This window comes from Vanellus vanellus, assembly GCF_965231255.1.
Source record: "Vanellus vanellus genome assembly, chromosome: 5".
Taxonomy (NCBI): domain Eukaryota; kingdom Metazoa; phylum Chordata; class Aves; order Charadriiformes; family Charadriidae; genus Vanellus; species Vanellus vanellus.
Genome location: NC_138910.1, coordinates 120,137 through 366,873, shown reverse-complemented (window position 1 = coordinate 366,873; position 246,737 = coordinate 120,137). Strand labels below are relative to the sequence as shown.

General features: G+C 41.8%; 3 protein-coding genes across 3 annotated transcripts; 1 reads left to right on the top strand and 2 right to left on the bottom strand.

Moving 5' to 3' along the window:
• Positions 1-14,363: 14,363 nt before the first annotated feature.
• TANC1 (tetratricopeptide repeat, ankyrin repeat and coiled-coil containing 1) lies at positions 14,364-94,707 on the top strand (the record flags this gene model as incomplete). Its single annotated transcript, XM_082483900.1, has 25 exons — positions 14,364-14,424; positions 28,388-28,591; positions 41,426-41,527; positions 44,854-44,975; positions 45,931-46,120; positions 51,211-51,468; positions 59,708-59,833; positions 62,343-62,624; positions 63,521-63,672; positions 65,039-65,270; positions 66,144-66,310; positions 68,239-68,846; positions 70,203-70,311; positions 70,529-70,651; positions 71,341-71,577; positions 72,210-72,395; positions 74,167-74,245; positions 82,539-82,672; positions 83,193-83,316; positions 83,438-83,613; positions 86,076-86,208; positions 87,007-87,098; positions 89,376-89,522; positions 91,238-91,338; positions 92,107-94,707. The coding sequence occupies 25 exons, from the start codon at positions 14,364-14,366 to the stop codon at positions 93,470-93,472; spliced, it is 5,511 nt and encodes a 1,836-aa protein (XP_082340026.1). The 3' UTR covers positions 93,473-94,707.
• A 180-nt stretch (positions 94,708-94,887) lies between these two features.
• On the bottom strand, positions 94,888-120,152 carry WDSUB1 (WD repeat, sterile alpha motif and U-box domain containing 1). Its single transcript, XM_082484128.1, has 11 exons — positions 120,129-120,152; positions 118,585-119,006; positions 115,207-115,391; positions 110,165-110,257; positions 109,257-109,350; positions 106,763-106,796; positions 105,181-105,221; positions 104,977-105,083; positions 103,985-104,164; positions 96,397-96,537; positions 94,888-95,329 (listed from the first exon to the last, which is right to left on the bottom strand). The coding sequence occupies exons 2-11, from the start codon at positions 118,980-118,982 to the stop codon at positions 95,166-95,168; spliced, it is 1,437 nt and encodes a 478-aa protein (XP_082340254.1). The 5' UTR covers positions 118,983-119,006; positions 120,129-120,152; the 3' UTR covers positions 94,888-95,165.
• Positions 120,153-123,689: 3,537 nt separating this feature from the next.
• On the bottom strand, positions 123,690-210,501 carry BAZ2B (bromodomain adjacent to zinc finger domain 2B). Its single transcript, XM_082483184.1, has 34 exons — positions 210,346-210,501; positions 190,866-191,027; positions 189,077-189,270; positions 181,864-182,070; positions 180,820-181,218; positions 177,781-178,390; positions 176,185-176,481; positions 174,247-174,307; positions 173,590-173,698; positions 168,425-168,635; positions 163,333-163,425; positions 163,148-163,209; positions 158,206-158,271; positions 157,400-157,465; positions 156,678-156,722; positions 156,403-156,429; positions 155,132-155,197; positions 152,309-152,449; positions 151,270-151,524; positions 150,299-150,513; positions 148,806-148,880; positions 143,176-143,419; positions 140,968-141,030; positions 139,844-139,988; positions 137,582-138,246; positions 136,743-137,019; positions 136,378-136,533; positions 135,756-135,916; positions 134,539-134,849; positions 134,017-134,152; positions 132,210-132,356; positions 127,394-127,653; positions 126,467-126,610; positions 123,690-125,175 (listed from the first exon to the last, which is right to left on the bottom strand). The coding sequence occupies exons 1-34, from the start codon at positions 210,497-210,499 to the stop codon at positions 125,022-125,024; spliced, it is 6,378 nt and encodes a 2,125-aa protein (XP_082339310.1). The 5' UTR covers positions 210,500-210,501; the 3' UTR covers positions 123,690-125,021.
• Positions 210,502-246,737: the final 36,236 nt, after the last annotated feature.

Below are 246,737 nucleotides of genomic sequence, written 5' to 3'. Positions count from 1 at the left end.
CCCTTCCTTTCCCTTCCTTTTCCCTTCCTTTTCCCTTCCTTTTCCCTTCCTTTTCCCTTCCTTTTCCCTTCCTTTTCCCTTCCTTTTCCCTTCCTTTCCCCTCCCCTTCCTTTCTTCCCTCTTCCTTCCTTTCCCTTCCTTTTCCCTTCCTTTCCCTTCCTTTTCCCTTCCTTTTCCCTTCCTTTTCCCTTCCTTTTCCCTTCCTTTTCCCTTCCTTTTCCCTTCCTTTTCCCTTCCTTTTCCCTTCCTTTTCCCTTCCTTTTCCCTTCCTTTTCCCTTCCTTTTCCCTTCCTTTCCTTCTTTTCCCTTCCTTTCCCTTCCTTTTCCCTTCCTTTTCCCTTCCTTTTCCCTTCCTTTTCCCTTCCTTTTCCCTTCCTTTTCCCTTCCTTTTCCCTTCCTTTTCCCTTCCTTTTCCCTTCCTTTTCCCTTCCTTTTTCCCTTCCTTTTCCCTTCCTTTTCCCTTCCTTTTCCCTTCCTTTTCCCTTCCTTTCCTTCCTTTTCCCTTCCTTTTCCCTTCCTTTTCCCCTTCCTTTTCCCTTCCTTTTCCCTTCCTTTTCCCTTCCTTTTCCCTTCCTTTTCCCTTCCTTTTCCCTTCCTTTTCCCTTCCTTTTCCCTTCCTTTTCCCTTCCTTTTCCCTTCCTTTTCCCTTCCTTTTCCCTTCCTTTTTCCCTTCCTTTTCTTCCTTTTCCCTTCCTTTTCCCTTCCTTTTCCCTTCCTTTTCCCTTCCTTTTCCCTTCCTTTTCCCTTCCTTTTCCCTTCCTTTTCCCTTCCTTTTCCCTTCCTTTTGTAAAAGAGTCCAGGAGTAGACCCAGCTGTGGTGCCAGCATAGGACTGAAGTTAAACTGCGGGCACAGAAGAGAGCTGTATTGCCGCCTCATCCACTTGTGGGTTCATTTCAGTGTTGTTTTCAAAGTTGAAATTCCTTAGTAGAGTGACTGTCAACTATGTCCAGCATTTTTTTCCTCTTCTGAGAGATCTTCTTGGCATCGGTAGCGATCTGCCCTGCTGAAGTACCTGCACCCCGAGTCGGGGCTGAAGACTGAAAGGAAGAAGAGTTTGGGGCGATGGCTTCTGACCAGCAAAGTACGGTGCAAATGTGTGTCAGCGCTCTGTAAACTCAGCAGTATTACAACTGGTCCCCTCTGCTATTGTTGCACAGAGAAATTCTCTGAGGAAAATCGTCCATGCTTACTGCCAATTTGCTTTTCAGTGGATGAGGGAAATGGTGGAAGAAGCCTTCACTTCAGGGCACTCATACCACGTCCTACATTTTCCTTGAGTTATGTGCATCTGCTAATCAAATACCGCCGGGTTTCACTGGTGCCTGCTTTGGCTTGGTCTCAAATGGTTTCGTTTCACATTTGGAGGGAAGTTATTTTTCTTTTCTGAAAGGATCATCAGTCTGTTAAAGCCTTCAGAATTTTTTTCATGTGCGAAGCGGTACCGCTGTCAGACTCGGTACAGTAGATGCAACAGGCAGCATTGTGGGTATACAAAATCTTTGCCTTTTCAAAAATGTGGGTATACAAAATCTTTGTATAAAAGCATTGTGGGTATACAAAATCTTTGCCTTTTCACAGTCATGTGGTGTGCTTATATGTAGCCTGGTGGTAGAATTGCCTCATTTTGAGGTACAGCAGAGTTTCTTCAAATCTGGAGCTGCCTAATGTTTTTTTTCCTTTGTTCTTGTTTTGATTTGCTGGTTTTTATGTGTAGCTTTGTAGACAAAAGAAACAAATATGGAAATTAACATGTTTGTTGGACCACATGCTGTTTTAATTGTGTCCAGAAGAGACCTGTGGTGTTAGATCACTTTGAAGTCACATTTTTTTGGATATTGCCTAGAGTACTGTTTTCAGAGCTGCCTTAGCTTACCAGTGTACTCCATTGACATTCTCAAGACATTACTCACTTTGGTCAGGTCTAATTTGGGAAAAGACAGTCTGTGATTTGTTCCTTTTCATTTGTGTATTGGTTTTGTGTTTTGTTTTTTTGATATTGAGGCTGATAACAGCTTGGTTGGTGTGCATCGGACTGAAAAGGAACAAAAGTGGCTGCTTTGCGAGATCTGAGTTGCAAATACACATCTTAAGTCTCAAAACAATACTCCATGCAGGCACATCACTGGGTAGGTTTATGTAGGACTTTTTTTATACATACAGATTTATCATCTGCAGTATTTGGCAAGTTGAAAGTGAAACTGAGTAACTTTATCCCCCTTGCTATTGGTTTAGCCTGATGTTTCCTTCTAGTAAAGCATTTTACCGTATTAAATCCCTTTATCTGGGATAATTTCCCTTGAAGTTTTAAAGTGGTTGAAATAAATAGTAATTTATTTGTTTCTCTGTATGAGCTGTAGCCTAAAAACCACAATAAACAAGCAGATGGTGGTTCGCCTGTCTCAGCTGCCGTAGTTCAGTTGCGAAGCTTATGGATTTTAGTGATATTAGTAAGCCTGGGAAGGTTAAGTCATTAGTATTCAACCTCACTGGGTGGACCTTATAATCTTTTCAGTCGTGACATATGAGGGAAATGTAGCCCTTGGCTACTCCCGCATCGTGTGACTGGAGAACTTGCCCATCCTTTGAGGGCAGTCTGAGTAGAAATGGTATGACTTAAAGAAAACTGCGTCCTGGCTTATGATTAGTGGACAAATCTTGTGTGTGCTATCTGATGAGGAAGCACCAACCATCTTAAAAGAATGTTCTGTACCAAAAGTTAATAATAATTCAACTGCCGTGAGGTCATGTTGCTGCCTGCTAAATGGCATTTGGTCTTTTTCTCCGATGGAGGAGAGTATAGAAATTGTGTGCACAGCTGGAGGAGACGGCCAAGTGAGTTTTAAAGCGTAATGAATCCAATGTGCCAGGTAGCGTTTCTGAATCAGCTGGTAGGATGACGTTGCCATGCAGACTTGAAATGAACGGTCATTGGGCTCGGAATTTTCATGTCATGAAGACATCACTCCTGCTGCTGTAGGAGAAACTGGGTTTTCCCGTTGCTGCAGGACGAAGAAGAGAGGATCCCTGATCAGGTGTTGTAGCCCTTTGCAAATCCTGCCCAAAATTGTTACAAATTTGATGTGTGGCCAGTCAGTTTGGTACTGTTATATGAAGTTTGTAGCCTGTCCTGTAGTAATAGGTTTTTTGCAAAGTAGGTATTGCTTCCGGTTATTGCTTGTCTTTAACACTAAAATTATTTCTAGATTGATTTCTTTGGCTTCTTCCCCAGCTGACCTTTCTAGACCGTGGTGATTCCTTAATAGTACATGCAGTTTAACAGGAGCAGAAAAATCTTGCTTAAATACAAAATGCAAAGACTGTTGGGCCTTTTATTGGAAATAGGGGAACCCACAACTCTTCTAATGGATGTGCTGGAAACTGCACAGTGCCTGAATAGTCCGGAGAGCCAATCTGTTAAAAAGTTAGGGTCAGTTAACATAGATACCAATGTGCTATCTGTCCTCGTTTTCACTTTGCTAGATCAGTTGTCTTCAGTGCTGTGGGTCACGAACCAGCGTGTGGAGTTGCTGCGGTGCGTAGGAAGCAGGTTCAGGCTGATGTAGAGCGGCAGGACGAAGGAAGATGGTTTTGCCCACGACGGTGTTTGAAGTGCAGCCTGTGTAATGTAAGATGGGTGCTTCTGCACCGCCTTTGCTTCTGCCTGCTCGGAGCGAACGGTTGTGTTGTTTTACGAGCAGCTTGTTGATGTTGGTCTGGAAATTAGGACTGTATCTGGGACAGTTGAGAAACTGAAAAACACATTTTATTTCCGTACTCCTAATCTTCTGCACGTTCTGGAGAGGACGGGGCTGTTGCAACTATGCAGTAAAATAAGACTTGGTTACTGTGAGTTGGGTCAGAATTTTGGTTAGCGTGATTTTTGTCTTCATTTTCTTTATACTAGTGGAGCTGAAATGGCAGTTTCTGACCTAGTTTTCATCTAGTTTTAGGCTCTTGATTTTCTGCTGACATAGCGTGTGCCGGGTGTCGCTTCTGCCAGCTGGAAAGGGATGAGTTCTCTTGCCTAGTGTTGTGAACCTTTCATAATTGATTCTAAAGGAGGGGGTTTGTCACTTTGTTTAACATGGGAGGATGGAGGGAGTTGGGGTCAAAGTGGCCATTATGACAAAGGCAAGAAAAAAAATATCTATGGTTAGATTTCATTTCCCTTTGCTCATTCCTGCCTCAGTGCAAACTCTATCTGTGACATCCACTGGTTCCCGGGGGTGCTGGTGGGGGTGCTCATAATGCTGTTTCCTCAGGACTTTTTTTTAAACCTCGTGACCGTATTTCATTCTAGAATGCCTCTCTAAATAGTGACCTTCTTTCCACTCAGAGGAGGGCCATCTTCTTTTTCTTTTTATTTTTTTTGTGAAACCTTTTTATTGAGGTGAGGATGATTGCTGAAGACCAGTAGCAAGCAGTCTTTCTCTCACCGCCCCTCGTCATTCCACACCACTCCCACCCACCACCTTCTTGCCCCTGAAGCAAAAACCCACTTTGCGGCGTAATCTGCGTACGCTGATCCCTGCCAGCAAAGCTGGAGGAGAGGAGAGATAATTCATTGAATTTAGAAATAAAAGGCAGTGGAATGATAGAGAGTAATTTGCTTCTGTGATACCTAAAGATAAAATTGAAGGGAGAAAACAGTCCTGCTGGGAGAGGAGTTAGGCTAAAGGAGATGGGCCCGGGAGAGCACAGTGGGCACAGTGGGTCTTTGGATCCTCCGAAGGATTTGGTGGTATCTTGTAAACTACAAGAGCTAGAGGGGTTCAGAAAGAAGACTAAATAGCAAGGATAAATTTCATAAATTCACTAGTGATGAGAAGTAGGGGGCTTTTGATGACTTACCAAAAAAAAAAAAAAAAAAAAAAAATCATAACTGAAGAGAAGGGTAATTCTGTAGAAGATGGTAGAAAGCTATGGTCTTGGCATTTTCTCTGGAAGGACTTGGCAGAATGGGAAAAGAAAGGAAAAAATAAATTTGTCTGTGGTCAGATATTTTTCATATGAGAAACAGCTGCGAATCTTTAAGATTATTATGGCTCCACTGTTGACAACTGCTGCTCTTTTTCCCCAGTGTAGACAGGTAAATGACTCAACTGATGATTCTTCATCTGCATCATTGCTGAGTTGTTCAGGTTAGTTCAAACAGGTGCTTATGACCTTTGAAGTTAAGATTTCTGACTTGTGAGCGCTCTTTGTCTGCTTCAGTGCAATATCAGTTTCTTCAGCGCTTCGGGATAGTAACAAGTAGCTGGGCAACAGGAGTCTTTACAACTGATAAACAGTCATTTTGGCAGGGTCTGGCACCTGACCAAGGATTTCTGGACAGCAGTCAGGTGAAGAGACCATCTTTTCCCCTGTGTTGTAGTCCGTAGAGACACTGGCCAAAATAATCAGGGATAGGGTAAAGGAGTAGCATAGCCCAAAACTGGGTGATTGCAGGAGGGAATAGGTACATCTGTGACATCTGGGCAGTCAAATCTAGAACCCGACTGGTGGGAAAAAAGCTACCGCAAAAGCGCATTCTAATAGCTAACACGATAATGAGGTGTTTCTCACGCTTCCTCATCTTTCACCTCTTTCATTGTATTTTAATAGTGCTTCAGGGCAGAATTCCACTATGTAGAAGTGAGCAGCAAATGGGAAACCTCTGGGTTCTTTGCAGCCTCCTGTTAAATTGATGCATAGCTTTCAGGGGTGTCGGGGGGCAGTATCTCGTAGGTAAGATTAATAATAATTAGGTTATTGAGTGAGCAACAAATGAAAAAAATACAGTATAGCTTGTCAATTTTTATATCAGTATTGCTCTTCCTGTATAAGAAATATCTGCAAAGGGTAAAGACTGTAATTGTTCAGGGCATTGTAGAAAAACATTTCAATAATAGCTGTTTAACTTCAGTGAGTTTGTTTGGATTTGGCCAAATATAGCCCCTTGGAAACATCATATGTGCCTTTTACTTTTATTGTATGAAGTCAGAGACAGACCTCTTCAGTGCATCTGTTTTATCATTTTCATTCATGTATTTGAATAATAATAAAACAGTATATCTTATCACAAGTTGTACCTTAAAAAAAAAAAAGTAAAAAACACTGTTCTCTTGTTTTCAAACAAACATTCTTGAATTAGGAGTCTCTTAGGTCTGGGAATATGCCCTCTGTTTATTATAAAATGTTAGATATTGATGACTCAAAATGTAGTCATTTTAAAGGATTTTTTACTTACTGTCTTATCGTGATTTCTGTTACATCAGTAGCACCTCGCTGCTTTAAATATTTTTGTTGTTGTTTTGTCCTTGTTTGACAAATACAGTTCAGCTAAAGGAATTTGAATTAAGGGAAGTGTTGAAACTTCTCTACGTGTAAACCATGAAATTCTTAATGCACGTAAAGGCAATGAAGGCAGTTGTGACTAAATCAAGTTTTCTGCAAACCTTAGGACTGAGTCTTGGGATATTTACAAAATACACTTTTTAAAATACAGCTCTTTTGAAGTATATGTTTAATAAATCCTCCACTGGAAGGTGGTGAGTCCTGAAGTACTTCTGTGCAAATGGTAGAATGACTAAGATGTTCCACCCTTTATTTCTTTGCAAATATATGCTAACTGTTTTTCAGGATTTAAATGTGGAGAGACTGAACACCACAACTTTGGGAAGCAGGTAAACGCGGAGTTTGTGGGCCTTAGCTCAGGTGGTTACGTACCTGTAGGATTACTTTATTTCACCTCTCCAGAAGCGATGAACTCCTGTGGGTGGATCTCTGCAAACAGCCCACTCTGATGGGTAAGGCATATGAAACGTGCAGGCTGCAGACCTGGAAGGAAGGTGGGACAAAAGTTACGAATGCGAACAAAAGCTATGAATTGTCTTGTTACTGATGTTGGCATCTGTCAGTAGTAGCTATATGTGGAAAATACTCGCACGCAAGGAAGCTGCTGAGCGTTAAGGGAGGCTCACAGGCAGAGTGAAAATGGGGAGAGATTTTTTTTCTGTCTTTTTGCTTTTCGGAGAGGATTCCTTAGGTAGCGAAGTACTTAATTTGTAAAAGATTAGTAATGAAGTAAACTGTTGTATTTGTCTGTGTTCCCAACTCTCTACATAACCTAGCATTTGTATTTTACAAACCTGATCTTGTTTTGGAGTCCCTCGTTTATGAAAATGCTGATCGTACAAATTCTTAAATCAAGGGACTTTCCGCCCCTTCCCTTCATGCGCTGAGTACGAGGCAACTGTATGAAATGTCCTGTGTCTCTAAGGAACAACAGTTGGACTGGTGGGAGGGCAGGACCTGTTTTAAAATGTATTTGACGTGAGCTGGGGTGGGGGGTCCAGCTTTGTGAGCAGCTAACCCGATCTTTGATTGCATAAGCAAACGCGTGTTGAGGTATTTTCCTTCTTATGTGATATCATTTAATATCAACCCTTGGATAGCCAGTCCACACCTGGTATCTGTTTTAAAAATGGAAACAACAGTTAAAGTTTTTAAAAAAACCACTCCACACCCCCCACCCCCTCACCCCACAGACACACACACACCCCTCGTTTCCCCCACAGCAACAGCAACAAAACAAAAACCCCAACCAAACAACAAACAGGTGGTTTCAGGGCAGAATTTAAAAATTGGAAACAAGAAAATCTAAAACTGACTTGTTTACCAAAGAAAAGCAATTGCAATAGCTGAAAGTGTTCCTGAAATTTTTGTGAATGATTTTATTTAACCTTAGTTGTGGAGAAAGAGGAAATACAATGTGCTTCGAAAAGACGAGATGCCAGCATTGCTGGAAAACATCCTGTTAATCAAAATATCTTTAAAACTACACAAGATCCAATATCCCAGGTCTCTTTCAAGGGATGAGGAAATATAAATGTACAATATTGCCGTTCAGTTTAATCAGTCTTCTTGAAGTGTGAAAGATGAGCATGAAGAATTTTTTATCTGAAATGCTTTTGGATATTTGTCAGGCAGCTTCACAGTATGTACAATTTTTTTTTTTTTTAAATATCACATCATAGAATCATAGAATTAGTGAGGTTGGAAGGGACCTTTAAGATCATCAAGTCCAACCATTAACCTACCCTGATAAAAACACCACCACTTCTAAACCATGTCCCTAAGCAGCTCATCTACCCTTTTCTTAAACACCTCCAGGGATGGTGAATCTACCACCTCTCTGGGCAGCCTATTCCAATGTTTAATAACCCTTTCAGTGGAAAAAATGCTTCCTAATATCCAGTCTAAACCTGCCCTGACATAACTTGAACCCGTTTCCTCTTGTCCTATCACTTGTAACCAGGGAGAAGAGGTCAGCTCCCATCTCTCTAAAACCTCCTTTCAGGTAGTTGTAGAGGGTGATAAGGTCTCCCCTCAGCCTCCTCTTCTCCAGGCTAAACAACCCCAGATCCCTCAGTCGTTCCACATCATCTATTTGTAATCAGTATTTCTAAGCTGTAGTATTTGGTTCAATCCTAAACAGTTCAACTACACACCTTTGTGCAACTTCCGTGATGCTGTAAAGTAACCGTGGTGTTGGCTTTAGGATTACTGAAGAAAACAGTTTATTTTTTGTGCCTTTCAGCTTGCAAATGAATAGTGAATTTCACTGGGTTTGCTTTCCTAAGCCTTTATTGCTTAGGTCTCTCCGTGAGGATAATTGACGTAGCAAAAGGAGAATTTCTTTGGAAGTGGTTATTTTTCATTTTTGCATATCATTTTATGGGGAGAATGAACTGTAATTTGGGGTAATAGGCAACTTCTGTATCTACACTGAATGTGTCTGAATAAGCAGCCGTCTCGCATGCCATTCCTGTTCTTTATTGGAATACATCCTTGAAGAACTGTGTGCACAGTGGGGAAGCTGGCCTCGATTCCAAAAGGAGAAGATTTGGGATGGAATTGTCCTCGATTCCTTTTATTTGATCTCTTCTTATTCTCTACCTGTATCCTAAGAATAGGAATGACATATACTGTAAGATTTCAGTTCTGTATGAAGCCTCTCTGTTCTGGTTAATCGAAAATTTATACTTGTTTGCAAAAGAAGAAGAAAGTTAAATATAATACTTGGGTTTTCAGGTGTGGGGTTTTTTTTAATTGCCACTCTGTTCTAGCTGTGTACGTAGATTATTGTTCTCAGATTCTGAAATTCATTAACAGCTCCAGATCTCACCATTGCATAGTGCAGACTTTCTAACATGGCGTACCTTTTTTGTATGGAAAAGAAAAAAAAACAAAACCCTTTCTATTTAAAAAGCAGAGTGTAATAAATACATTGGGACTTTTCTTTGATGTCTTAGATGAGGAGGTTATCTGGGAGGGGTGTTTGACTGTGTACTTAGAAAGAATGCTTGGAGTTGTTTTTCTTTCCTTTTGGAATCTGATAATTAGAATTTTTAGATTCTGTAGTACTGGGAGGCATATGCCATTGTAAGTAAGACTGAGCGAGTTACAACGCACTTTCTACTCGTACAGCACTTTCTACTCATACAGCTAGCTTCTGTAGCGCTTTCTGCTCCGTGCCGTGAGCTTTTCTTCAGAGGCAGAAAGTGTCTTCTCTGCAGCCGCTCGAGCGAGGCACTTCCTGCCTCTGCTAGGAGCCTGGCCTGAGGCGGGCCTTGTGGGGGAAAGGCAACGTACTGGAACCTACCCAAGAGGTTTACAATTGCGTTTCCCGCTCTTCCCACCACCCCCTCAGTACGTTAGATCCATCCCAAGGTGTTTCTCGTCTTTTGAGCGCGAGTGGGGGTTATCCCTTAAAAGCAGTAGGTGCGGTGTATTTGCCTGCAGGATGGATAGGCCCAAAGGGGGTGGAGTATCCTCAGTGCCACGGTGTGAAATGCACACCACGTGTGGCATCAGTGGCTCGAAGCCTAGCTGAAGGCCAGTAACTAGCGGTGTACCCCCGGGGTCGATGCCGAGTCTAATCCTGCTCAACACCTTCGTTAATCACAGGATGGTTGAGGTTGGAAGGGACTGTGCCCAGCGCCCTGCTCAGGGGTTGTCTAGAGCTGGTTGCCTGGGACCGTGTCCGGACAGCTCTTGAATACTTCCAATGACGGAGATTCCACAACCTGCTGGGGCAACCTGTGCCCTCCCAGTGACAAAGTGTTTCCTGATGCTCAGGGGGGACCTCCCGTGTTTCCATGTGTACCCATTGCTTCTTGTCCTGTCACTGGGCACCTCTGGAAAGATCCTCCATCCTCTTGGCACCCTCCCTTCAAATATTGACACTGAACTGGGAAGCCCAGACCTGGACTCGGTACTTGGGGCGGGGGGGTAGCTACACCGGTGGTGAACAGAGGGGATGGATCTCCACCCTCAACCTGCTGGCAGTGCTCTTCTGATGCAGCCAAGGATACCATTAGCCTTCTTTGTGGCAAGGGCACATTGCTGGCTCGTGGTCAACTCTGGGTCCACCAGGACTCCCGGGTGCTTTGCTGCCAAGCTGCTGTCTAGCTGGGCGCCCCCAGCGTATACTGGAGCCTGGGGTTGTTCTTCCCCAGGTGCAGGACTTTCCACGTCCCCTTCTCGAACTTCATGATGTTCCCATCAGACCGTTTCTCCAGCCTGTCAGGGTCCCTCTGGACGGAATCGCGACCGTGGTGTATCGGCCATCCCCGTTTCATATTGTCAGCGAGCTTGCTAGAAGACACTCTGCCCTACCATCCAGACCGTTCCCATGAGCCAGCAGTTTGTCCTTGCAGCGTAGAAGGCTAATGGTATCCCAGGCCACGGTAGACAAAGGGTTGCCAGCAGGTCAGGGGAGGTGATCCTTCCCCTCTTCTTACCACTGGTGGGGAATGCAGAGGAATTTTTCTTTCACTAGTTTATAGTCAGCCAAGCTAAGTCAGAAAATGCAATTTAAAAAGCAACTCTGACAGCATACATTACTTTGTAGACAAACGTACAATGTGTTGCTTTGCTGTAAAGTCTTCAACTTGAAGCCTCTGTGCATCCAGCAATTCAGTGTTTCTAAAGTACAGGGAACAAACGCTACAGATGAACTACAGTCTATGTCATATTTTAGAAGCCGTGAGTTTGCCCAGGTTAGATAAGAATTTTTATACACACACACAAATATACCAAATTGCTGTGTTTTACATTTAATGAATGAATTTTCAAAATATTGTTAAATATTTTTGTTTCGGTTTTTCTCTTGTGAGAGGAGCTTTCCATCGTGTATTCGCATCCCCTGTAAGTGCCAGTGGTCTTTGGTGGTGTAATATCTCAAAATTACTGCTACAGACATAAATCATTTGCGAGCTCTGTACAGGGAATCAGCTGGAGTATTTGGCTCAGCGGTTAGCTGACGTAAGGAGATGCCTGCGATCTCAAGAACGGTGGAATTACATAACTAGAAAAAACGGGCAATCACCAGTGCCACGGTGGAGAGGAAGGAGTCCCTTTCAAAGGGGCGGTTGGCAATCCTCTAGGGAAGAGTTCACAGAATTTGTCCATTGCGTTCCTCTTTGCTCCCGTTATTTTTTCCACTGACTTTTTTTAAGCTCACATTTCTTCTCTCTTTGAGCTGCTACAGAGGGTTTCTTGTAGCACTGCACCTGTTCAAGATCCTGTAAATGTTGTGGTTTATTATTACATTACTTTTCTTAAGAAAGATCCAGTTCTCTTGCAACAGTGTCATTGTCTTCTCTTACAGTAGGCTTCCACCTCCTCCCATCAGCTCTGGAGCCAAACTCTTTCGTAATTGCCCTCTTGTATTTTTGGTTTTGGTTGTACTACACCACTAAGCTGTATCATTTTTGGGGGAAAAAAAAAGCATCCATTGGTCTCTAGGGCAGAGCTAGATTAGACATCTGTGAACTTCAGCAAGACTTCAGGTGGACTATTTCTTCCTTGTTCATGTGGTGATACCAGCTGAATTTTAATAAAGTCACTATTGTTCTGCAAGACTGACGAGATTTTAAAATGCTTGTAAGTAAAATTTGTCATACAACATACCACCAATGTACAACACTGCATAATTTTAGAGTTAACGTTCACGTCTCAAAGCCAGGCAGAAGTTAGGGAATACCAAATTAAGAATGTCTCTGCAGCTCTAATTAGACTTCCCATTCTTCTACATACGCATTATGTTTCAGCCTTAAATTAGATGACTGAACAGTATTTCCTTCGCTGAATGCTCTAACTGAGCCCGTCAGTGCCTGTGAGGAACGTTTGAAAGGTACGGTACCCTTCAGTGCAGTTACCTGCATTGCAACGTGCTGAAATGAGCTGAGAAAACTTTGATTTTTAAGGAGCCAATTACATATAACAAATGGCTTCCAAAGAATGTAAGACCTTCAAATTGTAATGTTAAGGTGAAATTTATATATCTAGGTTTCTGGAACAAATGGCCGGTGTCTGAATATGAAGCACAAAGTCTGTGTTAAATAAACAGAGCTTCCCGATGAGCCTTTTGTAGCCTGCGCGTTCCCCTTGGCTGAAGCCAACGCCGCAGAGAGGAGGTGTGGGGAGGGCTTTGGAGGGGGCGTTTGGTTCACCCTCCAGCGTACGCATCTGACCTGTCTGAAAGATTTCCATTTTTAAACAACTTCTGATAGAATTGAAGAAAAATAAGCTTTAAAGTTTACAAACCTTTTTTCATGCCTGGGGCAGAAGCTTGCGAGGTTTATGGCTTGGCTTGTGGCTTTTCTTTTGCTTTTGTCCCCATCCACTGACAACTGTGTCATACAAACGAAATACGTTAACTTGCCTGGATCTTTCATCCTCAGTCTAACACGTCTTGCTCCAGCCACAACCAGTTGTGGTTTTCTCTTGCAGATGGCTGTTTCAGAGATAAATGTTCCACTCTTTCCTTGCGGGCTGGCAGTTTTCCCGTAGTTTGTGACCATACTGCTAGGAAGCTTTCTCTTTGTGTCTAGGCTAGCTTTTGCCTGCTGCACAGCAGGCGCGTGGTACTTGGTCCATGGAGAGCTGATATATCGGATAGATTGTTCCCTTCGGTGTAAGGGTCTTAAAATATACAACAGGCTAACGTGGTTAGGCCTCTCCTCGAGTCTTCTGCTCTTTGAAATAAACAACCTTTCCAGTCTATATTGCTCTTTAAAATAAACAACCTTTCCAGTCTCTTAAGTTGCAGGGTCCACACCGCCCATCTCTGGTGTTGTCTTCTCCATTCCTTCCCCCTGGTCCAGATGTGAATTCTGGTGCCCGCAAAGGGACATGGTCTCCTCCAGAGGCCTCTTTGGTACCGGACAGAGTGGAATGAGGACTTTGTTTGAAAGGCAGTGTTGGTCTTCGTACAACTGAAGAAGTGGTTTATTTTCTCGTATCAGCAGATGGGCTGTTTCCAGCTGGCTGTGCCTGAGGCTCTCAGAAAAGTCATTCCGCCTTTTTTGTGACAGTGTGCCTGAGGACGTGGGTTGTTGCTTTTCCTTGTTCTTGCTTTTTGTGAAAGCTGTTGTGTAAGGGAGCGGTGCAAAGCCAGAAGGCGTGAGTGCTGGGAAAGGGGAAGCGGTTGGAAAGACACACGATGAGTGAGAGTGGAGGTACAGTCCTTTCTCATCCCCCCAGCCATTAGCTGTGGGGGACCACGAAGTTTGTGGTATTTCAAAGCAAGTAACCAGGGCTGCGGTTAAGTGTTGGCTCAGGCGTTCCATCTTAAACTGATTTTTCTAGTTGTTGGTGCCGTTTGTTAATCTCAGAAGATTTGCTCTCGTGCGTTGTCTCTGTACGTAGCTCATCCAGATGAGCGAGGAAGGGAGTGTTTTGTCATGTTGCATTTAGTGTTTCCCTCTCGTGATCTTGTGGTTGGATTTTAGGAGATACTTTCTTATTTTCAAAAAACTGAGCGTTGTTCGGGGGAGTGTTTTTCTGTGTCGGTCGGCAGTGCGTGGCGCAGCGGTGAAGAACAGTTGTGTGGTGGCACCATGTCCCCCTGTCACCTGCCCGCTTTATGCCCCCGCGGTCCGGTGTCCCTGGCTGACGGCAGGTTGGTGTCATGTCACCACTCCCCGGCCACGCTGACGGACTCTGGCCGGGAGTCAGACCTTTATTCTGGTTTATTTTTGCCAGAGTCTCTTACAGTAACTTACACGGGCTTGGCCTTATAACCTTAATTATATGTGGAATGTGGAGAATGCTGTACTATTTTTCTGTATAAGACAGTGAACTCTAATTACTTAGCTCAAGTATTAAAACGTTCCTTGTGCTTCAGGACTTTGCTTAACCGAGGTATGTTGTAAAAAATAAATGTAACTACTAAAAAGTTTCTTCTGATTACCTCACTGTTTTATTTGTATTGATCCTATCTCTATTTTGTTTGGGTTTGTGTGAATGGACATTATTAATGTTGTATTTATTTTTGTTTCTTTCTGTTATCCTTTAGGAGCAACATTTACAATGTTAAAGGCAGTTTTAAAAAAGAGCCGAGACGGTGGAAAAGGGAACAAGAAAGACTCAGGTAGGAATATTCATAACATATTTTATAATGTAGGCGAGTTGTGCGTTATACATCCGGCAACTGAATGTGTTGTGTTGCGGCAGTGATGCCCCGCGGTCAGGGGCACAGGTAGCAGGTCGAAAGCTTCCCGAAGGTCTGTCCCGTGCGCTCGTTCCTGGGTCGCTGCGGGAAGGACAGGTGAGAGCCACTTGCTCTCCGTTCTTCCCATAGAAGTCCTGCCAGCCGGCTGGCTGTACTGCCCTGCCAGCTTAAACACCGCCCAACGACAGAGGTTCAGGACCCGGAGCTAAAGAAACATATTTTAAACTACTTATGCAATTATATTATGGAAAAGGACCCATTATGTATTACGGGCAATAGAATTTTTATTATTGAAAATAAATGTAGTGAAAAGTTTTAAGTTGGTTATCAAACTTCTATCGCGTTCTAGTTTTTACATTAACTACAGAGATTTTTGAAGGTAAAATTAATCGCCAACAAATTTCACTTAAAAAAATAAAGCTTATTTTACTATTAATCATAAATTTAGTAGGCTACCAAATACTTAGTGTGTATTGCCTTTGAGGAAAAAGGGTATCGAAGAACTCTAATTGCCAGTTTTGAGGGCAGAGAAGGACCAGCAGTGCCCTTTGAGGAGGAGTAATAGTTACAGGTGGGCGGGTGTTGGTGGCCGAGTACTAAACCTGCCTGCTCTGTGCAGGTCGTGCTGAAGTCTCCGCTGCGATGGCTGGAAAGCTGGTGGACCTGAGTGACGGTTACCTTTTCTTCACAGTTAAATTTTTAACTTCGAGCTATTAATGTAGACTAATAGATCTGATTTTCTGATGAGTTAGATCCTAAATTATCTGTAAGAGAGAACTTATGCTCTTTGGAAACACAAATTTATTGTTCCCAGTATTAAAAAAAAAAACAACAACCAAAACAACCAAAAAAAAAACCACCCCCACAAAATTCCTTTAATGTATGAAGTATGGAACGTAACATGACTACCACGTTCACATTTGTCAGATCCTTTAAAACGATGCAGTCATACTTTGACAAGCAAGTTATACGCGTATCTTGCATTGCAGCTTTAAAAATTATACTGAGTTGTACAAGGAAGGTATTTTAAGTGTTCTTTTGCAAAAAGCAGTTCTGCGTTCATCTGGCAGGTAATGTGTTCTTCAGGAAATTCTTGTGGTTTTCTGAAGTTTACGCTCCACCACGGTTTCTTTCTAAGCGACTGAATGATGAGAGCTATCCTGGAAAGAAAAAACATTGACACCAGATCAAAGATGCACAGAAGTGATCCCAGGGCCAGACGAGAGGCATCCTGTTAATTTGTGTGTACTGCTGACTTGGAGTTACCAGCTGGAGTTGTTTAAACATAGTGGGGTAAAGATTCCTGTGGTGAGGCTTTCATTGGTACGTTTTTCTTTAAAGTATTAGATGGAAATTGTTTAAGCTCGAAAGGAAAATCAGGCTGTTTGGAACAGAGCTTTGACCAGGCTTTGATTAAAATCTGAAGCTTGAAAAGCCTTTTTCCTTCAGGTCAGAAAAAGCATTTTTTTTATTTTATTATAGGATCTCGTCACATCTGTATGGATTAATGTGTGCAGAAGAAAGGATTTTCTCCCCTTGTTTTTTAGAAATGCAATGCTGCTGTATTTCTGAACAGCAAGGGGAGTGTTAGGGTGTGGGAGGGTTTTTGGTTTCATTTTTGGGTTGGTTTTTTTGTTTTGTTCTTTAAGCAAAGCTCTAGAGTTTCGTGTGTGAATTGAATGTTACAGAAACCAAGTATTGGGAAAAATTGGTGAGTAATGCCTGCCTGGTGAAAGCCGGAGTAAGGAGGAGTGCAGGAGACGCTTTTAAAAAGGATGTAATTAATCTGTACAGTGGATTCCAAAGATTTTGGCTTATTTTGTATTTGAAGATGTTGTGAAAAGTTTGAAAAGAAAGGTGTGTGTTCCATTGTGTGTTACATCCAGGACCTGTAAAGTTGTGTGCAGTTTAATAGTTTTCTCTTTTGTTCCAAAGGACCGTGCAATTCTTTCAGCTGTAAGACATATTTCGGCTTTCAGAGGTGTGAAGCAAGGCACAGAACACTGCTCTTTGCAGAGCTTGGTTTTTGCTCGCTTCTCTCCCTGGTCCTTAAACTCCAAACAATGGGAAATGGAAATTTTTTTAATTGTAGAGTTGTCCCATTTCATGGTCCTTCAGGTCCTCAATAACAACAACAGCTCTTAAAATTTATTGCTCTCTAAAGAACTATGGAGGGAGTGAAAAGGCGCGCTAATGATGGAAGCTGACTGGGGAGAACATTAATGTGGAAACATTCATCCTTCTGGCCACCATTTCAGAATGATGCAGTTGTAAATCCAGGCTTCGTGAGCACGTAGGTTTGATTTTTTTTTTTTTTTGATTTTTTTTTTTTTTTTGCTGATGAAGTTTTGAAAAAGTCTTCTGTTTTTTCAGAGCTTGAGAATATAGCAGGCAGTAGGTGAGTGAGCACAGCTCCGCAGTGCCAGGCTGAACCCCCTTAGGGAGACTTCTGTGACCCTTCCCCAGTGTACACCCGGTTTAGGAGTAACGTTGAGCTGCTAGAAGGTAGTAACATCTTAAGCTGCTGTAGCCGGTTCAGAATGTGCTCCCAAACGTCTGCGGGGGTGCGTGGGTAACTCTCCCGTGCTTTGCATCCCAGGAGCCGGCGAGGAGAGACGCGGGGGCGGTGGGCTGCAGATGGGAGCAGTGGCTGCCAAAAGCTCCGCCTCGGCCACGGGACGGAACGGGGAGAGGGTTAGGCTGAACTGCCGTGGCTTATCCTTAAACTGAAGTAACCCCTGTTGTCCCATGGGTTTGCTTGTGTATGACAGGAACGCCTGGAAGTCTGCGCCATTCAAAGCCGAGTGGAACGATTCCTGTTCTGCTGAATAGAGTTTCTTCCTGTTTGTGCAGGAGCTCCATCTTAGTGCTGTCACATCTGCTGGCCTGGCGGAACCCGCGCCGGGAGGAACGGGTGGGCCTTTTGTCCTGGATTGAAGGCACAACTGTAGTGTTAAAAAGTCTGTAAAAGGGTTAAGGAACAAAAAGAAATTAGGACTGTTTTTTTTAAAAATAGCTTGTATGGATTTTAATGTTCAAATGTCCTCATTTGCCCTGACTTAGGGGCGCAAGAGCCGAAGATGTGCATAAGGTCTTGAAATCTAGCTGCCGAGTATGTTAAATACAATTTTTAATAACTTTTTTAGCTCAGGGTTATCCTGAAAAAGAGGGCCGCAAGAATTAGCGTTGATGCTTTTGGGAGAGAGACTGAGTGCTACAGTAAAGGCTGGTGGAGGGTCTTTATATAAACAACTTCTGCCCTAACCCGGTGGCAGACTGACGTGTGGGAATCTCACTTTGGGATGGAAAAACGGCACCTTCGGCTACTCTGGTAGCAGCATGCCAGCGGTACGGAGTTGGGCTCAGATCCTGCAGTTGCTTCAGCAATAATTCTTTCTTCTACAGTTGTTTTATTAAAATGGGTTTCTTTAGATGTGGCGGGGAGGCACTGACAGAAGGGGGCTGTTGTAGGATTGGGTGAAATCTCAATGAAGCAGAGTGTGTGTGTTCAGACGTGCACATACGTGATTATGATTGTATATCAGTGTGGGCAAACATACCTGAACATCCATGAAAATGTGTGTTGAGAGTTTGTTGTTTATGCATAGACAGCTTTTCAAAACAAAACTTACTGAACTTACTCCTAAATGTGAATTTGACGACAAGTTAGCTGATACGGTATTTAGGTAAACCCATGTGCCAAAGGAACGGAACTTGAAGCAAACCAGTTTTTTTGACCCAGGCATACAACTTTTTCTGCATCCAGCTTTTTTACAGTTTTCTGCGGTATGAAGCAACCTGTCTTTACACCCTTTCAGACATAGTTATTTCTGATGTATGGGAATAAGTATCTGTAAGTTGATTTTTGTTTTGTCTTGTCCCCTTTCCTTCCACTGCAGTGGTGTATGTACTTGGTAAAGGACAGAACTCGAGGGGGGGAAAAGCCCACAGTCTGCACCTGTCACATTAAAGTAGCAGAAAACTATTTTGGGAATGTTTGGAGCCAAGCAGGAAGAGGGCAAACAGGAGCATTAACTTTTGCGTCCTGGGAAGTAATCTGTGGTTTCACACTGTCTCAGGTACACTGAGCTGGAAATGTACAGCAATTGCGCTCTCAGTTTCCCTTTGTTTCTCAAGGTTTTCAGTCAGCCTCAGAAACAAAGTAAAAATTTGGTATTTTCTCCTCTTTTTCAGGTTGTTACCATCAAATAAATGTTATCTCTTTAAGCTCTGAAAGAGACTCCAAGTCCTTTAGAGGTTCCTCAGAAGGTCTCTTTCTCGTAAGAGGTGGCAGTCTGTGACTGGGAGCCTCTTAGCGTAACCCCCACCGGGACTTCTCCTTAGGACTTCTGCTTGGGCACACGGCTGCGTTCCTTGTTCTTTGCCTTTTGCCTTTGTTTCCTTAATGAACTTTTTTTTCGGTATTTAAGATAATCTCGTCTCTTTGTCTTTATTTCTATCCTGTGTTTCTTTCTAGCTGCCTCGGAAACGTCTCTCTGCTCTCTTCTGTGTTGTTTTGGCGGTTGATTGTGGTTGTATGTTGGCTGGTTTCTTTCCTGGAGGTTTTTAAATTCATCTCTGTAGCCACTGGGAGACTCTCTGCCTCTGGCCTCCCTTGGAAGGAGCTGACCTTTTTTATTTTAGTATAGCACAGAAACTCCCGAAGTTAGTGACACAATTCAGTAAATTGGAGCCAGAAGACTGTTCTTCGAACTCAAGCCCTAGAGGGTTACCTGCAAGGCTTGTCTGTGTCCATGATGAGGTGACAGCATAAAGAAAAAACTTCATAAGCTTCAGAATATAAACCAAAAGTACTTTTTAATGATGATTGATTTAGTAGAAGTTTTACTCACTACTCATTCTTAAATGCTTCAAAATGCTTCAGAGAGAGATTTGTATTAGTATTTCCTGTTGGTTTTACATGCTGCCAGCTGCTTTGCAGCATGTTATTACGTTTGTTTTCTTTAACTGTCCTAACGCCAGCAACGTGCCTGTGTTCTGGGATCTGCCTTTTTTGTTACTTAGTAAGCAAAAGACCATTCAGCATAAAATACTTGTAATGTATTTCAACGTGAAAAGAAAATCCTGTATATTGGATTTCTACAGAACATGCCCAATTATTTCAGATGGCTTTTTAGTCGCATGAGCATTGTTGTTCTGTTGACCCAATATCAGGCCTGAAGGAACATGAATAATGGAAGTATTGTGCTTAGTTTGCAGTGTTCTTCCTGCACTAAATCCCATCAGAAGTATAACATCAAATGTAGTACACGGTATGCCTGAAAACTTCATTGATTTCAGTAGAAATTAGTGTGGTAAGTAGTTGGGACTTTTACATTTCCCAGCTTAAGGGCTTGTTAGATGTTTATGTAGTGCTTAATTAACGGGACAAATTATTATGTCAACAAAAAGATAATGTTTAGAATGTAAAACTGTAGTGCTTTAAAGGTAAAGAATCTGGAGAAATGAGATCAGTGGTTTGGATTTCTGGATGATAAAATAAAAGGTATTGAAGTGCTTATGTATTCATATGCATCCTACTTTCAGTGAATGTCTTCAGTTTTTTTTTAATTTGGGCTACAAAAAAGTTCCATATTAATAAATTTTTCTTTGATGTTGTTTGGTTTTCCTGTAGATCAGACTTAGTTTTTTACAATACTCTTTTGAGACTTTGTTTCCTTTGTTTTTCCTCCTCCTTGTATTCCAGTATCTTTATATAAGTATCTTTGACCTAAATATGAGTGGACGAAGTTTTTGAATGTTAGGATAGAATGGATGCTTTTATTTCTGCATTATGTTTTGTTGTAGATTGGCGTATCTTGGGTATTTTGTTTATATGCCTTGCTGTTTAGCAACATTTTATACTAAACAAGTTGGTTGAAATCTGTGAATTTGAAATGTCTTCCTTTTTTACATATGATCAGATACAATTAAGAAATTGAGATTATACTAGTATTCTGTTTGAAAAATAAAATGGCTCTCAAAGGCATGAGCTGTGACCGACGGTGGGAGTTCTGCCATTCTTATTTTTCTTTCTCCCACTCCTGTGAGCATGGGCCAGTGGTACAAGCCTGACGCACAGCAATCGTGCGGCATTTGAACGATAAACATAAGTGTGCTGAAATTCACTGACACAGGGTTTTTTTTGCTAATGGCAACTAAATTGGGACTTTAAAAGTGAAGATGCTGTGCAGGAAGCCCTAATCTTTTGCTAGCAGCCAGTACTTAATCGTTATTTTAAAATTCTTTTCGGGGTTACTTCCCTGCAGCAGTAAAGGTTCAGCTCTGAGCTGAACTTATTTAGTTAAATGCAGAGCATTTAGCACCCAACAAAAGTCATCGGCTCCCTGAGCTCATTATTGGCTATTCACTCATTTATAGTGGAGATTTGGAATTGAGCAACTTTTAAACAACAAATATATTTAAACCCCACCTTTCTTGCACTATGTCTCGTTAAAGCTTTCAATCTGACTAATATAGTTGTAACCAGGCTGAGAGCATCAAGAGCTTCAGATACCCTTCTGGCAAATGCAAGGGCTTGAAACCATTGAATAAAATAGGTTTGCATTTTAAAACTAAATACGCAAATTCAGCTGGGTTTTGTGTCCAAACTCTCTACGATATTAGGCTTTGAATTTTAAGTGCAAAGGGACTTTGTGGTGCATAAGCTGCACATCCACTAGCTGGAACACTAAACTGGTACTGGAATACTTTCAAGCTTCAGTTTGACTTTTTGTTGTTACTCTAAAAATATCTTGCAACAGAAGAAGCATTGTTTCATGCTTAAAATATGGAGCTGGTTTTGATTAATCTCTGTTGCTTTGCCTACTTTCTGTGGCTGTTGACAGTTATTTAAGAGTTTAAACTCTTTTTCGCTGAGCAGCGAGTATTTCATGTAGCGAATGTCTTTTCCCAGAAGCTCATTCCAGTGACATATCCCATGTACACATAAATGGAAAAAAAAAATAATCTTCCCTTGAAACACATGAATAGAAATTACTTCAGAGGTCCTAATAACCTCTATCACTCTGTTTTCTTTAAAAAACAGTTGAGTTTTTTTAAGTAAGCTCTACAAGAGGATGTTAGTATTTTGTATACTGAAAAAGTAAGCCAGAGTTCAAAATTAAATGCCAGAAAGTGAGCAAATACTGTCAAGTATGAGCATAGTTGGCAAAGATTGTCCATTTGGACCTTTTATTCTAATCTTGACTTGGTTTGTTTCTCACTCACTGCACTTCACTGGTTGTTACTCCGGCTGTAATGAGTTTTCTTCCCGTTCCAGGCTAGTTACTCCCTTTTTTTGGTCTCTCTGGAGCATCAAGAGGAAGAGAATTGAATGTTGGTCTTCCCTAATGTGTGTATTTTACATGACAGACGCCTGTTTTCTTCTCCCTGAGGGCTAGCTCATGGACTGCTTTGCTCGCGTAAATTTTCCTTCGGCTCCTGATGGGTGGTGGTGGTGGTGTGAGCAGTTGCCTTGTCCTGACGGCCAAGACTGGGTCACCTGGCTCCTCCTCTCCTCCTAGGTTGCTTTCTCAGGGAGCTGGACGTACACACACACACATAAGCGTTTTGATTTCGAAAGGGAGATCCTTTAAGCGGCGATTATCAGTGTGTTGCTATTAAAATAAACCCCTTTATACATGGTCACTGAACTGTGCTGCAGAGTTCTGTCTGCAGTTGCTTGTCAGTTCTGTTGAAAAATAGGATGGGAATGGAATGTGGAAGAAAACTGTTTTTTAAAATATCAAAACTACTGTTTTTGATAATCCGTAAACAATTTCTTATTACTTAAGCGTAGTGATGCCTCGTTCTGGGAAGTGCTTTACGGCTGTATGGCTTTCTTTGTGCCATACCGCTAATTTCTGTTTCCCACTCAGAATTTCCTTCTGAACTTGTCTGTAAAGTCTCGTCTTTTCCTAACCTTTATTAGGATGTAACACGTCGGCCAAGCAGAATAACGTTTAATAAGACTGTCAGTAGCAACGTGTGAGCGCATCCGAATGCTGGATATTCCTGTTGGCAGAGGCAGTCTGTCTTTCCATGGTGCCGCGTGTGCGCGTCGATGGGTAGTTTGCTGCTTGAGCTGTTCCTCGAAACTCTGCAGGTTCCACAGCGGTGTCGCGGGGCGCTTGGTGCGAAGAGAACAGAAGCCCCATGTGAAGCGGCTAACAAATAACCCGGCAATAGTTACTGTCGTTACACTCTTCCCCACGCTCCCCATGTCGATGTGATTTAATTCCGTCTCAGCTTGGACCATTATGCTTGCTCTAAACCAGCAAAGGATTACGAGCTCACCTTTCCAGGCTTTCCTGGTAAAGGTTCTCCAGAGAGCGTTACGAGAGTTCCAGCGATGGCTGTGTACGCAGGAGGCATCGCAGAACCCAGCGCCACGGTCGCCAGCACTGTGTGCAGCCAGACTTTGAGTCTGAGGGGCTGGAGGGAGGCTCTGCCTCCCCCGCGCAACCTCTTCCGCCGCCCTGCCGCCCCACGGCTGTGAGCACAGCCCGGCGAGCGTGGCGGTGGCCCGGTCCCGCGGGGAGGGTCAGGGCAGCTGGCAGGCAGGGCAGTGGCGCGCAGGCTGGGGCTGAGCCAGCCCCCGGGTCAGTGCTGGCTGTCTTCTCCTCTGTCGAGAGCACCCACTGCTCGTCTTCACCGGCTGTTGGTCCCCGGGGACTGTTGGCACAAGCCAGCACTGGCTGTGGTGGACACGTAGCCCTCCTAAACCAGTGCGATTCACGTGCAAAGTTTGCAGGTGTCACATGGCAAAGTTTCTTTACTGCTGCTTTGCTTCCAGTTCGTGCCAGAGCAATCTGGTCGGAGCTGGGCTCTTACAGCCAAGTTCTCCTGGGTTTGGGAGGTGTTGTCAGCGCGCTTCACCCTGTGGTGCTCGTGAGGAACCTTCTTCAGCAAGAGGATCCTGTGGTGCTAACACGTCTTTTTGTTGGGTCTTTTTAAACATCTTAAGCAGAACTGCAGAACTTAAGATTTCTTCTGCTGTAGCACAGTTTTATATCAGATATATTTTTTAAGTGGGTTGGGAGTCTTTTGTTTCACTTCAGTAAATAGGTTAGGGGAGCAAAAGGCAGGGTCGGCTGTCTCGGAAATACGTACGGAGAGAAGCCTGTGGAACCTCGTCGGTTCTGCAGTCGCTGTCAGTATTCAGTCTGAAGGAGTCTGCCTTTCACTCCTTTGAAGGTTGCGGTCCTATTCCTTCACGTTAAAATAATCTAAATTCCAACATCTGCACCAAACTCCAGTTTACGCGTATTTTGGTAGTTAGCACTTTCCTGGTTTCTAAGCAACTTAGGCTGAATGAAGGATTGGATGTGTTTTATTATGTTTAATACTGACATACACACTGTAAAGGTTTTATTTTAGTTATCTTCTCTATTCAATAGGAGGATTAGTTTAATCTTAAAGTTCAAGTTCTCTTTTAGGATTTTAGGTGCTAAAAAATCATTAATTTAGTCATCCATCCTTGTATCTTTTTGTATCTTAAAGAAAAAAAAAAAGTAGTTTGTTAATCAGATTATGCCTTTCAGTTGCATCCCTAGGTGCAACTAAACTGGGATTTGATTTCCGTTCTCAAAGCTTTTTGTGTGTGGTTTTTAAAGCTATTAAGTTGTTTCCATGGTTACTTTGACCACTGCGTAAGAACTCTGGTGTTGATTGATGCTTATGAAACTTTTTTGTCCGGAGGCTACTTGGCAGTGGAAAACGTACAACTCCGAGGTTTTAAAAATAAGAAACTGGGATTTCGCAGGACCTTTCCTTATGTTTTAGCTTGACATTATTAAAGAACTTGTGAGAGCTCATCTTCCCTCAATTCCAGAAATTATGTTTGTCTGGTTTACATTGGGGTAGAGACCAAGAAGCGTAATGTAAATTTGTAATGTAAAGTATTGTTCTGGTAGCTAAAATATGTGAAATTATAAACCTTAAAGTTAGTAACAAATAATTCTGTGTGCATCAGTGTGTGGCATCTGGTTATATTCCAGCATTGTAACAAATTGTATTTTGACAGCTGTTACTCATGATTTTTCTAGTATTGTTTCCCTGATACCAAGTAGTTGTGTGGGAAGCGTAACGTATTACCTTCTGGATCCCACAGCTTGTGTCTGTCTTGTCATATATGTAGATCCAAGTGTCTTATGGGATTTTTGCTGTAAGTTGAATGAAATGCGTAGATTTGGTCATCAGCCCAATTTATACAAAATAGAAAATGCAGGGCTAGGGTAAATCACATACACAGGGCAGATTCAGAGGCTTAGGAGAGGATGGTGTAAGCATATAAAACGAAGCTTGCCATCCCACATTGTCACACGTGTAATTCAGCTGTAGCCAGCCGTCAACACCACCACTTGTGTGGATCTAGAACCTCCCTTTGTGCTGAACTGTGAGCATCAAGTGCTGTAGGTCCGTTTAGAGAGCCCATAGGACCAAGAGACAGAGGTCATCTGCCCCTGATTTCGTCCTGTACCTCGCACTGCGCTACAGACCCGTGATGAAATTGGGTACGTCTGAGGCGAGTGCTTTAATACTCGGTTGAGCCGGATCGTCTCTGTGGCAGCGCGGCGTCTCGCGCTCCGAACTGGGCACGAAGCAGCCGCAGCTGCTGCCGGGGCTCCGTTGTGCGTGGGGAGGAAAGGTGAGCCTCCCCCAGCGTCGGCGAGAGCCAGGGGCTTCCCTCATCTCCTCCTACGCACGTACTTCCTTCTGTCCCCGCACCCCTTTTCTTTACCTCTTGCTGCCTTGTGGGGGTGAGTATGACCACCCCGTTAGGGAGAAGGCCAGTGGGAAGAACAGCCCTGAGGAGGTGCGTAGGGAAGAGGGGAGACCAAGCGTGCAGCTCTCCTGCTTACCCTTACCGGCCTCTGGCAGGTTGTGGGCTTGGGAGCCGAAAGTAGCTCTTGGTTACCATCCGCAGATCACCGCTCTGGGAGCAGCCCCCCGCGTCCACCTGAGGGTTTAGCGTTCAGCCGCCACAGGTCTCCATTTACTCTTTATTACCGTTGTTCCTGGGTCGTGGGGGTCCACGGGGGGTTGTCCTCCTGGTCGAAGACCCGGTTTGGGCCTGTGGCCGGGACAGTATTTGGAGGGTTGTAGTGTATGAGTTCCATTGGTTCCCCTTCTATGCCTATTCGTGTGTTTTGAGGTCGCAAATGGGGGACGGGACTGTTAGCTAGTGTCACATTTACTTAACAGTTTTTTAGAAAGGTCCTGGAGCAGCAGCCGTGCAGTTTCTGCTTTCTTGGAGTGATTTGTGTCTAATAGCTGTCTGCTATTCCATAATATCCTAATCATTTTTCTTTTATATCATGCTTTTTTCTGCTTCAGTAGAATACGTTACTGCTTAATCACGTTCCAGCATCACTGAGGTTATGATGTCCTCGTAGGTTGAAGCCAGTGTGGTTGGGTTTTCTCAAGGTGTGATTTTTTTTTTTATTTTATTTATTTTTTTTGCTCTAAAGAGCTATTGTATCTTAACAGCATGGGTATGTGAGTGACAATAAGCAAAAGCTTGTTGTGAAAACAGGAAAATAAGTGATTGAAAAGAACTTCCATGGTATGCATTTTGGGGTTTTTATTTTAAGTCATACTGCTCTTAGCATGCGAGTCATGAAAGCCCAATCTTTGTACCTCTCCCCGCAGTATCTGTGGTGCTGTCAGAAAAATATAATAGTCGGGAAAATCAGAGTACTGCTGTAACAAAAATTCCTAAGATAGAGTGGCATATATATATAGAGAGAGATAGATTGTAAAATATCTTTCAAGTTACTGTCACGATGAGATAACCTAAACTTATTGATTGGAGTTATGCCAGCAGTGTACTTAGCCCCAACTAGCTCTCTTCTGTCATGTAACGTTTCATATACGATAGAGAAGGATAAATTAAAATTAATTCACAAGTCTCCTAAGAAGACAATGAATAAACACTGATTGTTTGTGTTATAGTAAAAGGGAAAATAGAAATTAGGGAATTGTAGACAGATTTACTAAGCCTGAAGGAGGTAAGTTAGTTTGTTGTTCTCTTGTCTCTTGCACCCCCTTGCTAGCATTCCAGCGGGAATACTTACACAAATTCCAAATTACAACCTCGGCAACGTATCTAGTAAAAAACTCTAACAAGAATGCCAGTATTTTTTTTTAATTGTAGTTAGCTGCGTTATCGTGCTATGTCCTTGCTTTTTGCTTATGTTCAAAGGAAAAAAATGGAATATCACAGCAGGTTTCTCTGTGTGTTCTTCAACAATGTATGAAGCAAACTCACATATACTGTATTGCCTAATAAATAATAATATACCTAATGTTAAATCTGTTTAAAAACAGCTATTGCAAATAAGTTCCATTTCTAAAAGAACAGAGAAAGAAAATCCTTAGCTTCTTGGTTTCTGCTGAAAGTGAATGGGAACTCAGTAATTTAGATGTCTTGGTGTTTCAGAAAAAAATCTCATATATGTGATTATAGTGTCTAAAATATTTAGTCTTTATTTTAAATATATACTTAAGCTGTATGTTTTTGTTTTTGTTTTTATTTTTTTTAAGAGTGCTGTGTAACAGCTAGCTTTCTAAAACAATCAAGCTGCTTTTCTAGTTCCCAGGATTTTAAACCAGTATTTCTACTCCTATAATACTTGCAATGGACTTCAAAAAAGAGTATAAAGTTACAGTTACTTAGTTTTTAATTTCCATCCTGGCTTGATGAAACTAGAGTTGTTTCTTTAAAATCATTGCCTGTTACTATGATCTTTGTTTCAACAGAGAGGAGAACTTCTGGAAGGTGGTAGTTTAGTTGGTTTCAGAGGAATGAGAGAGTAAGTTTTACAGTTACAAAATGTTAAGAAAGGTTTGAATCTGGGATTGCATTCTTCAAGGTCACGTATCATTCATAGCCCTCATGGTTCTTGTGAGGGGAAAAAAGTATGTCTAGGGAAAAACTCCAAATAATCTTAAATATATGCATCTTTGGAAATAGGGAATTGGATTTTAACGTTCAGGCGTTTGGTTTTCTCGTCTTCCGTGCATACCTCTAAAAAAGAGAGCAGTAGTTAAATTGGCAAAAGTATTTTTTTCTTTTCTCAAAGGGTCAGGTTTGTTTTGTCCTTCTGACGGAGTGTGGAAGTTCGTTGTGTGCTGTTAACGCTGCCTGTGGTGGAATGTGGTAGGAGAACAGCTGCTAAAAATTGAAGGCAACAGTTGAATGGCAACAGAATGAACAACAAACAGGGATCTTATAGAGCCACATTTGTCTGCAGTGTTCCCTTACTGCAAGAAGATAAACCTGGTATGAGGGTTTGCTGTGAACCAATAGCTTGTTTCTTCCTTAGGTAAAAAAATCGCTGTTGCTGTCAAATTGCACATAATCGGACCTCTCCGTTTTAAAACGAAAAAATAAAGCTTAGACTGGCCGTCTATGGGTGTACCTTTTAGTGATCCACCTTTTAATTGAGTGTAAGGGTAACCCAACTAAATTCCTCCTTTAACTAGTTCAGTAAACAATATTTTCAGATGGCCTTGACTTTCAGGATATCACGGTGATCCTAAGATACCTTTTCAGCTGTAAAAATATTTTTCTCTTCATAGGAAAATTGGTTTCACCTCTAAGAGTGAAATCTGAAAAGTACTTACTTTCTTGAAAGGGAGGTTTTGCTTCCCCTGTGCCGTCTCTATTACGGTAAGATAAAGTCTGGCTTCCCTGTGTATTTAAATTTTTCTAGTGGTTGTCTGGATTCTGCAGCGGAGGGTGCACAGTAAAACAAGTAACGCTGAATTGTTGCTGGCAAATACGTTTTCCTGTGTTAAATGCTTGTGTTTTGATGCAACTCTCTGCTTTTTATTTTGGTATAGCACATAACAGATGACAAAATTTTATTTTTAGCAGGTGACTCCTGCCCAGAGAACGCCGTGCAGGTTATAGCAACATCTGGCCACAATGCAGATTTTCCCGTTGGCCATCAGCCAGTCTCCGAGGCCACTTATAGAATGAACTTGGCTAAAGGAGTCTCAATGTCGCTGCCATCTTCGCCTCTGCTGCCACGCCAGTCCTATTTGATGCAGTCGAGATCAAACAAAAAGTCTCCAGGTAAAATGAAACTGATGAGCAACTAAAATCTTCGTAGCGCTTTAACTCAGTTTTTGATAACACTTTATATAAAAGCAGTGCAGTAAAATGATGTTAATCTTTTTGCAATAAGAACAAGAACGCTGAATGCTTTTTTCATGTTCTCAGGGGGAAAAAGGTAATTGGTGATTAAATAGAATATATTATGTCATACGGCAAAGAATTACTCTAATTGGCATTGCAGATACCTATATTGAAATGTCTGAATATGTTTAAAACTGGTTATTTATGATTAGTATATCAGTTAGGTAGAAGGCAGCTGCAAAAACCTTTGTTTATGGGTGGGTTAGTGACTGCGTAAGAGTGAACACTGTTTGTGGCTTTTACAGTTAATTTATTTTACTACGTGCAGAAATGTATTTCTAGGTAAGTTGCTGCTGAAGTTGTGATGAGAAACTTGTTAATTTTCAGCAGTTGTGTCCTTAGTAATGACTGCATACTCATGTGTGAGCCTTGCTAAATAAGGTGCTCCATCTGGTTCCCTTTTTATCAGCATTCTGGACATATAAATCATTCCAACACGCTAACATCACTTGGGTGCCTTCAGGTCAAAGCTGGAGCGTCGAGTGAGATTGTCCATATTCCTCTTACTTCTGCAGACACTCAACAGTTTTGAGGTTCTTTGTTGTAGAGTTCATAAGGTCTAGGAACAGAGAGTGTCGAAAGTTGGGTTTTGTCAGCACTGAGAAATGTCTTCATTAATGACCCATTTTACATAAAATTAAAGAAAAAATGTCGCTCAAAGAATTGCCACAGGATAGCAAATGCAGTTTGTTAAAAGTATTCTTGGTTTAAGGTGCCTATCAGCATTTATGTTTTCCTTTCAGAATTTAAAAATTGTAATCTCACTTCATGTTTACATAATTTTGGGTTGGCTTTGACAGTTCACATAAAAATTTTGAGCCACAGAATGGTATTTTGTTGGTTTGTGTCTTACTGCGAGCGATTTGTGTGCTGAACAACTGTAAAAGGTAGGCTGAAGTCCTGGTAATGGAGAAGGAGATGTGATTTCTGCCAAAGACTTAAGTGAGGGTCAGGATCTAACTCCTCTTTTTATCACTGTGGGGAAAATTTAACTGCATTTTAGGTATCTTAGAGATAATATCTCACCAACCTCCCCGTTCCGTGATTTAGTATAGTGACAGACATTTTTATCAACAGAGTATAGGCTGCTAACGGTTCCTCTTGCAGAAACTGTGTTACAGTTTTGAATGAAAAGCCACATTCACAATGGCTTCAAAGTCATTGCACTGTGATATATAGCCAAAGAAAAAGATTTCTTAAGATTATGAAGTGCTGTGCATGCATTGGCATTTATGTATCATTATTTTGTACAAATACCTAACCGGGTGATGGGAAGCTGGTGGAAGCGTTCTGTGCAATTCCTTTGACTTCCGACAAACTGTAGCTGATGGAAGATGATTTAATATAAATTATCTGTCTAGTATGTGCGGGGGGAATAATAAAAAGAGAAGTGTATACTCGGGTACTGATTTTAAATCTGGTTTAGTAGCTTACGAATATCGTGTTACAGAATTTTTCAGGATATGGCGGATGAAGGAAGCAAGGATTGCATGGAAAGTTAGAGTAGTAGTCTGAAGTTAAGATATAGCCATGAAATTATCTAGCCAGTGGTAGAACAAAATTCTAATTTCAGTCCTGTCAGTTTACAGGTGAAGACAAAGCAGCTACTTAGACGTGTATTTTTCAGTGTAAATCATATCATTAATATTTTTTAAAGTCTTTGAAACTGTGTAATAGAGCAGAGGGAAAGATTGTCCCTTGACATGTCATCATTTGTGCTACCTTTGTTCTGTAGTTCTGTTCGTATAACCCAGGCATGGTGATGGCCATATATAAAAGGTGATACCCTTGCACAACTTATTTCCTTGAAATAAAAGTCTGTTTAGTGTCCGCTAGACTGAAGCGATATACTGCATGTAGACTCGGTGGTAATGATTAAAGAGTACATTCACTGAATGCTATCCAGGTTTTAATGAAGAGGTTTTCATAACTTTTTATTGAGTCTGAGCAGTTTTAGTTAAAAATTTTGCTTAGTAGATTAAAAAGAGTCAGATTATCCTGACAGTGTGTTTCAGACTTACGAATTCAAAAATAAAAGTTGTAGTTAACCAGTAGTTAATTGCACTAATGTTCCTGAAAATGTCTGTATTTGAGGGCTTCATACTCGGTACATTGCCACTCTTCCAGCAGATCTCTCTGTGCTCTAGCTTGCATTTATCTACTCCCGCATCTATATTTGCTGATTTAAAAATACCTACTTAATTATGCTTATATTATCAGTGAATAAAAATAAGTTTCCTGGTTAAATAATTTTAAAATGATGCATGGAAGAACATTCTGCAGTAAGAAATGAACTGTAAAATGCTTGACATTTTTGTGCAACTGGTATTGACATTCAGACTCTCTCACAGAATTAGGCTCTAGTTGGTGATGTCTGGAACAGAAAAATCTTCAGTGTAAATTAAGTGACAAGTTGCTCTTACTGCTTTCCCTTGCGTTGCCCTTTCTGCGTATTTCCAAGTGGCTGTTAATCTGTGCCTTCAGGGGGGTATTTTTGGTTTTGTTTTTTGTTCTGATTCCACCTCTTTGCTTGGCTTCGCTACTGCCTGAGCAGCAAACATTTCTGTCCACTGTCATTTCTTTAAAATGTGTCAGCATTTTGAGTAGGTCTTCAGCAGGCTTTTTCCTTCTGTAATTGGTTCGTCTACTCACAAGCTGGTTATCCATCTCATAAAACTCTTGAAAAAACAGCATTTTAGTTCCACCAAAAGTGATTTAGTTAATGATGGAAGTATGTTTTATACTTAATTTCCTATCTTTTTAGAAAGTTCCACGCTCATAGATGGGTGGTGCTTGAAAGAACAAAGTCTTTGACTGTGTCTTGTTAAGCAAAAGGTATTGCAAACATTTTGAACATCTCAGTAAATTTTGGTAATTTACTGTATCCTTTAGCAGTAGTACCATGTGAAAAACAACAACAGTCACCAAAATATAAGGCCAGTTTGTAAATTTGCATTCAAGCAATGTATAAATCCAAACAGAAACGGTTTAATTTATAATTTAAAATGATGGAAATGTACTTTTTTTCCCCTTCCTGTCAGGCATATTCTTACTTGTGTGAACGTTTGCTCATTTTGAAAGTTATTTTACCTTCCAGGTTGCTTCAGGTTTTTTTTTTTTGGTTATCTTTTTTTTTTTTTTTTTTTTTTTAAATTAAAAATGCACTGGTAGGAAAACAATGTTATGCTTGAAATGATTTTCCCTGTGAATGTTGTATACCTCTTTGTAGTTTTCTACTGCTGGTGACTCGGGGAGTAGAACGCTTTTGCCGGGCTGGATTGGCCGCAGCGGGACTGCGGGGAGTGTGGTGTTCTCCTGCTGTCCCTGTCGACTGGGAGGATTTTGTTCCGTTGTAGGCATGTTTGTTCTGTGGATAATGTAATTATCAGTTCTCGGGTTTGGACTCATCTCACTGAGAGAAGCACTTAGATGCCTTCATGCTTCGCAAGTGAGAGGTGTCTGTTCAGAACAGATTTGGAAATGGCTCCTCTGGGCACCCCCTGGACCAACACAGGGCGTTCTGGTGTCTCTTTGAGACCGCTGTCCTGGTCTCTGGCGTCCCACTCCTCGTGTGCCTTCTCTGGTCCCCTCTAGGTAGGGGGCTCTAGGTAGGGGGCTGGGCTTGAGACTGCGCTGCTCAGTCCTCGTATGCTGGAGACTGGTGTGTTGGTGCCACTGGCTGCTTTATTGCTCCCGCCGCAGTGGGCAGGCGTGGTGACAGTGACCGCGCCGGGAGGGGCACCTTTGCTGCAGCGCGTGTGGTCACAGCCGCGTTTTTGCCCATCCACTGCCAGTAGGTCAGGCGCTGGAACCCACAGCCCGTGGGCAGGCAGAACTCGGGAGAGCAAGCTGAGCTGCTTTGCTGGGACACGGAGAGCTGCTCAGCCCCCTTGGCGCAATCCCCTGTGAGTAACAGTGCGTTTTAATTATTTGCATAGGAGGTGTGGGAGCTTTCTCTTTGTGTGAAGAGCGTGGAAGAGTGCCAGCGCTTCTGGCCCCAGTTCAGTCCTCAACTCTAACTATAAAAGGAGGGAAGAGAGAAACTATATCTTAAATTACCAAGGAGGCTAAAATTATTGGCAGAACTAAAGCGACCGGTTTATTTGGAGTCAACAGCATCCTTAATGAAATAGTTCCTTGAGGAGGAGGTGGGTAAAAGAGCAGAAACAGAACAGGGAAGAAGCTGTCAGCAGGACAGCTCTGGGCAGGGGAGCAGTGAATGAAAAACTGTCACCGTAAGTTGGAGTTCTACCATAAAGCTGGAATGAACATCACTTGGATTGGTAATCTTCCAGGTGTGCAACTAAACCAATGTTCAAGTTCTTAACAGAGTAATAGTTGATTGTACTCCGCTTTAGGAGCGTCAACTAAAGGAACTAAAGGATTGATAAAGGAAGTTCCAAAAAATCGGCTGGAGTTTAAAGTGTGAATGAAAGATACTGCTGCTGTCCTCGAAGTAAACGTTTACTGACTTAGATTATTGATAGCATCGCGCTTGAACAGAGAAAGGACGCAGCTTTACTTTTGAAGACATCAGTGAATGCCAGAGACGACTGCTAGAAGAGTCTTCCGTGAATGTGCAGTAGAACTCTTAGTTAGTTTTTAAATTAAACTTTTAATTAAAACTTTTAATTAACAAACAAATTAATCAGCATACCTGATACCTGAGACTAGACTAAGCGAGAGGACTGGTTTCACCTCAGGCTGCAGTTTGCGCACCGATCTTGCAAGCACCGGGAAGCAGTTCCTCGCCCATGCAGTAGCTGTCCCAGCGCGAGGTCCTGCCGCTGCGCCGGGGCGGTCCCCGCCATCGATACAGGTACAGTCATTAACGCTGGCGGCGGGAAAGCCAGTTCAGAGGATTAGGAAGGTGATGCATAATTACAATAACCTTGTGGAAAATCAACTTTTCTGCAGGCAAAGAACCATTAAAAATGACTAGGAAAGCAATAGATCAGAAACAAAAAAGAAGTATCGTTATGGAATTGTAGTTCATCTGCCTCTGGAAGATACTGGTGTAGCTCTGGTCATACCAACTTTAAAAATCTACAGTAGCTCTAGGAAAGAGCTTCGAGAAGGGCTGCAGGAATGACGAAAGGTGTGGAATGGCTCTGAAGCAGAAATTAAATAGATTTGGCTGGTAGTTTTCTGCCTGGAAGAAGGACAATTGGTGGGAAAAGGAGACTGCGTGATTACTGTTTCATGCAGTGTTGGGGTGACCCTGCGGATGGTGCAGATTGTTAAGGAGAAGGAAAATCCATATAGAACTCTTAGATAGAAAGCGACCACTTCTGACTCGGGAAACGATAAGGCACTTACCACAAGTCAGGAAAAGGGTACCAGGGAGGTATGTTCTCCCTGACTTAGATTCTTCTCTGCTGTTTGCTGCTGATAAAATACTGTCCCAGATGAAGCTTTTATCAGACCTGATTGAGCTGTCTTACACCTTTGGAAAAGAGCTTCCATTGTGCAGGTACGGTTCACACTTGAATGGCTCCTTTTGCACCCGTGGATTAATTCATGTGTCCCATTCTGGATCAGTGCATGAAAATAAACTCACCGTGACTTTTCCTGCTCATTGCAATGTTGTGTATCAGATCTGCAAGTACTGTAAATCACTTCCACGTTGGTTTGTGAGGAAGAAAATTCAGCAAAGTGTCTGTCTCCTCCACAGCCTAAAGGGTGTGTGCTAAAAACACGTCCTGAAGATATTTCCATTCTGATCTATTTTATATGACTGCTGCGTGTTGCTCTGGTCCTTTTAGGATGGTTGCTTTTTGGTGTTCGACTGTGATACATCTAATTATATTTCTGCTTACAAAGGACAGATTTGGATTATTGTCTCCTTAAAGAATGTGATTTTTGTTTCAAAGGAATGTATTTTTAGCTGCTTTCACCAGGGCCAATGCCCCTTTTTTTGTTATGAAATAGCGTTGAAAGAGCCCCCTCTGGTGACGGTTGGTAGCTGAGCTGTCTCGGGTTCAAAAATGCCGTCATCTCATAGTCTCTGGGTAGAGACATGGTAGAGATACAGCATACGTTCACACATGACTTGCATTCCCTGCCCAGTATTTCTCAGCTAAGAAATGAGGTTATCACCATGTTCCCGTGTTCCACTTCTGGGTGGAACTCTGAAAGGGCAGGTGGGTCCCGTCGCGGCGTGCCTCAGCGCTGTCGTACCTCCAGCTCACACCCGGGGCACAGTGTGTGCAGTACGTGGGCTGCGGTGCCCCGGCTCAGGCTTTTCCAGCCCAGTCGCAGTGCGGGACCCTGGGGAGCCCCAGGCCAAAATGGAGAGAGCGGCAACTTGTCTTCAAAAGCGGTCACCAGCCCTAAAGAATTCACGAAAAGAGCAAGAAATCAGTGTAGTTATCAGAGACTTAATGTGTCATCTGAGACCGAGGATCGGGCACTTTGTATGACTGCAAGTGTCATAGCCCAAGTATACTGGGGTTTCTCAATAATAAAAGCGTGGGATGTCTTGGAGAACTTTGGCGTGCCCTTGAATCTTAAGCCAAGCAGAAGGATTCTATTTGAAGACCCAAATTGAAGACAAGCAAACCACCTTATGAAGGGCAATGTGGTACAGGTGGCATCAGTCCTGCAGTCTCTCTCCGGGGCTTTCTGAACAGGGTTTGCTGTGCTGGTGAGGGAAGGTGGAAAAGCTGAAAGCCCAAAGCGCAGTCCTCAGTGGTGCACTGGCAATGAGGAGGAGAGGAGGGAAGTCAGCTCCTGGAGCTGTTTGCCCTGTGCAGTCTACACACCACGTACCAAGAGAAACCGGGGAGCCAGTTCTGTTTAATCCAAGCGCTGCAAGCGCTTTCGAGGGAGGGAAGCGCTTCCCCTGCGTCCCCGGGGTGCGAGGAAGAAGCGAGACCCACACGGCTGCAGCGGCAAAGCAGCGCTTAGCGAGGCAGTGGCATGGGGAGGTGCCTGTCCGCTAGGGCTGAAACTCAGTTTGGGCCTCTTTTGTTGGTTTGGGGGTTTGGGGTCCTTCTTCTTATGTCTGGAACTTAACACTGTGGATGAACTTAACACCTGGACAGGCTGGAGATTTGGGCAGGGAATAACTTCATGAAATACAACAAGGGAAAGTGTAGGGTCCTACATCTGGGCAGAAACAACCCCAGGTTCCAGTATAGGATGGGGAGCTACCTGTTAGAGAGCAGTGTAGAGGAAAGGGACCTGGGGGTCCTGGTGGACGGCAGGATGACCATGAGCCAGCACTGCGCCCTTGTGGCCAAGAAGGCCAATGGCATCCTGGGCTGTATTAGAAGGCGGGTGGTTAGCAGATCGAGAGAGGTCCTCCTTCCCCTCTACTCCGCCCTGGTGAGACCGCATCTGGAATATTGTGTCCAGTTCTGGGCCCCTCAGTTCAAGAAGGACAGAGAGCTGCTGGAGAGAGTCCAGCGTAGGGCAACTAAGATGATTAAGGGAGTGGAGCATCTCCCTTATGAGGAAAGACTGAGGGAGCTGGGTCTCTTTAGTTTGGAGAAGAGGAGACTGAGGGGTGATCTTATTAGCGTTTATAAATATATAAAGGGGGAATGTCATGAGGATGGAGCCAGGCTCTTCTCAGTAGCGACCAGTGATAGGACAAGGGGTAATGGATTCAAGCTGGAACACAAGAGGTTCCACTTAAATTTGAGAAGAAACTTCTTCTCAGTGAGGGTGACAGAGCACTGGAACAGGCTGCCCAGGGAGGTTGTGGAGTCTCCTTCTCTGGAGACATTCAAAACTCGCCTGGACGCCTTCCTGTGCAACCTCATCTAGGTGTTCCTGCTCCGACGGGGATTGGACTAGATGATCTTTTGAGGTCCCTTCCAATCCCTAGCATACTGTGATACTGTGATACTGTGATGACAGTGTTGAGAGTGTATGGATAAGAATTAAGGGGAAGGCCAATAAGGCAGACATCGTGATGGGAGTTTGTTATAGACCTCCCAATCAGGATGTAGAAGCCAATGAAGTATTCTATAAGCAGCTGGCAGAGGTCTCACGATCATCTGCCCTTATTCTTGTGGGGGACTTCAACTTCCCAGACGTCTGCTGGAAATACTACGCAGCAGAGGGGGAACAGTCCTGGAGGTTCCTGGAGTGTGTGGAAGACAACTTCCTAACACAGCTGGTGAAGGAACCAACTAGGGGAAGTGCCCTACTGGACCTACTGTTTGTTAACAGAGAAGGTCTTGTGGGGGATGTAAAGGTTGGAGGTCGCCTTGGGCAGAGTGATCACGAAATGATAGAATTTTCAATTCTTGATCACGTAAGGCGGGGAGCCAGCAAAACTGCCACCTTGGACTTCCGAAGGGCAGACTTTAGCCTGTTTAGGAGCATGGTTAAGAGTGTCCCTTGGGAGGCAGTTTTGAAGAGCAAAGGTGCCCAGGAAGGCTGGGCATGCTTCAAGCAGGCGCTCTTAAAAGCGCAGGAGAAGGCCATCCCCTTGTCTCGAAAAACGAGCAGACGGGGAAGATGACCAGCCTGGCTAAATAGAGAACTTTGGCTGGACCTCAGGAAAAAAAGGAAAGTTTACATTCTCTGGAAAAGGGGGTTGGCAACTTATGAGGACTATCAATATATAACAAAGCTATGTAGGGGGAAAATGAGAAGGGCCAAAGCTCAATCAGAACTCAGCTTGGCCACTGCAGTTAAAGACAATAAGAAGAGATTCTCTGAGTATATCAATAGAAAAAGGAAGACTAGGGAAAATGTAGGCCCACTGGTGAATGAGATAGGTGCCCTAGTGGTGGAGGACACAGAGAAGGCAGAGTTACTGAATGCCTTCTTTTCTTCAGTCTTCACTGCTAAAGCTGTCCCTCACGAGTCCCGTACTCTGAAGGCAAAGGGGAAGGTCTGGAGAGAGGAAGATTTTTCCCTCAGTTGAGGAGGACCGTGTCAGAGACCACTTGGCCAAGCTGGACATTCACAAGTCCATGGGCCCTGATGGCATGCATCCGCGAGTGCTGAGAGAGCTGGCGGATGTTATTGCTAGACCGCTCTCCATCTTCTTTGAACGGTCATGGAGAACAGGAGAGGTGCCTGAGGACTGGATGAAGGCTGACATCACTCCGATCTTCAAAAAATGCAAGAAGGAGGACCCAGGGAACTACAGACCAGTTAGTCTCACCTCTGTCCCTGGGAAGGTTATGGAGCGACTCATTCTGGATGTCATCTCCAAACACGTTGAGGAACAGGAAGTTATTGGAAGTGGTCAACATGGATTTACCAAGGCTAAATCATGCTTGACCAATCTGATAGCTTTCTATGATGTTATAACTGGTTGGCTGGATGAGGGGAGAGTCGTGGATGTCATCTACCTTGACTTTAGCAAGGCTTTTGACACTGTCTCCCATGACATCCTCATTAGGAAGCTGAGGAAGTATGGGCTAGATGAGGTGACAGTGAGGTGGACTGAGAGTTGGCTGCGGGACAGAACTGAGGGTTGTGATCAGCGGCACAGAGTCTAGTCGGAGGCCTGTAACCAGTGGTGTCCCCCAGGGGTCAATACTCGGTCCAATTTTGTTTAATATATTCATTAATGACCTGGATGAGGGACAGAGTGTATCCTCAGCAAGTTTGCTGATGATACCAAACTGGAAGGGGTGGCTGACACCCCAGAGGGCCGTGCTGCCATCCAGTGTGCCCTGGACAGGTTGGAGAGCTGGGCAGAGAAGAACCTAATGAGGTTCAACAAAACCAAGTGCAAGGTCTTGCACCTGGGGAGGAAGAATGCAAACCAGTATAGGTTAGGGGTGGACCTGCTGGGAAGTAGCTTGGAGGAGAAGGATCTGGGGGTCCTGGTAGACAGTAAATTATCCATGGCCCAGCAATGTGCCCTTGTTGCCAAAAAGGCCAATGGAATCCTGGGCTGCATAGGGAAGAGTGTGGGCAGTAGGTCGAGGGAGGTCATTCTCCCCCTCTACTCTGCACTGGTGAGGCCACAACTGGAATACTGTGTCCAGTTCTGGGCTCCCCAGTTCAAGAGGGACAGGGAACTGCTGGAGCGAGTCCAGCGAAGGGCAACTAAGATGATGAAGGGATTGGAGCATCTGCCTTATGAGGAAAGGCTGTGAGCGCTGGGACTCTTTAGCCTGGAGAAGAGAAGGCTGAGGGGAGACCTTATTATGGCGTACAAGTATCTAAAGGGTGGGTTGAAGGAGGATGGAGCCGGGCTCTTTTCAGTGGTTCCCAGTGACAGGACGAGGGGCAATGGGCACAAGTTAGAACACAGGAAGTTCCGTTCAAATACACGGAAACAGTTCTTTACGGTTCGGGTGACAGAGCACGGGCACAGGCTGCCCAGGGAGGGGGGGGAGTCCCCTTCTCTGGAGATTTTCAAGACCCGCCTGGATGCAGTCCTGAGGAATGTGCTCCGGGCAATCCTGCTTTGGCAGGGGAGTGGGGCTGGGTGATCTCTAGAGGTCCCTTCCAACTCTGATAATTCTGTGTGATTCCTCTGGTTCCAGTACACTATAGGCTATTTTACTTTTAAAGCTTGTTTTTTGTTGTTACTTAGCATGTACTTTTGCTGGTTTTGTTGTTTAATGCCACATTCACCTCCTTTGTTTTGAAAATTCCACCTTTGGTTACGTCTTGTATATTTAAGTTAAGGAAAGGTGCTGGCTATATCCTCGCTTTCTTTAATCTCATTGTGAAACTAATTAGAAGTCATCACTTGTCAAATGCTGCAGTAGCATCTCTGGATGTGGTTATAGCTGTCGGCATAAACTAAACGAGTAAGTAGCTGTGGACACCGGGGCGTGGTCATCATTGACAAATGTTGGCTTCAGAAATAGTGAAAAATTACTTTTACAATTTTTTAGGAATTTAGCAGTAGCCTTTTGCTTTTATCTACTGGAATTCTTGTTTCATGAAACTTATCCTTCTACTTGATAAGTTTGTGAACTTTTGTGGGAAGGAAAGATCTTGTTTAATAGCTTGATAAGCAAGCCCCTTGGGTTTTTTAGCTTGGTTTCCTTAGGAAATGAAAGAGCTGAGCTTGTTATATAAATCTTTTAACTGGAGTATCACGAGAAACATTCTTTATGAAATATGCCCGATTCGGCATGCTCGCTCTGATTTTATTTTTGTTATGGATAAAATAAGAGTAATATACAAGATGCAAAAGTGGAATGCTGCCAGTAGAATGGTTTTCTCTCGTGCTCTGTCCCTGTGCCTGCTGTACGTGTTTAGAAGTCATTTGGCTGCAGCACGTTGGGTGTATTTTCTCTTACGGCGATGTTACATGATAGAGAGGACCCGAGATTGTAGCTCTGTAATAGAACAAGAGGTTGTATTTAAATAAGAAGGGACAATCACTGTCGATTGCCAAAGCTGGGGAAATCCACAAAAATACTTCTGTTTCAGTATTTTGTTAAGCGCAGCAACTCACCGTGTTTCTAGAGACTTCCGGATAATATTTAGATTCTTCTGGATGAAACATTGGAGTCGCTTACCGCACTGCCAGCTCACGAAAACTTTGAAAGTTTCAGGTGGCTGGGTTATACACACTACGTGAAATTGGGATTGTCTTAATGAAAATTTCGGACAAAAATTTGGGTTTGAGTTTTCAGTACCAGTGATGATGGTGTTTCCTTTCCCCATACCCTTTAAATAACTTAACTTGCCAAGTTACACACTGGAAAGCTTCCCTGTTCATGCTTTTCCAAAACTCTTACTGTTGCAAATGCCTTTATTGATATAAAATTCTGTTTACGCATTTTTCAGGATGTGGATAAATATACGGTGGAGTTTCAGTCCTACGCTACGTTGTGCATCAGTGTAGCAGTCTACCGGCCCGTACTGTCAGTCGCTGAATTGAGCTCAGAATGTCACCCTGTGCGTGTAGTGCAAGCAGATGTTTGCTGATGCAGTAGTACCCGTATACTTTGTCTGGTGAACCTTTAGAGGGCAGCATCGCTGCTGCTGCTTCTGGTGTGTAGTTAACGTTTCCTGTGGTTGCTACCAAGCCACATTTAGCAAAGAGTAGGATTGTAAACAGCCTGAAACCAAAGGACGAAGCTAAAGGCAGAGTAAGGACTGAATCAGTTTAATTTTTGAAAAGTACGCGTGTGTGTGAATAGACAGTTCTTCTTAATACTGATGGTGGTGTGTTTGAACTCAGTGTGTACGTGAACTGGGACTGCTGCTGTTCAGTGAGACCAGAAACCACTAATAGCCACTAATGCTTTCTTTTCTTTTGTGAACTCCCCTTCACCGTTCCCTGTACGTGCCAGTATTTGGAGAAAGCACGCTGTAATATAAAGCTTCTTGGGTTTGAATTACTGAGTGTGTCGATGTTGCAAGCTGTCGGCCTGTAGTCTTTGTCTCCTGGCTTCAAAGGTGCTGATAACAAAATTGCCTTCCTGTTACAATGGAAAATAAAGCTCTGAACTGAGGAGGCCCATGGAAAGTTGTCCGAGTTTGAACACAAAGAAGTCACACACTTTATGGATACAGGAAACTTTTTCAGGTTTATCACAGCGAGCAGATTGGTTTTGTTTTCCAGCAGGCTTTGCATTCCAAAAAGCCCAAAGAGAGTGTTTCTTTCTCAGGAGAGGGGGGTGCAGAAGCTCGTTAGTCTTTACGGTAGCAGCTGTGTATGTAGGAAATAATTCTTCTACCTTTTTGCATTGTAGATAGACACTGTACATATGAAACTTGCAGCCCATCTGGAAAAAATTAGATCCACTCAGCTCATTCCCATTGCAGGTCCGATCAGGAAGCCCAAGTACGTGGAAAGTCCTAGAGTGCCAGGTGAGGCAGCGCTGCCCCCGAGACAAGGATCCGAGCAAGGAGAAGCCAGCCAACATGGTGAGAGTCTGTTCAGTGGCACTTCATTTGGTACAGCAGCTGTTCGTGTCAGACCGAGTGATACGAAGGAGCCCACATAACACGGAAATCTGATTCTTTCTTTGTAAGAATGTTTTGCAGCTTTAACATGCTTGTGGTAAGAGGGGGATGCTTGCCGGTACACTTACGTGATCTTTGTAATTATCTCGATTCGTGGAGCCGTGCGTGTACTGCAGGCCAAATGATGCCCGGGTGTTGTTGATCGCAACATACGCCAAAGACCTACTGGAATTTTTCTGAACTTGTTTTGAATGTAAATTGATTCCAAGTGTGTAGCTCTGCACTGGGTACAATAGTTCATTTTAGAAATTTTGTAAAAGCTTGCTAAATAAGGAGGCAGTAACAGTAAACTCCTGTGTTGGCAAAACTGGGAAAAGCTACCTCCTTCGAGTTAATTGGCATTCTTGGAAAGGTTCGTGTTCGTTAATTTGACTGGTGCATAATAGAGTGTGGCTTTGACAGTGAATGCCATGGTCAAAGCAAAGTGACCACCATGGTGGTATATGACTGTAACACGCATTTCATATGCCTTGTATTTTTAGATCAAGTTTTCAGTGCAACTGACCTCGTTAAAGTCGTTGCATGTAACTGATGAGGTTCCAGCTGAACGATTTTTTTCCTTTTACTTAATTTTAAAGGAAACTCCAGTTTTAAAAGCCAAAGTTTTCTTTTTTTAAAAAAGCTCCTTATTTTGGATACTTACTAGTGAAAATAGAACTCGCTGTAATTGTTCTCACCGTCTTCTTCTGTATGCCCTGTCGGATATTTTATGGTTACCCTGATCCCTCTTGTGCCTCCATCTTCACAGCCATCTTAGTGCTGTGTTTGATGTCCAACTGGGAGAGCGTATAGTCCCCGTCTCCCTAATCTAAAAGTGATCATCTCGTGGTGATCCTCCTCTTCAGAGTTGTACTCCCAGACAGTGTGACTGCTGAAGGTCAAAACTAAACTCCAGCGTTTAAGAGTTAAGCAGTGGTCACTGGGTTCCTGAACTGAACTTGGTACTATGCCTAACATTTACTCAGACTTGTCAAAGATTAAAATTTGCATATAATAATAGGGTTTTGTAACCTTGATAGAAGAATGAAGATAGTGGTTTAACAAACTCTGTAATTTCCAGGATTGTAATTTTAAAGATTAATTGTAATCCTCAAAATGAAAATTTTTAAGAGAAATTATATTTTCCAGCCAGATATTCTAAGACCTGTCAATTTGCAAAATATTCTGAGATACAAAATCTTTTGCTATCGGCTTCCAGAAAAAGACACCATTTCATAGATTTCCTCCTTTTGGGATTAAGTGAGAATCAGATAATTCGATCTTCCAGAGTAAAACCTTCAACTGTCCACCAAATTGAGAAATATGTGCATTCATGGTAAACAGGGGAATGAAGGAGAATGTTTGACCAGTAAACTACTCGCGTTTGCAAACCGTGGGGGTGCTGATTGACGAGAAGCTCACTGTGAGCCGGCAGCATGCGGTCGCAGCCCAGAAGGCCAACCGTATCCTGGGCTGCATCAGAAGCGCGGCCAGCAGGTCAAAGGAGGGGATTCTGCCCCTCTACTCCACTCTCGTGAGACCCCACCTAGAACACTGCATCCAGCTCTGGAGTCCCCAACAGAAGAAGGTCATGGACCTGCTGGAGCATGTCCAGAGGAGAGCCACGAGGATGATCCGAGGGCTGGAGCACCTCTCCTGTGAGGAGAGGCTGAGAGAGTTGGGGCTGTTCAGCCTGAAGAAGAGAAGGCTCTGGGGAGATCTTATTGCGGCCTTCCAGTCCCTAAAGGGGCCCTACAGGAGAGCTGGGGAGGGACTTTTTACTGGGGCATGTAGCGATAGGACGAGGGGGAATGGCTTTAAACTGGAAGAGGGCAGGTTCAGATTGAACATTGGGAAGAAGTTTTTCACTGTGAGGGTGGTGAGGCACTGGCACAGGTTGCCCAGAGAGGCTGTTGAGGCCCCATCCCTGGAGGTGTTCAGGGCCAGGCTGGACGTGGCCTTGGGCAACCTGGGCTGGTGGGAGGTGTCCCTGCCTATGGCAGGGGGGTTGGAACTCGATGATCTTCAAGGTCCTTTCCAACCTCAACCATTCTACGATTCTATGATTTGTGTCACTTATAAAGCTGAAGCATTGTTGGAGCAATGCTCGCTGGTCAAGCTGTTCAGCTACAGTCACTGTTTTCCATGTTGTTCTTACAATCTGCAGCTCAGGGAAAAGCGTGCTGTTTATTGCAAATACCACTGAACATCAGCTGTCTTACGTGGTTGGATGCCACATGCTCTTCATGAAGAGTGATGGCTGTCCCGACACTCGTCTGGCTTAGTGAAGCCGTAAAGCAAAGCCCACAGTCAAAGGGGCAGTTCCCCCTTTTTTCTTCTTCTGCGCCCTGCAGTGGGGGGCTCCGGCTGTGAGCTGCCTCTCAGAGCGGGCAGAGGCTGCTGCTTAATTAATTGACTATTTATGCTGAGGCTGGGACAGGCCTACATACTATTCCTGTGTTAATGTACAAAGGAAATAAATACTGTATAAATATTTCTGCTCGGGAAGAGCGTTGCAGGTTGGTAGGTGATGCCGAACTCTGGGCATCAAGAAGGAAAGGGGCAGAAGACGGCCGTTGGTGAGGTTATGTTAGCCGTGGGGGTTTTCCCCAAGCAGCCGGATGGGCTGGTTTTGTTGGAGGTTGCCCCGTTTTGAAGTTTGTCCAACAGATAGAATGAGACACCGGAAGACATTTTAAAGCACTGTGCTGATAACGTTAAATATTTTCGCAGCTGGAAAGCTGGGACGTTTAGAACTGGTGTCACATCCTTTGCATAGCAAGCACAACAGAAATGTATGGTATTAGTTGGAGTGTTAACTGTGAGATTACAAAACATTTGTGTTATTAACCTCTACTTTTCACGTTTTTAACATTACAGAAAACTTTATAAAAAACTGCTGGAACAGAATTTCAGTCTGCCACTGAGCTTTGATAGCGCTGAGTTTAATGCTGCTGTTAGGAGAATAATCACGATGATCGTCAGTCCAGTGATGAACTGGTTGCGCTTAACCATTTCTGTTTTGACTATTTTTTCTCCCCTGGATTTGTGCAGATATGCAGAGAATCCGAGACCCACAAACAATTTAAAGTCTAATGAACAGAAAGTTTAAATGGCATTAGTTTCTCTGTTAGATATATTGCTGACAGAAGAACTGGTGTTTATGTATGATTGTATTTTTTCTACCTCTTGTAACAGTTTCCAAATGTAAGACTAATCTTAACCAACTTTTTCCCCCCACTCCACAGCAAATCCTGATAAAGATTCAAGCTGTTCTCCTGCAGCACAAGAACTGATGACAAGATTGGGTTTTTTACTGGGAGAAGGGATCCCAACTTCTGCTCATATAGAAGAGAAAAATGAAGTCGTGGTAGGATAATGGAAAAGAATATATTTCATGTTCATCCTATTTCTGAGAGGACTAATGTTATTTCCTGTATTTGCTAGTTGCAGTAACTTCATACCACAATACAATCCATTTTAATAGACACATGGTAGTAGAATTGTAAATTAATTATAACAAGTGTTTGCTTTTGTTTGAAATTGTGTTTCATTCTTAAAAAAAAAAAAATTCCTTGGCATTTCTGGAAGTTACATCTAATAGACTATGAATGTGAATAGCTTCTAGGGTTCTCTCTGCCTTATTTTATTATTTAGGAGGAACTTTTTTTCCTTCTATTCTCACTGATTTATGAGAATGGAAGATGTTGGTGATTTGTTAAAATAGGAGCATGCTTTTGGGGTGTGCGTGTTTGTTTTTTCCTGAGGAGTTCACTTCCATTTGACAGTCTTTCTCTGTCATTTGGGGGTAGAGGAGTTGGGGAGAACAAGCAGCTACTATCCGTGTGAAACTCGCCTGCTAACCAAAACTGCACAGTAACTACCAGTCTCTCTTTCTTCCCCTTCCTCTCCCTGCTTTTAGTCCCAGCCCTCATAAGTCGTAGTGCATCAGTCTGGTGTTTCACATTGGTGAAACGTGAATAAGGCTGCGGTTCTAGCGTTCGTAACCCAAAGAATAAATACTGGGGGCGGAGGGGAGGGGTACCCCGTGAAATGTTGAATAGAGAAGAAATCTGCCTGACTGCAGCTCTTCTGCTGAACTGTGAAATGCCCTTTTTTCTTCAGAAGTCGCTTTTTCGGTGTAATGTGAAAACATGTCTCATTAAGGTTCCCAGTCAAGATAAAGCTTCTGCCCCTTGAAGTTTTTGCTTGAAAAATGGGCTCTTTGCTTTGTTCTTATTCTACTTTACCTTGATGTTTGTGATTTTCAGCACAGTGGTGTACAGCCTCCGGTGCAACAGCTGTTTCTCTTTCTGCCGTTGCAGTGCCCAGCAGCCAGCCGAGGCGTGAGTCCCTGTTCCACCCTCACAAGCAGCACGACGTCGCCCAGCACCGATAGTCCCTGCTCCACTCTCAACAGCTGTGCTGGCAAAGCAGCAGCTAACCAAGGGAGCCCCTGCGGAACCATCAGCAGCCCCAGCTCCACCCTGGAGAGCAAGGACAGTGGGATTATAGGTAAGCATCTTAACTAGTAATGCCATTAAGATAAATTAATAGTCTCTTAATAGTACAGGTCTGAATAGCTGCTTCGTGCCGTTGTGTTTGATTTTACGCTGTCCGTGGATCCCGTTTCAAATCAGCTGCACCTGAAAGAGTGAAATCCTATTCTTTGGCTGTAACAGTTGCTGTTGTTAGGTGTGTGTTTCTCTTGTTTTTCTGGTGCAGTTCTAATTTCTCTGTGTTTTCCTTGAAAATCATTAACTTCCTCTTTTTCGCCCCATTTCTTATTTTCTTCTGCCTTTTTCCTTTTCCATTACATATGTCTCTATAATGCATTTCATAGTGGTGAAGCACAGCATAGCTTGAACCGGGTTTAATTTCCAGCTGAGGAGAAAATAAGTGATGTTACTCCTCATGAGAATAACCTAAATCAAGCTGTTTAAAAACTGCAAACTTTTGAGTAATTGGCGTGAAAATGAAGCTGAAATGGGGCATCATGGACGAGGTAAAACTGTGTGATCCTCTGCCTAACAGACGACTGAGCCGAGGCTGTATGTGCATCTCCTGTGGGGAGGGAGGCAGTTATCCTTAGGGAGGCAGCTGCCATCGCAGACCAGCTGTTCCATGGCTCCTTTTACCAACTAGCCGAGTATTCCAGTAAGTCTCTTCAGTGCTAAATCTTATGTTGGAAGGGACATTAAAGATCATCTAGTTAGTTAAAGAAAAGATCTAAATTCTTTGCTGCCTCATTTGTGCCATCTTCCCAAAGTCTGCTCCCTGCCCTGATGGGTCTCTGCACCACTGTCTCCCTGCACCGTTGGGTACCCAGGGGGCTGCTTTAACACTGTTTCTGGAAGGTCAGAGTAAGATGTAAAAAACATATTTTTCATCTTATCAACTGTTGTAGGAAGGTCTATTCTTCTTTATTGGTTTAGTAATTATTGTTTTAAATGCGTGTTTGCCTTTTATAAAAAGAGGAGTCATGTTAATTTGGAGTACTTCATTGTTCGGAGATCTAAACCGATGTGTTTGTTCATTTGTTTAAAGTGGTACCACACTGAAAAAGTTTAATGACTGCACGCTGTTTTGCATGCAACTTTTGTTCATATCAGTGAGAGTAGTATTGATGTGAGTATAAAAATTGGCATTACTAATACACTGAATTGCTTCTCAGGTAGGTGCTACAGAAGGGGAAAAGGGGATCCTGTTTCTCTGTTAATTACATGCGCTCGGCCTTACTGAGCTCTCCTGTGAGGTTCTGCAGCCCAGAGGAGGGATGCGTGCCTGTTCTGTGCGTGCACTTTAATGTCACAGAAGGTGCATTTCTTATCTTGGAATAAATACATTTACTGTATCAGTAATGCATAATTCATCCAAGACTACAGAAGCAGCTGCTGGTTTTGGAGTGGAGTGGACTCCTCCTCTCCTTCCAGGCAGGAAGGAGGCAGGATAATAGGCTGGAGCTCTATTCTTTAACCTCCTTTAAAACCTGTTCTTGAGCGAGAGCTTCCCTTCTTGCAAGTGGACGAATTTAGATAATGATGTGAACCTACTACCCGTGCTTTGCAAGCTTGAAATATTCTATGAGCATGCCCATGTTCTCAATGAGGTCAGAACTAGACTCAAGTTTGTTTAAAGTAGTAAAATTGGCATGACAACTGCATCATCCATTGTATCACCTTGTAAGTAGTAACAGTTTTAAGAAAAGATTTTTTAACCCAGTGATAAAAGTTGCTTATTGAATTAATGGAAAGGGAGGAGTTTCAAAAGTAAGAGAAACATGAAAATAAGCCCTTTATTATACAGGGAGAAGAGAGGATGGTGGATTTGTGAAGCGTATGAGTGTGACAGCAGGACAAAAAACCTAGAGAACATACAAGGGTAGGGGGGAACTCCTGTATAGCTCCTTCAGTTGCGTATGTGTGGTTCATGATCATGGGAGCGTATGAAAATCATCTGCCGAGCTGTCATTCATGTCTCAAGGTCGGGGAGAATTTGAACACCCACCCCTTGGCAACCCATGGCAGCGCCCTTTACGTCTGTAAGGGCAAGAGACTGAGAAGGGAAATAAGAGACACCTCTCTGATAAATGACTGTGGCCTTGTTTTTTAAATACCAATGTGTCTGTGCATTGAATTTTGTTATTAGTAGTAAACGTGCACTTTAAATTATGTTTAGCAAGTATATGTTTTCTAATGTCTTTGACAGAGTTCATCCAGCCATGGAAATAGGTTGCTCTTTCCCGCTGCTTGTGTGGGCTTCCTTTGTTTCTACTCCCCCTGTGTTTTCCGGGCCAGCAGACTCTGATGGGAAATCTATCTTTTCTCCCTTCCCCTCTTTTTTTAGTTATGGTTGAGGCTTCTTTTAGTTTTCTAATGTTCTACTGCTGTAGTCAAATTCTTCTTTGCTTCTTGAGTTTGACGTAATAGCAGTGGAAGCAGGTTTTCATCTTCAGCAGTGAACTAAGTGGGAGAAAAGACCAGGCTGCTGGCCAAAATGTAAGCTTTTCTGCACACTTGCCACTGTTCCCGTATGGAAATCCTGGGCAGCAAGGCTTCCTGATGCTACCTTTCACTCTGGCGGGAATCGGAGTTTTAAATAGTTGATGCTTTAGGAGGAGCCAGAACTTTTTGACACAACTGTGAAAATGAAGTAAGTTTGTCATACGGAAGCACAGTCTAAGCTGTGTGCAGAGCTTAATGGAATGCCCGAAAAGCTTTTTCTTCTGTTGCCTCTAAAATGTATGTCGTACTATTGGTATTTCTTAGAATGTGAGCTCTTGAATTTAAGCATCAGATCTTAAGTTTCTTGTGAATGTGAGGCTAAGCTGGAAGAATGCAAAGTTGTACAAGTACCTCATCGTCCTGCGAGGCTGAAGGCGCAGTGCAGTCAGTGTGAAAGAAGAGGAGTTGGTGCTGCTTCTGACTGGACAAGCCTCAGAGTTCTGAGGAGCGGTCTGTGCATTTGCATTTTGTTAGCGGTCTCATAGGCCAGAAAGTTTTGCTTAGTGATTGTAAGTCAGTTGAGTGTAGAATCATCACATATAATGTGATAATCACACCTTTAACATTCAAAATTTTAGCTGGGGAGGACCCACGGTTCATATAGATACTATAATTTGAACTGGCATTGATATTTTAATTTTTATTTAATCCTGATGCCCCTTCATCCTATTTTGGATTTTCCTCTATTGCATACAGTCAGATATAAATCAGCAGTTGTAATGAAATACTTTTTCTTAGAAGCTGGGTCAAGGTAAGAACCCCAGAAGTGTATAACTGGGTTATCTTGAAAGTTACTTAAATTAAAGTTTTCTTTCCTCTCCTCCTGGAAAAAATGAAACAAACAAACAAAAAACCAAGCCAAAACAGGAAAAAAAAAAAGTGCTACAACTTTTCCTGACTTACCAAGCTTCTCTTTCTTTTTTTTTTCATGTTTTATTTCCCCTAATCTGTTGATTTATTTGATTTCTAATCTAGACCTAACTTTTTTCCAAGATAGTTTTGAGTTTCTGTTTTACTGGTATGCTGTTGTCATTGATTTAGGTTAACTTTCAAGTGTTCAAAATGCATTGAGTGTTGGCTTAACCTTTAAAAAAACATTTGCTGTTCAGTTATTTAGTGAGAGTTTAATGTAAGTATTGAAAATGTTTTAAATGAAACAGTAATTTCACTACTAAACATAGGAAAAGCAGTATATGTTTGCAAAGTGTTCTTCTGTGAGCACATCAGAGTAGTTTTATCAAACGTGACTCGAGCGGGTCAGTAGGAGTATAAATTCGTCACACCTTCAGTTATTGCAGGAGGCCTTGATTAACTACAGTCTTGAGGAACTCAAGATGCATTCTGATAACCCTCACCCACCAAACTGGAGTATTTGGAGCACTTCAGATAACACAGTGTTGTTTCAGCTTTCATCGAGGGAATCACTACAGCAGTAGAAAACTCCTGGTCTGTAACGCAGCATCCACAGACATCTGTGTGGCCTTTAGTCGTCTTTTAGCTGAGGATCTGTCTAGCTCTATGTTGCTTATTTTGTGGCATATGAAATTTTCATAGCAAAAAAAGCACATGTTACTGCCAAAAAGTTTCACATAGTACTGAGAAAGTATTTGTAAGTGTGTTCTGGTTGGTTCATAATGACATCGGAAACAAACAAACAAAAAAAGCTTTTATTTGAGCCTCCAGTTTACTTTATACTGCAGTACACTGAAATACTATAAAAACCTAAATCGGTATGTTTAATATAATCCAAAATTTTGCTCACATACATGTGACTAGCCTTGCATGCTCTTTCTGGCAGTGAAATGAGGCAGGTACTTGAGAAAGGAGCGGAACAGCTCAGTTGCTGGGAGCTTCCCATCGAGGTTAGTTTGCCAGGTGTGTGAGAGCGCGGGCTGATTGTCATCCCCGCGGAGGAACCTGCCTGCTGGAGGTGAGCTAGGTCTCTGAACAGCGTTGAATTTTGATCGTTTATGCTTCATCACGGACGCGATGTTTGATCACAAGGAGGCTTGTGGAAAGTCTTCCGACTTTGGAAGAACTGTGCAAGTATTTTCAATTAATTGAATTTTGAATTCTCTTTGGAAAATATGAGTCTTCAAAAATGTGAATTATCAAAAAGATGCATTTGATTTTTTTTTGTCTTGCTCTAGATGCTGTTTTTACTCCTTAATGAGCTTTTGTTGCCTCCATGTTTGCAGAATGGTTTGAAAATTTGCAAGATACGTTACAGAATTTCAATTTTTAAAAGAAGTTGGGACAAGTTTTGGTGACATAGTAGATTCTTCACATAAAGTCATAAATGTTTTGCTTGGGTTGGGGTCCTCTTTCCGTTCAGCACAAATTACATAGATCTAAAGATACACCTGGATTCTTCAGAACATTTTCTTGCCTCCTTTCTGGGGTGTTTTTCCCAACCTGAGAAGCTGTGTTATTTGGCTTTTTTAGATAAACAATATTCCGTAAATTTAATAAAACATCCCTGAAGAAATGCTTGAGTATCTGCTGGCCCAAAATGCCATTTAAGTGTGAAAACGTGTTAACACGAGTGCGCCATTTTCCTCTGATGTGTACTTCAGTTGTTTTTTTTCCTCTCTTTGTCAGCAACTATAACAAGTTCATCAGAAAATGATGATCGCAGTGGATCCAGTTTGGAATGGAGCAAGGATGGGAGTCTCAGAGCTGGAAAACATCAAGGGATTAGTCATGATCGAAGAACAGATAATTGTTCACCAGTTGCAGAAGAGGAAGCTGTTGGATCTGCTGAGAATTTGCCGAAAGAAGTACCAACGAGAGAGGGTCCCGTTCCTTATGCTCAAAGTTCTGGCTCTTTAATAATGCCTCGTCCAAACTCTGTTGCAGGTAAAGTCCTGAGGTAGAGAAAAGGATATTCTTAATGATAGGAGACTTTTGTTGAACCTTCCCGTTGAAGTTATGTTCTTAGTACGAAAGTGTTTTTATAGGACAGGAAGAAGAAATCGTAGGTTCTAAACTGAATAGATGAGCATTGCCTAAGTTGTTTAAAATTGTCATCCAGAGGGCTTTTATGGTGCTTTTTAGTAGATATCGGTTAGATCAGGACTTTTGGAACCCTTTAAAAGTCGATCAGTCATTCTAGGACTGTGTCTGTTGTCAGCGAACTCCTTGAGGTTGTTTCTTTTGCGTATGCTCACGTTTGCTAGATCTGTAGATCTGACTGGCACTAAAAGCAAAGTCATACTTTGATCTCTGGTGAACAAGTGACGTATGTATTCTTTTAAAGAACTATGTGAAATTCTGCCTTCTAGTTGAACCATTCACGCAGCAAATGTGAGTCCATTCAGCTGTGACAGATACCTGCGTGACCTTACCCTTACTCTTTGTAACTGTTGGGAAATAGACACATCTCTGAAAAAGCACTTCTGACTTGAAATTTATTGGAGGTGCCCATCAAATTCGAACAGTAATGGGCAGTTTGCTTACATAAATATAACCCTGCAAGAAAAATGTTCCGATGGTCTTCGAAAGCATGGGTGCCGTATGTCCGGCAGTAGGTTTAGCTAAATAAAAATTCAACGTTAAACAACTTGGTGAATGCAGAGCGAGGAAAACTTCAGTAATGAGCTCAGGGCTTGGGAGTGGTGAGTCCTAGGGGGAAGAGGGGAGGATGTAATACTTCATTCCAGCTAGAAAAAATTGTCAATAAAAGGGAGTATTTCTAGTATAAAAGACGAAACAAAAATCGGTGCGTGGAATTTTCTTAGTATGATAAGATGTATATGGGAAATACTGCTCGTAAACCAACTTTTGAAATTGTCAATGCAAAATTTTGGCATAGAACATGCTAGCAATTTTGAGGAGAATCTTAAAGTGCTATTGTCAGAACTCAAAATTTTGGAAAGTTATAGATTGTAATATGAGTTTTCATTGTGAAGGCACAAACATTTTCGTTCAGTTCAGAAAAAAACCCAAACATTCTCCATTTCATTTTCAAAGGAAGTATATAATGTGTTTATTCCAGAAAAGTCTGGCAAATTGTAATATATTGGAATTGCAACAGAAAAAGATGCTAATATGCGGCTTAGCAAATGTTATCAAGAACTTAAGACTTGTCAGTAATAGCCAAAATCCAATGCTTTAAAAAAACACCACAGTCCTATGTTTAGAATGCTTCATGAAGTGTCATGAAAGATACTGAAACACACACTGCAGTCTTAATAAAGGTAATTTGAAGTTTTAGAATACTGCGGAAGTTATTAGCACGTTGTTTCAGAATTGTACTGTTGGAGGATTGTTTTGCAGCAACATGCTATGATAGGAATGCAATAGCGCCCGGGTTCACGGCGGGAGGGTAGCAGGCCTCTCCATAAAACTGCTGTTATCAAGGACACAGCTTTCTGGCTTTCTTGCTGTGCAAATTTTCCCATGTCAAAGGAAATGGAGTATCCTGATCTCAGATGTTCCAGTATCTGATAGGGCAGAGATTTTGGCTAAAGATTTTTGTGAAATGTAGTGTGTTTTTAAGCTGTAAATTACTGTTTTCTGGCTTTTGAGTGCCAGTGCTAATTATCCCTCTTTAAAAACCGGATCCTTGTGCTACGTGTGCAAGAAATTAAATGATTAATCAGCAATATCCTTACAGATAAGGGTGACTGAAAAAAAATTTTCCTAGATGAACTCAGTATTGGGAGTTGACATGCCTCCAATCCCTGCTAGAGAAGCCAGAGTGGTGTTTTAGGAATTATTGATTCGTGTCTTGCTGTTACTGCTTCCCCTTTTATTACATCTCACTTCTATTTTGGAGTTCTGAGATGGACTGTAACCATGCCGTGCTCCTGCTTTTCCTTTCATCTTACGTTATTCTCTTCCTGAAGAAAACTTTCTAGCTCATGAATGTGACGAGGATGATATTCCAACTCTGCATTGTGTGTCAAGATCGTGTGTTCTGCTCTGATTATCGTTTGGAGCATTTGTATTACTTGCGTGTTAATCATGTTTTTCCCACACTCTTGACCTTCGTGTCAGTTTAAAACTAGTGCTTTTGGGAGGTGGGCACTAGTTTTGCTGACTCTAGGACATGGCTGGGGAGGAGGCAGCAACCACCTTCTTTTCGTGGATATTAGAGCACTACTGCATAATTTTGGGGGAATTTCACTCTGAACTAAATGGTTTTGTTGCCAAAGAGGACTGCAAGAGCTGCCCTTCCGTTGGTATAGCTGATGGAAATGCAGATCCCCAGATTTTAGCTTTGGCTTCTCAGACTTGTGAGTGCCTGAGTCTTCTGAGTGTTAAAAAAGCATAGACTAATTTAGGTTGTAAGGGTCCCTGGACATTTCTGGTCCGCCGTCTCACTGGAAGCACATCCAGTTAGAACAGCTTGCTCAGGACCTTCTTCAGTTGAGTGTGGAGTAACTCCAAGGATGAGTGTTCCCCCGTGTCTCTGGGCAGTGTATTTGGGTATCCTCAGTGAATTTCTTTTACTTGTGCTCTAGGCAATCCTGCTTTAGCAGGGGAGTTGGACTAGATGATCTCTAGAGGTCCCTTCCAACTCTGAAACTCCATGATTTACATCTAGTGTGAATTTCCCACATTTCAACCTGTTAGCGTGCCCCTCCAAGAAGAGTCCAACTGTGGCCTCCTGTTAGGTAAAGAATGACTGTAAGCTGCTGCCTCAGCCATATCTGTTCAAAGCTGAACAAACTCGATTCAAACCTGAGACCTCCCTCCCAGTTTGAGGCAAAGGAATTCTGCCCAGCCTGTCATATTTTTGAAGTGACATCCACAGGAGCATTGGCTTTTTTCAGCTCTGGCTCTTTTTCTAGTCTTTAAATGCTTTCATTTAATTGCTTAAGTATTGATCCATTGCATTCAGGATTTCTTTCATTGCTGTAAATTTGGACTGGACTTTAATTTTCAGGCTGAACTTCTGCTGTCTTAGTACCCAATACCTTGACTCTGAACATCCTGCTGCCAACACTGTTCACATCTTACAGCTTGGACCGGTAGTTTTGACTTCCCTGCTTTGCCCTAAGAAGAGATGGTGCTCAGTTAGTGCTCAGCACGTCTGCGTCTGTCTTGTACTGGGGAGCCCAGGACTGGATGCGGTACTCCAGGTGTGGTCTCACCAGTGGTGAGTAGAGGAGGAGGATTGCCTCCCTGAACCTGCTGGCAACGCTCTTCCTACTGCAGCCCAGGGTGCTGCGGCCGCCTTTGCCCCAAGTGTGCATTGCAGTCTTACGGTCAGCTGCCTTACCGCCAGGACCCCAACGTCCTTCTCTGCAAGGCTGCTTCCCAGCCTTTCAGCCCCATTGTGTACTGATGCCTGGGCTTACTCCTTCTCAGCTGGAGGACTTTGTGTTTCCCTTGGTTGAACGTCATAAGATTCCATTCAGCCCAGTTCTCCAGCCTGTCAAGGGCCATCAGAATGCCAGCACAATCATCGGGCATATCGGCCCTTCCTTCCAGTTTGGTGTATCTGCAAACTCGGTGAGGTTGCACTCTGTCCCATGATGTAGGTCATTAATGAAGATGGTAAATAGTTTTGGACCCAGTGTTGACTGCTGACCACTAGTGAGTTGCTGGACTGTGTGCCACTGATCACAACCCTCTGGCCCGTTCATTCAGCCAGTTTTGGGTGCACCTCATTGTGCACACACATAACCTGTACTTCATCAGCTTGTCCACGACTGTGTTACGGGAGTCAGTGTCAGAAGCCTCACTAAAGTCAACGTAGACAATATCCACAGCTCTCCCCTCATCCACCAAGCCAGTCATCATCTTATTGTATCATAGAATCACTGAATAGTTTGGGTTGGAAAGGACCTTCAAAGGTCGCCTAGTTCCAACCTTCCTGCTGCAGACAGGGACATCTTTCACTAGATCACAGAATCACAGAATAGTCAGGGTTGGAAGGGACCTCTGGAGATCATCTAGTCCAACCTCCCTGCCAGAGCAGGGTCACCTACAACAGGTTGCACAGGACAGCATCCAGGCGGGTTTTGAACGTCTCCAGAGTGGGAGACTCCACAACCTCTCTGGGCAGCCTATTCCAGTGCTCCACTACCATCAAAGTGAAGAAGTTCCTCCTCATGTTAAGATGGAACTTCCTATGTTCAAGCTTGTGCCCATTACCCCTCGTCCTATCAATGGGCACCACTGAAAAAAGACTGTTCCCATCCCCCTGGCATCCTCCCTTTAAGTATTTGAAAGCATTAATAAGATCCCCCTCATTCTTCTTTTCTGTAGACTAAAGAGACCCAAGTTCCTCAGCCTTTCCTCATAGGAGAGATGTTCTAATCCCCTAATCATCTTCGTAGCCCTTTGCTGGACCCTCTCCAGCAGATCCCTGTCTTTCTTGAACTGGGGAGCCCAGAACTGGACGCAGTGCTCCAGATACGGCCTCACCAGGGCAGAGTAGAGGGGGAGGATGACCTCCCTCGCCCTGCTGGCCACACTCTGCTTGATGCACCCCAGGATGCCATTGGCCCTCTTGGCCGCCAGGGCACGTTGCTGGCTCATGGGCATCCTGTTGGCCACCAGGACTCCCAGGTCCCTTTCCACAGAGCTGCTCTCCAGGAGGTCAGCCCCCAACCTGTACTGATGCGTGGGGTTATTCCTCCCCAGATGCAGTACCCTACATTTACCCTTGTTGAATTTCATTAGGTTCCTCCCTGCCCAACTCTCCAGCCTGTCCAGGTCACGCTGTAAAGCAGCACAGCCTTCTGGCATGTCAGCCACTCCTCCCAGTTTAGTGTCATCAGCAAATTTGCTGATGGGACACTCTATCCCTTCATCCAGATCATCGATGAATATATTGAACAGGACTGGACCCAGTACTGACCCTTGAGGGACACCACTTGTTACTGACCTCCAACTAGACTCTGCACCACTAACCACAACCCCCTGAGCTCTATCTGTCAGCCAGTTCTCAATCCACCCCACTGTCCATTCATCTAGCCCACACTTCCTAAACTTGCATGTGAGGATGATGTGGGAGACAGTGTTAAAAGCCTTGCCAAAGTCAAGGTAGACAACATCCACTGCCCTCCCTCCCCTCATCCACCCATCTAGTCACTTCATCATAGAAGGCTATCAGATTAGTCAGACACTACTTCCCCTTAGTGAATCCATGTTGACTACTTCTGATAACCTTCTTTTCATCCAGGTGCTTTGAGATGATACCCAGCACAAGCTGTTCCATCATCTTTCCAGGGATGGAGGTGAGGCTGACCGGCCTGTAGTTTCCCGGGTCATCCTTTTTGCCCGTTTTGAAGACTGGAGTGACATTAGCTATCCTCCAGTCCTCAGGCACCTCAGCTGTCCTCCAGGACCTTTCAAAGATGATGGAGGGCGGCCCAGCAATGACTTCCCCCAGCTCCCTCAGCACTTGAGGGTGCATCCCATCAGGCCCCATGGATTTGTGGATATCCAGTTTATCTAACTGATCTCTAACTTGCTCCTCGTCAACCAAAGGAAAGTCTTGCTTCCCCCAGACTTTCTCTGTTACCTGCAAAGTCTGGGTTTCCCAAGGACTGGCCTGAACAGTGAAGACAGAAGCAAAGAATGCATTCAGCAACTCCACCTTCTCTGCATCATCTGTCACCACAGCACCTGTCTCATTCAACAGCGGGCCCACATTTTCCCTAGTTTTCCTTTTGTCTCCTATATACTTAAAGAAACCTTCCTGTTGGCCTTGACATCCCTCGCCAGGTTCAATTCCAAGGCTGCCTTGGCTTTCCTTGTTTCCTCCCTGCATACCCTGACAGCATTCTTGTATTCCTCCCAAGCAGTCAGCCCCTTCTTCTACCTATTGTAAACTCCCTTCTTCCACCTGAGCTTTTTCAGAAGGTCCCTGCTCAGCCATGCAGGTCTCCTTCTTCCCTTGCCTGATTTCTTTCTCTTTGGGATGCACTGATCCTGAGCTTGGAGGAAGTGACGCTTAAATAGCAGCCAGCTCTCTTGAGCCCCCTTACCCTCTAGAGCCCTCTCCCATGGGATTTCTCCAAGCAACTCCTTGAAACGATCAAAGTTAGCCCTCCTGAAGTTTAAGATTTCAACTCTACTTGTCATTTTGTCTATACTACACTTAATCCTGAATTCTGTCTTCTCATGATCGCTGCAGCCCAGTCTGCCCCCAACCTTTACATCCTCCACCAATCCCTCTTTGTTTGTCAGTACCAGGTCCAGTAGAGCACCTTTCCTTGTAGGCTCCTCCACCACCTGAGTCAAAAAGTTGTCATCAAGGCACTGGAGGAACCTCCTGGACTGTACATGCCCAGCTGTGTGGTCTTCCCAGCAGATATCAGGGTAGTTGAAGTCCCCCATGAGAATCAAGGCCTGTGATTGTGAGGCAATTTTCACCTGTCTGTAGAAGGCCTCATCATCTACCCCATCCTGATCAGGTGGCCTGTAATAGACACCCACAACAGTGTCTCTCGTATTACCCTGCCCCTTGATCATTACCCACAAGCTCTCAACTTGCTCTTCATCTGCTCCCAGGTAGAGCTCAATACATTCCAGTTGCTCTCTCACATAAAGAGCAACTCCACCGCCTCGCCTCGCTGGCCTATCTTTCCTAAAGAGAACATAGCCCTCCATGACAGTGTTCCAGTCATGTGCGCCATCCCACCACGTCTCAGTAATTGCAATGAGATCGTGGCCCTGTGACCGCACACAGATCTCTAACTCTTCCTGTTTATTCCCCATGCTACACGCGTTGGTGTACAGGCATTTCAGAAAAGCCAATGAGTGTGTAGTTTTTGCCCTTGAGGAGTGGTGGGCCTTCTGATTCTCAAAAGTACTAGCACTTGGCCCCACAGTTGCTGAGCTACTATGCCCCGGCGCCTCTCTAGCAAGCCCAGTTACACGCCCATCCCCCTTCAAATCTAGTTTAAAGCTCTCCCAATGAGCCCTGCTAACTCTGCCCCAAGAACCATTTTCCCCCTGCGAGACAGGCTTTTCCCATCTGCTGCCAGCAGGCCTGGTGTTCTGTAGATCAGGCCATGATCGAAGAACCCAAAACCCTATCTGTGGCACCAAGTTCGGAGCCAGTCAGGTTGCTCAAAGCCCCATCCAGCCTGCATTCAGTTAAGAGCTCCTTGTGTGTCCATGCAGGCCTCCTGCTATATTTGCTTTATTTCCTACTTGTTAGGATGGCCCTTTCTTGACCTTGCAGGATGTTATCCTGTCAGCCCGCTCTTTTGGATCCTTCTCTCTAGGAGAAGGATCTCCATGGGATTCTTCCAAACAGCACTCTGAAGAGGTTGAAGTCCTCCTGAAATCTGGTGGTGTGCTCCTGCTTTTTGCTCTGCTCTGCCCTCTCATATTTGGATCTTGAACGCCAGCATGTCATGGTCACTGCAGCCAAGACTGCCCCCAGCTTTCACATCTGTGACAAGTTCTTCCTTGTTCGTATCGGGTCTAGCAGAGCATCTTTCCGTTGTGGCTTCTCGGTCATCTATGTCAGGGAGTTGTCAGTGCACTCCAGAAATCTGAATTCCTTATGCCTTGCTGTGTTGTCCCTCCAACAGATGGAAGATTTGGGATGTAATAGCAATTTGAGAACTGCCTTGTTTAATGTGAATATTCATTTGGTTTATTTCTGGTGAAAAAGTGTATATCCCTGATATAACTTGGCATGTATGTTCTCTGGATTTTCAGCTCTTCTTTTGTATAGCTGTCATTTTGGTTTAAAAATTGAAGAAAAGAAAAAAAGGTTATCCAGAATTTTGTGGCATTTGATAAAAAAAGAATGTAAATATTTCTCAACAGTTAGTGTACCAGCAGCTAATATCTGAACCGGTTCCTACCATTTTTGACCTCGCTGGTATGGTTGTTCTCGTAGTAAAAAAGGAAGCTGTATTAACATGAGACGTGTTTACCATATGAGGAACTTAAGGCAGGCGTGAGGGCCATCTGAAAGGGGAAAAATCCAACTAAATCTTTAGTGGACTTGATTGAAAAGCATTTTGTAAATGTTATAATGTTAGTGACTGCAATCACTGCCATTGTCTAGAAAAACCTACCTGTAAGTACTATGTTTAGGAAACAACTGTAGTGAATAATAATGTTCTTTGTAACTTATGCTGAGAGAAAAATAAGCTTCAATCCTTTAATACTGTAGCAACAAGTTCAACCAAACTGGAAGATCTGAGTTACTTGGATGGACAAAGAAATGCTCCTTTACGCACTTCAATTCGCTTACCTTGGCACAACACTGCTGGCGGAAGAGTGCAGCAGGACAGTAAAGGTACACACGTTTACGTCTCGTCTGTCTTGGCACAGTCGTACAGTTCTTTGGTAGTTTCAGTAGAGATCTTTGTAAACACCCCCATCCCACAAAGTGGTATTTTAGAATGCTCCTGACACATCGCTCAACATGTTTGAAAATAAGATGCTTGCTTATGGTTCATGCTGTGGTTTAGAAATGGAATGTGTGGCTTTCAATAAGAAATCGGTATATTGCTTATCTAAGTGTGCGTGGGCAGTACAGTGCAGATCGTGTGAATCTCCAGAGTGAAGCTGTGCAATACCAGTGTTCAGGAACTGCACCGAGTATTTTCTTGACTGCCAGATTTTATCATGGGACGTGATCACAGATCTTATCGTCAGATAAGAGTGTACTGCAACTCAAGAAATACTATGCTGAATTTAAAATCTTCAAGAGGCTGTCATTAGAATTCTGGTTTAGGAAGCAAACTTATCTAATACCATTATACTTACTTATAACTAACATGTACTTCAGTATCTCTGGGTTTTGAGTCTGAAAATGGCAGGTTTATGTTAAATGCGAGTGATGTATGCAACCTCTGTTTTCTCCTCTTAACTAGCATGGTCATCTGCAGGCTCTGTTAATTTACCAGTGGTGCAGATGGGTTATTTAGACCACTTAAAGAACCACTGTCAAAGGTATCAGCAAAAGGGGTTTTGTTGAAATCTGGTGTTGTAAACGTGCAGCTTAACCAAGCTTGATGGCAAGGTTCACTCTGCCGCTTGCTGCACAAAGGGGATAACGGTGATTCAAAACTACCAAGACAAAAATCAAAGTTACTGAGACAACGTCTCAGTGCACTATAACACATATATGTGACGTCGGGCACTTACCAAAGACTTGCCGTGTGTGAGAGGTCTCTGCCTTGAGGAGCAGCCCCGAGGGTGTCCCATCCCGAGGGGAGATCCCGCTGTGCAGCCAGCTGCTCGGCAGGGAGAGCTCCAGCGGGCGGGCTCAGGCTGTCCTCATTATGGACTGCAGTGCTTGGCTTGTAGTCAAGTTCATGTGATGGAAAATGTACACGTGAGGCTCCTTGTACCCACAGCTTGCTTTGTTGCTTGATAAATGGGTCTTGGAAAAGCCACCTCCTTCATGTGCTAATCTCGGAGAAGAGAAGGCTCTGGGGAGACCTTCCAGTCCCTAAAGGGGCTACAGGAGAGCTGGGGAGGGACTTTTGACAAGGGCGTGTAGTGATAGAACGAGGTGGAATGGCATCAAAGTGGAAGAGGGCAGGTTTAGATTAAACGTTAGGAAGAAATTCTCTCCTGTGAGGGCGGTGAGCCCCTGGCGCAGGTTGCCCCGAGAAGCTGTGGCTGCCCCATCCCTGGAGGTGTTCAGGGCCAGGTTGGACGGGGCTGGGAGCAACCTGGGCTGGGGGGAGGTGTCCCTGCCCAGGGCAGGGGGTGGCACTGGATGGTCTTTAAGGTCCCTTTCAAGCTAAACCATTCGGTGATTCTCTGATAATCTCATGACGAGCGATCCAAGCTCAGCGGCTGGATGAGCTGGATGCTCGCTGCGTCGCTCCGTTCCTCTGTGGGTTTCCAGAGAACAGACTGGAACTCGAGAAGCTCTTGGCCTGGTTATGGCTCAGGCCTTTACCTCCCTTGGAACCAGTACCAAACCACCGCTGGTTTGGCCAAGGAGTTGAGTGCAGCCGTCACAACCAATAACAATTAAAAGCAGAAAAATTTAAGCAAATTCCTGGTAGAACCAATCTTGAGAAGGTATATAGATGCTAAACTGTCCTTTTTCATTTGTTTTTTTCATAGTTGTAGATTAATGCTGAAACAGCATTTGTGTAACATCAGATTTGGTTATTGAATCCTCAGAGGATTGTATTAGTGAACATTCTAATTCCTGTAAATTTTCTCTATATATGTCAGGTGTTTGCCAAGTGTATAGATTAAAGTAATCAAACATGACGACGCTTTTAGCTGTGCTGTGTGATTTCTGTTCTTGTGGCTTCAAAAGTACAGAAAAACAGGGTAGTAGTATTTTTTTTTTACATAAAAAATATGGGCTTTTTAAAACAGAAAAAAAATATTTATTTTCTGTATGTTTTCTGTTTCTCTGTAAATGTATTTACAGATCTGAAGACCTGACACTGAGATGCTCGGCAGTGTAATTCAGTCTAAACTAGAAACAGTTTGGCACATGCCCATTTATAGAATTATTAATGCATTTTTAAGAAAGTTTTGGATTCTGCAACTTATTAGCTCAAGTTCAATTGTGAAGCATTCCTCAAATTATACTTCTCTTAAAGCTCTTATAAGCTTCTCTTCTCTAGAATTTAATTCACGTAGGAATTGTGGAGGTGACCTGAACTGAGCACATCGGGTTTTATTATTTTCATGGTGAAAGCTCTAAGAAGTCTGCGTATGGACGCTCGTAACAAGGTCACTGAATGAAAGGATCTTCTGACACAGAGCTGTTTTATTGCATGTCGAGTTTCTTCTAACAAACTCTTTTCCCTGCCACCTCTTCCCAGCTCGTTTCGTCCCCTATAAGCCTCAAGACATTCTGCTGAAGCCACTGTTGTTTGAAGTGCCAAGCATAACAACAGACTCGGTGTTTATTGGGAGAGAATGGCTGTTTCAAGCGATTGAAGAAAAACTGAAGAGTACTGATCCAGCAGAGAACAGGGGAGCGGTCATTACTGGAAATGTGGGATTTGGGAAGACTGCAGTTGTTTCACGGCTGGTGGCTCTTAGCTGCCATGGAAGTCGCATGAGGCAAATAGCTTCAAATAGCCCTAATTCATCGCCCAAAAGTATGTTCTTTTTCTGCATAATTGTGTGGGTTATTGTACTGATTACAGTCCGAATGTTGTTTGCTTTTCTGGCTTAAGGCTGTTGGGCCTCATTAACTCCTCTGCAAACACTTGTTCCCGCCAGTGAGGGAAGGAAACTGTTAAAATTGTGTGCTTTGACAAATACCTTCTGCTTAATATAGCATGGGCTCAGCCCAACACAAAAGACAGTAAAATGGAGAAAATCTCTTCCTTCTGTCAGGCAGTGTGTGCCCTGAACGCCCTTGGTAGTGTGACTGTAGTAGCTTGTTCTCCCATCACTGTGGAGAGAGAGAAGTGACGTGTTTCTCCCCCGGTGTGTACCACACACTTTTCAGTACCACATGTTTTCCACAGAATTTCAGTAACAGCAACAATAAAGCTGTGGAGAAACCCATTCTGCCTTCTGTGGGGACCCATCGGATTCTGTCACCTGACCCATCCAGTGCCTACGGTAACTGGAAGGACGGTGTGACTGTCGTTACTGCTACTTCCCCTGCTGACACTTCAACTGATAATAATAATAATGATGATGATAAACTGTTTACATTTCCCAAGAGTTCAGTCATATAGTCATACAGTTAGTTTAAATGGGTCATCGCATATATAATTTTCATAAGGAAACTCTTCACATCAGCAGTGGTTTTTCTTTGAGTAATCCTATAGTTTTGATCTAAAAATCAGTTGAATTGTTTTAAAATTGTAAAGTTGCAAATATGTACCTATATTTATCGCAGTGGTTGCAGGCATTCTTTTAATGCTGTTGTTCAGTTTTAATTTTTACTCTAGCAGTAAAGACATTCTGTGATGTTTTCCTATAAAACAATCTGTTACCAGCAAATTTGGTCTCTTTTGTATTTGTTGCCTTTTAAAAATAGGTGGTGACTCCTGTCTGGAGATTCCCTTAAGTCAGTTACCCCCATCTGCTCCTACAACAAGTGGTACCAATACAATGAAGACTCTGAATTGTCCTGGTAGCCCTGAATACCAGAATCAAACAGGTGATTCGGTGAGACGCCTTGCTTCTAAGGTGAGTTTTCACTCACTTATAGGTTTCAGTGGTTGGAAAACCTCTAAGCTGGGGGAAGGCAGCCTGCTGTGCGAAGCCCCCTGGGTCTGCCCGTCGGCAGTGGTGGGAGAACAGCCGGTAACCTTGGACGCTTCTCAAAGATGTGTACGTTTCATGGCCAGTGAAACCTGCCTTTTCTGCCTTTCAAGTTATTTCTTGAATTCTGCTTGGTCTTAGAAAGAAGTACATTAAAAACTTCACATCTGTTCTATGTGTGTATGGGAGGTTGGGATCCTTTACTTGCAAAAGTGGCCGTGTGTTCCCTACAGGTGGATGCTCACGGTACCTTCCTAAAGCAAAATTCTGGGGAAAAAAAGAAGATAAAATGTTTGGTCTATGTGTAATCTGCCTATATTCTGTGATACAGGTTGACTCTGAACGTAGTCTTTCTATTGTCCATACTCTGAGAGTCTGAAGTAAGCAATTAAAAGTTACTTTTGCATTAGATTATGATAAGTGTTTTATTTTTTGCCTAAGTAGTAAATATAATTAAAGTCTGAACTGCATACTGTGTGGAAGTAGTTGTGAGGAAAACATGGGGTTATTGTTGCAGACTTTAAGGTGATGTGTATTTGGAAACACTGTTATGAACACCACTGAAGTACCAACTTTATTTACTGTGAACACCATGCTTTTGAGTTTGAGTTTTTTCAAAGAAATATGGCCTATGTTATGTGTTATTCTTAAGTGATACACAGCTTTGAATAAAGCCAGTTGTCCTCTTTCTCTGTCCGCTATATGAGGTGTCTGTAGTACTGTCTGTCACTTGCCTTTGCCTGACGGTGATGATCGGATTGGTCCCTTGGGTCATTACAGTGTGTGACACAGTCGCAGAATCACGGAATGGTTTGGGTTGGGAGGGGCCTTAAGGGCCATCTGGTTCCACCCCCGTGCCCTGGGCAGGGACACCTCCCACCAGCCCAGGTTGCTCCAAGCCAGTGTTGTTAATTATATATCTTGTTAATTATAGCTAGTAGGTTGCTTAGTAGGAGCCTCAAGTTATTTTTCTTGTGCTATGTGGTTACTTAGCTGTTTCCCACTGTATCCCCATAGCATGAATTCCATTTACTATGTTTTCCTGCCAAAATCTGACATTTTGGTTGCTTTTCCTCTTTGCGTGCCCTACAAGGTCAAATCTATTCCGTGGTCTTCCATTCTGTCTCTGACATGGGCCATCGAGACCAGCTGCAGAGTTGCGTAATTATTCTAACACTGGAAAATATTTTGTAGTTGAAAGAGAAATGTAGTAACTTTATCGTAATTGGACTAAGTAGTAACCAACTGAAACATTGAAAGGTAACGCTTTTTTTTTTTTTTTTTTCTCCAGGTCGTTGCTTATCACTACTGTCAAGCTGACAACACATACACATGTCTTGTCCCAGAATTTGTGCACAGTATTGCGGCTTTACTTTGTCGTTCAAGTCAATTAACAGCATACCGAGATCTTCTAATAAAAGAGCCTCACTTACAAAGCATGCTTAGCCTGAGGTCTTGTGTCCAAGAGCCAGCAGCGGCTTTTAAAAGGGGAGTGTTGGAGCCACTGTCAAACCTCAGGAAAGGTGGGTTAAGCAGGAAGTGACATGGAAACTGAATCTAAACTGCATAAAAAGTGAAAAAATCTAAGAATGTGTGTTTTAATGCTCTAAGAAAAATAAATAAATCAGAACATACCTGGAGAACAGGATTCCTTATTCCTTAATTGTGGTAGTTGTTTGAACAATAATAGGTAGGTTTTGAACAGTTGTTTCATGTTTTAAAATAAAATTCTATGAAACTTACAAAAGATCATGGAAAATTCATGTTTACTTTTTTGCCAGAAAACTCAAGGATAACTCTGTAGCTTGACGTTAAGGCTGCCACATTTGCACTGAAGGATTTTGTTTTCAGATGCTTTTGAGTTTTGTCGCACTTTTTCGTTCTGTAATTTTCTGTGCCTAAACACCTGCAAAGTGGATGTGGTTTTTGCTTGCTTTTAAAATTGATATGGCAATTTTCCAAGAAAGCATGTAACAACATGATTTTTGCATTTAAGAAAAAAAAAAAGCCTAGCCAAGTCCTCCTTGGAAGCAGCCGGCTTCACAGTATATGTCAGCGTGAGCAGGTACTCGCTATGCAGCGAGAGGGGGAGGTTTGCCTGTGTGTGAACAGAGCGTGTGGCATTCCTGTGAAAACTGGTTTGTGGTTCTCGAATTTTGTCGACTGTCAACGAATATCTTTGAACTCCATTGCAGATCTTTATGTTTACCCCTGGGATTTTCATCCTTAACAAGCCTTGGTTTTAATCTCCTAAATAATGCCTAAATACCATAAGACGTATTGCTGTGCATAAAGATACGTTTTTATTTCTTAATGGTTAAAATTTGGGGATAAAAATATGTCACTTAATAGGAGAATTTGTATTCATCCTTTCCTTTTTTATTTTCATTTTTCAGAGGGGAAAATTCCTGAGGAAGACTATATAATTTTGATAGATGGTTTAAATGATGCTGAATTTCATAAACCTGATTATGGTGACACACTTTCTGTATTTCTCACCAACATAATCTGTAAGTTTCCTCCTTGGCTGAAGCTCATTGTGACTGTAAGAACTAACTTCCAGGTAAAAACACCTTTTGGCTTTTTTCTTACCCTCAAAAACTAAGTCATCTTTTGTATTGGTGCAGCTGCCTTATTATGAAAAATGTTGGGTTTGGAGGAATTAAAAGTCTCTTGGGTCTCTTTCCTTCCTTCCTTTGTTGTTGCGTGTTTCTTTACTGTGCACAAGGATGGTATTGGAGGCCTTTTTGTTTTGAATCGTTCTTGAGGACACTAGTGGAATTGAAGCACGGTGAAATCAGGGTATGTTTCCTGGGCCTTCACGAGTGGAATAAGCAAATGAATGATTGAAAGCTTAACAAAAATTAAAAGTAATTAGAAGCCCATAGTGATTTTCCCTTCAACGTTTACTTTTTGGAGTGTATTTCTGCCAGTATTAAGCTCTGGATTTTCACTTTTTTAGGAAGGGATAAGCCACAAATCCACTATCTATATCGATGAGATTGATTTCTGGCCTTATTACCATTGATCTTTCTGCATCTCTTCATCTGTTTGCTGCTCCTGGAAAAAAAAAAAAAACCCAGCCTCAAAACTTCTGGTTAAAGCGTTTTGTAAGAATTAAGCAGCTAAGAGATACTCGCAGAAATCCTGAGGGTGTTCGAGGCCACACAGAGTTCCTGTTTTTCTGCGCTGGACACAATGTTCTGAACAACGTTCTGGCGTTGTCCCTAGCGCTTGTCAGGCTGTTTTGAGATAGTCGCCTTCGGTTCACTTCAGTTTACAAAAGAAGGCGTGTCTGTCTGAGTCCTTCACCGCGTCCCTGAGGTGGCACCCTCTGTGTGTTCTGAGCCTGCTGGAGGCAGCTCTGGCAGGCCCCTGCTCCCTCCTTCTCCCAGAAGAAGGGCCGAAGGAGGACCGATGCCCGGCGCTGCAGGAGCCGTCCCCACGGCAGCTGAGGCTGTGTCTGGAGAGGAGTGGGCCGATGGCCGCTCTGCCCCGAGCGGGCCAGGCACGAGGCAGCGCTGGTGTGCTTCGGCATGGCCTGCCGAGAGGTGACTCCATGTCTGCCTTGTTGCCACTCGGCCTCCAAGCAGCTAACTGGCTGAATAGTTCAGTTCTCAACTACATTTTTATTTTTGAGGAGGGATTTCTATAGCAGGGACTGTTTCTTCTCTGGAGACGTGTATGTCTGTGATCAAAACATCTCACTAGCCTGAAAGTTCAGTTTTTTTTTAAATCCATGTAACTACTTAGAGTGGAAGAAAGAGTTCTTTCTTGTGTTGTGAAAGTGTTGAGATGTTTGTTAAACCCTTCTGATATACATGAGAAGTTTTAGGTCTTTTGGATCTTTATTTACGTAAACATAAATGTTCTCTGTGTTTCACAAACGTAAAAATGTGTTGGGGTGAACCTGCTGAAGTGTCCAACTGTGCCATGTGGGATAGTTGCCCTAAACTAAAGGGGGATGTGTATGTGTATGTGTGGGTGGTGCCTTTCCAGTACATCGTGACTGGAAGGTGTAACGATGAGGAGATTCTCTTCTCTCTTGTCACTTGCGATGTTTCTTAATAACTCATCGCTTCTTAACACATCATTCCTTCTACCCCCCCCCTTCCCCTGCCCTGTCTCAGGGTCCAATTCCGGTACCTGCTTTCTGTTCCCTTAACTTTGGAGCGATCACTTCTATAGCTCATCCCCTCCAGTTGCCTTACTGAGCTTGGCCAGTAAAATATTTGAGACCTTCCTATGATTTTTGATGCAATGTAGAAATAGTGTTCTACCTGTTATCCAGGGACAATATTTGCAAAGCCATCACAGAGATACTGAATTTCTTTTTAATCTGTCTGGTACTCATTACAGAAGAGCAATATAGCAAAGATGCATTGTTGAGTTTCCAGTGCTGGAATACTGTAATGCCTGTGGGTTTTTGTCTTTCTGTCTGTCTTTCTGTCTTTTTTTTTTTTTTTTTTTTTCCCCCTCTCGCCCTCACAGGAAGTAGTAAGTTCACTGCCCTTCATCGCAATATCCCTGGACGATTTTCCAGACAACAAAGAAATTCATGATGATTTGAATGCTTACATTCAGCACAGAATTAATAACAGCCAGGAAATTATAAACAACATATCTTTAAATGGAAAAGCTGATGCAGCTATTATTGGGAAAGTGAGTAACCACCTGATCATGAGAAGCCTGGGATCTTATCTCTACCTGAAACTCACTCTGGATCTTTTCCAAAAAGGCCACTTAGTAATCAAAAGTGCGAGCTACAAGGTTGTTCCAGTGTCTTTATCGGAACTGTACTTACTTCAGTGCAATATGAAGTTCATGACAAACTCTGCTTTTGAGCGAGCCCTGCCAATACTAAATGTGGCACTGGCATCCCTACATCCCATGACGGATGACCAGATTTTCCAGGCTATTAATGCAGGCCAGATAAATGGTGAACAGCAGTGGGAAGACTTCAGCCAAAGGATGGAAGCCCTTTCGTGTTTTCTGATAAAAAGGCGTGACAAAACACGTATGTTCTGCCACCCTTCCTTCAGGGAATGGCTCGTTTGGAGAGCAGACGGGGAAAATACGGACTTCTTATGTGAGCCAAGGTAAATGAAACCTGCAGTAAATCATGTTCAAATAACTGCAATTATGTTTTATATAATTGGTTGCAACAATTGGTGAGAGGAAAGACTGATGTTAAAACACAAGCACACCTAATTTTTTCCAAAAATGGAAACTTTTATATGTTTAGAGGCAGACTTCACCAGAAGTATCAGAAGTTTCAGTGCATAATTGACCTCATAGAATTTGCAGATTTGTGTTTGACTTTGGTACTTTTGTGGAGAAATGAGAGCACTGTGGTGTTATTAATATAGCAAAATTGTTGAGATTTGTGTGCAGCAGCACCTTGTCTGTTTAGAGTGCAGGATGAGAAAGAACAGATCATTTGGGCTCTTTTAAACATAAAAATATTAAGACATTTTGTTCTACAATTATATCCTTTTGGCATCGTTCCAGTTTGTTCCATCTCACCTTTGACTTAGCGTAAATTAGTTAAATTGGAGACAATGAACTGTTATTATACACGCACATTGTCGCAGTCTGCATCTTCCGTTTCTTTCATACTCTTCAGGGTTTTTAGTTTTTTTTGGTTTTACAAAAGAATAAATAATGCTGGCATTTAAAATTATCGCTGGCCCAAGACTTGCCTGTGCTTGCGAGTGGATTTAACAAGAAGAGCCGAGTGTGTGGGATGTGGGGGCTCAGGGCTCACTGCTGCCCTTCCTCGGCGCGCAGTGCCGGTTCCCGCGGCGGGTGGGGGGTGCCCGGTCCTGCTTCACCCTCCCGTTTCAGAAAGGTTCGGTTCAGAAATTTCTGAAGATGGAGCAAGAAGCCCCCCGCAACTTCATCGCCCCAATGAATAGTGTAATTAGCGTACGGTTAATTGTCCGGTTCCAGTACATAGTCTGATTAATGCGTAGTATATGATAACTTGGTTTTCTCAGGGTTATGCCATTTCCACGGATTCCTAGAGCACTGACCGCTGACTAACATAGGTGTAGGATTACTGCATACACATTTTACTTCAAACTTCAAAGGGATTCAGATCTTCCGCTTCTAAAAGCAGCGGGCTTTGTCTGAGGCACCTGCAGTTTCTGACTGTGAGCTGAAGTGCGACCGAAGGGGAGCAGTGTGCACGGTGGTGTCCGAAGCTGCGTTGGCTCTGACGTGGGCCTCTTGTGAGGTGACACAGGGGAAATGCCAGGAGTGTGTTTCAACTTTGAAATTTGCCTTTTTTCTCTTTGCATTGTTTCATTATGGAAAGAATTTTGTTCAGATGTAACGGTATGTTTCAGTAGTCTGACAAAGAAAGCTGAGCTATTGTGACGGGCATACAGATGTATGGATAGTTATGGAAATAATTGTTATAAAAGCAGTTCTCTCTTAATCCTTTTTACTAGGAATGGACATGCTCTGCTGGCTTTCATGTTTTCTCGGCAAGATGGAAAGTTAAACCGCCAGCAAACTATGGAACTTGGTCATCATATACTTAAAGCTCACATTTTTAAGGTAAAGCTTACAGCTTAATAGGTTTAATGATCTATTCGTATGAATGCATCTTAGAGATTCTCCTCTGAGTTGCTTTAATAATTTGTTAGAAGCTTATGCAAAATACTTGGTAGTGCTAACAAACAAAATTGTTACTTCTCTTTATACTGATGAGATCTAGATATAAATAGTATTTCTAATCCTATAGAGAGATTTCCTGTTATATCATTTCTGTTAGGGTCTCAGTAAGAGGACTGGAATTTCTTCCAGTCATCTCCAAGCCCTGTGGATTGGTTATAGTACCGATGGACTGTCTGCAGCCCTTGCCTCCCTGAGAAACATCTATACACCCAATGTGAAGGTAAGAAAATAAGTGTTCATGTACAATCAGTGCTTCCTCTGCCCCTGTTGCTGTGACTCTGTTGATGAATGTTGAAACTAACGTAAGCCTTTAGGAGAAAAAAGCCACCACTGTGCATCCGTAACTGAACATCTTTACAGTGGGTCTTCATGTACTTTTTTTAAGCTGTTGTTAAAGTCCAGTTCAGTTTTCCTGGATAGTTTGGATGGAAAGAAGGGTTTCGCCCTGCTTCTGCTGCAGCACTCTGTAGCGTAGGTAAGCGTGTGGATGCGTTTCCAGGGGTTTGGGTGTGCCGCCCGGTTTGCTGGGCAGACTTCAGCTGTATTTTCTTGTGTGGGGAAGTATCCAGGGAATTGTAAACAGCAAAATGCTGTGAAAATACTCTGTTAACGGAGTCGGTTACGTAAATGCGCAGAGTAGTAGCAAGTCACAGATGAAATTGTGGTGAGTGTTTCAGAGGAGAGACAAGTCTTCAATTAGGAGTGCATAGCTCAGTAATACAATAATCTACTTGCTAACAGATGATTTAAAACTTTCTATTGCTACATATGTGATAAAGTCATTGTCAGCCAATAAAATCTGCCTCAGAATTAGGGACTAACATATGAGTACCTGAATCAAGATTGCAGTCTCTTAATAAATTCAGACAAATCTGAGGAAAAAACTGTTTTGTTTAAATTAAATTTTAGGTGAGTCGGCTGCTGATCTTGGCAGGAGCAAATGTGAATTATAGGACTGAAGTACTAAATAACGCTCCAGTGCTGTGTGTCCAGTCTCATCTTGGACATGAAGAAGTGGTCACTCTTTTGCTAGACTTTGGAGCTGCTATTGATGGAACTTCAGAAAATGGGATGACGGCACTCAGTTATGCAGCCGCTGCAGGTCACATGAACATAGTCTCGCTGCTGTGCAGAAAAGGTGCAAAGGTAAGCTGATGCACAGATTGCAATGTTTGCAGCCAAAAAAATCATGCGAAGGCCTAATAGAAACTGTTGTTGATTACATAAGTATATAATTAACACACATAGACTTGGGGCGGGGTGGCGGGGGAGTCCAGAAGGTCTGCGCAGACTTCCATGGAGCACTCTCCGTGTGCCACTGGTCGCAACCCTCTGGCCCATCCATTCAGCCGGTTTTGGGTGCACCTCACTGTGCACGTACGTAACCTGTACTTTATCAGCTTGTCCGTGACTATGTTACGGGAGGCAGTGTCAGAAGCCTCACTAAAGTCAAGGTGGACACCATCCACAGCTCTCCTCTCATCCCCCAGGCCAGTCGCCTCATTGCAGAAGGCTGTCGGGTTGGTTAAGCATGATTTCTGCTCGGTAAACCCAGGCCGACTGCTCCCGGTCGCCGCCTTGTCCTTCATGTGTTTGGAAAAGGTTTCCAGGTTTTTCCGTCACCTTCCCAGTAACTAAGGCTGTTTGGCCTGTAATTCCCCAGCTCTTCCTTTTTGAAGAGAGGAGTGACGTTTGCTCTGCTGCAGTGCTCGGGAGCTTCTCCTCCCCACAGCCTTTCACTGGACTTACTAACTTTGAACACTTGTTTCCCAATGCAGGCTGACTACGCAGACAAGAAAGGCCAGTGTGCTTTGGTCCATAGCGCACTGAGAGGGCATTGTGATATCCTTCAATACCTGCTTAATGTTGTTTGGATATCTTCTTCCCAAGAACAAAATTCACTAAGAAAAAGCCAGGCACTGCAACAAGCTCTGACCGCAGCTTCCAGTATGGGACACTGCCAGGTAGGTTGATGGTTCAGGTATTTCCAAATCTGTTTGAATTTATCAGAATTGTACAGCAGTGCTTGCAGCTATTTTTAAAAGAGGTTTGGAAGGCAGAACTATTGAAACTTCTGATATTTAAAGTAGTATGCATTCTTAGCAGCTGTTTTAAATGCTGTGGTTAATTATCCAATGATACTATTTGCTTCAGGGTTTGTTTATATCTAATTTTCTGTCGATGTTTTCCTCTTTATTCTTGGAAGTTGTCCTAAATCTCTCGTGGTGATGGTGGTGATGATGATATTCTGTATCAGTGATCCACCCTATTATGTTTCTACTTTAGTTTGAATTTTCTTTTTCATAGTATAACAAATTATATATTGCACACACTTGCACATGCTTAACTTTTTAACCTGATGCACCTGACAATTACAGACATCAGCTTAGTGTCACTTAAGACAAATTTGGGATTACATGCATGTATATGATAAAAGAAGTATTTGTCAGCATTACAGTATTATTCAGTAAAAGGAACACATAAGAAATACTCAAAATGCTTTAGGTCTTTAGGTTACACGAGTATGGCTTCTGTTCATTGGGGAAAATAAATCTTAACCTTGATATCAAAGTAATCATAAGTAAAGATACTTGAATAAAGCTCACACTAGGCTGGTGGAATTTCCTGTGTATGTATTACAAGTGATGTGCCAAAAGTGGAAACTTAAAATCTCTACAGTGAAACCATTTCAATCTTTACTTCTTTTAAATCTAGTTTTTAAATTGCCATAAGATCGTGAATTTGATCTTTAAGTTGTTTACACGATTCAAACACAGAAATGTCCATGTGCAATTAATTTATTATATATGAGCCATCACTGTCTCACAATATAAATTTGAGGATTCTGAACTATAATTAACTTGAATTAGTGGATAATTCCTTCACTCATAAAAGTTCTTGTTTGCTATCCACTGATTAAATGAAAGCAGTCAACTCCTGAATATCAGCAAAACAGATCACATTAATCATAACCATACTTTCTCCTCTCCTACCTTTTGCTTTTTCCCCTAGCATCCAGAACTTTTGGTAGTGTGATTCTGCTCCCGTACCTGCTTGCTGCAGTCTCACCGAGCGTGTCCCCTGTTAGAAAACCTGTTTAAAACAGCCATTAGAATTTAATAAGCTTTTACTAACAGGTGGTTACAAAACATAGATTTCCTTAATAAAATAAAAACACAGCAAAACTTAATTTATAACTCATCTCAGGTTTAAAAATCAGCATTTAACAATGTGTGCTTAAACCACTCTGTGAAGAAATTTTGAAAACCAGCTAAGATATAAACATTGTAAAAGGAAGAACATAGGAATCACCATTTTACAAGATGTATGCAAATATTCTCTTTTTTCCCCTTCGTTTTAGACAATATGGAATTCACTCGCTGAACTGGGACGGTTTATTTTTATTTTTGGCATTGTTTGTCTTGGTCATTCTGGTACATGTAGGTCACACAGGAGGTCATTAAATCATAACCACGTAAAACCCTGAACCAATTAACAGAAGGACACTGGGCTTTTTTAAACTGCAGGCAATAACATTCAGTCATCTTCAAGTCATACTAAAAGTCATACTGAAATTGCTTTGATGGATTAAGAGCAGTATTAATTTTCTTTGATTCATATGCATTAAGAGCGAAGCTCTCCCGCTTTTTGGGTCTCTTACCTGTTGTTGTATCCTGCGAGTCACTACTGATGTTTTTTGTGACTCACTACATCTCCGCTAACTGTTTTTGACAGGTGGTTTGTTACATCTTGACAATTGAAAAGGACCATGACATAGACATCAATGACACCGATGCCTTGTGGGGAGAAACAGGTATTTCCTTTTTTTTTCACTTATTAAATCTACTCATCTCATGTGTTGAAAAGAGGAGGGTTAAATTAAAATTACTGTAAATTACTGACTTTCTAATTTCATTGAAAACTGGCTGTGGAAATGTAGTGCTTCAAGTTTCAGCGTAGAATTTCATAGGACTATCTGTTTGAGAACTTTTTTTTTTTTTGTGTAGATCTCATTAGTTTGCAGGAAATGCTAGGCAGTTGCCTCATTTGTTCTAATTAGGCCATGGATGAAATGAGGTGCCTTTGGATGTATGGGAAATGCCAAATATTTTTTTAAAGCCAGACTGTAAACTGCGCAGCCTGCAGCTGAAAGTTTTCCTGTTTTACCATATGAGTAGCATCTTGATTTCCTTTAAACAGCTGAGATTGCACAGCATGGGGGAAAACGGTCTCTCTTAATGATTACCGATAGCCTCTTCATATCCTGGAGAAGCAAATGTTCTTTGTTCCTATGCGCATAGAAAGCTCTCGTTGCAAATCCAATTAATTCCAAAAAAAACCACGTCTGTTTCTAAATTAATTTCCCTTACCATTTTCTTGCCAATATTTTGTATTGAAATTCGTGCTTAATGTATTGGGAATCTGTACTCACGAAGTAGGTGCTCCCTTATGCAGTCTGAACTTGCGATGGAGGAGAAGGTCAAGTCCGGAGCACCATGAGCTCCCTGTGGCACTTTTGTGCTCTCTGAGATGGAGAGTAGTAAGTTTGGGACGAGAAAACCAGGTAGAGTGAGACAAGATAGCCACAGGATCAGCATTACATGGAATATTACCCTTCAATTATTGAATGTGAAAAATTTCTGTGGAAAGGATGGTGGCAGGACAATTAGCCCAGCTGAAGTGCATCTATACTAATGCACGCAGCATGGGAAATAAACAGGAGGAGCTGGAGGCCATTGTACAGCAAGGAAACTATGATATAGTTGCCATCACAGAAACGTGGTGGGAGGACATACACAGGTGGAGTGCTGTAATTGATGGCTACCAACTCTTCAAAAAGGATAGGCAAGGAAGGAGAGGTGGTGGGGTGGCCCTCTATGTTAGGGGCAGCTTTGAATGTCTGGAACTTAACAGTGTGGATGACAACACTGAGTGTGTATGGATAAGAATTAAGGGGAAGGCCAATAAGGCAGACATAGTGATGGGAGTTTGTTATATACCCCCTAATCAGGATGTAGAAGCCGATGAAGTATTCTATAAGCAGCTGGCAGAGGTCTCACGATCATCTGCCCTTATTCTTGTGGGGGACTTCAACTTCCCAGACGTCTGCTGGAAATACTACGCAGCAGAGGGGGAACAGTCCTGGAGGTTCCTGGAGTGTGTGGAAGACAACTTCCTAACACAGCTGGTGAAGGAACCAACTAGGGGAAGTGCCCTACTGGACCTACTGTTTGTTAACAGAGAAGGTCTTGTGGGGGATGTAAAGGTTGGAGGTCGCCTTGGGCAGAGTGATACGAAATGATAGAATTTTCAATTCTTGATCACGTAAGGCGGGGAGCCAGCAAAACTGCCACCTTGGACTTCCGAAGGGCAGACTTTAGCCTGTTTAGGAGCATGGTCGAGAGTGTCCCTTGGGAGGCAGTTTTGAAGAGCAAAGGTGCCCAGGAAGGCTGGGCATGCTTCAAGCAGGCGCTCTTAAAAGCGCAGGAGAAGGCCATCCCCTTGTCTCGAAAAACGAGCAGACGGGGAAGATGACCAGCCTGGCTAAATAGAGAACTTTGGCTGGACCTCAGGAAAAAAAGGAAAGTTTACATTCTCTGGAAAAGGGGGTTGGCAACTTATGAGGACTATCAATATATAACAAAGCTATGTAGGGGGAAAATGAGAAGGGCCAAAGCTCAATCAGAACTCAGCTTGGCCACTGCAGTTAAAGACAATAAGAAGAGATTCTCTGAGTATATCAATAGAAAAAGGAAGACTAGGGAAAATGTAGGCCCACTGGTGAATGAGATAGGTGCCCTAGTGGTGGAGGACACAGAGAAGGCAGAGTTACTGAATGCCTTCTTTTCTTCAGTCTTCACTGCTAAAGCTGTCCCTCATGAATCCCACACTCTGAAGGCAAAGGGGAAAGTCTGGAGAGAGGAAGATTTTCCCTCAGTTGAGGAGGACCGTGTCAGAGACCACTTGGCCAAGCTGGACATTCACAAGTCCATGGGCCCTGATGGCATGCATCCACGAGTGCTGAGAGAGCTGGCGGATGTTATTGCTAGACCACTCTCCATCGTCTTTGAACGGTCATGGAGAACAGGAGAGGTGCCTGAGGACTGGATGAAGGCCGACATCACTCCAATATTCAAAAAAGGCAAGAAGGAGGACCCAGGGAACTACAGACCAGTTAGTCTAACCTCTGTCCCTGGGAAGGTAATGGAGCGACTCATTCTTTGGCTGGATGAGGGGAGAGTCGTGGATGTCATCTACCTTGACTTTAGCAAGGCTTTTGACACTGTCTCCCATGACATCCTCGTTAGGAAGCTGAGGAAGTATGGGCTAGATGAGGTGACAGTGAGGTGGATTGAGAGTTGGCTGCGGGACAGAACTCAGAGGGTTGTGATCAGCGGCACAGAGTCTAGTTGGAGGCCTGTAACCAGTGGTGTCCCCCAGGGGTCAATACTCGGTCCAATTTTGTTTAATATATTCATTAATGACCTGGATGAGGGGACAGAGTGTATCCTCAGCAAGTTTGCTGATGATACCAAACTGGGTGGGGTGGCTGACACCCCAGAGGGCTGTGCTGCCATCCAGTGTGCCCTGGACAGGCTGGAGAGCTGGGCAGAGAAGAACCTAATGAGGTTCAACAAAAGCAAGTGCAAGGTCCTGCACCTGGGGAGGAAGAATGCAAAGCACCGGTATAGGTTAGGGGCGGACCTGCTGGGAAGTAGCTTGGAGGAGAAGGATCTGGGGGTCCTGGTAGACAGTAAATTATCCATGAGCCAGCAATGTGCCCTTGTTGCCAAAAAGGCCAATGGAATCCTGGGCTGCATAGGGAAGAGTGTGGGCAGTAGGTTGAGGGAGGTCATTCTCCCCCTCTACTCTCCACTGGTGAGGCCACAACTGGAATACTGTGTCCAATTTTGGGCTCCCCAGTTCAAGAGGGACAGGGAACTGCTGGAGTGAGTCCAGCGAAGGGCAACTAAGATGATGAAGGGATTGGAGCATCTCCCTTATGAGGAAAGGCTGAGAGCGCTGGGACTCTTTAGCCTGGAGAAGAGAAGGCTGAGGGGAGACCTTATTATGGCGTACAAGTACCTAAAGGGTGGGCTGAAGGAGGATGGAGCCAGGCTCTTTTCAATGGTTCCCAGTGACAGGACGAGGGGCAATGGGCACAAGTTAGAACGCAGGAAGTTCCGTTCAAATACACGGAAACACTTCTTTACGGTTCGGGTGACAGAGCACTGGAACAGGCTTCCCAGGGAGGTTGTGGAGTCCCCTTCTCTGGAGATTTTCAAGACCCGCCTGGATGCAGTCCTGAGTAATGTGCTCTGGGCAATCCTGCTTTGGCAGGGGAGTTGGACTAGATGATCTCTAGAGGTCCCTTCCAACTCTGATAATTCTGTGATTCTGTGATTTATAAGCCGCTGGCATCTTCACAGTTCTGCGCGTGTGGGTGAGCTCACATGTGCACTGCACTGCCCGGTTCTTTGCCATCTGTTTTGTAACTGGGATCGTGATATGGAACTGGATAGTGATAACACAAGTATGAGGCAGATGGAGCGAGGAGGAGTGTGTTTTAAAAAGGAAAAATCCATCATACCTTGAAACAGCACAGAACAACCTTAAGGGTTGTTCCTTTTCATATAGTAACACGTTCAGGAGCAGCTTGTTTCTGTTCCTGTATTTGTACTGCTGTTACCCCCCTGAATCCCCAGTTGGTTCTGCTCATTGTGGAGGCTGTTCCGATAGCATTTTATATTGTGGGTCTTTTAGAGGGACAGACAGCCAGAGATCATCATTGCCAGTCCCGGTGTTTTATCACAGTAATGCAGAGAGTTGGGCAGAGAGAAACCTGATGAAGTTCATCACGGGCAAGTGTGGGGTACTGTACCTGGGGAGGAATAACCCCCTGCACCAGTACGGGTTGGGGGCTGACCTGCTGGAGAGCAGCTCTGTGGAAAGGGACCTGGGAGTGCTGGTGGCCAACAGGATGCCCATGAGCCAGCAGTGTGTGCTGGCAGCCAAGAAGGCCAATGGCATCCTGGGGGGCATCAAGCAGAGTGTGGCCAGCAGGGCGAGGGAGGTCATCCTCCCCCTCTGCTCTGCCCTGGGGAGGCACACCTGGAGCACTGTGTCCAGTTGTGGGCTCCCCGGGTCAAGAAGGACAGGGAACTGCTGGAGAGGGTCCAGCAAAGGGCTATGGAGATGATGAGGGGACTGGAGCATCTCTCCGATGAGAAAAGGGTGAGGGACGTGGGGCTTTTCAGTCTGGAGAAGACTGAGGAGGGGGATCTTATTAATGCTTATAAACACTTAAAGGGAGGGTGCCGGGGGGATGGGAACAGTCTTTTTCCAGTGGTGCCCAGTGACAGGACAAGAGGGAATGGGCACAAACTTGACCATAGGCAGTTCCATCTCAACCTGAGGAGGGACTTCTCTCCTGTGCGGGCGGCAGAGCACTGGCACAGCTGCCCAGAGAGGGGGGGAGTCTCCCCCTCTGGAGCCATTCCAAACCCACCTGGACATGTCCTGTGCCACTGCTGGAGGTGGCCCTGCTCTGGCAGGGGGTGGGAGTGGGGGAGCTCCAGAGGTCCTTTCCAACCCTGACCGGTCTGGGATTCTGTGATTTGTGTGAAGGACAGGTTCAAGGCCAGTTAAGTAGCAAATTAAAGTGGAGCAGATAAAAAAGCCACGTAACTCATGAAATGAGAGGGTGTAGGGGTGGGAGACTTTTAAGCCTGTTTTCTGAATTTCCTTACTTTGCCCTTTCCAAAATCCATATTACGATATCTGTGTTGGAAAAGACTATATCTTGGGTTAAAGACACCTCTACGATGTTTTTCCAGCCTCATATGTTCTCTACAGATTAGCTAATTTGGAGCATTACTTACTGTCTAGTCAAAGTGATGGAAAACAGCACCATTTTGGCTGCTCTCAACTTTTGCAGAGTACCATTAGGCAGATCAGAGGTGATCCTTTTGAGTAGAACAGTTGGAATTCCTGAGCAGGGTTTAGTCCTGATGATGTTCAAGCTAAAGGGAGGAATTGCTTAGTCATCTCATAGCTGGGGAAGGTATAGGGACTTTTTTGGAAGTGGTCAACATGGATTTACCAAGGGTAAATCATGCTTGACCAATCTGATAGCTTTCTATGATGTTATAACTGGTTGGCTGGATGAGGGGAGAGTCGTAGATGTCATCTACCTTGACTTTAGCAAGGCTTTTGACAGTCTCCCATGACATCCTCGTTAGGAAACTGAGGAAGTACGGGCTAGATGAGGTGACAGTGAGGTGGACTGAGAGTTGGCTGCGGGACAGAACTCAGAGGGTTGTGATCAGCGGCACAGAGTCTAGTTGGAGGCCTGTAACCAGTGGTGTCCCCCAGGGGTCAATACTCGGTCCAATTTTGTTTAATATATTCATTAATGACCTGGATGAGGGACAGAGTGTATCCTCAGCAAGTTCGCTGATGATACCAAACTGGAAGGGGTGGCTGACACCAAAGAGGGCCGCACTGCCATCCAGCGTGCCCTGGACAGACTGGAGAGCTGGGCAGAGAAGAACCTAATGAGGTTCAACAAAAGCAAGTGCAAGGTCCTGCACCTGGGGAGGAAGAATGCAAAGCACCGGTATAGGTTAGGGGTGGACCTGCTGGGAAGTAGCTTGGAGGAGAAGGATCTGGGGGTCCTGGTAGACAGTAAATTATCCATGGCCCAGCAATGTGCCCTTGTTGCCAAAAAGGCCAATGGAATCCTGGGCTGCATAGGGAAGAGTGTGGGCAGTAGGTTGAAGGAGGTCATTCTCTACTCTCCACTGGTGAGGCCACAACTGGAATACTGTGTCCAGTTCTGGGCTCCCCAGTTCAAGAGGGACAGGGAGCTGCTGGAGCGAGTCCAGCGAAGGGCACCTAAGATGATGAAGGGATTGGAGCATCTCCCCTATGAGGAAAGGCTGAGAGCGCTGGGACTCTTTAGCCTGGAGAAGAGAAGGCTGAGGGGAGACCTTATTATGGCGTACAAGTATCTAAAGGGTGGGTTGAAGGAGGATGGAGCCAGGTTCTTTTCAATGGTTCCCAGTGACAGGACGAGGGGCAATGGGCACAAGTTAGAACACAGGAAGTTCCATTCAAATACACGGAAACACTTCTTTACGGTTCGGGTGACAGAGCACCGGCACAGGCTGCCCAGGGAGGGGGGGGAGTCCCCTTCTCTGGAGATTTTCAAGACCCGCCTGGATGCAGTCCTGAGTAATGTGCTCCGGGCAATCCTGCTTTAGCAGGGGAGTGGGGCTGGGTGATCTCTAGAGGTCCCTTCCAACTCTGAAACTCTGTGATTCCGTGACTTATATTGGTGCTGTAATTTTAGTTACACCATGAGCTAAAATGCTGGTACTGACAGAATGAAAAACATGAAGGTTTTGAACACGATATAGTTTGTTTTGCCTTTAATGTTGGTATCTGTGGCACTTACTTTCCAGTTGCTTACATCTGAACAGCGGCTGTAACTATAACGTGGTGAAGTATCAGTGAGTGAACGGGTTAGATGGTGGTGGTAAAACTGTAATGAATTTACTACTTCCTGCAGTGTTTGTCATTTCATTTACTTTCAGCATCCGTTGGCATTTTTAAAAATTCTACTTTATCGTGTCTGAAAATGCCTAAAAAATGAGTAACAAGAAATTCACAATTTGACCCACTTATTGGAAAACATATGGTATTAGGATGTAGAAAATGGAGGGGCGAGTTCTTTGCCAATTCTTGCAGAAGTTAGCACATGAACCCATTTTCTAAACAGTGTTAACATAACAGTGCTGGTGATGCTTCAACGCGAACAACAACAACAACAACAAATGTTAATTTCAAGCTCCATTTAAAACACAGCAAGTTGACGTGAGCGCAATGGAAAAGGGGAGAAGACCACGATGGGGAAAATATTTTATTCTCAAGCTTCAGTGAGCATCGCAGTGCAAAGCAGGGAGTACAGTGAGCTGCGGGAGAACGTGGCAAGGTGTTCAGACGTGGAGCCTTACAGCAGCGCTTCAGCATTACAGTACCGAGTAGAGTCAGGAGGTATTAGTGCCGACTGTGTGGAAATCACCCGCTTTCTCATAAGCCATCTATTGTGAACGTGGACGTGCAGTAATTTGTATCTTATCGATGTCTGAAGTAAAGATCCCGTCAGTGGCTCTATTACTGCGCTACCTGGGCGCACTGGCGGTGTGGGCAGCCCCCTCGCAGCCCATGGGTGCACAATGCCGTCGCCGTACGCGTGGGTTTCCGGCCGGGTGGAATGGTGTCGTCCTCTCATAGCAACGTCTGTCTGTTTAGAAGTTGTGAGGTTACTCTGCAGTTTAGGTAGAGGTGGAGGGCACTCGCTCTTGGCAACACACACTGCTCAGGTCAAGAAAATATTTAAGGTGAACGGGAGCGTGGCTGTCTGGTGTGTTCTGGGACATGTGCAGTAACCCCGGGAAGCCTAGAGCAAGGGTTAACACACAGGGATTAGGACTATTGATTGATAACCTACTGTGTTTTTCACCATGAAAAACAGGGAAAACAATTTTAACTCATGCAGAATGAAGCTAAATTGTCCAGGATGTCAAATTCCTGCAGAGATAGAAATGCCTGATGTTTGGTAAGGCGTCACTGCTAGGGGTGGAGTGAACAATACTTCCTGAAACTTCAGTTACAGCCCCCTTGTTGAATCCCAGAACTGTTACCATCCTCACCTTTGGGGAGGACCCGATGGAAAGAGATGAAGCTTTCTTGTCATGGAAAAAAAAAACCAAACAGATCAATGAAAAAGGAACTGGAACTGCCTCAGGCTGGCGGGTTTATCAAAAATTTTCATAAAGATTCCTTTTAACCTACCAGCCATGCGCATGATACAGTCCTTGTCTTTGAGAATCATCTTTTTATTTACCAAAGAATGTCTGTGGCTTATTGACTTAGCCTGATTCTGACTAACTCATTCGAGTCTGAAAATAGTTATGAAAATCTTATAGAGCGGCTGAATTGAAAAAAAAAATGGGGATTCAGTAACATGACATAACGTGCATGTGTCAAAAGATGTGGTAAAGCAGCAAAGGAGATGATGTTGATGAACATGCTTTCTTTAGCCCTGACAGCTGCTGCAGGAAGAGGAAAACTGGAAGTCTGCGAATTACTGCTTGAACGCGGAGCGGCGGTGACGAGAACTAACAGGCGGGGGGTTCCTCCGCTCCTCTGTGCCGTGCGGCAGGGGCACTGGCAGGTCTGGCACATCCTCCCAAGTTAAAGGGGTTCCTCTGGGAAGCGGCCCTTGATTTCCCCCCTCTCTAGTCCCATAATAAATTCATGTAAATTTTCTAATGCGCATTTGCATCAACTTCAAAGGGACGTTCAGAAGCTCACTTTTTGCATTATTTAAGGTGATACAAAGGATTCAAAAGTACATCGGCTGCGTGACAGCCTTAGCTATAATACACCTGAAAAATAGTAAGTGAGAGTTAAAATATTTTATTTGTAGACAGACCTAGAACAGAGGCAATTTCAGATCCTTTATACTGCTTCTGTATGAATGGAGAGAGAACCTTAAGTCAGAAGCCTTCCTGGTGCTGGCCGCTCCTGTCGGGAGAAGGCCCTGAACTGCAAACAGTTCAGACTTGAGTTGCGCAGCATTTCTCGGCGATCGCAGTAAATAACAACTTAGTCCTCTTCTGTGAAAGTTCATGCTATTATGGCTAAAACAGAAATCTGCCAATTTATTTTTAAGTTACTGTTTTCTATTTCAGATCGCTAAACTTCTAGTGGAGCATGGCTCTGATGTGAACCTAAGTGACAGGCAAGGCCGAACTCCGCTGATGGTGGCTTCTTGTGAAGGACATCTGAGCACTGTGGAATTTCTGCTTTCTGAAGGTAGAAAACAAAGAGTGGCTCAGGGCTGCACAGCTGTACCGCAGACTGCGTCTGTCCGAGTTAGGTAATATTGCTAATTAAACAGGACGTCTTCATAACAAAGTTAATTTTCATTTTACAGGTGCGACTATTTCATCTCTGGACAAAGAAGGACTGACAGCTTTGAGCTGGGCATGCCTAAAAGGCCACAGAGAGGTGGTTCAGTATCTAGTTGAGAAGGGTGCCACGACTGATCAGACGGACAGGAACGGACGGACGCCGCTCGACCTGGCAGCTTTTTACGGAGATGCTGACATTGTGAGTATAACAGTACCCTTCTGACAGGAGAAAAACTAAGCGTGTGTTGAATTTTCGTAATGCAAAACAAAGCTTCGAAAAAATATTGCCAACCAAAATAAAAAAGGAAATTTGAGGAAGCAGCCAAGCAGCTTACACTGCTAGCCTGTCTGCAGCGCAAGCGTTCCCTCACAAAAGCATTTTCTAGGTAAGGTTTCAGTACCCGGGCAGTTGTGGTAGAAGTCCAGCATTGTGCCGTTGTGTGTAACAGCATGCTGTTGTACTTCAGTGTGAGTGTTTTAAATCTCAGTACAAAGCAGCATTTAAAATTTCTGGGTTGGATGAACTGGAATAAAACAAAAAGCCTGTGGGACTTGAAAGGAAACTGTTTCTTTTCAGCCTCTGCAAACCCGTGGAGGTGACTGACAGGGTCCCGGTCAGTGCGTGCCTTGGCGGAGCGGAGACCCCAAGTGAGAGATGTAGGAAGAATATAATGTTGCCGGAATAGATGAAACACAGAAAGATTCTGCTTCTCCATCATAAGGCAGCATTACTTGTCTTTGATAGGTATCTTCATGCTTTGCCCGACAGGGAGAGAACTGTCAGAAATCCTCACGCTTTTCATCTGGCGAAGATGGCACTGGGCACATCTGTGTTGCTGTCCGGCCTGTGTATGTGGAAATACAAGGCCTGAGGCGTAAATTCAGTTTTCCTCAGTTTGTGCCACAGGTCATTTCAGAAACAAGACAACAACTGAAGTTCCTTTTGCAGTCCCGTACCTTTCTCACAGAGTACCTTCCTCCTCTGCAATAAATGCTGGAGTGCAAGAATTTAAGGCGGTTTGGGTGAAGGTTTTCTGAATCTGAAGTGGACCGTGCCTGTAGCTGAGATCTAAAGTATACAACAATTTTAAAGCCGGTGATTTAGAATCCTCTATATCTTTAAAATCTCAGATTTTTAAAGTGATTGTATATTTTTGTTCTCGTGCTTCCAAACTCAGTAATTAAGCACAATTCAGAAGCCTGACCAGATAGGAGTGCGATTTCCACCACCTGCATGGGAGAGCATGCTCTATAAACGGATCCAAGGGTTCTGCGGGGAACTAGAAAGAATAGCGCGTGCAGCCTCTCAAACTGGCTAGCATCTGTATTTCTAGAGTTCGCGTGTACAGCAGCCCCTTTCAAAACAGCAGTTCAGGAGTAGAAATGCTGCCATACAGCACACAGTGCTGTAGTCCCTTTCAGCCTTAGAATTAATTTGAAAGTGTTAATAAGCCCTTAGATTCTGGCTTTAACGGGTTCCAGAAGTCGCATCACGGAGCTATTCCTGCCACTGTGAGTGTTTCTAGGTGACCCTGGGTACCTGAAGAGGGACTTGGGAACGGGGGACATGCAGCCCGCAGTACACACTGTCACACCGGGCACTGCGGGCAGCAGTACCGACCGCCGCTTCCCCGATGGACTGGACACATCAGCGGTTCGTGTGGCTGAACAGCCTCATCTTTGTGCTAGGGCAACAGACAAAGGGGGAATAACGCTAACTAAGAGACCACTCGCCAGGCCAGCAGCTTTGGGTGTCGGGAGCCTGTCAGGGGAAGGGTTGTTACGACCTCTTTCCCTACTGGATTACTGCCAGTCGCACTTGGGCACGCGGTGGTTATGTGAAAACACCAGTGCTTACGTCAAACCTGCCATCGCTGTCACTTCCTCTGTTAATTAGTAAGGCTGATGGCCAATGACTGGAATCACTCCGTTGCTCTGGATGCTTGGGGAATGCTTGGTGGAAGCCAACGGTGTCTGACATACTTTGCTTTCTTGAACTTTCTTATTTGCCCTCACTGCATTTTACGTTTGCTGCATTGACATCAAACTGCAGTGATAGACTGCTGTAATAAATGGTGAAGAAATGAATAAAATTACAAATGTATTTTTCTTCATCTAGAACCAGGAGTGGTCCCTCGGCACCATAACTGGTATTTACACTGTTAACTGGGATGTTTCAAGTAGCTCGTGTTACAGGGCAGCAGTACGTGTGTCGCACGGTGTCCTATAGTAGGAGCGTATTCTGGTCCTGCACTCGGTGCCCCCGTTGGGGTGTTACGCTGCTCTCAGAGCTGCTGCTCTTCATGGCAGCTCGCTGCCCTTACGCACCGTGGCTGTGTGCGTTCTGGCACACAGGACAGGAGCACAGGGGCAGCAAGTGTAACGCGCTGGTCTTAGTGTTTTTCTGGCACAGGTACTTCTAGGAATTTGGGTGGCTTTTTTTTTTTTCTTTTTTTAATTCCGTAACCGCAGCTCTTGGTTGGGTAGGTGGCGTTCCCGTGCTGTGCTGTCCACAGTGGAGTCCGTTCAGGGCATTCAGGATGGCTGTAGCCTACGCTGGAGCGCGCGCTCAGTGCACTTCAGGGAAGATTAGGTGGTAGTTTAAATATTTCACTCGTACCAAAAATAACATTACAAGGCTTGTCTTGTTTCCTTTCACAGGTGCAGTATTTGGTAGAGAAAGGAGCAATGATTGAGCACGTTGACCACAGCGGCATGCGGCCACTGGACAGAGCTATCGGATGTCGCAACACATCAGTAGTGGTTATGCTACTGAGAAAAGGAGCTAAACTTGGTTAGTAAAACTGTCCTGTACTCAAGAGAAACAACTGAGTATCTGCTCTGCTAGAATTGCTGTCATCTCTGTAAAGCAGATTAAATGAATCAGTTTTGAAATACACACTGGGGTTTTGCAGGCACCCGAAGAGACACCGGTCTCTTAAAGGCAGATGCTCAAGACTCACTTTGGAAGTGAGGGAACGCGAGTAATTTTATTCTGTTCCTTTCTTTGATGTATGTTGAGGAGGAGGTCCAGAGGAGATGGTCTTCACGTGGTATATCATGATATATGTAAAGAAGAAAATGATACTCAATTCTCATGCTAGTAATGGCTTAAATTAAGAAGCTTTACATTAAATAACATTCTCTTATTAAATCATAGAATCGTACATTTTTGCAAAGGGTGGGCAAAAAATTTATGTCCAAATTATGTGTTATGAGTAGGCAAGTAGATAGTGCAGATGTGTACATGATAATTATTGAGTCTGTAGTACCTTTAAATCATCATTTGGGTACCAAGTATGATCAAATACAGATCCTTCCTTAAGCCTGAACTTTGCCATGACCTCCATACTGTCCCACACTGGCTTTAGACCAGGGGCGAAATGAATCGGACTGTTTAATATGTGGCCGCTATCTATGCGGGGCAGCAGGGATTGTATGTATTTTGAATATATGTGCACATAATAACAATAGGAATAGCTCCATGCAGGTGGAATATCTACTGCAGGAGCATTAGGCTTTCTAGTGTCAATAGATACCAGAAACACGCTTTCTTCCCTTTTGTCAGAGATCCTTAAAATTTAACTTGCAGGAAATGCAGCATGGGCAATGGCCACCTCAAAACCCGATATTCTCCTTATTCTGCTGCAGAAACTGATGGAAGAAGGAAATATACTGTACAAAGTAGGTAGATTTTTATTTTTTCTGATAGCAGAACATTGTAATTGGACTTTTGTTTGAAGGTAGAATAAAGTCCTTCATACCTGCCTTTCTGTTCAAACAAGATGTGTATTTGCACATCCTCTCGTGTTGGGAATGAGACCAAGAAATCTTGAGAACCTTGGGAACGAATCATTGAAAACTCCTGTTGTAAAATAAATAAAAAATTAAAGATGGTTCAGTACATTTTCTTTCTGTTGAGCAAGTCGCTTGGTGAACACTTGTAGCCGTCAGTTGCTTCTTAAGAGCAGCTGAGAATGTACGGTGCTCGTTTGAAAGCGCCTTATTGAAATCAGTGACGTTTAGGCGTATCCTTTTCTTCAGCATAATGTTCTTTTGTGTGCTACTGCAATATATAATGAGGAAAGTGATAGCTCTTTTGGTACATTCTTTCTACTAGTGGTGATATATTGCTCAGAAGAGAGACTGGAATTATTTTTGTAGACTGTGTGATACATCTGCGTTATTTCACTGGTGCAGCGCGGTGCCGAGTGGTGTATGCAGGCACTGTCCACAGTCCGTTGTCGCTACACGACTTGTAATTTGTAGGGGTTTTTATAAGGGCCCTCAGGTATCTGCCACCTTAGGTCTGACCCTCACTCTATCGCCGGGCTGTGCGCAGTACAGCAGAGACCCTCGAGACGTTGCCGGCGTGAGTCAGGGTGGACTTGCTTGTATTCACAAGACTCCCATATGGAATTTGGGAGAATCTATCTGGATAATGCATCAAGTTTATTGATCCCGAAATGGGTTTAGAGCTTTGTATCCAAGCAGGTACCTTTAAGCAGGGGACATCTTTCAACCTAACGGGTGACAGATTTTATGCTACAAGGGCAGTTCTGGGATGCCTCTCCCATGTCGCGCTCCAGTGCTGTGCTGAGTGCGGCTCACTGGTGGCTCCGGGAGAAGGTCCCACCGTCTCCTCAGCACCATCATTTTCTTGAGCTTCTCCGCAGGTTGCTCCAAGCTTGAACCCTGCCCGGGCTCTGAGAGCACCGAGTAACGCGGCAGCACTTGTACTAATATGTTTTGCAGGTTGTTACAAGAGGCTGGATTCCCTGCTGCTGGTAGCTATTTTTAGAGTGCTTAATTTTATTACAGTAATTTGGATAGACTTGCGAGAGCTATGGTCTGTAATTTGGCTTGTTAAACTCTTTCCGGTATACTTTGATTTGTTTATTTGCCAAAGTGTTTTAAATTGATAATTATTTTGTGGAGTAACACGTATTTGAGTCTGCTCACAGTATGCAATAACTACTTTTCAGCTCTCCAGCTGAATAAAACAAGAGAAACCTTAAATATTTTCCTTGCCCATTTCAACAGTAAATCTTGACCACTTTGAGTGCTAAGATGAATTAAATAATAAAGACCACCCAATGTTTATGAAAAGAAATTAACTTGCAAAATATCCATAAAGAGAAAAATTTCTTCATCTGTCAACTGAAAGATTTGCTGTTCTTATCATACTCGGGGGCTTTCGGTGCTTCTAGCAAACCCGTCTCAGATCTTCCGTTTATTATGGAGGTGTTCGCCGAGCCCTGCGAGGAGACTCAGTGCTCCCAGGGCAAGGAAGGGTGGGCCGTTCCGGTGGTCCCGAGGGACAGCTCAGCTCTTGCTCAACTCCCCCTACGCAGCAGGAGAGTGACCTTTGACTTCCTCAGGTTGATGCCCTCGGGGACCCCACTGCCGCTGGCCGCCCGGCTGCACACGGGGGGTGCAGCGCTGCAGGGACCCTCCCGCCCCGCACAGCCCCGCCCGGCGCCGGAGCTCCTGCGCTGTCGCCACCCGGTTAAGGCTGCGCCATTCCTGGTCACAGATAAGCTCTGCTGGAAGCACCCAGGCGTTAGGGTTTTAACCAACTACCTCGTCAGATATTTCACAGCTCTCTCTAAATAAATAAATAAATAAATACATAATGAATTGTATCACACATTAATTGTACGTACAGAAATGTTTCTGGCACAGGTAGTATATATTAATGCAAATAGTATCCTAGTGAAATAACATTAAAGGTAGGAGTTCAGAAACAAACACAAACTCTAGTTAACATGCAAGCTCTCAGTGCGTCTGCGTGCAGGTGTAATTCTTACTGTATAGGTTTATTTAAAAAAAAAAAAAATCTGTCTCTGTTTTCTACTTGAAGAGCACCTGTTAGTAGATGTCAAGTACAAACGTGCTTTTTTGCAACAGTATTTCACTATTAAGCCTTTTTAAAAAGCCTCTTGTTCCCTGCCTTTGTAGAAAGGTAAGATGAAGGAAGCAGCACAGCGCTATCAGTATGCCTTGAGGAAGTTTCCGAGGGAAGGATTTGGAGAAGAAATGAAAGCGTTCAATGAGCTGAGAGTTTCATTATACCTGAACTTATCACGATGTCGCCGAAAAACAAATGTAAGCTCCTGCTGTTAATCTGTTGCCTCTCTGGCTTCGGGAATCTCGGACTTGTCTTTGACTGCGTTACTGAGTTTGTACTTGGACATTAATTTTTGCTATTTTAGAATCCTTTTCACTGTATCCTGATTTTGGGCTTTGTTATGTCAACGAATGGGGACAGTTCATGTTGCCATGGGGGATCCAGTACAGCTGTTCTTATGTAATCCAGTTATTTTGGAATTACGAACTGCTGGACGGTTTTGGTACTTTTAAAAGCCTAAATGGAACATGCCACCACCGCTACCCTTTCTTTTCCCACAGCATAACCTACTACTGCAACTGCACCGCATGTGCCGCTCAGTTATCTGTACCTTCACCAGTGCATCAGATGGTGGCAAGAACCTGAATGACCGCCAGAGCAAAAACTTGTGATTTTCTGAATGTACTTTACACTGTTCCCTCTCTTCAAACAGTAACTTCTTAATTTCCTCATCATCTAAGTTGTTCTTGCCATCCGCTCCAAACTGAAGAATTTCTAAGCAGAGGTGTCCAGGACTTCACCAAGGCAGCTCTGCTGCTGCTTTGCAGAGCAGTACCAGTCCTTTCCTTCCTGTGCCAAACTACCTCTCCTCTCCTGATGCCTTCCTAGAGGAGACCGGGTTTTCAGTGGCAGCAGACTAACAGCAGAGAGAGAGAGAGAGAGAGAGAGAGAGAAAGAGCAAGAGCGAGAGAGAGTGTGTGTGTGTGTGCGCGTGCGTGCGTGTGTGTCCCACCAGCCCAGGTTGCCCAAGGCCACCTCCAGCCTGGCCTTGAACACCTCCAGGGATGGGGCCTCAACAGCCTCTCTGGGCAACCTGTGCCAGTGCTGCACCACCCTCACAGTGAAAAATTTCTTCCCAATGTTCAATCTGAACCTGCCCTCTTCCAGTTTAAAGCCATTCCCCCTCGTCCTATCGCTACATGCCCCAGTAAAAAGTCCTTCTCCAGCTCTCCTGTAGGCCCCTTTAGGGAGTGGAAGGCCGCAATAAGATCTCCTCAGAGCCTTCTCCTCTCCAGCCTGAACAGCCCCAACTCTTTCAGTTGGATCTAATTAAACCCTGCGCTATGCATGGCTGCTGCAAATATTAGACTTGCTTCTGTCTTCGTCTGCCCCATCATAGCTATCTTTGCCCCCATTTCAGTCCTGCCTCGTTGATGCCAGTCTTTGGTTTAACCAGCAATTTACTAAAGTCTGTGTTCTTGTTAAATGAAGACTAAATACATTGCGTCTAGTGCAGTTCTCTAATAATGTCACGTACCGTAATCAAAGCAAGCTGTGGACTAATCCAACCCATTTCCTGCTTTTTCTTGTTTTTCTCTAAATTCCTAGGTCTTTTACTGGCCTTTCTTCAAAACACTTTCTAGAGCCTTACTATCTGAGGTGGTCGTTTGTCCTGTTACACATGCAGTCTCTTCAGCATTTTAACATCTTTGGGTTGAAAATAACCATATCTTATCTCAAGTAACATGGCTTTTTAGCTACCTTGGAGTCAGTTTCCCTCAGACATGGGACAAGGTCGGCACGATGAGGTCTGGTCTCAGTCTTTCAGAAGACATCTGCTCTTGTGAACTGATAAAGGGGACTTTCTGTACTGCATAAGCCACAGGCACTTCTGAAGCAGTACCATGGATAAAGAGCATGCAGCTTGAGTTTATTGTCGATGTATAACGAGTACATTTGTTTAAATTATTAGGACTTTGGTATGGCTGAAGAGTTTGCTACCAAAGCACTGGATCTGAAACCCAAGTGTTACGAAGCCTATTACGCCAGAGCAAGAGCCAAGAGGAACAGCAGGTACTGTTGGATTCTGCACACCCGTCTGCACAGATGTGTGTTAACTTCCTAACGCTTTCAGTAACTCCTTTTCTTTAACACTAGTTGTATTTGGAATTTGCAAAGAAGTTATTTTCCTTGTGTATTTTCCCTCTGTATTATGTCTATCAGTTAAGCCAACCAAACCCAAAAAGCAGTATCAAGTACTCTTTTAGGTAATTAGTAGGCAGTCCAGAAAGTAATAAATTGATGCAAAGAGGGATTATTTGGAGTGCAAGAGTGAATGGGACTGCTGCGCCACATGACGCAGCAAAATGTCGTCAGCAGTGTGCCACCAAACACCAGCGCTGCATTATTTATTACCAAGAACAATGGGGTGCTTTTACAGGACAGGGTAAGTTGTATCATTAGCGGTTCAAGAAGAAAACAAGGGGAGAGAGGAGGAACCATCTCTTTAAGCTGGAATAACACCAAACTGCAGGGGGTAGAGTTGAAGCATAGGGAGAAGTGCCTTTTTGATTCACCGTGTCTGTTCCAAGAACAATAAAGGCTCGTGAAGCAGAGCTCAGCAAGTTTCCTACGCTGAAGATAACAGCAAAGGGCTCAAGACAGAGTGTCAGTTCCTACAGTTATCAGCGGAGTTCTGGTGCCTTCCTGAAAAGGCTGTTAGGGGACAATGAGAAGGGTTTGGGAAAGTGGTGGAGGTGGATTAGTAGTAGGCAATGCTGAGACTCAGATTTTCCCCAGGTTTTTATTGAGTTTACTTTTTTTTTTTCTTTTCCTAAACAGAAAGCTCCTTGCTGCTCTTGCTGACTTACGTGAAGCCACACAATTGTGTCCTGGCAATCAAGAGATAAAACGTCTCCTGGCTCGAGTAGAAGAGGAATGCAAACAGTTGCAGAGAACACAGCAACAGAAGCATCAGTCTTCACAGCCACTACAGCAAATTAACAACTCTGATAATGAGGAGGAGGGCATGATACAAGGTGTCAGTGATAATTTTCATCTTCAAGACAGGGAGGATGAACTGCCACACCCTGATGAATCTGTTTCTTCTCCACAAAGGCTGCAGCGTTCCTTAGCTGCTTCCTCCCACAGCAGGACCCTTCAGGATGTTCAGCAGAAAGCCAGATCTGCATCCCCTCAAAGCAGAACAGGCAGTAAATATCTGAGAGAGCCAGGCTTGATCATGCAGCCGACCAAGCAGGCACAGATTGTAAAAACTAATCAGCACCTGAGCTCCATCCAGCCTGGATCAAAAATGGGAAGCAGTCAGTGTAATACAACACAATCATCTTTTCAGCATCTTCCCCAAAGTCCCTTGCCAGTGCGGCACTCTAAAATTCAGCATTTGGATGGGATGAGCACATTATCATCCGGAGGCGTTTCCACAGACCCTAGTTCTGAACTGTACAATGAGAAGTTCACGTCCAGCCCGTGTCCCCATTCACAGCATAACGAGAGTATCTCTCCTCATCCTTTTGCAAGTAAGTCTAAAACCACTGACAGGTTAACAGCCCCTACTCCAATGAATTTCAGTGAAGTGAGGCAGCCAAGTCCTGCAGCCAGTGGTGTCTCTTCTAGTTCTCCATCCAGTAGCATGAGTCTGGCCAGCTCAACCAGCAGCTTGACTTCAGCCAGTAGTTTTTCAGACAGCACCAAGGGGCTGGGCCCAGACGTGCGACTCAAGGAGAATAACGTCAATCAAGTTCAGGGTACCGTTGCTGAACACAGACCTCGCAATACCCCGTTTATGGGCATCATGGATAAGACTGCAAGGTTTCAGCAGCAAAATACTCAATCCAGTCGCACTTGGCACTCTCAGGCACCGGATGGATTACCAACAAATGTTGCTTCTGGGGGCATTCAGTCCTCCAATTTTGAGCAGTTCTCAGTCAAACACTACCAAACTAAAATTTCCTCTTCAGGCGCTGCCCCAGGAGATAGCAACCAGAACAGTATGCAAGCTAAAGAGCACGAGGAGTTTAAGTGCCAAATATCTCCCCACTGTCCAGACAACAGAGCACCTACACAAGCTTCGCATTTATTCCCAGATGCGGTATCAAAGCAGCCGTCTCACATCAGTAAGGAAGGCCATCTAAGTCACATCACATCTACAAAATCAAAGCGATCATTCATTGAATCCAATGTATAAATATCATTTTGTGTATTTACAGGGCTGTAAAACCCAGCTCATGACATCCTCGGGTATTCCGTCTGTACAGAATGCTGACTGGTCAGCTGTGGGTGTGAGTGGGCAGGCCGGGTTGGCCAGTACTTTATGGGATACAACCACTGCAAACTGTTCTTACCAGCGCAGGACAGTTACGGGAACTGGAATAGCAAATTTGTGTAGAAAGAGTCAATTAGGATCGTCAATCCACCAAACTAGGACCTCAAGCAGGGAAATCCTTTCCATTACATTTTACCATTAAATAAGACTTTCCTTTTACATAGGGCTTTAATCTTGGCTTTTGGTTATATTGCATCTCACCACTTCCATAATAATTGTGCCTCTATACCGCTTAAGTGCTTCTCCAAACAGTGTTACGAAAGATACCCGCAGCATAGTACTCACATCTGTATATGGATGCTTTTTTAAAATCAAAGATAGTATTTTATCACTTTTCTACTGGGATCTAATTTGGGTTGCATGATGTACATTTAGGAAACATAATTAATTTGTGTATGAGTAAACTGTAAGCAGCCATGTTTTGACATGTAAATATAACTATTTTTAGTAACTAGAAGAAATCAAGTAAAATAAAGTGACATTTGCATGTGTATTGAAAGGCTTTGACCATATTGGTTATTGCACTGAAGAACACAATATTATGGCATATTAACAATAATCGCACTTTATATAGTTTATCTAATCACCTTTGGGTGCTATCTTAAAGCAAAATGATTTATTGGTTATTCGTGAAAAAGGTACAGCAAGGAAATGTTTAGTAAGTGGTTTTATGGGAAACCCAAGAAATTGATGGAGATGAAAGTTTGAGGAAAAGTGTGTGTGCAGTTGCATGACAAGATGAAGTTGTGACATTTTTCAGAGGAAATAAGGTTTTATACAGGCAAGAATGTTCTGAAAACAAACAGGTGTAGTGACGTTCCCGTGAGTGCAATTGGGTTGGAGTGGCCAACTTCACGCAGTCGGTCACTTCTCACATCGTGCGTGTATACAGTGTTCTATGTACATTGTAAACAGCTGTACCCATTTTTACAAATTCTTTTTGAGTTTGCATCGTTATGCTTTAGCTTATTTATTGTTTACTGTTTCTTTGATATTTTGTACAAGTCCTATATTAGTCTTGTCCTGTAGTTCTATTTTTGCACAGCTACTGTATTTTTTCCATACAAAATAAATATTATTAATATACCTGTGGGATGAGGTGCAGTCACTGATGGTTACGGGAGAAACTCCCAACTTTTTCAACCACATATTCAGTAATGGGGAACAAAGACACAGTTTTGGGTTTTAATTAGAAAAAGAAACAAAGATTATATACTTTGCTATTTCTTATCTTCTGAAAGACTAACTTGGGACAATCAAGATGCAAAACTCATAAATGTAGGGAAAATTTTAAGAAAACTTTATTTGAAAAAATGAACCTGAATACTCCCATTTCTTAAACAGAAATACCACAGAGCAAAATTACCAATAACTTAAAAGTTTTTCACTAACTTTCTGGGAGTGGCCAACAGGGAAGATTTTCTTTCTAACATATCAATGACAGCCACAGAACAGAAACACAATGTTTTCTTTCCACTTGTTTCTGATAAAAGTATTTCCTTTAGCTACATACAATTTAATTTCACTTCAACAAACAACTTCAAAAGTAAGTGGTTTAACTGTGTTTGGGCCGAGTCTCCAGCCAGCGGCTGATTGCCATTTTTAGTGTCCTGTTTGGTGTAAGCGTAAGAGAGGGAAGAGGAAGATTTGTCATGGGACTAGAGCGTCTTTTATTGCTGATCCAGGTTTCCATTGCTTTCTTTTCGTAGGAGTAGCCATCTACAAAGAAACCATCATCAAAAGCGTGTATCACACGTGCTCGGGCATGGTTACACTGTACAGACTTCTAGCTACTTACGTTTAAAGGGGATGTGAGGGAATCTGTATTTCCAAACGGGAAATTTGAGATACAGAAAAATTACATGGTCCGTGAAAGCTTTACCATAAACTCATACATACTTTTTTCAAAGTATATAGTTTAATGTATCACAATAAAACTTTATACAGAACTGTTAAGATTATAATATACACGTGAATAGTGACTGGCAGTAATTTTCATCTTTTCAATAAACCTATCCTGCTCTAAAACTATGTATCCTTATTTCAAAATTATAGGTGAAAAGGGATATGCAAGGCTGTCCCCCTCCTGCTGCTGTTCAGCAGCTCGAGCCCTGTTAAGTGCAGTGCTTACCACTCCTGCAGTTAGCAAATGCTTTCATATTTTGAACATTTTAATTCTCAGGTCTGGCCTGATACCGCAAAACTGCAGAAAGTCAGACGCTGTTTACACAGCATCAAAAAAATATCCTGGTCTTTTGGTGATCATGTGCCACCCCGCCCTGCCCCCAGGATCGGAATGATAAACACTAGTTCTTCATAAAATGTTTCAACTACCTAACGCCTGCTGCTCCTTGCACATCTCAGCTCCAGGGTCGTCTTGAAGTAAATGACTCTCGCTCTGTACAAACTTGGACGTGCCATGCACACGGTCTGCTAAACGTAGAACTGAGCCTGGTTTGGGGGATTCCCCCGCCACGTGCACAGTTCCATTTTGCACTTCCTAAGACAACTCTGTAATTAGGTTTGTAATTATATTTGCAAGGGCACATAAACAAAGGTGACTTAAAAAAAGAATCTAGACAGCCTCAGCAGCTGGTACAGTATTTTTCTCCATATCAGAGATGTAATTTGGCAAATTAAACATTTATCACAGTTCTGTTTTGTTGCAACAGCTATTTAGAATAGTTTATCTTTCTACAGCTGGCAAGATACACCTATGTTTGTGTTCCCACACCTACCTTCACCCTTCAGTAACTCATTTCAGTCAACATCATTTAAAGACGTACCTGCTGCAATGACAGGATCCTTCATAAGCTCTCTCGTTATAGGACATAAGAACTCATCGGGGACAGTGACAGAAACGGGGGCCATTTTCATCCTCAGTTCTTCGATCTTCTGGAGGACTTTACTGCGTAGGCCTAGTGACTCTGAAAAGTCATTCGTACACAAAGTGGACACGACAGACACAGAAGGCAAAGAGGTTAGGGCTCGCATGCATTAGCGGTTGTGTTGCAGGAGACACAGCTCCATCTCGCCATCCCCACTTGACACAGAAAAACCTGCAGACACCCCAGCCACCACCACAAACAGCCCAACTACAGCATGTCACTCCTGCTGGCTCACAACCACCTTGTGGAGTAACGAAAACAAACACTAAAACAAATGCAACAGTGCTGCAAAGCCACGGCCGCCTGGCAGAGCAGCGTTTTGGTGGGTGCGTGACAGAATCACACACTGCGCTGCCCGGGCAAACCCAGCTGTAGCCAAAGCTGAGCCAGTGCGCCAGTAGCAGCACTCCTCCCTCGGAGACTCAACTATGTGGATGACAGCATGAAGGTGTGAGAGTGCCCAGTGCCACCATCACCTCCAGACAGGAGACTGCCTTCCACCCAAGCACCCGAGTGAGGCCTCGGCCCCCTTGGGCCAGGGCGGCCCAGCACTTTGGCGCAGGGTTGTATTTATGTCACCATTACAGACATAAAGTGCTAAATGCGTCACAGATCAGTAGGGAGGCAGTCAGATGTCGCTCAATCTCCCCAAAAGTCTAATTGCAGTAAGGCTGAGCACACAACACAAGGACTCTGCTGTTGGTGTAGCACTACACAAAGGACGGTCGGACGGATGAGCTCTTTACTGGGTGGTTCAGCGCTGCCCTCGGCACCAGCCAGGCTGGACTCCAGTGCACCTCAGGCTCTGCGGCACCAGGTCCACCCTTCTCACTTCCCAACCCACCACTCGTCTATTAGAGAACTGCAACAAGCAGGACAGCAAACTTCACTGACGCCGTAGCAGGATCGTGAGACACCATTAAGGGGTTCTGGCCCCTGTTCCTTACACTCTTTGCACTGCGTAATTGGAGGAAAAAACACATAAAGTAGAACCATTTGCTCAGGTATAAGCTTACGAGCATGTATTTAACCTTCTACCTTTGAGCCATGCCTGAGCAACACACACAATTAGACTCACACAGCAGTTCTGAAACTTTGCATCCAGGTCTTACTGTGACTTTCTCACTGGAGAGCCAGAACCACACTGCTTCTTCTTGACTTCAGGCCACCATTAATATATGCATTCACCTTCACTCTTAAGTGGTACCGAGTGCCAACTTACAGAATGGAAGCATGCAGCACCAAGAATGAAACCACATGGCAGATGTAGGGGTTCCATTCCCCAGTCTGAGTTACAGTTTGTTTGACCCCTTTTTAAAAACAGTAAGGAGGAGGACCCTGGGAACTATCGACCAGTCAGCCTCACCTCCACCACTGGTAAGCCATGCAGCAGATCCTCTGGTAAGCTATGTCAGGCATATGGAAAATTGCATTAGTTTTGGTGTTGTTTTTTTTAAAGGAAGAATAGTTTGATCTGAGATTTGTGAGACTTGAAAATTCTTCTCACTACCACGTACATATTGTGGTATAAACTCTTCATGATCATGTAAAGCGTCACAAATACCGATTAACACATATTCCCCGATGAAGGACCACAAGTTTATTTAAGTATCCTAAAACTCATTTAAGTCCTATTACCTATTTACTGAGAATATACAATAGCTGTGAATCTGAAAAAAGAGCGGTATCCATGCTTGAGACAGCAGCCATTCTTTCCAACTTAATTGTGCATAGAAGAGGAAAAAAGAAATATGACAATGAAAGAAGTAATTTTATAGTTCTATAAACTGCCACACTACAATTTTACCCTGTCAAGATGGGAAATGCACCCCAGAGATGAGTAATCTTCATCTTGCATCAGCAAAACATTCCTCCTTTTAAAAATAGTTTTATGTCAAAAAACCTACAGGTGTAATACGTCACAATTTTTTCTTCCCATCTAGTAGTGGTAAATACAAGTTCCTACACTGGATAACTTTCCACCTCCAGTACTAAAATAAAGAGCTGATACCGCAGTCTTGCAACCCACTGCTCCCCTCCAGCTGCAGACCAGCCTTAACGCACCAGCGCTCCCAGCCGTACCGCACAATTCACCCGCTGCCGCAAACCGCGTGTGCAAAGGGGTAAAACTCAGCCACACTGACACGCATGTCATTTTAATCAGCAAAGACAAAAGATGATGTCACGGTGTAAGAAAAACATTAACCTACATTTCCTTAACAAGGATTATGTAACAACACATGTAAAGATAAAGACAATGTAAGAACTGAATTACAGTATTGAAATACAATAAAAGTTCATTCAGCTTATCCTTAGGAAACGTCTGCATGGCAATTTTGTAAAAATCTTTAAGATCAGCTTGGGATCGAGAAAAAATAAGAATATAACCGAAGGAAAGAAAGGCAAAAAAGAAACCAACTAATTCTGTGGTTATAACTGGATTTTGAGGACATCTACAATCTTCATCACACGGGCAATTTTTCCCAAATTCCTCTCAGGCAAACAGATTAAAGACTATTGCATCCAGTTGCCACCTCAATTAACTACCTCCTGATTACACCTCTAGTAAGGGATTAAGGAATTATTCATGACACATCATCTTTTGAAAAAAAGTTATACAAGAACACTTGAAATAAGATTTTGTTGATATAAACAAAGCACATGCGATTTTTGATTTAATCTATACTGAGCAATTCCCCCAAAGTTTACTTCAGTATACAGGTACGGCATGGCGAATCACAAGGGATTCAAATTCTGCTCCAAAATGTTGTTTTCAAGCTCATTCTCAGACCCAGAGTTTCTTGATAAAGATACGAAACAGGAAAGAACTTGCTCATACTTTTTGTACGTACCTAGAGTGAAACCCCATACCAGAAGAGGAAGACAAAACCCCCCATGTCTTTGATGGTTTCCAAATGCAGCTTATGCGTGTTCGTCCTTGGTTTGTGTTCCAGGGACACCCTGCAGTAAGCGAGGAAAGGGCTGAAGTGTCTGTAAGACAATCTGTTCTCTTTACACACCTGACCTAAATCATGACTGAGCCACATGAAGAAGCCTTCTCAATGTGCTGCAGAAGAAGGGAAAGCATTTTGAATCCCTCCAACTTCTTTACAATTCGTGAAATTACAGCACAAAACACTCTGTATGGCACTAAAGGCAAAACTGAAGGTGCGGTCTTCCAAAAATGAGACCTAGTCTCACCTCCTGCCCACCCTCTGCAAACAAACTGAGGTCACGATTCCCCTTTGGTAACACATTCAGGAAGCCCGAGAGCAAAAAGAGCCCGCAGGCACGGAACGACATACCCCACCTTCCTGTCTGAACAGGACGACAACGCGTATTCCTTTTCTTCTGACTGAACTGCATCACGGAATTGCAATGACTGTGTCATTGCGTCTGTTAAGAATGAGAAATGCTGAACTTTGTTGCATGTACACAAGCTTTTCAGCCAGAGTGTATATAATGGTCACTTTACTTTTGCTCAACATCTCACAGAGTTTAATACAGTGTTATTTATATTTTATGACAATTAGGCTGGAAAGAGGCTAGTTCCATTTGCATGGTAATGAGCCATTCTTTCAAAAAGCTGTCAAAAACAATCAAAGCAGCTAATGAAATGTTATGTGAACCACTTGCTGATCATTTTCTCTTAGATTAAACGCTTTCAAAAGCGTGAGGATACCCTTTTTATTAAATGCAAATCAGAGCTGAAGCAAAGACTAACAGGACAATAAATAAGCAGCTAATAAAAAATAAAAGAAAAAGCTCCTATCCTATCAATCATCAGGTAAAACGATGTAAAAAAACTCCCTTTGCAAAGACTGTAAAAAAAAATGAAGAGTTCTTTGGCAAGATCTTATGGAAATGATAAATGTTGCATTATTAGAGCAAAGACCACAGGTTATCAAGGAGAGAAAGGACATGCTCATTCAAGTATTTGTATAATGGTAAGTCCTAAAATTCAGTTAAACTGGAATTTGAGTAACACTGAAAAGCATGTAAGTTTTAGGCAGATAGTATTTTCCTATTTTGTAACTGCTTGAGCCTCGGCAGACAGAGAGCAATTCTTCAAGTCAAATATATCAGGCCATCATTTCTATTCTGTGCCAATTATAGTTGCAGAATGACACGCAGAAGCAGAATCACTTGCATTTACCACTTCAGAACCAACTGATTTGAATTATTTTATTTGGTGACTTTGAGGCGTATATAAAATACCTTTCATATAACCAATAAAGTGGAACTCATTACTTCACATTGCATTTATGCTGGTTCACATTTGTGGAGTAGCTTATGTTTATTAAAATAGTGAGTGATTTCAGTTAGAGCCCTTTTAAAAATTTCTCAGAGATGCCTGTGAAAATCTGTTATCCTATAATCTTATAACGGGTGTTATAAGATCCGCGAGTGCTGCGAGAGCTGGTGGATGTTATTGCTAGACCACTCTCCATCGTCTTTGAACGGTCATGGAGAACAGGAGAGGTGCCTGAGGACTGGAGGAAAGCTGACATCACTCCGATCTTCAAAAAAGGCAAGAAGGAGGACCCCGGGAACTACAGACCAGTTAGTCTCACCTTTGTCCCTGGGAAGGTAATGGAGCGACTCATTCTGGATGTCATCTCCAAACACGTTGAGGAACAGGAAGTTATTGGAAGTGGTCAACATGGATTTACCAAGGCTAAATCATGCTTGACCAATCTGATAGCTTTCTATGATGTTATAAGTGGTTGGCTGGATGAGGGGAGAGTCGTGGATGTCATCTACCTTGCCTTTAGCAAGGCTTTTGACACTGTCTCCCATGACATCCTCATTAGGAAGCTGAGGAAGCACGGGCTAGATGAGGTGACAGTGAGGTGGATTGAGAGTTGGCTGCGGGACAGAACTCAGAGGGTTGTGATCAGCGGCACAGAGTCTAGTTGGAGGCCTGTAACCAGTGGTGTCCCCCAGGGGTCAATACTCGGTCCAATTTTGTTTAATATATTCATTAACGACCTGGATGAGGGGACAGAGTGTATCCTCAGCAAGTCCGCTGATGATACCAAACTGGGTGGGGTGGCTGACACCCCAGAGGGCCGTGCTGCCATCCAGCGTGCCCTGGACGGGCTGGAGAGCTGGGCAGAGAAGAACCTAATGAGGTTCAACAAAACCAAGTGCAAGGTCCTGCACCTGGGGAGGAAGAATGCAAACACCAGTATAGGTTAGGGGCGGACCTGCTGGGAAGTAGCTTGGAGGAGAAGGATCTGGGGGTCCTGGTAGACAGTAAATTATCCATGGCCCAGCAATGTGCCCTTGTTGCCAAAAAGGCCAATGGAATCCTGGGCTGCATAGGGAAGAGTGTGGGCAGTAGGTTGAGGGAGGTCATTCTCCCCCTCTACTCTGCACTGGTGAGGCCACAACTGGAATACTGTGTCCAGTTCTGGGCTCCCCAGTTCAAGAGGGACAGGGAGCTGCTGGAGTGAGTCCAGTGAAGGGCAACTAAGATGATGAAGGGATTGGAGCATCTCCCTTATGAGGAAAGGCTGAGAGCGCTGGGACTCTTTAGCCTGGAGAAGAGAAGGCTGAGGGGAGACCTTATTATGGCGTACAAGTATCTAAAGGGTGGGTTGAAGGAGGATGGAGCCGGGCTCTTTTCAATGGTTCCAAGTAACAGGACGAGGGGCAATGGGCACAAGTTAGAACACAGGAAGTTCCGTTCAAATACACGGAAACACTTCTTTACGGTTCGGGTGACAGAGCACGGGCACAGGCTGCCCAGGGGGGTTGTGGAGTCCCCTTCCCTGGAGATTTTCAAGACCCGCCTGAATGCAGTCCTGAGGGATGTGCTCTGGGCAATCCTGCTTTGGCAGGGGAGTGGGGCTGGGTGATCTCTAGAGGTCCCTTCCAACTCTGATAATTCTGTGATTCTGTGATAAAGTACCCACCGAAGAAAAAGCATGGCAAAAGACTAAAGTCTTGAGAACAGAGACTGAGCAACGAGGATTTTACCTGATAATGGGAAAGAACATACTGAATCCATTTCAGCTCGTATGTACAATCAATCCTCACTGCATCCTTTTGTAGCAAATGAAAGAGCCAGAAAGCAACAGCTCCCCGTAACCAGGCCGTATTCTACATGTGCTCTGTCTAAAGCCACATCTATCCTTTCCATCTCATAGCCTTCCTTACCGTGGGCTTTTACAACTCAGCTTGTATTTTCTTCTTTGTGTTTGAAATCATTCTTGACAGAGTCACTACAAATCTATCAGGCAACACGTGCTTTTGTTGATGTTTTCCCCCGCAGAGTACACTATGTTCAGCAGGTCAGCTCTCATCATTGGTCACACTGCACTCAAGTCCCATGTCACTTTATAGCCAGCGTTATTTGATCAGCCTCAGCTGGTGACTGCTGCAACAGAGCTTTAGGCTACGCCGATGTTAAAGAAAATGTGTGCAGAAACTGATGAAGCCAAATGTCTTTCGTGGATAACAATTCCTGACAGATTCCCAGCACCTCCGTTGATTTCTAGAATTCAGCAAAGCTAGCTGATACGCAGAGGTACCACGGTGTGATACAAACCAATACAACACACGCACGCACACACACAACAAAAAAGTGAGGAAGTAGTCTTCCTGCCATGAAGAATACTAACTTCCAGAAATAAAACTGCACTTTTAAAAAGGTTTCTTAACTCGTTCAGCCTTTTGCTATACTTGATCTCACTTTGGCAAACATACCAGCACCTAATTTACACCTAAATCTGGCCATCAAAATGAATAAAGAACTTATATTCAGAAAGTTCCAGTGTAGTTCACCATCTTATTTCAGAATTACCGCTTTAGAATCATTACTAATATGGCACTTCCTTGTGATTCCTCCTAAAATGTAATCACCGTCTTGCAATGAAGTGACAGAACAATGTATTAACTAGGACACCCGATGAATTATCAAGTGTCTGAGCCAGGCTAGCTTTGCTTGATCCTTACAAAACGTCAACATCAAATGCTTCATTTCCAAAATAAGTAAAAACTAAACCATACCTTCTGTTTTTCTATTATGGTAACACTACACGGAAGAATTTCACTGCTAAATTCAAGGTAGTTGACCACATATTATTGTACACATGGCATTTTTGCAGACTGATACGAAAAACTAGAGAGTAACCTATTTACCAAAGTCAGAATCACTAAGTATACACAAGAGCTGAAATTCCTTTTCCACAGCTTAATAATACAAGATCTAAAAAGGAAAATAGAAACAAAAGCAGGTAAGACCACTTAACATGGCACTGTTGGTGGAAGTGCATCTTTATGTCTCTAGGTATAAGCAAACACCAAAAAAAAGCATTGTGGATAAAGTGACGTTAAGGGTTTTTATCAGCCCTGGTAATGAAATAATAATGCATTTCAGGGGTAAAAACATCCACCATGGAACCCCTAACTCGTTTTCATTCCAGCACTTCACACATACTCTAAAGATTAAAAACTATTTGGATTTCAATACTCTTACCAATTTTTAATTCATTAGCCAGACTTTCTTTAGTAAGATGCAGTAGTTCTTTGCCATCGATGTTATTCGTTTTGAAAAGCCCAACAAAATCTGCTAAGTCTTGTGCACAAAGCCAGGCCGAAACATCGTCCTCTGACCAGTCCTCAACAGCCACCTTAGGTTCCTCTCCTACAGTATTTGCTTTGGAAAGAAAAGATAACAGTTTAAAACAAACAAAGAAACCAACCAACCATACAACACCCCCTGCCCCCAAACCAGCAATGAAAAAAAAACAGTTCTAAAAACAACGTCAGTAAAGAACGCTGTTTTTCAAGTGTTCTCAGTACTATACATTCCCTAACACCTAATAAAATGAATGTTTATTAGACATTACTTCAGGGGGAGGGGGGGAGCAATAATTTGGGTTTGTCTTTTACCTATCAAATTTCAAATTTTAGAGGAATTTAATCTCTCAGATGCCTACATTTCTGTCAAATTTGAATCGAACTAGAAAACAGAAAAGCATCAGCAGACACCGAAACCAAGTCTCACGCCTCCTTAGAAAAGCAGACCAAAGTCAAGACTTACTTTTGAGCTTTGAACAAAGGTCTATGTACCTTTGTTCCACATACTTTAGGTGATGATATATTTTGTAACGTTAATTATCCTAGTTTTTTCACCTATAACAACTGGTAAGCTCTATTTCTTGTTGACAATTATGCTTACAATTAGCATATTTTCTGTTTAACTCATCGCCAATGATACTTGTCCAAAGTCTTTCAGCACTCTGGGAATAATATTCATCTCTTAAACGCTGTCGAGAGAGTAAGAAATTGAATTACTCCTAGTATATATTATTGTTAAAAAACAAAAAGATAATACCTCTGTAGGACAATAACAAGATCAATTCAGAGAAAAGATAAATAACACGCACATAATCCTTAGGTTACACACTAACTGCATGTAAGAAAAAGTGGGGCTTTTTCATCTTCCGAAGGTGTTCACACACTAACCTGCACAGGGTTGCTTAAGGTCCAACTGCCATATGTTCACCGTTTTATCCATTGAACCTGTGGCAAGGAAGGGACTATATGGTGCAAAAGCACAAGTCGTAACGTATCTACAAATAAAGATAAACGTGTGAAAATTTGCAAGAAAAGGGTTTAATTTCTTTTATTTATTAACAGTAAAACAGAATAACCATAGTGAATTCTTACCTGGTATGCTGAGACAAAGTATGAAGGGTATCGCCAGTGGTCTGTAAAAGAATATTTGTGATTTTAAATCTATAAAGAATAAAAAGAATGTTCACTCGTTTGTATACTTTCTTTCAAAATAAGGAATAATATTGCTTCTTGGAAGATGACAGAAGTTACCTTCAGAGAAGTTACACAACTGTGCCAAAGCTGATCAGCAGCAGAGTCAGAAATGCAACTCGAATTCCCTGCGTGAAGGCCCCAAATCCAATTCACTGGAACACTGCTATGCTTTAACCATCAGCCAGCACCAACTTTCAGCATAGCAATTCAGAAATGCCAACTGAATTAATTACATACATATTGGCTGGGTGCTCACGTAGATAAAGACATTCCTCCTACAAATCCAGTATTAGAAACAACCAAAAGTGAAGAAGTAAATGAAATTCAGACTGACTTCATGCCACAGTCCTTCAGTGCTTCCATTTGGCCACTAGATGCTACTAAAAACCAAATTCCTGAGTTTCTGCACAGTTCTAACTTATGATTTGAAAGATTTTCCTTCTAATGAAAGATATTATTTCTTTGACAGGTACAGACAGATTGGAAAGGTGAAGAGCAAAGTTATTCTGAATCACTAACTGACTGGTCAGCACACCAGTATTTGACCTGTCCCTCACGAGGAAAGTGCCCTGTTTTAGGTTGAAATCTTTCTCCCTCCCATGAAGGTTTACTGTCCTCACTTCTCACCAGCTAGAAGTTATCGTCCCACTTGGTAAAAAACTAAGTCCACAAAAGCTGACAAATAGTATTAAGAAATACTCATGCTGTGGTTTTCTGCATGTTCCAATTTTCTGGGGTTACAAAAGTGTAGGACTTCTTGCATACCTGTCTAAGCTTCAAACTAGTAAACTAATTGGGCCAAAAATTGGGAAGGTATCAAATGAGTGATTTTGCTGAAAAACTGACCCAAACTGAAAAATTGTATCAGTGCAATAGTATGCACAGAGCGAACTAGAGAAGCTTAACATTTGTTCATCCTTCATTTTCAGCAAAATTATTTTTAATACTATAAAGTACTAAAGGTAAATAAAACAGGTGAACCACAAAGGAATTAATACCAGTATTATAGAAAATGCCTGAACAATATGTTTTAAAGAAAAGACATTGTATTTAACAGAAAAGTTTCCTTGAATTATTATGCTTATATTTTATGTGCATTTTATATATAATTAACTAAAGAATTTCTGTGATCACCATTCCTGATTTCATGACAAAAGCTACAGTCTTTCTTGCTTTGGAAGCTAAGAGAAATTTAGGATAACAAAAATTCCTTCTATTTCAATATGAAGATAACAACTACTGTAGAAAAATCAAATAACAAACCCCTCAAATAAATGTAAATAAAAAGTGAGAAAGACTGATCAATTCTCCAGACACGCTTTTCCTCAAACTCCTCCCTCCCGCCAATGCAGAGTAAACATTTGGGGTTTATATAGTTTCTATTCTTCAATATTTCTTTACGTTGACAGACACTGCAGAAGCAGTGCTGATATTTAAAGACAACACTCCAATGACTGATCTTGCACTATGCTGTACTTACAGTTTCATATATTATGACACACTTGTCCACGGACCTTTTGAAAAAAACACATTGACATTAAAATGACGCAAGAGGAAAAAGGAAACAATTTTGAATGAAAAAGGGGAAGAAAAAAACCTTTTCCATAACCAAAATAGGAGCATATGTCTTAACACCACTTTATGAAGAGCTTAGATATCTAAATCCCCTCCACCCACGCCCACCTTAAAACTCCACCGCTGACCAGCTGTACCTCCAGCGCGGTGTAAAAAGCAGTAGTTAAATACCAGAATGTCGAGGACCAGCACAGTGCTTATGCAAACTGCTCCCTGTTGCCTCTACCATATCTATTTTACGTCTCTGCAAGCGGCATCAGGAAAGCAGATGCACAGTCTGGCCAGCCATGAGCTGCTCGCAGCGCTTCTATCGGTTTTGAAACCTTGCAGAGCAAGCTACAGGAAGCAGTGCAATGCCATCCATAAAATATAGTGCTGCAATGCAATCAATACAATACAAATATTTCACAAAATACAAATTGCATCGTTATTTACCATGACAGCAATGTTTCCTGAAAGACTTTATGGGATAGACATTTCACTTATGAATACATAAGCGAAACCAATAATCTGTATGTCTAATGGAAAATAAAATAACTCCAGATCACAAACATTCATAATGATCTTCCAATACTGAAAAAGACTCCCTTAAAGAGAATACAGAGCAAAATGTCCACACAAGCTACTGTCTCCCGGGGTCTGTATAGTTTTAAGTTTATTTGTTGGCGATTGTAGTCTTTTCTTTTTCCTTTGCAAGATGCCGGGTTTTACCATTTCAGTTTAGAAAGCCTTTGTAAAAAAGACAATTAAAAATTAGAGTTGAATCATTGTATTTGTTACTTCAAGTTACTACTTAGTCAGTTTAGAAGTGATCAAGCACTCTTCATGAGAAGTGCAGAATAAAAGCATAGTCGTTAATATTCATAAACCCATAAATTATTGTATCTACCTTATTTACAATTTCCTCTTTCAATAGCTTGATCCCTGAGGAAAGCCGCTAGTAACCAGCTGCCAGTTTACCTTCGAGCTGCTGCTCGCAACAACCATTTGAGCCGGACAGTCCCATCCTTTTCCACACAACTTACCATCCCCTATTCTGACCTGTATCTCCCCAGTTTGGCTGTAAGACTACATTGGGGGACCATGTCAAAAGCCTGGCTGAAGGCGAGGTGTAAAGGGCACACCGCTCTCCCCGTCAGCGCACAGCCAGCCTTCTCCTCGCAGGAGGCAGCCACATCGGTCAGGCTCCGTTTGCCCTTGTTCAAACCCTGCTGCTTTCCCCAGACATGCTGCGCTTGGAAACAGCTTCCAAGGCCACTGGAAGGATTTGCTCCATAACCTTCCCAGAGAGCAGAGTTCAGCTGACTAACCTGTAGTTCCCTGGATCCTCTACCTTGCTCTTCTTGGAGGTAATCAGAGAATCATAGAATGGTTTGGGTTGGAAACCCAGGTTGGACACCTGTGCCAGGGTCTCTCCACCCTCACAGTCATGAATTTCTTCCTCATATCTCATCTAAATCTCCCCTCTTCCAGTGTAAAACCATTCCCCCTTGTCCCACGGCTCCCCTCCCTGACCAAGAGCCCCTCCCCAGCTCTCCTGGAGCCCCTTTAGGCACTGGAAGGGGCTCTGAGGTCTCCCCAGAGGCTTCTCTTCTCCAGGCTGAACCCCCCCACCTCTCCCAGCCTGTCCTCCCAGCAGAAGGGCTCCAGCAGCTAATCTGCATCTTTCCAGCCATCAGGAATCTTCCCATCACCTCCACCCTCCTGGGCCTTTCAAACAAGCAGAGTGACCTTGCAATGACACTGGCAATTCCCTTACCACCCCCTAACAAAGACTAACAATAATATCAGTCCTAACTGATGGATCATGATTAATCTGCCGCTAGTCTTAACCATTATTCTGCACAGGGCAGACGTCAAAACCACAGGTATACAGTTATCTCAATCATGCACTTTTTATGGAAAAAAGGCTTATGTTGCCACGCTCTGAGTGAGGATCAGCGAAGCAATTTTTAATTTCGACCAAATCTATCAAAGACAAAAATCTCAAGATGTTTAACTTTCTAAAAAGTTCCTGAAAGTGCATGAGTGAGAAGGGAATTCTAAATGGTGTCCCAAAGAGACTGTAAGATTGCAATATAGATTTGTATTTTTAATAGACACCAGAGTATCCACACGAAAGGCCACATAAATGTCCCAAACCCAGGAAATCATGAATCTCATTACAATACTCAAGAGAACAGGGCTTGCAACACCCTAGATTTCAACATCAATCACCCACAAGACGCAGACCAACTGGAAAGACACTTCAATAGCTCTGGAGGTCACAGAACTGTTCCTTAATTATTGGAAATATACTTTGAAATCTCCAACTCTTCAACCTTCCCTGTTACAATACTGAAGCATGAACCTGGACAGGCACCTGCATGGAATTTAAACACGTAAAACATACTGCTTACCCTGAAACTAACATCTGCCCATCAGAAGAAAATGCACAAGCCAGAACTGGGGCAGAATGTCCATTCAATGTGCATTTGTATTTTAATTCAACACCTAAAAATACAAAAAGTAAATTATTACATATATACACATTTGACAAGATGCAAGAAAAGCTGCTTTTAGAAGCATAAAGCTGCACCAAAGACCTGACTCTGTGACATGCTGTCTACAGAAGTGGGGCATAAAAGATGAGCGACAACTTAATTTTAACATCTCTGACCTCCTCCATTTGTAGCCTTAGCATGTCTAACAGTGTTTTGAATGATGAAATGTGTATCTGTACACATAACATTCATCCTTACAGACTTCTATATAAAAGAGATTACAAAAAAATACCCACTGAAGATGTTTTTGGCCACCTGCCTCGTCTCTACATAGCAGTCACACATCTACATTGCAGTTTTAGCAGGAGCCAACGCTGTTTTCCTTTCTCCAGCTCCTGCTCAAGGGCCAAGACGTACTGCAGGGTGCAGGGAACCCTCTCCCTGGCCTGGCGGATTAAGAGGTTTCAACCTATCAACCTGCTCGAAGGCCACAGTAGAATTGTTACTGGTTAACAAGAGATAAAAATGCTAATTCATGTCAAATGTTTATTATAACATTAAGTTTGAGGGAATTGGGGGAAATCTTTTAAAAATCTTTACTTTTACAATTACTGATAAGTAAGTCAGTAAATAAAATCTACAGGGCCCAATGTCACAAACTGCTGCATGTCGGGTGCTCTCCTGCTACACAACTAAAAGAAAACCCAACTTGTGGTTTGTTTGGCTGTGAATCCATGACAGCAGTATAAATTTGATCTTGGATGTAAATTGTCACTAAAGACTTAAGACACTGGAATATGAAAAAAAAACATCACTATACAGACCTAAGGAATCTGCAAACAAAATATGCCAGAGTTTGATGTGATTATCTTGACCACAAGAAGCCATCCGGAAGTATCTGAATCCTTGTTCACCATCTGATAAAATTCAAACATAGTAATGGGAATCAAGCACAAAAAATACCAGCGTTATCAGTAAACTATATCAGCACTCTTACACTGGAATTCGGTAAATTTCCTTAACCTCAGTACTACTTTTTAAAAGTGTTAATAAAAATAATTGTAGAAGTTCTCAAACCACTTAGAAGTGAGAAACAGGCATCACCATTATACTGTTTCCTGAACAAGCAGATAAAAGACCAGAACCAGGCTCATATGTTAAGGTTTTTTGATGGTAGATGTTTGGTTCCTCTATCTCCTGAGTGCAACAATACAGCCTTTTAACCTAAATTATATGGTTATATCCATTTCTTCTACAGTTCAGTAGTTCTCAAACTTACCCGCATACGCATGTACAAAATTTGAGAGTACTTGACAGGCTATTTCATAATTTTAAATGTTTGACTTCTCATTTTTATAAACTAAGTGATGTTTCGCGACTGCAGTCCAGCCAACCACTCCAGAAATACTGCATTAAAGATGAAACACAGCAGTAATAGTTCTATAGCTTTCCCCTCTCTATTCAGTGGATATGAACATTTCAGAATTATCATGTTCCATTCTAAATCTGTCGTTTCAGCCCATGATCAATTTTTTTATTTATTCTTAAGACCTGTGCCAAATTATTTCTGCTCTTCTACTCCACTGAGCTGGCATACCAGCCTGACACAAGTCACCAGAACAAACCTTCGGTGCCATTACCTCTGCCAGTACCAAGTCTTAAAATTCCTACAAGAATCACCAGGATTAAGAAATCAGAAAATCGTAACAGAAGTTTTAAGGGCTCATCTTTCCAGCTCTGTAGTTACCAGAAATGTCAGAATATTTACTGTCAAGTCACTTACAAAATAACCCCAGGGGTTCTTAAAATCTCGATTTTTCCACCACGTAAAGTATATTTTAATTTCATAAGGTTATCACAATACAACCCTAGTACACACAGACCTGTTTGTTCACAGGAACAGTCAGAGCTACTCTAACTGTGGCAGATCTTAGGACTCACCTCAAATCTGTTAAACATTACAGCACCAAAGTGCATCATTTTTGCTAGGATTTTACAGTGTAAGATCTGGGTCTTACACAGAGATAGTAGCATGCATCAGCTAGCACGTTGCAAAAACACATGCTTCTTGGTAACTAAGAACACGGTGCTTGGAAATGGTCTGGATGGGAATTCTGTCATGACGCACAGGCTTTGACACTACTTTACAAGTTACCAATTGTTAAGGGGATATTACAGTGTTGCACACACAGAGCTCTTTGGGATAACTTGGAAGACTACACAATCTTCCACTGAGGTTCACTAGAAAATTTTAGCAAGATCTGCCATTTTTTTTAGGTAATTTTACCACAGGTTACTTATTCGGGAGGAGGGCAGCACTGAAACTCTGCAGTGGGACGGGAAAGCCCGCACAGCACTACAGCCGCTCCAGACCCAACGGGCTTCTCCGCAACTGTGACTGAGTCCGCTTTAAAAGTCGGAGAATCATCTGTTACAAAGAGCCCAAAACACAAAGAACCAATCAGAAACTCTGGTTCTAATTTTGTGCTGAATTAAGCAGGCAAAGACAGTCTCCATCTAAAACCATCTTTAATTGTACCAGATAAGCACTGCTTGCTTCAGCTTCCACGTGTTCCTTAGCTCTCAGATGCAACTCTTGGTTCACGATGGGAGTTTTTGGGGTAGTATATTCACCAAGAAAGGTTTGGAGGCATTATTTAAAGATCAATCCCCTTTTAATTGTGGCAGACTAATTCCATGCTGTCCCTGCACCTTTCAGTGGACACAAATTTGACTAGTTTGGTATCAGCAGTCACTAATTCTCCGTACTGAAGTACACACTCACATCCTACTTCCTCAGCTTTCTCCTGCTTCTGTCCTGCTTTTTTCCCTGCTGCTTCTCCTACTTTCTTCCTGCTCTGTATCACCTCCTGAGACAAGGTGGCACACAGACAGCAGTACTTGTTGCTGTCTTTAGCACCGAAAGGTGGAAGTGGCTGCTCAGTTGTAATTTTTGGTACCTTTGAAAGGGCAGCTCGTGTACTCTGAAAAGAGAAGCTTGCCTGCCTATCTTTATGGAGACTAGTTTGTCCCCATAGTAGATCTGGAAAGCACAAAAGTATACCTAGAAGGTGGTTAAGACAAGTTACACCATTACTTCCTTAATCTGACAATGAGGCTTCTGCCCAATGTCCCAACCTCCATCAACAGCAGATGACTACGTGATTTTCTAACTCTTTATTAAACAATTTTACCTGGCAAAAAATTACACAAATTAACCTTTCAGCTTTTCAGACTCTGAAAAAATTTCAGAATTTCCAATATTTGGTTGTTCAGCTATGACACTCTCCTGTACTGCAATTAATTTCTACAAGGATATTTCAAATAGAAGTTCTGTTCGGTCTGGGGAAGAGAAGGCTCCGAGGAGATCTTATTGCGGCCCTCCACTCCCTAAAGGGGGCCTACAGGAGAGCTGGGGAAGGACTTTTTACTGGGGCATGTAGCGATAGGACGAGGGGGAATGGCTTTAAACTGGAAGAGGGCAGGTTCAGATTGAACACTGGGAAGAAGCGTTTCCCTGTGAGGGTGGTGCGGCACTGGCACAGGGTGCCCAGAGAGGCTGTTGAGGCCCCATCCCTGGAGGTGTTCAAGGCCAGGCTGGACATGGCCTTGGGCAACCTGGGCTGGTGGGAGGTGTCCCTGCCCATGGCAGGGGGGTTGGAACTCGATGATCTTCAAGGTCCTTTCCAACCTGAACTATTCTATGATTCTATGCTCCTCACCCCCCCACCAGCCAGGGCTGGGGGCACAGGGACCGGGGGGACATAGCCACCCCAGATGGCCCAGGGATGTCCCGGACCATACGGCATCGTGCTCAGCAGCAGAAGCCAGGGAAGAAGGGAGGACACTTGGGGACACGGCATTTGCGTTTCCAGGGCACCGTTCGGGCGAGGGAGCGCTGCTGTCCTGGCAATGGCTGAGCACCCGCCTGCCGCGGGAAGGGGGAATGAATTCTGCTGTTGCTCTGCCTGTGCGCGTGGCTTTTGCTTTCTCTGTTGAACTGTCTTTATCTCAACCCACAAGTTCTCGCACTTTTGCCCTTTGATTCTCTCCCCGTCCCGGGGGACCGAGCAAGTGGCTGCCTGGGGCTGAGCGCCCACCAAGGTTAAACCACAACAATAATTTTAAAAGCCTGTACACACAAATGCAAAGCTTTCCCTGAGACAGCTAGAAGTTTAAATATGCAATTTTCAGTATACGAGTTTTTGCATATAGAGAAATGTAGGTTCTAATTATTTTCACAGAATCACAGAATCACAGAATTATCAGAGTTGGAAGGGACCTCGAGAGATCATCTAGTCCAACTCCCCTGCTAAAGCAGGATTGCCCGGAGCACATTACTCAGGACTGCATCCAGGCGGGTCTTGAAAATCTCCAAAGAAGGGGACTCCACAACCTCCCTGGGCAGCCTGTTCCAGTGCTCTGTCACCCGAACCGTAAAGAAGTGTTTCCGTGTATTTGAACGGAACTTCCTGTGTTCTAACTTGTGCCCATTGCCCCTCGTCCTGTCACTGGGAACCACTGAAAAGAGCCTGGCTCCATCCTCCTTCAACCCACCCTTTAGATACTTGTACGCCATAATAAGGTCTCCCCTCAGCCTTCTCTTCTCCAGGCTAAAGAGTCCCAGCGCTCTCAGCCTTTCCTCATAAGGCAGATGCTCCAAGCCCTTCATCATCTTAGTTGCCCTTCGCTGGACTCGCTCCAGCAGTTCCCTGTCCCTCTTGAACTGGGGAGCCCAGAACTGGACACAGTATTCCAGTTGTGGCCTCACCAGTGCAGAGTAGAGGGGGAGAATGACCTCCCTCGACCTACTGCCCACACTCTTCCCTATGCAGCCCAGGATTCCATTGGCCTTTTTGGCGACAAGGGCACATTGCTGGGCCATGGATAATTTACTGTCTACCACAACCCCCAGATCCTTCTCCTCCAAGCTACTTCCCAGCAGGTCCGCCCCTAACCTGTACTGGTGCCTAGCATTCTTCCTCCCCAGGTGGAGGACCTTGCACTTGGTTTTGTTGAACCTCATTAGATTCTTCTCTGCCCAGCTCTCCAGTCTGTCCAGGTCACGCTGGATGGCAGCATTTTAGTTCCACAGAAAGCCTTACAAATGTGAAATGAATGCAAATTGAACATAATACGCAATGCAGCCCTGAGAAAGGCTTACCCTATGCGTGCCTTATAGTTTTGATCTCGATACCCAAATATATACAAGAATATCAGATTTCATTCTCAAAAGAAAGAACTAAGTTCTTGCCCATCACAACTGTGAAAGAGCACATAGTGACAAAACTGAAATGCAACTTACACACCGAGGTCAGCTAAAACAGACGTAAGACATTTGACCAGTTATCACATCTTAGTGGGACACATGAGATTCCTCCAACTGAGAAAGTCAGGTGCAGGAAACGGTCCATCTACTCACATCCCACAGCTCACGCATTCAGCTTATTAGGTTTCCCGTTCTCTGCACTGCTTTAATCCAGCCCTGCTCCTCGGGGAACCAACGTATGAAAGAGTAAAGTGGGAATGGTAATAGACCACTGCATCTTCTAACACCCTTGTCAGCCCGGGATGAAGGCTTCGCTGACAGACACTGCCCACACGTTCTCCAAAACCCCAACAGGAGCAGTAGCTACTGAAAGCTATCAAAAGCATGCTAATCACCTTGTTTGTTAACCTAGTACGTTCCTTGTCACCAACCTGACCACAACTTTTACTTGAGAATAGTCAGAATATTCAAAACACCAGCTCCCCCCAATGTCATCTGTATCTTGAGCACTGACAACTAAAAGAATATGAAAACAAGAGCTAAATAAAATAACTCTTTCTTTCCCATGCTCCTCCCCTGACAATTCAAGTAACTAACCAGAAATTGGCTGTGAAGAAATATCACAGCAGGTAACGCCAAGATCATGTGCTTTTTCATTATACAGGCATCTCATTTTATCATCCCAAACGGTTAAATCGCCACACGATGATCCAGTGACAAAGAAACTTCCATTAGGAGAAAATGCACAGGCCACCAAAGAACCATCTTTAACATTCCCAGACCTGAAAAGCAAGAGTACATGGGATTTTAATTTAGAATAAGTAATGCTCTGAAGAAGCGATCTCTAAAACGCAGTCTGATACAATAAGCAAACTGTTTAAAGTTTTATACTTTGGAACTTGGTAACAGAAGGGAGAGACGCTCACACCAACTGTGGAGAGAGATGCAAAACAAGCACAGCTGCAGGAACCCTTCCTTGACTGCAGGAGGAAAAACATGAGACGGCATCCCAAGGCAATAATTTTAATTGAGCGATAAAATCAAACTAAAGACAATCTGCATGGACTTACCCTTTCAAAGGCACAATGTGCTGCTAAAATTCTGTGGCAGGATAAATTTTAAAAGTCAAAAACAAATATACAACTACCATAACACAGATTTACACGTACACAAACAGGGGGAAATACAGACTCCCACAATTTCTCTGTTCTGTTTTCAAAGACAAAACAGAGCACCCACTAACCCATTGATAAGCTGTAGCTGAGTAGAACACTTTGTGATTTATGACATAGGGTAAATTTTGGACTACTCGTACACAAGAGAAAGCAATGGCAAAAAAATTATTTCTATATTTTAACTAAGTCAGCCGAAGCACTTTGTAAAGCTGATCTTAACAGAAAATGCCCAGCAGATATGGAAGTGTGGCCAATCCCCAGGAAGGAAGTGCGGTCAACCCAACATCCTTTGGGTTATCTGATAGTAACCATAAATCAACCAAAAGTGGCTCCCTCCTTTTAACGGACAGTAGATCCGGCCCAGCACAGACAGTTGGATCTTTAAGTGCAGGAAAAAAATCACAGCCATAAGCAACAGTCATACAGCAAGAAATATCAGTCTTCTTTACTCTGTCACTGTATTTTGTAGAACAGCCGCTCATTCTCTTTTGCTGACAGAAAGTTTATTTACTGCCAGAGGTGTCAGACTTAATGCCAGAGAAGACAAGTCAATAAACTTTCCTGAGAGTCTCTCTAATCAGACCCAGGACCTTCATTCTCCCTTAATTCTACCATTAAGAATACTATCAGATACACTACAGTGCTTCCTGGTTTTATATGTACAATTCTTTCTCCTTAGTGCAGCTTTTAAAACTTTCCTTCTTTCACACACAAACCTGCAGATTCTGCTCTGAAAACTTAGCAGTAAAATAAATAGTACTACACGTGTTCAGAGCGTGCATTTAAGATCATCAGGACAGATATCAGTACCATTAAGTACTGCACAGGGAATAGAGAACACTAAGAAATACACATAAATTAACTTGCTTCATGTTGTTCACATCCATCATAGAGATGATTTAAATAGCCATCTCCTTCACGATTTGAACAGACAGTCAATTACAACAGTTGAGCTGATAAGGAGTAACTGGATACCTTTGTTGCAATTATCATCCGTGTATTTAGCCAAGTGACACAATCGTGTGGTAAAAGGTGTTCTCCTTTTTAGCATGAACACAATCAACTGTTGCAAAAGACACAGAGGACCACAGACTGACATTAGATGGTTACCCAAATCCTCTGACAAAATTTTTACGTACCTTGATAACTTCTAAGTAATATTGACCTCAGCTTTAAGAAAAAGGGACAGGTACACTTTTCTATCCACAATTACAAAAGACACTAACAATAAGAATAATCATCAGCTGAAAATATACACACAACCCCCCCACCCCCACCTTATATACAAAGTTAAGTTGACTATTGTTGCGTGTTAACACTTCAAAATGAACTTTCTAAAGTGAAGTGAAGGGGACAGGATTGGAATGTTCAAGTTCTTGTTTCTTTATAATGGAAACACCAAAGTAGAATAATTTCTGCTTAAAACAACAATATTGTTTCTACATAGTCATTATACATCCACCAGGAGGGAATTAAGGATGTAGGTCTAAAACACACATCACTGCGTATATTAATAGCATATACTTGTAATAAATGACTTTTTAATATTTCTGGGGTTTTCCCTGTCAGTAAACAAGTATTCTGAATAAAAAAAAAACCAACTGCTTCACTAGTAATACCTTAAAATAGGTAAGCCCTTAGACTTCAGAATACTAATGATTGAAATCCCCTATTTTTCTTAAAGATAAAACTAAGAAACATTATGTAATCAATACCTCTTTATTTTCTGAAAACAAAACAACTATTTCAGTGTTTCTGTATACATTACAAACAACAGGGTGGCAAAAATCTATTAGAATGCTGTTTATGGACAGGTTTCCAGATTTACATAATTTCAAATAACTATAATCAATCGTTTTGAAAAATTTTACAGTTCTAAATACAGATCTAAATCACTGCTGTGGAAGGCAAAGGTAGAGAGGCCACAAAAGCAGTAACAGGCTTGACAGGGGATTACCAAAACCAAGCGAGTTTGGCTTTCAGAAATGGCTACTCCCCAATCCTGAGCGTAAGATCTCATCAATTCTCTCAAATTCTTTACTGCTTTCCTAACTTTAGAGAGATGTGTAATTGCTGCTCTAAAACCCACCTGATATCTTGCCCGAGTACAGATTACAACTGGCCTGAAGACTTTACTGAAACACAGACTGCGCAACATCACTAAAAATGCCCATCTGCTTTGTTTCAGATGTTTTCTGGAAACCCCTGTGAAACGTGGGCTGTCGTACGGAACTCACTCGGCTCCAGTACGCCTTTCTGTCACCGGTATGTCTCCAACTGTATGGTTTCAGGATATGGCAACAGTTTCCGAACTCTTTGATTGCTGGGTTACTATCAAGCTTCTAAGACCTTCCTGGACTCCAAATAGCCTTGTAATTAAATACTTAATTAAAAACCACGTATAATGCAATACAAGGCACGGAGCGCAGCCAGGCTCCACTAACTAGCTGTGTATTATGTAGCATAGTTTGCTGACCCACTCTTTAGAAAGCAGGTGCATGCAGTATGAGCTCATGTTAAATCAACGAAAACACTTCCGTGAACTTAAAAAAATAATCAGGATTTAGATGAAAGACAACTCAGTAAAAATTAAAGCTTCTTGAGTTTGCATTGTTTAACTTAAAAAAAAACCAAACAAACTTCTCCCTCTCCTACTGATAATCTTTTGGTCTTCTAAATCCTATTCCTGTTTCTTTGTGATACCAATCAGTGGCGTTAGGTCTGCAAGTCTTGCGCACAGTACAGCATACTACTTAAATTGCATTGTAAACGAGGCTGTCAAAAAATAGCTGGCACTCACCTGTAGAGTTTCAACGACTGCGTGTTCCAAAGCACTAAGCTCCCATCCGCTGCCCCAGACACCAGGTATGTGGACTCGGGAGAAAATCGGCAGACTCGAACAGGACTGCTGCTGGGCTGTTCTAGCACCGCCAGCATCCGACCATCACCAGTGTCCCAAATCACGGTTGTGCCATCTGTTGAACACGAAGCTAAAACGTGTCCTGATGGAGAGAAGCAGCAGCAGTGGACAGCATACGTATGGCCTTTTAAAGGCGAGTATGGAAGTTCAGTAAAGTCATTTAAAGAATAAACACGAATTGTTTTGTCCAAGGAACAAGTAGCCAAGCACGAGGATGAGAAGGCACAGTAGTTGACGTCGTCACTGTGATCTGCTAAAGTGTGAATTAACGTCACCATTTTATCTACTTTCAGCAAAAATATCTGAAAAAAAACCGCAACAGTTAGACTTATCTCTCCTCTTTCACAAATGAAACATGCTACCTTAACAAGACACATTCTCCAGGAAAAAAATAGTAAATTCATTTGCAGAGGCAGATTTTTTCATCTCAACATTGTTTTACCTTCAACTTAAATCAGGGATTAATCACAGCAATGAGATGAGGGCTTTACGACTTGGTCAGAAATTACATATCTAAACTTCTAATGACAGCTTGCAATTTCGCAGTACAACATCCAGGATCACATAGTAGCTATGTGGTCTTAGAGCAGCAGCAGAACAAGTTATTCTAGTTATTTGATTTATGCTAAGAAGTTCGCTGCTCAAATTTAATTGCACTTACTGATACATAAAACAACAAAAGATGAACTCCACACACATTTTCCCAGTACTTCAGGGACCCCCACTGATGGGACCAGTTTAGACCTCAGCATTGGACAAGGGGTTTACACTGTGACATCTGGAAAAGCCCCTAAAAGGTACCTCCCAAGCAGTTCCTCCCCATGCTGCAGATGGGGACAAGCTTCCTGAGAATAACGAAGCACGGATGCAAAAGGAAGCGCCCACAACTCTCAAAAGCTGTTTATCCTGAGCAAAATCAGCAATTCTATTTGTATTGAGTTAATTTACCTAAACCGGCAGCCTATTGTTTAAGTGCTTCATCCTGAACACTACCTTAAGAGCTGAGGCAACCACAAACCCATGTTTTTATATATACACACACGTTTGGTTTTACATATGAATATATACACACATATGTTCATATAATGTGGACACATAAATTTGTGTATGCAAAAATGTGTCTGTATAACTGCATGCATACATGCACGTGTATATATATGTACACATACAGACACAAAGGTATGTAAGGGCAAAAAAACTTCTCTCCAGGCAGCATATGGCATGGATTTTCCCAGTTTTATTACTATTTTCGTCATAGCCATCAAACAGATTAAGCAGCGTCAACATCTCTTGTCTGTAGAAAGAAAATGAACGTACTTCCCTCAACTGTGAGACACTGGCGAGTCAGACAGGTCTGACATCTGGAAAGACGAGGCTGTGAAAGGAACGTTAATGTCGCCGTTATGAGATTTTCAGGAGCTCACCGCGGAACAGCAGAGCTAGGAAGGAGAGGTTTTGGGTATGAAGAGTTTAAACGATCTGAGGGCGCAGCGCGAGTCTGGAGCGTCCGTCACCAGAAGACATTTCGCACTTCAGCATTACCCCCTCCGGCGACGAACGCCCCTCGCGGCGGCTCCACGCGGCCCTTCCCGCCACCGCCGCCATCGCCGCCGCCGCCCGGGCGGCGCAGGCAAGGAGAGGGCCCGGGGCACGGCCGGTACCTCACCCGGGCTCCAATGGCGGTCTCAGGTAAACACGGGGAGGAGCACTGCCTCAGCGTCCACCGCGGCCCTTCCGCAACGGCGCCCGCCCGGCGCTGAGGCGCCCGCCCGGCGCAGGGACAGAACCCCCGCCCCACCTTCCGCCGACCGTCCCGGCACCGAGCGCTCGTTCCGCCGCGCACGCGCAAACTCCTCCCCCCTCCCCGTCAGCGCGGCGAGGAGGGCGGAGGGGGTGAAGGCGCGGCCGCGCCCGGACCTGAAGCGACGCCGCTGCGCCCGCAGCTCCCGCTCGAGCCCTTCCCGCCGTCCCGGTGCGGTGCCCGGGATCCACTGACCCCCGCCATCCCCTGATCCGCTCAGCCCCGTTTGCGCGGCCCCCGCAGGGTTGGAAGGGGGCGCGGGCACCCGCGGCGGGGCAGCGGGCTGAGGGGAGGACGGGGCGCGGGAAGAGCACCTGTGGAGATGGGGCGCCGCCGGACGCTCCCGCTGATGGGCTCAGGGCGGCGCCGGTGACTGCCGGGCCGCGCACCCCGGGGGGAGGTGCGGCCGAGGGCGCGGGGGTTACCGCCATCGGGGCCGGGGGGCGAGGGACGTGACTGACCGACCGCTGCCCCTCCCGGCGGCGGTGCGGCCCTCCCGCCCCCGCCCCCCAGCCACGAGCGCGCAAGTGACTGCGAATTACCCGCCCTTAAGAGCTTTATTAAAGGGGTTTCAAACAAATACAGCTGCCCCGACCCCACCATCGATCAGGACATGTACGCCATTGCCGTCGTCACAGTCCGGTACGTGCCGAGCCACTCGTGCAACACAAAGCGTTCGTGGCACACGCACCTTTTTTGAGGAAAACAGTCACGTTACGGGAGTGACTGCCCGGAAACATCCCCGCTCAGGGTCCGCCTGCCACCTCTGGCCCTGTCCGATCTCGCACTGGTTTGTAGCCGTGTGATCTGGTCGCACCCGGTTTGACCCGCTGGCTGATGACGGCCCGTTAATTATTCTGGATCCTAGCTGATGGCCGTTTCATCTGTGCTGCACAGATTTAGCAATCCGTAAGGTTATACATTACTGAATAAAACGCCTCATGGCCCTAAAAGAACTTTGCATCGAGTGTTAGAGACCTTCTTACTGCAGAGGGCAGAGAGCTGGTGGAGAACACACACGTCTGTGGATTGTGAAAACCACACCGAATACACTTAAAGAATGTTCCACAATATTTTACGGATGGGAAACTTGAAATCGCTTTCTAAATAAGACATTGTGAATCAGTAACATGCCCAGAAATGTAGCTACTGTCAGTTCTAATAATGATGGTTAGTTTGGACAACACAAGCAAAAGAAATCTGTGTAATAAAAGGTAACATTCATTTTTCTGAATGTACATACCAGCTATAAAAATTTCTGGATAACTTGTTAAGTTTTAAGCTCAAGATAGTTCACAAAAAGTCACATAATCAAATAGCGTAGTTGTGGTGTTCCTGATTTCAGTCTTTAGCCCTTGGTCTGCAGGCAGGTTTTGGTAAATCCAAGACCTCTAGGAACGATACCAGTTTATTTAATAAACAAAGTCCCCGTTCAGCATAACATATAAAACGACTGTTCCTCGGATGTCTGTGCCCATTCACAGTTAACACAGCACCTCTACCCTAATTATTATTAGGGATCTACAGAAATCATATAAAAAGATTAAAGAAAAAGCTTTAGACCTCTGTTTAAAGATACAGATTTTGTCCAAGACAACTGCAACTTCTGTTTTTCAGCTGCTTTTATATCATCCAATTTTTTTTTCAAGGAGATACCAAGAGGCAAAATAGAACTCACACTCACAACCAGAACACTATTCATGGAGCACCATCAACAGTACTTTAAAATAAAGAGTTTGAAAGCTTTGAAAGCTGAAATTCTCTAAACTAAGACTAGCACGCTTTGTCAGAAAGGAAGAAAGCGCACACAGGAGAACTTTCCCTCTATGGAAACAGAGAAACATCAACAGGAGAGACAGTTAGTGAAGAAGAAAAGCAAATTTTTCTAGTGGTTAAATCACTGCTCTTTTCTATGGAGATATATAATGGCATGTGCATGATTCAAGCTTGCCATTCAAATATAATAATTCCTGTAAATTTAATTTTACTGAAATAGTAATGAAGACACTGGCTGCTAGCGTGCAAAGCAACACGCTGGTGGTGTCAAGTTAAGGGAGGCGATGCTTGTCCCACCCTCACCGCTACAGCAGCTGTTGCTGCCTTAGCTCTCCCTGCTGTTCAGCCGAGTTGGGATGCAAGCTGGAAAAATGCAGCTACATATGTAGTGTACCTGGTAACGTTGTTCTGACTTTTCAGAAAACTAATCCTAGATCTAGCATGGCAGATAAAGCATTAACCAGTACAGAATCTGAGAAAAAAAAACCCACAACTGTTTTGCATCGAAGAAATAGTTTTCCCAAAAATGTAAGCATACTTATAACACTCTTAAAAGCCTACCATCATATGTTCGGAACACTGATTAATCTTCACATCTCTGGAATGCTCAGCAAACCTTTTTATTGAAGTCTTCAGAAAGGCGATGAAAAAGAAAGGCGTGAAGCGGTCAGTGCTGGAGCTAACCTCAGAATGCAAGACTACCTCACACCCAAACGTGAACATTTTATTCTAGGTGACACCAATTATTCTAGCAGGACTTCAGAAGAGAAAAGTATTATTGAACAAGATGTTCTGGGGAGGGCAACAAAACCAAAAATGTTATTAAAAAACAGGCACTGACTGTTCCTTCTCAGCAGAGACAAGAACTGTAACGGCAAGGGAGTCCAACAAGGCTCTAAGACGCAAACACAGCAGGCCGGTTTGAGAGCAAAAACCAAAACCCTTTTCCCCACCCAAAACCCCCAAAACATGACTTGGTGAGGGAGCTACAGGTATTGGGGTTCCCCAATATTCATTTGTAATTCCTCTGTTTTCTTCAGTCAGAGTGAGGATGACGACTCATGCCCTTCTGCAGACCAAAAAAAAGAGCAAAACTTCGCAGGGACAGGAGTTTCAAGAACCGTTCCGGGTGGCGTGCATTTACACTACCGTGTGCGTTCACACAGGGCTGGCAGAAACAGCCCAACGGCCGCACCTGAAGGCCTTCACTCAAGTTATTTATCTCATTCAAACAGGCAGCTGAACTGCACCCGGACTGCTTGGCAACTGCTGGGAATTACTATTAAAAGGACAGGAGAATTAGATGCATCACAATAAGAACTGAATGTTAAATGCAAGACTCCCAAGACATTATTAAAAAAATTCCTGTACAGACAGGATCTGATGTATTAAAATCGCGAAGAAAATCTGGTTTGCAAAACAGTCTTTTATTGTATCCGTGCCACACATACTAGTGAAAAATAACACTCCTAAAAAAGGAAAAGAAAAAGAATGCTACCTTTCCACAACATTTCTTTTAAATAAAACTTCAAGTACTCTTACATTAGTACAAAAAAAATTCTGATCTATTTGCCCCAACAGGCCACCACAACACACAGTAGATAAAACACAGTGGTTACAAATGTCTTTTTTTTTTTTTTTTTTTTTGTTATTTCTGTGGCAAGGCAAATGGAGGGAAATGTTTCTATGAAAAAATACTGTGTGCGTAGGAAATCGTCACAATTTTATTCCACATGGATACAAATGATTATAGTTGAATTTGAGGCCGTGGTGGCTTGAAATTATATAACAAAATAGAAAAATGGAAAACTAATATCCCCTACACCCTGTTTTAAAGGCAGGCACTACCAAGATTAAGGAGACTCCACAGTGTTGGTAGAGGATAATTACTGTACAAGCCATATAGCTGTAATTACCTTAAGACTAAAATAAAATGCTACTGTCCTCCTAAGGCATAAACAATAATGTCTGCAAACAATATGTACACATCATACATATTTAAAACAAGACTTAATATAAACAATAATGAACAGTATATACATGTCTCAATTTTTCTTCACGGTCTTGAAATACAATTTAACTACACAAGTGATGCAGCAACATATATATAAATGTACTTGTAACTCTACAGTAAAGTTTAATTTTTAGTGCTTTTACAGCACATCAGTGTAAACAGTTTTACTTGGCTTTGTTTTATATTTTAAAACATTCCTTGTTGTATTTTCAAGATTTAAAGCAATTTTCTAATTCTTCCTTTTCACAGAAAACGAAGATTCTGAATGCTGTATAATCATAAATAATTCATAAAATTAAATACATTCACTAAAAAATAAACTACAAAGTAAAAAAATGAAAAATAGATATTTATTGAAAGGGAAAAGAGAACCATTTCCCCGAGTAGAGCTCTGGTGGTTGAATATTCAGTGCGTTTTGATATATTTTAAATTGCTATTGCACTATAACACCCCTTTCTTTGAAATTCTTTGGGTGTGCTTCCCTGTTCTACCTAAATTAGTTTGTTAAAACACACAAACCAATAACCAAGGGGCCATGGTTGCCGTAGGAGTGAAGCCTTTAGAACTAGTATCACAACTCTGTGATATTTTAAAGGAAAAAAACAGTCATTAGTTATGCATGTGCCTTGCACTTTCATGTAAATACAGTTCACATTGCTGGTCTTATCAGTCCTCATTTAATGAAAGAAAAGAAAGAAAAAAAAGAAAGAAGAGTTCCGGTAACTTCAGCTCACTTTGAAAATCTCTGTCCATTTTTTTTCAAAGTACTTCCTCATGTTGTGGCCAGCCCTGCCTATGTCAGAGTCATCTTCATTAAAGGTTTCACAGTTGTCAAAAACAAGCCTGACATCTAGCGAAAATGCTTCAAGATTAGGGTACCTGAAAGAAGAAAAAGGTGAATGATTTTTGGAACATGGGGAACCAAAGGGGCAAAACACTTCAACTACATGGAAAGAACTACTTAACGTCAGTGAATTTACAACAACCCACAGAATATTCAATGAATGCTTTACGTGTTAATTATACTTTTAATTTTTAATTCTGATTTAAATATTAACCCAAAAATGAACATCAGTGAAAGGAAATATTCTCTCATATTTGTTATTTTCCTCAAAAACTCTGTAAGGTAGAATTTCAAGCCTATACTGGAAAACGAACTTTTTTAAAATTAACTCTCCCTTCCCTTCAATAGCCTTCTAGTTAAAATGCAATGGCATTTTCCATTTATTCATCTATTCTTGGGCTCTAGTCCTTGCGAAGTAAGGGCTGAGTACACAGCTGCATTTACCTGAAAGAGGAACAATGAGGTGCAAAAAGAGGCTGCCCAGATCAATCCTGTAACATTGTCTTTGTTACTCGTTTTATTATCCTGAACATACATGGCCCAAACAGTGTTCCAATATTCATAGGAATTATTAAAAAAAAAAAAAAAAGACAGTAAAAGATACAAGTCCACTGATACCAACAAGCATGTGTGGAGCATTTAGATTCAAGGGAAAAAAAACCTGAAGAGGTTAAAAAGCCACTTATGTTAGGAATCTCGCTTTGTGTGCAGCTGACAGACGCTGAAGAGGGTGAACCTTTACAGATGACAAAATTTCCTTTGGTGGTGGGGAGTCACCAGAGCACAGGGATGTAACAAGGAGGGAAGGCGAACAGAGGCATATAGTGTCTTTTCCTTTATAAGAAGCTGTGCAGTCTATCTCTAGGACTGTAATACGATTAACCACCATTACTGGAACGTTGCCTGGCTTCCCACAACTGGGGTACCAATTCACTCCACAGTGACAACATTATTTACAGGGACCCCATCAGCTAAAAGCCCACACAAGTTGGTTCTTGCTTACAGGTAACGACACTACAGTGTCTCAGTGGGAAAAGATGAGGAAAAAAAGTTTTTCCCATTGATTGATTTTGTGCATTTGACCTGGCAGTTTTATTGTTTTTCAGCCAATTCCAGAGGTTCTCCCACCTGACAGGCTATTTCACTTAGATACAGCAAAGACAAAAGTATACAGTTGAGAATTTTTACTTCGACTGCAAAAGTAATCACAGAGGTGCCAGAGCAGGCAGATCAAAATAGTTTAACCGATTTTTTAAAAAGTGTACTGTATTTTAGTGTTTAAGTATTTTTAAAATGTAAAGTAAAATTTACAATAGGTTTACTTACTGTCCACTACTTAGCTTGTCTCTAATGGTGGAAAAGTCCATAGGTTTTTTAATAACTTTCTTATAACCAGGAACAAGTTTCAAGTTTACAGGAAGTAAGAAAGGCCAGGCATCTTCATGAGTTTCCAATTCCGAGAGAATCATGCTGAATAAAACAAGGTTTTAAATCAATATTTTTAAGCCGTTCATATATTCACAGAGGTTTTTCACCGTTCCACAAATTCATCACGTACTGCCAATCTATTCACTTCACAAAAGGAAAGCACTTCATTCTGTGCCCTCTGCAAGGCTGAGAACAACGTCGACAAAGACAGACATCTCAACTGAGTATTTAAGCTAGCATTAAGTTCTCTCCAGGACACCTATGTAAGATGAAATTGTAGTGATCAACATTCCAAAAGAAAACCACGGCACTGCAACTTCAGCACTCCCCAGCTCCACGTGAACTGTTAGCACACCCGTAGAGCAGGTGCTGACACTGCCCTTCCAAAGCTGCAAGGAGGCCGAGCTGTGTCACTTCCGACTGACCAGCAACACTACAAAAGAAGATGCATTCCTGCTACCGCCTCCTCCCCTGCAACCCATGCCTTTTGGGCAGAGTGGATAACCATCTTTGCTACACTCAAGCGAGCCGTCGTGACCACTGCTGTCAGGGTTCGTTCTTCCCATTCTCAGAAGGGCACAGAGGAGCAGATCTCACAGACCACATTCCAACATTAGGCACTTTCCTCTCGGCCTTCATTACCAAATACAGCAGTCACTCCCAGCGCACACACATTAAATCCTTTATATATACACTCAAATTATCAAAACCGGTATGGGATACCCAACAGAGAACTGGGTTCTTGTTTTCCAGTATACAGATAAGAAGAATCAGGCACTACTTGTTTCAACAACACTTAGCCAAGTTTAGATTTTGTCACTTTACCTGCATATAGCCAGGTCCTTGGAGTCATCTCTTTTAGGTTTCTTAATAGCAGTGAAATTTTCTTGCTTCGATTGGCTTACAGAAACATTTTCATCCATTTTTCTTTTTTTAGGGTCTGTTTTTCCTCTTTTTAAGGAGGCGCTCGTAGTGGCAGAGTCTTCATCCTCTGTATCTCCTGCTAATTTCCTGCTTCTCTTTTGTTCATTACTTTTTTTCCCTTTGATTTGAAGTTTTTTTATTTTTAGAGTTTGACCACTTGCCTACAATAGAGAGAACTGAAATAAGCAATAACCAAGAAATTACAGAAACCTCTGTTATTATTGAGAGATAGCAATGAAGATCAGACAAACAGAAGCACCAAAGCAATGGAAATATTTAATATTGGAGATTGTTCACTTTTTGCTCTTCTCTAAAGGCAAGTAAGGCTGTAGAAATAGCTGTTACTAGTGATTCAGGTGATCAGTGATTTACCTTCCGATGGGTAAAACAGTACCTCCTGACAAATCAGGCTGGTATGTCTAAAACTGAAGAAGTTTTAGAATAATATTTGTCTATTCCTAAAAGACCGATAGAACCACAGCTGGAATAGCATATTCATTTTCAAGCAACCATATTATCTGCAAGATACAGAAAACTGGAAAAGAGTTTTTAAAAAGGCAGGGACCAACTGATTGAAAGATTAAAAACTAGAAATGAAAGATATAGCTTGGCTACAGGACAGCTACAGGAGAACATAAAAGGCGTATGAAAATACAAGAACGCTACAAAGTGCAAAGACAGGAACGTAATTTAACACAGAACTATTTATAGCAGTAAGATGAAACTAAGGGGTACATTTAAGATGAAAAAATAAGTTATTATGGGTATCGACAGCATCCTAACACAGCACAGTATTTCAAGTCATCATTCTGATCATTAGAAGAGGAACTTTACAGAACACCAAGTCAGGCACATGGTGCCATTGAAAAGGCTCACCGACAGCCGAAGAATGAAAAGATAGAAAACAATTTTCACGAAGAAAGAGAGCCAAAAGTACTAAACTCTGCCTGCGCTAATTAAGACTACTTTAGATAGTTGCACTGATTGTAACTACCATGGTGAAGAAAGTAGTCACTTTGTACAAACGAGATGACGACTGAATACATGAATGTGGAAAAGTGTATGTTGTGTACAGCATTCCTTTTGCTTAACACATAACACTAGAAAGATTTGTAAATAATTGGACCTTCTTAATGCTACTCTGTTCTTGGTCCAAAGACAGAAAACCAGTCAAGTATGTCAGTTCATAGAATCATAGAATGGTTTAGGTTCGAAAGGACCTTGAAGATCATCGAGTTCCAATCCCCTGCCATAGGCAGGGACACCTCCCACCAGCCCAGGTTGCCCACAGCCACGGCCAGCCTGGCCTTGAACACTTCCAGGGATGGTGCCTCAACAACCTCTCTGGGCAACCTCTTCCAGTGCCTCACCACCCTCAAAGTGAAAAATTTCTTCCTAATGTTTAATCTAAACCTGCCCTCTTCCAGTTTAAAGCCATTCCCCCTTGTCCTATCACTACATGCCCGAGTAAAAAGTCCTTCCCCAGCTCCAACAGATGTTGGGGTGCTTGAAGTCACCCACAAGGACCAAGGTCTGTGAACGTGATGCCGCCCCTATCTGTCTATAGAGGGCTTCATCCACTCAGTCTTCTTGGTCAGGTGGCCTGTAGTAGACCCTCACTGTAATGTCCCCTGCTCCCGATTTCCCTTTATTCCTGACCCATAGGCTCTCAGTTGGCTCTTTATCCATCCCTAGGCTGAGCTCCATGCATTCCAGCTGCTCATTAACATATAAGGCAACACCGCCTCCTCGTTTCCTTTGCCTGTCTCTCCTGAAGAGCCTGTAGCCTTCCATGGCAACACTCCAGTTGTCAAAGTCGTCCCAACAATTTTCTACGATGCCAATGAGATCGTAGACTTGGAGGTGTGCACACATCTCTAGCTCCTCCTGTTTGTTCCCCATGCTCCGTGCGTTTGCATAGAGGCACTTCAGCCATGTCTTCGTTGAGGCTGACTTGGCTGGAGCAGCTGTAATTACTTTGCACTGCTCTCCAGGCGGCATTCCTGTGTGGTGTATTAATGGTGCCTCCCCACTGGCTCCTGTTGGTCCAGGAGCTCCTGGCTCGTCTACATAAGACTTTGAGCATGCTGCAGCATAGCCAGCTCATTTTGGAGCGAATGGCTGCGCGTCCTCACCAGCACCCCATTCCTCTATCCTTGGTACAACATCCCTTGGCTGGTCACGGCAAACCCAATAATTCCCCCTTCCCCCGTTGAATCTATTTTAAAGCCCTGTTAATAAGCCCTGATAATTTGGGGGCAAAAACCCTTCTCCCCCTTTGAGTGAGCCAACCCCTGTCTGCTGCCAGCAGGCCTGGTGCCACATAGGCCATTCCATTGCTGAAAAACCCAAAATTGTGGCGGTGACACCAGCCTCGGAGCCACGTATTAACAGACTGAGCTCGTCTGTTCCTTTCAGTGTCATTGCCCGCAACGGGAAGTAGGGATGAAAAAATAACCTGTGCTCTGGATCCCCTTAGTGACTGTCCCAAGGCCCTGATGTCTCTTTTAATCATCCTCGCACTCTGATCTGCACATTTGTCGCTCCACACATGGAACAGGAGCAGTGGGTGATAGTCCAAGGGCCACACCAGGCCAGGGAGCCTCTTTGTGATGTCCCTGACCCGTGCCCCAGGGAGGCACAGACTTCCCTGAGTGGGGTCTGCCCTAGATATCGGGCCCTCTGTCCCCCTCAGGGCTGAGTCACCCACGACTATAGCTCTCCTTTTCCTCCTTGTAGAGGGGGTCTTAATGTGGTGGGTAGGCCTTCCCAGTCCTGGCAGCTCCTGTGATGTATTAGGACTGTCAGCCTTGTTGTCCTTAGAATGTTCTACCATGCCCAGGGCCTCATCCCTGTTGCACAGTGGTACGAGGGGAGGGGAGGCAGGCGAGGAGGGGGCTTGCTTGCTGCCCCTACCACAGGCTTGCCTCCATTCACCATTTCCCGGCAGGCCACTGCCTTCCGTCCCTTCGGCCCTACAGGGCAAGGAGAGGATATCCCCTGTGGTCTTTTTTTATTTCCGGTGTCTGGCCTGGACTCTTTCAAGGAGCTCAAGGCCCGGGACCACCAGGCAATTTCTTTCTCACTCTTCCTGATACTCCTTAGTCGCTCAACTTCCTCCCTGAGCTCTGCCGCCAGACTCAGCAGATCGACCACTTGCCCACACCTCACACAGCCGTTGTTACCGCTACCCCTCGCTCGCTGTGCGAGGCTGCGGCACTCCCTGCGGCCTGGCTGCCTGTGTGCTTCCGAGGGAGCGCTCTCTCTGTTGCTGCGTCTACTCTGGCAGGTGCTGAGGACACGGCTTTCCGGCGGGTGGAGAAGCTTCACATGGCTATTAAAGAGGAATGTCGACTTTCAGCCATGTGGTGAATAACACAACATAAGGCAATGAGAACAGACCAACCGCCATCAACTAAGGCCCAACTTTGAGACGTGTTCTGCGAATATTCATTCTAAGCAGGTGGGAATGGCAGATGTTGGTGTTTTTGACAAGAAAAAAAAATTAAACTTGAGTTAAATTAGGATGGCATAGTTTATACCTAGTCTTCAACAAAACTGACTCAATGCTTTGCAGAATTTTAAATCAATATTCAACACGTTTTAAAGTTCTGCTGGAATTTCACCTTAAATTTCCAGCACCTTTAAATCTCCAGCTTTCAGCCAAATTTGGGACAGGATTAAAAAAAAAAAAAAAAAAAACCACCCAAAGAAAAAAAACTTTTTTTGTTATAGTAAACCCAGTAGTTATTGGGAGGGGATATCAAGAGAAGCAATGGGATAAGTTATAGCACAATAGGGTCATTTCTATGATTAGTTGTAACATAACCATGATAATGACAGAAGAAGTCACATCATGGGTTAACCCCTTATAAACTACTACACAATCAATTCTCAACAGTATTCTGTTTTTATTACTTCTGTTGCACATAATGGCTTAAAAATAATTTGTCTTCCTTGTTACTTTGTGAAAGACAGACAGAAAAAAGGATCACATTGACAACACCCAGGGAAAATACAAAACTGAGAATTTACTGTAAAGCTACTTCTTCAGTTGCAGTATTCACAGGTGATGGTACAAAACATAACTAACAAGTTGAGCAAAAAATGCATTTAATTTTGGGACTCAATAGTGATGGGAAAATCATGGACTTTTAAACAATACTAATTACTAATTCAGTCATTTGAATAGAACTATCCCAGAGTTCTATTTAGACTATTTTTCTTGGGAGAGGGGAAAAAACCCCAAACCTCACACAGGAAACATACATAGCCTCTCTCTCAAATGTACTGCGTATCAAAAAAGTAACACTAAAGTATGCTGTACAAAAATGATAACAAATATTTACTATTTTCTCTGATTTCTCCTTTCAAACAGAATCTAGACATTGGTCTGTCAACACTTAAGAATGATGCCTGGAAGACAAATACTGAACAAATTCTAAAAGAAATAAAACACTATAGTACTGAATCAGCAAGAAAATTCTGTACCTATTTACATTAAAAAAATAAATACCATTTAAAAGAAATAAAACTAGCTTTTACTGCCACTAAAATCCAAGTTAAATAAAACTACTAATCTCATTATTTAATGGCAGCCCAACATAAAACATACAGCCCTCTATTGTCATTGAAAAAAGCACTGGTTACCTGTAACTCTACTGGTAATCTACAAAACGGTCACTGTAAGTCACGTCACTTTCGGGGTTAGTGTTACCTTTGCTATGCAGGCAGGACAAAACCAGTCACCATCTGGTATGGTAGTGATCTTGGGTCTGTGGCAGTAGGTGTGACAGCCTTTATCACAACCATCACAAAGGAGCAGCAGTTCCTCATTATCTCCCTTTCGACAAATCTGGCAGTACTATAATACATGAAAAATCGCTTTAATTCGTTTTCTAAAATTTGAAACACAGGAATGGTACCTAGATTACCCTTCCCCTCCAAACACAGAAATTCACTCTCTAAATTGTTTTAATTTCCTTTTACCACAGCCACAGTCTACTAATGAACACATTTGTAAAAGAATATATGCAGTATATGCAGAACTAATCTAAAGGCTTCATTTGGGAACACATTCTGAAAAGCCATTCATTATAAGAGAGGTGTCCTACAGCACACAAAACTATGAATACTTTTTGTATTTCATTAACGTCTATGAGACGTAAGGGTATCTTATACCCATCAAAATCACTTGGCCCACACATACTATCTCAGGAATCTTTTCTTCATTTATGCCCATACTGCATATATAAGTTGCTACGTCATAAAAATAATTTATATTTTATGACAGCATTTTCCAATAATCATCAGTAAGGACCTTATCCGAAGGCCACCATGAACAAATTCAGTAAGGCAAAACAAATGATCCTAGCACTTCCAAAAATGCACACTAATTTAGAAGTATCTATCTAATGTATTGTCAATTTTCTGACATACGTTGTGTGATTTTGATACTCTTCTATATCTGGACTTCTTTTTCAGGACCTTAAAGATCTCCACATTTCAACCAAATACTGAAGTTTACTGTGTAATTAAATGCACAGAATTTTTCAAACAAATTGAGAGTGATACAATACATTTTTTTTCTGGATAATGAATTAATATAGCTTGAAACATTCAAATGCCTTTTCAGGTGCTTCTATTAAATTCAGAAACTTTTTGCTCTAAAGATACAGCTTCAAACTTCTAGCTATATAAATGCAAAGGTACAGCCTTACACTATAGTTTTTGTTTAAATCGTCCTTTAATTGTCCAGATGTAATTAGAATCTGTATAGGACTGACAGAAATTAAAAAATTAGGGAAAAGACCACTAATGGAAGACTAATTTTTGCCACCCACTACATAGCACTGGCCATACATCATAATCACTACCGCTGTAGTAATAGTTTTGTTTTCAGAAATCTGAGGTTCCAAAGTCCACGCAAATTCTGACACATGCATTCTGCGTGCCTTCTTTGTACGTGCAGTTACACAGATCTACTTGTCAAGCGTACAAGGAAACAAGAGGTATTTCAGCCTGTTTGCTCACACGCTTGCCCAGTCTGTATGGTCAGTTGCGAGAAGTGTGCACGCAAAGAAGCCGCACATTTGGAGCATCTCAACTTTCTGAAAAATGAAGTCCTTAATTGGGATATGTGAAGTTAAACCTCCATAAAGCTTATCTCATGGGTAAGATCAGAAATATTCCATCAGATAGAGCACCTTCCATCAGATGGAGCCAGAAATTACTCTTATTTACCTAAATGTTAGCAACAAAGAGTAATTACCGTCTTAAACAAAGCAACCAGTTACAGGGGCTTTTTACCATTAGGAAGTTCAGGATGCTGAATTTGGCAAGCAGGGGACAAGGCGTGCATTTATCTGTGCATAACGTAGAGTTTAACTCTATTAAGTTTTGCATGCAGTACTAAGTGCATTATTAACCACGGTATCTTAAAATGTCTGAAGTGGGAAAATAGGATATAACAAAAATAGTTTAGCAACAGTACTTTTTTTAAAAAAAAAATTAAAACCACTTACAACTTTCATAATAGATTTTTCCCATGCTATTGATTTCTGTAACTGCTGAATGCACAGAGCTACCTGTGCAGCACTGCGCGCTTCTGACAATGCCCTTCTCCACACCCTTAGCCCTGGAGCAATATCCTCTTCAGTTCTGCGTTGAAATACAGAGAAATTAAGTAGGTCACATCCGTGTTTGCTTATGTTTAAACGTGGAACAATCATTATCACATTGAAAGCCAAGCAATGACAAAACGTACACAGCCAATAAGTATAAGGTTTAAGCAACTAAATTTCATGTAGTGCACAGACTGTGGCTACGTGCCTCAAAGCTTAGTCACAACCAGTTAAATGTAAGATAACTTTGCAAGATTATCAACAAACGTAACAAAAAATATCTTTACAAAGCACCATGCAGAATAACATGACCCATATGGATCACAGACATACAAGAAAGTACATAGATCACAGGCAATAAGAAAATAGGCTCCAATTAGCAAAGAAGCACAATAATTTTTCAAGTTAATCTCAATAACCTACCCGTCACCATCACCACTAACGGATGGTGCAGGAGCAGGGACAGTAACTGTGCCCACATTATCCAGTTTGATCTGAATGGTGGTACTTAAGGGGCTCTTCAGATACCTTCGCTCTATGTTCCGCTCCAAGTCAGCAAGCCTGGTTACAGCTATATCTAGAGGGTTGTCACTCCTCCGCTCTAGAGAGCTGGTATTGCCTTCTCCGCCTCCAGCACAATCTCCATCGTGCTTCTTGTGCAATCTAGTAAGTGACTTATGTTCACGATATACCAAGTCGTCTCTCTCTGATGCAGGTTCAGGACACAGCCAACCCTATGTTAATAGAAAGGTTTGTGCATTTATTGGTTGCTGTTAACTTAGCGTGTAAACAGAGGAACTGTTCTATGGAATCAAACTAAGCAACTGAAGCGCTGTTTCCAGTAGATCTTGGTTACTTGTAATCCATCTGTAGAGACAGTGTCCAAAATATCCAGAGAACTAAAATAATTAATCAAAAAATACAAGCATTACTGGACTTTCTGAAGGGACCTTTCTGCAATAGTCTGCATTCTGATCTCCTTTTGAAATATCCCGTTCTATTGGCCAAAACATCAGAATAGGTCTCTCTGTCCAACAGGCTCAGGAGACAGTATCAATCGCTCACACAGAAATAACGTCCGCCCCTAGAACAAACCAGATCCCAAATACTACATCTGTACTATAACCAAACACATGCAGTTTGATATCCTTGCACCCACCTTAGAAAAATTCCCAATTGTAGTGACAGCCAGTGAATTCTGAACTCTTTCACACTCACAACCATCACATGTTCTCCTTGACCCTACAGTACTTGGAGTAAGATGATGTAGGCTTTCTGAAAGCACTGACAGCCGCAATCACCCAAACCACGCAGAACTGTGGTAAAAAACCCACTATAATTAAGCAGTCTGCATGCAATTAAATCTTCGCATTCACAGAACGTTAACAAAATGTGACGGGAACTGCACACTGTACAAGAATGCTCTCCAGGATTTCTGAGCACCTTCAGCTGGAGATTTAACTGCAATAAAATGTTTCAAACACAAATATCCATGATACGGCTGCAGTGGATTTTTTTTATTTTCAGACAATTAGAGATGGAATAAGACGGCACTTACCAACAGCAAAAGGACTGCTACTATCTACTTAAAATTCTTACCACTTATTTTAAAGAGACATTTTACTAAAAGTTGGTTTTACCTTAACTTGTAAACTAGCTGACGCAACTCTCCTCTCTAGATCTTCCACCTGCTGAAGAATAGCAAGATCCATCTCCATTGCTTGTTCTTCTACTGACCAGTTTTCCACAACATCCCGAGTTACCTGGTTATCTTCATTTTCATTGATATCAATAATTGCAACTGTATTTGAGAATCACATTTTCATTATTTTAATTAATATAATAACATCTCTGAGTAAATTCAAGCTGATTTCCCTGTCAGTCCAGTCAAATGTTGAAGAACTGTTGTAAAACTGTACTACTCTTAAGATACTCAATACGGACAACCAATTTTGTAGGTTTTCAAATTTGCAACTTAAAGGCAAGAAGGGGAAGGAGAGGCCAAGCTACAGTGTTATGGAGATGGAAAGAGCTTAAAAAGGTTACCAACACTTATGCCACAAGAACAATTATATTAAATGGGACTTCTCCAATGCCTGTAAATTTCCAGAACAAGGCTGGAAAAAGGCAACTGCAGACAATGAGGCCATTACCACTTTTCTCCAGCCGCTACTCTAGCTCTGTACCGAAACACATCTCAAAGAGCTCTATGCCAGTCGTCTTACGCCCGAACACCACGCGTAACAAACATCGATTACCTACCATCCTTATTTTTGATGCAGGCCAAAGTGATATAATCCATGTGTTTCTGTATTTGCTTTTGTAAGGCCTTTTCTCTTATTCCCCTGAGATGCAGCACTTTAAGCAAAGATTTTAGGTCCTCCGGATCAGTAATCCTCCACCATCCATACTGCATTTCTAAATCAAGACAAGCAGGTAAACACTTCGCAGGCGTTCTTTATGTGATCACACAATCAGATTAAAGAAACCATCCAGCCACATTCAATAATACAGAAAATAAACTGTAGCATCATACAATAATAAAGAAAAACAAACTGTTAACATCATAGTGGCACTGTAGAAATTCTCCTTCACATAGTTTCACCTTACAGTTGTATTACACTTACCTTCCGGTATAGGCTTTGGGTTAGGATAATCGACTGCCTTGGCTACTTCAACTGCCGCGGAAGGGGCAGAAGCTGTTTTTTCAGTCTGTAGTGCTGGTGAGTCACTTTTACTTGCAGGAACACTAGATGCCAAGAACGAGTTACCATTCACTTCTGACAATCCCAACCCTGATCCAAGAGCAGGTAAAGGAGATGAAAACGGAACACTTGAAGTAAGGACTCCTGTAGGCCATCCACAAAACTGAAGTCCCATTACAGGCAGTCCAGTCTTCATCTGCTACACAGAATATATTGTTAACACAATCACGACTACCATGATTAATTATTGCCAAGAAACCTGAATTATGATTAGGATGCTCATCGTCAAACGATCATTAAAACATAAAGGAGGTCTTTACTCAGTGCTTTTGATTAGTTTAAGAAGAACTAACACCAACGTGTAATATTCCTTATTAGGGTCCTCTTAATGCTTAAAAATCCAGCTTTTAAAGGGAGGGTGTGGCGTGTCACATTTCTGAAAACTAGTTTTTATTTACTTTCATTTAGTACCAGTGGCCAACCTCCTAAAAACCAAATTAAATTACTGAAATACATGTACAAAATATCATACATTGGCTTACCTAATTTTAGCGATCTTAATCTTTTTTTATCAAAAAACTTCTAGTATTATAAAACGTGTAACATGGAATTAGTTACCAGCATTTAGGAAACGACAACAACAAAAAAGAAAGAAACGAAGATATATAATGACAGCACTTCTGTGAAAAAATTTGTGTAAACAGAAATTCTGCCTAAATAAGCACAGCAAATTCAGACTATTCAAAAATTCACTTATTTACCTGCAGCGGTGACAATGCAAAAGGACTTAATCCCATTGGGCTCTGTGCTGAGGTTGAGCCCAGAAGAGGGGATGGAACAGGTGAGGGCGACTTGGATGGTGGATGTGACTGAGGGGTGAGTGACGCTGCAGCAGCGGGTGCATCCACCTGCGTAACCGACGTGTCATCGCAGGGCGTTCTCGGCAAAAGGCTGAACCACTGTCTGCTCTTTTCCGTAAGAGTCTTTAACAACTGATCATTTGGAACTAGCGGAGAATTGTAAAACTTTCCTGCCCCACTTGCATTAGGATTGAAAAGATTGTTAGAATCAGATTTCTCAACAGCGCTTTGTGACACAGTGGGCTGAAGACTGCAGAGAGAGTTTTTTGAGTTACTCGGATATGATAACGTGCAGCCGTTTGCTGCGCCACCATTAGGTTTTGGGGACACAATGTCAGACTCAGGTGGCATCTTTGCTACCTCTAACAGTTTGCTTAGTTTTGAAAACGACCCCGGCTTCTGTAAAAACAAATTAGTGTTGTCCTTTTCTTTCAGATCTTCCTTTTGCTCACAGTGAGTTGTATTTAAACAGTGTAATTTTTCTTCTGTCTCAAATTCTTCTTCTTTGATATGAATGCTTTCTACCTTTTTTAACTTCTCTTTTTCTTTTGCAATTTCTTCTAGGCCTAAAAATGTACAAGAAACGTAGATGAAATACAACAAACTAATTTAGACCATTCTTATCATCACAGTCAAAAATAAAAAAATGACTTCACATGCTAGATCACAATGTCTTTTTTTTTTAATTATTTTAAATGAAATAACTTCTCACTTCACAGAACACTTCGTGGAAGGAAACACACTTCAAGACACACACAGATCTAAACCCTGCTAAACGCCTGGAGGAAAAACAACCTCAATGTAGTTAACATATCTATAGCATTCTCCCTTAAGATGCGTGTATGTCTGAAACACTTTGCCAGTGTGAAGCCTTTGAAAGGGACAAATTTTTGGCAGCTTTCTTTTTGCAACGCTCATCATGCCTTATTGAAGAACTCTGTTTATATCAAGAGAGTACAATGTTTATAGCCTTAAAGCTCATTATTGCAGCAGACCATTTCATTAAACTCGCAGCCAACGACAAAATGGAGGAACTATATATATATATATAATATATAAGTGAACAAAAGGAAGGGAAGCAGTACAACGTATGACAGTTTACCTTCTGTATCCAGCTACTCATGTGCAAAACAGTTCCTAACACACCACATAAAATAATGCGGAACAGGAGACACAGAAAAATATTTTTTTTATGCTACCCATTTTAGAAAGGTAACTCGGAGATCAAGATTAGATTTAGGAAAAGTTCTATGGCTTATTTCTGGGGCCAAACAGGGCTCAGATCTCATACCAGGCTGTAATGTTACAGTTATTTTAATTGAACAGCCCTCTAGGATGATGCAATTCTCATGAGATCATGCAATTCTGATGTGTATCAGAGATTTCTTTTGTTCTTTTTTGAGGGAAAATAGTGAGAATTAGGGGGGTTGGTTCATCTGTATCAGAATTAGAAAGTATTTTTCTGTGCCCAAAATGAAGGCTTGTGTTTAAAAATTCTAATATCCACAAAAAGGTCATATTAATACGTATTTTCTGCATCCATCCAATTTTAAGTGTGTGAAAGAGTCAATCACAGTTGGTATACAACTGTCACAACCACAAAATTACATTCTAATTTAAAAAAAAGTAACTTCAGCTTTTGCTGGATTGGAAGAAAGATCAGTTTGTAAAATACAGATACTAAATCACACTGTTGATTAGAAACCACAGTAGTTCACTGTGTGAAAATAGTTTTCATATTTTTGCAGACATAACAAATCTTCAAGCACAGAATAGTCTGTGTATTTGCACAAAATATAACAACAGAAGATGAAAACACTGTATGGTCATCCTTGTTTCTATATGCAGAGCTCACTGCCATAGGGAAACGTGAAATAGTTCAGAAAGAGCCAAAAAATATCCCATGCAGATAAATATGAAAAAGCATAATATATAGAACTGTAACAACTGAAAACTTCCAAAACATTAATTTTGAAAGACTTTCACTGATATTTCATGATCAGAAAGAGAGTATCAGAGAGGTCTACTGACAGTGGCCTGTTGAGCCTCTGGTTGAAGGTGAAGCCTGAAGTCCTTGCTGCAAAAAATGACAGCCTACAGAGATGGGCCGTGTGCCCTGGCACAGCATGCCTCGGTGTGACATCATTCCTTGATGTTTCTTACCTTCACCACTTTCCATGCCTTCTACAAAAATGCCACCACACTGGGGGAGAATCCAGAATCGGCGCCTGTAACGATCCTGACCAAACATCATGGAACGCAAACAGTGCGAAGCTTCAAATAACTTCTTCCTGTACTGGCTCTGTTGCTGTTTCAAAAAAGGGAAAGTGTTATAATTCAACAGGGGGAAAAAATTCATTACGACAGAAAACATCTTGCGGCTGCCAGACTGAACGAAAGTTCAAGGGTCCCACGAGGGGGCTCTCTGAGAGACTGTGTGTGCGTTATGTGACGTTCTACTCACGACTGCTGCCTTGATGACTTTAGTTACAGAGCTCTCCTTAAAGAAAGCAATTCAATCACTACCTGGTTGAGCTTAACTTATCAGTCTTCCTTAAAAACACGTTTTGTAACGGTAGGTCCTGTCTTTTTAACACTGACTCTCAGAGAACAACAGGGTCAAAGATTTCATTGCACGAGAACAGCTGAAATCCCATCAATTATGCAGTAATAGCAAATGGTAAACAGAGCACTGGAGATAGCTGATACTGCAGGTCCTGATGGGAACTCCTGATGGGAAACCAATGAGATATTTTAACCGGTTCATAAAAGAATGAGAACAATAATGTCTGAAAATAAATTCTGTATTCAAACATTCAAACACAAACAGTTCGGGGGGGGGGGGGGGGCAACAAAATTTTCAGTTTGTTTATTCAGTTCTTGCTCTGCTAAATTGACAGTGCTGGAGGTCAGGTGCAAACCTGGACTGCTGATTTACTGCCATTGGGAACGCGAGAGAAACCAAGAGACAAAGTCTTAAATGATGAACTTTCTAATAAGAAGAATAAAACCATGGGCCGTGAGTACCCCTATCTACAGCATTCTATCATCCTCATTTACTTTTCTCCTCCTATGCCATTGTTTCTTCTTTCAAAATCTGAAGCAAAGGCAGGCAGTTCTCTGTATTGGCTTGGAACACAGCTGCAGAAATTAGCCAACTGTAGGAGGGAATGAGAACTGCAATAATTTGTTTAATGGCAGAGACATTGCTTCTCACATGCAAAATTTATCATCACTTTTTCAGACCAACAAACAGAAGTATAGCAATTAGACAAATAACCTCTCACCTTTGTCAGTTTTTCAATCTGCTTCTCTAGTTCTTCAACACTTGCTGTCTGGTCCCCATCATCCTATAATCACCAAATATACTGTCACACCAAATTTATTTCAGGATAATATCATACTACCATGTCTTACTAGTATTACCGTAAAAAGATGTAACAGAAAATGAGAGGCAAATTCTAAGGGTAAAAAAGCTCAAATTTTGTGCTTGTTCAATATATTTGACTGGGAACAATGTAACTGGGAAAAGATGTATCTTGAATCTTTCCAACCCACCCCAGATGCATACAAAGGAGAAAGCTCGTGGCCAGATGTTTGCTGAAAACATTCTCTTACTGGAAGAAATATTTCAGTTTGTGCAGGAACACTTCAGACTATAGAATTTAATATTAATTTCTATGAAGCTTTTTGGATATTCAACTTCATTTCTAAGTGTTTTTCATGCATGAAATAATGGAATCTGTCAAAATCTTGTCAATCAGTCTTTGGTCGGTGCACACTTGCATTTTATTTCAATGTTTACAAGAAATTGTAGAGCCACTTTGAATTACAAGACTGCTATAAAAGTTCCAGTACTAATCTTGCTGATTTTTGAACAGGAACGCGCCCGTGATTAAGTCTATGGTTCCCTTCTTCTTGACACAATTTGAAAACGAGAGACATTTCCATAACGAAGTTTTAATTTAGTTCAGGGAAGTCTTTGGGGATAACAGTCCATTTCCAAAAGAATACAACCAAAATCCTAGGAGCTTCCAATCACCCGCTCCTCAAGACACCACTGGTCTTGTACTTCTTGGCTCTGTAAAAGCGCACCAGAGGGAAATACCACATACAGCGTGAATGCAATGGGACTTCTGTTGTATCAGAAAATGAATCTCTCTACAGCAGTTACAGAACTTTTGTCTACGAAATGCCCAGTGCACCAAAATAGGAGACTGTAGTAAAGGGAAAAAGAGTAAGGGATGGATGTGAGATTAGATAGCTAAATATAACTTATTTTTAATTCTGAAGCATTAATTTGGAAGAACTTCATGCTATGCCTCTAAGGGATTCTTTTAACATTACAGTACTTCACATACACGTTACAGTACTTGAAATAAATCCAGAATAATAGCACAAAGGGCTGTTCCTACCCTCGAAAGCAGTTGGGTTTCTAACGAAGAGTGTTTGCAAAGATTTGAGTTCACCTATCCTAAGCTGATACATGCATTGTTCAAGTGGCCATATCCACAGTACCCATAAGACCTTATCACAGTATCACAGTATGGTAGGGATTGGAAGGGACCTCAAAAGATCATCTAGTCCAATCCCCCTGTTGGAGCAGGAACACCTAGATGAGGTTGCACAGGAAGGCGTCCAGGCGAGTTTTGAATGTCTCCAGAGAAGGAGACCTTACTTTGAACTCTGATAACCTTGCAGAAATGGATCATTTTCTGGCAAACAGTGCAACACCCAGTGCACTAAAATGTGGTATTCGGTGTTGCTTGTCTCTTCTGTCAGACTTCATCCGGTAGAGAACTCTAGAGTTCCACTGTGAATCTTACAGTCCTGCGGCACTTCTATTAAAAAATGTTTTGACTTTGGTAGGTACAAGTCAGCTCAACAAGCTAAAAACGTTTCAGTGATCCTTCCTGTATCTAACCTAATATTGACTAGAAAAATTTACCATCATGTGATCAAATACAGTTGGGCAGCGACTACCCTAGAAAAGCTATGAAAAAATACACAGGAAGGTCACAGGCAAGTTTTATAACAGATACTGTTAAATACAACTTTACACTTCTTTATTATTTTGTTAACTAAAAAACGACCTTTACTATTCCCCAAGAGAAAATTACAGTTACGCTTATGTGCTAACAAAGCTGCAGTTCTCTGGATCTGTTACAATCTTTCGGAATTTCAGAGAAACTAAGAGTAAGTCAAAACAAGTAAGCAGGAAGAAACCAAAACCAAACAAACCCAAACTAAAACAAACCAAACAACAACAAAAAAACCACACCACCAACCCATGCTGTAATAGCTATCAAAAAAGAGAAAAAAAATACTCCGGAAAATAAACTTATTCCAAAAATTTAAAAATATTGGAAGTAAGTTATTCTTCCTTCCTTTTGGTCATGAGATTTTGGGGAAGCAATGACATATTGCAGAGAAACAGAAGAAAAACAGGTTTTAACTTATTACTTAATTAATTTCACTACACTTAAATCCCTCACCTCATCCTCACAAACTTCTGCCTTCTTTCCTTTTTTATCTTCTTTGTCCTCTTCATCCTCATCATCCTCATCTGCCTGATCATCACTGTCATCATCGTCATCATCATCATAATCACTGTCCCCCGCCTTCCGTCTGCGTTTGCGGCCCGGTGTTGGTGTTTCCAAAGAGTGCTGTTCCTCTCCTACGTCGCCACCTCCTGTAGCATCTCTTTTCCCAGTTTTCTTGGCGTGAATGATTCTAAGCCTTGAAACACATGAGAAGGGGTGAAACTATGGACCACATCTGCAGCATAAACATACCTTTTGTCCTACGCGACTGAAAGTAAATCATACGTTTGAGATTCAAATGAGCTCTTCTGTTCTAATACAGCATTGTATTTTCTCAATATTTATTGCCATTAGTCAACAGGAAAAATTCAGATTTTAAGCCTCTTATTCAGTTCTGAATAGAATTTCTGCTTCTCCCAGGTGAATTTTATTGCACAACTGTTTAGAAGAAATGAAACACAAGAGGGATTCTGAAAAGTCAGAAAGACAATTAGAAGAAAGAACCACTTCAGCTGCCTTATGCTTTGTTTTATGCATTTAACAATATGTTCATAAAATACCTGGGGGGCGGGGGGGGGGGGGGCAAATATCCTTAGTCCGAAGTAGGAAATTATTTCCATTTGCTTGGCAACAGCTAGGTTGTTTTTTTTTCCTGTCATATTTTTATGCATTTTTAATTTATTATGTACTATTTAACTTCATTTCTTTGGCTGATCTTTTTATTCCAGGACATGCTTTCTTTTCTGAGACATCTCAGCTACCTAAACCGCTAGGAGATTACTCAATCAAACTCTCATTTTTCCTTTTATGAAAGAAAAGGGAAACTTACATACCAGTAATTATGGTTGTAGTAGACCTTCTTCTTCTATAAAACCCCTATAAGACAAGATTCCACACAGCAAAAATTATAGTTCCACCTATCGGGGAGCTAGCAGGCAAACATGCTGAATCACAGGAGGTATAAATAGCCAGGCCTAACCAGTGACTTATAAAGCAGACCAAAATGCAGCTGACTGAGAAAAGATTCATAAACATGTGTAGAAAAGACAAAGATTTTTGTAAGAGATGATTGGAAGAAGGTAGGATGGGAAAAGTAGAACGGTAACGACAAACACAATTACCAGTACGTAATTTTTCCTTGTCATACTTCTCTCTCTTCCCATCCTACAAAACAATATTCCATACAGCAAGTGGCTACACGTACGCTGAGTGCGGTACAAGTACTGGCTTCGGGCGCGCGGACAAACCAACGGCTTCCAAAATGCTGACAACAACGCCAGCGCTCAACAGCCCAGATTTAAACGAAGCTGTCACTGCTCCACTGCTAGCAGCACTTTTTAAAAAGTCCGTTAGCAAGAAATCATCAAGGGGACTTCTGTTTGCTTGAAAACAGTTTGGCTTTGGGTTTTTTTCTGGGGGGTGGGGTGGGTTTTTTGGTTGGTTTTTTTGGTCGTTTGTTGGGGAGGTGGTGGGTTTTGAGGTTTTCTGGGGGGTGTTTGTTTGTTTGCTCGTTTGAATGCAATGGTTTATCCACTGGAGATTTTAGAAAGTTTTACACTTTTATTTTTTCCAATACAAATGAATTTTTAGCCATTTAAAATGTTTTTGTTTTTTTTTTTTTTTTTTATTAAAAATATTTCTCAAGCCTCCCAGTGAAGTTGGAAGCAAGTAACGTTTTCAGGTCTGGTACAAAAAGCTTTAGTCTCACTGAGTATCAATACTACTCAGGCTGCCACCAAGTTACGTTTTTTAGAAAAAAAAAAATAAAATCCTTTTTACGAGGATAACTTCAAACCATCAAATCCTCATTTTGGACTGGAAATTCCTGCCTATACACAGGAATTGACTATCAAAGCACTAGTCAATGACTGGATTGACTGGACAATTTTAGAGACAAATTAGACTACGATAATCTTGAAGACAATTCAATAATAAAGCTGGCAGTTGGAAGTTCAACAATGGGCAAACACCTCTTTCATATACCCAAAAGAAAAGAGAAGAAGCAAAAAAGGCTACTTTTGCTGAAAGCAAAAATAGAGATATAATGCTGTCAAGGACTAAAGGAAGCCTGCACTACAAATTATAAGGGTGGAAATGAATCAATGATGCTCTATTTTAATAGCACCATAAGCATAAGAAGGCACCAGTCTGTATCTGAAGGAGCGTAGAGGCAGCGTAATTTAAAAAATGACAGCGTAACTTAAAAAATGTTCAGGTTTTTGAAGAGGTAGCACAATGTTCCTGCTGCTACCTCGACATACAGCTCACTGAGAGAAGAAAACCTGAACTCAGAAAACTGTTTCACCCTTCTCACTTCCAGGTATATACCACAGCAACACCTGCAGCTGTTGAGAGAATTATAAAGTCTATTGGCCGATAAAAAGAGTGGGTGACCCATCAGGTAATTAGATGTGCGACTTAAGCCTGCTCTAATCTAATCTGTAATGTTTACTAGATCATAGAAGGAAAATTAACCTTTTGACTTAATTTTCATGCCTTCCTCATAATTTTTGTACCCAAATATAAGGTAGTAGCAAGGTAAAGAAATTCTAAACATCATACTTTCAATGCACTTTTAACGTACTTCAGCTTGGGTCTCAAAAATGGAAGTTTCCCAAATCAGCATTACCACCTGCCACCCAAACTCAGGGTGCAATTTCTCCCCTCATGTAACACTGCTCTTGACATACCATCATCATTTACAGTTGAGATGGCTTCGCTGGAAAGAAATTAACTCACAAGGAGTATGCCATAATACCGGCATGTTAAAAAGAACGTTGTTGCAGTGAAAAACCTTTTTCTGTGGTATTTCAAGTCTTGTAAAGAAACAGATATTACCTAATCCTTCAAGTAGCTGTATTTCATTTTCATTCCCTTTTATATTGGTCAAGCCACAAAAGAGAAGCCAAAGGGAAGACATGCAACGGAAAAGGAGGCGCCGAGATTATGATTACCTAGTTATAAAACAGCTGAATCATCTGAGGTGAGACTGTCTTCTGACTACAGTTGTGATACAGAAAGCACAAAGATTATTTGATTGTGTGAGACAGGTGCCTTTACAGAAATGGTGATTAGTATCAAGGTTCACATCTAAACGTGATGCAGAAGGAATCAGACGCAACATCTCTCTGACCATCAGCCCAGCAGAAACAGCCCAGGCACCCAGAACTTCCAACCACACATATTATGCTTATCAAGGAATTTTGTTCAACATCCTTAAGTGGGGGAGAAAGAAAAAAAAAGCGTCCCTACGGGCTTTTACACAGCGATTCCTTTTTCCAGCCTGGGATCTTAATGTTGCTTTTCTGTATCTTACAGACACCGGCTTTCATATTATCTTCCCCCCTGCCCGTCCCGATATCCAGTTGAGAAGCTAGTCTCGTAAAAAGTGAGAACATAAGCACAAAAGAATCACTCAGTGCAAACATCTGATCCAGGCAGAATCCTTTCTCACCCCACTCGGATATACTTCAAGACAGTCTGGAGGCAGCGATACGCAGATTCACCACAACAAACACTGGCAAGCCAGGCTGAGATGAAATAAACCCATTCCAGAGCACCTCTATACACTTCCCACACACGATGGGCTTGTGTTGAGGGTCACGTGAAGGTCTGTATGCATATGAAAAGAGTACACAACCCTGGATCACATGGGAGCAGTCAAGAAACCAGATATTCCTATGCAAAACTGTGTGGGACCAGGATGCTTAACAGCTAGCCTGAGCTTTGAAATGGATGGGGAAGATAACATACGTAAGAATGAAGTCTAGAAGCAGAAAAAAGGACCAAACAGAAGACTGAAATGAACAGATTTCTTTTCAGAGAAGCCCCAGAAGAGTTGTAAGAGTTTATGAAAAACACCAACTGACATAATAAAGAAGAAAACATTGTTTAAATTTGATCAAAGAAGGCTCTTCTAAAAATCACAGAATCACAGAATTATCAGAGTTGGAAGGGACCTCTAGAGATCATCTAGTCCAACTCTCCTGCTAAAGCAGGATTGCCTAGAGCACATTACTCAGGACTGCATCCAGGCGGGTCTTGAAAATCTCCAGAGAAGGGGACTCCCCCACCTCCCTGGGCAGCCTGTGCCCGTGCTCTGTCACCCGAACCGTAAAGAACTGTTTCCGTGTATTTGAACGGAACTTCCTGTGTTCTAAAAAGCTTCATCAGAAAAACAGTGGCAAATCCAAAGACTTTGAACCAAAGATGAGAGAGATGAATGAAGTCCAAAGAAGCAGAAGAACGTGTCTGAGCACTTCTGCGATACTTACGCTCGAAAATAAGGACAGCACTACTGGAACCCAAAATCCACACGTTAGGGGAAAACACAAGAAATATAGAAATGACTGTAGAAAGGAAGAGGGGCTTGGGACTCCAGGGTGTTATGCCCACTATTTGAAAGGGAAGAAAAGAGAGATCGTGAGGAAAAGGGAGGATCCTACAGCTACAAGTACTTACAGTTCGATGGAGGGAGAGAAAGACTAGGCGGTCCCTATGGAGACAGGACAGGTAAGGGTCCCCGTCCACTAGTGACAGCTGGCTACGTCAGAACTTCAGAAACACTTTTTACTGTCTCCCACAGAAGGGATGCAGATGAAGACAGGAAAAGGTATTTGTATTGTCCTAAGAGACAAAAATATATGAACCCTGTGCAGACTCGAATCTGCAGCTTTAGTAGAGAATTTCTTTTTATTGGTCTAATTTTTTCCTCTACCTCCCTCTTGTCCTTCTTCTTTACTTCTTTCCTTCTTCCTTCTGAGATACATTAAAGGGAAAAAAGGGAGACATAAGATTAGAAACACAAGTACCTAAAGCAAGGACTAAGAAAGGAGTTACCATTCCCAGTGAGAGGTAAAGATGATTAAGAAAAAAAGAAAGTAGGGTCTGGCTATGTATTTTTACCCCCTGTGATTCATGAATTTTATGCCTTCTAGCTTCCTCGCAGGTGGAGCCGTTACGCTTGCTGTATGGAATTTTGTCTTGTAGGATGGGAGAACAGTGGATATGAAACTGACAACCTTTAAAAAGTTCCAAATTTACCTTGAATAAAAATATAAAAAATAACTCAAAGTTTGCATTCTTCATATGATCCCTAGCTATAGGGAAACACAGAACATTGACAGATGGGAAACACTAAGTTAACGTAATATAAATTCAACTGGTCATTGTTGCACGAAACTCACATCTTCTTAAAACGCCTTTCAGAATGAATGCCGGTAATTATGGTAAGTCCAAATAAACTTCGATAATGTCAATAGTGATTTGACAGCTCCTGTAATATTCTAGTTAAAAAATTTTTAATTTTCTTCCAAACAATACACAATGGACTTGATTTTGCTCCAATTTTGAGGGACACTAACCCTCCAAACCTCATGCATCTCCAATAGATTGGAAGAGACTGGTGCTGCACCATTCTAAATCCACATCTATCTTAACTGGGCAGTTCAGTTACTAACTTCTTGGTACACTTATAATTGCATCAGCTGATTTTGTCCTTACAACCAATTCCCTATACAGCAGCATATCCGAGCAAATGCAAAAAAGCAGTACATTGTAATATTTAAGGAAATGAAACTTACTTCCGAAGTTTGCCTTCAACCATCCATTTGTCTCTCCTTAAGTTTGACATATAATCAATGTTTTTATCAATTTCACTGTCAAAGACAAAATAACCCATTAAATGTGAACTTATGTATCTTCTTCTGACAGACATATATGTACAGATGCTTCGTCTCAATGATCTACCCTGGAGAAATGTTTTAAAATTCAAAATAAATCATTTTAAAGTTAGGAAATTCCATTACTAGGAATGCCAACGTAGCGTACTCTGTACCTATGTCAGGCAGTCTTTTTTTGCAGTATCACGTAAGCTTTCTTTCCATAAGAAGTCTGTCATTCAAAGAATTCAACGCTGCTTTCTGCAGTTCTAATTCACTGTCAAGCCTCTAGGCGCATTTGCCACAAAGCATCTAGCACTGCTCTGAAAACAAGGTTATCACTAGTACATCTATGGTATTCTAACCAGGATCCATGTGATCTACAAACTAACGTTCAATTTTCACTGCAGAAATTAAAGAACCAAAAAAGTGCTTCGGGACAGTGACGCTCTGCGAGCACACTTCTGAGACATCCCAGCCTCAACAGTTCAGCAGGCTACAGCTGTTTCTACGACGAAAACATAGAAACTCAAGTTCTGAATGATCATTTCTACAAATCTGATTTAACAGTTGGTCATCTGCAATAAGATACAGTTTCTTACTATGATGAATTTGATTAACACACATGAACTCTCTTGCACAGTACGGACACGGCACTCGCGCCGCCCTCTTCTGTTGTTTTCCAGCTTTGGTAAGCGCAAAGCATCTCTCTCATCCTTGCCTTGCACAACGCCAATTCACTGCTGCAGCGCGGTATACCAAAAGCAGCAGAATTCACCAGGAAACAAACCAGCACTCAATTAGGTGATGAAAGGCTTTACCACAGTAAGTACATAGGCAGAGGTATAGCTAACCCAAGACTAGCACTTCCTAGGTTTCTATTGCATGTTGTTGGGTTTCAAAACGTTGTTTAACATAGAGAGGTTTTTACTTATGAAATGCTATACATTACTGACCACAAACGAAGTATACACTTTCTTGAATTACTACCATGATAAATCAGGCTTGCCACCTCAGCTTATGACCCTCGTTAAGGTCTTTGGACAGAGAGGTCTTAAAAAACAAAAAGGAAAAAGGGAAAACGGAGTACTGCAGAACACTAACATAATGCTTCTAAATTATTCCCTAGAAGAGTTAGTAGATTTATTTGAAATCAACCTCATCTTTTACTCGGCAAACAGCTGCAGAAATTTTGGTGCAAGCTTTAAAAACAAACTTACAAACAAAACATGGAAAAGTTTTACTCTTCCATCGTATCAGAAGTACATACAGGTAAGAAGCAGTAACATAGCAAATTTCAGCTTTCATTATAAGACCATCAGGAATCCTCCTCTAACAGAATGCAGTGTATACAGTATTTCTGAACTATAACATTTATATTTTATTTTTACAGACCTGCTGGGGAAAAATCTTACCTTACTACGCTTTTGCTGCATGCCAACTCATTGACGAGAAAAGCAAGGACTGACGCTTTCTGAGCCGGAGTGTGTGCTTGAAAAGCTTTTGTCTTCAAGCTCTCCGTCAGCTCGGTTTGCCCACAGTGAGCTTCCATGAATATCTGCAGAATCTCGGACACATTATCTCGATTGATACCAACATTCAGTAAGTGTTCCCCAAGAATAGTTTTGGCCTAGAAAGAGTAAAGACATTTTGAACAATCACATTAAAAATATTGTTTTCCTCTGCAGGTGACACTATTGTTTCTAAAACAGTGGGGTGGGTGTTTGCATTTTTACAGAAGGACTTTAATCAGCATTTTTCTTTCAAGCTATTCAAATGTGAATCTTGAACAGAGTGACAAATTAGAATGTCTTCACCTCTAAGTTCTTAAAAGCAGAGATAATATTAATATTAATGAAATAGGTTAAATGAAAAAAGACAGGGTCCAACTGAAACTTGATGAATACCGTTTTGTACGATCGTGCTATGTAGAGTTCTAGAGTAGAAAAGAGCAATGTTGGCTTGAAAAAGAAGGACAGTAAGAAAAACAATCATGAATGCGTCAGAGTTTTGATGAAGCGATGTAGAGAGCAGTCTATGGAGTAAGAAATGGCAAGATTCACTGAGAGTACAGCATGAGGGCGAGAATGATAAGGGGGGGGGGGAGAGTTAAAAGATGCAGCCACAGACGTGATGGTGCCCTACAAGGGTCCAAACAGACATCGGGCAGGGTAGAAAAAAAATGCCCAGAAATGTATCACTTCTGGAAAATGGGAAGGCTGACAGGGCACAGAAAGTCTTTGAGTAACATTAGAACAGTGACACCAAAGAGAAGAAAAAGGGACTGCAAATCCAAATCAGAGAGGCATCAGAGACACATTAAGAATGCATTCCTAAATACAGAGTGTTTATTATGGACTTGTTTTTTCCTTCCTCTTTTTTTTACCTTGTATCCTGTAACAAGTCCGGGATCACAAACAGCTGCAGAGACAAGCTTTACAAGCAAATCTTGTACTTCTCCCATGCTGTCCCCTATGTTTAGCAAACCTTCTTGAAGAACACTCAGGGAAGGGACATCCACATTCACATCAAAGCCAAGAACTTTACCAAAGTTGCGCAGGAACTGCACTACCATGAGACAATCTGAAAATGTGCTTCCATCAAGAACAAGGCCTGGGATGCGAGGCAACTCTGGCAAAGGCTGAAAAGTAAAGAAAACCATGAACGATCCAGTAGTATATTTCGAAAGAAAACTTTTTTGATACTAGCTAGGGAAATTGGCTGATACTTCCATATGACCTACAGCAAGCCAATGCTAGAAGGAAAAAACTATGGAGAAGCTGCCCCCCCACATCCCATCCAGTAAATTTAATTCAAAGCTGAAGCACGTTTACCTATTCACATATTGTTACAGGCAATAATAATAATAAATAGTTACTTTTTGGCCAGGAGATGCTCTCAGGCCCTATTCTGAGCCAGAATACTATAACAGGTGGTGTAAAAACATTTGCGGAACATAGGGAGAGGAATTCTTAGGCACAGAGAGGGCTTGAACCTGAGGCACATCAAGTCCTGAAGGTCAAGAACTAAGAACACAGAAGACTGGGAAAGTAATTTGTCTGAGTAACAGCTTAGAATAGTTGCGCATACGAGAAAAGCTCTATCTAGTGCCCATGTACCGACACGTGACGCATATTCCTGCTGTAAAAATAACTCAGAGTAATCGATTTTCTTCCTGAAGCAATCACACAAGTGCTTTTTGGGAAGCAGGCCACTTTTAAAGAAAATGTTTTTAATTAACTAAACATATGCTACTTCAGTGTCTGCAGTATCTTGTACTTGTATATATTTCTAATAGTTATCCAATTATCTAGACCAAAACTTGAATGCTTTGGGAGTGGCTGCAAGAAAACAAAGTTATTGTCACAATGGCAAAATACAGAAAAACAAGAGGCAAGAAAATAAGTTCATATTATTATGATTACCTTCTGGTCTGCTAAGCACATATCTTCATTAGGCTTCTTTAGTTCCTTTGCCATTTCTAATTCCAATCTTCGCTGCTCCAGTTTACGTTCTTTATTCAATCTTTTTTCATCACGTTTCTCTTGCTTTAACCGCTCTTTTTCCTTAAATAGAATTAAAAGGGCAGAAAATAAAACCCACATATTATACTTACAATGGAACAATATAAGAATTTGAAAAGCACTACTTACATAATCTTAGTAATTACCACAGCAATTAAGGAACCTGCATTCAAGTAAAGGGAAGGGAATAGAACAAAATCTACAGGAATAGAACAAAATCATTGTATCTGTGAGCAAATCTGAGATTCACTTTTTTCTCTCCTGTCCACATGGCAATGGGTGTTGAGTACGTTTCCACTGAAAGATTCTTTGGAGTACCATTTCAGATGACTGAGTGAAAATCCGGTAAAGAACTGCCACGCGCGCAAGGCGTTTGACTTTGAAGGCTCCGCTTACACAGCAGTACCATCGATGAGGGACCGCTCACGGAAGCAGTACTTGGGAAGACCTCTCTGGACAGCACGTGGTTTCAATATTCCCGTAATACCTAAACTGGCTACGAATAACTTATAAAACACAACCAATCTTTTCAACACACGTGGCTTCCGGCCTTGAATTACCACACACTTAGCGTGCAATCTGGAAATTAAACAGCCATTAATATTTTATTCTGTGCAAGAAGAAAACAGGGATGATCAAGTGAGAAGCCCAGCATCTATTATTTTCCTCTTCCGACAGACACCCGCTACAGTGGCGTCACACGGAATAGTGTACAAGGCTCCCTCTAACCTGCCCAGACTGACCAGATTTGGAGTCCAAGAGCCCTTCCCGTCCCCGATGGCGGCAGTTCTGCTGTTGCAGGCCCCCGGCGCTGACACGCTGGCCCGCACACACAACTCCTTACAAACCCCTGCGCAACCGGTATTGAATGCAAAATAGAGTCAGAAACCACACACGAACTGTGCTGTATAGCTCTGTCAGGCCCCAGGACCTTTTATTCTTTCTGTACGGAGTATGACCAGACCACTCGCGGTAAGTGTGGCTGAACACTGTGACCACGCAGAGCAGCTGATAATGACCTCGACTACTACAGTCTTTAGTGGATTTAAGGCAAGACAGAGTTCGGAGTTGCGCACAAAGAACGTGTTTGGCCCAGCAATCTTACACTGGCCGAAAAAAAGCCATCACATACAGAAGTACCCGTCTGCCCCACTGCTGCCTCACGGCTGCACAGGCACCCCCTGCGCTGGGACCAGAGGCCCTCGCAGCCGCGATGACCGCGGGAGGGACACGCTGCTTATTCATGTTTTTCTCCCTTTACCAGCTTACATCTCACATAGAAAATCCCAATACACAGCAGCACACAAAATTAGGAACTTTGGAAAATACTCCCTGACTCGTTCTTTTAAATGGTTCGTTGCCTTTTATCTTAATATGTGTCACGGTCTCAAAGCCAAGTGGCATTTCCTACAACTTGTTTTTGACAACCAGAAACAAGAAAAGTACACATGGGTATTTAAGTGGCAACGTATTAATTTGCAGTTACGATTTAAAATGCAAACCTTAACCACGCTAAGTTTCATAAATGTGTTTAGAGATCACTTTTACTGGCTACAATAAACATTTGCTATTCTGTTTCTATTAGAGTAAGAATGTAATTACAACACTGGATCAGAGTATACAACCATTCAGTCTGGCATCCTAATTTCCAACAGTGCATCAGGCGTTCAGGGTATCACCTTCCTCTACTCAGTGCTGATGAGACTGTTATCTGGAAGAGGGTCCAGTTTTGAGCCCTCCTCCTCAAGAAGGATGTGAAGAACACAGAGAGGGTAACTGTTTTTAAAATGGAACACACTGTCTTTTTTGAAATCAGATCTATCCCTTATTTACAGCCGCTGTAGAAAAAACATCTTCAGAATATTCAGCTCTTAGTAGCCTTATTTGCACAACTGTAATTGTCACTACTTACCAGAATGACACAGATCAGAAACAGATTCCTGATTTTAGTTTATGAAAATACCATCAAAACAACTGTCATTATTTTCCTTTCTAGTTTGTATCACGGGATACTACTAAGAAGATCAGAAACAACTTTTTAACAGAGATCAGTCATATAATCACAGAGTATCTTGACCCATAAGGACCATCGAGTCCATCTCCCTGCTCCTCCCAGGACCACCTAACACTAAGCCGTATGACTAGGCGTCATCCAGACGCTCTGTGAACTCTGCCAGGCTTCTTGGTGCCGTGACCGCTTCCCTGAGGCCCCTTCCAGTGACTGACCACCCCCTCGGTGAAGAACCTTTTCCTAACGTCCAGCTCTTCTTATACACATGAACAACATCGAGAAGAGAAAATAAAACTTCCTTTCCCGGAAACACAAAGGACTCTGAAGTGACTATGCAATTAGGCACCTCTTGCGCAGCATCACTGAGGACGGAAGGGACCCTCCTGAGATCAGCCAGTCCCCGTCCCTGCGCGTCCTGTCCCTGCTGCCGCACACCCCCCTCCCCCCCAGTATCAGCTACAGCAGGCTGCAACTCTGCAACCTACCTGGGCAATCGGTGCCCGTGGTCCACCACCACCCTCAGAGTAAAAAAGTTTTTCTTAAGTTTAAACAGAATTTTCTGTATTTCAGTTTGTGGCTATTGCTTCTTGTCCTGCCCCTGACAGGCACACAAAGGACACTATACGTACAGGTACATCAAAGAGACTGCTCTTCTACAGACAGCTGCGGAATGAGACCATGAAAACATCACACTGTCAGAGATTAATACTCACTTCTGCTTTTTTACGTGCTTCCATGGCTTTCATAAGCATCATATGTTGTCTTCGCCTTTCTCGTTCCTATTGAAGCACATAAGATTAGAACAAAACTAATCCACATTTTCAAATCAGTAAAAAAGCTGAGTAACAAATTTAGCATTAATAGACAAGTCACAGTAAATACTAAATATAGGACAAGAATGGCCAAGTCTGTGCATGTTTTAGTTCAGGTTTAGAAAGCAAATACAAGAACAATCAAAAGCAAAAAGGTAAAGCAATGAACATGGAGACAGTGTAAAAAAGAAGCATACAGATTTACTTATGGTCAGTTGTGATGCTCCTTCATAAGCTGGCAGAACAAAAAGCATAATGGTTGGCTGGAACAGGTCAGTTACCTTACATCTGCTATTACGGAACTTGCAATTTACTTCTTCAGTAGCCAATTCAGCAGAAATTTTAAACTGGTCATTTTCAAACATTGCAAATATTAACATTTTTGTAACCAAGCAACAAATCAATATGAATAATTTTCTCAGCTCTAGATCAGTTTTAATCAAGCTAGTGGTGGCGCACAGACATACGCAACGACACTTGCATTAATGATGCCTGTCCCTCAATAAATTATGTCAGTAACTTCAAAGGCATTAAAGAGCTGTATTCTAGAGCATTAAGCACAGATTTTTTGCCTTAAAAGCTGTAGAGTAAATCTTGGCCCCGGTAAAGGCTATGGGAATTTCATCGCATAATTCAGTGAGGCTACTATTGTATTCTGATGTTTCATTGTATACTTATAACATCACGTCTTTACCACCGACTGAAACCTAATTTCCTCAGTACCCTAAAAACTTAGAAAAGAAATCATCCTGATTTCTAAAAAAGGTCAATTCAAATTGTATTTGAAATGTCTGGATTCATTCCCAGTGAATGGGACAAGGCTTGCAAAAATTATCCAGGTGACTACCTATTAATTTTGCATTAATTAATCCCTGATTTCATACAGTAGTCCAATTCCTATTGGGACATCAGTAACAAAGACTTCTGATTTAAAACCTCATTTGTTTGTTTATTTATTGCCGTGTTCAATTTATACGCACGTTCAAGACGTCTTTTTTTTTTCCCTGAACAGACAAGACAAGCAGATGTATGCAATGCACTGTGCTGTAAAGCCATGCAGCAGTATGTAATATGACAGCAGCCAGTGCTACATTTTATGCATTGCTATGACAACCATATCACAACCAAATCACAATGCGGTGTTAGATGTACAAAAATAAACATACCCATACCATATCTAGTCTATGCCTCTCCAACTCCTGGTAGAAAGAGTTGGCACAACATTATGAAACAGAAATCACAAAGTCATAAAACCACTTTATAATCCCCCAAAAGACCCCAATACCAAAGCAAAGCAACAAATCATAAGGTAAAAGAAAATTTGTGCAGGAATCAAACCCAGAAATTTTAAAAGGACACATTTTGAAGGTTCCCCCCACCCCATATAGCTAAAGTAGTCGTTCACAATTGGCATTCTGTCTGTTTGTTCGACTGAATGTATACCAACCTGATGTTTCAGAAGAACAGCTTGCTGCCTTCGCATCTCTTTTTCCTTAAACAAAACAACAAAAATAACCTTAAAATATCTATCAAAATTTACTTACAAGTTGCACGTTTTTCCCACCCTAAAAATCAGCACGTCTTAAATTCTTGCTTCCCCACCCCCCATAAACTGACCACAGAGAAGCAGACATAGTATACACGACAGCACGTTTATCGAGTTGTGAGTTTCATGTGAAAATACACCCAGAATGCCAAAGCATTAATAGAAATACATATATATAAACTGTATTTTCCCATTTGTAAAAGAGTTCTGTAGTCTTCTACACATACAGCCTAGAAAAGACTACACTTGTTGAGAAGCATACAGTGTGCTTAAAGGAATATTGTGAATAATGTTACTGCAACAGCATTACAAGTTACGCAAACTGAGCGTCATGTAAGGAAAACTCATGGTAATGGCACACAAAAAATTACTGTCTCTCTATACATTCACGTGTGTATGTATGAAGGTATGTATGCGTGTGTGTTTGTGTACGTCACATACACAAACTTCTCTCTGTGCACGCTTCGTGTATTTATATAAACGCAGATACACGTTATTTATATGCCATCTCTATTTACAGTTTCATTATCAATTAATATCCTTCCAAATTTACAGCTTTTATACATCAGCATATATTATACACTATAATGCAGTTCTTGGTTTTGGAGCTCCTCTAAACTAACCTTTATTCGTTTTTCGGCCTCCAATAATTTGGCATTTGCTGCTTCTTCCTTCTTTTTCTTTTTTGCCTGTGCATGCAAAACAGGTCACACAACAGCACCATCACAACTTGAAAATAATCTGACTAGAAATAAAGTTACGTGCCTTTAAAAGTTCCAAACATCATCACATACAGGTACATTGAACAGACTTCTTCCCCAATGCAGCTTTCATAATCAATCAATTCACAATTATTTACCTTTAAAAAGTTAAGCCAGAATTTCAAGTCCCACTCAAAATTGCTTAACCTGGCTATTATAACTGAAAAAGCGAGTACACAGAAACAATAAAATACAAATGGAAGAGAGATTACCATTCCTTTTTTCATGAATGGAGACTTGAAAACTAGCAATCTACCTTTACTAGTACACTAGGAAACCAGTGTGTTATACCAGTAGAGTCTACCAGATACATAGACTTAGTATTTTAAATGCACTGCACTTCATACAGAGCAGAGCATGATGCTGCTTTAACATCCTATTATTGCAAACTTGTTTTCTAACACAGGAATAGTTATGCTGTTAACTTTAGCAAATACAAGACTACTTGTGTAGAAAGTCAGGAACTCAAGTGAACATTTGCAGGATTTGGGTTGCACACAGGTATTTTTAAGAAAAATATTTTAAGACATGTTTTTGAACTGGCCTTAGAAGCCCGGGTTGTTAGAGCTGTTTTATTTAGTTACATTCCTAAGTGCACGTGTGATTATAAAATTACAACTTTCTTTAAAATGCCAACACAAAAATTACATTTGAGCCATTATTTTTACCTCTAAAATTTGCTGAGCTCGAAGTTCTTTCTCCATTCTGATTTGCTGGATTCGCTTAATTTTTTCCTACAAGGGTAAGAAAGTTATTTCTTGGTTAAAAAACAATATTGAGAAAGTAAATTTACTTTTACATTTAAAAAATTACAAATTTTATACGTATATACTTTTTGTTATCAAGTCTCACACCCACTGTAGTCAATTGTTCCCATATAACAATGCAAGTTTAGAATTTTTACTAGCATTAGATGATGCCTGGTATATCCCTGAAGAAACCAACACGTGGTTATGCACAGGTGCTCGTGCTGTCATAGCATTTTATTTTTATTAACAGCTTTAAGGGGACCAGATTAATGATCACATGAGTGAGCTAGCAGCATTAAAATTCTAATTAGCACTGGTGGAGCTATTTAGGAATGAATGGAACTGGGAGCTGTGACATGAGAAACATGATGTTTTGACGTGATCTCCCCGAAGAAGAATTAGGGGGTTGTGTCAAAGCACTACGCTCTGCCTTGGCTCTGGCAGCCTTTCGGTTCGTCACGGGACCACGGGCAACGTGGAGAGTCCGAGAAACCCAAAGCACACACTCTGTCAGCCAGAAATAGTCACCACATGCAACCCGGGTAAGACAGTCACACTTCAGTACACTGCGGTTTCTCCGCATTTTTAGAGCATTCAGGTAATTGATGGCGAGTTTGGATGCCTTAACGTGTACTTTAGGGGACTGAGTTTTACACATGCTGAAGAGTGAAATAACAAAAAAAAGTGACCAGAGCAGCAGCCACAGGCAGTAGGACACGTTTCAGCATGGTAAGAAGAAAACGCTCAAGCTGAGCACTCCATAGATGGATACCCTGTGACCATATTCCAATTTATTCTTTTTCAGGAATTAGTTCCTAAAATCTGAATAAAGTCCTATTACTTTGATTTAGAAGTGTAATCATTGAAAACTTTGGGATTAGTTCACATTTCCTGCACTGCGTGGGTTTTGTCTGTTAAACCATAATAACCCAAGCTCAAATTAAAATTTCTTAGCACATTGAGGTTTTATTGTCTCAAAAAAGCCACTTGAGCCACGGTGACTAGGAAGGGACCATTATGAAGCGTTGCCGTACATTCAGCTGGACTTGCTGCAAAGTTCTAACAGCAAAACTTAGACCAGGGAAGAGCCCCGCGAGCTGGGAGGCCTAAATCCTGAATCAGGAGCCTGAAACAGAGCTCAATGCTCTTCTCTGGAACAGCAGACGTTTTCCCAACAGTAAGGGTAAAGCCCATCCGTGTGGAAGACATTGTTTTCTTGTGAGCTGGTCTGAGACTCTAGAACATGGACTACTCCAAAATTTTTACTTTCTAGAGAACACATAGTGATGTATATACTTTATCGAAAAACAACTAAAACCAAAACTAAGCCCCTAAAAAAAGATAATCTAAAACATTTAATAGAAAACAAGCAATCACAGAAGAGAAAGACATACAAAGGTTCCTGAAGAACAGAGCTTAAATACAAGAAGACCTCATGAGGTCATACAAACTTCAGGCCAATCTTACCAGCTCTTTAAACTGTTGAGAAGTGCACCGTAAGACGACCGTATCCAGCAAATTTGTTTGGGGCCTTCTTTATACAGTGTTGAACTTCTATTTTCAACATGCAAAGCTCACAGCATGGACCTTAAGTCTCTATTATCCCCCCCCCATCATACTTCACAAACAAAACTGTACAAAAGTTGAGAGTATGTACTATACTCGTCCATTCCACAAAGGCTACAGTTAATACACAACAAACTTTTCAGTAGAGATCAGGGTAAAGAAATCTCTCAGAGAAGAGAAGCAGTATTCTCCACACTGGAATAATGAAAATTTTATCAGTTTATACTTCAAGAAGGAACATGGCAATGATAAACAAGGCCTGGATTTGATGTACTTGCCAATTAAGCAATTCGTGCTCCCCGCACACCTAAGAATGTAAGGACCACTTCATAATCATAGGGTGATATGAATGGATACAAGTCCAATGCTCTTGGGGAAAAAAAAAAAAAAGTCTATATTATTTGCCTCTCTTTAACAAGTATTGGTTGCTCTCAGAAGTGGAAACTTTGAAGCTATCACTATCTACAAAAGTTCAGAATGGTTGAGGTTGGGAGGGACCTCTGGAGGTCACCTTGTCACACCCCCTGCTCAAGGAGGGTCACCGACAGTCTACAGTCAGTGCTCCAGGACTGTGTCCAGACAGCTGTTAAAAATCCCTACGGTGGGAGACTCCACAACCCCCCGGGGCCAACCGTGTCAGAGCTCAGTCACCCTCACAGTGACAAAGTGTTTCCCAATGTTGAGGGGGAAACCCCCGTGTTTCCGCGCGTGCCCTTCTTCTCCTCCTGTCCCTGGGCACCTCTGACAGAGCCCGGCTCCGTCCTCTCGGCACCCTCCCTGCAGGTACTCAGGCACATTGGTGAGGTCCCCCGGAGCCCTCTCCTCTCCAGGCTGGACACCCCCAGCTCCCTCAGCCTTTTCTAGTTTAACTCACAGACGGTGGAGTGACAGATTCTACCCCACCAACTACTACACTGTGCACTTTCTTCAGGGACAAATCCGAACAGTTACCAACAAGGATTAATTGTCATCTATTCCTGGGATATTTAAGCTAGTCTGCAGCAACACCAATTTTGGTTAACTACTTCTAAAATAAAAAAAAAAAGAAGGATGTTAGGTTTTAATATCTGGATTTCAAAGATGTGAAAGGTGTTTACATTTTCATTGGCTTAACACCTCAGGATGCCACTTACAGACAAAATAATGAGAGATCTGGTTTTCTAGTATGATTTCTAAGTGGTGGGATGATGAGATCATACAAAGCCACTGAGGTGCTGGAGCGAATCCAAAGAAAGGCAACGGAGCTGGTGGGGGGTCTGGAGCACAAGTCCTGTGAGGAGTGGCTGAGGGCCCTGGGGATGTTCAGCCTGAAGAAGAGGAGGCTGAGGGGAGACCTTCTCGCTCTCGACAGCTCCCTGACAGGAGGGGGCAGCGAGGGGGGTCAGTCTCTGCTCCCAGGGAACAGGCGACAGGACAAGAGGAAATGGCCTCAAGTTGTGCCGGGGGCGGTTTAGATTGGATATTAGGAAAAATTTCTTCACGGAAGGGGTTGTCAAGCAGTGGCACAGGCTGCCCGGGGCAGTGGGGGAGTCACCGTCCCTGGAGGGATTTAACAGCCGGGCAGCCGTGGTGCTGAGGGACGTGGGTCGGTGGTGGGTTTGGCAGCGTTAGGCCAATGGTTGGACTTGATGATCTTAAAGGTCTCTTCCAACCTAAACGATTCTGTGATTCTATAATTTCATGTTAATTAATCATTCTCTGAGATTAAAAAAAAAACAAACAAAAATCAAATAGACATGTTTTGGTTTGCTGATTTCTGAATCTGAATGCTAGATGTGAAGCTTCTATAGAGATCTAAATGCAACTTGGCAGCAAAATACAATTACCCAACAGAGCCTAACACGGCCAGTTGAAAAGGTGTAACTAGAGCTCAAAAAATGGTAACTAAAACATCTTTAGAGAAAACACAACTGAACTACAATATAGATAGGTAACAGTCTTGAGATTGCTTTGAAGACACTGCACCGCCAAAGAAACATTTTCTCTGCAAAAGGCTTCAGCTTTGTCCTGTACGAAAGGCACGAGGCACTTTAGATCAGGAAGAGTCAATGAAACCTCCCAAGAAGTTGGCGCAGTGAATGCAGTGGAAGTCAAACCTGGAACCCTCTCTTCCCACGGCCAATTTCAAAATTTTATTTAGAGCTAAAAATACACATTACATTACAAAGTAACATATCATCAAGTGCAAACTATATTTATAGAATTTCATGGAAATTTCAGCAAGTTTCTATCACAAATAAAAGATACTGGGTTTAATAGTAAGTGTTCATCCTTTCCATCTCCATATATCCCTTTAATTTAAGCCTCTGTAAATACTACTACAATAAGAATATGAATATTGAACGTAAAACAGTTAAACAGTATTTGGGCATTCTTTTTGAAAAATAATTACATGTACTATCTGTACTAGGCATAAACATACTAATTCAACAGCAGTACAGGTTGAATTGGTCTCTTGAAGTCAACTTTTTCTACTTTTAGAAGGTTCTATATACTTATTCTCTGCCACTGTAAGAGGGTAAAAACCTAAGGCAACAATGGTAGTGAATACAAAAAATGTATGAAGATGAAGTATTTAATTTCTGAACTCTGAAGTAAGTTTAATACAGAACAGAACAAATATAAAAAAACCAACCATGCAAATATATTTTTGGATGCCAATTATTCCCATTAAAAATATTTAGATTCCCAACATACATAACCTTTCGCCAATTTGTTAAAATTGGTTGTTAAAAAAAAATAATGTAAAAGCCTGCTTCTGTAAGTAGCTTCATTTGGCAAAGTTCATATGGGCTCACTTTTATTGGAATAATTTGCTTTGACAGTATTGAACAATACTTGTATGTTTAGAAGCACGTATTAATTCACAGGCATACTGAGATACAGCCCTTCGCACACAACCCAAAACCACTGCCAGCCAGCCAGAATCACGGAAGAAGCTAATCACACTATTCCAGTATTTACATAAGCAGATACAACACTGGTGGTTTTCGCAGAACCAAATAAAGAAAGACCGCATCACTGGAACTTGGTAGCAGTTTTTTAATTTCTTACTGATATTGGCAAGCAACTACGTATGTTGGGTGGCTTAAATCAACACAGACAAAATTGGGATGTCCTGACAACATGAACAACTATAGAGTTTAGAATTTCAAATAATATACTCACTGTGCTCTTTAAAACTAGATTTACTTTGTAATCGGCATACTTAATTTACTAAATAATTAAAATACCCTTAATTCAGTAATTCAACACATAATTTTAAGAGCTTATTTAGCAATAACATAAAGTTTACCTGCTGTTTCATTATCTTTATCTGCTCCTTCTGCTTTCGCTTTTCTTCAGCTGCCATAATAGCTAACAAACAAAGGCAAACAAAAAATTAATATCAGCAGAACATGACAAAAGGCAGGTAACTTTTCATTAATATTTTTCAAAATAATCTGCTAGCTTGCACAAACTTTCACGAGTAGTACTCACCTTGCTGTTTTTTTGCTTCTTTGGCAGCTCGAGCTTGTTCCTGCTTCTGGAGTTTTCTCAGTAGCTTTATTTGCGCTGCTTGCCTAGCTATTTCTGTTACCAAAAGAAAATATTAAGTTCATAAAAACAGCGCTGTCTGACAATAAAGATATAGCTCATACTGCAGACTATATAGAGAAAACAGTGGATTTGTTTTGCACGCATTTATCTTGACAACACTTCACTATCACCTACTTTTAGTGGTATCTGATGTATCAGTAACTACATCAACAGCCCAAATGAAAATGGATACTTTCTACATAACAGAAAATACGACCTTTGGAGGAAAAAAATATCTATTAAGTGATAACATCAGACCAGTAACGCTGCTTCATTTAAAAACGGATTTCTTCTTTCTTTTTAAAGTAGAAAAAAATTGCGTACTAAATCAACATTTTATTCAGAAAGCATGGAATTACTGTTTTCCTTATAAGTCACCTCATGTAGTTATCTAATCCTTTGTTAACAATGCAGTAAGAGCACGTTTATCTGGGCCACACTTCTCTTTACTGTGGCTACCTATAGCCAGCCGCTCTTATGCCAATTAGTAACTTTCTGAAGCATTCTACTATTTTAAGTGAGAATATTTATGAAATCTGGATGAACTGTGCACGGACACACACTGATGTAAGACTGCTGTAGGAAAGATTGTCTGGAGGTTGCATTCAGCTCGCTATTCAAAGGACTGAGGGCCAGGACCTCTTTGACAGCATTCTCCAAAACATGGTCAGCTTCTCGGGCGACGGCCAAGACACAGGCAGACAGAGGGGAAATCCACACACAGAGAAGATGATGCTGTGGACAGCACGGGTAGTGTGAATAGGGACACAACTGGGAAACCTTCAGGGTCTGGGAAAACCATACAGAAGAGTAAGTTACACCTCAACTGAAACAGAACCCGTAGCTGGAAATCAGGGAGAACTTAAACTATGAACTACGGAAAGGCCAACAGATGCAGAGGGCCGCTTAGTCTGAACTGCCACAATCCATGAGGAGGATGTAGTTAATGTTCAGCATGGGTCTGAAAAGGACAGAAGGGAAACGAACACCTATACTGCGAAAAACAGGGATGAAAATCAGACCACCTGTATTTCCATTCAACTAGTATGTGCTGTACTGAGCAAAATTTAAAGGCTTCTAAATCGAGCCAAGAAATCTTAAAAGAAATTAGGCAAACTAGAATTCTTGGTATCAAATGACAACCCAGATGTAATGGACACCTCACGGGCACAGTAGAAGGATAACTAATAATACACAGTGTTGCAAGGTACCAACGTTACAGGAATGAGGTGTACAGGCAGAAGACCAGCTTTCCATGGAAAGTCATGTAACATAAAAACAATGAATGAAGAGACACCTATCTAGTCCGTTTGGTGTAACCCTAAAAGAAGCTGTACAAAAGCAGTCTTCAAGCATGCATAATCTTCAAGTGACCAACGCAGAAGCAGTTAAAAAAAAAAAAAGTATGCTTGTCCAGGTAAACACTGTGCCACATTTAAGAAAGGAAAAAGGTAGTCCACTCAGAAAAGGAGGCCATCAGAGGAAAATGGTGAGCATGTAAAAAATGAAAAGCTTGTTCAAGTAAGAATAGGAAAGCCTATGACGTGCCAAACTTGTGAGTTTGAAAAGCTAAAAAAGAATTTGAAGAGCACCTTGCAAAGGAGGCCTGAGCAGACAGTAAAAGATCTTTACATACATCACAAGAGGAAGCTAGAAATCCAATCAGTGGGACCTAAATATGAACAGCATTAAGAAAGGAGCCTTAGAAAAAAAGGTTACAGAGTTCTTTGTGCCAGTCTCTACTGCTGAAGATGTTGGGTAGATTCCCCTACTCAGTGCGTCATCTACAGACAGCTCAGAAGAGCTAGATGAATTTGAGGTAAATATAAAAGAAGTATTAGATCGAGAAGGCAAGTCAGATGTTAACAGATCACCACAATGGGACAGAGTAAGCTGATAAATCTGAAGGAACATTAACACGAAACCATAGAGACATCGGTCTGGGTGTTTACCATATTATTAACAACAACCACTGTGTCACAGAATTGGTGAGTCTCACCTACAGAACAAAAAAAAGGCTCTAGCCGAAGTCTTGGAAACTGCAGATCAATTAGTCTGATCTTCCTTTCCTGTTGAGATGGCAGAGTCTCACTGTACCTATTACGTCTTACATATACTTACTGAGTGCATTATAAAACACCATCGGTTCAGACAGTCGGCACGGCTTCTCCAACGGGAAATTCAGCCTAATTTCGAGTTTCGATGAGAGTGTCAGTGACACGGAGATAAAAAAAAAATCTAATGGACTTAACATATTCGGAATTTCAGAAAGTATTTGACTAGGTTCTGAGTCAAATATTATTAATAAAACTAAGCTGTTCCGTCATTGAAGGAAAGCTTCACAGACTGAAAGCTCTTCAAATGAAAGCAGGCGAAGGGCAGAGATCAGCAGCCATGTTTTGTGATGAAGAAGAGTTAGTAGAGGGCTTCTTCACAAATCAATATTAGAACCAGCTTTATTTAATATTTTTTTTCAACAATGAAACCTGTAAAGGCAACCGCAAAGTTAAATCCCCAAATGGGAAGATGATATTAAGGCTTTCTGGAAAATCCAAGGCTGGGCTGACAGCAAAAAACTCTGGAAGAGCCCTGCAGAACAGTAGGCAAAAGTAGCAGAGGAGCTTCACCATAGATAAATGTAAGCTAATACACCTAGAAAAGAAATACTGAAATTAGAGGACACATAAGAGGATCAAAGGGATGGAACAATTACCTTCTGAGAAAAGACTAAAAATACTTGGGCTTTTCAGTTTGGAGAGGAGAAGACTAAGGACAGAGAGGATCAAGGTCTGCAAAATTATCACGGTGGTGGATAACTTATTGGAGAATGGTCATTCTCCAAACCCTGCAACAATGGAACTAGGGAACATCCCCCGACAGTATCAGAAGATCATTTTTTTAAAATGAAAGTGGTCCAGCAGTTAGCAGACTTCTGGAACTTGATGCCACAGGAGGCTGGTAGAACAAGCGTTGTCAGGAGCTTAAACAACAAAGAAGAGGCTCATTCATGGGCAACAGTTCCACAAACAGAAAATAAATGGGGCAAGAAAAAACGTGCTCTACATCATCAGTCATAAAACACCTGAGGATGCCACAGTGCATGCATGAGGAAACAAATGGACCAAGAAGTGATCAGGTGCACATGCTTTCTCCCAGCAGCATCTCCTGTGGCCCCTACTGGAGACAGAGCTCTGCACAAGATGAACCCCTGGGCTGAGCTACCAAGACACTTCTTATGTTCTCATGAGGGGAAAAAAGCAGCAAGGCAGATACGAACACCTGTAACATCAAATATTATACATTCTGAATCTTCTTGTATACATAGACTATATGGTTTTGTTCATTTTATTAAACGCTACAGTGTGTGGTGGGAACACAGACATGGGAGAGTGCTCCTACATACTTCCCCCCCTACCCCTTGCAGTGACCAATATAGGGAAAGAGACGATACAAAGTGAAGCAACGCGGCTTAGTGACTAGGGCTTATCTTTGCCCACTGAGAAGAGAAGACTTCTGGAATCAGTTACTGTGTCTCAACAACAAACACACAGCCTCTCAGCAAATGCTATGATGCTTCAGCAGTTGAAACTTACAGTTTCCTAATTCTCAGACTGAACAGAAGGTGGTGACCTTAACACACAGGTAACATAGCTGTGCAACATACAAGACGTACCACGTACTATGGTATTTCTAAAACTGCCTTCTCTCTGTCCATGTGTCCAAAGCATCACCACTGCGTGCCTTACATATATCTATACAGAACAGTACTCTCTGCAGGCAACAAGGCAAAAAGATGCAAAGAATCGCGCCAAGGCAGATATTAAAGGCACGTGTACTGTTAGCAAGGACATTATGCAAAATACAAGGTAGCTACCCAAATATGTCCACAGTCAGCACATGAAAAAACAGTTAAATCTTAAGTTAAAGCAAACATCCTGACTCCTGGGCTTTGAGAATTTTTCATATTGGATTAGTTGCATTCAGAAAATATGATACAGTTATAGACTAAGGAACTGAAATTCAAAAGTCAGGTACCTGATGTTCATTTAAAACCAGGCCTTCGTGATTTTGATATATAGCAGTACTTGATGTCATCAAAGTTCTACTGTCAACATTGGTACTTCTTATTATAGGATCCTATTCAACCTTATGGGCATTTAAATCTTGCCACTATCAGGGGTTTCACAAGAAAAAATATAGCAGCTTTTCAGTATCTGAAGGGGCCTACAAGAAAAGCTGGAGACGGACTTTTTACGAGGGCATGGAGTGATAGGACGAGGGGGAATGGCTTCAAACTGGAAGAGGGGAGATTGAGATGAGATATTAGGAAGAAATTCTCTCCCCTGAGGGCAGTGAGCCCCTGGCACAGGGTGCCCCGAGAAGCTGTGGCTGCCCCATCCCTGGGGGTGTTCAAGGCCGGGTTGGACGGGGCTGGGAGCGACCTGGGCTGGGGGGAGGTGGCCCTGCCCAGGGCAGGGGGTGGCACTGGATGGTCTTTAAGGTCCCTTTCAAGCTAAACCATTCTACAATTCTTTGATTCTATATAAAGCATTTTCCCTGGAACAGCCAAAAGCTTCACACAAATGCCAACGTCAGCGCTTCTCATTTTGAATTTCTAGGTCCACTGTTGTTTGAGCTGATACAGGGAAAAACAAAGATCTGTTAATTTTTGCCAATTTTAAAAAAATACATCAGTGGTAATCAGATTATTGGCTTTTTAAATTTTTTAAATTTTTATAAATCTAAATAAAGTAACTACAGAGTAAGCTTAGACACACATTTACACACACACACATCATCCTTTGATTCATATATACATTTACTGATCTTGAAAAAGAAAAAGCATGTGACGTTATATAAGCATGTGACAAATTTCCCAAATAAAACGTTGTATACTAATGTCCTAGCGAAATACATCACTCCTCTTTAGAAAAAAGATTAACTCTCTATACACTGATACCCTCTGCTCGTGAAAACAGTAAATACTTCTTACCTTGAGCCTGGAGCTTTCTTAAAAGCTTTGCGTCGGTGTTGTCTAGAAATTCAGTGCTACCAACATTCGGAGGTCGGCCTTTGCGTCGTCTCATTCTCGACTCCTCTCTAGAGTGCTGTCTGTCTGGATTTGGTGGTCGTCCTCTCCGCCCTTCCATAGCTCTGATACGGGGAATGACTTCCTCTTCCTTCAGAAGACACCACTGCACACCCTTTTAATTGACACATTTCACAGACAGGTATTATAAACACAGATCAAAAAAAAGAAAAAAATCTCAGACACTTGGAAACACAAACAGCAAGAGATAAGGGGTTTTTTTCCTCAAAAAAAGTTATATATATATAAAAAAATATGTGAGCTGTGATGTGCTGAGTAGTACATCATTTTGCTGATGTACAGAAGCTTTATACTGAGAGCTTATCAGTACGAACTTCTGTAAACTGTACTACTATGCAAGGTTTTGAAGTCTATTCAGAGACGTACAAAGTTATTACCTAGAAGGTATGCCACTACTCTGTTATTTTTAATTATATCTGACCAAATCGTATATCGCTCAACCCGTTTTAGAAGGTGAAATAGATTCTTCCTAATTACATAAACTTGAAAATAACTACTCTGCTTTCACATAATCCTCTGCTCAACGTGAACGAAAAAATGTGTCAAGCTATGAGTCTTCCACCTGTGAGTGTTTACAGACATTCTGACATACATAACAAGCAAATGCAGTACTGTATTTTCAAATACTGCTTTCTGGGGTGTTGTAGGTCTCAACAACTGAGCTGAAAAAACACAGACTCATTTTAATCTTGAAGTTTCATTTAGCACAATTTGGTTCTTCCCTCATCCACTGCAAGAAAATTAATTTCTGCGCCAACTGAGGCGATCAAAAGTTTGTAACTTTTAAGAATCCATCTGAACTAAAAGTTATGTTAACTACACTCTCTAACTAAACGAAGTGTGCGGCAATACCTTCAAACCTTTCTTTCACTATTACTACTGTTTTCTTGTGGAATCTCAAAATCAAATACTGAAATACTTTGTTAATACAAATACCCGTTAGTCCTCACACAGAAATGGCTTTACTCTAACTGACAAAAAAAAAAATAGTTTATTGTGTCTACTGAGTAGAACAGGAGCACAGCCTCTCTGACCCTGCTTGATTGAACATTAGTATTTCAAAATTGTAACAACTTTTACCGTTTTCCCAAGTTTTTGAAAAAACGCGGGGTAAAATGTAAACTAAATATCCTTTGGGACTACTCTATAATTAGCCTTAAAAAGGTTTGTAAAAGATTTTTAAAGTGTCTGCTAAAGCAAGAATGAAAGTTGGTAACTTATAAAACACATTAATTATCTGTTCAGAAAAAATACATTTGCATTACCAAAGTTTTCACACTTATATGTACATATGGAAATAAAATTTGCTGTACCGTAAAATACATTTTAACTTGCTTATTCTGAGAGTTTATCTTTTAATTCTTTCGGCTTATTCTTCATATTTACAAATGTTTAATATAAGACTCGACAAAAGAAATGGCATTTTGCTAATGAAATGTTCAGATTCCAAGGAAAGTATCAGTATTTGCAAAGATACCGTTTTTGAAGTCTGAATCACTCCCAGCTAAGACCATCCCAAGAGCACATCTCACGCTTAGCTTACAGACATTCGAAAGGGCTTCGGTAGTAGCTGTCTTCCTAAAAACAAGCTGTTCAGAATCGTGACCGTAGCACTATGTGTAAAATGTGTCCTCACTAAGCACTTTTTAATCCAAAATAGTTACCTCTTACTTAAACAGAAGTTCATTTATTTTCCATCTTTAGGAGCACTACTTAGGCCTACGCTTTCATTTCACTGTCTGGTACCTGACTTACAGATTACCACAGGTTCAGTTTGTTGAGCGACGTACGCCAGATTTAATACTGCACTTGTCACCGACACCAGCCTCCAACCCAGGAAATCTTATCCCATAAACTGCAAGTGGCAGAGGAAGGAGGGATGGGGGAGTGAGCCCACACCGGGGAAAAAGGCAAAGTACACTTCAAAGAAAAGGAGGAAAAGCAGCTGTATTTCAAGAGGCACCTTAGATCCTGCAATGGAGACTGCTCTTGCTCTGTATTTGTATTTCCTACGGTTAATGATACTAATGGTAACAACTATGTGGAAAAGAAAGATAGAGGTCTACGAGATCATTAGTGCCACAGAGGCCACGGGTGTATATTACATTTCCACAATGCCTCCCAGAAGAGAAACTGGAGGCCATCAAATGACGCTAGTAAAAGTTTCAACATGCAATGGCGTTTATCAGAATGGGGAGAAGACCGTTTAAAGTTCTGCCAAAGGACACTGTGGAAGGAACAGGTTTCCGTTACCGTGAGGGTGACTGAGCACTAACATGGGTGGCCCAGGGAGGTTGCGGAGTCTCCCACCTTAAGGATTTTCAACAGCTCATGGTCCTGGAGAACTGGCTGTAGGGGACCCTTCTCAAGCAGGGGGGTTGGACAACAAGGCGACCTCCAACCTCCTTCCAACCTCAACCATTCTGTGATGGCTACTCTTGCTGTTAGATTTTAATCAAAGCCAGCAAGATGCAAACTTAGGGCACAGCTCAGTATCACCCCACAACACTCTCTTTCCACCTACTACTTGATGGAGTATTCCTATCCATGTTACTCAAACTCCCAAGGACCCGTGCCCTTTCCATCACCTCAAATCGCATTCACACTAATCTTTCTAAACCACAGCAGTTTAAAGGTCCTGTCACTGAATTTCCACATCTGCCAAACTTCAAAAATTCCTCTAACCCCTACTATTTCATGGGCCACTTCTGCAAGAGATGCTTCTCTGTTAAAGCAGTTAATCACTGCTTTGAATAACCCATACTATCTGGTTGCTTGCGTACCAGGAGAGAGAAACACAGGCGCTATCACAAGCAGGTGATCCATGTATTTTTGGCTTACTATAGGTAATTCTTCAATATCACTGAATTAGCCCTTAGCTAATTTTCTTCGCATCTTGTCCCATCTTTGAGCGTTGTGAAACTTACCCCATCACTTTGGATGCATGCTGCATGTCTCAAAAGATGACAGAAATATAGAACAACGAAAGGCAAGAGTAACCATGAACAGCTATACAGAATAATCAAAATTACAGCAAAAGCAGCAATAAAATTCCTGGAATTACCTCCAGACATCCATGAAGATATGATTATCACATATTGTTTTGAAGCTCAACAATTAAAAAAGTTTTACTAAAAAGGCTGCAAATTCTCTTCATAAAGTATGAGTATCACATACTGTTTTACTCAGTGCGTACTGTCAGCATGAATGTAGCTCAACTGTTTACATTATCATCTCCTCATTCAAAATCTCATACATAAAATGTAAATACATTTTAGCACATCTGAAACAGCTGCCCTCGGTCCCATTTTTTTTTAAAAAACAAGAAAACTTTTTCTCTCTCTAACCAAGCCTCAACGGAACCTACCACAAACTATACATATAGAAACTACAGTAGACGTACAGCAACTTAGTATTCACATTGCCAAGCTTGTCTACAGAAACCTGCCCTTCCCGATGCCTTCATTCTGAAGTTTTATAGTATCCAAGAAGGAAAAGATCTGCAAATCACCTCTCAAATTAAAGGGAGAAGAAAGAGGTAACTAGAGAAGGGGACAAGACTTATGAAGGAATATGGGCAACAGACACAAAAAAAGGCAAGAGGGTAAAAGGAGAGCAGATACCCTGACATTACATTACGTTCACAGCATAAGGCATTATTTCAGTCAAGCCATTCAGGTTCATGATAAAGTTCACAACCACATGAAGGCCAAACACGACGAGGCTTTAGCACTGTGTAACCCTGTACGCCAGGAGTCGGGAAGCACCACCTGGAAGCAGCTCCTTACTATAAACTCGGTCTTTATTGCTTTCAAATTTATACTATGCAAACGTTACTTATTTCTACAGGGTATCACAAGGACATAAGGCTTAACTAGAGCACGAATTCAAGATTGCTGAGAGCGTGACGTCTGTCCCCGTTCCTGTAGGAACATATTCAGAGTACTTCTCTTTTAAAGAAGCAAATGTATTCACTGATAGAAGTCCAAAAACTTTCGTGCACATCCTGAAGAAATGGCAACATGACCAAAATACAGTGACACGGTGTGGCACACACATAATATTAACTTCCTTAAGATTCTAATTTTACTTATCCTTGTGTGGTTTACCTACACAAAGTCTAACAGTTCTACCACTGTAGAGCATAACTGGTACAACTCAGCATTCCTTTCCATACAAATCTCACACTTCAGAAAGCTCAGACGGTATTCTCGATGCAGGAAACACTTGTATTTAAACACGTTCTTTATGTACATTATGCACACGAATACATGGAAAGAGTGTGATTTAATGCATACACATATATTACTATCAGTATTAGGTTTATACAGTAAAGGAAGAAATAGCGTTTTAGTCAGAAATATCTGAATGCTAAGATAAAATATGTAGCTCGGAGTTCTTTCGCGCTAGACCAATCCGGGCTCAGAGCTGATCGTACGGCATGCCGAAATCCCGCCATCTCCCAATAAAATCACTGAGGGAGGCGGTTTTCAGCCCTGCCCAGGATCAAGCTCTCAGCATCTCAATATAACTGCTAGTAAGAAATACGCACAAGTTTTAGAAAGAATTATCTAAAAACAGGCAATGCTTCAGATCGTAGCAAAAATTACTTCACCTAAATTTAAGTTAATGTTCCTCGGATCAAAGACTTTACTTTTTAAAAAGCGGATACCTGCGGTCCATCTCTGGCTTCATAGAAGTCACCCACTCCTATTTTTGCACTGAAGCTGAAATTGTCCCTTGAGATATCCATTATTCCATTTCTGCTGAGGTACTGAAAAAATCACATATTTTTCCACTTCAGCTTGTAAATAATTACAACCCAGCTTTGATGTACAGCTAACTTTGTGAGTGCAATGTTTTGCATATTCTATCAAAGGGATATGCATTTATAGGAGATCAAATCAGTAACAGACTGAGATACATTATGCCTCACATCACAGGGTATTTTGAAATAAGCATCTTTATCGGAGGGAAAAAATGGCATTTTTTAATTGCAAGCATGCTTAGTAGTATTACAGCACAGAAGTTAAAAAAAAGGAATGTACCTTTACTACTTCAGGGTACTGTCTCAGCTTCTTTCCACAAGGTGCAAAATATGCTACTTCTCCTTGAAGGCGACCACCGAAGTTTCTTATTCGGGTTTCTCTTTGCCAGCTAGAGTAACACGAAAAAGGTTGCATACAACAATACACTTTTTAAAGAACAAGTAATTAATGTCAATGTAAGACTTTTACATAAAAGGAAAAAGGCATATATCTAAAATGTGACAAGAGTATCATAAATCAAATAGGCAAAAGCAGAAATTGTTATTATGTAGACTGTCAAAACTCTGACTATAGATTTATTTATATCTAGCTACTTAAATATTACCAGATTGGAAACAGCTTAGAACTATATTTCAGGGAGTAATGTGGAGTCTATAATGGCTCCTATCTAACTACCAGGATTAATTTCCAGTGGCAAAACTGCGAAGAGACAGGTCATGTTTGCAAAAAAGCAAATTTGATGAACGAAAATTAACACATGAAATATGCTGACACTTTTTAAAGAGATCCATATTCACTGTGAGTTGGAAATCTAAATCATTGAAGCCCTTTTCTTACTATTCAGCCCCAACATTTTTTAAACTGTCATTTCTTTACCAACTGGCTTTCAAAGGTATTACCGCCCTTCAAGGAATATCAAGTATATACAAAACCTACCCGTATTCGAGAGGAACACGCAGCTCCCGTTCATCTGTTACTCTTCGTCTTTTTGCAATACCTAAGAAAGAATTTCTGATCAACACCTTAGAGAATTTATAAAATGAAAACAACATGTTCCTAAAATATGCATTTTATCCTTATATCCCAAAACTAAAAGATAAATCATTTTTACATTCTATCCAATATATACTTCAAGTACCAAGAAAATTAACATAGCTATTCTCCTTTTGAAATACATTTTCCTCTAAGTTTCCTTTAACCTCTTCTTCTAAAATTGCAAATGGAAGAAAACCTAGTTCTGCCATACTGAACTGCGTGCCTTGTTTGGCTCTCGCAGACATCGCTAAAATAATTCCTTGCACACCTGTTTTTCTATACTAGACCATATTTATATTTTTTCGCTATAGAAGATGAAAATGAAAACACTCTCTACTTTAAAAATCCATACATTACAATAGGCTCAGTCTTCAAAGACCGCTGTGTATAGATTGCGGTCAACTGCCAAATGCAGAAAGTTTTCAGGATGCTTCCAGCCTTTCAAAGTTCAAACAGGTGTTGTGTTCAGTACTGGTCAAGAGACTGAATCAATAATATGACAAAAACAATCTCCAAACATGGGGTTTCAGAGTGCCAAAGGCTGATGCTTTTCTCGCCTCTTTGAGAGAACTGTAGGACGCAAGCTATGTACACAGACAACTTTTGGAAGATGTGTCTCTCAAAAAGGTAGTTTGGACCTTGCATGAAGAATTCCCTGTGGAAACGGACGTTGAGAGAGTATTGTGATGAGAGCGAACCCTTGAAACGTGCTCCAACCCCCTACAGCAAGGAGGAGTGTCCTAATGCGCAGTGGCACAGGTTTCCCACCGAGACGCCTGCACGACCCCGAAGCAACTGCCCAGAGTCCTCTACAGGATGCACCGAGCAACAGCCCACACCTGGGTGGCAAACCCCCTGGACGCGTCTGCACTCCTGAACTACCACCACTGACTGTTACATTACTTCTCACAGTCACAGTGGAGGGAGGGAGGTGCCTGCCCAAATGCAAGTGAATGGAAAAAATGAGTCGTCCAGTGAAAGAGAGACACAGAGAAGAGACACAAGACCTCTTGGGTGACTGACCACCTTTAGGTAAAACGGATACTACAATATGTGAGACTTTCAAAAGTGCATTCTTTTCTGTTGCAGTAGTAATTACTAACAGCTACAAATTAGTCACCAAATGAAGGATTACAAACTGTATATAACATCAGGCAAATGCTAACTGTACTTCTCATGAGCCTTTTAAAAATAATTCCTTGCACATAAGCCACAAACTCTACCGAGAGTTTTGAAAGAATAATGAATAAAGTCGTATTTTACCTAAATACAGTTACTAAAGTTGTTGAGGAAACTATAATGCGTAGAAATTAGAAATAAATAAGAATAAGTAGTTTAGAATAAAATGATAGAGAACAAACGCTAAATAACGAAGAGTTTTAACATAATAAATATCAACTCTGACTATTTCATCCTACCTCCTTGCAAATAATTATATGAGCTAAAATATCCTGGACTAAGTGTAATGTTCAGGTCTTGAGAACTTGCAGTTCTGATGACCGATTTTAATGTCTGTTGCAAACACCCGTGAATAGACCACAGAATTGCCCCACGTGGAAGGGACCTCAGAAGATCACCTGGGCCAACCTTTCGTGGGAAAGGCAGCCTAGGTGAGATTACCTCGCACCCTGTCCAACTGCACCTCAAAACCTGCAGTAACAGGGACTCTACCGCATCCCTGGGGAGGCTGTTGCAGTGAACGATTGCTCTTACTGTGAAAAACTTCTTCCTTATGTTGAGATATCTCTTGATACCAGCGTCTAAACTACCTTTATAACTACTTTTACAACACGTGACACTTAGATGTTACATCATAGTATAATAAAAACATTCGGATACCACAGTGTGTACTTGGTGTAAGAGTAGACGGTGCTGTCCCGAGAAAAACCGCGGGCTGGGACTCGGGACATAAGGCAGCTGGCGCAGAGCTTGGGGTCTTTGCGGCTTGGAGATTAAGTGGGGTGGAATGAGCGGCATGGCCGACGGAAGAGCTCTTCACAGAGGGTGACGTTTTATTCAGTTTCAGTGGAGTTTTTTCTCCCTCGGTGTCTGTATCTGATTCATCTTGATCTTTATCATCATCATCATCTTCGTCCTCGGACCCTTCTGTATCTGACTCAGAGTTACTGTCAGACTCTGTTTAAAAACAGTGTGGCAAAAGGTACATTATGACTTGATAACTAAAGGCAAATACATTTAAGTTCTAACACTTGCAGTGTCTTTTGTCTTATTAAATAAGAAGCTTTTCTGACGTCAATTTTTTTTTTAGAACATCTCTGCGTATAAACAGAAGGTTACAATTAACTACCTACACTTTAAAACGACTACAAATATGACAACATAAAGTAATTCTGCATGACAATGCACTGTTGTTTTGGATGGAATTCTTTGTGTTTTCATGAGGAGATGAGACAGAAGCTGAATATTTTAAGAGATTGTTTACCCTTGAACGAGCTACACCTTGGCCACCCCCCACCCCATGCCAGGCAGTGGTTGAACGCTACCACAGGAAGGGCCCTCGAGAGGTTGTGAAATCTAGCATGAAGAGGAAGCGAACGATGGAACTGGGAACGGGCTGAAAGGCGTCAGAATTGGAAGTGTGGCTGTCTGGGCAAAGGAAGAGTTAGAGACAGAGCAAAGGGCAGACAGGATAAGGAACTGAAGACAGGCTACAGCTGTGAGGGGAAAAAGATTAGTACAGGGTCTGTGGATGAGAAGGGGAAAGAGAATGATGAAGGTAGTGCTGGACCCAGGGATATCGGCACACAGGGGAGAAAGGAGTGACTGGGAGCACCATAAACTCTTTAAAACAGGCCCTGCCTTTCTGAGTTGCTCAAGAGCCTTTAACACAGTAGCCTGAATGCACTCTACGAACACTGACCCCCTTACAACTGCCCTGGCACTTTCCTCTAATCTTGCTCATTGCCTACTGCGCTCCTGAATGAAGCTTAGAAACACGACTTTCTTGCCACTTTTGACGACTGGAAGGCCTTTGCTTAGTCACTCTCTGGTCGGAAAAGCCTGTTCTGCAGATGGGCTCTGCCTGCCAGAATAATTAACCATCAACCAGCCTATTCTCCCCATCCCCCTCCTGGGCACCTGGCCACATAAGCAGTGCCTGAGCTGGTGATCAACCTGGAAGGGAGGTCTCCGAAGCCTTTCCAGAAGGCTGGGGAGCCGTCTTACCAGGGCAGCTGGAAGACCGCTTGCCATATGACCAACTATCAGAATACCCAAACCATGATTTTGGATATGACACGACGGGGGGGTGGGAAACACGCGCTACTTTCCGGGATATCTGTAGGACACTGTGCAGGCCACACTGCCCCAAAACTTCCTACCCCTATTTTAAAATATGATGGGAAATGCATGTTTTCAACACTCAAAAAAAAAAAAAGAAAGTTTCTGCTTTTCCTATTAAAAAGGTTAAACCACCTGATTGGCTATCATCAGAATCATCATCTTCATCGTCCTCATCTTCATCTTCATCGTCGTCGTCATCATCATTTGAGTCGTCAGAGTCCTTACTGCTGGGGGCATCTGAGTCTACCCCTCTGAACTGCTCCACCACCAGTTTTGCAGAATGAAGGCGGTGTTGTGTTTTTACTGCATTTACTGCGTTATTGCTGACTGGTTTATCCTTGCCTGAACCAGGTAACACAGGAGAGGTAGAGGGCACAACAGGTGTCCGGTTACCAGTTGGTTTTTTCCCACATGCACTCAAGTTTACCGGCAAAGAAAAGGGGGCACTACTAGAAATGGCTACACTTTCATTGATCTTGGTCTGGGATTTCAGTTTCGTAGTAAGTGCAAGAGGAGCCTCCTGGATGACGCTCTGAATAACTCCATTGGGTTGGTGATTACCTAAAAGTGCATTTGTCAGGAATGGATTAGAATGGTTGTTTTCCAAGGATGTGAGTTTTTGATGAGCTGGTGAACTAGATGTTGGTTTGGGGCTTGACAAAGCTGCAATAACCTTCTTCAGGTTCTTAGATGATTCCTGTTTCTTTAGCTGTGCTGCTGGGAATGTCTGTTTATATTGTTCCTAAAGAAATAAGAAGACAGAGGAATAAAATGTGGATTTTTAAAATATTTATTTATTTATCTATTTATAGTATTCAGACAGGTGAACTCTAAGAAATCTTAAGCACCTGCTAAACTATTTTTAGCAGGTCGAAAGCAGGTGCTAGCTACAACAGAAGAGATGAGTGACTACGAGTTATGTAAGTCTTGTGACTGTCACCGTAAATCAAGTAGGAAAAGACAAATTGAACTCAAGATGAAGCTGATCTAAATTATGTAGGGAAGATTTTTCACATGCTACATTGCTCTAGAAGTGATTTTCACAAAGATATTCAGCATCTTGAGAAAAAGAAATTTTCAAAAAGAGACTACTCTTATGTACTGGCATAGGAAAAACCCCGCTTTTTACTCATTTCAGCGTATAAAGTCTTATTAGTGAATGTAAAACTAGCTTTAGTAATTTATTCATTTTAAAGCACAAGGTAAATACAGCACACTAATAGCTTCAATACTAGCAGTAAACCAATAGAAGGCTCTTGGCATAGAAAAATTTTATCAAACAAAACCATGGGGAAAAAGGTATTACTCATAAGTACTGCGATATGCTAGTTTTTCAACTCTGAAAAAAGTTCTTCAGGTAAAACTTAAATCATTAGCGGCTCAGAAATGCATGTGAAGCTTACACTGTCTTTAGTCTCGAGACTCTTCCAAGGAAAAAGAAAATACATCATCTTTGATGGAAAAAAAAACAATAGCATGGATAAAGATGGTACATTTTAAATAAATTTTTAAAATATTAAGTCAATTACAACACGCTCTTGAAGCTAACCGAATATGAAATTATGAAAACCTGTAAAATAAGTATTCCCACAGTGCATGTTTCCAGTAGAAGTTTTAAAGAAATCAAACCACTAAATGGGTGATGTATCATCAGCTAAAGATTCATAACCTAAATCTGACAGCAGAAACCTCTTCCAATGGCACAGATGTATGTTTTCATAATTATAATTTATTTAAACATTCCATGTAAATGACTAGGATATCTGAATTCTACAAAGTAACTCGGAGTTGAAAGCAAAAACAGTGTTTCTCTTTTGGTGTAGGAATAAAAACTATGTGATAAAAATATTTTTTAGTTCCCACCGAGGACTGTGAGTTAGCTGTGAATCAGAGCTCAGGTTACTCTTCACCAATACTACTTAGTTTAAAACAAATTTTGTTTTTAATAATGAACCTTGCCTTGCTAAATGTACTTTTTTATATATTTATTTGTGTGTATATACACACCCACGCACTCCAAACCTAACATTTCTAAAATGCTGGATTTTCATTCTCTTCTAATCCCCATTCCAATCTAAATGAACAGAAATGATGAAAATTCAACGCTAGTCACCATAATCACTATTAACAGGAAAAAAAAACTGAGAACGTACAAAGAATTTTTGTAAGCTACAGAACTGTTAAGACAGACACATGTAAACATACTGCAGAGTCCTGACCAGTAAAATGATCAAATTTATTGCAATGGCCATACTCAGTTTTAATTGCTATCAGTGCGTGAATATCCTTCTGTCTTTAAAGAGCAAACAAAACCCAATATTAAATCCAACATTTTTTAAATGGCTTTCAGCTACTTTGTTCAAAACCATGATTAAAATAGGTAATCAATTACTTTGACTTAAAACTATCCAACTTGAAACAAAGCAAAGCCACGCTTACGTACTAGATACAGAAATTATTATATCGGCAGTCTGACAAACTCAGAGAAGCACAGGAGGACTATCCAGGCCACACAACATACCCACAAGTACTTTCCTTGTTTTGATACTGATTTTAGCTGTTCATTTTCCTGAAGAGATGCACAACAAAATCTTTTGCTTTCTTTGTACCCGTTACTCTCACCAGTACACGGACTGCTTTCAGCAGAGCTCTAGAGTTCCACTATGAGATAAGCTCAAAACTCAAGTTTGGCATTACGTGGCACAAAGTTGTGTACGTGATTACATTACGTATACATTAGGGTATGCATAGAGGCACACGCACCAAGTAGATGACTCTTCTCTGAGGTGTAGTTATGGAATAGTTCAGGGCACTTGTAATGTAGAGTGAATCATCTCTAACATTAAAGCTTAATATTTACTGCTCCTTTGGAAAAAAACAAAAAAAAAAAACCAAAAAAAAACCAAAAAAACAAAAAACCAAACACCCGCAACACCAAAAAAACAGCCACCACAGTTTGGAACATCTATTACCCACACAATTTAGTTAATTTACATAAATCAGGTATCTGTATAAACTCTAAAAACACATCAAAAAAAACATGATATGAAAATAAATATGCATATAATTTTAAAACATTATATTTCAAAAAACTCAATAGCGGAGTGTTGCATCTTGTTAAGGGGGCAATGCAGGTTACAAAGAATCAGAAAACAGTGATTTTTAACTCACCCGTTTTGATCTTACATCGCTGGTCAGAGAGATAGATTCTTCAGAGGTATTTTTACTCCCTGCTTTGAGTAGATCAGGGGAAGGAACTATGAGTTTTAAATAGGTTTCCTTTTTGGCTTGATGTACCAAAGACAAAGGTTTCACATTGGGAACCAATCCCGTAGACTGTATCACACTTGTGTGTTTGTTCACAGATTCCTCCTTTGCCTGAGAGCTTTGGAAAATAAACGGAAGCTGCTGTGACAAAACCTGAGGCTGCTTCTGCTGGGACTGGAATGATGAGTGAGTCTGGGAATCAGACACAAGAGGTATCTGCTGGTGTGTTCTTTTGTCTTGGGACTTCTCATGTGGTTTCTGTCCATCATTTTTCATATCTGTTACACCACTATGCATTAGCACCTGCAAAATATGTATTTTTGACTGTTCATATCAGATCAGTTAAAGATCCTTTAAAAAAACAAAAACAAACAACATCAGTCCCCAGGAAACAATTATACTATTCTCGGCAGAGCAGGAACAATAATAATTTTAAAATCAATCTTGTCATGTATTTATTGTTTAGGTTTTTTTTTTTTCCCCAGATAGTTTCAGCATGTGAAGAAAATGCTTAGTAGAGAAGAACTACTGAACCATGGTTGTTTTTAAGTGTATTTTTGACTATAAACCTAACAGGATACGCAAGAATCCGATCTTGTTCTTCTGCTGGCTACCAGGAAAAGTAACCACTCTGATAAAAAAAAAACAAAACTGTCAAAGCACTATCCATAGAAAGACGTATTTCCAATACACTATCAGCACACAGCACTTTTCTTTATATTTCCCACTTTAACAAAAATAATACTCTACCATAAAGGATGCAAAAAAAAAAAAAAAACCAAAAAAAAAAACAGCAACCCAGAAACCCCTGAAGCAAAACCAGAAAGAGTATACTTAGCATTCATTAATGTGTAGCTAAACAATTGCCCACTGGTACAAACATGAACAGGTCGATTTTTCACGAACAGTTTTCAGCGACAAGACCGTGAGCAGCAGTGAGTGTCACACCTTGTTCTTGTTTTTGTGATGTGCTTCGTTTTCAGAATCAGATTCATCATCTTCACTCTCTTCAGCACTCTGGTCCTCCTCCTCCTCTTCATCCTCCTCCAGATCATCAGAGTCACTGCTGCTTATGCCTTCACTTGAGGTGTCTGAAGAGGAGCCCGAATCACTGTCGCTGTTACTAGAGCTTTCCACCGCTTTTTTTCTGGGCTTCTACCAGGAAGATGAATGCTCTGTTAATGGTTCAGCTTCAATCTGTTATATCATCTTATTACTATGCATAATCTTTAAAACAAAAAACCAGTACGACTTTGGAGTAAAGTGATCTGCAATCGTTGAACACAACTGACTGTCTTTGCGGGAGAGTAAAGAGAAAGAAGTGCTTCACACGATATGAAAATGAAAAACTGGTCACAAGGTTCTGCTGTAGTATTTTTCTGACCACGCGCACTGGCAGAACTGTTGGCACCACTACAACCGAAAGCAATGTACCACACTTAGGCCTAGAAAATCAGCCTGGGATTCAGGTCTAGCAAATCTCCACAGAATGTATTGCTTCCAAAAAAGGTTAAAACCAAAAGCTTTACTGCAAACCAACACAGAAAGAACAATACGTATTAGATTCATCAATATCTTTCAGTGACACATTCATTTAACTATATTACTTAACTCGGAATTTCACAGTATGCGCTGTTCAGCAATGCAAGCTTTTGAGGACCGAAAAGAATACGCTCATCAAATTGCTTCTGGAAGATGGACCAAAATCTGCTGAAACACTCTGACCACTGTATTATATTTAAATATTTGGAAAGAACCAATTTGCAGACCAGAACACAAAAGTAAAAGAAGCAGCAAACAAGAACACAGAAAAGGAAGAAAGGTATAAAAACCACAGGAACACCAAAACGTTGACACTGCAAGACCAGATTTTAAAGTGAAACGGATGAAGAAAGTTAGCTTTTGGGGGAGGTAACTGAAATGCATGTGTGTATTTTACAAACAGATCTGAAGGGGGTACGTGCAGACTTGAGTGTTACGATGGCAGGTGTGCGAGAGAGATGGGAAAGTATGTACTCCAGCAACACAGCAGATTTAAAGAGAGTTTGCAGAATGATGTTGGAAGGTAGAGAAACACATGAAACCAGATTACAGATGTCCGGCAGCAGCAAAGTGTTACGTAGCATCTAAACAGGGCACGTGGAGCCACAGAGTGAACTGGTTAAGGTTAGTCAAAAGGAAGACAGGAGGACAGCAAAACCCTTGTTATAAAACAAGAGGCTAAAAAGAACAATTTTATGTCAAGGATCCTTGTCTTATCAGGAAATTCACATAAATTACTGGGAAAACATAACAAACTTATTCTTACAAGCGGGTGTACTGGTTTTGGCTGGGACAGTTAACTCTTTCCCGGCAGGTCCTGCAGTGCCGTGTTTGGGGCAGTGACCGACGGGTGCTGATGCACAGGGCCGTGCCAGTCCCAATGGGAGCTGAGTGAGTCCCGAGGGGCGCTGAGCAGCGCCTCGCAGCCCCCAGGCTGTTCTGCTCCTCACCCCCCATCAGCCAGGGCTGGGGGCACAGGGACCGGGGGGACACGGCCGCCCCAGATGGCCCAGGGATGTCCCGGACCGTACGGCATCGTGCTCAGCAGCAGAAGCCAGGGAAGAAGGGAGGACACTTGGGGACACGGCATTTGCTTTTCCAGGGCACCGTTCGGGCGAGGGAGCGCTGCTGTCCTGGCAATGGCTGAGCACCCGCCTGCCGCGGGAAGGGGGAATGAATTCTGCTGTTGCTCTGCCTGTGCGCGTGGCTTTTGCTTTCTCTGTTGAACTGTCTTTATCTCAACCCACGAGTTTTCGCATTTTTACCCTCCGGTTCTCTCCCCGTCCCACGGGGGAGCGAGCGAGCGGCTGCCTGGGGCTGAGCACCCACCGGGGCTAAACCACCACAATGGGATGCAATTTACTTTGTGAAATAGCTACGAAGCGTGGAAGCTGTAGGCGGATTAAGTCCCATCTACTTGTCAACTGGCTGGTATCTGCATCTTTTTTTAAAACCAAGTTCTCTATCTTTTCCTGTGATGAACACAGTAACACTTCATATCATCACACCGTCTATATACTGTCACACGCATTGCTTCACTGTTGGAAAGTCTTAAGAAATTAAGTGTATTTATTTGGATTTATTGTTTTACTGCTCGATTCAGAAAGGCACCAACTGATACTTCAGATGAGGGACAATGATCTGAATGTATTCAGACACAAAACAACAGATCTAAATAAGCGTGTCCATCTATGGCAGGTCCTGTACGTTTCATTACTAGCATCCTTTACATCACATTTAGGTATCTTCCCGTCTAATATTTGACACAGGTGCAGAATTTCTTTTCATGAAGGTTAAGATCATAAAATGAAGGACAAGACCATGATCTGAAGCAGTAAAAGTAACAACGCCTCCTGGAATCACACCTCCAGGATTCTCATCTAGTTTTCCCCTTCACAGTTCTCTATTTACCTCTGTACGAGGAAAGGGAAACACCCAAAACACTGCAATAATACTAAAATCAGAAATATCTAGTTTATTCACGATGCTGATGAAATACATACTTGTACCATCAGCTGTTTATGAGATGCACGTAAGAGTCTGGAGAAAGGAGAGTATGTCAATGGGTTCACTTAGCTGATAGTGTTTACTTCTACGCATCGAGACTTTAAAACCGTTGCTGTCCATCTACCTTCACAAAGTGTGTTAGCTGCTGTATCTTACAAACCTACCCTTCCGTACTGCAGAAGAGAACATCAGAAAATTACCGTACCGAGGAAGGAGTCGGGAACATTCTTGTGAAAAAGGCAGTGGCAAGTGCCAAGCAACATCCGACACATAAATCCGATTCACAAAGAACTACCTCAAGAAAAGGGACAGCTAATTTTGACATGAAATTTAGTATAACTTGTAAGCAATCAAATGCTTTAAAACAAATCAGGCACTTAACAACATTGTGAAACACAACCGCTTCCCAGGGATTTTTTACTTCATAGACAAATAGAACCTTTTGACACAGATAAAACCAATACAAAGAAGTTGGATTAGTAGGATTCCACGCGAACGGATGGCAAACTAGTAGCTTAGAGAAAATGTAATGATAGGGAAAATTTAAACTCGTGCATTTAGTGGATACAAAAGGATTAATCTTGATGGAGAAGTTTTTATCGAATCCTTCGTAAAAAGTAATGTGGGGAGGGGGGGAGAGGGAGGGAGAGGGGGGGAAGACAGTAAACTGCACACAGAAAAAATAATTCAGACTTACTCAAATAATGTAAAGCAAAATCTCTCTGTAAAGACATTTAGAACAACAAAAAAAAACTTGAAAGAAATTCCAAAAGCTTGCTGACACAAAAGAAAATAGCCAAGAAAGAGAAGGAAAAGTACAGACCAAAAAGTACTGTTTTACTTCATTTGAAATACACTAGGAAGAAAAAAGGAGAGAGACTTCTGAAGATATATGTAAGGCCAAGCAGGTATTTATAGAATATAAAAAAATATATTATTTAGAAAAAGATAATAAAAGACTCTTCAAGAAATACACTCAATAAAAAAATTGTTCTTAAGAGCAAGTTTCACTTTGACTAGTTCCTCTATTGGCAACAATACAGTCATGGAAGTTGAAGCAAGTGTGGGTTCCATTAAAATAAACTTCGTATTTGATTTTGGTTCGCTGACTTTAGCAAATCTGCTGATGCTTATGCTAACTGAAAATGTCCACTGTTCAGAAAGCAGTGATCTAGACTGAATACGAGTACCATGAAAAGTAGCCCCACCGTAATGACCCAATGGGACAGTCCCATAAAAAGGTGACTAAAGTGATATTTTAAAAATATTCCAGTCATGATTTCAAAGTACTGAAGTTTGTTAAGGAAATCCAACATGGTAATTGCCAAGAAGAGATATTAAAGGTAAAGGATGTGTCGAGAGTTAATAACCCAGCGTCCTGATGCTCTTCCTGGAATCCAGGACAGCAAAAGCCCCCAAGGCCAGACCTTGGGTTGGACTGCTGTCTCACCAGCTGCCATACTGGTAGGGAACTGTCTCTGAGCCAAACGAGAGCCAGGCACCCAGGTTCACCAGTTAGACCTTCTTCCCCTTGAGACTGTTGCTTTACCAGCGTAGAAATCCTGCTGATCTTCCACATCCTAGAAATTCATTAATGCAACCAACAGAGGGGTGGTCAGGTTTTTGGTCTGGGTTATTTTTGTTTGTTTGTTTGTTTGTTTGTTTCTGGTAAGGTTGAAGCGGCACATTCAGGTGAATGATTACTTATAAAGTGTATCAGCTTATTCAGTTTTATCTTAGCCACAAACTCGGCAGGCTTAAAAGAAGAAAATAAAGCATGCGAAAGTTATCAACACAGTGACCAACACAGCAAAGTAAAAAGGTAAGGCAGTTACCAAATTTTTGTATGTACAAAATAAGTTGCGGATAGTGCATCAGATCGTCACAATGACATCTACGTTCAATACAATATCATTACGCTCAACAGACCTATCATGATATGCCACAAACATACAGCGATGCATGAGGATCTGGCACAATATAAACACGTGTTTTGGACAGTTTCCAGTTTATTGTTGTCTGGTGTGTATAGCCCTCTGGATGATGAAACACGCTCTAGACAAAACAAACTGGATGAGAACTTCTCATAACTACAGCTTTGAAGATCAGATACTTCTATGAACTCAGAAGATGTTTTTCCACACACTACAGGCAAAAAAATGTCTCTAATACAAGTTACTATCAGACTGCACTGTAGGATTCCTTAAGGTGGTAGGACAGCAGAACTAGAATTCAACCAGGAAGAAAACACTGCGCAAAAAGTAACTCTTTAGATTTTCACCAAGTGTAAAAACAGCTTGGTATCAGCTTTGTTTTTTTTTTTTTTTAAAAAAGGTAAAAAAGTAAATACATTAGGTACCAACCTCAAAAATTACAACTAAGGATACGACTGAAGAAATCAGCAGATGAATACTAAAAAAATAAAACCCTAAAGAAAGGAACATTTAGAGAAGAATAACAAAAATGTTTTAAAATAAACTGTGCTCTATAGAAAAAGAGGCAAGTGTTGTTACACTTTGAAATTTAAAAACATAACTTCACTTGTACAAAGCCCAGCACAAAATACTCCATCTGCCTACTGCCCTCTGCTTATTCCTCTGCCTTCAGTTCCAGCTGTGGCTTCGTTCTAACATATGGAAAAAAATTACTGATTTACTTATTTATTTAATCAAATCTCTTGATCTCCTCCTCATGGTGGAGTTCTCATTTAGAGTATTCCACGTGTTTTGATTGGAAAGCTTGTTCAAATCATTACAATGACAAATACCTCAAAAAGCTTCAGAGGACAAGAAGTTAAGGACAAGGACTAGAAGACCATCTAGAATGCCAGCTTGTCGAGCAAGACCAAAACAAAACTCCACTTCAGTATTAGAAAAATTACTACAAAAACTTCAGAAGCAAAACTGTTGACAACCTGAAATTTATCTGCATTAGATAAACAATTTAAATATTAAGATACAAAACTAAGCAAATTTAAGAAAGGAGTACACTAATTGAGTGAGTACATTGTTTTAAAGCAACTCAGTATTTAGCAAATTGAAACTGGATTTGAAATCAGTACCCACATCAAAAGCAAATGTATCAAGGATACAGAATTTGTACTTAAAGACAAATGGTGATACAAAGGAAAAGATAACAATGCTGACAAACATCCTGACTGAAATTTGGAGGAAAAAAAAAAAAAAAGGGCAAGAAGAGGTGTAATATTCGGTGATACTCATGCTAACAAGTAACTAGCTTAAACAGCTCAGTTTTCTGAACAAGACAAAGAGCCAAAAAGTGAACAGAAAAGTCTGTTCATTTACTTGTGATATATAAACTTTTGGGAAGGTATCTGGAGACATTAAGATAGTAATTTCTTTGCTATGTTACATAACTGAAGTAATAGTCAGAAATAAAGAGACGTTATCTGGAAAAATCTTTACCTCTGCACCACAGAAACAAAGCTTACATTTTTCACAGAGACATCCAGCATAAAAGCAGAATTTTAGAAAGGAAAGAGCCATTTCTAGTATGTAAGCCTGAAAAAAAGTCAAAAATTTCACAAATACCTGTAACTACCTTCATACCTTCAGAAGCTGTTGATTGTTGAACACATGAAGAACATTTTGAGGGAAAATGTTCTGCTGTCAATATATTAAACACTGTATCTCTACACAAATATAATTAACCATTTTAGCGCTAACAGCTATTTTTGTGCAGAGAGATGCAAACACCAACGGAACTTTGAAAACGCCAACCTCTCACCTAAGAACGCTCAGATTTGGGAGCTGGATACAATGCAGTAACAGAAAGAGAAAGAAAGCAACAGGCCCGATCGCTCACAAAACAGAAATGTAAGAAATAAAAGCATTTTAGCCTAGATGGCCGCCAGCAGGGAATGACTCCCTTAGCTTCTATTTTAATAGTAATCCATTTCCCCGTATCCCATTTCCTGTGTTTTGACTAAATACTTTTGATTCCAGGAACAGCAAAAGCTCATAAGGAGCGCTTGGATCAGTATATAAGGAGGTTTACTAACTCACGGAGACTACTCATGTCTTTCATATTAGACGGCTCTAAGTTTTTTGCTGAATCACAACCATTAATAATACTTCTTTCTTTTGATAAATAGGAAATTACTCCCAGAAAAGCATTTTTCTTTTTATGTCTAAAGATTTCATTCTCCTCCTGACATGCTTTCTATTTTAAGTTACACAAAAAAATAATTATTCAGTTTGTAATTTATAATTATAATACAACTATTTATACCATAGTATAATATCAAATATTGGTGTTAGAAATAATATACTTTATAATTATATAAGTTAAATAAAAATATGTTATCACATACAGCTTTTAACTAGTGGAATTAGCGCTAAAGGTAGCTTTTGGTTGACAAACATGTCAAAAAACCAAACACACAAAAAAAAAGACCAACCACAGAAAACCCCAACACACAAAAAACTACCACACAGACAAGGGTGCAGATCTTGCTCTAATGAAAAACGAGAAGGAAAACCCGAAACATTTTGTACTGGGAGAGAACACTTAAAAACGCTGCTGTGTGCACGATCAGAGCACTTACCATGTCGATTTTTTGTGTGAATCAAAGTTTTTTCTGTATATTTACCTTATCTTTGATTTTGTCAGCTCTGGTGTCCAGAAGCTGAACTTTGCTTTGCTCCTGGTTGTATTTGCGGCCTCCTGCTCCGGAGGTTACAGCTTTCACTTGCCCCGCAGAAGCTGCAATGCTAGGGGGTAGTACGGATGCGCTGACACCAGACGCTGCAGTGGTACTGTTCCCGTTCAGTGATCCGTTTATACCTTAAGGTGACAGATTTACAAAGGGACATTTAAAAAGATCGGAAGTAGCAGATACTTTCTTTGAGATGTTCCAGTCGCACTCACCTCCCTTCCAGAAACATCCAAGCAGACGCTAGACTACTCACAGGTTACTCCCAACGTACACTATAAATCTGCCACCCAAGAGTCTCTTTGATCTGCTCATGGGGTTATTGTTATTAAAACGTGCAGAGAACCCATGATTGAAAGGACATTTAACGCTGTAAAAAACAGCGTTTTTTAGGGAAAAACACCCTAAACCTGAAAATGCCCATTTTTAAGCTCAAACTATCCTTGAGTTTAGTCAGGGGCAGAAAATTAAGCTTTTGAAGAAAGAAGACGCAAAAATATACATTCCAATAAATATCTCTCCAAATAATTTGTTTACAATTTTGAAGTATCCACCAGCTCCAAAGAAAACAACATGAAGCCCAAGATATTTTTATGAGTTTTGCACGGTGTAAAAGGGGGGGGTGGGGTGGGGGGGAGTTGCGGGAATGATATCTGAAATAACCACCACATTCAAGCTTGCTTACTTATCAGTCAAGAGGACTGTTGTTTTCTAAGAAAATACCCCTAACCACACAAACTTGCTAATCTGCAATCCCTGGACTATTAGATGGATTCTGAAACGCACATCAGGTCCTCAAACCTACCGAAACTATTAAAAAAAAAAAAAAAGCTTTGTTTGTTCATCAAAGAATCACAGAACAGAGTACCCTGAACTGGAAGGAATCCACAAGGATCATCAAGTCCCACTCCTGACTCCACACAGGACAACTCGGAAGCTAAACCACACATCTAAGAGCACTGCCCAAACGCATCTTGAACACAGACAGGCTGAGGGCTACGACCACCTCCCCGGTGACCCTGGTCACCCTCTCGGCGAGCAACAGTTTCCTAATGTCCCATGTGAACTTCCCCTGATGCAGCTTTAAGCCATCCCCTCGCATCCCATCAGCAGAAAGCAGAGCGAAGAGGCCAGCACCTCCCTCATGAGGGAGCCACGGCCAGCAGGGAGGTCACCCCTCGACAGCAGCGAGGTCACCCTTCAGCCCCCTCTCCTCTGAGCAGAACAAGCCTCGGATCGAACAAGCGCATCTTACATTTTCGAAAGGCGTGCGATACCACTAATGAAACAGCGGTCTGAAATGCAGGCAAAGGTTCTCCTGTCACCGGGCTATTTCCACTGCGGGCCGGTAGCCCTACACCCCCCAACAAAAAACTCCCCCACACACGCTTCCCTCATGCAGAGGAACGGCACTCGCTACACGTGTACACGGCCTCCAAAAATCACACCACAAACTTTAAAAGAAAACTTCTCCCTACTACTCAGTCCCAGACAAAGTCCCAGTCCCAAACAAACTATCTACAGCAAAAAAGGGGGAAAAACATTAGTAGAAAGAGTATGTCAGTACTGAAAGCCCATACTTGGATCTCTCACGCTTAGCTAACAGAATCAATTTTTGTAGTGCTGTTTAGGAATGGGAAAAACGAGTGGCAAAGCTCAAATTCCACATCTTTCTGCATGTGCAGAAGTTCAACATGATTATTCCATAACCAGCTTTAGCCATTACCTTTTTCTGTACTGCTCCGGCCATTTTTTCCTGTAGCTCTGGAGTGGAATGAAGCAGAATCATGATTCTGTGCAGGAGGTGCAAAGAGCGGTGGAATTCCCAAGAGTGGTGGGAAAAAAGCTGCCCCAGGACGAGTGTGCGCGTCTGCCGTTCGCCACCATTCTACACCGCAAAGGAAATAAAAGCAAACTTCAGTTGTTCTAATAATAAATACTTCTGTAAGAATGTTGCTGTGCATAATCTACAGCAGATTTACTAAATCTGGGAGTAAGAAGAAAACAATAATATTGGGAACATCTGAAATTATATGAATTTCCTGCAGCAGTTCTGGTCTTTTGTCATTAAAGCCATTCTAGCAAAGATTTCAATGCAGTTTTATTTAAACACGTTCTGAAAATAAATACTTAATAGAAAGCTACGTGACAACGATCACCCCAAAATGAAACTGCTATTGTTGTAAATAGGATCAATATTCACAGATCACTCTTGAACATTCATTATTTCCTCAGCAGCCTTCTTACATCAGAACTACGAAAAAGCACAACTGCTTTAAGTCACCTCTGCAGTCTCAGTCTTGGCATACTCCGAGGTCTCCACCACAAAAACACACCTGAAGCAGTTCCCCAAAAGAACGACCTATTGGCTACTCTACAGCAACTCTACACCCACTCTAAGCGGTTTCTGCCCGGGAGTTTGACCCTGGATGGGGGAAAAGCAGTCTCTATTTTCTTCTGTAACATCCCTATTAAAACGGTTGTTTCACAACTCTGTGCTGCTTGTTACATAAATGTAAGGGATTGACCAAGGAATAGAGATTTCTTATTTTAAAAATAATCCAATACTCTTTTTTGTTTTGTTGCCATTTCAAACTTTCATCTTAAATGGTTATTGATTTTTGTTTTCCAGGAAAATGAACTTCAAAGGAGTTGACATGGTCCCTACAACTTTCAGTTTTTAACGTTCTTTACTATAGCAGCAATTATCTAGAATATTTATGCAACCCTTATGTAATCCTCTTCTGCACTTTCTTGAAACCAAAGTGACTGCACATTTTTTAATAAGGCACTGCTAAGCCTAAACAGCCATGTAAGAGGCAAAGATCCAGCGCAGTACCCTTAAGGGCTTCTGCGTGTACACAGGAGCCCAGAAACAGCGTGCAGATTTGCACAGCAGAATTCCTTGAGAGCGTCAGGGTCCTCTTCTGTAAGAGCTGTTACACAAAGGTTGTTGTCGCTGCTGCAACACATTCGCTAGTCAACAACTGAAAAAAACACAAAGCGTAATTTACAAAGAACCTCTCAAATCCCTCTGAAGGGAAAGAGTCTTTTGAATGAAGATCACACGTTAAAAATCATGTATGTGAGAGAGAAAAGGTGTGTATATGCAAAAAAAAAAGTGCTGTAATATTTTGTCAGGAAAGAAAAATCTCTTCCAAACTTCTCTTAAAACTAACTCTTCCCACCCACCACCAATCAAAACAGAAATTATATCGCATTACAAGAAGCAGAAGAATCGGACACGTGACACATAAATGCCACTGTGACAAGGGCTAGAAACAGAGGTTTGGTCTGCATAAAACCTAAATCTAACAAGCAAGTGCACATAAAATAATTGGTTACCGCTTGGCCAGGTCCCATACTGGCCATTCAACTCTGCGAAGGTGTTTAAAGGGTAGCAACGACACGGGTTTTGGCAGAGCTGACTCATACAAAGCAGCTGTTAAAACACAGGGCTTGCTTTATGCTTAAAATATCAGACTTGTGAGTACACTCTCCCGTCTTATAGCGAAATCTTCATTATGCAACACTGAACACTAGAAACACACTGGAAGAAGGCACAGTCTACACAAGTAACGGGACGGACTAGGTGGTAAATCGGTCTGTCTGACTTCTGGGATTGACTGCTTTTCCTCTCCTTGAAAATTATTTCTTCAGGGCTAAAGTGCAATTATGATTTTTTTGTGAACCCGGAAACATACATGAAGCAGTGGCATACATCCAGGACAGAAACAGTTTTGCAGAGCATCCCTTTGAACAGCTGAGAAAGAGCAAAACCTGTGGTTTGGCCCACTGGCGTGCTTCATTTCTTAAAATAATAATATCAAGTTTTATACATTATGAGGACGAGAACTAAGTATAGAACTTCAGCTATTGGACACACACACATCACCGGTGTGATTAAAAGAATTAAACCATATAGTTGAGCAGGATTTAGTCTAATGCATTTTAAGATAGTTATTTCATATCGCTATAAAACACATTAAGTAAGAAATATCTAGGTAAGTATAAGGATGTTACATACAGTAATTAAGACTTAATGAATACGTAAGTGAAGTTTGAACAATGCTAATAAACAATATTTACCTGCCAGTACCAGACACTGAAATTATAAGAAATACATCACAGTGATTTAAAAATTTTATAAATGAAAGATTCTAGAGACACAGAATCATCAGAGTTGGAAGGGACCTCGAGAGATCATCTAGTCCAACTCCCCTGCTAAAGCAGGATTGCCCAGAGCACATTACTCAGGACTGCATCCAGGCGGGTCTTGAAAATCTCCAGAGAAGGGGACTCCACAACCTCCCTGGGCAGCCTGTGCCGGTGCTCTGTCACCCGAACCGTAAAGAAGTGTTTCCGTGTATTTGAACGGAACTTCCTGTGCTCTAACTTGTGCCCAAAATACACAAATACACAAAATACTGCTAGAAAAAACTTCAAAAAACTTGACATTATTCTATAAAACTGCAAAAACTTCACATTATTCTATTATCTTACATTTGGAATTAGAACACAGTGACACAGAGTAGTTTAGTTTGTATTCTGAGTGATCCCACAAAGTTACAGAATCATTGCCTGGAATGTACTAACCAAGAAATGTAAAAACAACGGTCACTGGACTGTACACATGCAAATTGCTACCGAATTAAGGATACATGGGCCATTCAAAGGCTTATGCAAGACCACAACAACTACATACAGGTAGACTGCCTAAACTCATTATATTATCAAGATCTATGGAAAATACTGCCCTTCAACGAGACAGCAAAATCAAAATTTTAAATTAGTTTTTTCCGCTACGCTTATTTACCCAGATACGTGAATATAAAAACTCCGTCTTTACAGACATGAGTGTCTCAATTTTCAGCTGAAACTTTTAAGAACATCACAGGAGGTCAGAAAATTGTTCAAGGTCAGACACGGAGTTCTTTCATCCCTACTTCAGCAAAAATAAGATTTTCTCAATGAAGAAAGATTCTCTTGTAAAATGGAACAAAGTCAATAGAAGCTACGAACAACTACCGTCCCTTAGAGCAAAGCTTAAAACGAGTATCCATTAACTCCGCTGCGCTATCACGCGTCAGATGGCTGTTACAACGGAATGAATCTTTTCATCTAATAAAAAAAAACCAAACCACTGAATGAGAACATTACAAATGAATCAGCATTCACCGCTTTCTGAACTATTTTACCCCTCCTTACTTTAGCTCTACACGCATTTCTTTCAGACACTGTGGCTTTGTAAGGGTCTGTGTGTAGTATCTCATTATCCTCCTAGTAACAAGAGTTCTGCTTTTACTCCTCTGGCATGAATAACTGAAACAAAATTCTGTCATTTTTATCAAACAAAATTTTAAAAATACTTTGCAATATTTGTTGTAGGCTTTTACCACTACCTAACCCTCTGTTTCTACAGCTCTACTGCTGGTGGAATCCCACAACCCTGAGTTCTCTGGGGGGAGCAGGGGCGGCCGCGCAGGGCCTGGCCAGCCAGCAAGAGGAGAGGTCTCTTCAAGATATTCATGTCCTGACAGGAATATCTTTTCTTCAGACTACAGAAAAAGTGGATAAGAAGCATCTTGACGCACTGCCTACTTTGGAGAAAGTGTTACAGTATTTAATTTCCTTTAGAAAGCTTTGTTCTCAGACGTAAGATTTGCAGAGTACGCCAGACTGGAAAACACCAGCTGAGTAACCGACATCTTATGGTGGAAGTCAGGTGCATCGTTTTGCATTCATTTCTTTTGTGCCATCTGTTGATATTTTAAAGGATAGGAGACCACTGACTTTACAAGGTGCAACCAAAAAAAACCCTTTACTTATGAATAAAATCAAGTGAGAAACAGGATCATGCTGGCCAATCCTACTACAGACAAATCAGATGTCTGTAACAGTACCATGCTTTTGAATTCCTCGGGCTTTCTACAAGCAAGTATTCAGTTTTTTGAGAAAAATCCCCATCTACTTACCCAAGGTGTATTTTACAATACAGCATTTCCCCCTGAGCTACAGCATCCCAAGAGCAGAACGCTCAAACTGAGGCAGTGCTGCATTCAAACTACGACGACGTCTCTTTCACTAGGAGCAGTCCAGGCACCGCTCCACACTGACGCTGATGGGGTTAAGCCACCCCACTGTCCAACGTTACACTTATTTCCCTGTCATAGCACGGCACAGATGTACACTGGGGAAAAAGGAGAAAGAAAACACTCTGCCTGCCTGTGCCAGCTGCGCACCAAGCAGCGAGTGGGTGGCCGACCGGCGGGACGGCACTTGGCACCACGGAGAGGTGGTGCAGCGATCCCCGGCTGCTCTGAATCCATGTCCCGAGGGAAAGCACAACACTTGGCATCGCACTGTCCGGACAGATGCAGTGAAGGCCAACCTCCAGCTTAAAAACATTTTACTAAAAAGTTTTTATATTTTAAAACCTATCATTGAGTTTTACATTTAATATCTTCTAGTATTGGCACTGTATTTCTACAACACATAAAATATTCAAAAACATGAGCAACTCTAACAAAATGTTTGCAATTAAAAATGGAAAAAGGTATTATATTTGCCACGGCAGTTTCTGTTAGCAGTGGAAGAGAGTCTGTTCCCTTAACATAGTGGGATATCCTTGTGTAAGCACAGCTGTGTGATGCATCTATCCTTAATGCGCACGAAATATTTCAGAGATCATCAGGGGCCTACAAAACACACAATGCACAAACTAATAATGAAATAAACAAAATAGCAAAGATATCTTGCATACATTTTGTAAATTTTGAAATAGAACTCAAAAACCCCAATAACCAGTAATTTTTGATATCTAAAATAAAATGTACACGAGCTAGTTTTCTAAAACAACTTAATGAAAATTTTACTGATGTTCAAATTATCCATTCGTAGGCACTTCTGCATTTGGTCCTTACTGGTATCAAAAGTGCAAAACAGAATGTCCAGGGAAGCCATCAGCTTTGCCTTCTAGAAGTTGTGAAACTGCTAGTGTATTGCTTAAGCATCATATTTCATCTTTTTAGCTATGGTCCTCGATGAATTACATTAAACTAAACACGGCTCAATTTCTGAAGATGATCCCCCCAAAAACCCATTTGAAACGGCAGGGATACATCTTTTTCCAAATCTTTTTCCACAGCAGTTAGTTCTAATCTCACACTATATTTTCAAAGATCACAACGTCATTTAAAACTCCTAGAACACTAATCTCCAGTCCCATGATCAGACAACAGGCAGCGCTGCAATGCTTCATCTGGCTTCTGCCAACAGCCGCCTCAAATGACTTCACCAGCCACGCTCGGATATCTTACAGCTCTCTGTAGCCTCCATTTCGTAAGACTCTTCTCTTCTCTTCTCTTTTGCTTGACTGCCTTAAAGCCAAATGTTTGGGCTTTAAAAACCCACACAACTACCTGCTTTACAATGGGATATTTTTCACATAGCTGGACTTCAACAATAGCATCCAAAAAGCTCTATTACAAAAGACATTTTTAAACAACTCTCATCATTCCTCTCTTTTTTTTTTTTTCCCCTCATTTTTAAATTAACAGTGTTACCTAATCCAAAAAACACGTGTCTACAGAAAAGGTCTTCAATCTGCGGCTTTAGCAAAGAGAAGAAAGTCTGGTGTCTACAAACTTAGCAGTCTGGGGTATGCATTTCCCTTCGAAAAGATTTAGGAGTACACAAATCTGAAATACTGTAAACCCCTGGGAATGAGACCCTGAGAAACTGTTGTTTTCAACAGTCTACATTAAGACCTCTCAGCAGTGGTCTAAATTTTATTGCTTTGGTTCTTTTCTTTCTTAGTGGATTATTTGAAGTGGAACGGGTCACCCCAAGACAACGTGCAGTCCCAGTCCTTGAAGGTTTCCAAAACCAGCCCAGGTAAGGGCCGGGACGCTGTGGTCTGACCCCGTACACGGGCTCTGAGGCCTCCTCAAGTCCCCTCCAACCTGAGTTTTCCTACGATCCTACAAACTTACAAGCACTTCTCAGTGTAAACTCAAGACAATATCCCAATGATATTTTTATTTTGCAGCCATATTTCAAAAATGCACAATACTCAATTCCAATCCAACTATTTTAATTACTCATTTTCGAGAATCAAGTTCTTTACCTCATTTTCATACCATCTTATCTTCTTCTTATAAGCTGTAATCTATGATAACTTCTTAAGAGTCAGAAATCGTCTTTCTTTACTTTTTAAGTCTATACAAGGCAACCTTTTTCTTTGCACATGCAGGTGATGAAAGCAGTAAGAAACAATACCACCACAAGCACCTCCACGCGTGTCTAAGAACAAATCATTTACAACTAGTTCTATTTAGCAGCTTATATCTTGTATGAAACATTAAATGCAGTTGACAGACAAAAATACCTAGAAATATAGCAAATATTTAGTAGTAAATACAAATATTTATTTTCCTTTAACTAGATATTTTTGCTTCCAGTTTACATTTTTAATTTACAGAAGTCTTGCCAGTGTTCTGGACCACTCTACTACTTCATAATTTACATCGGGTTTTTTATAAATTTGTTACTATTGACAAGCACAAGCATAAAGTGATTTCTTAGTGTCCAGAACAACATTCTGACCTGACTTTTGACACTAGTAAGTCTGTACCACAATGGCGCATTTCCCATTATGACTGCATACAGTGGATATATTGCCAAGTCTCACAGCCATCATGTACCTAACTGTCACCAATTCAAGCCAAATCAGGCCATCACTGCAATTCAACTCGAGGATAAAACCACCCAATGCAAGGACGAGGTCACACACTATCATCTTTGAAGGGTCATGCAGATATGGGGAAGTCTCCAACAACTGAAGAAAGGCTGATGTGGCACCCATCTTCCAAAAAGTCCAAGAGGACGATCAAAGGAACTACAAAAGAGCCAGATTTATGCTAGTCTCCTGGAAAACGGTGCAGTGAGCCCTCTATGAGCCATGCAGGAACATGATCCTCGGCACATGCAGAATTCCTTCTGTGCTAAAATTACTGGGTTTACGGACAAGGGGAGAACAGTTCATGTCATTAACCTCTAATTAAGCATGGCTTTTGATACTGTCTCCCACAAATACTCCTTAATCCAAATTAGGACATTATGGTCTGGATGGGGTGACAACTAGATGGGTAAGAAAACAGTGGGATGCTCAGAGGATAATGGTTAATGGGCCCTGCTCTACCTGGATGCCTGTGACAAGTGGAGTACAGCAGGGTTTTATCCTGGCATATGTCCTGTTTAACATCTTTATCAACAACCCTGAGTAGGAAATGGCGTGTGTTCTCATAAAGTTTGTGGAAGACATCAAACTAGGGGGACAAGTCAATCCACCTGAGGAAAGGGCTGGTACCCAGGGGGACCTAGACAGGCTGGAGGAATGGACTGGCAGAAACCTTATGAAATTCAACAAGAAAAAAAAAAAAAAAACAAAAAAAAACAAAGTCCTGCACATGGGAAGGAATAATCCCTTGAAACAATAAAGGCTGGAGACTGCTCAGGGAGCAGCTCTGCAGAAAAGACTCCAGGGGTTTCTGCAGACACCAAGCTGTAGGTTAGCCAGCAGTGCGCCCTGGCAGCAAAGGTCTGCAGCAGAGTGGGCGGTACGAGCACAGCCGGTGGAGCAGGGGAAATAAATATCCCTCTTAACTCAGTACTCTTCAGACTGCATTCAGAATACTGTGTATTGTTTTGGGTGCCAAAAACAAGACACCAACCTTGCTTTGATTACGAGGCTGGACTAGATCATCTCCTGAAGTCCATTCCAAGCTTAATTTTTCAACACTCTACGTCTACAGATATGCAGACACCCAAGGTAGTTCTGAATAAACAAGTGGCAACTGCCAGAAACACTCTAGCTATGGGGTCGAAGCTCCAAAAGGCCAATCTACTGTACTTCTCAGCAGGATTAATTAGCCTACAGGATCACCAGCATAGTGGTATCACTTGTTACGGCCTAACCGGCTTGACCTCTTTGATGAGTGCTACTGAACTACAAAGACTTACCCTACACTGTTGGAGGGAATCTCATTCACATGTAAAAAGTCCCTCACAGCAAGGATCGTCCCACCTGAACAATTTGCCCCTTAGCCCTAGCACAGAAATAGAAGCATCTGAGTTTTTAGTAAACACATTTCCTGAAAAGGGGCAGACAATAACACCTCCTCTACTCTCTAGTCACTGTTTGTTGGAGGAGGGCAGTGGAGAGAATTACCTTGCTGCTAGATGACAAATGACAGCAGAGGTGGATACGGTATGTTCCAATATTTGCCTTCTACAGGGTGGCTATAATGTGTTTGTTGAACAGATAATTTCAGTAGATTTTACACTGCTCTTAAGGCTACCTGCCAGAAACACTAAAATTTTTACATGCAGCAATGAAAATTGCATAAGGTCCACTCACAATCTTATTTAAAACTTTCCAGGTGAGGTACTGATCCAACTCAATACCCTCTAGCAACCATTTTTTATTGCACATTCTCATGAAGAAACAAATGCAGCACGGAATCATAGAATGGTTTAGGTTGGAAAGGACCTTGAAGATCTTCGAGTTCCAACCCCCCTGCCATAGGCAGGGACACCTCCCACCAGCCCAGGTTGCCCAAGGCCACGTCCAGCCTGGCCTTGAACACCTCCAGGGATGGGGCCTCAACAACCTCTCTAGGCAACCTGTGCCAGTGCCGCACCACCCTCACAGTGAAACACTTCTTCCTAATGTTCAATCTGAACCTGCCCTCTTCCAGTTTAAAGCCATTCCCCCTCGTCCTATCGCTACATGCCCCAGTAAAAAGCCCTCCCCCAGCTCTCCTGTAGGCCCCCTTTAGGGACTGGAAGGCAGCAATAAGATCTCCCCAGAGCCTTCGCCTCTCCAGCCTGAGCAGCCCCAACTCTTTCAGCCTCTCATCACAGGAGAGGTGCTCCAGCCCTCGGATCATCCTCGTGGCTCTCTTCTGGACATGCTCCAGCAGGTCTGTGTCCTTCTTCTGTTGGGGACTCCAGAGCTGAATGCAGTACTCCAGGTGGGGTCTCACGAGAGTGGAGTAGAGGGGCAGAATCACCTCCTTTGACCTGCTGGCTGCACTTCTTCTGATGCAGCCCAGGATACGGTTGGCCTTCTGGGCTGCGATTGCACATTGCCGGCTCACATTGAGCTTCTCAAACACCACTCCGAAGTCCTTCTCCTCAGGGCTGCTCTCCAGTCATTCCCCACCGAGCCTGGATTTGTGCTTGGGATTGCCCTGACCCAGATGTAGGACCTTGCACTTGGCCTTGTTGAACTGCATGAGGTTGGCTTGGGCCCACCTCTGCAGCCTGTCCAGGTCCCTCTGGATGGCATCCCTCCCCTCCAGGGTGTCTACCTCGCCACAGAGCTTGGTGTCATCGGCAAACTTGCTGAGGGTGCACTCGACCCCACTGTCCATGTCGCCGGCAAAGACGTTTAACAGTACAGGTCCCAGAACCGACCCCTGAGGAACGCCACTCGTCACTGGTCTCCCCTTGGACGTCAAGCCGTTGACCGCAACTCTTTGAGTGCGACCGTCCAGCCAGTTCTTTATCCACCGAGTGGTCCATTTGCCGAATCCATGTCTCTTCAATTTAGAGACCAGGATATTGTGTGGGACAGTGTCAAACGCTTTGCACAAGTCCAAGTAGATGACATCAGTTCATCTTCCCTTGTCCACTGCCACTGTAACCCCTTCGTGGAAGGCCACCAAATTTTTCAGGCATGACTTGTCCTTGGTGAAGCCATGCTGGCTGTCACCAATCATCGCTTTGCTTTCTAAGTGCCTCAGCAGAGTTTCCAGGAGGATCTGCTCCATGATCTTGCCAGGCTCAGAGGTGAGACTGACTGGCCTGTAGTTCCATGGGTCTTCCTCGTTTCCCTTTTTGAAAATAGGGGTTATGTTTCCTCTTTTCCAGTCAGCAGGAAAACCTGTTCCACCTTCAAGCACTGTCCTCAGTCATGCCACTGTGATAAAACTTACACACTTCAGAATGTAAACATTGAGTACATCACATTATTATCACAAAAATCAGACTAGCGTGATTAGAAGTTGATTAGCTTTTTCTTATTAGAAAGCCGTTATCCCATTGCCAGGCTTTCACTTTAAAAATGAATGTATCAAAGATGTCATGGCTTCATCCCTATGCAAAACTGGAATGAATGAACTATCAGAAGATGCAAAATACTCTTCACCTCTCCAAGAAAATCATCAGAACAAGCAACACACATTAAGTGATCCTATCTGTAGAACTGAACAACAGGTGATTCAAACCAGCAAAAGAAATTATAGAGGAAAGCCTCACTGAGCAACAGTTAAGCTCTATTGTGCCACCTTTGTACTTCTTGCTGGATGAATGCCCATTGTTTAAAAAAAAAAAAAATCTTTAAAAAAATCACATGGTAATTAGCTGCACAAAACTGCAAGACGATTGCAAGCCTTCACTTTATGAACGCACTCTTATCGTGACAGGTTGCTCCAAGCCCGTCCAACCTGGCCTTGAACACCTCCAGGGTTGGAGCTTCCACAGCTTCTCAGAGCAACCTGGGCCAGTGCCGCACCACCCTCAAAGTAAAGAATTTCTTCCTAATATCTCATCTAAATCTCCCCTCTTCCAGTTTAAAACTGTTCCCCCTCGTTCTATTGCAACATGCCCTTGTAAAAAGTCCTTCCCCCTCTTTCCTGTAGGCCCCCTTTAGGCCACAATAAGATCTCCCCGGAGCCTTCTCTTCTTCAGGCTGAACACCCTCAACTGTCTCAGCCTGCCCTCACAGCAGAGGGGTTCCAGCCCTCTCAGCATCTTTGTGGCCCTCTTCTGGCCCCACTCCAACAGGTCCATGTCCTTCTTCTGTTGGGGACTCCAGAGCTGGATGCAGTACTCCAGGTGGGGTCTCACGAGAGTGGAGTAGAGGGGCAGAATCACCTCCTTTGACCTGCTGGCTGCACTTCTTCTGATGCAGCCCAGGATACGGTTGGCCTTCTGGGCTGCGATTGCACATTGCCGGCTCACACTGAGCTTCTCATCAAACACCACTCCGAAGTCCTTCTCCTCAGGGCTGCTCTCCAGTCATTCCCCACCGAGCCTGGATTTGTGCTTGGGATTGCCCTGATCCAGATGTAGGACCTTGCACTTGGCCTTGTTGAACTGCATGAGGTTGGCTTGGGCCCACCTCTGCAGCCTGTCCAGGTCCCTCTGGATGGCATTCCTCCCCTCCAGGGTGTCTACCTCGCCACAGACCTTGGTATCATCTGCAAACTTGCTGAGGGTGCACTCAATCCCACTCTCCGTGTCACCAACAAAGATGCTGAACAGCACCCATGCCAGTACCAAACCCTGAGGAACACCACTCGTCACTGCTTACCACTTGGACATCGAGCTGTTAACCGCAACTCTTTGCATGCAGCCATCCAGCCAGTTCCTTATCTACCAAGCAGTCCATTCGTCAAATCCATGTGTCTCCAATTTAGAGACCAGGACGTTGTGCAGGACAGTGTCAAATGCTTTGCACAAGTCCAGGTAGATGACATCAGTTGATCTTCCCTTACCCACCAACGCTGTAACCCCATCATAGAAGGCCACCAAATTTGTCAGACACGATTTGCCTTTAGTGAAGCCATGTTGGCGGTCATCAATCACCTCGTTTTCCATGTGCCTTAGCATAGCTTTCAGGAGGATCTGCTCCGTGGTCTTGCCAGGCACGGAGGCAAGACTGACCGGCCTGTAGTTCCCCGGTTCTCCCTTTTTTCCCTTTTTGAAAATGGGGGTTATGTTTCCCCTTTTCCAGTCAGTGGGAACGTCCCCAGACTGCCATAACTTCTCAAATACGATGGATAGTGGTTTAGTAACTTTATCTGCCAGTTCCCTCAGAACACACAGATGTATCTCATCAGGTCCCATGGATTTGTGCACCTTCAGGTTCCTCAGGTGGTCTTGAACCTGGTCTTCTACAGTGGGCAGTTCCTCATTCTCCCAGTCCCTGTCTTTGCCTTCTGTAACTTGGGAGGTATGGCTAGAGCCCTTACTGGTGAAGGCCGAGGCAAGAAAGTCATTGAATACCTCAGCCTTGACCATGTCCCAGGTGACCAGGTCTCCTGTTTCCTTCCGGAGAGAGCTCACATTTTCCTCAGTCTTCCTTTTATCACTGACGTACCTGTAGAAGCTCTTCTTGTTGCCCTTGATGTCTCTGGCCAGATTTAACGCTACCTGGGATTTCGCTTTCCTAACCTGAGCCCTGGCTGCTTGGACAATTTCTCTGTATACCTCCCAGAGAAATGGAAGGAATACAAAACATATATAATGGCAACACCACATACACAGTGCAGGGAAATTCCTCTTATTGATTTCAAATTTCTGGTCCAGTTGCTCCCCCCCCCTCCAGAACAAGAATGGATTTGAACTTAATTTCACTGATGCTAACTACCGCAGGTGATGTGTATAGTGAGTATTTCTTTATGCTTTCAGCCCGAGTTTAAAAACATTGTATTTCAGTTCTACATCTGCTGAACTTAGTTCAAATGTCTTTAACTTCAGTTAGTGTACATTCTTCCACGACTGATGTCCATACTCAAGTAGTCATACTAAATATTAGTTACCATTCGCTACACAGTTCAATTAGAAAACATCACAATACTCTTTTTGTGGGCTTTTTTTCTTTAAAAAAAAAAATGAGTAACAACACTTGCTTCTCTTACAGACAACATTCGTGATTCTTAGTGATGCTGATAAGAAGCAATGCACTGCAACGTTTCATAATACTTTGAAGACAGGTTTAGTTAAAACATCCTTTGAGCTTTTTATCAACTTATTTCATTACACAAAGAGTAGGTGCCTTTATACTATATTGCATGTCATTATGGCCTTTTAAAAAAAATACATCGTGTGCTACCTAAGCCATTATCCAACGTGTCCAGAAAAGAGAATCCAATTTTAAATATGCATTTAGAAATATGGCAGAAATAAAACAAAGGCAAAATGGAAGCAAAGTCTTGTAACAATAAACTGAATTGTAACATTTTTTATATTTCTTATTTGATGAAAACGTTAACAGTCTGTCTAGCAATTAATTCTAGTATTTCCTTAATTTTCCTATTTTAGTGTTTGCTCTTCAAGTTACTAACTTACTGTAGACAAACTCTGCATAGCAAAATTTCATACTAAACTGCACTCTGTAACATTCCTGACTTACTTCAAATAGGTTAAATATTTTTGAGCATAGCTTTTGAAATTCTGCTAACCACTACACAGATAAATGATTGAAAGCATTATTCCAAAGGGCAACATACATTTCAACAATGCTGGTCTCTTAGTAACAAGGAATGACAACTGTGAATGCCTTTGTTAATATTAATGAACTTCACGGTGTAAAATAAGGTTTTCAAAAGAGCTAAAGAGGAATAAATACTTAAATAATGCCTTAAAATACAAACCATCAATGCACCAATCAGCAGAAATACAAAAATAACGTGGTGTTTCCAACAAAGCTAAGGGCATTCCAACTTACGCAGCAAATCTAGAGAACTGCTTAGGGTGACAGAAATAACTGTGTCTTTTCCTCTTTTCTGTGTTGTTCTTTAATCATTACAGTGCTAGCAAAGTTTGCCTTCTACATGCCTCCCAACATCAGTAAGTCTTCCAAACTCCCTGTATGCATGATTCCAAACTACTTGTACTCGGTCCAATTTTGTTTAATATATTCATTAATGACCTGGATGAGGGACAGAGTGTATCCTCAGCAAGTTTGCTGATGATACCAAACTGGAAGGGGTGGCTGACACCAAAGAGGGCCGTGTTGCCATCCAGCGTGCCCTGGACAGGCTGGAGAGCTGGGCAGAGAAGAACCTAATGAGGTTCAACAAAACCAAGTGCAAGGTCCTGCACCTGGGGAGGAAGAATGCTAGGCACCAGTACAGGTTAGGGGCGGACCTGCTGGGAAGTAGCTTGGAGGAGAAGGATCTGGGGGTCCTAGTAGACAGTAAATTATCCATGGCCCAGCAATGTGCCCTTGTTGCCAAAAAGGCCAATGGAATCCTGGGCTGCATAGGGAAGAGTGTGGCCAGTAGGTCGAGGGAGGTCATTCTCCCCCTCTACTCTGCACTGGTGAGGCCACAACTGGAATACTGTGTCCAGTTTTGGGCTCCCCAGTTCAAGAGGGACAGGGAACTGCTGGAGCGAGTCCAGCGAAGGGCAACTAAGATGATGAAGGGCTTGGAGCATCTCCCTTATGAGGAAAGGCTGAGAGCGCTGGGACTCTTTAGCCTGGAGAAGAGAAGGCTGAGGGGAGACCTTATTATGGCGTACAAGTATCTAAAGGGTGGGTTGAAGGAGGATGGAGCCAGGCTCTTTTCAATGGTTCCAAGTAACAGGACGAGGGGCAATGGGCACAAGTTAGAACACAGGAAGTTCCGTTCAAATACACGGAAAAACTTCTTTACGGTGAGGGTGACAGAGCACGGGCACAGGCTGCCCAGGGAGGTTGTGGAGTCCCCTTCCCTGGAGATTTTCAAGACCCGCCTGGATGCAGTCCTGAGTAATGTGCTCCGGGCAATCCTGCTTTAGCAGGGGAGTTGGACTAGATGATCTCTCGAGGTCCCTTCCAACTCTGATAATTCTGTGATTCTGTATGTGTGATTTCATAGTACTGGTGAACGTCCCTTAGTGTACAAAGCTGGAAAGCATGGAAAAGGCTGGAAATTGTTTATATATACATAAATAACAACCATCCACTCTTATTGTTGGTCTAAAACACAAAACCCCTGATCTGAATAGAGAAATGTCAAAAATATCTGTTAATTTAAATGAAGAGCAAAGCACTGGCTATCTCATTAAAGCACTTTGAAAAAAAAAACAAATTAGCATTTTAATAAACTCTGAATATGCTCTCACAGAAACATTTACACAGGTAAGAAACATGAATGGAATTGCAAGGACTCCATCTTTAACTTCCCTCCATAAATCAAAGGTTAAAAGAAGCTAGTCTTGGACTAATTTTCTAAAAAAAGTAAATTTTCAAAAGGGATTGACAAAACTGCACTCTACTGAGAAAGCACAAACACTGCAGGTGGTTAACTCTGAGGAGTAAGAATACAAGGAACATACACAGACCACTGACCTACTAAGCCATATTTTAAAAAGTATCAATCACACAGCAACTCTCAATGAGGCTTGTTTTAGTATAAGAAGTACTAGGTGCTTGATGGGGTTTTAAATGAAATTATTCAGGTGCTCGAATACAATGGCTTCCTTTAATCGTTAACATCCAAAAAGCTACATAGAAATTGTTTTTCTTTCAATGTTTTTTCTATTAAGTCCGTTCCTTAAAATTAAAGGTAAAATTCCATGTCCAAATATTCAAAGTTGTTCACTAGTCTGCATAGCCCTTATAGCAAATATTAGACGAGACAAAATTTTAGAACTTGGAAGTACTTTAGTTATACTCATTAAAGTACTTTCAATCACGCTTTTCCCTCCATATTTTTGCTTTTGTGTTCTTCAATAACCTTGAAAAATAGATTTTGGCTTTTTTTCCTTACATCTGGCATATTATTCTCAGTCTTGTCCCAAAAAACCCTGAGTTTAGCTAGTGCCTGGACCCCACTGCACTGTGCAGTCTGAACACCGACGCAGGTTCTAGCCTATAAAGGTAATAATATGAAGCAGGAAGTCCAAACTAGGCTGGTATCATGTTTAAAGAATTACTGATAATAATGAAATCAGAGACTGCTTCTTAATGATACGTATGTAAGACCCTAAAATTAAGATGTACTCACCATCTTAACATGATTTCCAAAAACTGAGAACTGGTGATGTCGACTGCGTAACACTATGGGTTCTCTGTTCATAGCAGAACTGGCGTTTGTACTCTACTGGCGCTCACGTCCTCGTACTTTCCCTACGCACCTGCATCCCTTTAACTATTACCATCAAGTTCTCCCTTAACACTGGAAATTGTTGCACATTGCACAAACTGTAAATCACCACTTTGTTTTAACATATCCATTTCAATGTTGCTATTGTCACTTAGAATTCAGAATCCTTAAAACTTCTAGAAGCCAATAAATACCTACAAGCCTCAGATGAAAATTCTGACAAAACCAAAGACTATAAAAACACTTACTACAAAAGAAATTTGTTTATACAGTTTTACGTTTTAGGCACTAAATCTGATCTTTCTCAACATTTATTGCAGGAGCCACAATGTCATTTTTATATAAAGACCAAGACACACACACAAAAAAAAAGGTGTTAAAAAAAAAAAAAAAAAAGATCTTTGTTACTACAAATTGGAAAAATCAAGTGGAAATTACAGACTTTTCCAATTAAAACAATCCTGTGACTTTGTGCATTTATGTCCACAATCTTAAAATTCTTCTGGGTCTCATTTAAGAAGAAATAGTGGACTCCAAATAGACTGAAGATTTTTTCCTTTGATAGAAGCAGCTTCCGATTTGGAAAAAAAGATACTATAGTTTAGTTTAGTTTTTAATTTTCATTTTACAAAGATTTAATAAACTTCCTTTTTTTGAAAATGAAAGAAAAAGAACCCATCAGGTCTGATAATATCAAAACAGTAAGACTTGACTGTTCAGCTTTGAACAGTTTCACACGCTGGTATTACCACCCCTCATAAAGACAAAACACTGAACTATGATATCGTTTACTCATGTGAGAAAAGACTGTTGATTTATATTCTTCCAAAGTTGCTAACATTCTCAGGAGGATGAATTTAAACCTCTTTCTAGAGTAATTTTTTTTTTCCAACTTGCCTTCTTATTTTCAGCAATGGGTGAATAAGAAGGAAGCAAGTAAAGTATCTGTTTCCTTGACTGGAATGTTTCAATTATTCAGGAGCTAGTGCTTTATTAACCAATTAAACTAACAGTATGTGATATATTCCATAACAGTTACATACAGGTGCTTTGTCCATCTGACCTGGGAATATGCCTAAATCATCTATTCGTAGTGTAATCTCCCCGGCAAAGCGTGAAGACTCCCAGTCCTAACCCACCATGCATCAGGGGGACCAGACAGGGTACACTATCAAGTTTATTGTGGAGCCTGCTTAATAGACTATTGATTGCTGCAAAGAAAAAAAGTGGATGAATTGGAATAAAAAGAACCTCTCTAATCTGATACATAGATTAAGATGCCTCTACCTTCTCTTTGTACGAATAATTGTTCATTCTTAAACAATTATTTTATATATTTCTTTGTTATTCAAGAGAAATGCATTTTTAAATGTGAAGATGATTTAATCAGATTGAGATTGACAGAGATTGTCATCAATTTTTTTTATTTTTTTTTTTTTTTAAATCACAGAAGTGAGCAACATCTCAGTTTTGGAACAGGCTAGGATACTGGTCTATCCTGACTACAGAATATCTTGTATATTCAAGTAAGTTTGGACTCCATGAAATTGCCATTCCAGCCATAGTCATTCATGGGAGAACAGTCTTTGCCTGTTTGACAGTATAAACACTTCTGTGAAGTTTCTCTAGGACAGCGTATACCTTTTCAGAGTGGATGCAACAGTAACCAGAGTGTACTGTGTCAGGTAGAGAAATGGATATACTTATAAATAAAACTGATGGGACAAACTAATAGTAACTACATTCCAGCTTGGTTTTAGGAATGCAAAGTGCCCTTGGGAAAATATCTACGTTCTTAAAGACCAAATGCAGCCAGGCAAAGGATCTGACCATTAAAAAAACTAAAAGGAAACAATCCGTGAATACTGGGAATTACTACTATCAGTCTTTGTAACTATTACCTATTTGACAGAAATGAAACATTTTTTTTGAAGGAAAGTTGAGAATAAAATTTTAAATCTACTTAAGAAAAGGACTACCTGGATTTTCTAATGAAGAAAGAAACTGACAGTTTAGTATTTTTATTACATTATTCATCTGCTTTAGTCTTACTGTATTTTGATAGACCAAATATATATCCTATATATCCTATATAAACACAATGTTACAAGAGACACAAAATTGCATACTGTAATATCTACAAAGCAAAGGCAGCAAGGAGAGATGAGTCACGCAAATCCTCACTTTGGGACTGTACATTTATAGCCGTACATAAATGAACTCCTACTACATTCTGGGAACCACCACAGAGAACCATTTCAAATGGTATGGGCTAATGAATACAGACACAAAAGTCATTTGAAGTTGAATTTGTAATGGGGTACTGAAAAAATTCAAACTTATCGCTATTTGTTCTGGATCAGTTTTAGTTAAGAACTTTCTGACTGATTATAGAGTAATTAAAACAAATAGTTGAGACACAATTCTAGGTACGCAGATATTCCGGTTTCTATTTTTCTTCCCAAGGAAGCTGCAAATGAACAAACTCTGGCTCTAGTAGGGCACTCAGAATCTACTGGTTTTACACTATCAGGGCAGAAGAGTTTTTCAGTTTGGAGAATACACGCTTGCTCACCTTACCACCAGAGTCAAACCTGTTCTCAGCGTAGCAGATTACCATCAATTTAAGATGACAAACTTCCTATTTACCGTATAGGAATCAGTAGTACTCAGCTAACAAAAAGAACGTATATGTTCCGTTCTCCAAAGTGAAGAAACAGCAGAGTTATTTATCATTTCTTGTTCTGTTGATAAGATACGCATCATTCAGTTGAAATACGAGTTTCGATTAACAAAAATTAGATTCTTGCATGGAGAAATCTTCCATATAAGTTTCTGATTCAAGCCAAGACGTTTCACTCTAGTCAAGACTATCTACAACTATGACATTTTGTAATTCACCTTTTCAATCTCAAGTTCCATCAGAAGAAACTATTCTTCCAGATACAAAAACACAGTAGGGGTTGGGCTTGAATGTTAAGAATATGATGAATATTCAAGTTGATTATCAGATCTTAATCTGAAAGTGGCACAGCTTGCTAAATCAATCCTTAATTTGATCCTTGCTTCCAAGGCAGCTTTGCAAACTGAAAGTTTCTTTCACATTTGAAATAGGCCATTTTAAATTAATTTCATTCCTTCAATAAACAAGTACTATGTAAAATGTATTCACATGTTATGAATGTCGCTTAGCAAAAAAACCAAACCAAAATATTTTTCCTTGATACATCTGCACAGCCTCATATTCGACTTGTAATAATAATTGCAAGTGTTGACAAACACTAGAAATCACACAACAATATATAATTGAGTCATTTTTACCACATGTGTTGATTGCTGAACTCAGTGTTGCAGCTCCAGTGGAAAGGCCACCTTTCGATACCGCTGAAGCTACAGACGGTGTAGAAGACACTGGAGTCGAAGCAGCTGCAGTAGAGGAGACTGACGATGACGTTAACCGCTCTCCAGACTCCATATCTACAAGAGAGAAGACAAAAGTCTGTCTTCTATGGCAAGAAATGAAATCACAAGGGGACTACAGGAGTATCTGTGCCGCCCGTGCCTCAGGATCTGCACTCGACTCTTGAGCGGTTCCTACGAGACCTTCACATGGGAGGCACATCACCTGATAGCGCTCAGTCACCGGGGGAATCCAGCATGCCTGCCGCAGTATGGGAGTTAGGCAGTGCTGTTGAGAGCCACCTCACGTTTCAACTTGAATGCCAACAGCCTTGCCTGGGACCACCACCCACGGCCTCTGCTCAGGAGCTCCATTTCAGCTCAGGCGTGCACCTTCAGCCCTTGCCTGGGCTGGCCACAGCTCTGCAGCCTGGTCTGTGCCCACACTCCCTAGCTAGACCCCCCGCCCTGGGGCCGAGTGTCCCTCCAGCCCTGCACCCGCTCCCCCTTCTGCTACTGCTGATCAGACACCAGACAGGCCCCGGGCCTGACGGACCCCTTTGCTGTGCCTGGGCCCTGTGACCAGCGCAGTGCTCAGATCCGGTGGGACAGTGCCGGGGACGGGCAAAGCACGGCCTGTGTCACCCGCGACAGCCTGCTCGTCCCTCCCGCCAGAGCACCCCGCTCCTGGTGCTCCGTGGCAGGCCCCCGCCTTGAAGAACCTGCAATGCATGCCAGAAAGTCCATATCTACTCTCTTAATTTAGGGAAAGATCCAGCAATTACGGTGAGATAGTACGAACATAAGAACTCCTGTAAATTGCTAGCTTTTTTTTTTCCCCTGGTGAGCTTTCCATATAAAATAAGGCATTTTTATTTGTGCCATGAATTGCCTAAATCAAAACTTACCAGACTTATTACACTGAACAAGCACATGTATTTGAAGAAAAACACACGGTAAAATTATTGTTAAAAATACTACTTGTTGAGAAGTAGTTTCTCAAACACTTAAAATCCGCAGCCAAGCAGCCGATGTCTCAGCCCAGTGGCGGCAGAGCGAAAGCTGTCTGACCCAGTCCGGCACAATCGCAGCGGGCGGTGAGCCAGGGTCAGCCAACAAACAAGGTGGGGACGAAATCTTTTCAGAGTCCCTTTACGGTTACCAAAGCAAGGAGATTGAGCACAGGTAACTCCTGAGAGGGCAACTCCCGAGAAACCGGTTCCTGTCCCAGAGCCTCCCCCAGCTCCAGCGGAACGCCCTTGCTCAGAGCGGTCCCTGGGAAGGGGACGAGGCCTAGCACTGGGCACAAGACAAGCAATTGCCGTAAAACCTCACTCCCGGTCTCGTAAAACAGAAGGCCGAGTACTCAAGAGAAACACATTCCCAAATCCTGTGTTAATCCATTTAGAAAACTGATGTGTTAAACAGTACTTCTGATCCAACATTATGTTAACCAGGGACTTCTCAAACACTCACGTGGAAAGCCACCATAAAAGCTGTTACCTACTTCTCCAGAAAAGACGGAGTATCCTTCACTCCTCTCAGTCAGTAAAAATAAATCTTAACAAGCCAAAGGAAACACAAAAGCAAAAGCCATGGAGAAACACACAAAATATCTGGAAGATGCACTGTGCTCATTTTAACTAAATCATTAATTCCTTATCACTAATAGCTTTTATACGTGGCGATTTCTAGGTACCAGGTAACGTCTTCAGACTTTGCTAGCGAGCAAAACAGAACGTACTACTTTCCCAAAGTGAAAATTCTGCTAACAAGGGAACTATAGCACATCATATAGAGGGCTATGAACTTTTCTTTCAGAACAATAGTAGAAATCGCAAAAACTATTTCCTTCAGATAATTTATCACAGCAAAATATTATTAAAAGTTTTAAACTTTTAATCCAAGACTCCTAAATACATATTTTTCTCCAATTAAACATTTTCTATCCACAGTTAAAGAATACCTCATTGATTTTTAGTAATCTGTGAATACAATTCAGCTAAACTGCTACTCAGTGGGAGAAGGCCACTGAAAAATACTGCATATACTGTAGACTTTAAATGTTGTATTATGTCCATTACATTTTATAATTATTCCAAAGGATAATAATTTGTAGAAATCCCTTTCATAAGGGATTACAATTTAAGTCTGTATCTACAGATTTATGTCTGTAGCATTTGCAAACACATGCATTATTTCACGCCACAAAAAATTTACCATCTTTAGTATATGTAGAGAGATAACAGACACAAATGAATACACAAAAGTACATTTTTAGACACGATGAATGATTGAACTTAGGTAAGGCCAACAGGCAGTCCTTGGTTTTGTTGTATTTTGGTATTCATTCTTATATGTACGGCTAATGTGAATTTACTGTATGTACGGATAGCATAAGGGAAATTAGAAACATCACAATGGTATTATTAAAGTAATCACTTGTAAAAGGGAAGGTATTTCTAAGCTTTAATGCACTGCATTCAAAACTCGGGAATGAAAATTTTCCTAACAGAAACACCCAGAACTCTCCAATTTCTTAAAAAATTGCTGTCATGTTGTGTGTAATAATATAGCATTAAAATAAGTCTTTGCCATCTAAAGTATTTTATAAATAAGCACAGTTAAGAACCACCTATAAGCAATCTGCATTTGTGTCATAAATGGGAAGATATCCCTGGTAAATCAGTACTTTTTTTAATACAGAAATGTAAACGTAGCAATACTTGAAAGCTTTTAACCAACAAAAGCCATCTGTTTGAACTGGTAATACAGCACCAAATAAGAACAGGGAGAATAGTAATAAACTGCCCTTTTAAGGCTCCCTCCTCCCCCCACCCCTTTTTGTTCCAGGTTGCAGGGGGGTGTTGGATTTTCAACCGTTCATTCAGCTGCTTGTTTAAAGTCATTAACAGAAAACTGGGATATAGGTATTTCTGAATGATTTGGAACTGAAGAAATTATATTCTTTTCCTAGCGACAGACATACTTTTGCTTTCAAACTAAGTCAACCTTTAATTATGTTTAGTTAATTACTCTAACCACAGCAGATGGCTGACTCCAAAAGAGATAATCCCCGAAACAGTCATTAGTCAGGATCAGCAATAATTACACTGTAGACCTAATGCGTTCTGCAACTAAAAAAGTCCATACAAGTTACAGCAGATCCGTATTCTTTTTAACCTCAAGTATAAATTAGACATTTGTTCCATTTTACTGTATTTTGCCAGGCAATACCTTTGATGAACTTCCATGACTGCTTTTTAAACTCTCATATTCGTAAAAGAGAAATTGAGTAAGAAAAACTAGGGGAAAAAACTGACTTTTTATTTTTCAGGTGTAGTGATTTGTGTCACTTCCTCTCAATGCTTTGCCCAAAACTCCAGCTATTTTCCCAGAATTTTCCATAGTGAATAATAATCATGAATGCAATTGAACCCAACGAAAACAGAAAGTAATCTCTCATTAAAAAGGAACAGAAAAGCACATGCAGCTTAACAAGGAAAAGGCTGTCTTTTCTGAAAAAAAAAAAAAAGGGGGGGGGGATGGAAATATTAATGTTTAACAAAAATAAGAACACTAAAAATAGATAAAGGTTTACTAAAGGAAACAGCAGTCATTTTCACATTTAACAAGGTGAAATTTCTTTAAACTAAATTACCTAACAATTCCATGCTCAAAACCTTTGCTGAAATGTATATTAACATAGAAAAAAAATATATTCTTACTCTTAAGCAGGTATTAACAAATAACTCCCTTCATGGGATATTATCATGGATATAATAGTATCCTGTCAATGTTAGCTGGGATGCATGAATACCGTGAAGTTGGTCTTGAAAAAAAAAAGATCTAAACAGTAGACTTACCTCCAACTTCCAGTTTTACCTCTACACCCCCATGTATTGCTTCATTATTTCAATTACTACCTCTAACACAGTGAAAAAGAAGGTGGTAGTGCGGGGGTAAAAATATACTTCAGTCGTCTTCAAGGACCAAATGAAGTTTGTAAAAACTATGTGACAGCCAACTGAAGATCCCCACAACATTTGGTGTTCTCTTGCCTTACAGCTCGGTATTTAACTGTATCGTATCGCAATATTGCCGGTCCGTGACTATTTCTTGCTGCAACACCGAAGATCGTACAGCTGCTGAAGGGAAGCACATCAGAGTCTCTCAGAACAGACAGTCCCACACAACGGAGTTCACCACAAATCTGAAATGCAGTTTAATTTCATGAAGTATAATTTCACATCCAACTCTTCTTCAACAAGGGGCAGAGCCCAAAGCGGTCGGGGTGGCGAAGGCAAGGGCAGAGCCGGGCTGCTGAACAGGGGTGGCCCAGCAGGCCCAGTACCACCCAGGGGTTCCGCACCGTGAGGTCACAAAGGCCGCAGAGCCAAGGAGGAGCAGGTGTAAAAGCTGCGGCGTGCCAACATATGCACAAAACAAACACACACCCTGACCAAAACCTGACAGAGAAGGCAGCGTAGCAGCCACGGGAAGGGGTGCAGTGCATGACAGCCAAGCTACGGGCACAGGAGGTGTCTGCAGGGCAGTGGTGCTCCCCGCTCCACTGACCAGGTCTGCCCATAGACCTTCCAACACGCAGTCCACTATGGACGTTTTAGACATCTGAGATTTTTAAACTCAATTAAAAGTGTCAATATAATTAACAATATTCACTTTACACGTCTCAAGTGCTGTACAACCCTTAGAGGGCAGGTTAAGCACTAAATAGTTCAAGTTTTGCAGAACTTAAATTATTGAAAGTGACATACAGTGAAGTACTTTACATAAAACTCGCTAGGGAAAAACACCACCACAAAAAAACTTCTTTTTTTTGTAAATTAACCACCACAATAAAACTCCTTTTTTTTAGTAAATCAACAACAAGATTGGCTTGTGATTTGTAGGTATCGTACCAACTACAAAGACATTTCTATCCACGAATAACCTCAGTGTGTTACTGTCAGTTCTGCCGTGTGAAACACGGTCCGTGCCTGCATTATGCTCTAAACCCTTCACAGCTGTCCCCTTTCTAACCAACCTGATCTCCTCCTGTGACAAGGTGACCCACTTAGTGGATGAGGGAAGGGCTGTAGGTGTTGTCTACCTGGACTTCAGTAAAGCCTTTGACACCGTTTCCCACAGCATTCTCCTGAGTAAATTGGCTGCTCATGGCTTGGATAGGTGTACTCTTGGCCGGGTAAAAAACTGGCTGGCTGTGCCCAGAGACTGGTGGTTAATGGAGTTCAATCCAGTTGGCAGCCAGTCACAAGCGGTGTTCCCCATGGTTCGGTACTAGGGCCAGTTCTCTTTAATATTTTTATCAATGACCTGGGCAAGAGGATCAAGTGCTCCCTCAGTCAGTTTGCAGAACAAGATAAACTCCCCATTAAATGCTACGTGCAAATTAAGTTGCAACTCAAAATCTTATTTTCTCCTGTTTTACAATTGTGTTATTTTCAGTTAGAAATAAACCTCACTTTAAATACTTCTGCACTTATACATTTTGTGATCTTCATGATTACGGTAAAGAAAGAATACTTGTGAGTGACCGAGGGCATTATCACTCAGTTGCTTTACATTCCATGGAGGGAGGAGGGGCACACAGGTCAGGTTAAATGGCAGCCCTCCATGACTAGCCACTAGCCATCATATTTGAGAAGTCGAAGCGGTCTGGCGAGGTTCCTCCCAACTGGAAAAGGGGAAACATAAACCCTATTTTCAAAAAGGGAAATAAGGAAGACCCAGGGAACTATAGGCCACTGTGCCTCTGTGCCTGGCAAGATCATGGAGCAGATCCACCTGGTCTAGTGGGAGGTGCCCCTGCCTATGGCAGGGGGGTTGGAACTCGATGATCTTCAAGGTCCTTTCCAACCTAAACCATTCCATGATTCTATGGCGCTCACTTCTGCATAAACCTCAGAATATGTTCCTGAAAGCTGCAAAACACTGGGCAAGAAACACAATCTCTCCAATCTGTACCACCAAAGTGAATGGCCAGACCAGATACCCATCAGGCAACACAGCACTGCAGGGAGTCACTTAATGTTGAAGTGGCCCACTTAAACATTTCAAACCCACAACAGCAACACTAAGTGTCTGGTTTAAATAAATAAATAAAATTTAAAAAAATAAATAAAGGCAAATATAACTATTATTTGTTATTCTGTATAAGGTTATCAGCTTTATACATGTATGTTTACCATCCGAGTTACCATACGTGCCTTACATCTAATGGTAAACTTGTGCAGTGGGGTCATCTGAGATCTATAGACTGCATAAGTTTTCTTCTAGCACATGCAGGCACCAAGTCAAGGAATACAAATGACAACTAAGCAAGCACATTTGTATCCTATATAATCATAGAATTATTAGGTCAGAAAAGACCTTCAAGATCATCAAGTCCAACCATCAGCCTAACACTGCCAAAACCACCACTAACCCATGTCCCTCAGCACCACGTCTACACATCTTTTAAATCTCGCCAGGGATGATGACTCCACCACTGCCCTGGGCAGCCTGTCCCAATGCTTGACAACACTTTCCGTAAAAAAATTTTCCCTAATACCTAATCTAAACCGCCCCTGGCACAACTTGAGGCCATTTCCTCTTGTCCTATCGCCTGTTCCTTGGGAGCAGAGACTGACCCCCCCTCGCTACACCCTCCTTTCAGGGAGCTGTAGAGAGCGAGAAGGTCTCCCCTCAGCCTCCTCTTCTCCAGGCTGAACAACCCCAGGTCCCTCAGGCACTCCTCATCAGACGTGTGCTCCAGACCCCTCACCAGCTCCGTTGCCCTTCTCTGGACACGCTCCAGCACCTCAAAGTCCGTCTTGTCGTGAGGGGCCCAAAACTGAACACAGCACTCAAGGTGGGGCCTCACCAGTGCCAAGGACAGGGGGACCATCACTGCCCCGGTCCTGCTGGCCACACTGTTCCTGATACAGGCCAGGATGCCATTGGCCTTCTTGGCCACCTGGGCACATTGCTGGCCCATATTCAGTCAGCTGTCCACCAACTCCTGCAGGTCCCTCTCTGCCGGGCAGCTCTCCCGACACTCTGACCCAAGCCTGTAGTGCTGTGTGGGGTTGGTGTGACCCAAGGGCAGGACCCAGCACTTGACCTTGGTGAACCTCACACCATCGGCCTTGGCCCATCCATCCAGATCCCTCTGTAGAGCCATCCTGCCCTCCAGCAGACCCACACTCCCGCCCAACTTGGTGTTGTCTGCAAACTGACTGAGGGACCACTCGATCCCCTCATCCAGGTCATTGATAAAGGTATGAAACAGAGCTGGCCCCAACACTGAGCTCTGGGGAACACAACTTGTGACGGGCCACCAACTGAATTGAACTCCGTTCACCACCACTCTTCGGACTGGCCATCCAGCCACTTTTTTACCTGGCCAAGAGTATGCCTCCCCAAGCCATGAGCAGCCATATGGTTAAAGACTCAAAAGAATCACGTTTTGCTCTACAGTCTTACAAACCTAATTGTGTGCTAGGGCTCCCAGTACTATTGAGCATCAGGCCCACAGTTTCTAAATATTACTAAGAGCGAAAGGACTAGTCAGCAATATGTTATCTGGCCACTACATAGTCTAGCATTCTGCAACTGAGAGTAAGCACCATCACCCACTTTTGTGGTTATCTGTATCCTGCTCTCTTATTCATCTCCCTAAGCTAAACAAATGAACATTTTTTAGGTACTTTTCCTGAGAATCACTTGGTTATCTTCCCTGCTCATATCTAAAACTCTATGTGGTATCTGAAACAAGTATTCCTGCATGTAATTACCCAGTGATATGCTCCATATTATTTTGCTTACCAGTTATTTATGCATCTGAATTTTTCACTTGCTGATGTCTATCAAGCTAAACTTTTCATTCAACTATGCACAAAATACCTAGGTATTTCACCGAGGTGAAGAAATGCATTCAGAACTCATGAAAGTATGAACACACATTTATATGATTACCCTTTTGGTCACCAACCAAGAAGGGACAACAAAGAATGGCGTCATTTTAGAAATTAAGGTACCAGAATGACCAGTGAAGTGCAGCAGCACAGTCTCCTGATACACTTCTTGAGCAGGTCTTTAAAACAGCAAAACTTGAGTGCTGAAATAATACCACTGACACAAAGAATTGCTTTGACTGGACTTGAACAGGAAGGAAGAGGACAGGAGTGTCTGAACATCCCTGTGGCAGACAAATCCATTAAAATCAGGAGTGTGAAATACGAACTGTTACTTTTTATTTATCTGTCTCAAATTCTTACCATCATTGCTTTAAAGACATCAGACATTCTAATAGTAGAAGACAGATACTCTATACCAGCAACTCTAGGTGAGAAAGTTCCTGGGCCTCACATGACTGAACACTTGGGATTTGCTGTTAAGATCTGCATTAATTGGTCTTTTTGTACTTTAACTGTGTAAACAGCTAACCGAACTCCTCTCTTCCTGCCTTCCCTCCAACTTCAAGTATCCAACAAAATCACCGTCCAGTAAGAACAAATGGAAGAACACTGTCTTGCGGTAAATGCCTTGTCTTGTTTCATTAACACCAGCAGAGGCTCCTGAGGTGTTCATTTTCCACAGGACACGGCAGGCCAGCTGTGAAAAAACAGCTCAGTTGTTTGAATGGCAAAAGCACCAAAAACTTTTTTCCCAGCAAAGCAAGCCAGCTTAACGGGGTCATATACCAGATTAAGATGCATACCCTTTACTGAACTAATACTATTTTAAAGTCACTGTGATGCAGCCAGTTTTTGACACTACTCCTTTTCTCATCTGCCTGAAATCTCCGGATGAGATTAGGCATCTGTTGGATGCCTAACAAAAAAGTTTAGGTACCCTCTACGTTCTAATCTTCCCTCCCGAGACAAATGTTTTCCCTTCAGTGAAGAAAGCCTGAATACACCTTATTCTGTAAGAACCAGGTGAGAAACACTCATTTCACTTAAGTCCCTATTCATTAGGTTAACTGAGAATCGGTATCATACTTTTAAATGACATAGTCATTCATGGGATAATTCTGACAAGTTTTTTCAAGACTGATGACACAGGAGTGTTCTGCAATCAACATTTTTTAGCTTGGTGAATACCACCATTGTGAATGGTAAAAGAGGGAAGGAGCAGAATTAACTTCTAACTATTCCCAGCTAACAGTAGCTCACGTACCAGGGTTTTAGGACAGCACTTTCTCATCTTTTTGATGTTAATACCTAGATATATGCCACTTGGTAACATATCTACCTCCCAATTTTGTTCTCATCCATCACCACAATGAAGGAAGAAAAGGAGAAAATAACAGTTTGAAAAATGAAAATTCTACTTCAGTTGCACGTAAATAATTTCTTACCCATAGTTATATGTTGTAAGTAACAGTGAAAGGATTACTAATTACAAAATCATCTTTTTTAAAATGAAATTGAAAGCAGGTGAGAGTCACATACATGACGTGGCTCCATAAACCATATTACAGTGCAGCAAACGAGGCAGCTGACTGAGGAAGAGCAATCGTTGCAGCAGTTAACCAGGTTGCTCCTACAGGGAATTTTGGGGAAAATGTCTTCAAGAGTCACCTTTCAGGAACTTCTGGAGGCCAGCCTGCTGCTGCCAGAGATGGTCAGCAGCAGGAGCCTTCTGCTGCTGGTGCCAGTGCCCACTGGCCGTGCCGTGAGCGCCAGGGAGCGCCCACCGTGACCCAGCGCAGCTCACAGGCAAAGGGCAAAAGCAGGGCAAAGCCCTGCTGACCGCCCCGGGATGGCCACCGGGTGTCATGGGGCCCAAGCCACTGTCCCAGGGCACCCAGCGCCCCTGGATAAGCTCGACCCTGTGTCAACACGTTTGTTTTGTTAAGACGAAGCAAACCTGAATAAGCAATGATAGTTTCTTGCACTGTCATACAAACAGCCAAAAAAGACTACTAGTAGCTATTTTGTGTCTGACTTCTCAAGATAAACGGCTTGGGGGAAAAAAAGGAAAAATAAGATTCCAACATTTTGTTCTGTTTATTTCATCTGATAATATTAATACAGCAAAATAGCAGCTGTCCAAGGACTGGGACGTTAAAACAAATGCTCTTCTTTCAGAGAAGCACTTTTAATTAAAACCTGATTATCTTAGCAGAATAAGCTATTTATAAATAAACACAGAATTGACTCACTGAAGACATTACACACAATTCTAGATGCTATTGACACTTGACTGAAACGTTAAGTGCTTTATTTGTAAATGCAAGTAGAAACAAGTATCTAAGGTAGCTAGATACCATAAGGGATCCACTGAGCTGAACTAGTGTTCTTTTATTTTTTTAATTCTTATTTTGGACTCAATGTGTTTATAAAGTTCTGTGCATGGTATACAACAGTCTATTACCTAAACAAAAAGTTCAAATTAACGCCCAATGAAAATATGCAAATTTTGCATTGCTTTGCTCAACTGAATGACGTTCAAATAACGGATAACTTAAGTGCACTTTCAAGAAAGCAAGTTTAGATTTCTTGTACTGAGTTCTGAAAGCCTATTGTCAAATGATTACACTGGGATTTTACATTTATACTTCATAAAAATTCCTGTCCTCATAACTGTAATTACTATTGTACAAAATGTTTTCCATTACCAGCTCTACAACTTAAAAAAAGAGCACGAAGAACAAAACTTCACCTTTTGGACTAATAGTTCAAAACAGGGGGGTGGGGGTGCCAGGGAATATGGGGAATAAGGAAGACCCATGGAACTACAGGCCAGTCAGTCTCACCTCTGAGCCTGGCAAGATCATGGAGCAGATCCTCCTGGAAACTCTGCTGAGGCACATAGAAAGCAAAGCGATGATTGGTGACAGCCAGCATGGCTTCACCAAGGACAAGTCATGCCTGAAAAATTTGGTGGCCTTCCACGAAGGGGTTACAGTGGCAGTGGACAAGGGAAGATGAACTGATGTCATCTACTTGGACTTGTGCAAAGCGTTTGACACTGTCCCACACAATATCCTGGTCTCTAAATTGAAGAGACATGGATTCGGCAAATGGACCACTCGGTGGATAAAGAACTGGCTGGACGGTCGCACTCAAAGAGTTGCGGTCAACGGCTTGACGTCCAAGGGGAGACCAGTGACGAGTGGCGTTCCTCAGGGGTCGGTTCTGGGACCTGTACTGTTAAACGTCTTTGCCGGCGACATGGACAGTGGGGTCGAGTGCACCCTCAGCAAGTTTGCCGATGACACCAAGCTCTGTGGCGAGGTAGACACCCTGGAGGGGAGGGATGCCATCCAGAGGGACCTGGACAGGCTGCAGAGGTGGGCCCAAGCCAACCTCATGCAGTTCAACAAGGCCAAGTGCAAGGTCCTACATCTGGGTCAGGGCAATCCCAAGCACAAATCCAGGCTCGGTGGGGAATGACTGGAGAGCAGCCCTGAGGAGAAGGACTTCGGAGTGGTGTTTGATGAGAAGCTCAATGTGAGCCGGCAATGTGCAATCGCAGCCCAGAAGGCCAACCGTATCCTGGGCTGCATCAGAAGAAGTGCAGCCAGCAGGTCAAAGGAGGTGATTCTGCCCCTCTACTCCACTCTCGTGAGACCCCACCTGGAGTACTGCATTCAGCTCTGGAGTCCCCAACAGAAGAAGGACACAGACCTGCTGGAGCATGTCCAGAAGAGAGCCACGAGGATGATCCGAGGGCTGGAGCACCTCTCCTGTGATGAGAGGCTGAAAGAGTTGGGGCTGCTCAAGCTGGAGAGGTGAAGGCTCTGGGGAGATCTTATTGCTGCCTTCCAGTCCCTAAAGGGGGCCTACAGGAAAGCTGGGGGAGGGCTTTTTACTGGGGCATGTAGCGATAGGACGAGGGGGAATGGCTTTAAACTGGAAGAAGGCAGGTTCAGATTGAACATTAGGAAGAAATGTTTCACTGTGAGGGTGGTGAGGCACTGGAAGAGGTTGCCCAGAGAGGTTGTTGAGGCCCCATCCCTGGAGGTGTTCAAGGCCAGGCTGGACGTGGCCTTGGGCAACCTGGGCTGGTGGGAGGTGTCCCTGCCTATGGCAGGGGGGTTGGAACTCGAAGATCTTCAAGGTCCTTTCCAACCTAAACCATTCTATGATTCTATGGGGGGTGTCAGGGGGTAGGGGAAGGGGCGGCCAGTACATTGTCAAAATACATTATTTTGATTAAACATGAATGAGAGTCAAGTTTGAAACAAAAAATACTGTCTTCTAAAATTTTTAGAAGTCCTAGAATTATAAGAAACTTCCAATTCAGCTATATTTAAATATATTCTCTTAAGAAATGCATATTAGCACCAAATCAACATGAGAAAGACAGAAAAACAGTCTAAATCAACATAATAGTTAAACTGTGAAATCAAATGTTTATGTATGTAGCTCTCAACATGAACTGTCTCTAGTATTATGTAATGGCATTTATTATTAAAGAGTCAACAAACAGGACAAAGCAGAGTTGCTTAGCAGCTGGGTATTCTTGACCACTGTATGATTCATCTACCATTTTTCTAATCAACTTCTGTCTTCAGGAGCGCTGTATTTTTTGAAAACAGCAGGTCTCGAATAAAACATATTAATTGAATAGATATTCAGTGTTCAAATCGTCTGTTTAAACTCACCTCGTATTAAGGAAAATCCCTAAAACATACAACTATCTGCCAAAGTATGTACTTATTTTAAATAAATGCTGCTTAATAGCTCAAGAAATCTTTTCAGTCTCAGAATCTGTTTCTTCATCTCCTACCAATAAACATATAGCAGCATATTTGCACAAGATAGTAACTTCAAGCATTTTAACTCTATTCAAACTGTCTCGGAGCAGATACAGAACCAAACGGGAAGTACAATACAAAAGAGAAATACACACTGTGGCCAAGAAGTTCAAAACTTAGACAGCTGAAGTCAATGCCTTTTTTTTTTTTTTTTGGGTGTGTGCTTTTCCAAAACCTGACTTTCAGTCTGTCAGAAGCAGAATTTCTGCTTTTCTGCTGACTTTTTGTCACTCAAAAACTTAGGTCCAATTTATCCACTGTTTGTACACCTCTTCCCATGGTTCAAAAGCTAGACTTCATCTCCTCAAGCTCAAAATCTAGACTTAGTTCCAATTGCAGGCACCAAGAGAGCTTGAGAAAAACTTAGAGGAAGTGCCCTTCTGAACCTCTGATGGCAAATGCTGCCACAGGTTTGTCTGGGAATTGTTCAAATTCATGCTTGTGCCAAACATGCTGATTAGTATTTCCATAACTGTACCTTCACAGAATCACGGAGTTTTCAGAGTTGGAAGGGACCTCGAGAGATCACCCAGCCCAACTCCCCTGCCAAAGCAGGATTGCCCGGAGCACATTACTCAGGACTGCATCCAGGCGGGTCTTGAAAATCTCCAGAGAAGGGGACTCCCCCCCCTCCCTGGGCAGCCTGTGCCCGTGCTCTGTCACCCGAACCGTAAAGAAGTTTTTCCGTGTATTTGAATGGAACTTCCTGTGTTCTAACTTGTGCCCATTGCCCCTCATCCTGTCACTGGGAACCACTGAAAAGAGCCTGGCTCCATCCTCCTTCAGCCCACCCTTTAGATACTTGTACGCCATAATAAGGTCTCCCCTCAGCCTTCTCTTCTCCAGGCTAAAGAGTCCCAGCGCTCTCAGCCTTTCCTCATAAGGCAGATGCTCCAATCCCTTCATCATCTTAGTTGCCCTTCGCTGGACTCGCTCCAGCAGTTCCCTGTCCCTCTTGAACTGGGGAGCCCAAAACTGGACACAGTATTCCAGTTGTGGCCTCACCAGTGCAGAGTAGAGGGGGAGAATGACCTCCCTCGACCTACTGCCCACACTCTTCCCTATGCAGCCCAGGATTCCATTGGCCTTTTTGGCGACAAGGGCACATTGCTGGGCCATGGATAATTTACTGTCTACCACAACCCCCAGATCCTTCTCCTCCAAGCTACTTCCCAGCAGGTCTGCCCCTAACCTGTACTGGTGCCTAGCATTCTTCCTCCCCAGGTGCAGGACCTTGCACTTGCTTTGGTTGAACCTCATTAAGTTCTTCTCTGCCCAGCTCTCCAGCCCGTCCAGGGCACGCTGGATGGCAGCACGGCCCTCTGGGGTGTCAGCCACCCCACCCAGTTTGGTATCATCAGCAAACTTGCTGAGGATACACTCTGTCCCCTCATCCAGGTCATTAATGAATATATTAAACAAGATTGGACCGAGTATTGACCCCTGGGGGACACCACTGGTTACAGGCCTCCGACTAGACTCTGTGCCGCTGATCACAACCCTCTGAGTTCTGTCCCGCAGCCAACTCTCAATCCACCTCACTGTCACCTCATCTAGCCCGTGCTTCCTCAGCTTCCTAATGAGGATGTTACAGGAGACAGTGTCAACCTTACTAAAGTCAAGGTAGATGACATCTACAACTCTCCCCTCATCCAGCCAACCAGTTATAACATCATAGAAAGCTATCAGATTGGCCAAGCATGATTTACCCTTGGTAAATCCATGTTGACCACTTCCAATAACTTCCTGTTCCTCAACGTGTTTGGAGATGACATCCAGAATGAGTCGCTCCATTACCTTCCCAGGGACAGAGGTGAGACTAACTGGTCTGTAGTTCCCTGGGTCCTCCTTCTTGCCTTTTTTGAAGATATTTTGAATACCTTGCCTATCTTTGCCAAAGAACAACAGAAGGCACTAAAACTAAGGCTAACTTTGTAAAACCTAATATATCTGCTCTAACATACACAAACAAAAACTCTCAAAAAAGCTCACTATGAACAACATATTTTGCTCACCTGGAATTATTTTGCTTCATGTTGTGGAAAAAACACATTAATAAAAAAAAAAAAGAGTAGGCAGAGACAATGTGAATCCAAACAGTTACACTTTCAAAGCATAAGCTAAGGGAAAGATAATTTGGGGAAGACATAACTACAAACCCAGATATCTATTTGTGCCTACAAACCCCACGTGAGCCAAAGTAACCAACTCGGAACTAGTTCATGGGTTAACCCCTCTGTAAATCTTTCAATGAATAAAGATGCAGAGAAAAGGATTCCGTGACCCAGCACTCCTAAACGTACAGACCACCATAGTAACAACTCATGTACTCCAATGAGTAACAAGGGGCAAGGATGTTAATCAAACTCCTTATAATAAATGGTCTAGAGTCTGCATTAGCTGCTACTTAAATTGTTAGGATGGGAAAAAAGAAGTAGGATACTGTTTTACTCCTTTAAAAATTGCTAAAATTAAACCAACCGTAATACTCTGATGAGAAATGAGTTCTTGGATACTAAGTCAAAGTTCCAGAAAAGCATCCAGGAGAAACAAATCTTTTGAATGTCTATCTGTACCAGCCTCAGGTTATGCACCAGGTCCTGATTTTGTTTTAGAATAGCACCAAACTTCAGTCTTATTATTCGAACATTAATATTGTTTTACATTTAAAGAAAAAGAGAAAAAGCCAAACATCTAAATCGTACATCCAGTTCTCCAGTGCCGGTGGAGACTAGTTTTAGCCCATACGATAGCGAAGAAAACTATCAGCCTCTCACATCATTGAGTTTTGGCACCGTGACTAAACACTTACCACCGAGGAATGTTAATTCCTCAGTTTTGAACTCTTAAAGCACCTTGTGGTATCATCTAGTAGGAATGCAATGGTTCCCACTAATAGTCTGAGGCAGCAAGGCTGAGACACAGGTAAGTGGTTTCCACATTTTCATGTTGTTCACTCACGTAGTTCTTTGGAAACCCAGAACCAGTTCTAGAAGGAAGTAATCTGTGCTATACTAGCCATCGACTTAAGTCAGCTTCATCATTGGCATCCACCCTCATTTCCAAAATATCTTTCATAGGTTAATTGTTCATTGTTTCTTTCAGTTTTAAGGCATTAGGATCTTTAAAAAAAAAAAAAAAGGAACATTTGTTTTATTTGTTTTGCTTAAAAAAACCACATGAAGCTAAAAAAAAAAAAAGTCCATTGAAGTTTACCTAAACAGAGTAACTAGAAGGAACAATCATGGGGTTCTTAAGATACAAAGGAAAAACCATGCCTCAACAGAAGCCACCGCAGCTATTACCATGTCAGAAGACTATTCTTGCTGGCTCCATTCACAGTATTCTTCTTACAAACCAAGCAGATGCAAATCTGACATCTCAATGTTATTTACACACTTGAAGGAAGTGGTTAGAAATAAATAACCCAACAGGGTGCATTTTTATTTCCACATACTGGAGCGAAAGAAGATAATAAACCATCCCTATTTCCATCTACAAAAACAAAAGTATGTGTCAGAATATGTATCTAGATTTCAGACTTCTAACAAAGCCACATGCTAAACATTACATTTTCCTACATTATTAAAGAATGCTATTTAAAATACAGGAGTCCACTTTAGCTGTATCAGGTGTTGTTTTCTTGGCAAAGCTCGGCAATCATTTAAAGATTAACAGTGATACACCGTATTCCCATAAACCACTCTTTTAGAATTTAACGGCACTCTGCAAAGGCAAGCTGGTACATCATGGTCGTACCTGAGTAATGGATAGACCTCCGGCCCTTTTGAGGCTGGGGGAGAGGGAAGCCCCAACTCCCGCCACGCAGCAGGAGGACAGCCACAAGAAGTGCCCCGTGGTGGCCCACGACTGCTCCCTGGGCCAGGACCTGCCCTTCTCGTGCAGCCAGGGCAGCTGCATCCTTCTGCCCCGCAGGCCCTCTCCCCCGGCACGCGGAACGGACCCGGACCCAAAGGCAGCCCACCAGCCCCGCACTCCAGCGGCGCCCATCATGGCCGTCCCTCCTCTCCTACAGGAATCCAGTTCTGCCAAGTAAGCCAAGCTGAAGCTTGGAGCCAAGTTCAGCTGCGAGGCACCCAGCTTCGAGTTTAAGAGCCTCCACAGAGACAGAGTATGCAAAAAGACTAAAAATAGCAATAGAAACATTTTTAAAACACCAGGATTGTAGGAGGTTGGAAAGAACAGACCAGGAGTACAAGAAGACAGCTGGAGAGCGAGGGAGGGCAAGCCTGCTGGGAGACAATACGCGTGCTCTGCTGGCACCCAAATTGGGACATTTCTTGGACACTGTCAATACTAAGCATTATTGTAACTTATTTAGAACATGAAATTATGTAAAACTTTATCTAGTAAGAGGAACAATTCAGTATTTTGTTAAAAAAATTAACAGAACCCTGTTGCGCAGGAGGGACTAGTATAGAACAGTACTCCTAGGTCACCAGTCTGTCAAATTAAACAGCCAGCGTTAAAGGGGCTCTCAGGGAGGCAGCGTGCGTTAGGAACCTAAGGCTATCCCATGAAAGCTTTATTTTGCAGTTAATGCTCTCAACATGAAGAGGTCATAGTTTCACAGAGAATGCTGACTGGCACTCATTCCTCAGTAATCCTCAGAATACACGCGTAAGTATTTGGGGGAAAAAACAATGCAAATCAAGAGTTTCCAAATACAAGGTCTTTACCACCACTTGACAAGCGGAGTCCTTTAACAAATTAATGTAGGTTGAATCCCTCTTCTTTTCTTCCCTGTGACGTTTTTCCTGCTTTGTTGCCCTCAAAATAAACCTGTTTGTACATGCTCTAGCCACTCTACTGTCCACACCCTTTTCTCTATATATAACAACCCACGTGAACTAATGGGTCAAGCATCTCCAAAAACCTCTTTCTACCCTAAGCTGGAGGAACAGTGTTCCTCACCTACTTTTTTTTTTCCTCTCACAGTGTGAACAAACACAGATTTCTTGTATATGCTGCCCACTTTACAAGTTCGTTAATAATGGCTGTTTAATTTGACAATATATCTTTTTTAACTATCTATTATGAAAATATCTATTTCTTTTAACGGGATCGTAATTTTTCTCCAGATTTCATTTTTGGTTCCAGTATCTGTCAACATAGTGGGTACCTACTGTTACTAAATGAAATTGTACATAATTTTATTTCCATAGTAAGATATAATAATAGAAAAAGTGGACATTTTTAAGACCAACAATGATTTTGGTTAGGAATTCACTACAGGGTTGTTTTTTTTTCATACTCTAACTAGCTTACAAAAAAAAATAAAGGGACAAGAAGTATTTGGTACTAAGAACATAATATTATTTTAATATGAATGTATATTGGAACTGCTAAACTTTACTTAGCACCTTTTTAAACTTTCATGAAATAACCAAGAACATGCATTGGTATTATCTGGTATAGAACTTCAGTAGCGTTTATCATGGTACGTACAACGCTATTGCAAATTCTATGCCATTTATACTAGCATAAGACCAACCTTAAAAAAAAAAAAAAAAAAAAAAACACAAAAACACTGTAAACCCATTTAACAGAGCAGAGTAAGACCAAAAATGCACTGCAACCATCGCTACAATATGAAATCTGTTAGACTGATACTCTGGAGCAAAATAAAACTGGACCTGTGCACTGAGTTATAGCTGCACACCCACCTAGTCCTCACAGCAAGAGTCAAGAAATTATTTGAAGTAAAAATAATGCATCAACTATAATAAACACAGAAACTGCACAAAATTTCCTATGCATTTAAGAAAAGCTGACAAAAAGGCTATTTCATTTTATTTGAAAACTCAGTTTATGTTAGACATGAAACGGTTCTGCAAGTAATAAAAAAAAAGCTATGAAATATCAATACTTCAGAATGTTCATGGAACACATGCATTTTATGTCACTGTATTTGTTCAATGAGTATTCATCAGAATTTTTCATAAAGTTAATACCAGTTGGCTAAACACCTAAAGAGACTTTAATGTTTTTTTCAGTCTCATGCAAATCAGATATATTTGCTCATCATTGCTATCAGAAAGCATTACAAAAAAGCAGTAGTTGCCTGTCTCAAAATATCGAAAGATTGAGAGTTGCAACTCTATACATTCTTTCTTCAATCTATAAACATTTCAAACTATTAACCCTGGGGAGGAGGGAGGGAGGAAGGGAGGGAGAGGGAGAGGGAAGGAAACACAGAGGAAAAGCACTGAACGCTTGGCACAACAGCAGAACAGACACGGAACACGAACAGCTTACTGTGGAGAGTGGTTTAATCAGGAGGTAGCCATTATCCTGTCGCTACACAGCAATGACAGCACTCCAAAACAACAAGCCGTGGGTTTGGGGTTGGTTTCCTTTTTTTTTTTTCTTCAGTCCAGAAGGAAGAGCGCACACATGCTATCCTGCCCGAGCTCTGCTGAGCCCAAAGGTCGCCAGCCGTCTATTGTCAAATGCTACCCTGAAAACGAAATTCCAGCAGGCGTTTACAAAGCTGTGCTTGAGGAAGCATCTGAAATCTACCACAACCTCCCCCGTGTTACACACAAAACATGGCTGTCTTATTCAGAGATTAGCAATTATTGTAATGAGATACTGTCGGAGCGGGTCAAACAGTACTTCCTGCGGTTGACACATCTTGATTTCCTGGTAAACAAAGGGGCAGGCAGCGGGGCACGGGACGGCTCCCCGGCCCCCGCCGCCCCGCAGGTGTCGCGACACCCGCATCCCTGCTAATTACAGGAGGCAACCAGGTACCAGAAAACATAAAAATCACTGAACCCTGAAGGCAATTTTTTCAGCAATATTACATAGGCATCAATGCCATACTTCGCCTTTTCCTTTTTTAATCCAAGCAAAAAAACTTTTCTTTTAAATGATGCTTATGTACACACATCCCCTCCACACCCTCCCCAGAACAAACTGCTCACAAAGTTGTTTTTTGGTATGAGAAAGTCCTATGAAAGGATAACCCGAATCAACCCTTGAAAAACCTGAAACTGAGAAAAACAAATGCTAATCACTGTGTTCAGAATTTAAGCATTCATCTCCAAAAAAGCACAATCAAAAGAAATATACTAACAATATTCAGAAAATACCAAAATTAACTTACAGAACACAGTTTTAGAAGCAAAAAAGTTCAAATGCCTTAAAAAAATAAAAAAAAAACCACACACACACAAAAAACCCCACAACCTGCCTAACACTTTTCCTCCTCAAAAAAAATTAATCATATGTGTAGACACATGGCATTGATCCAGGGAGAAAAGCTAGTTGTTTCTGACCTATAATCTTTCAAAAAAATTAACTTCAACAAGCTCCAGTTTAAAAATCACAGTGGAACCGAAGAGGGCCCAAGGCTACTACAAAAATTAAAAGAAAAAAAATAAAAAACCACCCCCAACAAACAACAACTCCCCACAAAAACATCCTTGAGCATCAGAAGAAAAAGCTTGCTACTGCTAAGCAACCAGAATAAAGTATTTGGTCCACTGACAGAAGACAGAATTTCTTTAAGGAATAAGTAACAGTCAACTTATTTCACAACAGGTCAATGCAAGTGAAACTGCTACATTGCCCTACAACAGCACAGGGGCTTGAACTTTATCGTGCGACAAGATAAAATTTGCAGACTAGAGGAAATATGGGGGGGAAGGAATGGATGAAGCCATCAAGTGCATTGAAAGGGTGCAAACCCTGCTACTGCAGATGCAGCCTGGGCCAACGAAGGAGTTACTCTGCCATCACAATCTCCCAAACAAGGCAAGATACACGAACAAGAGGGATCTCTACAACCAAAACAACACCCAAAGCAGGACTTTTGTGTGCTGTGCTTGTTATAACTAGTACAGCCACAATTTCCTAATCAAACACTTGGATATAACCCATTTCTTCAAGTGAAACCACATCAGAACTTCAACGTTTCATTTATCTGGTTTCCTATTGTTACTCATCTTACCAAAAAGAGCAGCCTTGTGAAACAATATATAGCCTTTCTGAAGAAAACAGTAACAAACCAAACCATCAAAAGAGAAAAGCCTTCTGCAAAGACATGGAGAACTTTGCAATAATCTTAAAATAGTTTTAAAAAGCAATGTATGCTGTATTTAATCAGGGTAAGTTTGGTACTACTATCACTGCAAACAAGCTCTCAGCAAGATTTAGGAGATCATGATCTAAAGTCTCAATCTGGGAATTATTCTTAATTCCCAAAATCTGCACGCTAGAATACAGCCACAATGAATTTGAGTCTTCAGTGACTCAGGAAGAAGTACAATAGTTCTACATGTTAAATACTACCTCATAAATGATTACTTTTCTAAAATTATTTCAATTCATATTGCTCATAATGTGAAAAATATTTACTGTGCAACAGCTGTTTTGCATCAAGTTAGCAATGAGGGAGAGGGAAACAAAAACAGGACATTGGAAGCAGCCAAACAGAAGGTCCATACTTACTTTCTGAACTACAGGCTGTATCTGTAGCCCAACAACAGTCTGCACAAGATGTTAAAAAGGGATCTGTTTTCTACCAGTGCAACTATTAGAGAAGCTAAATATGCTGAACTACAACCCACTACCCCCATGTTAGTCAGCAAGAGAACACGAATAATGGTTCAGTGAGTTCATGTTCACAGACAGAAATCCTGCGGGCTGCTAAAATACTGGTGTCCGACACCTCAGCTCCATGAAAAAGCTGTGTTTATAAAACAGGCCTAACAGGGCACTGAAACATATGATACAATAAATCACTACTCCAATTAAGTCTTAAATACGCATCAGCACCTGCCCTCATAATAAAATGGCACAGCATCAACCTGTGGAGCCCAACTGAACAGTTACTATCTGTCTGAGAGACTTTTTAAAAAAAAAAAATTAAAAAAAAAAACCACACACAACAAAAGAGTATCAGTTTCTACATAGCAAATTATAGCTATAAATATGGGTATTGAATATGGGTCTAGCTGTAAATATAAATAAGTAAATCATACCACTACAGAGTGTAAGAATGTTCTCAACGCTGTATCACACAAGTATCAACCCCAAAAGAGAGATTTGAGTCTATCTAGAACTACCTGTATCATTCAGGTAGCTCTATTCCAAAACAAAGTTTTGATTTAAAAATTCGTATTTACCCTGTGATAAGGAAATATAAAAGCAGTTAAGCCATGAGCGTTGCTTACACTCACCTGAGAAGAACATGTAATCTCTATGCAACCTCCAGTGAATGCCAACAAAGCCAGAGATCTATAATTTGCATCATACCTTGATGCAAATAGCAAAACTGCTGCAAGAAATACAGATTACTTCACAGCAGAAACACTTGCTTAAAATAGTAAACATTTATCAAAATAAACACAATACCTAAATCCAGCATCACGTGAATACAACCTGCAGCAACAGTTTTGGAGAGTATGAACTCTCTGCAGTCATCTCTGTAGTGCATTAAAAATCAGTAACTTTATTTCTAAAGTTTCACATACAGTATTCGTCTGTCTTTTGCTTCTGGCAACTTCAGCTGGAATCCTCTGACACTAGCTGCATGGACAAATGAGGGGACAAAAGGGACAATTCCTTACTTACAGAAATGATTTACTGGGGTGAGACACCAGAAATTTAAAACCACCTTTTTCTCAAGAAAAATTAACAAGTTAATAAAAGTGACCTCCAACTAAACTATGTAGGAGGGGCAACAGCGACACGACGCAACATGGACACACCGAACAACCAACTTTCCTCCTCACGCTCAGCCTGTGCCAAAAGTCTCAACAGCATTTTACTCCCGCGAGCCCTCCACACAATGGCATACCAAAATGAGTCCCATTTGTGTCCCTATAAATCAGATTCTGACAACATTCACAAGCCTCAATATCATTTTTTCCCCACGTGCGCTACTGCACTGACCATTCCTGGGTCCCACTGGTACACAGCGCAACACCGGCTGCTGAAATTGGCCTCCACATTTGAAAACATTAAGATGCAGCAAGAGACAGATTATCTCATTTCAATTAGTTTCCTGCCACCAAGAAAACCCTAAACCAACCAATCTTTAAAACCCATCAGCTGACGTTCAGTAATCTGGGTCCTTACACCGGTTATAGCCCTACCCATGCAAAGGGAAAGCGGCTCCCTTTCCCACGGGGAAAGACAGGCAGCAATCTTCTCTTTGTTCTACCTCCTCCATATTGTGGTTGCATTTGTTGGTCATATTGCCCTTGATTTAACTACATTTTAAAGGCCCTTTGGTCCTCATTGAATTATTTACCAAATGCATGGACGCTTTGTCTATCAATTTGATCCTTAAAATAGTATCTTGGAATTGGAATAAACACAGTAGCTACTACAGAACTGCCACTCAGAAAGAGCCAGCCATATTCTACTATTATTCAACACATCTCTAACAAAACCCTAATAAGAACAGAACTGTTTGAAGGCATGTAAAAGTCACTCAAATGAAAACCCAGAAAACTAGGTTATTCTTCACGCCACTACAGTGTCTAAAAGCATTCTTCATGCGGGCTCATTACCTAGAACTAATCACAAAACTATGCAAAAACACATGTTATCATTTATTTAGTAGCATTAAATACACTTGCTACTAGATTTAGACCCCACAAAGTTTATATATGGAATAAATTCTGAAAAAGCATAGAAAAATACCTGAATTAAATAATTTCAGTGCATTTTAATTTATCTGCATCAAAGCCTTTTCATATGTTCCTTCTCATTTTGAATATTATCAAAACATCTTGATATCACAAAAACAGTAGGTTTAGCTAGCAACTTGGAAACAAAAGAAACTAAAGCACATCAGTATCTGAAGGAACCCATTGTGCTACGTACCATAATGTGTAATTTCATAATAAGGTTGAGGTATTTTACAATATACAGTTTTTCAATATTTTTCAGAATATTCTAATAAAATAAAAGTTATTTGAGTTTGATGAGATTTGAGACTGAGATGATGTTTGTTTCCCTGTTTTATATACTTTACTGTCAGCCATTTAGAAAAACATTAGAGACCAATGTTCTTACAGTTAAATTTTTATTTTTGATGTGGTAAATTCAGTATTAACTGTTACTTAGTCAAACTGAAGGTTTGGGGGAAAAGATCACACAGGCAGCAAACATGGGAAAGAAACTGACAGAGAAGGAGTGTTAAACTGCTATTTTCCATAAAAATAACCATTCATTTACCGTTTTATTGGAAAATTGAAATATAAAATTATTTTGAAAATATAAAGATTTTTCAGAAGTTTTAAAAGGGTAGAACACCTATAACTATATATTCTTTATCTATCATTATAATATACAAATACACACACTCACAGACCCTCTGAGAATACAATATTCATTTTGCTGCAGAAGAACAGACATTGCATAACAATGAGATTTGCTAATGAAATCAGCCATCAACCTGGAATACATATGTATTAAACCAAGACCTCAGTGTCATTTTCTTTTTGCATCGTTTGTTCTTTCTCTCATTTTTCCTCGACCTTTCAGTATCTTGTCCTCCTCCTGGTTTCACTGCTTTAAGTACAGCAATATTGCAAAATATTTTGTTAATACTGTATGTACAACACTTTACTTTACAAAATGTATTTCTCTACTTATTGCTAAATGTAGATTCTAATTGCACGGGTTCTATCAGCATTGTTAACGTAGCCTTGAAAGAAAAATCAATGGGTGCTAAGGAGACAAAGGAGTTCTTTTCTCTGTAAAACAGTAGGAATATCTAATAAAAATGGGGTGTCACTTGTAACAAAGTATACTTTCACAGCTAAAGTTGCACACCAATTAATACAAAAATTTAATACAAGAGCAACACATTTTTTTAAAATCTCCTCTATGTTTATCTAATGATTAAACAGGAAGAAAATTTATAACCATTACGTGAATAAAAGTGTCATTGCTTTGCATGAACATGCGAAATCATCACGAAACCAAGTAAAACAACCCAGCAAGTTCCGTAACAGTATGTGTAAGCATGCAGTATACATACCAGTTACAGAAAACACTTACTGAAAGAGACGAATACTGAATGGAATTATTTATTCTACTACCCAGAGATGACCATAAGAATTTAAATATTACAAGAGCATTTTAAAAGACATTTCTCTCTCCTTATACTAATACCATGTTTTGGTTTTGAGAGATATATGCTGCCGCATACTCCATAGGTAAAGAGCAACCTATTTACATCGCTAGCTCCAACAGTATTAAAACTATGTTTTGAATTCACCCCAAAACTATTAAAACTAATAATACAGCCCACTAAGTTTTTCCACTGCTCTCATTTACAAAGGTTTTTAATTGAAATAATACAAATAAGATATTGTTACTATAATGCCACTATCAAGTTAGTATTATTGTTGGCAAGTTCCAAAGTCATAACAAAAACTAATACACAAAAGGTAGAAAATAAATGTTTGCTGGCTTGTTTGGTACAGTTGGGTTTTTTGGGTGGGAGGGGTGGGGGGTGTTCGCTTGGTTTTCTCCTTTCTTTTCAACTAACACTCCAAAACCCTAATTCCATGAAGATACACTGCCAATTAGTTACTTTTAGTATACCAAAATTGCATACAGAACTCCTTTGGAATAGATGAAAGTAATTTGCAATTTATTTTCTCATTTTATCTTGAGGGCATAAGGAAGTCATTCACTCATTTCATAGTTATGATGGCCATCACAACACCAAAGAAACAGAAGGCACAAGAGACCACTGGAAAAATAGAGAAAAAAATAATGAAATGTCTGAAAATGGACTTAACCATCCCAGGAGCCAGCCATATCAAATTGTCGCTATACAACCCAGCAAGAATACCATCAAGATACTGGACGTAATGAACTAGGTAAGTAACTGAAAGCATAAAAATTTCCATAAACTCTCTTCATATGTGCTCCAATTCTTCCTTTTTAAGTTAACAAGCACTTATGTCATTGAGAGCTTTGAAAGCTGAAAGCATGTAACCCATGGCCTTATTCTTCCTTCCTTTTCTCTCACTTTTAAAGATATAAACATCCAGGCGTAAGTCACGTGAAGCGGTCTTACACTCATTCGTGTGTTATGACGTCCTAATAAAAAGATGTCTGGAGTCTATTTTCAATCACACACTATCAAAAATGCTTCTGTTTCAATTACAAAGCTTTTGTCCTGCAAAAAAAGCCATCTGTGTTACATCTCAAAACGACTGAAACAGATAGAGGCACAGTTAATTATAGTGGGCTCACCTTTAAAAGCAAAGGCTATACAACCTCCAGGGTTTGGAAGAAAAATACTCTAATGCAACAATCTTGACCCTTGAAAACGCTGGGTCATTTTCCTCTGTGATGAACAGCAATTGCTTTCTATAATTCTAACAATTGTCAAGTAGGCTAAAGAGTATGGCTGGCAGGTGATAGTTGTGAAATGCTTGTACTTTTAACAATGACTTCTTACCCTGTCATATAGGTCAACTGTCCAATTGAGCATCTTCTACAAGATGTTATAGGCTCCTGAAGCCATATACTACAACAACTGACATAAATGATTTTATTAGGGATCAAACTAGTGTATATGGGACCTAAGAACAGAGAGAACTGTTAAAGGATGTAATCCTAATTCAAACAATTAAATGAGAAAGACTCTAAGATATCCATATCTACTGTACATATTAAATATGTGGTTCTGATACCTAACTGTTGACACTAGGCAATCGTGCATATATCTTAAGTACCAGACATTAAACTTCACAACTCACAACAACTGGGCACTAATTTCATTAATAAGAATGAGAATATAGAAACCAGTTACTCTACAGACAAAAGCGAACCCTTGTTCTATACACTCAACCTCATAAAAAGAACACAGATGAAACCATATCAACAGTACACAGAATTAGATGCTATCAGGTGCTAAGAGATACGTGAATTTTTATCAATAAGGAAAAAACATGAACTCAGAAGTTAGACTATATTTATCAACCATATTTATCCTCTCTGAACTAACTAGAAATAGCTTATTCAATATATAGTCTAAAATTTGGCATTTTGCTGGAATAAATCACACAGAGATGCCCACAGTACAAACATATTCTAAAAGTTAAAACACTCCAGTTTACTGTGTTCTCTGTTGTGGTTTAAAATCATATTCCAGAGAATTAACAGTTCACGTATACAGTTTTAGTGTTGTGCTGTACGAGTAGCCATATCTATGCACAGAAACACACACACACACACACACACCCTTTATTTTCAGTAACACACAATGCTTAGTTAAAAGCTATTTCTGGCACTTCATGCAGAAATTGCAAGCATCCTTCAAAGCTTACTTTTAAAAAATCCGGCAATGAAGCATGCTTACGTTTTTTCATAATGAAATACCCCAAATAGTACTGAATTATGACAACTACTGTTTATCTACTTTTACAGAATAAAAGTGGAGGACAATTTATTAAAGCACAGGAGGAACTCCTGAACACTGGAAGGTCACAGCCTATGTGCTGAGCTGCTAAGCAAAAACATCTATGATGTTCCAGAGCTGCCATTTTTCTTCCTTGACAAAGACTCCATCTGCCACAGAGCCATTTACAGCCTCAGAGTCAGAATATCAAATGATTTCCAACCATTCTGCAAGCCTGCTTTCACCTTGACATCACCTCTGTGATAAGTCTAAAACAGATGATACATATAACCCTTCTACAAGCTCTAAGGCCATGCTTTATTAAACTGATATGCATTTATGCTGTGCTCTAACATACCACTTCTTCATATCCTCTGTGCAAGAATAGTAAAACTCCAAGTTGTACATCCTTTTCATTGCTGGGCTTCTTTAAAATAAATTACCTTTGCAAAAACCTAAAAAGAAAACCTTTCAAATATTGATGAAACATGTGAAAACAGTTAGAAAACATCTGATCATTTGAAAATCTGTATTTACATAACGTGGATGCACACAATGTCAATTTATTTTTTTCTTTTCCAAATAAACAAAACACACCTAGTAAGATCCTTATTACAGACTACCATGCAAAATAAACTATCACAGCTTCACTGAAACCAACAAAACTATACTTGGCTCTGCATCTCTTGATGTATATAAAAACTGATTCAACAAAAAAATCTAGGTTAGAGCTGGGAAAAAAAGGAAAGAGAATCTCTTCTCTAAAGAGATTCTCTAAAGGAACCTCTTTCTAATTCTACCTTCCTCCTTTAAAAATCATAGGACGAAAGAGACAGAGAAGAAAAAGGAGATTATTAAGAACATTCTAGTTAAGACAGAATCACAAAGTTGTTTAGATTGGAAGGATCTTACAGAGGTCATCTGGTCCCATCTTCTGCTCAAAGGACAGTTAACTTCGAAGTTACATCAAGTTGATCAGAGCCTTGTCCAGTAAACAAGATGCAGATTTTGCAGGCTCTCTGAGTGCCCATTTCAGTGTTCCATAGAACCCCAGACTGGTTTGGGTTGGAAGGGACCTTCAGAGGCCAACACCCCTGCCCTGGGCAGGGACACCTCCCCCCAGCCCAGGTTGCTCCAAGCCCCGTCCAACCTGGCCTTGAACACCTCCGGGGATGGGGCAGCCACAGCTTCTCGGGGCAACCTGCACCAGCGGCTCACTACCCTCACAGGAGAGAATTTCTTCCTCAGATCTCATCTCAATCTCCCTCTTCCAGTATAAAACTGTTCCCCCTCATCCCATCGCTCCCCTCCCTCATCAAGAGTCCCTCCCCGGCTCTCCTGGAGCCCCTTTAGGCACTGGAAGGGGCTCTAAAGTCTCCCCGGAGACTTCTCTTCTCCAGGCTGAAACCCCCAACTCTACCAAGCCTGTCCTTCCAGCAGAGGGGCTCCAGCCCTCCCAGCATCTCCGGGGCCTCCTCTGGCCCCACTCCACCAGGTCCATGTCCTTCTGCTGTGGGGATCCCCCGAGCTGGAGGCAGTACTGCAGGGGGGCCTCCCCAAAGCGCAGCAGAGGGGCACAATACCCCCCTCGCCCCGCTGGCCACGCTGCTGGGGATGCAGCCCGGGATGCCGGGGGCTCGCTGGGCTGCCAGCGCACATTGCCGGCTTGTGAAGTTTGTCATTCTCTGGAATTTTTCCCTTTTATCCAATTAAATTTTCCCTTCACATCATTTGTGTCTTTTGTCTCTTCTCTTTTCAATGTACACACCCGAGAAGAACCTGACTTTCCTTCTCTCTAACAGCCTTTAGGCAGCTCAAGATAACCATTAGCTTCCCTGAGCCTCCTCAAGGCTGATCGCCTCAAATTCTCTCATGCATATGTGTATTATGTCATGCGCTCTTGATCCCTGTTCCCTTGGTAGCCAACCACTGGACTCACTAAAGTATGTCACTGCCTTCCTCATACTGGGGACCCTAAAATTGGGATACAGCAAGGGAGATGTGGTCTCAGGAGGGCCAAAGGGAATCGCTCCCCTCAGAGTGTGGCCTGCACGGATGCTCATGCATGCCATGACGCAGTCGCCCCGTCCCGCCACAGCGGTGCCGGAAGGACCTGGCCCAGCCTGCCGCCCACCGACACCACAAGCGCCTTCCAGCTACTGCCCCCAACCGCTCCTGCCAGGCAAACGCTTCTGGAAAAAATCTTTCGTTCACCCACTGTTGAGATAAATTAGTAAACGTTTACTGACTACCGATGCTACAGGCAATGGATGGACAGAGCTACAAGCCAAGGCCTTGTGCTGCTCGCACGCGGGTGAAGGGAGATCCTGATCAGTACACCGCCCCCCATCACCGAGACGTTCTGTTTTCACATCAGTTTCCCACAAAATACACATGTAAGCTTTTCCACTTGTCAAGTTAAAAATAAAAGAACTCTCATTGTTTACTTAAGGATCCCAGTTGCCTTCTCAGTTTTGACTCGATTCCACTATTCAAGTTTTCCTTATTACCCCAGGATTTGCTACTTACCTTAAAATCAGAAAAGAAATTAAACAAAGCAAATGCAGTTTTGCCTAAGGATTTTTAAGACTTTAAGAACAAAATCAAATCTCAAATGATTCACAGTAATATTATGAATTCTGCTAACAGCACACAAAAAACCCCACATACAATATGCCTCCCTCCTCCAACTTGTAACCCTCAACCAGACCACACTTTCTGGAGCTTTCCTGTGGTGAACTGGTGAAGTCCTACCAAAAGCAGCTTTCTAGTTGAAACAGGAACACAACACTCAGATTAGCTACCAGCAGAAAAACCCCTGAAGACTTAGATTCAAACAATAAGGTTGCATCAACTTACATATGGAAAATTATCTTTTCAATGGTTTGCTATAAATGTCTTCTTAACCTAAACATCTAAATTACAGAGCTACCGTATAGTAAGACTGAAATTTAGTTAGAAAAAAATATTTCTCATTTCCCATAAGCAGACAAAGCTTCGTATTTAAATGCCAAGAATACTTCTTTCTACAAGAAAGCCAAAGCAAACAAAGTGAAAACTCTTATCTGATCACATGTACTTTGAAAGATTTCTGAACTTTTAAACTTTTGAAGTAACTGTTAACAACAAAAGCAATTTTTGTACAAACGGATCATTGCTATCACAAAGATAAAACCAACTGGTCTTAACAATACAGCAATACTACCAAAAATTCAATTTACATCTGAGCTCCTCCAGTTGCCATCTGTACAGTAAAGCTTAATAAACCACTTATTCCTCCTAACAGATGCTAATCATGGATTGACAATACATAATCAAAATCTGCTCTTTAACCCTTTCAGCAAATAACCATTATTAAATCTGGTTTACAGCAGCAGCATTAAAACAGTTGGGAGTAACTCCTGCAGAAGTTGCATCAGTAGTCGGTTTGGTTTGTTTTGTTCTTTTAAAACTGCCTTCCTATCATAAAATATAACACATCAAATGTAGTCTGTTAGTTTAAGAGAAAACTGCAATAAAACTAAGTATTCTGCAGAGAAATATGCAGTTTGTTTATTCTTTCCTTGAAACTTCCAGTAATTTTGTAATTGTACTTCCATAATTATCAAGTGTGTTAAATTGGTTTCCTTGATAAGTAAATCTAAACATAGACATACAAGCAAGCACATACATGTACACACAATGAACATATTTGCAGACAAATCAGATACATACAACAATAAACTACTTTTATGTCAATTTTTAATTAGATGATTTTCTAAATATAACTATGCAAAAATAAGGAGAAAAAAGGGCATAATTGCCTTCTGCCTTTTATTTACACTCTGTATAATTACTGCAAGCACATAAAACTTAAAATCGTATTATTTTTAGTTTCTTAGTCAATGTTAATTGTTGTTATTACACTGAAGTAAAGATATAATTAAATCTGCAGGTGTTACACACGTATGAAGAAACTAAATTCTCACGTTCTTTGGGGGATGGGCTGTTTTGAAAGCTTTTATATTTTTTTCTAAGCTTGCCAACTGTACATCCACCTACACTGTCAAACAAACAAACTGCTACTTTTAAAATACTATTACTACAAGCAATCAACAGCGTGTTTTCATCGAATCACAGAATGATTTGGGTTGGAAGGGACCTTGAAGATCACCTAGTTCCAACCACCCCCCTGCCCTGGGCAGGGACACCTCCCCCCAGCCCAGGTTGCTCCAAGCCCTGTACAACCTGGCCTTGAACAACTCCAGGGATGGGGCAGCCACAGCTTCTCGGGGCACCCTGCGCCCTGTGTTAAACTGTTCTCCCTCATCCCATGGCTCCCCTCCCGCATCAAGAGTCCCTCCCCAGCTCTCCTGGAGCCCCTTTAGGCACTGGAAGGGGCTCTGAGATCTCCCCAGAGCCTTCCCTTCTCCAGGCTGAACCCCCCCACCTCTTCCAGCCTGTCCTCCCAGCATCTCCAGGGCCTCCTCTGGCCCCGCTCCAACAGCTCCGTGTCCTTCCTGTACTGTAGGCCCCAGAATAGTTTTGGGGGAACAGTAAAAAAAGATTGCTTTTCCACAGCCATATGCAGCTTCACACGAATTCTCGGCATTCTTTTGAGTATTTACATGATGAAAAAAGGCAAACACTGCTATGTAACTAGATGCTTAAGCTGAGTTCTAATGAGAGGAATGGGAAAAGTTGGGGGGAGGGAGCTAACAATACACTCAAATTGTCATAAAATCACAGAACTAGTTTTGTTAACCCAAGTTCACCAAATTTTTCTTCTTTCTTTCCCCCTTACCTCTCTCTACAGTATATTCCAATTTGTTATCAATAGTTTCTCATTAGTTGCCAGTTCACAGACTTGTCAAATTTCACTTACAGTTCAACAATCACATTTTTTGTGCAATTTCTTTTGTTCTGAAACATACCAGCTGACAAGTGATAAAAAAAGTACGTTTGGTTTTTTTTTAAAAAAAAAGCAAGATGTTTGCCTAAGGTGCATGTTTCTGCAAGTCTGCTGTGTTTTTATTTAGTTTGCAAACAGGCTACTATTTGCACACACTTAAATTTCATGTAAAGGAAGTGCTTTTCCTGGTAATTTGCTTCTATATTTTAAAACCAGTAATTCAAGTATACAAAATCCTTCCTGGGTCTGACAGCGAAAAAACTCAAACACTTTTTTTGTTGTTGTTCACCTTCACACTCCTAGTCATCAATTCGCAGTAGGCCAAGGCATACTCTGAAAAGAAACTGAGTAGTTTTCAAAACTTGTCAAATCATTACTTCCGCTTTCTGTAAAAAGCATGATTTATGAACCCTTTAACAACTTCATCTTTTTTGCTTAAGATTTCTTTTTTCTCCACCACCCTCCCCCCCAAAAATGGAAAATCTTAAGTGCAGATCTCACTGACAAAGATCGTTCTGCTAACTGCAGTATTCACCAACTCTAGTATTTTTGTAATGGCAACATCTCTCAAGAACACAACTTGTCATCACAATTTTGGTCAAATTCTGGGGCCTCTCTTCTTAATTTTACATTCACTCTCTTGAAGGTTTTGTTCAGACTTCTGTTCAGCTGACCTTTTACTTTTAAATAACTTGTTCAATTATAGCCATTAATAAATTGTTTAGTTACAACCATATAGAAAATTTTTAGAGAGTATTATCTGCATAACTTTCTAGTACTGCATCAATATTCTATGTTATTTCTGTCTCCCCAGGTAAAGTGGTACTGTTAGAATCCACCACCACCACATTTTGGAACAAATAAAGAACCATCATTAGGAATTAAGAGAATTTTGTATTTTGGGAGGAGAAATCAGTATCCTCAAGAAACTCTTATCTAAAACAGCAACAGAAAAAAAAAAAAAAAAAAACACCCACCCACAACTTACAAAGTACAAGGAAATATTACTTGCCATTTTTCCTAATCTTTTCAGGCTCTCCCTTGAGCAACCCATTTGTTACAACAGAACACATACTGAAGTGCCTTTTTTTTGTTTGGATGGAAGGGTTGTTACTGCATCCTTACAAAGAAAGTAAGTTCTGTAGGCTAAAGAATTGCCTGTACCCATAAAAGTGTTAGAGATGACTAAGGATGTGGTTTTTTTCTTCTTTTTCAGAGATTTGACATTTTTCATCCCTCACAAAAGGATTCAGTAACTTATAGTTGTCCATAAACACACAAGTAGAATAAACTGGTACACTGAGTTAGTACAAACAATAGGCCTTAAAAATAAGCTTGTTGAGAGAAAGAGATCTACACCTGGGTATTATTTCCCTTGCATTTTTAGAGCTGGCAGGAAAACTGAGCAAAAAGCACAAATCTTCTATAAATTCCTCCTGTTCCTCTCCCACTGCATATTTAAAGTGAGAAAAATCAACTTGACCATTTAAGAAGCATTCTTCTCATTCTACTGAGTAAAGCACTTTTTTGTTCAGTATTCATCCTAACAGTTCCACGGAGTAACACAGGTCAGCTGCAGCCAGCTCGCAGATCTCCTTCTGTGGTTACAGGTCTAGGGAAAACTGCCCCTCACAGCAGGATCTAGACTTTTTTGTGGGTAATAACTCCCAAAACATTGAGGAGGAAGAAACCCTCGTAACACTTGAGTGTGCAGAAAAGTCAGAGAGAAATTTTCACTTGCGCAATGGTTGTTTTCATATTTCTATGTATCTGTGTTCTCAATGGGATTGCATCTCCTTCCCAAGGAAAAGGTCTAATGTAATTTTTTTTTAAACAAGATTTTACAAGTCAGAAAGTTATCAGGTTTGGCTTTTTTAAGCCCAAGAGACAAATAATGTTTAAAGCTAACTAGATACTACATTCCCCTACCCCCTGCAAAACCGGAAGCTTCTTCTAGGAAGTGTCAACGTCTTTCTTCAGACACAGGGAGGCTGGGAAGGTTGCAGCCTGTCAGCTTCTGTATGTCTCAGGAAAAAAAAAAAGTCACCTCATTAACAAAAAAACAACAGGGTTCAGCTTTTATAAGAAGAAAGCTTTTTCATTCAAACTGGCTCACCCTACGGAAGCTGGCAGTATACCACTGTATTACAGAAAGTTTCACAATGTCCGACGCCTGCAATAGACTCTAAATCCTAGATACAGTCTTCCTATTTTTGTCTATTATTGCAAATTACCTATGGACTTTCCTCTTTCTGGACTTTCCTCTTTCTGCCCTTTTTTTTTTTTTAAATTGGCTCAGATTGCTGCTCCTTGCTTTGAAATAACAGGCTGTCTTACCTCCCGCCCTTACCTGCTCTCACACGGCTGCCTGTCAAGCAACGTGTTCACCAGAAAACTGTGCTTTTGACCTTTCATTTACTTGATTCCTTCTATTTAATAGACCTGCTCTCTCCATATGAACCTATTTGTTCTTTCAATTCAGCACACGTTGGTGTTCTTACCATTCCCATAAATACTGTATTAAGTCACATGTCACATCTCTTTCCATGTTGTACAGAAAGCGTGCAACTGTACACTTGAAGTACTTCTAAAACCCGAGCATTTTAAATTCAATCTTAATCAGCATGCAAAAATGATTGATTTAGCCTTTTTTTTTTTCCTATTGTCAGTGCAAATTTTATCTTTACTGATTGTAAAGTTACCTCTGGGATGAGGGCACAAAGGTCGCTACTGAAACATAAGACTCCACTGTATCACACCATATCATGTCTGGGATCTAAACAAGGCTCCTGTTAGCCAACATAACTCACTACAGAACATAAACTCACAATAAGTCTTTACAAATTTAAGCATGTTATTTGCTACTGCCAGGCTATATTATCACAAGTGTACGAAGAATTGATGGTTAATATGACGAGCACCGAAATAATAAACTTGACAAATCCTTTCAAATCTATTTCAGATTGTCTTCTCTTTATGTACCTGACAGACAGTAAGTCCAATAAAAGTTAAAAAGCATGCCTGAAAGTTGCATCTGTGAGCTAAGCAAAGCCAGTCACACTTTCTGTTTAAATCTCTTCTCGTTTTCACTATTAACTTCGTCTAAAGCAGAGTACTGGAGTAGGACACAAACACTTTTTTTTCTTTAGTTGTCTTGAAAAAAACCAAGCAAACTGCTGTGAATGCAAAATTCTTAATTTCCTAAGTAAACTATCTATTAATAAAACAATTCATGCTCATCATGTAGCAAAATGACACACATTCTCTATTTAAAATACTTTCCAAAGTTGCTAAACTAGATTCTGAAATGAAAACTCTCAGCACAATCTCTCAATTCATTTTACATATTCCCTAAACTATATACCGTCAGACATGACAACTACTAAACGTATAATGAAGATGTGCAACACACTAAAATTACATTCTATCATATTTGTATTTCAAGCCTACATACAAAGAAATCCAGAAAGAATGATAACAGTGTTGTTATGGACATTAGTTGTTAAAGACCTACTCAATTAAGGGGGTTGGACTAGATGATCTCCAGAGGTCCTTTCCAACCCTGACCATTCTGTGAGTCTGTGAATAGTTAAGCCTGAAGTCACAAAAGTAACTGCACATGTGGACTAAGAATCTAAAAGTCTTAGTTATGCCTGTGCTCAATGTATTGCTGAAATCAGGACCTGGATGCCAAATTTAGCACTAAACCATGCAGTACACAACACTGTCCTTTTCCTGTATGATTCATGCTTCTCAGATAACTATTGGCATGCTTACTGCTATGGGTTACTTACTGTGATGAATGCCGTCAGTTCTGTGACATTGCTGTTCTGCAACCTGCAAACAGAAAACAATTAATGATCAGCTGAGCCATCCTTTCATCAAGTAACTTTTACAAGGACAAAGAAAGGCACATCAAACAAAACAGTAAAATTTCCTAAAAAAAACAAAAAAAAAAAAAACCAAAACAACAACAAAAAAAAACCACGTCTGTGAAGTATTTCCAGTGTACTGAAAACACTTTGTTTCCCACAGCCAGATACGAAGCCATTAAAACAAGAATCGTTTAAGCTAAGTGTTATGTATTCACACTCTCCTTGTTTGCAACCAGCTGTTTAAATACACATACCCATTTTACCCTCACCAAATTGTGAATGATACAGTACAACGTGTTCCCCTTTGATGTACACAGTAAGTTAAAGGAATCTTTCTGCTAAAATGCAAAAAGAACTCTGGCCTCGCAG

Bases quoted from the DNA above. Each gene is read 5' to 3' on its own strand.
- WDSUB1 (XM_082484128.1), bottom strand. From the start codon at position 118,982: ATGGTGACGTTAATTCACACTTTAGCAGATCACAGTGACGACGTCAAC. The intron at 106,797-109,256 runs GTAAGCAGTATG...TTTTTTCAAAAG, and splicing joins GGGCAGATGTTAGTTTCAGG to GTCCGTGGACAAGTGTGTCA. The intron at 105,222-106,762 runs GTAAGTACAGCA...ATTCTTTTACAG, and splicing joins GTGTCATAATATATGAAACT to ACCACTGGCGATACCCTTCA.
- BAZ2B (XM_082483184.1), bottom strand. From the start codon at position 210,499: ATGGAGTCTGGAGAGCGGTTAACGTCATCGTCAGTCTCCTCTACTGCA. The intron at 141,031-143,175 runs GTGAGGGATTTA...TGGTGATTATAG, and splicing joins CAGAAGTTTGTGAGGATGAG to GATGATGGGGACCAGACAGC. The intron at 134,850-135,755 runs GTAAAACCAACT...CTATTAACATAG, and splicing joins CAGCTAGTTTACAAGTTAAG to GGTTGGCTGTGTCCTGAACC.